The sequence below is a fragment of the Calonectris borealis genome, chromosome 8 (genome assembly GCF_964195595.1).
Source record: "Calonectris borealis chromosome 8, bCalBor7.hap1.2, whole genome shotgun sequence".
Taxonomy (NCBI): Eukaryota; Metazoa; Chordata; class Aves; order Procellariiformes; family Procellariidae; genus Calonectris; species Calonectris borealis.
The window spans coordinates 7701017-7989374 of NC_134319.1; the positions used below are offsets into that span (position 1 = coordinate 7701017).

General features: G+C 39.9%; 5 protein-coding genes and 3 long non-coding RNA genes across 17 annotated transcripts in view; 5 read left to right on the plus strand and 3 right to left on the minus strand.

The window, feature by feature from the left end:
- Nucleotides 1-16261: 16261 nt before the first annotated feature.
- Nucleotides 16262-69047, plus strand: EPS15 (epidermal growth factor receptor pathway substrate 15). Of its 3 annotated transcripts, XM_075155788.1 has the most exons (25): nt 16262-16475; nt 23906-23947; nt 29645-29734; nt 30077-30124; nt 31123-31218; nt 31642-31707; nt 32159-32284; nt 32732-32791; nt 34423-34623; nt 36209-36354; nt 37244-37403; nt 41004-41089; nt 47053-47125; nt 52104-52265; nt 52887-53084; nt 55083-55280; nt 55828-55905; nt 56247-56337; nt 57720-57755; nt 58616-58752; nt 60375-60444; nt 61665-61741; nt 62257-62419; nt 65046-65224; nt 67126-69047. In XM_075155788.1, exons 1-25 carry the CDS (start codon nt 16449-16451, stop codon nt 67270-67272), a joined length of 2757 nt encoding a protein of 918 aa, XP_075011889.1. In that variant the 5' UTR covers nt 16262-16448; the 3' UTR covers nt 67273-69047. The 3 variants fall into 3 exon arrangements, with proteins under 3 accessions (XP_075011889.1, XP_075011890.1, XP_075011891.1); XM_075155789.1 differs by lacking the exon at nt 55083-55280 and having other exon boundaries at nt 16342-16475; XM_075155790.1 differs by lacking the exon at nt 65046-65224 and having other exon boundaries at nt 16343-16475.
- A 4706-nt stretch (nt 69048-73753) lies between these two features.
- Nucleotides 73754-124640, plus strand: TTC39A (tetratricopeptide repeat domain 39A). Its single transcript, XM_075155791.1, has 18 exons — nt 73754-73946; nt 85294-85398; nt 92919-93050; nt 93723-93799; nt 94311-94378; nt 97300-97364; nt 99835-99934; nt 101067-101132; nt 107518-107626; nt 108278-108345; nt 108467-108526; nt 109308-109469; nt 111141-111232; nt 112261-112381; nt 114707-114818; nt 118742-118856; nt 119567-119683; nt 122744-124640. Exons 1-18 carry the CDS (start codon nt 73906-73908, stop codon nt 122862-122864), a joined length of 1731 nt encoding a protein of 576 aa, XP_075011892.1. The 5' UTR covers nt 73754-73905; the 3' UTR covers nt 122865-124640.
- A 7591-nt stretch (nt 124641-132231) lies between these two features.
- RNF11 (ring finger protein 11) lies at nt 132232-164856 on the minus strand. Its single transcript, XM_075155792.1, has 3 exons — nt 164384-164856; nt 134043-134212; nt 132232-133444 (listed from the first exon to the last, which is right to left on the minus strand). Exons 1-3 carry the CDS (start codon nt 164504-164506, stop codon nt 133273-133275), a joined length of 465 nt encoding a protein of 154 aa, XP_075011893.1. The 5' UTR covers nt 164507-164856; the 3' UTR covers nt 132232-133272.
- An 11883-nt stretch (nt 164857-176739) lies between these two features.
- Nucleotides 176740-183772, plus strand: LOC142084798 (uncharacterized). Of its 2 annotated transcripts, none has more exons than XR_012674443.1 (4): nt 176740-178104; nt 181820-182018; nt 182302-182394; nt 183249-183772. It is a non-coding gene; the product is annotated as an uncharacterized LOC142084798 (long non-coding RNA). The 2 variants fall into 2 exon arrangements; XR_012674442.1 differs by having other exon boundaries at nt 176740-178087.
- Nucleotides 183773-184827: 1055 nt separating this feature from the next.
- On the minus strand, nt 184828-209806 carry LOC142085244 (uncharacterized). The gene is made up of 7 exons (XR_012674592.1): nt 209743-209806; nt 202843-202953; nt 201406-201446; nt 199578-199688; nt 187938-188271; nt 186237-186299; nt 184828-185615 (listed from the first exon to the last, which is right to left on the minus strand). It is a non-coding gene; the product is annotated as an uncharacterized LOC142085244 (long non-coding RNA).
- Nucleotides 209807-212447: 2641 nt separating this feature from the next.
- CDKN2C (cyclin dependent kinase inhibitor 2C) lies at nt 212448-219620 on the minus strand. 2 transcript variants are annotated; one of them, XM_075155799.1, is made up of 3 exons: nt 218385-218667; nt 217877-218017; nt 212448-214339 (listed from the first exon to the last, which is right to left on the minus strand). In XM_075155799.1, exons 2-3 carry the CDS (start codon nt 218003-218005, stop codon nt 213965-213967), a joined length of 504 nt encoding a protein of 167 aa, XP_075011900.1. In that variant the 5' UTR covers nt 218006-218017; nt 218385-218667; the 3' UTR covers nt 212448-213964. The 2 variants fall into 2 exon arrangements, 1 of the variants encoding a protein (XP_075011900.1); XR_012674445.1 differs by lacking the exon at nt 217877-218017 and having other exon boundaries at nt 214219-214339; nt 218385-219620.
- Nucleotides 219603-221840, plus strand: LOC142084802 (uncharacterized). Its single transcript, XR_012674446.1, has 2 exons — nt 219603-220289; nt 221167-221840. It is a non-coding gene; the product is annotated as an uncharacterized LOC142084802 (long non-coding RNA).
- Nucleotides 221841-223740: 1900 nt separating this feature from the next.
- The window catches only part of FAF1 (Fas associated factor 1), a 174585-nt gene continuing 109967 nt past the window's right edge, over nt 223741-288358 (plus strand). Inside the window, exons 1-8 of one of the 6 annotated variants that reach the window (XM_075155797.1) lie at nt 223741-224136; nt 224312-224342; nt 241402-241470; nt 261364-261410; nt 264449-264657; nt 267934-268025; nt 268387-268475; nt 276629-276734. In XM_075155797.1, coding sequence (XP_075011898.1) covers nt 264588-264657; nt 267934-268025; nt 268387-268475; nt 276629-276734 — 357 coding nt within the window. In that variant the 5' untranslated portion in view covers nt 223741-224136; nt 224312-224342; nt 241402-241470; nt 261364-261410; nt 264449-264587. Of the gene's footprint in view, nt 224137-224311; nt 224343-236786; nt 236851-238299; nt 238473-241401; nt 241471-261363; nt 261411-262011; nt 262140-263752; nt 263907-264448; nt 264658-267933; nt 268026-268386; nt 268476-276628; nt 276735-288358 lie in introns of those variants that run through there. The other 5 variants (XM_075155795.1, XM_075155794.1, XM_075155793.1 and 2 more) reach the window with 5 other exon arrangements.

Below are 288358 nucleotides of genomic sequence, written 5' to 3' on the forward strand. Positions count from 1 at the left end.
ATAAGTGATTTCTACTTTGGTCTCCACAGAGACTTTGAACAGATACAGAGGAATGCTGCTCAACTGGAATGTTTACTTCACTGCAGCCGAGGTATAAAAAGGCAAATAAGCATAGTCTCTTTTCCCAAAGCTTTCCCACCATCACCTCTTTTCGTAGTGTTTGGCCGTTAACGTTTCAAATAAGGTTACTTGCTCTTTGTAGTCAATTTGTTTTGCAAGAATGCAATAGATACATTGTCTTCTCACAAAATTTAGACTATTTACAGTAGAGTTCGATGTGTAGCAAATTTAGCAAGGGAAAAGGTATGAACTGATTTAATATTTTAAAGAGTATTGTCCCTAATCATAAGGATTATGTCCCTAATCATAAGGATTATATGGTATAATTTATTTTTTCTTTATACACAATATTTATTTGTTGTTAATAGACACAGCAATATCAAAGCTAGTATTTAAAGCTAGTGTGTACACATACACAAGTAGGTTCCAAAATATATGCATGTTATTAGGCTGTTACAAACAGTATCCATGCTGTCTGGTACAAAGTCTTATTAAAATCTGGAGGAAAAATATCTTTTCCCTTCTCTCTCTTTTTTTTTTTTTTTTTTTGTCTAGGTAAATAGCAGAAATAATATATTAGACATAAGCATAAATCTGACTATGGTAATTTTTAGGGTACTAGGTGTGAAATCTAAGGAGATGAAAGGGAGGATAAAAGTAAAGTCAAGGAGACCTAGAGCTGAGCAATCGATCATAAAACACAAGTATATAGAATGAGCACTTTCCCATGGGTGCTTCTATTACTCATTTTATTTCCATAGCTAGAAGTGTTAAAGGGGTATCTGTTAAAACTAAGTGTTGTGTCAATTTAGAATCAGTTTCCAGCTCCTTCTGCATTTTATTCTGGGATTTAAGGCCAAATCATTTTCCTTTAGATCTAGAATTACTCCAAGTGATTTGTACATAGGAGGAGCCCTATATACAGTATAATCCCTCATCTAATACTGCCCTGATTTTGGGATGGCAAAAAGATCTTTCTTTAAGGTTACTGTTTCTTGTGTAAGGATGGGAGACAAAGATAGCAAGATTTATCCTACCAAAAATTGGAGAAGTCTTTTTCTTCTTATCTGAAAATTAAAACAATCCATTTTGGTGCCTGCTTAAAGGATTTGCTTCCTCCTTGTTCCTTTCGCTTCTGATGGAAGCGAAAATGCAGAAACTATTTTTTCATCCTACTCAACTCTCTCTCTTTCTCTTCCATGAGAAATGGGGAAAGAAGCGGAGAATTGATTTAGTAGAAGAAAAATAAGTAGCCACTGGAATTGGCAGAATAAACTCAAATTGCTCCCCAAAAATCATGATCTGCACTTGGACCTCAATTTAGAGAGCAGATGGGTGTTTTGCTCTCAGGAGTTGTCAGGAGACTATTCTGACTATGTGTGAACTAGCAGACTCACATGCAGGATGCAGCCACATCTGATTTCCAGATGAAGTGAGACCATCTCTGGAAGTATTTAAAAGACGTGTAGATGAGGCACTTAGGGACATGGTTTAGTGGGCATGGTGGTGTTGGGTTGACGGTTGGACTCAATGATCTTAGAGGTCTTTTCCAACCTTAATGATTCTATGATTCTATGATTGTATGATTCAGTTCACAGCAGCACCTCCTGCAGCTTCATCAGTTTGGGATCAGCAGGAAGAAAACCCAGGTTCGAAGATCAGGGGAAAGCCTTAGCCCGCCCTGGCTAGGTTTCCAACCTTAGCAATATGAAGACAAAAGCCTGGGACATATTATAGGACACATTCATCAGCTGTCTAGACTAAAACAACCACTCACACCAATTAAACAACTCCAGCTCAGTGTCTTCTGAGCTGTAAATTATTGGAGGTTTGGGAAGTACACCAGGGCAGTCTCACTACATGCTTATCTACTACTACCATCTTCCATAGCTACTAGCTATTACCACTGCTGGAGACAGGACATTGGGCTATTTAGACCTTTTTTCTGAGCCACTACTTCTATTCTTATATTATGTTCTTACTTTCACAGAGTTAGCAAAGGGACTCTATAGGTAGCCTTTCAAGGAGGGCTTTGTTTGTTTTTTTTCCAGTAGAAAAGTGGAATTTCTGCGGGAATCTTTAATGATATTATAGCCTAATTTTACATTGTAGTAGTCAAACCTTATTTTGCCCATTTTTTAACATTAGCAGTTTCACTGACTTTCGCTGAAGCTGAAGTTGCTCAGAACTGCTGAAATAAGCCCAGATGTCATGGACTGAAACAAAGAGAATCCTACTCAGCTTGTAGGCAGCAGCATACACAGGGCGGCTCTGTTACTCAGTTTGTAAGCCAAGAACTTGATGAAAATCCAGGCCTTTTTGCATCTGTTTGCTTTCAAGTTTCAAAAGTTCATTCTGTTTTATTTGTACTGCCCAGTGCCCTCATAAGCTATTTAATTTGAACAGTAACTGCAACATAACTTCTAAGCAAATGCTACAATAACACTAATATTAAAATCTGCAAATGCTACTGGGGTTAACTGAATTCTCTGGACAGTTGTCAGAAAATGGAGAGTTACATCATTTGCTTTCCATTGCCCAAGAGAATTAATTTTTGAAAATAAACTTGTGAGGAATATTCTAACAAGCAAATCTAACTCTAAAAATACTTTGCAGTATACAGTGAGACTTTGATTTCCATAGCATAAGCTGAAGTTAGTAATGTTTAGGATTTCGTAGTTTATTACAGTTGTGTATTTACTTGAGATATACACAAAAAATAGTTTGTTTTAATTTACTGGTCAAGTTTGCAATATCGTTTGTAGATAAGCAGCATTAAGTCTTTCGAAATAAGATATCAACAAACGAAAGCATGAGTTTTGTCGGGTGTTTCCAGTTCAGGCCGAACAGACCAAAAGTTGTTCATACTTGTGTGTTCCATTGGTGTTGATGTGGTTACACGTACATCATCAAGAGCAAAATTTATCCCATTGACTGAAAGATGAAAGCATGTAAATAGCCAAAGTTAAGCTCTGTTATTCATATTGCATAAGAAAAGAGGAGCTTTTCATTAGTATTACACTCCCCAGTTTATGCTGACTAGTTCTAATTATGCTTTCTAGTATGCCAACGAGAGAAAAGAAGCAGCTCTTCTGAATACAGCAAAATGAGTAGCAACTGAACTGTTGTCTTATCAGTCTTTCAGATTTTGTTTTACATATCTGACAATTTTAGACAAAGTAAAATCCTACCCTGATTTTCCCTGATCCAACTATCCTTTACATATTGATAACATTAACCCATTCTGTCTGTAAAATGTTATGTCTACTTGGCTTTACACTTTTGGATGGGAATTTAATCTGTTAAGTATCAGGGGTGATGTCTCATATGTTTAATCACTACGGAGTCACTGCATTAAATTTACTCATTTCACTGAATTTCTAAAACACGAGGAGGACAATGTTATTTTTCTTCTAGGCAATGGACCAATCTTCTACCCTGAGTATTTCTCTTGGCTGTAGAGTTAACTCAACTTACAATTTCTTTGTGGTTTTTAGCTTGAATCCTGTATACCCACAAATCCTTAATTGTAGCATTGTAGTACTTTAAAGATTTCTGGGGATAATCAGTGCAGTGTCAGCTGATGCAGTGACTGTGTGAAGCATAGGTAATGCTCTGCAGTGCAACTGATCTTAGTAGTGCTTGACTGACTCAATGATGGCTGTCATTTCTGTTCCCAGTAGCAACATGGGCATGTTCTGTACAGTGAATGCTCAGACAGTGTAATTACTTCTTGGAAATGTTCTATTTTTTTCATGCACAGAGAAACTCTGCAGTATGCAATCTGCCATTCTCTGTGTTTTTTGAATATACTGTGTCAGGATTCCTGATGTTAAGAAATTCAGACAACTAGATACAGAGTTTGGGGAGATGGAGAGATTAATAGACAGATACAGGTGTACGTAGATGTGTCTGTGTCCTCAGGAAAACAATCCAGATGGGAAAAACTGGCATATTTGGGAAAATCAAGACATATGGTAGCTTTAAATCAGGTTTGCTTTACAGTGAAGGCATTGCCTAAGGCATCATAATGCCAGCAGGAACAATGCCTCCACTTAGGCAAGCCATGGACCAAGTGTTTGGCAAGTGGTCCTGTGGAAAGGCTAGGAAGTATTACAAGCTGGGGAGAACTTTCTGGTATCTGTTCCTATATCAGATTGTTTAAATGGGAAATCAGTAGACTTCATATTCCATGCATTTTAAATTATTTATTTGTGCTTAAGCCCTGCCAACCAAAGCATAAGTTAAAAAGGAATTTTGGTCTCAGAACCTTCAGGGTTCACATTTTCAAGCTTTTTCTTGGCAACCTTGAAGGCCAGAAAGGTCCTATATTTTGCTGTTTTCTTGTTTGCTTTTTTTAATAATGCTCAAATAACCCATGCAAGCTCTTAACTCCAGAGGCTGGAGCTTTATTAAAAAAAACCAAACAAAAAATTGGAAAATATATGATAAAATCTTGGTATCTGGTAAAACTGAATTTGTTTTCTAGAGCATGCCATATTTGAAAAGAATAAGTAGAAAGGCAGAAAATAAGAAAAGAGCATCTTCCAAGCAAATAGGCCCTGTTTATCTAAAGTGGGACAAGGAAAACTTTTATCCCACTTAACTTTTACGTTTCGATGGCATTTGAATTGGCCATGTGTGTTTGGCAGCTCATCTGTTGAGCCATCTGTTTCAAATTATGCATGCTCAGAGGGCACATTGCATCCAGGGATACAGTTCCCCCAAACACAAGAAATTTGAATTGGAATTGCAATTTAGAGATCTGTAAACATGGATGTGCAATCATACATCTAAAACTCTGTTTATTTTTGAGAAGTTGAAGCATTCATATAGCTGGAGAAACCTGAGGAAGGTTATAAGTGGAAAGCCTTAGGCCATATTCACTGTCCTGCGTCCCTTGTACAGTGCTCGGGCAGTGCAGTGCAAAATAAGAGAAAACCACCCAAGGTCCCCAGCTAGGAAATGTCTCCTTTAGGCTGAAAAGTTCTTAATGGACTAAAAGCTGATAGAGTAACCAGTTTTGCAGCCCATTTAAAGAGTGTCTTAAAGGGACTGTAGGGTAGAGAAACTGCAATTTGGCTCCCTCCGTTAATGAATCATCTCCAATCCCATCACAGGGCTAGAGATGAACTGGGTAGTGAGTCAGAAAGCTATAACCAACTCTCTGAGAGCCTTGTTACGCAAGAGCATCTTGGCCAGGAAAGAGGATTTGAGCCATAAACTTTAATGGTGCGTTAGGAAAATTTTATATTATTTATGAAATACTAGTAGCACTTATCTTTTTCATATGTTATCTGCTTTGAACATACTTCTTTTTTTGGAAGAATATACTGCTTGTTCCACCCCTCCCTATTCCTTCCTTTCCCCAGAACGCTGACTCAGTTCCTTTTACTCTTTCAGTCAGCTTGCAGTTTTAGGCATTTCCTTGTCCGGTTTTCAGTGGAACTCATTACTTCCCTCTCATCAGCATTGTGCGGCTCTGTTGCGGCTGTTGAATAACATGCTGGCTGGAGATGGAAGAGATTTCTTTACAAGCGGTAGATGCTGACATCAGACCATCTTCTCTTCACGGAATACGCTGAAACTATGGGCTTGGGTAGCAGTTGTGCAGTTGTGTATGAGAGAAGGAAATTTGGCTTACATAATGCAGTGATGGAAGTAACGCTAAATCTAGAACCAGTCAGGAGACTTGAGGGGTAAATGTAACTTTGTCATAGATTCTCTTTCTAGATTATTGTATTTCCTTTCTATAGGTTTTCACATTAGCCAAAACCCCAGATTGTTTGCATTATCAGCAAAGTTTGAGTCCTCTGGTGATGAGGATCAGACTTAAGTAACGTAGTTTATAATAAATTGTGAACAGAGCGTTGACCAAATGTAGATCTATTATATTGTTTGGGCAGATCTTATTCAATGTGCCTGAAGAGTTAATTATGACATTAGTTATGACATTAGGTTGAGTGAAGTGCTTGGAAATATTTCTTCCTACTAGAAGTACCACACATAGTTCATTTAATCAAATAATTGTATATGTGCAATTTGCACATCTAAAATTCTAGGAATTTTACTTTTTGTAATATATTTAATCTACTCACCTGATCAAAAATAGATCTTTATATTACATTGCTTATTCAAGTATTAAGTTGTATTACTTTTTAAATTAGCAATCCCAAAAGAGCTACAGGAATTGATGAACATTATTTCAGCAATGTTACAAAATTGAGGTACCTGAAAGAAAAAAAGAAGTCTAATTAAAATTTTGCCTTTTTGAATCTCATTAGTAGAATAAATGCTTTTCTCATACGAACAATTTGTTAAGTTATTACAAAGCTACAAGGGCAGGGGACATAACTGCAGATATGTAAAAAAATCAGCTGTAAGATAATGGTAAAGGGGAGAGAGAGATATTTTCTGCTGGTTTTAGAATCTGCCAAGGACGTAGGTGCTATGTTTTGTGCAAGAGAACTCTTTCAGACTAATGCCATCTGGCTGGCTTTTGTCTGTGCCAGTTGTTATATAGGCCAAGCCCCCTGTCCTGCCTCTACCACATTTCTTGAAGTAGGAATTAGATTAAATATACAGTAATTGCCAGTTACCTGACTGGAAACATACCTATTAAGTGATTTAGAAACCCAAGGAAGCGATCCAAGCTTCTGTGCTTCTATCAGAGACTTTGATCAAAAGTTTCCTCATCCATGTCCTGAAGCAATTTTTGGATACTTTTCCCCTTTCAAGCCTCACTGGCAGCAAAAAAGCCTGGCTGTAGGATCTGCTCCAATTTGCTGTCCAATGCACATGATAAACACCATTAAAAAAAAAAAAAACAAAGCCTCCACCCCCCCCCCAGGTCTTCTATCTCATTCTTCTAATTAGTAACTACTCCTTCTGAGATGCCATGCATATCAGCTTTGTTTCCTGTGCTTTATTTTTGCAGAAGGCAGAGATCTATCACACCAAGGTTTTTCAAAGCCTGTGTCTGTGCGACAATATTGGTAACTCACTTAATCTTTTAAATTATCAAGTATACGCAAGTCTCAATCCTATATTGAGGATAACTGTACATTTTTAAATTGTGATTGTAGGAACTCCATATACTGGAATAAGGGATTTGAAATTATCAGAATTAGATATTATGTTGACTTTTATTTGAGTACAATAAACTTTGTGATATCATCCAGGCCTGTCACAAACTTCTGTTGTTTAGAGTTAACAGACATCTTGCATACCTGAGAATCCCAACTACAAAAATAAGGATACTGAAAAGCAAGAATAAACAGCAGATACCTGTATTTGTAAATACAACAATATAGGTTTTCTTGACCTTGATCTCTACAAGGTACCTGTATGGTTTGCATTTTGGGGCCGACAGTTGTGCCATCTAGCTAATGGGTTTGTTCTGTAGTCCCATATAAGAGACCCGCAGCTAATTTTTAGCCTTGAATTTATTCCCTATTTAAGAGAATTGCAGTTAAATTAAGTAACTCATCTATGTATTCATTTTACAGTTAACTAAATAGCTGTACTGATGATTTTGAAGTATTTTTTTTCTCATGCTCATCTGTATATATGTAATTTACCATCATCTAATGCTATCACAAGGAAAGGAGACAGAAATTCATTAAATCATTTTTTACAAATATTTCTCTAAAGAAAATCACTAGGGTAAACTTGATTTGAACAGGAACAAATTATATCTCTTCAGTAAACAGGAAGAGAGTGACAGTCGAGAATGTTTCAGTTTTGGATGTAATTTGAATGCCTTTTGAATCATGGAAATTCTTTTAGGAAGAACACATCCTCTGCTTCTGCAAAACTCATCTAGCTATCTGATCTTATCTGGCTTATATGGCTTCTTCCTCTGTCTTATACCAAAAACCTCGATACTTTCCTCTTCTGGACCTCAGTGTTCTTTGTGTCATTTTTATACATCATATCTATTTGTCTTGTGAGCACCTTGGGGGGGTTGTCCTTCTAAAGAAGATTTGTTTGTCATGTTTACACAAATTAAACTGATACGGGAATCTGAAAAATCTGGCTGGTTTGATACTTGTGAATCATCATCAGTAGTTTTGGTAATCTGATATACGTATTTATGTATAAATATACCAATACATTCTTCAATTGCTTCTCAGCTTTTGTGCATCTCATTTAAATTAGTATTACCAATAACAGCAGGAGTTAACTCAGCTTGTCTTTCAGATTCTGAGGTGCATTTTTAAGGCCAGAATATATTTAAATGTAATTTTATTTGTAAACTGAGAAAGTTTGATTGAAAAGCTGTTGTGAAACTACTGAAATCCATGATGTAGTTTTCACAGTCGCAGCGATTATTATACTGGAAGTATATTCCATGGCTGCTTTAATTGCTACTAAAACTCCGTTAAAGAAACTTTTTTTATGAATGGTCACCAGACTTTTGTAGCTACATCTGTTGAACACAACACGTAAAGCTGATGAAATATCTTTTATTACAGATAATAGGAAAGAAACATAAGGTGACATAGAGGTAAGCAAGTCCTTGTTAGCTGATGGAGATCAAATTCAATTAACGCTCTTTTGCATCTGATCTATCACATGCACACCTTAAAGAGTTCCATCAAGGCTGAATCACTGCTGCATTACTTCTGCAACTTAATCTTAAAAAAACCCAAACAAACAAACAAAAAAACCCCATAGAAAACAAATCAGTCATTAAGCAAATAATTGGGTCATCTTTCAGGATATTTCATGTTTCAATTGCATTGTGTGTGCAACCAAATGAGAACATATGTTAAATTGTGAACTATTCACTGCACCCATACTTTACAGCAATGAGATAATATTCAGTCTGTGATATTTAGCAGTGGTATTTATTGTATGTGTTTAAAACATTTTTCATAAAGGAAAATATTTTAGGTGCTATCTCATCAGTCAAGTTACATTACTGTTAATGATTACAAACTGATTTAAAAGAATCAAAAAATTTAATTACACATCAATAATTCAGTCCAGAAAACAAAGAGAGATTTTAAGGCAACATTCCTCAGTCTTGCATGTTGACACCAGTGGGATTATATGTTTTGCACTTAAAGGAACATTTTGCCTGCCGGTGTTGTGCAATAGTTGGCCGAGTAACAGAACAGATTCTTCTCCCTGCTACAGACCTGTAAATCAAAAATAATCCCACATGGTGGTTTCTCACTTATGGACGTACATCAGGATTGTGGTTATGAGAAGGGGGAGTGCAGCAGAGAGAGTATCTGTAGAGATTCCTCCAGACTCACACCAAATTCCTTCTGTCTGCAGAGAGAACGCTGCAATATGGTACCTGGTAGCTTTCACAAAGCGCAACCTGCAGCCTCCCTTACAGCACACAGGACTGATACAGGCATAGGCAGGTAATGCTTTGCTCTTGCTTCTCACTGTATTTGTCAATAAATTGTGATCTTTTCCATAGCAACAAAGGCATCAAAACACATATTTTAGTTAGCCCAGTTTTAAATGTGGCTTAAGCATGGGTAACTAACATGGTTGAATCATCTCTGTCCTTGTCTACTCTAAGGGCAAAATCATTAACACCTTTTCAAATACGATTAATTTTCCACCGTTGTTAAGGCTTGTGACTCATCTCCTCACTGTACCTTTGGCAGTCACAGTACCATAACGCAGCTGAGATCTCTGTTCTGTCACCAGTGGTCTTGTCACTGTAGTTCACATACCTGAGAGAGGTTATTGCTGAAACCAAGGGGAATATGATTTAAATTTAGGAAAGTTTTTAACTACTAGTGTAAAATTAAACACGACTATTGTGTTGTCCTAAGTGTCTTGCTGTGTTAGTGCCTGACTCGTTGCTCAGCTTGAAGACTGAGTTGCAGGTAGTAGGTTACTGTGATTTGGGAAAGTTAGTTTTTTTGTCTTATGACCAATATTATTGCATCAGTGTTACTTTATTTTCATAATTTCCAAACCATTTTGACATTGTTATGATTGTAATTAAGACTAGATGAAAATGAAAGAAAATTGGGAAGGTGGTAAGAATAAGAAGATAAAAAGAATGAGGAGCACAAAAAAGGAAAGTCTCAAGAAGAAACACTTGCTAGTATCAAGATTTACAGTAATGCCATAAAAATGGCATCATGCCATAAATAGTCATGAGTTTGTCTTAAAGACAAATCATTTCATGAGAAGAAAAAAATTCAAACGGTCCATAACATGCTCTTTTACCTAATTATTTCATGTATCTTGTAATTCTGAAATGAATTAATAATCTTTGTGAAGTGCAGAGTGAATTAGTTCTAGGTTAGGGGAATGCTGGGAATTCAGTGTGTAGATTTTTTTTTTTAATATTTTCTGTTTACTTAAGACATAATAGACTTGTAATTGTTTCAGAAAAGCGAGCCACGTATTCCCCAGATTTATAGTATAGACAACATGCCTGAGGAAAAAGGGGACAGAAGAAACTGTTGGTAGAAGCATTTCTGCCCGCTACTTTGTACACATACTAGTTTTCAACCCTCATTTTGGTCAAATGTACAATACACATTACAATATTGATGTGTTTAATATATAATGAAGACTGTTGCTGTTTCAACAGTGGTATCGCTTGTTCTATTTCTGTCAGAGCATATATTAAGCTGTACAAAGAATGGCTAAATCTCCAACTGCTATATTAGCTGGACATCGTGTCAAATTAGTGCCTATTGAAGATTTTTCTGGGTTTCAAATATCATCTTGAATTAAAAATTAAATCGTATGTGAAAAATGTCGCTCTGCTGTGTGTCATCCATCTAGTTTATAAAGAGGTCATATTGACTTCTTGTATATATCTACATTTTCTCTAACTCTTTTGGGGCATGAGGTACAGCCCCATGAAATTGGCTCATACAAATTAGTTGGAGAAAATATGCTTACAGTCTTAATGATAAAAGATTAATGAAAAGATAAATTGGCTATGTTTTAAAACGGTATAGATGGGTCTGTAGTGCTGAATTTTACATTTGTCAACTCTTCCATCAAACATAAGTGTTTTGAAGAGATTCACTGAAGCCTTATTCTGGTTATTATCAACAGTAACATTCCAATCTCTTCATAAAAATTCAAGATTGTTCTTTCTAATTCTTGGCCTTCAAAAATAGTTTTGCCCTTTGGGATTCTAAATATTTGCAATATAAATGACATCATTTTACAAAAACAAAGAGGTATAATTATTCCATATTGTACTCTATGTGACATAAGACTGCCAGATGAAGAAATTAAATTCAGATATATTCAAGTATTTCTGAACATCTGAACAGAAAACACTGTTCAGATGAAGAAATATGCAAGGATACCTTAATATCCTAGTTTGTGCTTCTTTAATACTGTTACAGTTTTGTATAATACTGTATACAGTTTTGTACAGTTTTAAAACACTTTCAAGGCAGCTCTAACTTTGAAAGTCTGCAAACCACCATAAGGAGCCAAGAGCACAGCACAAGAGGAACTAGCGGATTATTTCTATGCAGTTTTCATAATGATCAGTGTACATACTCTAGTAACTAGACATTCTCCTAGAGATACACTGTAGGACTCGCACATTACAGGCTTTATGCAAAAAATTAACAGATCTCTGTGGAAGATCTGATGAAGAAGGTCAAGCTAGATTATTGTAATGGTCTCTTGTGGCCTTAAAATATACCAGCCTATCAGTAACCCTATGTGTAGAAAACTTGCAGCTGCATAAAATGTAAAGAGCACATAAAGCATATCCTGGGGTGTATTTCTAACCTGCAGTTGTGACTTCTTAAATCAACTTGTGTCACTAGTCCTGGAAAGTACTCTGAGATTTCTGATAAAAGGTACCTTCAGTCCAAAAGGTCATCAAAGTTCTCAGGAGGGATCTCTCAATAATCTAAGTGTGGGAAAATGCTGGTTTGTATCAGGAGCACGGCTGTTGCTTGGCATTCTGAAACCTGAGCAACGTAAGACAGTCTCTGTTTACTTGTGAGCCGGTTCCCTTGCATTTCATTCTTTGATCATAGAATAGTAATTCTTTTTTTGCCAGGATTTTGTGCGTTCGTGCGTATGGTTCCTTTTGTTCTGTAAAACTCAAAATGGTTTAATCCTTCTGACATTTAGATCCTTAATTCTGCGTAGGTAATACAGGAGCTACTAATCTGCTTTGCACTGAAATTCCAGAAAGCTGCGTACGTCATTTCATGTTCATGTATGCAGGAGGCAGGAGTGAATCATTCCTCTAGTCAGCCTCCCGAGTGCTCATGGGGTGTAATAATACTTTTCCTAGAACGAGCAGAACAAGTCATACTAAATGCCTACGTGTTGTTTTGGAAAAAAAATAATGGGCTTCCTGTGAGCTGATCCATAACGTAAACAAAGCTATAATAAAGGAAGGGATGGACACTTAAGATGTTATTTCCAGGGAGACCAGTGGATGTGATTAAAATGTTACTAGCTTTACCACAAAGATATTTGGTGATCATAAGAGATTTATAAAACACAGAGGTCATTAATGTCTGATTCTGACCTGTATAAGGCCTTTCTATGCTGTTTTGCTGCAGCACAAGTTTCAAATTCAAGACACCTGTACTACAGCGAGTCACTTTATAAACTTACGCAGTATCTTACAATGGGGATTTGCACCAAAATGGTTATGCTGCTGCTATTGTAGATGCACTGGTGCAAGCCCCATTCTTGACAAGCCATTTGGCTGGTTCTGATTTATTAGTAGTCACTCGTTTGTCCAGTGTAGATGTAACCTTGTGCATTGTACTTTTAAAGAAACAATAAAGAACACTGAGATCTGGTACCCATTTGCCAAACTGTCAGTACTTAGAATAATAGAAAATCCTATTATACTTACAAATAATAGCATGCTAACACTGTTCTCCATGTCCTTTTGGTATCAAGCGTGTCCTGTATTAGAAGATCTCATGTCAAATAGATCAACATATAGCAGTTATTACAGAGCAGATTACAGATAAACACATTTCCTATAGGAGAATTCATGTTGAATGTGAGAAGATATAAAATGAAACTGTTAATTTAAGTTTTTACCTAGTTCATTGACTTTTTGACTTTCTTAGTTCTTAAGAAGCTTTCCCAAAAACCCAGCACACAATCCCACCGCCCCTTCAACATTTACACAATTCTCAGTGCAGGAGATACTGCAAAAGCCCAATATTCATGGGGTCAGCAAAGGGAGAGACAGAAAAACAGGGTTTCCACTGAGGAGCAAATAAGGGGAGAGGTACATTTAGTAAGTCCCCCAGTTCCAGGTTTCAGGAGCTCTTCCACCCTAGCCAAGCCCTAGTGAGCTGCTCGTGGCCAAGCCAAGAAAGTAGCTGGAAGGCATTGCTTTGCAAACCTGCCAATGGTTTTGGGTAGATTTTAGTAGCCCTAATATTCCTCTTGACAGAAAATAAGTATGAAGTCCAGTTTTATGACCTTATGTCAGGAGATGACATTTCAGTTCCAGCTTAGAAGCAGATAGCTATTTCCTTCTGGCACCCAACATTCTAGATTCAAGATTCATCTGCAGTACAACCATTCATTGTCAGCAGGCTGACAAGTGCTGTTGTAATTATTATAGAGATGTCTGAGGCTGTGAGCTAGTTGTTTTAACCCAGGTGGCTGGAGGCACCCAGAACAATGTTTGTCTGTGGGAGGCACAGAACGCTCAACAACAGTAAGGATCTATGGGACCACACCAATCCACCGTTGATTGAATGGAACTCATTATTATTTTAATTTGCAGAGGCCACAGTGGTTACCTTGAGCGACTCTTGCACTCTGTGGACAGAGTGGTCATGCATGATGACCATGTGTTTTGAAAGTCCGTCCACCTCTCAGAGGAGCCAAGCGTGCTATATGCATGGCCAGGGCCTGAAGGTATGTAACCATATACCTGGCACTGCCTGCTAGTTCCTAAGCAGCAAGTGCAACTCGTAGTCTGCTGCTGCTGCTTAGGAGAGCTCAACAGCAGTATGAAAAGGCTCTCCAGATCAGCAGACTGCTATGCACTTCATAGTTTGAGGGAGCAAAATGGTGGTTTTTGTTGTGTTTATTTTCTAACCCAGAGGCTTCAGGAAGGTCAGGCCCTGAGGGGCAGTCATCCGGCCAGAGCAGACGTACCTCCCGGACAGCACATCCTGCTCAGAGGGTACATGGGACATTTAATCGTGCTCTGGGTGAGGCTGCCCTCCATGAAGGGCTCTGTTGGGAGAGGCGAGTACCTGTACAAGTCCCTGGTGTTCTCAACACCCTTGTTTCAGTAGCCTCGCTGCAGCTGTGGGTCTAGTCCTGGACGAGATGGGAAACACTTGATGCAATACCCAGCAGAGAGAAAGGCAACAGCAAAAAGAACACATCTGCCGAGTCAGAGAGCCTGCCCACAAAATCCTGCTCACAACAGCTCTCAACATCAAGCCTCTTAACTCCAGAGCCAGGTCCCATTACCCTGTTTTGCATTTTCCTTCTATTTGCAATGAGAAGGCGTCAGCCTGGGTGTAACCTCTCTCCTGAGAGGCCACCAGTCTGCTGCCAAGCTGTAGCTGTTCTCCTCGCCCGGGGAGAGGAGACCGAGAGAAGGAGAAATCAACGGACAGAGCAAAGGGCATCCATGTGAGATCATGGCAGCTAACAGAAACCCAGGCCCTCCAAATCTCTGCTGAAGGGGCCCCTCCCAAATACTAATGGGCTCAAATACTTCTGTCCCCAGGAGACACAGCTGTAGTTTTACAATCTTCTGGTTTAATTTCCAGGTATTAATTATTGTGGGATAGTATTCCAATTTTAATCAAAGAAGAAAAAATCAACCTAGAAATATAATAGCCTGTGCTATTTTCTAGGGATTTTACTTAGGAGGAAATGAGGGTGAGGTGGAGTAGAGATGTGACGGTGAGTATGTGAATGGTGTGAATATTTTTACAGCTGTACTGTTTGCTTTTTATATTCTTCCCCTCCGTATCTTCTTTTTCTTCTACAGGTCGGTAGAGGAGAGCTTCTATAAAACCTTTATCAGAGAATAGATGGGAAGGAGGGATCCCACATGTTTCATGACAGATGATGAGAAATAGCAGCTCAGGATGACTGCCAGCTAAGGAATGACAGGATGTAGAGGTGGGGCATGAGCATTAGCACAAGCACGAAACTGAGCTGAAGAGGACAAAAAAATGCAGAGTGGTAGAGAATTAAAAACAGAGAAAGAAAACAAAGAAAAAATTGTGAAACTTTTCCAATAATCAAGTATGACTCCAGGTAATTTCCTCTTATTCGCCTGAATGTGTATTTCAAGTTTAAATTTGTGTCTAATCCATCTTGGGGTAAAGGAAAAAAATAGGAATGTTTTCTCTCCACCCTGGGTGACTGATGTATGATGTGGTAGTGCAAAGAGCTCAGAATAGTAGTTGAAATAGCCAGTGTGTGGGTGAGAGCAGGTACAGGAGGAGCAGTTCGTGCTCTCCTGCTCCCTGGCTCTGTTGTGGCAGAAGGAGATTTGCCTGGGTGAAGGTGGAGCCTTAAGCAGCAGAAAGAGCAGGAGAATAAGTGGTGACACGAATATCGCTTTCAGCTGGTTCGTACACAATTGTTTCTCACGGGTTAGGAGAATGTGGTGCAGTTTGCTTCCCACTCCAGCTCGCTCCTCTTTCTCTTGCTGCCTATGTTGTCTCACGGTTTCTCCTGTCATGAAGGTTGCTCGTCCCCTTTCTTCTGCTCTTCCTCCCCCAGAAGACCCACTGTTCCCCGTACTGTTCCACCGAGCACAAACAGTCTGACGGGGAGATGGATGTATACAACCAAGAGTTGCCCAGGCGGGCATATAATTTCCTGTGAGCGGAGAGAGGCACGAGGCCAAGCGCAGGGCTGCCCCTCGGTGCTGCTGAGCCAGGAGAGGACATGTCGGGTCAGCACATCCTGCTGGGCTCGCGCACTGCTTCCTCCTGGGCCCCGCGCCCGTTCTGTTGCAACCCAGTCCAGACCTGACGCACCTCCTGTTTTGGGACTTCCCCCACCTGTGTCATGACTAAACTAGGGGACTGTAACTGTTCAAAATGCTTGAAGCGTCTACAGCAGAAGCAGGGCCATCAGAGCAGGTAAGGGAAAGGCTAGGAACTGGGAGCGGGGATGTTGGCCACCATATCAGGCCAGTAACTCCGGCTCCGGGTTTTTGTTGCAGCTGCCTCGAGTGGGCTCCAGCTCCGGCGAGTGTGCTCCAGCGCCCGGTTTTGGTGGCGGCTCCCGCTGCCGTGTGCTGGCGGAGGAGGCTCCGGCTCCGGCCCTCGGGCGGGCAGGGATCCGGTGCCGGGTTTTGGCCGGGGCCGGCTGGGGAAGTTGCTGAAGTTGGGCCGTGAGTGCCGGGGCCGCGGCGCGTCCTTCCTGCGGCCCGGCCGGTGCATGATGGAAGCAGCATGGCCGCCCACCTCTCCCTGACACAGGTACCTCCTGCCGGCCTCCGCGCGGGGAGGGCGCTCCCCACCCCTGCCCGCCGCTCGCCTCCCTCTGCCGGCGGGCTCCGAGGCCTGGCGCCTCCCGGGGGTGGGGTGGGGGGGGTTCAGGACAGGAGCGGGGCCTGGGGCTGACCCGCTCCCGCGGCGCTGAGGGGGGTGGCGGGGCCGCCTCGACGCCGCTGGGGAGTGGCTCGGTGCTCCCCGGAGGGCCCCTCGGCGGCGCGGCTTTGTGTGCCCGCCGCCGCCCCTCAGCCCTGCCCCGCCGCGCTAACGGCCGCCGGCGCTGTCAGGTGGCGGCTGAGGCGCGGCGGGGGGCGGGGGTGTGTCTGTGTGAGGGAGGGGGCGGCCGGGCGGGCAGCCCCGAGCTTGCCCGGGTGACTCCGAGCCGCGGCCCGGGGGCGCCGCGGGCGTGAAACGAGATCCCGCCCGGCTGCAGGTGCCTCTGTCCGCGGCTGAGGGGGGGAACCAGCCTGCCGGAGCGCGACAGGGGCATGGCTGCGGCCGGGGAGCGGTCCTCTGGGCGGGCAGCGCCGCGGTCGCGCCCGGCAGCCCGCAGAGGTCTGGGCTGCGGCGGCTGTAATCGCCGTTGGTCTTTTGTCCTCTGTAAAGAGACAGGGCGCCTGGTTTAAACAACAAAAAAACCCGCCCCGTGGATTTTGAAGGCAGGTGGTGAACTCGGAGACGAGAGGAGCGGTCGCTGGGGGTTTGAAACGCGATAGCTCGGGGTTAGGTAACTGTGCCCCGGTGCCTGTGCGGGCAGCCGCCGGCCCAGCCTCCCTGCTCGCTTCCCGGAGCTCTGCAGCTGACGGCACGGGCAGAGACAGGATCGGGTGAGTCTCTGGAGGTAACAGTGTCGGCGTGTTAATGGGCAGTATGCAACAAGATTAGCTGGGAAGGGAGAGCTTAATTTCTTGTTTTAACAGAAACTTAACTCCGAAGATATTGCTTGGAAGTCATTTTACCTTTTTTTTTTGGTGGGCCCCATGGTGTGGGTCACCATTTTTGCATACTGCCTGTACAGGTGCCAAATAATGAAGAGCTCTGCAGGTGATGCTCTTAAAACTTGGAGAATCTTGGCAGCATTTGGTGCTCAGGTGATCTCACTTTGACTAAATCTTTGTTGCTTGCATTTTTTTCCTGATGGTAGTAGAATTGCTTCATACCGTTGGGATTCTCTCTTACTCCCTAGAGATTTGATAGTTAATAAACTGCACTTTTTGGTACTTTTTTGTTTCATTTAGCAGTGACATGAGAAATTTGCATTCCTACCTGACATAAGCCTGAGGCAGGCCTGTCAGTGCACATGCTCCTGCTTGGGATGCTTCAATCCGATAATCGATTGTGACGTTTACAGAAAGTAGATCTGGTAAATAAGCGTGAATTGCTTAAGCACATAAAAGTAAACTTAAAAAGTTGGCAGCAAGGCTACTGAATTTGCAGTTACTTATGTAGTTGACTTTTGAGAAAATCATCAACTATTCAAGGAAAGAAAGGAGGAGAGTTCAGTGAAAAGATGAACTTCAAATATGTGCAGAAAATAAATGTGTCTTTAAAGGTCTAAAGATACATAGTTATGAAGTATAATACCTTCTGTGAAAGCTTGCTGTAATATTAAAATATGTTAGGTTAGCCTTTTCTGTGTCTTTTTTTCAACAGTCTTCAAGCAAAAGAAAGAAGTTTAAAACATCAACTTACTGAAGAGGAAAGAAGTTTTCATAGGGCAGCAGCCTTAATTCTGTTGGTCTAAAGGCATGGGCTATTCTGGCTCTTTATTTGGGGAGAGGGGAGGAGTGTCTGCTCTGGTGTGTTCTACAGCAAGACATTATTGCTTACAGGCTGTGTAATCCTTTCATTGTAGAATTTATTTACTTTTTTGGTCACATGGAAGGGGGACTAAATACAAATGTGATAATGTTGACAGAAGCAGAAAAATCGCCAGTATCCTTAAAACCATTGTGACTGCAGCTTAGTGGTTAAATTGAGGAAGCTATTTCTGTTGTTTTTGACCATTTGTGTGGGGATTTCTTTTTGTTTGTTTGTTTTTTCTTCTTGCATTGCATAAGAATCATCTTAGAAAGTCAAGCAAGCCTAAAGATAATTTCTTCAATGTAGGTTCTAACTTCTGGAATTTCAGGGTCATGAAAAGTCATAACAAATTGTTAAGTGTTCTAAATCTGTTTAGGTGAGCATGAGGAAGTGAAAATCACAGTATAGGGGGTGGGGAGTACAGTTACTGGCTGCAGTTATATCAGTTACTAACACCAGTAATAAAAAGCATGGAAATCGGTACTTTCTGCTGTAGACCACATGCAGAAAATAAGAGTCATATTAACCTGCAGTCAAGCTCACAATTGTGTCGAATTTTCTTTTCACCTTCCCATATTTGGTTTGACTGTGATTTAAAATGGCTAGGAAGTTGAGTATTTCCAAATGAGAGTAGGGTATTTTCAGATGACTTTGCAGCTGCAGTGTCTGAGAGGGCTGGGCATTGTTTATTTGAATATCAAAGTTCTGTTTAAGCGATTTGAAACTTTTTGGTGCTAATTGTATTCTGTTGGCTGATTAGTAAAAATATTTCAGGACCGTGTAGCTGTAGTGAAATTTATTACAGCAGGTATGCTTGAAAGAGTGTTGCAAAATCAAGGTGATTATCTCCCCCTCCTCCCCCCAATATAGTAATAGTCTGAAGTGTCTTTTATCTCTCCATTTTGAACCCATTCCGCAACATCTTGTTGCCACTTGCATTTGCTCGCTAAGTGTTATGGTCTGAGCATAACTGTGAATTTAATAGGGAACTTCTAAGGAAACTTCTACCAAGTGAATGTTTTGTTGTGGTTGCCTTTAGTTTGGAAACAAGCTAGCAACATCAATGAGAAGGAACTGTTCCTATCTCACAAATTGTCATCTGCTGTTGGAAAACTCAAATTAAGCCAATATGAGGAGTTGTATTTTTGACCTTCTGACAGTGGCTGCTTATCTGGCCTGTTTAATTTAGGGAATCTAGGGAGGAAGGAACAGAAAACCGAAGATGCAGAAAATGCATTTTGAGAGTGGGGAAGATATGTTTGTTGAAAGCTGGTGTAATACGGACATTAAAAAACTTCTTGTTGCTCTTGAAAATTGAACTTGTGGTTTATTCTGAAAAACTGCCTCTGTGTGATTGAGGGGGAAGCTTACAGTTCAGGGAAGGACTGTAAAGAAATATTCAGGGAGAACAGAAAGATAACTTACTGTGTTTTGTCTTCCTGATGTCATGAAATGATTTTTGTGAAAAATGTGGTAGTCGTCTTAAAGTAGTTAAGAGCTGCTTTGGTAAACAAGACAAAGTCATGTAATATCAATTTGTATCCTAATTAGCTGCAAGTCTCAGTTTAAACTTCACTATTGTGTCATGGACTCCAGAACGCTGTGCTTTGCTGTTGAAGGGAAGCATCAAATATTACAACTGAGGCTAAGCTAGGTAGATACCTGTCTAATCCAAGCATTACCAGGATAATGTCTTGTTACTGGAATACGTAGGATGTAAATACTTACAGTATGAATGACACTCTTATAGTAATGTATATGTTATATATCACGTAGAGCCAAAGCTTTTGAGGTCTCCAGCAAACTTCTGATTTTTTTTTTTTAAGGGATCAACAAAATGATAAAATTAAGATCTTAGTTTGTTCTTTTTACTGGAGTGAGAAATCTGTTGTTCCTCTTTCTGTCCTCCATGAAAGATGAGGAAATCTGAGTATGCTTGTGTGTGTGTGTTTAAACTTGTGTATAGAGGAGGCTGACTGCTCCTAAAGGAGATAGAACTTAATATTTTTTTTTTTATTGATATTGCATCAACCATGTTAGAGAGTAGCTGCATCTAAAAAGGCAGTGGAGCTATTCTTTCAAGTTATACAGGCTTTGTTCAGTACTCATTAGAAGATGGTGGAGGTTTCCTGTAGCGATTTGAAAATTAAATCGAACCATTCTTAATTATGCAGTGACAGACATCTATGCAGAGAGAAGTCGGCAGAGTTTTTCTGCGTGCTTCAGCTGTTCAATGGGAATTCAAAGTGCTGAATTTTTCAGTACTTGGTAATATTTTTATAGAAATTTATAGTAAATATTTTCTTACCTTTACTTTTGTTATTGCTGTAGGAGATGTGCTTGGTTATGTGGTAGAAAACTTTACCATGAAACACTTCAGACAATAAAGCAATAGGGGAAAAAGAGACAAGTTGATTATTGTTTGGAAAGGACATTGTAAGAAAACCAGCTTGCCTTAAAACTTACGTGCTTTTCGGCTGGCTGACTATGGGAAGAACGTTTATGACCAGATTGTGTCGTTTGGCCTGGAAACTCTTAAAATGAATCCTAGAGCTTTGCATCATGATAGAATACAGTATGTCGGATTTTAATCAAGATAGAATACCTTGTTTCTCCCCCTCTATCCCATTTGGGTTGGAAGGGAAAGTTATTTTTGCTTTTCTGAATGGACAGCTTTTTTTGTTTGTTTTTAAACCTTTCTGTGCGAAGGAAGGTTGTGGATGGATGGGGCAGACAGACGGGTAGTAGTGTCTTATTACACCTAAATGGGAGTGTGCCAGAGGGATGAAAACATGGGGATAGACAGACTTGATTGACACTAGAAGATTAAAAAGACGGGTGTCCCTGAAGGTGTTTTTTATTTCCTAGGTTAGTATTCTAAGGTTCATAAGTTTGTAACGAAGGTTGTAATTATTAGAACAGTCGTTACTCTTATGAAGTGATAAACTTTTAAATGGAACCATAATAATGTATTTCTATTTTTGTACGCTGTGGAATCTGACCTTTTCTCCCTTCCTCCTTTTTGCATTGAAAACAAGTTGAATTTACTCTCTGCAATTAGTTGTTACAAATCCCATAAAAAGAATTTTGCCAGGTAAATTCTACTTTAAAAGATGTTGAGCAGCATTTTTTTTCTTACCCCAGAAGAATATCCTAGACTATATTTGTATCTGTTGTTTTATTGTGGAGTATACTTTGAAGGAAAAACAAGTCTGTTACTAGTAAAATAGCCTGGGAAACTTTTTTACTACTATTATTCTATTTGGCGTCACAGGAAATTCCAGTTACTGCAGTGATTCTGATGTTAAAATGAATATTGGAAACACTAATGAAATAAATAAGAACTACTGGCTTGTACTCTAAGTACTGAATGAAAAGATTGTTTTGCACTTAGTGTTTTCATTGCAGGACTTCAACACGATGTTTCCTGTCCAGGAGTGACAATGATCGGTTTGGCTGTAATAATGAAACATTTGGCTGAACAAAGGGTGATATTGGGCAAGAGGGATGATGCATGAGAATTGATACTTTTAGCGTATGTGCTGGCCAACTCTGTTCTAGTTTTCTGCTCATAGCTTTAATTTGATTCTGTGCCTATACTTTTACATTATAATGAAGTAATACTTAGTACGTAAAATACTTGAGTGTTTAGGAGAACTACCCCTCTAGATTGCTGTTTGAAGTGTGGGTGAGTTGGCAAGTACAGCATCTGAGGTTTGGTTAAGAAAGTATAGTATGCTTTGGAGCATGCTGGAAAGTGATTGAAGGTGGTGTTTGTTATACTGGTGTTATGGTAGTCAGAGGTCTGGCAAAACTTGAATATATTTCATCAGGCTATTTTAAGGGATGTGTAAATGCCTGCTTAGTTGATGGCTGAAATAATAAAAGTCTTTGGGTACCAGAGCAAAGTCAGGGCAAGGTTAAGCTATATAAATGGAGGTATTGCAGTGAATACCAATGATGGCTTCCCAGCATATGTAATTTTTAATGTCTGGCTATGCAAGAGGTATTTCCCACCCACTCCCCAACAAACAAACAAAAATTCACCAGCCCTGCCAAAAAAAAAAAACCCTCACCAAAAAAACCCCACCAAAACCAAAAAACTAAAAGAAACAACTAGAGAATCAAAAATGCCCTGTGGCTCTTAGAAGAAACTGAGTGTCTCTGGGGCAGTGTACTTGCTGAATAAGCAGATGTCAAGGTCTGAATGAAAGTTCTCCTGTTATTTCTAGCTGTTCTCTATAATTTATCTTTCAGGATGTTCTGGTGATACTGCACACTTTTTGTAGTTGAACAGGATCACACTAAACCCCTGATTTCTACCAAACTTCCCCTCTTAATATTCTTTGATAGTTGACACCTGTGAACATCTAAGTGCTTAGCGAGAAGAACAACTGTATTAGCTGTTGCTCTAGGAAAATGTCTGTGGTTTTATTTAAGCTGTCACCAATTATGTGTGCTGTAATAAAGGATTTTCTACAACTATATGATTGGCAACATTGAGAATGTTTCCATATTTCAATGCAAACTTTCTAAAGCTGAAGAAGCTATCTTGTTGGATTTGGTTTGTACAAAGGTCTGTAAATCCCGGGTTTTGAGATCATATTCCTGTTAAGGGGGAGAATTCTATTTTTGGATGATATTCAAAGTTATGTGGTTTGGGGTTTATTGTGTAATTAACTTGTATTATGCTCAGTTGTTCCAGCTGGGTTTGTGAGGACAACACCTTGTGATAATTCTGGGGTTATCCTCTGCATAAATGCACCCAGTCACGTACACAATCTTAGGTTTAGGCAACATGCACTTCATGAAAATGGTATCTGATTTTGTGCCTGTTTTTATGTCGGGGAAGAGAGTAATCCTAACAATATGTTTCTTGGGAATCTCTTGGCCAAGGGTATTTGGGGTAGGCCAAGATACTAGGTTTTGCATGGTTTCAGGCCTTGAGCTTTTTTAGAGTTTCTAAGAACGGTTTAAAAATAAATTCATAAAGAAAGGGCCTTTTCCAAAGCAGCTACCTAATTTTAGGTGAGCACTCAATATCTGGTAGATGGCAGTGGAATTGAGGCAGAAGTTACCTCTGGCAAGGATTCAAGTTACAAAAACCTAATTTGGTTTAATTTGGTACCGTTGCTGTGGATTTAGCTGTGAATACAGGAGTTACTTTGGATATCTGAAAATTTTACAGACTAGTTGCATGTGACACTAAATTCTGAAGGATGATGCAGTGGATAACAAAATAAAATTATATTGCTTTGTACTCATTAGAGAGCACTTCCTAGCCTGTATCGTTTCAGGTTCCTTCTTTTCCGTATAGACGATCTTGCTTAAGAATTCTTGTTTCATACTGCCTAACCTGGTGACCTGTCTGATAGTAATCTGATAGTGGTTAGTATCACTGACTTCAAAACAAGAAGTTAGTCTTCTAAAAGGTACAGCATGAAGAGTGGTCATAGTCCTCATCATTTTACAGAATAAACAGAATTATATAAATGCTTAATGCTTCTTTCAAGACCAGTAAAAAGTGTTTTATATCTTTATTTATCCAAGGAAAGGGGAATTGAAATATTGATCTCTAGGGTTAATTTTATATCTCTCTCTCTCTTTTACAGCTATCGAGTGCAAATCCTGTGTATGAAAAATTCTATCGACAGGTGTGTATGTTCTTGTTGAGAGAACAAGCTTTATTTTGTATTTAAAAGAAAGAATATTCTTTTGCTATGGACTTGAGCATGGCCCACAGCGTGTACACAATAGAAGTTCAAGGAAAATTATTCTGCTTTAAAAAAATATTTTTATAGTAACTAACACTTAGGTCTCAGCTATATCAGTATAAATTTAATATTGGTTGTAAGATGACTTATTTAATTTGCTAGGGAACTGCTAGGTGTGTATGACATACATCCCTTTACAGTTATAAGAGATTGTTAGCTCTTGGAATGGAGTAAATTCTTGCGAAATATTGTATTGATATGTTCTCTGTTCCTTTTTACAAATGAAGCTGAATTTCTTGTGTTTGTAGTACAGCTAGTGTTACGTAAGGCTTGCATCTCTCTGAGTATCCCCAGAGGTTCTTAAAGGATGCTGTAAGGAGTGAAACTGGGATGGAAAGCCACTGAATGCCAAAAGAATGCATGTAGTTCTTGCAGCTTCACTCAACAGATAAAAAGCTTTTGACTTTATAATGTAAGAATATATATTAAAAAATAAAGTATAATAATATAAATTTTATTTATGACCTCTTTTATATTTAGGTCCAGCAAAAATAAGGTATATTAATTCCTGTAAATACAGCTTTTCTGAAAAATACCTGTTTTAACGACTCTATTATAGCAATATTTTGTATCATGTGCATAATATACCTTATTGTACAAACATAGATATATGAAAACTTGTAAGGAAATGTAAACTAAAAGAATAATTGTATAAAACAATTAAAAATAGTTTGCTTTTTTTTTTAATATAAAGACCTGGTGAGTAATTGATGAACCATGTAAAAATGAACCTTATAGGAAGTCTTTTCTCCTTTGCGCAACTGGTAAAGTTCCTGTCTGTTGGTCCTAAGGCAGGATATAGTGATATATGACCTTTTTATTTAGGAACTTCTTTTGGGTGTCAACATTAGAATGGAAGCTTATCTGCTGGGGAAGAGAGAAGACCATGATTTCTATCCACGCTCTATTTTTGGATTGTGCTTAGAGGATTAGTCCCATTATTAAGTGTGTAAAATAGCAGTTAAAGTGTATCAGCCTATGATGCCTGGAAACTTTGAGCTTTCTATTCTACTTTAACAAGGGTTTTTTTCCACTACAGGAGAGTAGCAGTTTTGAAATTGCTAAACAAGAAGAGAGTTTACCTTGATCTAAGTTCAGATGGCTCCTGAAGGTTGAAGGAGTTATTATCACCCTCACAAAGTTTTCCTTCAGTAGGATGGTCAAATCCACTGTGTGTCTATCTCTAGGCATTGGATTAAAAGCCTTAGGAGAATCCCATATTATGGTGATCATTATCAGGTCACAAGAAAAGGCAAGGAACTAATTTTTTTGCACGTTAGGTTTCCTAGCTTAGTGCTACTGACTATCGCTGTCATGTATCATCTTTGCCACAGGCCTGTCTGTCTCTTCCTCCTGATTGCAATTTTCTAACAACTGAAGTGTGAAGCAAAAAGTTGGATAAAGAAACTGAATTCGAGCACAAATGTGATACTGGTTCCTAAGTCACTTAACATCTTGAATTTGTTGGAATATATAGCCTAGTGAAATTGGAGCGCTACTTGTTGTTCAGCAGTCTCAGTAGTATGCAGGAATGGGGATTCTTTAAAAGTGATGTTACTGTTAGTGAAGTTGTGCCAATGGATTTGTTTTCTAGAGGATTAATTTTCTGACTTGCTCAGCCAAACTCTTTTCTTCAGGCATATGTCCTAAAGAGTAGCTTTCCAACGTACTGTGTCTAAAGACTTCCAGTTGCATTAGATAACTTTTTCCTTCCCTCCATTAGATAAGAAGATGTCAACTTTTGGAATAGAAAAGTTAGAAAGACATTTCCCACTTTATCCTATGGTGCTGGTAGAGCATGTTTTTATTCTTTCGTACCAGAAGCACTTCAGAGCATTCAGTGTAACTTCAGAATAAATTCATCACCTGAAATAGCTCTGATGCTTAGTACGCTTCAAGTTCTATCACAAACTTAAAGTAATTCATCTTGCATAACGTGTGTTGTGAAATGGTTTTAAGTCCTGGGCTTTGTACTTAAAATGCGATTGAAATCTTAAACTTTCGATGGGGACACTTTTCTTTCTAATAAAAGTTTTTCTGATTAACCTTTTCTAGACTGGCCCTCAAAACAGGGTGAGGTTAAAGGATAATTTACATGTGATAAAGTAATAGGAAATTACTTAATCATGTGATGCAGCGTAGCAGGTAAGCAGTATGCCTGGGCTGCTGATGAATTCTTGATGAATCCTGAGTTGAAATACTTCTCACTGTTACCTTGTGACCTAATGACATCAGATGTATGTTTTTAACTTCTAATCATTTCTGGCTCTACAAAAAACAACTTGCAACAAGAGCATTGTTGGCCGATATAGCTATGAAAACTCCTTTTTGCACATCAGAGAAAAACCTCTACCCAGCTGTTGTATAACTGACAAACACCAGTGACCTTCTCAGTGAGACAGTCAAACATAAGCCAGTTTTCTGCACTATTTTAATGCTTATAAGTACCCCCATCCCAGCATGCAAGGCTCAGTAATTGGTAAAGAAATTGAAATCAGACCTTTAAAAAAAAAAAAAGGTTACTAAAATATAGGGATTTAGGTGTACAAAAAGAAACTGTCTCCATATCAGGTTAAATAAGAATCCTGCTTAAATCCCTTAAAGTCACCTTCCTCTGGGTGGAGGTGAGCAAATAAAAAATAAACACAGCTGATACAGTGTTTGTGACTTTCCCAAAAGAGTAGAAAAGTCCTAGGCTGGAGGTTTTCTGAGTGGATGCCAGGATTACTGTGCTTATGTGCAAGGTTGACTTGGCTAACAGAATAGGGAATTTAATGCAATGTCTTGGCAACTTTTTGCCTGTAATGTGAACAGCTCTCTCATACAACCTGAATTACATATTTTAAAAATCTGAGGAGCAGGCTAACTACAAGGCTGTAGTGTTTGTAATTTTATTACCCTGATCAGGGAATCCTCAATTATAGGAAACAAAGTCTCCTAATTAAAATCATACTAGTAATGTTGAAAACGAAAGATGTTTTCCCATTCATATTAAATAATGCTTTTGGGATTGCTTTCAGAGGTTTTTTTTGTTCACTTTTAGAAGCAGAAGTGTCTGCAGACAACCTTCATCTGCTGCAGTATGCTTTCCAAATGGTAGATTCTCTGCAGTCTTTCACTGGCTAGTTCTAAGCCCATCTTTGGGAGCTGTTTGCTTTGAGCACCTTGTGTGTGCTGCACCTGTGAACTTGGAAGGTTGGTCTTATGTTCCAAACAAAAAATTGAATATAGTCTTTGTTTAAACACAAAGCTGTGAGACTGTAAATGATGCAATGCATCATCATCAAGTGTTTTGCTGTGTAGTCCCAACCTTGCTGTTCTATCTGAAGCAGTAATTTTCACTAGGCATTCTCAGGCTATTTCAAAGACAGCCATGATGACTCGGCGTTCAGCAAGTGCTCAGAAAGCATTGATCTTCAAAAGGGTGTGCTAGGAAATCTAATGCTAGCATCAACTTATTCTTTTTGTGTATGTACTTTAGTTTTCCATGCATTCTTATTTATTTGTATGATTTCAGTTTTGGTTCTCTTGTCTCTTTCTCTCCAGGAAGTGTGGAAAGTAAGTGACGTCTGTTGCTTCTTTCCTGTTCTTTGAAATGTTGATCATGTCGCAAATTCTTCAGTTTCAGGGCATCTCAGATGATCATATGTCCTGGTTTTGGCTGGGATGGAGTTGATTTTCTTCCTATTAACTGGTATAGTGCTGTGTTTTGGATGTAGTGTGAGAATAATGTTGATGACACGCTGATGTTTTGGTTGTTGCTAGGTATTGTTTACGCTAGTCAAGGACTTTTCATCTTCCCATGCCCTGCCAGATGTGCAGGGGGCTGGGAGGGAGTGTGGCCAGGGCGGCTGGCCCAGCTGGCCAATAGGCTATTCCATACCATATGACGTCATGCTCAGCATATAAGGCTGGGTGAAGAAGAAGGAGGGGGGCGTTCAGAGTGATGGCGTTTGTCTTCCCAAGTAACCGTTACGCGTGATGGAGCCCTACTTTCCTGGCGATGGCTGAACACCTGCCTGCCGATGGGAAGTGGTGAATGAATTCCTTGTTTTGCTTTGCTTGCGTGCGCGGCTTTTGCTTTCCCTATTAAACTGTCTTTATCTCAACCCACGAGTTTTTCTCACTTTTACCCTTCTGATTCTCTCCCCCATCCCACCCGGCGGGGGTGGTGAGCGAGCGGCTGCGTGGTATTTGGCTGCTGCCAGGTTAAACCACGACATCATAGATGGGAAGACTCTGTTTTTGAAGAAGAAATGATATAATTTTTATCTATAAAATGTAATATATTATTTGATCTCTAGATCTTGTAGGACCTGTACAGCTGCTGTCTGATGTAGTAAGCCTGACAGTTTGAATTGACTGAAGATACCCTTAGTCCTCTTCTCCGTACTGTGCCCTTTTTAGGCATCCTTTTGCTTTAAGCCCTCAAAGACTTGCAGCTTTTCCTCTATTTTCCTTGTCCTCATGTATGTGACACAAGTTTTACTGCTTGCTTCTTCCACCTGAAGGTATAGCTGAGGCACTGTTTTCATTTAGGAGCTTGAATAACAATCTATTTTAATTATCTCCCTATTGATCCAGGGAGAAATGGATGCTGGTTGATAATCTGCCAAAACTATTACCAACTTTTTCATTGTGTAAATAAGTTTCACTTTAGGGAGTAAGCATTTTCCTCTTCTAGGGTGGAAAAGGTATCTCCAAGCAGAGCCTTCTTTTTCAGACAATAACAATAATGAGTTCAGAGCTGGACAATTAAATGTAATCAAACTCTGGGACTTCTCTTGCTTACAAATCAGATGTTTTGCAGGCATCAAGAAGAAAATTCTGTGATTTCAAAGGGCGACTTAGATAGGTTCAGATGATGGCCTAATGTGAACAAGCTTCCCTGTCTGTTGCATAACTTGAGAAATACTTGCGCCTTTGTCTGTACTTGAAACTTTCTACTGGAGACCTTGAATCCAGGCATAATAAATTGTTAGAAGCTTATAGCAGTGGCAATTTAATTGCTTGCATATGTATTAGTGTTTTTTCTTCATTTTTTAAGTGGAATTAATCTAAATCTTCATTGATGACCTATAAGAGCTTGCTCCCAACACAAGCTTACTTACTTGGGAGTTTATTATAAGAGAGAAACCTGGGTTGCCTTCCTCGCTTCTGCCCCAAACCGGGTCATCTAGGCAAAATTCTTATTCTCCCTGTGTCTTAGTTGCCTACTGACAGTTGGGGATAATAGTGTATTTTTCTGGAACATTGTAAAACGTATTAGAGTGTGAAAGATGCTTAGATATATATGCATAATATATCTTAAATTTGGCAATGTTAGTTTAAGAAACCAATTTCCAAAGTATGCCTATTAATATTAAATCTGGAGTAATTAGTTCAAAATGTCTTTCTTCTAATGTAAAATGATTTTTAATGAAAGGAAGTTTTTTTTTTTAAAAAGTCAGAAGATTGTTCTCAAAGTGACAATGTTAACTTGAGCATTCTTCTTGAGCTAGCTTTTTGAGAGCCTGTGTAAAAAGACTGCATCAATTCAAAAGCTAGTTTGTCATGTGAAGTTTTTTCTCCCCCCAGGTTGATTCTGCTAATGCTGGAAGAGTGTTAGCTTCTGATGCAGCTGTTTTCTTGAAAAAGTCTGGATTGACAGATTTGGTACTTGGAAAGGTATTTAATGACAATTATTTAATTATCATGTCTCTTGCTGCAGTTAGTATCCTGTGTAAATTAAAATACTTAGTGGTACTACAGGATACGTGATCTTCCTTAGTGTGTTTTCAGTTGTGCTATCCAATAGTTTCCAACTTTAGTATCCTTGATTATTCTACTATGTATGTAGTTTGTGGTGGAAGTTAAAACAATATTTAAATTTGTCACTACAAATAAGTGCTATCATGAAAGTTATGACCTGAACTTTCATCCAAGAATGCATTGTTAAGTGAAGTGAGAACTTGTGAGCTTCCTCTCAGTGCTGTGGAACTTTTTGTGTCTATTATTTTTATGTTTTAGATTTGGGACTTAGCTGACACTGATGGCAAAGGCATCCTGAACAAACAGGTATGATTATTTATGATGTACGAGGTTACTCTTAACTATTAGCAAGCCTTGAAATAAGATAAAAGTTAAGATTACTGGTTCAGGAAAGCAGTTTTTCTAACTGATTTTTTTCATATTTTTCTAATTGCAACTAGGTATGTACTTCCCACTTCAGTGTAAGCTACAATAATTAAGCAGGCTTCAGCTACCTCGTCAGTTTTTCTTCAAGTCATAAAATGAGCTGCTGTGTAGCTGTGCAATACAATATACTGAGAAGTAATTTAAGGGTTAATGAACTGTATTTATTAGAAAGGTGGCTTTTCCTCTTAATCTTGGAAGAAACTTGAGGCAGAAATGAAAATTCTAGTAAAATCTTCAAAATTCTTGTATCTATGTATCTAATTTTGGTGGACTTGACATTAGTCCATTCTGTTTGGAGTTGTACTTCCAAAATTGTAGCGATGAGCAGTATGGCAGTCAGACTTGCATATCAGTGGTGCTTCTGAAAAGCTCTAATGTGCATTGCTGTTGCTTTTTGGTCTGAAGTGTAGTTACTTAAATAACGGCCTGTGGAGAGCTAGCTGCTTCATCCCATGGTAGAAAAAGGAGGAGCTTGTAGCATCTACCAAACAAATTTTTTTTCAGACGTCTCCTTTTGTTTCATTTTTTTCTCATGTGCTGTACTTTTCTTTCCTCCCCCTCCATCAACTGCCACCTTTGGGATCAACTCAGTTCCTCCAAGATAAATAGCTGTAATTGCTACTTTAAATTTTCATGCTCTGCCATTGAAGAACTGAGTGCTGAGAACTGACTACACTAGCCAGGAAGCTACTAAATGCTTGGGGCTTGCCTTTGAGGAATTCGGTGGTTGCTGACTGCTGCTTTCTGTCACTTTGTGACCCCCTTTGAAGCCATTTGCAACCCTTTGTATATATACCAATACTAGAAAAGCTCATAATTCTTCTGAAATTTGAGTATTTTTGTATAATAAATCCTTTAAAATTTCATTTTTCCTATAGGAATTTTTTGTGGCTTTACGACTTGTAGCGTGTGCACAGAATGGATTGGATGTTTCCCTGAGTAGTCTTAATTTGCCTGTTCCTCCACCAAGATTTGTAAGATTTCTTTTTAATTGAACATATCAACTCATTAATAAGAACTGCTTTTAAGTGAACAATTAGGAAGGTTTGGTATAAATACCAAACACATCTGAAAGTGACGTTGTAGGGCAATAGGGCCCTACAATAGGGGAAAATTAAGCAATGTGGAATAAAAATAAGGTGCTATGTGTTCTAGTGGGGATTTGAATATAAAAATGTGTATAATTTGAATATATATGGTATTTGTTCTATTAGCATTGTCCTTTTAAATTTCTTACTGTAAATTTTGATATCCTTAACTAAGGTATGAGTGACTAAAATGCAGTTCTGGCTTTGAGAATAAGCACCTTCTCACTCAGGGTGCACCAGGAGTGGTTTTGTGAGGTCAGAACCATTTCTCTTTTAATGTGGGGTTTTTTCCTCCCTGTTTTTCTTCAGACTGATACTAGTAGTCCTTTGCTACTCAGTGGAACAGCATCAAGTGACGTACCATGGGCTGTTAAGGTAAACTAAAGATCGGGCTATTGCCTAGAACTATGATGTGATTTGCAAGAAAACATAAATGTTTGAGAAAAATATAATGCTACTGATAGCTATAGTTTGTAAAGTATGATAAATTACCATTCATGTCAAATCTGTAATTGGGCTAGTAGACCTAATTTGATAAAAACACTTGTACCTTGGTAAATCTCTTTGTGTTTAGAAATTTGATTTATTGGGAATAGTTAGCTGAAGCCATGAAAATAATTGAGGAATAAATCTCACTGGGTTTTGGACGAGTCTCTAGCTGACTTAGAAATAATATCTTTTTCATATTTTCTTTTAAACGTCAGGAACTGCAATCCGTGTGTTTCCAACTGTATCTTAAAAAAAATTAATACTTTTGAAAGAACTACTGCTTCTTAGCCTACAAGTGTGACTGTCCATAAGTAATATTTTTCTTCTGCCCCCGTAGCTGGAAGACAAGGCCAAGTATGATGCTATTTTTGACAGCCTAAATCCTGTGAATGGACTGTTGTCAGGTGATAAGGTGAAACCTGTACTCCTTAACTCAAAACTGCCAGTGGATATCTTAGGACGAGTAAGAATATCTTTCTACTTAACTGTTAATTCACAAATAATAACTGTGCTACACCCAGCAATATCTGTTTTTCAAATTGAAGATTTGTAGTGATAAGCCTAACTATTAAATACTATCTTACGGAGTGGCCACACATGTGTAACTGTTAAACTGTAAGAAGGGGGGGAAAAAAAATTCTTTCGGTATTTTGATAGACTGCTTCTTGCCACAGCGTATCAGTTACATGTACTCTTTAACACTTGGTTTAGGGCAGGGTGCCATTAGTGCATGTCTTTTGCATGGTTTATATGAATGTATGTTGCCCACTGAAAACTAGTGTTGTTAATCTTAATAGAACTTAGGATATGGTGGAGGAAGGTTGTTCTTGCATTTGTTTTTAATGAGGTTTTAAATAGGAAACTGCTGCAGTTTAGGCAAACCTCCCTATATTCTCCTTTTTATTGGTAGGTGTGGGAATTGAGCGATATTGACCGTGATGGAATGTTGGATCGAGATGAGTTTGCAGTTGTAAGTATCTTCTGCCTCTTGGGGTTTTGAAAGCCTAATGGCAGAAGTTTAAAATAGATGCATTGTGTATTAATTTGTGACTGTTTGTGTCGTTCGTTTATTGCCTTTATTCAGAGACCTTAATCAAGTTTTAGTACTAGTTAATGTTTCTGTCAGTTTATTGAATGTCTCTCATTACACAGCAGTAACTTTCTTTGGGGGCTAAATGAGCCGTTAAACTTATACCTGTGATCTGCTGTCCCATGAAAGACCGAGTGATTTCACTGAATAAGTTTTACCTTAACCTTCAGTGTTTATAGTACTTGAATGCCTCAAGATACCTTTGAGGAAAATTTTAAAGAAATTATGTACAAATTCTTCAAAAGTTCATAGCTAGTTAGAATTTTGACGCTATTAATGCCAGGACTGATGAAATAATGTAAGAAGTAGTAAATAATTTTCACTTCCCCCAAGAGACGGCAAGTGAGAAGAGAGTGGGAGGCTCTTGCTTTTGAAGACTCTAAGTCTTGTATGCGATAGTAACCATGCATCAACTTTTTCCTCAAAACTTTCAGTTTTTGCATGTAAGTAAAATTGGAGAGGAAGGAATTATAAATTCACTCTTGGAGGAGAGAGTTTCGTTTTATGCAGAGAAATATCAAAGCTAAGTTTAAAGGTTTGGAAAAGCTAACAAAATATCCTAACCGCATTCTGCGTTGCAAGAATCTTGAAAAAGTAGTGTGACCTTTCTGTCCTCAAGTGGCACTAAAGCCAGCCTTTAATTCTAATTTCTACAAACTAAACTATTGCTCATCCTCTCAGAGTCAAAATTAAAAAATAAAATAAAAAGAAAGTTAAAAATACCTGTTTAATTGCCAAGAATTGACGTTACGGACAACATCAAAACCTTGCTTTGTTTGGTTTTTTTTTTTTTTTTTTTTTTTTGTAATGTAAATATGATGAATTTACCTTTTCTGCTGTCACATAAATTTTTGAGAAAGGATGAAAGTATAAAAATTGCTTTCTTGAATATTGTTCTAGTCATCTGCAGGCACCTATATGCTTCAGTTTCTTCTGAAACCAATTCCTTTAAGACCCTAGTAGTTAACTGTTACTATACTTGATTTCCTGTGTTTATGCTGTGATCCTTCAGACTTTTAGCTTTGAGATCAGAGGATTGATATGTTGGAGATAAATAAATGTTATAATACTTTACAGATTATTACTTTAAGATGCAGTTCTGTGTCTTGAACAACAGTCATAAAGTTATTAAAACGTACAACCACAACAAAAGAATAGCCACTAAGTGGAGCGACTCCTGCAAAAACAGTGAATAAATTAAAATTAAGTGTTTAAAGTGTTCTCCCAGATAAAATTCCACAAGTGGTAGTACAAGCTTGGTAATATTTAGGAGAATCATTTTAATGTTCTAAAAGATACTGAACTTCATTTACTAAGCACTGAACCTCAAAAGAAAGTAGTAATGACAAACACAGGTCAGAAGGCAATAAGCTGCAATTCAGTTTAGGGGGATTGTAAAGAGAAACATAATGGAAAAAATGCTACAAAGTTATTTCTTAACTAATTCTTTAATTTATATAGATACTTATTTCTTATATATTTACATCCACACACTTTGTTTTCTTGTTCAGGCCATGTTTTTGGTGTACTGTGCTTTGGAGAAAGAACCAGTGCCAATGTCCTTGCCTGCAGCTTTGGTGCCACCATCCAAGAGAAAACCGATTAGTGTTCCAGGAGCAATGCCATTAATTCCATCTTCAACATCTACCAAAGAGTCTCATCAGTCCTTGCCACCTGTAGGCGCTTTAGCTGCCAAAACACCATTAACACAGGTATAGTTGTGAAGTTGCTTGAGGCTAGAAGATTTCTGCTCTTAATGCTGTGCTTTGGTGACTGCCTGTATGAAGTCTTGATACAGGTTTTTAGTTTCCTTCTTGCCCTATTCATTGGTTGATGAAGGAGGAGGTTGGTTTGAGGAGGCTGATGGGCAGACCAGGTGGAGAGGTACGAGATTTCTCTTCTGCTTTTCCTACATGTCTTCAGATATAAACAGTTAGATAAAAGAATATTATTTAGTAAAGATTTTGAAGATTTTTTAAAAATAAATTATTTCAAGGCATCAAGCTCAACCCAAAGGTCAGAATGTTAAGAAAACAGTTTAAAAATGTAGTCCAGGTACACATCTGCAGAACGTAAGTCTTCTGGCTGAAGACTGATTTGAATATGGACAAGTTCATAAAACTAATTGTGGCAGGCATGTATGTGCATGCCTGCAATTTGTGGAAGACATTAATGAAAATGGAATAGATAAATGCAAGCAATGGGAAAAGGAGACAAACGGTCTGGCATATCCACCTAAACACACAAGATTTGGTGTTTGTTTTGAATGTAATTATTAAGAAACTTGACGCCTTCTACCCCTCCAAGCATCTTATTTAATCCTGGTCATTTTAGAATGCAGAATTTGGGAAAATGTCTTTCCAAGTAGATTTTAACTTACTCGTTCTATTCAAAATAAGAAAAAAATGAGAAAGGGATCTGAGGTCAGAACTGTAGTACTTAATGCATAAAATACTATTGGGACATTGGGGTACCCATATTTGAGTAATCAGTGAGAAACTGGCATCTTGATTCTGGAGGTGCCAAGGTTTTCATCTGGCAGTTTAATTGGTAAGTCTTGCTGTGTGTATTACAAAGCAATGCCATTCTGGAGGAGTGTTTCAGTGTATGTTTTGTGTACAGCACCATTTGGGATTTATCTAAGTGTCCTTATATGCTGAAATTAATTAGCATCGACAAGCATGCACCTGAAAGCATTTTCACTCAAAAAAACCCCATCTTTATAGCAGCTTAGTGTTTGAAAAAATTCTTGAAGTAAGAGAAGTGGCTATAATTCCTGTCTTCACCTTGACTGGAGGTAAATTCTACAATTTGGAATGTGCCAACTATTAGTAGTCTGGGCTTGAGCAGTTCTTCAGTCCCTCCAGCTAAAGGTCTCCAGCTGTGTAAAGAGGAATAAAATTGATGGAGCCAGACAGTAAGCAGGACTGTGACTGAGCACAGTGATGAGGGCACCACCCCATGCTGGGAGGAGATCTGGGCTCCAGGGAGTACTTCTAATACATAGGCAAAGAGGCAGAGCAGTATCAGCCAGCCTTGGTTCTTCACTGATGTAAACACTTTGCTTCTGCTTTTGGAGTTGCTTGTGGATCTCTGTGCATCTCTATTTTGGAGGATAAAACTGGTTCATGAACTAGGCACATATGTCACTTCTTAAATCTGTGTTGTAGTCCTTGAATTATGTAACTCTGAAAGTAACTATCTGAAAACAGAACGGGCCTATATCTTAGTACTGTGGTTTTTGTGTTTGTTTTGTTTTGTTTTTTTTTTCCCCTTTCCATCCCCACCCCCCTTCAGTGGGTTGTATTGCCTGCAGACAAAATTAAGTATGATGAGATCTTTGTGAAAACTGACAAGGACATGGATGGATTTGTGTCAGGTGTGGAAGCCAGAGAACTATTCTTGAAGACAGGACTACCTTCTGCTCTTCTTGCACATATCTGGTAGGGATTTTTTTTCCATGACAGCTGTTTAGATGATGGCATGGTTCTCACTCCTTCCTAGCACTTTTTGTGAAAAGTGCTATGTTGACATTTCTGGAAAGGGAAAGTTGGCTTTTGTATATAATAGCATGGCCTCTGTATAAGCTATACTTGCTTCTACTTTTGGACAGAAATGGGAGGAAAACGGGTTTATGCTACGCGTCATCTCGGGGAGGAAGTAAAGCGCCTGAACACAGATTGTTACAAACAAATACTGCACTTCAGCTAAATCCCTGTATTTAAGCCATCGTAGTGTTGCTGTGTATCTAAACACAGATACTATCCACATACCGGTAATGAGAATTATCTGTATAAAATTCTTGACACGTGAGCCTTACAGCCTATTTAATTCTGCAGCTTGTTTGCCTTTCATTACAGCTGGTGGTTACACCTCCTGCTTTATTAATTCTTTCCCCACTATAAGCTATTCCAAGGCACTCTGGTAGGAAAAGCTTTTTTTTCTGCCCCCCACCCCCAAGGTATGGTTAACATAACCTCTAATTTAGGAAAATTAGATAAACTTGTGTTGGCTGTGAAAAGTTCTTCAATTTAGAAGGAACTTCAGTTACAGATACTCAGGTGGTGTTAGTGACTTATAGCCCTGATTCTGCCTTTCACCAGATCAGAACTTACCGTAACAGAGCTGTGGACCTTAGCGTGCAAAGAGAAAGTGGTTGTGTATGTTTGAGTAATGTTTCCTATTTATTACCATGCCTTACTTCTATATTGCATTTTTTTTAGAAGAGGAGATATAGCAATTTTCACATTTTTAAATGACAGCAAGTACAACAAACAGGGCTGTACCTGCAGAAATGAGGATTTGATTTATTTCGTGTGCATCTCTGTACAGGGCTCTCTGTGACACAAAGGACTGCGGAAAGCTTTCAAAGGAACAATTTGCTTTGGCTTTCTATTTAATTAATCAGAAGTTAACAAAGGGCATTGATCCACCTCAGGCTCTGACTCCAGAGATGATTCCACCTTCGGACAGGGGTGTCAGTTTACAGAAGGTAAGAAACACTTAAAGTACTGGCATACCTTAAATTTATCATAATATTGGGAAGAAAATAAGTCTTAAATGCAAAGAATTGACAAAACACTGTTCCATTCACGTTTCAAAATGAAGCTGTCATTTATTACGCCTGCCAACCAAGCGGAGAGATCTTATGTTGAGAAAGCACCATTTTCTATTTTGAAAGAAGAATCTTTTTACTACCTGTCTAAAGAAATTTTAGTTTGCATTTGAAATAACATGCACAAGTTCAATGTTTTTCTCCTAATGTGTTCACAATTACCTTTTTACATTTCTTTTTTAAGAAGTCTGGAAATAATGTGAACTAAACAAAGTTTAGAATTCTATATTTAAAATTTTAAAAGTAAATAGTCCTCCATTTTATACTTCACAGATAGTTTAAATGTCTTCATGGTCTGTTGATTGCCATCTGTCTTAATCCAGCAGTAGACTATACCTCAGCAGTTCAAGTTATATTTATCAGAACGGTAGAGATCATCACAAATTCTTACTTGTTTTATGCATCACGAGGTCTGATGTGGGTTACCTTTTCTTGGTTGTGCAAAACATTGACCTAATTCTACAACTTTCTCAAACAGAATGAAAAATTCACACCTGAAAAAATGGAACTCAAAATTTGGCACTGCTTTTGAGTTTCTGTAACTGGTATCTAATTTCTTTTTACATTCTGTTTTTAAAAAGTAATTGCTTTATTTGCAACTCTACTAATCTTTTTTGTATGTTTGCTTTCCTTTCTATGTCTCTTTTCTAGTTTGGACTGTTTTTTCCATTCTGCACCACTCTGCTTTTCATCCTTATTATTCTGTCAGTTTGTTAACTCTGCTTTCTCAAGGTTAGAGAATCTTTGCTTTTCTAATATTTACTGTCTGTTGGTTTAATAATGAACATCCTTCTAAGACTCTTACATAATCATTGAAATAGCACAGCACTTCTCTGAAGTGTCACAGTGTGTTGCGATCTCAAATTATTGTGGATTTCCATTGTTGTTCATTTGGAAGAACCCCAAGGTTCTTCCTGGAACCCAGACCTCTGTGGCTGTTCCTTGTTGGTAACATGTGCTGCTTAAACTTAAAAGAAAATGCTGTGTGTTATCCTGTTGAAATTGCTGGGGAAGTGGTGACAAAGTAGTAACCCAACGTGACAGTTGACAGTTATGATTAGGACTAATACCCATGGTTTTGCTGATTATGTTGCAGAAAATGTAGTGATCAGAACACATTAGGTGAGATCAGTGTTGGTTACTGCTATTCTGTGTGTGTAAATCGTTTTTATAGAACTCTCAAAGACAAATGTGGCTTTTTGGTTTGGTTTTTTTTGTTTGTGGTTTTTTTGTTTTTCTTTGCATTACTAACATAAATGATAAGAGTAAGAATATTGTGAAAGAAGGTAAGAGTTCGTTTAGTTAGCTCTAAGTCCTTACCAAGAATTTGTTTTACTAGATTGAGCTTGAACCTTCAGCTCATTTTGAGCTTTTTCAAAAGAGATGTCTTGTTGATATGATTGTCCAAGGTTATTGCTCAAGAATTGAACGCAGAGGGATAAGAGCAGTAGGCAGAAATAGGCTTTTTGCTGGTTTTCTTGAAGTGGAGTGGCTTACATTGAAAAAAACAAACAAACAAACAAAACAAAAAAAAAAACCAAAAAAAAAACCCACCACAAAACAAAAAACCACCAGACCAAAAAAAACCAAACCAAAAAAAACCCTAGGCTTCATCTTCTGACTTGACCAATATAAAGGTAGTAGCAGAAATATCAGTAAGTATAATAGTAATCCATTATGTTTTTAAAGTAGCTAAAGTTAACTTGTGATCCTTCTTGGTAGATGTTGAGAATGCACACGTATGTATATTGCTGTTATATAATGTTTAGTTTCCTTACAGAATTTTATTACCACAGCAATTTAACTTTTATTTCAGTTTTGAGGCCTGAATGCAGATCCCATGAATGGGACACAACAGCAGTCTAGTACTTGTCACTATGTTTCTTTACCTAGAACTGTTTGTAGTCACCAAATTGCACTTGCATTACCAGTCATAAAACTTAAACTTACATGCAAGTTCCTCTTGCAGAACTTTGACAGGAATTGACTTTTATTACTATTTTCTGTTTAAAAACTTGAAGCGTTGTTTGCATGCATGTTGCAGTGTAGTAAATGGCAGCAAATAGTTCTAAATTTTGTCTTTTTTAACTTGTAAATTGAAGCTAAAAATGTTGGCTTTTATGTTCCTCCCCCACACCAGTTCCCCTGAACAATTGAAGATAAGATTGAACTACATTTTGGTCAAGTTTGATGCTGGCATTAGTGTGCAGAATTTCTTTAACCGATGAGAGAAGGAGGCCTGGAAAGAATTTGTACTTGTAGCTAATAGCTCCATGTTTTCCTTCTGTCCCCTTCCTAGGAGAAGTAAAAACTTTCTCATTGGAACACCATGAGCAACTCCGCGCTCCTTTAGAACAGGATTAACTTCATAGCGGTTTTGCCCATTTGAGAAGCTGTACACTAACCAGTTTAAGAATAGCTGTATGTTTTTTTTTTATTCTCAGTTTATGCCATTTGTTCTAGTAAAATATGCATGAATAATCTATAGTTCTGCTGAATAATATTCTCTGCCACAGTGTGCTCAGATTTACTGCTTAGGTCTTTTCATTGCTCTTGGTTTTGTGTTTTTTTTTTTTTCCAGAGTATAAGCTTGAATAAACATGTAGTTAATAGCATCTTGATTCATCTTTAGAGAAACTTCAGCATTTAAAGACTTTTGTGTTATTTTGGGGGTATCGCTTGCCTTTTTTAATTATATGTATATACTTTTCTTCTGAACTTTGTGTTTGTCCTGGATGATTTTATTCAAGACTTGAAGGAACTGATGTATTAATAGAAGGTAGTTACAGTGACTAGGGCTTCCTAAACGTGTTCATGTTGTGATAAGGCACAGTAGAACAATTATAGTATTTGCTAATTTCTGTCTTCAGCATTTGTTCTCTAGTCATTTATATATACTTTTTTGAAACAAATAATTTGTATTACAGTTGTCTTATTATAAAGAATGGGAACTCATGGGTGTAACTTACCTATGACTTTGTATTTTCAAAGTTTCACTCGGTACTCTGGAGGTTCACATTAAGCTAGCTCGGTATCACTTAAAGCATTGCAAATAAGTGTCTATACTCTGCAAAAGGAGGATCACCAAGGTGAAGAAATATAAATATGAAAGTAGTAAACAAACCAAACCACTCTTAAATGAATGCTGGGAAGTAGCTAAACGTTAACTGTAAGATAAATCTCATTTTAGAACTAGATTTTTTTTTGTGTGTGATCAGGTGGTCCTGTGCTTTTGTGGGAGATGTCTTCAGCAGTTTACAGGAGACAAACTGTTTGAATTACTAGATGCACTGGATGTATGTTGTGTTCTGTTAATAGAGCATCTGGACTGTTTTTTTTTAAGATTGAAGATTTGAAATACAATGCTACCAACAGTTGTTACAAGAGGATAGATCATGCTGTCACAAAAAGTAAAGTGAATATAGTTGTTGGATAGCATAAACTATAAACTAACAGTATTTATTTTTTATTTTTCAGAGTACTCAAGGACTGAATTCTGTAGCAGATTTTTCTGCAATTAAAGAACTTGATACATTAAACAATGAGATAGTAGACCTGCAGAGGTAGGTAAAGGAGGAATAGCCATAGTTGCCTTAGATTCAGTTGTGCTACTTACGGGTTTTTTTTAAAAACAATTAAATGCATAAGAGAAAACCAGGTGGTAATAGTCTGCTTTGCTAAAATAAATGGTTAGCATGTCTGTAAATGTCTGTAATACTGTTTAACACTTCTACTCTTTGTTCACTCAGATGAGTGCATTTAATAACAGCAGGACTGTGAAAGGTCTGTCCGTCATACCTTCTGGGTATGTTTCAGAGAGCTGCATATCTTAGCGTCTTGAGATGGAAATATTCTCTCTTGTTCATCTTTATTGGCAGATGAGAATGGAGCAGATGTTTAGGATGCTGGAACCATCATATAAATTGGTATTAGTTGTCTTTGATTTGTAGAGGGAATTCTAAGGACTTCTTTCTAGTGGTAGTAAGGAAGTGAGATGGGAAAGATCAAGAAGTATGTGGAGTAGAGAGTGGGAAGAGACCAGTTTGTATAGGGACCTCGGCTAGGGTTTTGATGGTGGTAAAGATGGACATGCTTCTCTTCTGTTTAGTAAAATAAACTGTTGCGCTGAGAAAAATTGTTTTAATTTGAGATCCGTAGACCCTTGGGTTCCATTAATTATTTCTAAGGTAATTAAGAAGATGACTTGACTAAGAAAATCAAGTCCATGTATGTTGTGTAGTCTTTGTCATACTCTCAAGACATAGCAGATATTTTTCTTCAGTGATTTTTTTGGTACTATCATAAATCTACTGAAAATTCTATTAAGAACAATTAATTCTACTATTTTATAAGTGAGGGTGCTTTGTCATGATGAAATCTGCCTGTCTAATTCAAGTCACTTGCAGGAATGATTTAATTTGGCAATGTGTCAAAGCACAGTCTGTTTCCTAAATATATAAATGTTTTTTCACTTCAACTGCTTATTCTCCCTCTTATCACTCCCACTGCCTCCTCACTTCTCCCTGTTCTGCCTTCCTCTGTTGTTCTTTAGGTTGTATTAATTCCAGTTTTGGACTCTAACATTTATTAACCTGAAATATGATTTACAACCATGTATATTTGCTGTTAGTATCTTAGAGGGAAATGAATTGTTCACTAGCATGAATTCTTAGATAAAGTTGGTTTTCAGTAGATGGGCTTGCAGCCTAACATGCAAGCCAGTCTATTTATGTCTTGTTTTCTTTTCTTACTGTGAGGTATGAAGGAACCATGGGCTTTAGAAAGTCATTGCTTCCATTTCTTCAGTGGCAAATATACTTGGACAATTATTTAAGACAGATTTGAATGATATCAGATTGTTGAAGATATGGTAGGGGCAACTATTAGTGTGTATTTATTTTTAGAAAGGGGATATGGTATATATATATGATATATATACTTTGATATGATTTAGAGGTTCAGAACAGAACTGGATTGACAATCAGAGGCTTAAGCCTGTATTGTCAAACTGAAGTGTAATAGAGGTTTGTGTGGTTTCATTGAGAATGACTAGCAAACTCTCAATGTCATAAAGTGAGTTGTGGCTCAAGTAAAATTTTTTCATTTTTATTTTTTTGAAGAAAATTAATTTTTTGATTACTTGAAAATCCATTAGCCACTGTAGAAGAGTTATTTTGGCAGCAGAGTAAATGTTACTTTTCTGTACCTTCCCTAAGTACAGGTGTCAATGCTAGACAACAGATTAATCTTTGTGGTAAATGTAGGAAACTTTTTTCATCTTTGGCAAATCCACATTTCTGTAATAACTGGTGAAAATACACTTTGTCTTGATAGTTATCATATAAAAATGTAATTTAAACTTAAGTTATTTTTGTTCATTATTAAACAAGATATATTGTCAGCTGCTGAACTCAATACGTAATAATTCTAGTCCATGATTCCGTTGAGAAGTATCTGTGAAAGCTGCATTTCTGTGACCCGGTAATAGAAATTGAATCTATTTTTGAAGTGCACTTTAAAAAAAAAAAGGCAGCAGAGAGGAAATGCCTCAAAAGAATGACAATGTCTGGAAAACATAGCTTGTTGAGAGACTGAGCAAAGAATACAGAGGTGATGTGTTTGTGGCTCAACAGTTTGTGTGGGAAAGATTTCTGGTAGCCGATAGCTTTTTAATCTAATTCAATAAAAACAACGTCAGGAAGGTGGAGGTTGAGGATAAAACGAAGAATAAAATGCAGAACACTTATTAGCGATGATAATTGCCCCCTGGTAGGGGGAATGATTTGCCTAGGGGCGTTGTGGAATCTGCATCATTTTGAGCCTGTCAGCACTGCTGCCTGTAAGTTCTGTTTCAGTTGCACTATATTTTTAGAAAGCTATTTGAAGCTTTTTTTGATCAGCATTGTGGGAGGCTAGACCAGATGTTCTTAATATTCTTTTTTTGAGCCTTAAAACCTTTTTCTTCCCTAGCAAACCCTGCTTTGCTTTCGTGCATTCAAAGCTAGCTACGGCCCACAAATTAGTGGAATTGTGAAAGATGTCCCTGCCCAGGGCAGGGAGGATGGACTAGATCTTTACAGGTCCCTTCTGACCCAAACTATTCTGTGATTCCATGTGATTCTGTGAATTTCTTCAAGCTTTACCAACTCTACATTCCTCTCTAAGCGTGTTAAGTAGTTGAGCTTAACTTAGTATATCTCACCAGAGGTGCCATCCTTCACATGTGTTGGACAGCAACAGTTATATTGTCTTGAATATAAATCAGGTTAAAAAGACCATAAAGCTGGTAAATTGGTCTCAAAAGTAAGGAAATAGCAAAATGTCCCCAGGAAAAACAGGGCAACCTCTTCCTGCCGTACACCTGCATCAAGCCTTTGTTTCAAAGTTCAGAGATCTACAGCTAGTCTTAGCAAAGCAATGGTAAGAATTTTAATGTAGGCTAGATTATTTCTTCCAACCTCTAGTTTGGAAATAACTGAGCTGTTGCAGCTGAAAAGGTTGGGGGAACAAAGGGGAGAAGAAACTAGGCAAACCCTAGACAATTTTTTCTAGCATTGCCAAACTGAAGCACTACTACACTGGGTATTCCCAAAGTTACAAATGTACGTGAAAATAAGAAATGTTGGGCAACTGTGAGTGTAGATAATGCTACCAGCTCTGTGCGTAGTCATCTGTCACTTATTATAGAAAAGAACTATGATTTTTTGCTTTTGTAACTAAGGTGGTTCTAAGTATTGGCCATCAAGAAGCCTGGCCGGGGTTGTTTCATATTTGGCTTGAATGCCTCTACTGACATGGGGAGTCATCAGTTGTCAGCTGTCACAAATATTTGCAATATGCTGGCTCCCATTTATAAATTACTCCATTCACAAATTAGTAATAAAACTTATGGATTTACTAAGATCATTTGATTGTAAATCATGAAGTATCTGCATCGGAGAAACCGTCTATTAGTTTTGGGGTTTTTTAATCATTGCTTTTAATTTCTTTGATATGAGGTTCTCCTGTCCTGACTACTATTAAAATACGTAGGGAAATTGTATTGCTTTCATAAATAGACTTGAATTGGTTAAAAGTGTCTTTTATTGGCAAGACCACAGCTGGTTTTGGGTTGTTGTTGTGGTGGTTTTTTTTTTTTTTTTTTCCCCAAGTGCTGGTGTGGTAAGGGACTTTATGATCCAGGAAATCTATCATATCCAATAAATCAATTTTGTTACTTGTTTTTGGTTCTTTCAGTTGCTGAGCATTCCTACAGGGGCATACCAGATAGTTTGTAAAAGAAATGGAGGCATTCAGAAGAATTAGTGAATTAAGTAGGTCTGTGTTGTCTTTTTTTTTTTTTCTTTTTGAAACAAAGACACATTACTGGGTGGGAGGAGGGGATGTGTTATGTGTAGACTATATACACTCAGCTTGTTTTCCTCTTGCCTGAGACTGCTGCCTAAGCTTTTCTTGTTCTGCTTGACAATACTTCTTTCACTTGATTTTTTCCAATTCATTGTTTGTGTTGTGATTTGGCCAGTGTAAGCTGCCTGCGGGTAGGTATTGTATCCTGTTGCTTGATTAGCATAGTCCAGATTGCAAAGTTTAGGTACCTGGCTTCTGTTGAAATAAAAGGGAAATGATCTTCATCTCTGACAGTCTCTTAGGCGTATCAGTGACATTAATGTGGAAAGGCTGTACATTAAAGCATACATACCTGCTTGCATTTCTATTTCCAGCTCAGTTTTCATACCTGAGCAGAAAAAATAACAAGTACTTGTTTACCTAGTCAATTATTCTCTTTCATCTTCAATCAGGAATAATATGCCTGAATGTTTGCTGTGCTTGATATGTGTGTCTGAGGGCTTGAAGGTATTTTTCTGCCTGACTTGTATTTAGATCTGTGGAAGTGCTTTATTGAGATTGAGACCCTTTGTTCATGGAAAGTTACAGATGGCAAAATCAACAGAACTTGTTTCAGCCCTGTGTTGCAATGCTTTAAATATCTAAGTACAACTATGCTACAAATACTAGTTTATTGAGCTAGAGGAATGTGCTATAGCTTTGATGGAAATGGTAACGATTTGCTTAGAATTTTCATGATACTTTTTTCTGATGAATGGAGAGTGAGAAATTTTATGAAACTTGAAGGTTGACACTTAACAAAATAACCAGCCTTGTTCTTCAAAGTTCCTCTTTCCACATCTTTCTTTTTCTTTCTATTTAAACCTTCCCTTTTTCCTTTTCCTTCTATTTTAAACCTTCCCTTTGGGCACAATCAGCAAGTTGCTCTTTAAATAGCTACTGAGATAAATAATAAGAGAACATAATCTATAGTAATTATTTTTCAGAGCAAGTGTTCGTTTATGATCTATGACATCTGGATTTTTTTTTGTTTTCCATTGTACATGGTTTAGCAGTAAACAAGAATTCCTCAGCTTGAGTAAAGAGAACTTAGAGTAGACCTGCTTTACTTTGGAAACAGAAATGCTTTCTTCTGTATTAGATAACAGTAAGCAATAAGATTAATAGTTTTAGATTGATTACCAATCTGCTGCTATTAAAATATGAAGTTACCTTAATTTCAATATGTACTAGTAATATAATAGCTTTTCACTGTGGTATTTCATTTAGAAAAGTTAGGTTTATCATTGTTCAAAATCTAACTTTTAATGTGAGTGCCAATTTATTAACAAAATCTTTATGAAAGTAAATATCTGTATACAGAAGGTAGTGTTAAAACTGTAAAGCTTAATGCTTTTCTGCATCTGTGAAAGGAGAAAAGATTCCGTATACTGTCTAGAGATAAACACTCTCAGGATTTTCTTAAAACAGTAACACTTCTGAGTTGTATGTTTTTTTTTTTTTCCCTTTCTTAAAGCTATTGTTATGTCTGACAGCCAAGGATTTATTGATGATAATTCCCCTGTCATCAGTAGTCACTTTTAAACTTGAATAAATGTCTGTAGAGACAGACTTGATATGACACAGCAAATAACTACGTACGGAGTCTCTGAGCAGCTAGTGATTACAGCAAGCTAACCTTTCTTCTTCTGACTGAGCTTACCAACAGATATATCTAAAATCTGATAGGCAAAGTTCATTAATCAGCTAGACTGGCCTGCTGTAAATGTTTTCTAGCTGCTGTTAGCATAGGAATTACTGAGTTTGCAGGGGTTAATAGATGGAATCTGATGCAATCCCTCCCACTTTTCCCAGCAGTTTTCATTAGACAAGTGCCTCCATAGCAACAGTGAGATCACTGGAGACAGTATTTCATTGATTTCTCCCTCCCGCCCCCTTCCATTTTTGAGCCATTCTTATCACTGAAGTGCAGTTGGGTGAAAAGACAGGGATTTTTATGCAGAACACTTACGTGGGCTTCTGTTTTGTAAATAATTTGAAAAGCAGAAATCCCTTACACCTTTTGTGTTTAATGTTTCACTATGTATTTAAAGAGAGATACAGGCTTAGGGGGCTGGATAACTGTACCTGCTGTAGCTGATGTTCTTAAGTATTCTTGCATTGTTTGCTGGTCTTCTAGGGAAAAGAATAATGTAGAGCAAGACCTGAAGGAGAAAGAAGATACCATCAAGCAGAGGACAAGTGAGGTCCAGGTAAATAAGACATAAAATTATTGTTCAGACATCTGATACTGCACCATGTGGTGCTTTAATGGCAGTGGGATTACTGAGTCTTTAGATCACATCACTTATTCAGTGAAAAGAAAAAAAAAATTGGTGGCTAAGAAAAAGAATGTACTTTGAAATGTATTTTCTGTATGAATGTGGGTTGGTGTGTATATTTATATAAATGTGCGAGCTCCTAAGATATGTAGCCTGCGTGGAGTTTTAAATGAAAAATATTACAAAAAAATAGATTTCTTCTTTTTCTTTTTTTTGTTGGTTTTTTTTTTTTTGGCAAGGCTATCTAATGTATAATTAAAACTAAAGAAGACACTGTAGCTCTGCAAATTAATAAACTTAAGTGGCTGAATTAAAAGGGCTTGTATATGGGGCTGCTTCTTAAGAGTCGCAGTAATTACCAGCTCTGGAGGCATGTTGCCTCAAGTTAATTTTGCTTAACATGAGTGAATTTTAAAAATAATCTGTTTGATTTTTATTTAAAAGGATGTCATTGAATTTCCAGAATATTGGAAAATTTAAATTTTACAAGTATTTTACAGGGATTAAAAATTATACAGTCAGCATCAGTGTTTAGGGTGCTAACAGTCAAGCCAAGCCCAGAATTAAATGCTGCAAAGCAATATTTCAATTAAATTTTAAGCTGCAAAAGCAGCTGGAGTTGCTGCTTTAAGAAAAAACTTCAGTGTGATATCTGATCACTTACATTTGTTTTAGGAATCTTTATTATTTTAAATAATATTTATTTGATTAAAAGCAAATAATGCAACATTTCTATATTTTACTTTGTGTTGGGCAGAAAAAGAGCCAATGTGTTACAACTGTTGTGAATTTTGTGCTTGGCTATTTAATATCGTTAAGGCCTGGATGATAATTAATAGTCTGACCTTTCAGAAAATAATCAGATGCTGGCCTGTTAGTCACGATGGCAGCCAGATTCAGCAGCTGCAGGAATGCATACAGAAGTTGCCCATGTCTGTGATTCTGTCCATGCATGCAGTGGTCATTCCCCTCCCCACTCTGCAGATTGCCTTTTCACACTGTTAAAAATTCTTATGGGTATTCCTGGTTTTGCACACAGGATTATTTTGTTAGTGTGTTCTGGAATCTATGTGCGTTCATGTGAAGGTTGAGTTCTCTGGTGCCTTTGCACAAAAGGTATATAAAGCTAAATAAAAACCTTACCTTTAGTGTTACAGTTATTAGTGTCATCTGCATATGTTTAGTGTTTGATAGTAGCCTCGGGGAATCAATTAAGTCATTGTATCTAGAGCAGTAATGTTGGAAGCAACTGTCTCAGGTTCTTAACCTCTTAGTGATCGCACAAGCTATTTGTCCCTTGTTAAATACAGAGTTATAGAGCTTTGTCAGTCTGCAGAGAAGGAACAGTCTGCTGGCTTGTCAGAAAAATGAGAAACCATCAGGATCAAGTAGGATGTGGCTGCAGCATTTATTTAAGCCGGTGGCCCTTTATCTCTGGTCCCTTTCTTGCTTCTGAAAGTTGGGGGACCTACATGTACCAGGAAACTTTCTTGGAACTTCAGACAATAGTGGTGACAGACTAAGAATATCTTTACATCATGCTTTTTTCTTCTGGTTTTATTCTAATGGTGACATTTCTAAAGATGGTATACAAAACCAGTGTGTTCTAATCTGCCACCTTGGATCAAGCTAATTTTGTGGCATCACACTCTAGGGTTTCTGATACCAGATTTACTTCCATGGACACAGATTATAATCTCAAATATAGCCATGGTCTGTGATGGGTCAGACTGATTCGTATGGGAGGAGGAAGAGAATGACAGTTTTTCTTCTATAAAATAATTTATATACTATGTAAATAAATACTAAAAAGGAAAGACAGAATAAGAGTAGGAGGGACAACAGCATACTGGTGGGTTTTAATGTGCTTATTAAAATATCAGCTCTTTAGTAGCAAAGATTAAGGGGTGTTTTTTCTTGAAAAGTAATGGGCAGAGTAACAAAGATCAAGAGACTTCTAAGGCATCATTTCCTTAACTTATTCTGTGATTGGATTAGCATTTTCTTATAAATATCGGAGTAATAAATGTACTCATATCTGAAATGTTCTTGGCAGTAGAGAACTTTGTTTTACAGAGTTAACATGTAACTAAAACGTTAGTTTTTGACCACATACCAAGTAGCATTTGAAAGTGCCTTTACCTGGGTGTCCCCTTGCTCTCTCATCACCAGCCTGCTCTTCCAGACACAGATGTTGAAGGACAGTGTGTCTCAGCGGCTAGACACTGCCTCAAGCAATGGGCTTTTGGGCACATTCACAAGACTTTCATCTTCCATCTAGCATTTCACCTGTATGGGAATGGTTCGTCAGTCTACATGCTAAGATTCCGAAATAAGTGGCGATTCTCCTGGCTTTCCCAACAGTTACCACATGTTCCCTAGAATTTTATTGACGTGAAGTCAAAAGGTCTATGTTTTGCTTTTCAATGGGACACCGAAACTTTGTAAATAAATTTTTAGAACAAATGCATGTAATGCAAAATGTATGCTCCTGAACAAAGCATAATATATGTTTGCATCAATTGGGGAAAAAAAAAGTAACTGCATGTGAGAGACTGCTTCAGAGAAGAAGGGGGTGGGAAAGTGAAAGGTACTTTGGGATTGTGGCCTTCCAAGTAGTCCAGAATGTTTCTGGCCTTCTCTTCTAGCCTTTTGATCTCCATGTTGGCCTGAGTTTTCTTAAACAGATTTATGCCCTGAGTATCCCACTCGGCATTGGATTTTCCCTGTTCTTGGTTCGTTGCAGTGCCCCAAAGCCATTAGAAAGTCAGTGAAGTTTAACTTTTCTGTGCCGTTTTAGGCTTAAAGGTTCTTAGCACATGAATTGTTTGGTGAAGTACAGATTGGCAAGCTGTCTATCTGTGGAAATACAGATCTCTTAGACTTTCCTTGTCCTATACTACATTAGCTTGGAGAGTTATAATGATTGTAAATCTAATACAAGGATTAAGATTACCATAAAAATGCTAGTTTGTACCACCTCAAATATGTTAATGGTTTTCATATAGAATCTCATTCAGTGCTTGAACATTAAGATGATGCTTCTCTGCTGAGGGTGTTCTTTGAAATCGAAGCTTAAATGGAGCCTGGTTTACTTCATGAATATGTATCTTTGAGTATTAGCCCCAGTATATTGTACCTACTCCGACCTTTAATTATGGAGTGGTTATGTGAACATGTTTGGGTTTTGGTTTTCGTTGGGTTTTTTTTTCCTTCTTTTCTCTCCTGGGAGCCATCAGGCATAAATCTCTTCAGTGCTTCTCTACTGCTGTGCCTAGGACAGACCCTGGGATTCAAGGAACAGTAGCAAGAGGGAGGTGATCTATATTGTGTGTATGTGAATTGTTGCTTCCTTTCAGAGAAAGGAGACTAAAATCTCTTTAAGCTGTTACTTTTTCCTCCATTGATTGCGTTGAGTGTCAGCTGATGCTTGCTTTTCAAAGCAATGTAAAAAGTGAATGGATCAAGTGTCCCAATTATCCAAGTCAGTAGCTGCTGTAAGAGCTTTTTGTGTGCACACTGGTTTGCCTTTCATAGATTAGAAATAACCAGTAATTCACCTAGTCTGGCTGCTATACGTCAGTCATATACCCTTTACTGAACTTTAAATTTGATTTTGAGGCTTTTGCGTGGTTTTTTTGGTGTTTTGTTTTGTTTAGGTTTTTTTTGGTTTTGTTTTTTTTTTTCATAAAAGCATCTATTATGTTTCTGTAGCTAGTCTTCCAGTTGTCTTGAGGTTACCTATTTCCCTATCATCTGACTGCTGCACCATATGCCTTTCTATTTCTATCTGGCTTTTTTGTCCTGATTATCTGGAGGTGTTAGCACACGTGGATAAACTATCTTCCTCACTAAAAAGAACCCCAAACAAAACACCTCTAAAAAAGGACAACAGGATCTTAGCTTAGAGTAGCACATGAATGTATGATCTAATCAGAAATTCACATCAGCTTGTTTTCTTACCCTCCTTAATTTACTTTTATCTCTGTTTGTTTTTTACTGTTGTTCATGATTCTTCTGTCAATTACCATATTTTCTCGGAAAGGCTGCAATCTTCTCTTTTCATCTAATACTTTTCCTTTTGTATTAATCCTTTTTGATCTCCCTGTATTATCTCTTCCTCTTGACTTTGACGATTCTTTCTTCTTCCTCAATTCTTTTCTGGACTTTTTTTTCAATGTTATCTCTGCAGTTTGGCATATAACCATTCCTGTTGTTCAGAAATGAACTAATTATCATATGAGGCTACTTAATGTCCTTAGAACACAAGATACATATTTACTGCTGTTTCATAAATTAAAAGATGCCATATTGTTGTGTGTGGAACATGTATTTCTTACCAGTACTGTTACATGGAAAATAAGTTTTTGGCTGATTTTTGCAAAATCAGAAGCAGGGAGGCTCTAGGAGGGAGTGCATTTGGGTTAATAGTGCACCGGTTTGGTCCTTTACCATGTTGCTAAAACAAGTTCCTATTTTTGGCTGTGTGTTTTTGAAGGAGGAAGGAGCAGAATAAAGAATTTCTGTTATTAAGGAACTCAGTAAAACATATTGCTAAAACATAGGACAGAGACACTGTAGCAGCCTGAATAAAGACGACTTCTAAATTCAAAATGAAACCCTAACCTCCCTGAGAGTAAAACAGTTAATGTCTGTTGATGCATGATCTTCAATTTTTCAGTGAGATTCTTTTTACTAAAGAAAAGAAAAAGAAAATAACGTGGTTATTCTCAAATTCTAATTCTAAGACATAAAAATACTTACTTGTCTGACACGTTATAAATGCTAGCTTTTGAAAGATAATTTGTTGATACTTCGAAATCTGAGTTAGTACTGCAGTTTATACTGTGGAATGTAGTGGTTAGGAGGAGAGGGGGAACAAATGCAAAGCTCATCTGTTTTATTACAGGATCTACAAGATGAAGTAAAGTGGGAGAGCAGTAATCTGCAAAAGCTGCAAGCTCAGAAACATGAAGCACAGGAAATCCTTAATGATCTTGATGAACAGAAGGCTAAGTTGGAAGAGCAACTTAATGATATCAGGCAGAAGTGTGCAGAGGAGGCCCATTTGGTAAGGTCTAGTGGCTAAGGCCCTTGAAAGAGTAAATGCCTCATTTTGAAGAACTCGGTCTTCCAGTGTTACAGTTGTTGGGGCAGGAGAAAGAAGTTTAATGAATGAACAGCCTGAGTGTCAAGATTTTGTGACCAACAGAGAATAGGAAATATGTCACTCATTTCAGTGACCTCCTAATTTAGTATCAGTCTGACAACAAATATACCGAGATATACTTGCACACAAATAAGGTTAAGTGCAAACAACTAATGCAAAATTGTAATGCAGTCTAAGCGTAATTAGAAGCAGTAATTACTGGGACTGATTTCTTAGCGGTTAAAAAAATCATCTTATGGTTATGTAGATTTTTTTCTAATATAAAGCTGTAGTATTTCTTTAAGGTCTAAAATGATATTTTCAGTATTAGAAATATCTGTGTTGGTCAGGAAAACAGCTAGAATACTATGATCTTATTGATACCAATAGGGAATTAACCTTTCATTCAGGTATGATCTATAATCTCTGCAATAGCTATGAGGTTTTTACTTTTTCTGGTCATAAATAAGAGTATTTGGATGTGTTTAGAGGTGTTTGGGGTTTTTTTTTTATTTGACTTTGGAATATTTGTTCATGCTTTAGATTGCCATGCTGAAGGCTGAAATAACAAGCCAGGAATCAAAGATTTCAGCATATGAAGATGAACTGACCAAAGCTCAAGAGGAGCTGAGTCGCCTGCAGCAAGAAACTGCAGAGCTTGAGCATTGCATAGAGTCCGGGAAAGCACAGCTGGGACCTCTTCAGCAACATCTGCAGGATTCACAACAGGAAATCAATTCAGTAAGGCAGTGTGAAAGACCAAAAAAAAAAAAAAATTTTTTTAGCTGACAACCTTTAGTGTGGTTTTTCTGAAGGGAAAGGCGTTGTTTTCTTTTTTCTTCACTGTTTGCTCATGTCTTTAGTTGCTTACACATGTGTTCTATGCTAGTAGTTGTTAGGATTCTTAGAGGCTGACTCAAGTCACTCCAGATACTTCATGATTTTTCTCCAAGTTTTGTTAATAAAAAGGGATTAATTTATTATATTTCATAAATAATTTGTCTTAATGTAATGAATGAAAAATGTTTAAATTCTCTATGTCCAGTAGTTATTTAAGCTTTCTTTCTCAGCCATGGCCTGAGGCACGCTCTCACTATTCTTTAATTGATGTGAAGCTGGTATAAAATTACTAACATTTACTTAGTGCATTGTTGAAGAGGGGAAAGTAAGGTGAGTGTAAGAATAAACTGGATTGAGACTAGATACTAAGAAGCAGAGAGATAGCTGCACTGGTTTTTAAGCACAGAACTGTGCTTTGAGGTGTCTGCTGTTATGTTAAAGGAATGCTTCTAGCTTCTAACTGTAATCAGGGATTTATTATTACTTCAGTGATGGGTTTGCCTGCACACCCTTTCATCATCATTCTCTGAATTGCTAGCTGTCTAATATATTAGCCAGAGTCACATCATTATCGAGTTAAAAACAAAAAGCCCTCTTATCAACTTTGAACCCTAGAAATGGCTGACTCTTGGGTTGGTCATTTCACGCAACTCATGTCTGTAACTTGTTAACAATTTTTTTCTTAAGACTTCCACTGCTAGTGTTCATGCAAGAACACTTTCTTCTGTTGAAGAGCCTTACAACATATTCAAAATTTTTAAATTTGGCTTTGAGGTTTAGAAACTGAGAAGTAAAGAAATGGATTTTCCATTGTTTCATCACAGGTAGAGAGAAGGGTTATGCTATTTCAATATTAGTATACTAGCAAGAGGTACTTGTGATGAGCAGATTTGAGGCTGATAATACAAGTGGTTATGCTTAACTATACTACAAACTTTTTTTCATAGGTTTTATATTAGTACACCTGATTTCATTGCTCTTGACTCACAAATAATAAACAATAGGTGTTTTAGTGCTTTAGGCAAGATTATCTAATGGTTGGTCTGAGGTCAGTGTATTTGAAAGACATCTGGTGGTGTCTTTGCTGCCACCTGACTTGTGACATGTGCAAGGCAATGAAAACTCTATTAGGTGACTGACCTAGCAGAAGTCAGTGGGATTTAGACACCTAAATATCTGAACTATGATCATCCTTCTGCATAATCTGCCAAATCCAGTATTCCTTTATAACTGGCAGGTTGGTTGTAAATATTTGCTGTGAGGCACTGCATTAAGCGTATTGCTGAAATAATAACGTGGATGTAACTGCTTAGGAAGATATACTGTGGATTTTGTAGACTTCAAAAGTGATGTGGGAGAAGGTAATGAATTTGTAACTTTCCTTCTTGGAAGATGAGAATTCTGATAAAGCAGCCTTTTTAATTTAGAGTTTAAAGCAATTGCAAATGCATAATTAAAAACAAAACAAAACAAAAAAACCCAAACAAAACCAAACAAACACCCCCGCCCCTCAACAAACACCACCAAAAAAACCCCAAACCAACCAACCAACAAAACCAACCAAACAAAAAAACCCTGAAAGCTTTGCAACTCTTCTTATGAGTTTGAGTAGAAACAAAGCAACAAGTCTTGAACGTTGCCAGTGATGCAGTCTGCTTCCTTGGCAGGAGAAGGTTCTCAGGTATGTCCTTCAGCTACATTACATCTTTTCTAAATCAGATTTCTGTTTATTTCTCAAATTTCACCCTTTGATTGAAAGAACGTGGGTGTTGTTATATTTGCTTTTGAAAATAAGAGTTTCAGGCTTATAGCTTCCATCTTATATTTAAGAGGGGATGGTCATATACTAGCTTCTGTGTACTGCCATACTGATGCGTATACGTTTATTTCTGTTTACAGGTGCAGACAAAACTTCTTGAGCTGAAAGAATTGGAAAATAACCAATTTAGTTGGCACTCTCAGCCACATAATACACTTGTTAATGGAACTGCGGATCATTCTAGTCTTAGCAACAGCAGCAGTGAAACTGCTAACCTTAATGAGAATGCTGAAAGGGAAAGTATAGCAGAAGATGAACAAATAAACAGTGTGTCTCCAGTGAGTTCTGTTTTGCCTGCTTGATCATCATGCAATGCAGCTGTGAAGTTGAAATAAGTTAAGAATGTATCAAGATTGATTATGTTTTTAAACATTTCCACAAGTGAAATTTCAGTGTGTTATTCTGAGGGACTATGTTTCAGCAGTCTGAAAGTTGATAAGCAGAAAAGGAGGCAATTTTAGCTTGGCTGGAAAGTGGCAACAAAAAATTTTCTGTATTTGTTTCCAAAGCAAAATATCATAAATTGAATAGTAGAATTAACATTAGAGAGCAGCTGTCTCCAGTTGGTGCAACAAGAATGGAATAGGGAATAGTAAAGAAAATCTAAAGCTGCCTTGCTTTAAATGTCCTTCCTAATGTCCCAGTAGATTCTTTTTTTTTTTTAAACTTTCACAGGGTTTATGGAACGCTTCAGTATGTTCTAGAATAAGTATGAACCTCTTGAAGTATCCTTTAGTATATTCTTTTAGCTATTTAATACTTAAAATTATATTTTGTAGTTTTCTATTTACTTATTTATGGTGAATTTCTTTTATCCTTATGTAGATAAGGAATAGTCCTGAAACAACAGCCTCTGTTGTGGAAGAAGAGAAAGAGACCCCAGCTGCAACTATTACCAAAAAAGTGAGTTTGTTCAGATTTGGGGGAGGAAAAAGTAAATTAAAAATCCTAGTTAAACTGTTTCAGGCTTGCATCGTGGTCATAGAATAACAGAGAAATAAAATTGTCACTTACTGTTTTTATTTAGAGTGTGATGTTATGAAAACATTTCATCTAGTATAGCAGGCAGGTTGTTGTTGAGAAATATTTTGGTTCTCCATTGATGAATTATGTAGAATTCTAGCTGTCTCTCTTTTTTCAGCTTTAAGAAACTACCAAATGGTAACACAAGATGACATAAGTGTTTTCCATCCTGCAGGTCTTAAAAATTTAATACCTTTCTCTACTTCTTTTGCATTGCCCAGGAAGATCCATTTGATGCTGAATCTCATCCATTGCCTGATCTAGTTTCTGAAGCCAGCTTAGAGTTCTTCCAGTCTGACCCTTTTGTTGGCAGTAAGTAAACTTTCCTCTCAAGTGCAGATTTGCAGAAATAGGTCTTGTGTGAACACATCTCAGCCTAATCTTCACCTTGGAACTGCTCTTTATAGAATGTGAAGGTGTTTGAGTGGCAGGAGTGTGGAGCCAATAGCATTATAAAAATGGAAATGAGAGTTCCAGCATGTTTCTCCTTCCTTCATCTGGACTTTCTAATTAGCTGTGAAAATTGCACCTTTCCCTCACCACTCTTCCCAAGTACCTCTCTTACCTCCCACCCCCTGCAATTTGCAGCACAGATCCACAAACAGATCAAGGAAGGGTTCAGTGAGCTGTGGTGTGGGGAGGGTGTGGGTGGTTGGGAATGAATGGCTGTGGCCTACTTATGGTGAATTTGGCACTCAGAAAAAGGTAATGTGGAACTGCACCATCTGTTCGTCTTGTGGAAGTGCTATGCTTTATTTTAAGAACTTGCCACTTACGAATGCTGTTGCTCTGACTTTATTTTTTTCTTTTATGTTGGACGAAGTGGTCTGTCGATATGGAGCCACTTGGAGAAGGGGAGTTAATTTGCATTAACTGCTGAAGCAGATGTTTTCAGCCACATTAACATGATTTTACATACTTTCAGAATCAACATGGTCTAATCAATTTAGCTTGTATTGCTTCAAAAGGAAAATAAGCTAAATGTTTCAGATGACTTGGCTTCTGAAAGAATGTCAGTGCAGACTTAACACTTTTAATGAATAAATTAAACTAATTTAAAACACCTTGAATGTTTCTGTGTAGATATTGCTTGATTTTTGTTTATATTGAAGTGATAAACAGCACATGACACAGCCTTTCTTTCAGAGGAGGAAGGTATGTCTGTTAGTAGTAGCCAGCCTTTTGGGCTTCATGTGCTCCGTATGCTCAGGGCTAGATACCTGCTAAGGTGTCTAGCAGCTGAGAGACAGTGTATCTATGTCTCTCCAACGCAGATGAGGGAGTAGAACTGATGCAATTGGGACCATGCATCCAGTACAGAAATGAACACTTAAGAGCTACCATCCATGATGCCTATTGAATTATCAAAACTGGGACTAAGCTTCTATCAGTGGTTAGCCTGGATTACCATGGTAGTAAATGCTGCATAATGTGGGTGTTTACTGACAATAGCCAAGAGAAATGCATCTTTGAGACGGCTGCTTTTGTGTGTGTTTCATGCTGGTAATGAGCTGCTTGATGAATATTTGCTTCATCTAATGCTAGCTCTTGTAGTTCCACTGAAAATAGTCAAACTATTCCTCTGAGTGAGAGTTGTTTAAATTCTAGCTGTAGAAATGAGTTTGTATCCAAAAGACTTCAAGTCAGTACATGTCTTATGATAAAAAGCTGCAAGTCACTTTTTTTTTTAACAGGTGATCCCTTCAAAGATGACCCTTTTGGGAAAATTGGTAAGTAACTTTGTAACTTTTAACGTCTCTTTTTTTCTAAACAAATCCTGGGGAAAAGTGTCACCACTTTCAGCACAAAAAAGATGGAAATGACCCAAAAAAGTCACCATAGGATGGATATATAGCAGTAGCAGCTGGCCAGTTGTGTTAAAGCTTTTCAGAGAACCCCATTGCCAGTGAACTTTTCTCTTGCTGTTGGAATTCTCCTTAGTTGGGATTTAACTATGTGAAGGTGATGAACAGAAGGCCCCAAACTCTTGCTGCTTGTTTTATATGCAGAGTAGTAAGACTGTACTCTTTTAAAGGCTCTTAACTTACCAACTTTCTTTAGCACTAAATATTGAAAATGGTGGGAAGTCTCTATTTAGACTGGCTGTATAGGCAATGTCATTGCATTATTTGCTTGGTCCTGAATAGAGTTACTGGTGAACAAAAAAGCAAAATGGCCAGCAGAAAGACTATAGCAAAATAGCATTGTGCACCAAGTGCCAAATAAGAAAACATCAGTATTGTTTGGGGAGTGAAGGAGAGCAGGGTAGGAGAGTTCTGAAAAACATCAAGTTTTGTAAAATGCTTCATTTTTAGGAGGGGTTGGTTAAAGAACCTATCTGCTCAGATGATTCTGGAACTGAACCACTGGCATAATCCAAAGTTTTCACGATGTGCAGAAAACGTTGACTTGTCTAATGTTTTGTATCACAGAAAACAAATTATTCACAGATTAATTTCATACTTCAGAGATCCTTGGTCTTAAATGTGTTACCTTCTTGCAGTATGAGAAAAGCAATATAATGTTTAGTTTTTAAGATATCAAGCTAAGTAAAGCTAGCAGAAATGTTAATGAGAGATTTACTTTTTAGATCCCTTTGGTGGTGATCCCTTCAAAGGCTCAGATCCTTTTGCAGCTGACTGTTTTTTCAAACAATCCTCCACTGATCCTTTTGTGACTGCTGGCACTGATCCATTTAGCACTGCAGACAACAGTAATAATATCACAGTAAGTTTGATAGCATACCTTTTACTTCCTTCTATATATGATTTGGACAAAATAACCTATTTTGTACGTTTGGACATGCCTTGAAATGCTGATATTCAGAAATCATATAGATAAAAGGGTACCTCTTACCCCATGGCTCTGTCTTGTCTTTTTTTGTGTCCTGTTTTCTAGAAATAGTCACAGATGAAATAGAAGTAAAAGTAAAAACATTTTTTAAACGTTTCATTGTGGAGGTTCATTGCTCCACAGATAAAGCCATTTGAGAATAATGAACTAAGCTCTATTGGTAGCTGGTGGAACTTACTAAACATTGGAAGAAACTCAAGATTAATCTCACCAAGTTATGTTGAGACACTTGATTTTTGCCTCCAAAGCTTATAGGATCGATAAGTATGTTCTGTATCTTGTCTGAAATCTGATGTGGTATGGGGTTTCCCCTCTGAAAAGTCAAGTTGTTCTGTAGGTGTATGTTGTTTGGGTTTTGTTGTGTTTTTTTTAAATAAGAGTCATTGAAGCCGTCTCATAATGTGGAGATTCTTACTGAATATACCTCTTTCAGGTGTACTTAGGTGTAACTTTTAGCTGCTGACATTATAACTGAGCTGTTATTGATTAGTCTTGAGCCTATAATAAAGTAGAGTTGGGCATGAGACCTTCTCTGATGTAGGGTAGAAGTTGATGAACATGAGGTAATATTTAGGGCTGATAGACAAATGCTTAATCTAAGAAGCTGAAATTCTTCATGTTGTAAGTTTGTCTCCTATCCTTTTGCCATCACCTTTCCTTCTCAGTGCTGCTTCTGTTCATGCCTCACTTCGAATTTTGTTTGTGTATAAAATATGTGTATACATATATAAAAATTAAAGATACATGTGGATTAGGATTAGGAAGCTAAGTGGCTGTAAAGTGTGCCTGAGGCAAACCCACAACAGCCAAGATAGGTGCAGTGGTTTCTCACTAGCAGTGGTGTTCTCATCTTTCCACATGGTGCGCACATTATGCAGATCTCAAGGTCATATTTCACACCACAGCCTACACCTCCAACCTTAAAAATTAGTCTTCTACAATCTTCAATACTTAATCAGCACACTGTACTTTGCCAAGACTTAATATTCCAATATAGCCAATTCTTTGTCTTATTTCAGTCTGATAGTAAGAGAAGTACAGAAGAGGAAAAAAAAAAATTTAAGAAGGGTCAGAGCTGTGGTGTGAGATTAGCAGTTGATTCTTGTGAGATCTGTATTTCTGAACTGAAGTTAAGTTATGCATTCACTCTAAATGCTTTACCACGCCTTTTGTGGTGTTGATATCTTATAGTGTTATCTTTGTGAAGATGGCTCTGGTTGTAGAAATCCGAGACCAAAATGAGCGTTAGATTTTGTGTAGTAGTTACCAAGTATGTTGCACATATTGTACCTTTTTTCCATCTTTTGAAAGTATTAATCGCTGTTCTGAGGAGGAGTTTCTGTTAACAGACTTGTTTACTGATGCTGATAAAAGCTACGTCCAAAATACTTTATCTTAAAACTTCTAAACCGAAATAAATTGTGATTGTATTCTTAGAATGAGAAATCTTTTAAGCTGAAAAACAAATTTCCCTTCAAAGGAATTTTTTATTTTAGACAGAGATATCGAAGAAGAATGACCCTTTTGCTCCTGGTGGAACAACTGTTACTACATCAAATGATCCAGGTAAAAGTAGATTAGACATATCAGCCTTCTTGGGTTTTATTTTTATTTACTTTTGCTTATTTTTGTTTCCAGTTTTTTAACTGAATTTGTGATGGAGCATTTTTGGGATTTCCTACATTTTCTGAATTTTCCTATGAAGTATGACACAAAGGGCAAGTTTGCAGAGGGGTATTTCTATAAAACAAAACTGTCTCATTACCTTTAGTGCATATCACTGAAGACTGATTCTACAAAAATGTTCCTCTGCCTTACCTAAAACTGGAGAAATATCCTCATCTAAGTGTTTGGACTATTTGAATGGTTTGTACTACTACCAATTAGGGTTGTTTTTAAAGATTTCATGTTACTTTCTAAGTAACATACAAGATAGCTTTGTACTACAAGAGGAGATGTAGGATAGAATAACTACTTCATCAAGAATTTTTACTGTTAAAAGTTTGCTCCTTTTGTTTTGCTATGACCCTCCCTCATTTGAGGGCTAAAGATGTTTTAGGGAGGACCCTAATCCGCTATTTTCCCAAGTTGCACTGACAAGTGGTAATCCAAAACATGAATCCACATGTGATTCCGTATTGTAAACCTGTTCAGTTTAATTGTAGGAAAAAAATGCCCTTTTCTGGAGGTGCAGAAGTGAGTATTGGTAAAGATGGTGCACTTCTTGCTTTACAGTAGAACAGCAGTTTTTACATATTTTGAGGCACATATGAATGAAAGGGTATTGTTGAATTAGATTGAGATAATATGAGGTTTAGATACTTTATTCCACAAGTGGACCTACAGTCAGAAGTGAGCTCTTGTTCATGTTCTTTTATATATACATATATATAAATATATATATGTGTCTATGTATGTATATTTATGGGTGTATGCACACAAAAAATACCTCTGTGTGTATACATACATACATGTATTTCAGCAGAACATCCAGTAGTATGGTTATTTGATACTTTCAATGGAACTTTTCCTACATTAAAAAAAGTTAACCAGAATACCAGTATTTCTTTTGAATTACTCCCTGTTCAGGAGAATTATTCTTCTTAATTGGTACTTGACAGGGTTTTTGTAAAAGCTACTTAATAACACCTCCTGAAATATTTCACTTGAATTAGTCTACGCTGCAAAATATGTAACAGTTGCTCTTTTGTTGTGGGATTTTTTTTCAGCCTCTTTCATATTTAACTTTCAATCTCATTCTGTTTGCTTGATTTGTGTGTATTTAGCTACAGACCCCTTTGCCTCTCTGTTTGGAAATGAATCCTTTGGAAGTGGCTTTGCTGACTTTAGCACGCTGTCAAAGGTAATATGAAGCTACTGCCACTCATAGAAAACGCATGAAACTCTGCAGTGACAAGACATAATTTACGCTCTCTACCAACTGTTTCGTTACAGTTTTGCCACAACTCAAAATTTATAATGGCTGACTTTCTTGAAAAAGAGGTCTTTATAATAAATTGTCCTGCAATTCCATTGTGAAGAATGCAATGTAATCCTTGTGGCTTTATAAGGATTTTCTGTATATTTGAAGTGATATTATGATTATTTTTTTAAAAGTCGCTGACTTTAAAAGTATTACTTTTGCATGTATAACTGCACTCAACTTTAGATTGCTGTACACACTAACCGTTCCTGATTTTTCTTTATTTTCAATCTCCTGGAGTATGTGGATGATATGTTTAAAAACAAACAAAAGTATTTTCTTTTTGTCTTAGTCCAAACTTTCAGTTCTAAATAAATACTGCATTATTGAAAGGAAGGGTAAGTATTAGTAGAATTGCACTGAAAATGTGTATGTTGCTCTTTTCTTTGTTGAAGGCCAACAATGAGGATCCCTTTAGCTCTTCCACATCAGGTTCTGTCAACAACGTTATCATAACTAAAAACTTATTTGAGGAACCACCAGCTAAAAATGAGGATGTTCCTCCTGCATTGCCCCCTAAAACAGGAACGCCCACAAGGCCCTGTCCACCACCACCTGGTAAGAGCTGATACTGAGATGTTGTTAACAATTAGCTTCTTCAATATTGGCAGTGGGACAATAATTATCAGGGGATGGTGAAGTGTCTGAATTTAGAATGAATGAGCAAGATGTGAGACAAGTCTGTTCCTGATCTGTCGGTGGTTTCCTCAGAGTTAAATTTTGCATGGAGTTTGGGATCATAGTTTGTTTTTTGAGGAGAGGAACAATTTAGAAAACAAGAAAAAATACAGTTGTTACACATATCTGCAAGAACATAGCATGGCTGCAAATTAAGTGGTTACTAATGTGATACATTGTGAATCTTGCATTAAATTATCCTTAAAGTGGGAATTCAGTGTGTTTTATCCATTGCAAAACCTCTGGTTTTAATGCAAAATTAATTAAATAGGGTTAAATGACTGTCTCAGGCTTTCAGATTAACTTTTTCCAGGTGGCCTTGCCAGAGGTCTGTAGTAGTAAACTTAACCAATGAAATAGTAATAAACCCGAGTTTCCCATGCTCTTTTCTGTTCAGTGAAGCTGAGTCCTCTGGTCTACCCCGTGACATAAAGCACGCTGCTTTCCAGAAAAGGCCACGATTATCAAAGATAACAACACTTTCTTGTGGTTGCAACAAGCCCATGTTACAACAGACTCCTCACTCTTGATTTTTTTGCATAGATTGGAAAATATATTACTAGTATTCCTTTTTAAGTTTCTGTCCTTCGTTTCATTTTCTTTAAAAACTGCTGCATCATTTTTTCACTATTAAACTATATGGATGAATCTTAAGGTGGTTTGGAAAACTGTGTAGCACGAAACTTAAATATCTATTCATCTTTTTCCTCAAAAGAAGGGGAACACAGTAAATGTAGGATTATTAATACTAAAGTTTAAGCTCAGCTGTTTAATTTCTAATGTTGATGTGAGATCTGGTTCATGCTCATGCCTTGCAAGTAATCAGTTTCATTGTAAATAACATTAAAACAGCTGACATGACAAGTACTGATAATTTGAATGTTTGACAGTGTCTCCTCTTATGGTGGTCCTTATTTAAAACAAAAAAAGGATTTCTGACTTCATTGTATGGGAGTGGCTATGACGTGGTGTACAGATCCTCTTTTAGAATGCAAGCTTCTAGTGGCGGAACAGCAGCATCCTTATCAATAGATGACTAGAAAAAAGTAGCCTGTTTTGATTTGCACATTTTTAAAATGATACTGTGGTTATCTTGATAACCATTCCCAATAAATTATTTTCCTAATGTAAATAAAAAATGGAGATACTTAAGTGTATTTGTTTTTAATTACTCTCTTGGGTTGATTCAAAACAAGGGAATGCTTTTTCAAGGAAATGCCCCAAAATGTTTCTCCTAATTCGTCACACTACTGGAAAGTGTGCAGGAGGGCTGTTTGCTTGCCTCTGGAATCCGTTGTCTTTCTAGATGCTGATAAGCACCCTCATTTTATCCCTCATTTTATAATTTTTTGGGCAGATTTGGAGATTGTATACTTCATATTTTTCTACTTATTAATCCTTCCCATGAGAAATAAAATTCCCTAGATGTCATTTGAAGCTGCTTCTCCCACATTATTCAAGAAATAGACATGCGTTGTTTGCCAGTAATAGAACATCATCAGTGAGTGAGAGCTATCATGGCAAGGTTATCTGCAAAGTGTCTAAATAAATCATATATTCCCAAGACGGTATTCTCCAAATCATTGCCAAATTAGAATCTCTTTTGGTCTCTGAAAGAATTTTTAGACTAACTTGCAACAATTGTATGCAAAATAATAAGCACTTGGTTCGATTCTGCAGTTTAAAATGGCAAGAGAAGCACGTTTTTAAAATGCGACCATTTTAAGTGTCGAACCACTTGCAGAACCTGCTAGTTGAATTAAAGAAACTGCAGTGAAACCTTTTCTGTAAGCAGTAACACATGGAGAGAATGGTGGGATGAAATGCAACTCAACTATTCTTGGAAGTATTTGGGTTAATGTTCTCAAAGGTGTTGAAAGCTGACTGGGGGTTAAGCTGTAAAAAAGAACAAGATAAGTGGGGGCTTGTGCCTGATTCTGTTACATCTGCAGCTGCTTAGGCAAGGATTAACAAAATAGTTAAGCCTGTGATTGCTTGTTATCATACTCCTTCATTCTGTTAGTTTAAAAACTACAGAAATTCCAGGTGTTAGCATAGAGAGAGGACATGGTGTTTTGAAGACTTACAAATATATTTCTGGTCTCTGAATGAAATTGTGTTAACCTGATCCAAACAAATAATAGAAGAGCCTTGCTGGAATGATCATGGACAGTTGATAAGCAAAAGAAAATACTGTGCTGATAGAATAGGGGCTCAAAACTGTTAGAAATTCCCTTCCCAAAATATTTAATTAGTACATAACTGTGTTCTCGAATCATTAACATACATGTGTTCCTTTTTGCCCGATTACTCTTTAAGAAACTATGGACCATACCCTCATTTTTTTGAATTGGCAACCCTTCCTCTGAAGTCATTGCAACTCCACTAGTTTACTAGAAGAGGTTGCATTCCAAGTAGCTTTTGAATCTGTTTTTTTTTTTTTTACTATTTTTGGCATGTTATTACCTGCTATCTTAAATTCATTTTAAATTCATTTTAATCTAAGGGAAAAGACCTATCAATCAAATAGACTCTTCAGATTCCTTTAAACCGAGCGATCCATTTCAGCCTTTCCCCACCCCAGACATTCCCAAAGAACAAGAAGCAGATCTATTCTGTGATCCATTTGCTCCCACCAGCATCAGTAAAGAGGCTGACCCCAACAATTTTGCAAACTTCAGTACTGTGAGTAAACACTTTTTACATTTGTTTCAGTATAATGACAGCTTTGAATTGTTCACACTGAAGTCTTCAGTCTAATTTAATATATTAAAACATATCCCATGTACAAAAGGGATATCGCTTCCAGTTAGAACAGTATTTACATTTAGTTTACAGCTGAGGCTGTCCTAAAACAAAATACTGCAAAATGTTGTAGTTAATGTTTAAATTGCATTGCTTTTATGAGTTTTCTCATGGAGGCCTTCTAGCTTTTAGAAAATAGGCCTTTTTAAATATCTGTGTTCTCGGGATTATCCATTTTATCAGAGCATGCAGCAGATTTAAATTATGTATCTATAACAAGCACTCTGTTAACTGTCCAATTAAAAATAAAACAAAAGGTGTGATTTTAATTTAGCTGTCACTGAACTGTTTGGTCATAATTTCAATGTACTGAAATATTGATAAACAGCCTCATAACAGTGTATGTTAATGAAATATAATTTGGTGAGTTTTGAATGGCTAGTAAATTCCAGACTTACGTACGATGAAGTAAAAGGTAGTAAGTGTCTCTTTATAACCAGAATCCATTTCATAGAAGTCGTGGTGTCCAAGCAGTAGCAGCAAATCTAAAGGTTTGTGCATGCCTATATATATTTTTTTAATTTTGAGCTTTTGCAAAGAGGAGTTTTGAAAAGCATCATGTCACTTTCAAGCTTGATACCTGTTAAATGCAATTTGCATTTACAGTATCTTGATCACACTGCTTTTTTATTTTCAGGCCTAATAAACTATGTGCTTGATTGAAGTAAACTGAGGATTGACAGGCTCTCAAAATTGACTTGCACTGGTTGATGTGTCTTGTGGCATGTTAATTTCTGAATTGCTGTTATTGATCGCTGTTATTAGTTAGAGGGACTAAGAAGCCAGTTTGGAGGAGAGAATGTGAAATGTGGAGGAGAAAGCAAAAATGTTCATTATTTTTATGAAGGAAAAAGTATTCTTTTCCAGCTGCAATTACTGTAAATGCTAAGTGAAGTATGGAGAAGACTCAAGCTTTTATACATTTATTTCCCAAAGCAGCAGCTTAAAGCAGAGACCAGCTGGAGTATGTTATGATAACCCTTTCAGACTTAACATTGGGACATTCATGAAGACATGGGCTTCACCTACCTCTTAGCTTTTCTGCATGCTGACTAGAAACAAACTTTAGCATAATCTTTTTTTATTTTATTTAAGATAATACGCTTAACTGTCTCTGATTTATAATCGTTGTACCCCAGAAACTTAGTTCACATTCTGCTCACATCAATATACATGGAAAGAATCTGTTCTTTTTCTTTTCCTCTTGTATCACATTGACTTTTCTCTGTATTACTATTAGGCTTCTAAGTGTACAGTTACCTTATTATTTTGCTGCTTCTTGGCAGAAGTATTTTTCATCTGCACAATTAAAAACAGTCATTCTACAGCTAATTTTTGCAGTCACTGTCACCTGGAAAAATCCCTAATGAAAGTAAGGTAAATCAGGATGTCCCACAATGCAGATAGGGGTGTGTTTTGCAAAATGTTCTCCCGATTTATTCAAATTTTTTCTTATATAGACTGTTTTTTTATCCAAAATAGTTTGAATTTAAATTATAGCACTTTTTGCTCAGTAACTTTTTTGAAACCTAATACTGAATTTTGAAACATGGCATATTTCATAAAAATACATCATTTGGATGGCTTCAATGCAGTTCTTAATAGTTAAACCTTAGACTAAGCTAATCTTAGTAGTGTATTAAAATTAAAAAGCAAGTAATATTTGAAGACTAGAATATATATAATATTTGTAAAACCGTAACTGTCCCTTAAACCAAGGACTTGGACAGTGTTAGTTATCGTATTATTAACCTGGTTTATTTTGTCTTTTAAAAATGCAGTATTCTACTGAGGAAGACATGATTGAATGGGCTAAGAGGGAAAGTGAGAGAGAAGAGAAAGAAAGATTGGCAAGACTAAAACAGCAAGAGCAAGAAGACTTGGAACTGGCTATTGCACTCAGTAAATCTGAAATATCAGAAGCATGAAGTTTAGAATAAGATTTTGTCTTATGTCAACTGTTTTGTCCCTTTTCCTGAATACCTAACCTATTTAAATGTTAATCAGAAAATACATATATACAAGAAACTATGAAAGGTTTTAAATTTCTGAAAGTGGTGTGAATGTTTCTGCTAAATCCAATCCTCTTGGTTATTGTTTTGAATAACTGTTAAGTTTAGCATTCAATTTCTCTCAAGTTTTCAGAAGAAGAAAGTACTTTTCCCAGCTGTAAGCAAATCAGTTTAAAATGCAGTTAGTGAGATTGTAGTTTGACTGTAATCTGTCAGCAGTTGGTAATTGAGCATGAAGTGAACATAGCAATTATTCTGTCATGGCTGACTGTCTCCCATCAAGCAGTTAGTCATTTGAAACCTTTTATCCTTCTAAAGAGATTTTAGTAATGCCAGAGTTGTGGAGTGCTTTATTTTATATGTATGCATATAGATTTTTCTCTTCATTGAAGATTCTACATTTGGATTTGAAATAACAATCTTCATGGAGTCTAAGTCAGAAAGAGCGTGTCTTTCTGAAACCTTTAATGCTTTTCTTGCATGGTCGTAGGTTTTAAGACAGACCTGTTATTTTGTTTTATAAAGCAATTGAGTTGAAGGTTCATGTGCATTTGCTGTTGGCCAAGATGACTGTCAAATTATGAGACCCCACTGCTATTTGAGCCACTTTTGCCTGTGAAATATGCAGCTGAACTGGCAAGTTAATAAGTTCAATTTGAAATAGGATTGAGAATAGAAAGAAAAAACAGGTAGTCTGATTTTTATTATTTTTAACCACAGTTGTTTTCTGTATATGTAATTTATTGAATGCCAACTGATAGTTGCACCTTAAACTGAATGATTTCTTTATGGTCACTGAGTCAGAGTAGGATTGATAGAATGTTAATGAGAATAACTTAATGAAAATAACTTATTATTCATTTTGAAAGAAGTCTCTTCTGGAGAATCAGTTTCATTAAAATGATTCTAAAAAGAATAATCTTTTGCCCTATCTAAGAAAAATGGATGGCAGCAGCATAAACATCAAGAGATTGATTGTGTTTTTTTTTTTTTTCCTTGCACTTTTAACCTGTGGTATTTCTGTTGAGGAAACTGAAGTGTTTCAACACATAGCACTGGGGGGGAAAGGGAGAGAACTCAGCCATGCTTCAGTATATTTAAGCTCTTCCCATTACCTATCAATGCTGCTGTTGCACGATTTTGAGGGTAGTTTTCAATTTTTCAGGAAAAAATGGGTAACCTGACCGGGATGGCTTTTCTTTTGCACTGGGAAATGAGCATTTAACCACCTGCTCAAAAAAAGTAACTTAAAATTTTGCAAGTATTAAATAGTTATAACTTACCTATACATTTTTGTAATGAGTGTACACTAATCTTGCAAATCATATGCTTAACTGGATTACATAGTTTCTTATCTTTTGTTAAAATGTATACTCAGTGGACCAACACAATATTATATGTATATATTATATATATATTCCTGCTTTCCTTTACGGAATTTAAAGTTCTGAGTCATTTGATGTTACATTTCATGTTACTGACTCTGACTGTAGTACTTTTACTCAGACTACCAACAAACCACTGCTGTGAGCTAAATGGCATTACTTTATGAAGTTTTAACTGTTTGGTTTTTTTTTAAAAAAAAAAAACTCTTGTTCAGGTGGGATTAGCCTCTATTTATAGACTTCCCTTTTGTTTAAAAATTCTAACATTAGCCTGTAATTATGAAGAAATAAAGTTTAAGTACATAAGTGTGAACTGTTTGCCTATTTTTTCAAAAGGGTACTGTGAGCTGTAAAGCAACATGTAAATGTAATGCAAACAATATAAAGTGTTCCGACTGTAGTCTGATGGAAGCGGGTTAATTTTCAGAGAAAAAAGTTGCCTGAATCCTGAGGTTAGCTGAAGTGCATCCTAATCCCAGCTGTCACTTGCTTCATTAGGAGTTGTGGCAGCTTCAAAGAAAACTTGAGCTACTCTTGTTCAAGGATTTTTGCCTGCACAAGGGTTGCAGAGCCCAAATGTTTAGATACTTAAGATTTATCTGTGAAAATATGTAAGCATCTTCTACTGGCTGCTGTCAACACAGAGGGCTTCAGAGATCTTTAGTTTGACCCAGCATATATGATTCTTCTAAATATGTCTGTCAGCATAATGTTTCCTTTATGTCAAGGCATAGCCTGCTGGGTCAGAGGTTTAGGAGTTCCAGCAACCATTTACATGTGTGTTTGATCCTTTTGTTACAGTAGTGCTAGGTTTTAACATACTCATCTAAGTGGATCCAAATATCTTTGCCTATTTTCTTTTAAGGAGATGACAGTTGGATTAGGCAATGTAATATCTTCATGAATTTTATCAGGTTCACACACGTTCTTGAGGCTATTTGAAACCTTCTGCAGGCTGTCCATTTTTTTCCTTTTAAGTCCCCTGTCAAGTTTCCATCTTGGGTGTGTACTTTTCCTCTGATTGTGCTGCTTTCAACCCTCTCCCCCCTCCAAATTGTGTGCAGGCCATTTAACTCTTTATCATGAAACTGAAAATGGTTGCTAATCATCTTGAATAATTTGATATTCTCTTTTCATTGTCTTTCTCTAACTTCCTATACTATGAAGTTCTAACTATTACGTAAAAGTTTCTATTGCATTCACAGAATACCATTGCACTCGTAATATTGAAGAGACTATCTAATTGGTCTAGCAGAGAATTGACCACTTGACTGTTACCTTTCCAATGCAAGCAACTCAACTAGAAACTGTATTGGAAGAATGTACTGGGGATTAATGTTAAGTCTCTTATATCACTGAAGTATTGACAAGGAATAAAATGGCAATAAAGGTGCTTAATGAAGGAACTGACATACCGGGTTGGCATTCTTTAGAAAGCTGTCTGCTTCAGCACAGTGGACTTTAAACCAGGAGACTTGATGTGACAGAGAATACTAACCCTTCTGCTTAATACTTAAAAGGTGTTGTGTTAGACCTCAGCATTGGACTTACTGGTTTCTTTGGTTCATGTGGACTTCCTTGCCATCCTTTGCCACCTGATAATAGAGTACATGTTTAATTCATAAGAGTAAAATCGGAAAAGTAATGTATCTGTTCAAAACATTGGCAACAAAAGTCCCATGTCTTTATGGAATTCTGTATCATGTCAGTGAATGCGCTTGAATTTAATTCCATTGTTAATTAGAGTGAACATGAAGGTTGGCTTTCAGATGCATCCATTTTTTATCGTAAGAAGGAAGAGGATTTGTTTGCCTTGTGCAATTATAAAACACAAGACAATGTCAAATTAAAAGCAGATAGTCAACAGTTCATACTGGAAGTAGACAGTAATTTTCCCAAATTGAAGATCTATCTTGATACAGGTTTGAAACTTACCCTTCTGGTAGGTAGAGTGGAGCTTTAGTTACCTGTATGAGTGTTACTGAAGTCCTGAACTCTCTGCAGAGTTGTGTTTCCAGGGAGCTCTGAGGCTAAAATGAAGAAAGCTGCTGTCTGCACCTGTTGCAGAACTGTAACTCGGTACCCATGCAGGGAGGGAAGACAGCATAATGTTAAGGAATTTCTTACATGGAGCAAAGTCAGGGAGGGGGGAAAAAGAAAGTACAAATATTTTCCTCCTGTGCTTATAGACTGATAGATGAGTATGAGAATCCCTTGTGGGTTTTTGTGGGAAGCTTCACAGTAAATTTTGGCCTGTGTCTGTTACCTAGAAAAGATGGGAAGGAACTTTTAATTTGTCAGGTGACAAGCCATCAAGTCTAGGTCAGCAATATCCTGAAACAGAAGTCGTTTTCATCCACAATCTCTTTAAGGAAACATGAATAACAAAAAATACATAAATAATACCAGCTGCATTGCCATTCCTTGCTCAGAATACTTAAAATTCCTGTTTTGCTAAAATTGAGAGATCTAGAGCTGCTAGGACCTTAAATTTTAAACTGAAAACAAAAAGCATTAGTTTTTAAAACAGGTGATCAGGTAGCTAGCTGATAGAAGGGAAAAATGCTGCATTGTTTGGATGTGTATTCAAGAGGTCAGGATGTTGTTTCTAGTTATCTCTTGCTGATTTATTAAATGATTTTGGACAAACCACTTCTTAATGCTAATCTGCTAAGTGACAATGGGTCTGACAGCATATTACGTAACTGCTATAATTTAGAAAGACAATCTTGTGCTGAGTAAAAATTTTATCCCATTTTACTTGCGTGTATCCTATAGGTAGGAGAGATGTTATAAGGTGTTTTCTCTGTTAGTGTGAGCAGCCAGCTGCACTCCAGGACTATAGAAATAACTGGAAATAGATTAAGAATTTGACAGAAGTGCTGCTTTGAACAAGGTATTTGCTTGAGGATTTAGTTTGCTGATAATACAGGGTGAAATTCTTACCTTTGACTTCAGAGGTCTGTCCCAGCTGGCATTTGCCAGCAAGAGATCCTTGTAACGCTGTCTGCAAACTGTCAGCTTTCTTGGGTTTGTATCCGACAGTGCCCAAGTCAATAAAAGGATTCATCCTGATCCACTTACTCAGACCTATTTTCCTGTCTGGACAGATTCAATATTTATTCTGTTGAGACTATATAGCATTAAACTTCTTATATTCAAAGCCAAAAGGTCTTCGGGATTGTTTTCCACAGAATGCAGTCTCTCTTGAGGTGTTACATGAACAGGTGTGGTCACTTACACAGAAAAAACTAATTTTGAAAGGCTCAATGGATTTTTAGGTAAAATCCTTCTTGTAGAATTTTTTTTTTAATACATATCTGAAGCTCTATTAATAATACCTCCTTATTCTTAAATGCTCTTCTGTAATCTAGAACTTCAAGTTCTAAACAGTTCTGAGGAGTTTGGAGTATGAATCCCATTTTGGGCCCACATCCAGTAATAACACTTACTGAATAAATAACTCAGTTGAGGTTCAAACCAGTGACCCAGAATCCTGAAAACTGTACGTAAAAGTACTACTTGAATGTTAGAGTTGTAGATTTAAATTCTCTAATTTTATTTAATTTATTTTACTGTCACAAAGCACAACTGTTCTGTTCATGAATGTACAATAATACGCTCAGGAGAATAACTAATTCAAACTGCAGTTAAGCTAATGATGCAAATTTGTCATTCTGTTTTTTAGCTTCTTCAACTTTGTCCCTACAATGTAAAATTCCTAAAAGTTGTAAAAAGCAATGTAGAGTATATTCTGGGGTGGTTATTAATAAAGATGTTCTTTAGGTTAAATGTGACTGGCTATTGAAAATGGGTTGTATCTAAAGTGCAGAACTACATGGGAAGTCTCGCTTCATTACAAAAGCTGTGAGCTGGAATGTACAAGCTTCACAATTTAAGAAACTAAATGTACGTAATAGGTATTTTATGCTGAGAAATGTGGTTTTGCATCTGTACCAAAATAGCTCTGTGTAGGTGCTTGTCACCACTCCTGACAACATCCCTCATTGATCTGAAATGTTTGATTTAGTTAAGACAATAATGAATTTTTGCCTATTGTCAGACTAAAGAATCATGCTCAAATGGATCAAATGTGCTCTCTTCAGTTGTCTTAGCTTCCCTCTCAAAACAGCTGCACCCCGTGCACTGGAGCGTGAGGCAGGCCTGCTGCCTACCTCCTGTTCTACACATCGTGAACCACATTGTCACTGTTCAGCTAATAAATTCTTTCTTTTTTTAACCTTATACGCCCACTGTTCCCATTAATGTGCCCATTGTTTCTTTATGTCAACCAAGTCCTGTTTGTCCTGCCGCTCCCTCTGCCATGTATACCTTTGCCTTCTTTCCCCCTGTTGATTTCCTCCCACAAACACCTTTCTTTTGTTAATCTTGTAACTCTTATCCCTGTAACCCTGAAGCTGCATGACTGGTATGATCAATATTGCATATCTATTAGTAATTTCAATGGGTTTAGCTTTTTTTGACTCTGTACTTTAAATTATTTTAAATAATTTGTTCGTAAACTGATAAATTTGAAATGCAAGCACTGTTGGGTGTTACTCCCTTTTGTACAATTAACTGACCATTGTGTTTTGGGGTAGAGGGCTCCACCCAGGCAAACACTTTCTTGGGAGCAGACTCTTACAATGTGTAGGCTAATTTAAAACTTGGCTAAATATGAATTCTATTTTCCTCCTGTTCTTTCTCAGGAATTAATGGCTGTAATTCCAGCACATTCTCGGGGCCCGCCTGGGCTCACCGCAGGCCTCCCTCCCCTTCAGGTTGGCAGCTGGCTGAAGCCCTTCACCCCACACAGCAAAGGCCCCGCGCTCTGCACTAGTCCCGAGTGACACGTCCGGCTATCGCTGTGCCCAAATACTGCGTTACTACCGGAACCCCGGGGAGGAGCCGGGGGCCGGGGCAGGCCCCCCCCGGCCGGCGGAGGGGCGGGCGCTGCCGCAGCCGCTCACCTGCGGGGGCGGCCCCTCCGCCCGGGCCCGGCCCTGCCCGAACATGCGCCGAGGCTCGCCGCTGCTGCCGCTTCACACCATGCGAGGTGGCTGCGGCTGCCGCCCGCGCCGGGGAACAGCAGCACCGCCAGCCCTCGGCTCCGGCCTCCCTTCCCGCAGCTCCTGGAGCCGGGGACGCCCTTCGCGACGCCTCCATGGACTCCCGCGCGGCCAACAGCGGGAGCGGCGACGCCCGGTACGGGGCTGAGGCGGGGCGGGGGGGCCGCGGCCGTTACCTCAGGCCGCGAGGGGCAGCGGGGGTCTCTCCCGCCACAGCCAGCGCCTGCAGCCTCCGGCGGGGCGGCTGGGGTGTCACACCCCCGGGAGCAGCACTGCCTCCCCCGAGGCTTTGGGAATGCTCCGTCCCGGGTGAGAAGAGGGGGCCGCGGCGGCGGGAACACCCATCCCGCTGCCAGCCGAAGGTCTGGTCGCAGGAGGCGCCGGTGCCCCGGCGGAGAGGGGTGAGGGCGGCTCGTTTCCCGCACGAGCAGCCCGCCTTGGTCTGAAGCCTGTAAATCGAGTTCGGTACCTGTCTAAATTACTCCCGACTGGCTGCGGGCAGGCGGCGCCTTTGCAGCCTCGTCTCCTCGCTGTGGTCTTGGGGCCCGTCCTGCCCCGCGGCGGGCCGGGGCCGCCGGGCGGGTGCTGCCCGGGCGCAGCCCAAAGTGGGACCGGGGCCGCCCTTCGGTCCGCCTTTGCCGCCGAGCTGCACACAACGTTGGGCGAACGACTCTGTCCGTCTCTGCGTCCGCTTACCGACCCGAGCGCGGCGACCGAAGGGGCAGAAACTGTTTTTTTGCACTTTCAGGGGCTTTTTTTTTTTTTTTTTTTTTTTGCTTGGACAAAAGTATTAGGTTAAGCTAATTACATACCTGTGCTGGAGTCCTTCGGTAGTTCCATGCAAATTAACTTTGGTCTTGGAAGTGTTGTTTACGAGTGGTGTCATGTCTGTGAAGTCTGGGAGAGCGTGGAAGACCAAGTCCTCTTCCTTGAGCTCCTGTTTGCACAGCTTGCAGCACACCTTGACGGTGAAACGTTGACGTTAATTAGTCTGTAACTCAGTGCCTTCTTGCCCACCCTTATGAACAAGCTGCAGGTGGATAACTTTCCTTTCTCCTTTCCACGTGTGTACTTCCACTGCCCCTAAAATACATAAACTTTCATTGTGTGCATGTGAGGGAGTTGTTTCTTGAAAAGCTGAATCAGTGTGCAAATAACATTCCTCCCCGGTGATGACAGCATGTTAAATTTTAGACATGGCTGTGTTAAAGGCCTGCTTGTGAATTCCCTATTTGACATAAGACACTTGAAATTATCTGCTTTATAATCTATGCAGGAGTAGAAACTTTTAAGAGCGCAGTTGTTTGAGAGGTCGGCAAACAGTTTCTCTGCTGAGAAGAGTGGTGAAGGTCCATTCATGGCTCTTCATGAAGTGTGGGAAGTGGTGTTTTGCTCTGTCTTTGCCTGCATGCTTTCCCTATATCTTAAGGTTGAAAACAGCAAACATCAGCCCAAGACTTGAATTCGTCTGCAGAAACCATAATGGAAAACGTTTCCTGGATTTTAGATTATATAAGGTACACAACAGTGCTCATTTTTTTGTGCCGTCTATATTAGAGTTATTACAGAGCGTGGAGGAAGGTGATCTAGTGGCACTTAAAACGGCAAAGTCCTGTAGGATTAAAAAATTCAGAGTCTGTTAGCCCTGCTGATGATCCAGAATGACACGTGTTAGTATTTGTAATAGCCTTATACAATTTTGTTGCCGTGGTCTCTCTTGATAAGTCTTTAATGGACCAGTAAATTTTTTTTTTTTTTAATTTTTTTTTTTCTTTTACTCTCTAGGGTGGGAAGGTGACATATGTTTGCAATAATGATTTCAAATGACATCATTAAATGAGTTCCAGGTCCTGTGTTTGCATTGACAATAGTAGCAACAAAGGCTGAGAGATTGCGATTGTGACTGCATTGTACTTCAGCAAGTTTTGAACATACAGAAGAATGTTTGCAAAAATGTTCAGAAGCAGGAAGGAGTTTGCCAAATTTTGCTAGACTGGGCAGGTTGTCCCAAAAGTCAGACTGTGTTACTGAAGCTGCTGGAGAACTTGGTGCTGGGTCCTCATCGCCTTTCTGTAGCTCCATCTGCTGGAACCAGCTGTCACCTTCCAGTGTGACATTGCACCGGGATATAAAGTACTGCAGATGTTTCGGTTACTGTACTACAAAACGTTGAAAACATATATATCAGGATTTTTGCTAATTTTTTGAAAAAATATTACTATTTCCCTATTTGTAGTTCACATTTTACTTAAAATGCTCCTTTAAAACCCTGATGAAGCTCCTAGACAATGTTTTTGCAGGGCTGAGCTTGTGGTTTCTTAGGTTTCAGGGATATTTTGGGAATAGATTGACGTTATTAGCTCATAGTTGGAGAATACGATGGTCTGGTGGACTGGTTGGAACTAAAAACTAAATGCCAGATTTTTTGAGTAGGGGTGATGGAAAATTACCTCCTATTTTGCAGATTTCAGCTTTTGTCTTCTCTTTGATAATAAAACTTTAAGTCGTCTTTTGTGGAAAGAACAACTATCAAGAAGAGAGTCTGAATGTCAGGATGGTCATTCCGATATACTTGACTTAATGGCTTGAATCTCGAATGCAAATCAAAGAGAATGCAATACTGAACTTGCATGTAATTTTATCTTTCTTTCTCTTTGGCTCTAACTAAAATTGTCATCCTGAGCTGATGAAATCTTCTCACTACGTCTGCATGAAAGTTTTTAATTTTGACCAATCCGTGTTTCCTGTCAGAAAGGGGAAAAAATGCCAGAAAGATCCCAGACTGCTCTGATTCGGAGTTCAAAATCAGCCTTGCTTTTTTTTTGTTTTTTTATCCTCAAGTAGCTTGCTTAGTTGGTTTTGCACTCTGAAATGGAGAGAATAATAACTGTCTGCTGCTTGAAGCTGTTGTGCCTAAGAATAACTCTTCAAAATGGCTTTAGAAATACCGAGTGCCCAGAAAACTTGCTACTAGTACTTTTTTTCTGTTCTTGAGTATTGATTCAATAGGCAGGTTCAAGAGAGTTATAAAGGCGTATTGAAGTGCCATGCTTGAGTTTTTATTTAATTGGAGAGAAAGTGTCATTGTTATTGGTCAAGGTTCTGTGAAGTAAGCTTTGCAGATGACTTCTGAAATATAAAGTCAGTTTGTTGGAAGCTCTGAGGGAAACATAATCTGAAATATCATGTAAAGCAATGAATAAAGACAAAGCAACAATCCTCTATTTGTTAAAGTATTTTGTGTCATTCCTTTTTTTTTTATGAGAGCCTAAAGTACTGTTCAGCAATGGAATTGAAACAAGAGCATGATTTTTTTTTTCTTTTAAGTTACAATAAAACATATTACAGGGTAATTTACTTTGAAAATGCTTTGCATCGATTTAATGGAAAAAAACCCCAAACCAAACAAAACCAAAAACCAAACCAAGAAACATTTCAGCTCAGATTAAGTACTGCAGGAAAATGCCTTTTGGGCCAAAATGTGTATTTCATCCCTTCCACGTTCGTCACCACACTGAAGTTTGAAAGAAGTGAAGTGTAAGTCAACGCAAAAAAGTAGAAACCAGACTTTACAAAACGCTGAAGTAAGATGCGTAGGTAACTACTTTGTAATCTACCGATCAGTCTTTATTATTGCTAGGTAATGGAGAATCCAACCAGAAGGGAAAATTGCATAACATCCCTCCCTAAATTCCCACTGAATCTTATTTCAGAAATAATACAGACCTCTACCTTGATCTTGCAGTCCTTACAAAAAAAAATCTCACAGATTTTGTCTGGCTTCTTACCGTAAATGTGGCAGACGTGAGCTTGCATTTTGCTTAATGCTTTTTTTGTTAGTTTGCTGGGTACCTAAACGCACTCATTGTTGCAAGACAGTGGTCTAATGTAGCTCTTGTTGATTTCTCATTAGTTTTAGTATGAACAGGATTAGACCTCGAAAAATGGAGAGTAACTATGAGAAGTGTAGGTTGACCAGAGGCAGTAAAACTGTGAGAAGTTAGAGGACTTTGAGAAAAGAGCAAATAAGTATTGTAAGGTTGTCTAAAGACCTTAAGACTCTTAAAAAACAAAAAGGCATAATATGAATCACATCTGTCTTTCAAAGTGACAAAGATTGTAGAGCATTTGAATTGAAAAAGAAGAGCTCTTAAAACTTGCTAAGCATCAATATAGACTGATTTATGATGAAAATTTACTCTTAATTGCAGCGTTCCTGTAAATTTCTTTAATGCTGGATATATTTGTTTTCTTTTAATTTTGACCCTGTGTGAGCTAATTTTTTCTGTATACATTCCAATAGGTTATTGCAGTTCCAGGATGCTTGGGTTGATAATCTATAATTTGCCAGACTGTATTGTGTATATATTTTTTTTTTTTTCATTCTCTTTGATGCAAGCAGTTCTACTAACTGGAAATAATCACCCACAGTGGTGCATTTAGCCCTCTGTGAGCAGTCATGGCAGTACAACACGGAAAGGGAACTGCAAAAATGCCAGCAATACTTTTTATTTGTCTGAACAAACCTATCTAAATGAATTTATTGCATTGTTTGCCCGTTTGTGTTTCTCATCAAATACAGGATGAGGACTGTGAGTGTAATGCAACCTAGATCCTGCTTGGTGCAAGTTAAAAGGCGGTGGAACCAAGGGCAGAACACAAGTCTACCGATTCCCTGGACTTTGTTCTGCTCGCTTGACTGCTTTGCCACATCTCTCTGTTTTGTGAGCCTTCACTGAAACAGAAGGGCCGAAAGCTTGAATATCTTTGTAACAAAAGACCTTTGACATTGCTGAGGCATCAACAACTCCATGGTTTGAGAGCTGAGTTAACGTCAAAAATAAACTGCGTCATACTCCATGTACAACTTGAAATACTGACTAAGATCTCCTGAATTCCAGAATTGCATCACTGTTGTGTCTCTATGTACAATATTTGGAGAACATGAATATTGAAACCTTTCCAATTGCTTTGTTGTTAGAAGTAATGGCATTTCTGCAGCACTGAGGAGTCTTAGTCACAGGCCAGAAGCGTGTTCAAGAACACAAAAAGATAAATGCTGAGGTATTACTAGCTTGGCACATAGAACAGGAAAGGATACAGTAGAATTAATTTTCTTGCATTAACTTATTTGCTTTCGAATTACAAAGAAATTTCTGTATTGTCTGAAAACTGAATAGTAACAAATTATTGTGAGAACTGCTTACTGGTTCTCCTTTTCATGGTAATGAGAGCTGTTCATCTGAGATTATTTCTGATCTCATGTGGTTTTGGAAATGTTTGCAAAAGAGGAAAATAATTCTTCCCAAGTGACGTGCTTTTCGTTTTCTTTGAAGGTAGAGATTTTTTCAGTCTCAGGCTCAGAACATTTGTAACGCGGTGTTGCTCAAAGCAGTCATCTATTTACCAAAGTAGTAGTCATCCATTTAGGAATGACCTGGCAAACTTTAAAAGGCTAAAGAAAGCAATCCTAGATGTATCCTGGTATCTCCCAAGGTGTCTGTGATTATCCAGCATTATGAGAACAGAAAGTGGTGTTATGGCAAGAATTTCTAAACTCAGTGGTGATAGTTTTGAAAACGTGCAATGGGAAGAACACCCTGGTGTCAGTGACAGTGCTTACCACACGTGGTGGCCTGCCTATCAGCAAGCCAGGCTGTGTTCCTATGTTGGAGGTGTCTTAGGTGGTTTTTTTGTAAGGAACTAAAATGCAGACCTTTGAAATGTGCTTTGGGATGCTCCTCACAGCTGTGAATGGTTGAAGTGTTAGCACCGATGGAGCTTTGGTAGCCCGAGTGGCACAGTGTTTGTAGGGAGCAATATGGTTTTACTACTCCTTCCTTTTTGGAAAGAATGAAGCCCCTTTGGGCATGTGAGACTAATCTCTTCTCAGTTCCATTTCATACTCTATAAAGAAGTTTTTTAAGGATTTATTACTTTTTTCTGACTATGTGGCTAGAAACAACCCTCTCTAAATCTCTTCGTAAAGACAGAGAGAATGTAATGCTAATTGTTGTTTCTCTGTACATGCTGAGCTCTCCACTATCATAGTAGTAAGGTGTGCTGCCAGGTATATTCACTGTTGATGCAGGTAGCTTAAAAGAGCTGCAAAAATATGTGTTGGTGCAACCCTGTCCTTTCTGCCAGCGCTGTGTTTGTGCTGCCTTTTAATAGCATAAGATTAGCATTGTCATGTAAAAATTGAAACTGTATGTTACCCAGAGAGCCCTTGATATAAAGTGAGTAAAGTGCGTAAAGTAAAACACCGTCTTGTCCAAATTGTTAAATATAAAATCAAGAGCAAATACTTCAAAATTACTTAAGAGGAAACTTTAGAGCTGAAATTGTAACCCTTCAGATGAACAGCCGTGTTCTCCGTGCCTTCCATGTAGTAAGGCTGTGCTGAACAGTTTCTGTTGTGTTGCAGAAGAAATGTTTCAGTGGGGCAACAGGAGCAGAAGCCAGCTGTGCAGTATAGGTAGAATTATTGCAGCAATCAAACCAGAACCCAGGCTGGTATTCGCTAGAGTAGCTTTAGTGATGTTTCTGAATAAGATGAAAACAGAATCAGTCATCATTGAGCCCAATTGCCCTAGTGCTGTTCAAGCCCCTGAGATAGAAGGTCCTTAGTATGATTACAGAGATTTTGCTGTGAAATTTCTTTGGCATGGGAATATAATCTTTCCATTAGATGCTTTTCTTTGATCTTGCATCTCACTTGCTTCACGTGTTTGGGATATACTTGGGAAAACAGGGTGTGCTTCCACTGCTCCCCCCTCCAAGAGTCTCCTGATAATGGAGAGAAGAGAGTCAACTCCTGAGTCACCAGCACTTGGTCTTCTCTGTGGTGGTTTCTCATCAAGTACTGGTTTAGCTCAATTGTGCTTGATTCTGTGTTTTATTCTCTTCCTCCAAATCAAGTTACCCATGTACACTACCTCAACTGACTTATGCAGATAATGTAGATTTGGCAGAGAAATGCATCCGTATTTTAGGATATGAATGATTTAACTTGCTTGCAGTATTTCTAAATACTGAAGGAGCTCTTGAATTACTATTAAAAGCATTACTATAAAGGCACAAATTTCAGGCTTACCTTTTTTTGCAAAGTTCTGATGATTACTGAGGTAAAATGAGTCAGTAGTTCAGCATTTTGCAGAATACTAGGTTTAAGATCCTTTTTATTAATGAAATCCATAAAACCCAATGACAAATCATGAAGCATATGTGCTGCAGACTTATAGTAAGAAATCACTCAACATCATGCACACAGTGAAAAAAAATTTATGCAGAAATATGGTAACTCCCATGCTCAAAAAAGCCTTCCCTCCCCCCTGCTTTTGACCATGGAAAACATCATGATTCTTTACTTTCGAAAGGGCTTTACTTTTCATTAATACTCAGAAATTTAATTTTGCTTTGTTCTGCTTATTTATTTTGTTCGATATTGCTGTTGGCAAAGGATTTGATGCTTAAGTAAAGAGGGCATTGCCTAAGATGTCCCAAGTAATTGTGCTTCCGACTTGAGACAATGGGGATGCAGAGGAGTAAGGAGATCAGGTCTTACCTTAAGTCAGAGGATACACTGTAATTACGATTTGTGAAGCACCCCCAGTCACGGTTCCCAGGGCAGAGAACGATGATTTCGTGAATAATAAAACCACAATGAGAACTATATGACTGTCTTTACAAGACCTGCGACCAAAAAGCAAAAAAAGAAAGAAGCTTCTAAAACCAAGGGGGAAGTGGCCTAAATTTGGAAATATTTCAGATCTTAATTTTTTAGATTTGTTTTCTTCAGTTAAAAGAAAACATTGATATATGTGAGGGTAGAGAGGTTGCATGCTGAAGGTTGTCTGAGCATGTAATTGTTACCAGAGAAGCGGTATGCAAATAAAAACCTGCCAGCTCAAGTCTTGAAGAACTTGGCAGAAACAGCCAGAGCCTTCACCTTACAGAACTTTAAAGACTGTTTGGAGAAATACAGTATCAATTAGAAATTGTATAAACAGCTAGTGAAAATGATGAATGATCTTTTCAGAGTAGCTCATGATCCTGCCATGGAAGCGCCCTGGTTAATTCTAAGTTGTAAGCAGTAGTTATTCCCAACTGGGGAAAAAAAACCTGGTAACGTCTTTTATCTCCTGCTGTGAGAGATACACAGCGCTGTTAGGAACATGTAATGGAGTCATTAACAGGGCAGCCTGTGGATCTATTACAATAATTTTTATACCAAATGCAGCACAGGCTTTTCCTGTATGGGATGTCATTAGAAACAGCAAGAGATTTTAATCAGGTACGTTAATGTCTTTAGAGTATCTTCCTGAAATTATCCTTTGCTTGTTTATCATTTTTGGGTCTTCCTTCAGCAGTTGATATCTTCATTATTGGTACTGCTTTTGTGTAATCTAACAAATAAGACCATGTATAGGAGAAAAGACATGTATAATTTTTAATATTAGATGCTGTTGGAGAAACTAACTTTTCTGAGTAGATCATACTGATCAACTTCTACAGTCCAGCTGTCGTAATGAGAGAGATGACTGCTTTTGCTGCTTGTAGCTGCCCTTCTTATGTACAGGACCAGTACTGCTGACGTGCCAGCAAAGCAGTTTGGAGCATACACTATTTTATTTTGGGCAAAATCGGCCAGATGAGCTCACTCCACTGATTAAATTGTTTATGCCAGCCCACCCCATTTCGCGTGACATTAAAGAGAGATTTTTACAAAGAACGTGTCAAGTCTCACTACCTCCCGAAGTTACAGGAACCAACAACAAGCAGCAGTTTGGCTGGTGGACTGAAGCCTGTTTTGTGGAGAATCCTTGCTGGGGAGAAGTACTTTCTTGTCTCTCGCGCCTATTTCTCACATTTGCAGCAATTAATGCCTCATTTCAGCTGGCCTCATTTGACTCTCCGTTCCCGTTCGTAGGTTTCCGATGTGGTCCACTGCCGCATGCAGTAATTTTTGTTGTTTCAGATCTCTAATTACAGGGGTGTTTGACTTCTGCCTAGTTCGTACTGAATGAAAGGTAGCTGATGCTGCCACTAATCCCAGACAGGTCTGTAGATCAAAGATACGCTGGCTGCTGCCAGCACTTCTACATTAGTAGTAAGTATCCAGGGATATATGAACTTCACGTGTCATGGACTGGCTTCCAAATCGCTCATTTGTAGTATGTTATAAGTGAACTAGCGATGCTCGTAACTCTCATCGTATCATCCATAACGACCAATCAGAGAGTACGGTATCGCAGGCAGACGCTGCCCTACCCTGCGCTCACACTGTGACTGTCACTCAGAGCTGGTTAAGTAGCACCGAGTGCTGCTGCTGCTGCTAGATGTATGCCCAAATGCTGAGTGGGCATACAAATTACTATGTCAGAAAACACAAGAGATTTAGCAGAAAGGTAAGTAGCAGCGCACAGCGTTTTCCATTTGGCTTAGAGGCGGTTCTGATCTTGCTGTTGAAAGCAGGAGAGAATCTGCAGCCCACTGAAGCATGACTAATCAGTTTGCTAAAATACTTAGCACGCTCTAGTTTAAAATATTTCTTCTGTATTGTTAACAGCAACAGATGATGATTTGTAGCATTTATGTAAGGTGTGTATTTTGTTCAGGTCTTAAGCCCTTCATTTGGGAACTACATCAAATGTCAGGTTTCCTTGGAGCATGAGGGAAGTGTGCAACTTGTATTTTTGCTGCTGCTGGGGTGGCACTGTGTTAACAATTCTTATTCCAGAAAAGGTGCCAAGTAATTAATATATCTTATTTGTGCTTTGAGCTTCAACAGTGTTTTTTTCTTTGTCATCTTTCTGTTTCAAAGGAATATTTTGAAAAGGATTATTTGTATTGAATGGGGTAATTCTCCTGCATGACAAGAAACAAACAAACAAAAAACTCAGGTAAAATGTTACTGGTCTAAATATTTTAAACCAGATGAGAATATGTTTTATATAGTGTTAAATATGCTATTTGGTTCAGGGACACAGGTTTAAAAAAAGCAGGTAAGAATTGTAATACATGTAAACAATAATTGGCAAAGTTTTTATTATTACGGTAAGTAAGGCTCAGAATAGTTAAGCAGACATGATATTGCATATTGTATGAGACAGATGCCAAGATTTGGTTAATCAATGTTTGCAAAGCACTTGGAGAGTCTATTGGGTGCAGAAGGAGTTGAAGTGTGATGACAACAGCTGCTATGAATGGTGTCCTATAATATTTCTCTCAAATTTCTAGTTCTGTTTTTCATATATGTAATTATGCTCTTCTTTTCTTTGCAGTCATTATTCTTAAAAACAAAAGCAAACCACTGCTGCAGTCGGTGGTTATTACTGATGCTATCTGTTTGTTCTGTGCTCCCCTGTCTTTTCCTTAAGAGGATACCAGGACTTTGCTTTCTGTTTTTCCTTTCAGCAGGCTCTGTGTTGTGCCATTTTTTAAGGAAGTAACATAGTTTCTAAGTCACAAGACAGAACACATCAGTTAGAGCTGTTCGGAGTCAGGAACATGATGAGGATTTGTTTGTATTTTGTTGGGGGAGCTTTTTTGTACAGACTTGTATACAAAATACTAGTGCATTATAGCTCTTTGATCATTAGATGCAGATGTTTCAGCTGTCCTAACATTGGCCAGGTTACCTTAACTTTGTTAGTGCAAGGTCTTATTGTTTCTTCTGTGGATTTTTTTTGCCCAGCAGTTCTGGTGGTGATGAACTTGGGCCAAACTTATTCAGCTGGTCTGTATTATCCTGTTGCCAGTAACCCAAAGACCAGCTGAGAACCCTTGTGACAGGTCAGGCTGACATGTGAATGTTGTAAAGGAGAAAAGTACAGCCAGAGCGAGCCACTGAGATAATCTTCTGACTTTGAGATGCAGCAGCAGGTTTTTTTGTTTGAGTGCAGTAGCACTTCTTAGGGACAGTGATGTTCCTAGGAGCATGCACAATGTGAAATTTTAACCCACCTGTAGTGGTCTACTGGTCAGGAACCATACTGAACATGAGCTGAACTAAAGCAGATGTTCCAGCAGCAGATATAATAATCTGATGCAGTTTGGCACTGTCTCATCCTTAAAGTGACAACCTGATCATAATGTCACTAGCCTGTAGTCTCTGATAGCCTTCCACACAGTCAGATGTGTGTTGTCCCCCAGTGCTTCTGTGTTCCTGATACTGGAGCTCATCAAAATGCCACGCTCCCACGCGGTAAATTCTGCATGTCCAGAGTCTTATGTACAGCACATGCAGTTTATCTTGTTTTCAGAAGGTACAAAACTTGAAGTGCTTTCCACATGTCGCAGAGTAAGAACATAGTTTAAAAAAAAAACCCACAAACATAATGGAAGACACTTTCATTTTTTGCAATCACTGGAAATGGAATAGCAGATTATACATGGGAATAAGGCTAGAACTGAAGATGAGGAGTTCAAATGTAGAAGGAGAACAGATGCGCTGAGTTTTTTCTCTCTTCTTCTGGCAGGTCACCTACATCAGATCTCAACATGGCATTGCATGAGTGTATGGCAGCTCTGGATTTATTTCTTAACAACAAGTTCTCGGATGCTTTGGCTTCTTTACAAGCAAAGTAAGTTGATTACTTTTACTAGTTTTCCTCTGTTTATTTTTCTTTGCTTCACCATCTCTCAGGAGAATTGACAGCTAGTTCTCTGTTAATAGTTACTAAGACTGCATGGTTTTCGTTCAGAAGGGGGTGGTAGGTTAACGTGTTAAGTTTTGGGGAAGACAGAATAAGTGCTTTACACTTGGGCGAGGAAGTAACAAGATTCATCAAAGGTAACTACAAAAAGTACAGAATTGTTGTCCAAAGAAGTAATCCTTCAGCTGTAGTACAGTATGTGAGATTCTTGCTCCTGGAAGAATAAAAACCAACTTCTGTCACTTTTTTTTTTTCCTCCTTTCCCATATTTTTCTGCATATTGTGAGAATTTGAGAATTTATAGTTTTGAGTCTAAATGAGCAACTGACTACAAATTGCCAGGTTTGGGACACATTACTTTAGGTATGATTTCTTTTTTTGTTTGTTTTTTAATAACCGCTTGCAGAAACTTTCTCACAGCTTATTTTGCAATTCAGTGTTGTGGTCATGCACTCTGTTTCCTAATTACATTGTAGCCCAGCATGTAATCAGTGGCCCAGCTGCAAGCAGTGAGGTCATAAAATAGCTTCTAAAAATTGTGTCTTTACCATGTCTGTGATTTTTCATACCCTGTCCTGAAGCTTCTAAAAATTGTGTCTTTACCATGTCTGTGATTTTTCATACCCTGTCCTGAAGTTACCTGTCGTCTTGGCTTGTTGAAGTCTGTGGTTAATTCACATTTTTTTCCTCCAATTTGTTCCATTTATTTTTAAGCCATCAGCAAATTACATCATGCCTTCTTTCAGGCCACTGGAATATTAAACAAGTAAAATTCATAGGTAATGCAGTAGTGTGTGTTTGATATGCATCGGGGTAACTATAGTGAATACTGTGTATCTGCTTTGCTGAGGTATCAGCCTCAGTCTTTGATGCTTAAGAATCTGTAGCTTAACCATGTAAGTACACTCTGTGAAAGACGGAGTGAAAGACAGTCATGATAAATTGTAGGCTGAGATGTATTAATACTAGTTTTATTCACAGCAGTGTCGTTTTGTGTTTATATATCATCAGAAGATATCATAAAAATGGGAAGAAGAATAAACTGTGTTTTCATTAAATTCTGACAGTAAAGCCCCTGTGCCCATCTGGAAATGCTTACTTAGTGCTTAGCATAAAATAGGGAGATATTTTATTGAAGGGGGTTTCCAAAACACTGCAAAAGCTAGTGAGGCTGTGGAGGTTTCTTTTCTGTAAATCCATTTTTCTTCTATTGCATATGGTTTTCATTCCGCTTTTGTTGGGCCCTGCAGAATATATTTCGTGAGCTGATCCTCTGTTTTTGTACCTGACTGTATTCCACACTGCAAAACCATTTTGAAACTGATTTTTCATGTCAGCCTGTTGTTATAAGGAGGCCCTTATTCCTGTTGCCTTTGGCAGTGAGGGAAATACAGACTTATGATCTTTGCAAGTGTAATGCAGAAACAGGATGCTAAATTTCCCCACAGATGATATCCATTATGGACACACTCCATCTCTTTAGGGAATGACAGGAGCTGTAGAGTGGGCACATGTGGTAATACTGAGTATTTTCTTTAGGAGTCATCAGTTCCTCACTAATGCCTTTTAGCGTGCTGAGATTTGAAATTGGTTTTCGCAGTCCATAAACATACTATCTTTGTTTAAAGAAATACTTTTCCGTTTTTACATGCTTGTAAAGAATTTCATATCATAGATTTTGCAGCTTTACCACCTATGTTGTAGGACATACTCTGCTCTGTATTACATTATTGCAGATTCATAAATTACTCACATTTGGCTTCCACAATAAGTGTATTTTCAACTGATTTTTACCATGTGTAACTGAGAGCAGATTTGGCAATGTATGTGAGTTAAATCGGAAGATCTTTCTGAGCAGCTTAAAAATAAATATCTGAGGATGGTGTCTAGACTTGTGTTGAGGTAAAGCTCTTTTTTTCCTGTTAGAAAAGCAAATTCATCATAAAGAGGAGATCTCGTTTCATAAAAAAATTCATCTGGCATTTTTGCTTCATGTTACATAACTTTTCTCGTTTCCTCAGCTACCTTTTAAGTTTTAGAGTCAGTTTTCTTTATTATCATTAACAATCATTGTACAATAGTGGGCTCCAATTATCTTGTGGTTTCTGCAGTAAGTTTAATTAAATTAATCTTTTATATCGAGTATTCACACTAAATCTAAGAACTCTTAAGAAATTCCTTAAATTCAGTCATCAAATGCGGCAGTGATTTTCAATATGTAACCTGTTAACTGAGACACTGAAACTGTTTAGTCATTGAAGTGGGGAAAAAATCTCATCTTCCTCCTCAACCCCGGGATACATACGGTAAATCGATTAAAAGCTGACCAGATTTTAGCCCTCATGTAATTGCAAACAGATAATCATAAATTAAAGGGGTGATTCTGGTGAGATGTCCCCTTTCCTTCCCCAAGACAAGTGTTTAATATTTTAATAATTATCCCGAAGGAAAGTGTGACATAATCATCTGATAGTTTGCTGATGTCAGATCACTTGGGAGAATGGTAAATAATAAAGATAAATTCATGACACAGAGTAATCTGGATCATTGGATGAGCTGCAACACATCTGTGTTGCTGCTTGCAGTATTATGAGTACAATATGAGAATGATTCATTCTGGGCAGTTGACTTTATTCTGAAAACAGTCTCCAAAAAGCACTTGGTGGTGTTTGGTGGAATGTTCATTCTAGAATGACTGTGTTTGAAAGGTAAGTTCAATCCTTTGATGTGGGAGTATCTCAGGTAGGTGTGAAGAGATTGTGTTACTGCTCTGCTACTTACTTGTGAAACTCTTACTGGAACAGTGTAGTTCTGTGGTACCTATTTACTATCACTGGAATTTTTAATACAAACCCAATTTACAATATTAAATGTTATCTTGTATATTCTCATCTTTAAAAAGTTTAAAGAGGTTACTAAGGGATGGAAGCCTTTTGTAATGGCTGTCTTCATGGTGTGGTGAAATGTTCTTGCCCTTGTAGAACAAAAGCAAACGTGAGGTTGTTCAGTGGGGTGGAGGAGCTTTCTCTGGGAACTGATCTGACAAAGAAGGTGTGCGATTGTCAAACTGAGAGCGGTGAAAGCGTTAGGAGAAGCACATGGAGGTAGAGTGAAGCTCTAGACAGTGTTTGGATAAAGATGGTGTACAGCTCTGCACAAAGCTTGAGTTAGCTATTTATGGTAAAGAACGTCAAGAACATGAAGGTCGTTATTTCTAGGGTGTTTTTATCTTTTTCTGCCTGGAGTCCAGAAGAACACAACTTTTGTATTATTTGTAAATAAATACATTGCTGCCAAAACATGACTTAATTGTTGGTTTCACCTCCCAGTTGAAAGAACTTACTAGATTCCAAATTTTGGAGGATGACTTAGATCAAAAAGGCTCAGCGGTACTCTTGAACCGCAGCTTTTTGGCTTAGACCAGACTTAGACCATTCTGGCGGCTTGTGGTAACTAGGGGACCAGGCTGGTGGCTGATGAGAATGGTCCTTCCTAGTTGTAAACTTAATGCTAGTGGGGAGTTTTCATAGGAAATGGGTTTTTATTGGAAAATGTTGATTCATCAAAACAGACAGTTTCTACAGAAGCCCACGCAGTAAGTCTAGCGGGTTGTTTGGACATTGGGTGGAACTTCTGATCAAAGATGAGGAAAGCGTTCGGGCCCCGTGTGACCACATTCTCCTGATGCAGTTTTGATTTGGGCCTCGATCTCTCACTCTTGGGTACACCTGGATGGACGGACTGTTGGCTGGTCTGTGGAGGGTCTTTCTCATTCTGTGCTGTTGCATTTGTTTTAGAAGCATCTTGGTATAAATCAGGGCATGGATTTGAACCTGGGGTTTCTGTAAGCTGGTGATGCATGTCCTGCCTGCTGGGTTATTGTAAAAGGATCCACAAAAAGATTTTGGGCACTGTGTTTTCCACAAAAAATACTAGCCCCTGGGTTAATTCTGAGGTCAAAACAAGCCAAGCTTTTTGATTTTTATACTTCAGGTGGAGGGAAGAGCTGTCACCATCCTCACTTAGGTACTTGTTTTCAAGCAGGAAGAAAAGTGTTCTCCAACAGTTCTTAAGAAAGGGCAGTGCTACAAGATGATAATGATTGCACCGTAGTTGGAGAACAGGCATGTGGCATAACTCCCTAAGTCCCTAAAGATATTACTTATAATCCTCTTATTCAGCCATGTGATACCAACTACTGGGATAAGTCATTAATCAGAATATTAGTTGTATTTATGTCATAAAGGCTTGTTAACTCCAACAATGTCCTGGGGAAAGTGCTGCTGAGGAATCAAAAGAAGAAAAAAAAAAAGCTATCAAGTTTAATTTGGGATTCATCCATGCAAAATGCAGGCCTTGGATGTAACTGGCAACTTTAATTGTATGGTTAGTATAAATAGCTTAAATAACTGTTACATTTGGTTGCATTTCTACCCACCTCCCAGCCACTGAAAAAAAAAGAGTAAATTTGAGTGTTGATAAATACCAGTGGACTAATGATAAACATTAATTATTATCTCCTTTAAATATTAGAAGCAAAATAGATGAAACCATTGATTAGGGCAGGAGTCATTTGGTATCAGAAGCAAATGACTGGAAAGGGAAATCCCTCTTCACCATGTATATGTGAAAAGTATCAATTTTCCTTTCCAATTTTGATTTTGAAAGCAAATTTCTAAAATTTTGGAAGGGGACTATTTTAGTGCCTTCCCTGTGCTTTGAATTTGAACCTTTGGAAGGGCTTTATTTTAATAAATATGAGATGAAGTATGTTTCTCTGCACCCAGTGAGGCTGATGATTAATCAAATGAACAGAAACACCTCATCAGGCTGGCATTTTATAGTATGTTCTTTTTTTTTCTACTTGGCATTATCAGTCGTGATGCAGGAGGCCAAGACAGAGCTGTCCTGACTCCACTGGATTTTAAACTAGTTTCTCCATTATCTCTCTGTTCTTCTTACTCATGTTGGAGATGAGATGGATGTTAGCGTAGTCTGGGGCTCACAGTACTTCGGCAGTAGGTGATTTCCCAAGATGGCTTTTATGCTAGATTGGTTTAGAGGTTGGTTAGAGCAGCTTTTTAGGTAATCTGTGGACATCGTGAGGGTAGCTAGGAATTAAGGACAGCCACAGAAGACAGGCTACAGTGGGGTTTAAAGATGTACACTGCAAATTTCTTCAGTACAGCCAGCCTGCTCTGTGCTGTGCGTATTGGAAAAAGTAGCCCTTTGTTGTCATTGTGAAGGTTGGCAAGGGAAGCACCAGGTATCTGTGTAATGCTCTCTGTGCCAGCGCTAGGTATTATTTGAGTCCCTAGATCGCAAAAACTATATATACAAAGAAAATTAGGATCATATCATCACTTGCATTTTTCTTTGGTGATTTTATTGCATAATGTCATTGAGAGGGGGTTACTTTAGGTGTAGACAAGGTTATTTTTTGGCTCTGGAAAACACTAACCAAACATCAGGGACTCCTGAGGATACTTAAGAGTGTTTTACTCCATCAAGCAAAAGAATTAATGCATAATAATGTATGAATTGTTAGAAGACTTAAAGGGATCCAGGTCACTGCAGTGAGTTATTAGATCATTGATTAGTGTAGGATTGTCTTAAGTTATCCTTAATTTCATCTTTCAATTCAATCCAGGTATCAAAACCTGGGGAGGCAAGTGTATTTCCACCGGCGAAATTGGTTGAGGTGTCTTTAAAGTTTGGCTTTTCCCCTTAAAACAAAACCACTGAATCAGAGTGGTTGAGGTTGGAAGGGACTTCTGGAGGTCACCTGCTCAAGCAGGGCCACCTAGACGTGGTTGCCCAGGACCGTGTCCAGACGGCTTTTGAATATCTCCAACAATACAGACTCTACAAGCCTTCTGGACAACCTGTGCCAGTGCTTCGTCACCCTGATAGTAAAAAAGTGTTTCCTGATGTTCAGACAGAGCCTCCTGTGTTTCAGTTTGTGCCCGTTGCCTCTGGTCCTGTCACTAGGCAATGAAAAGAGCCTGGCTTCGTCCCCTTCAGGTATTTCTGTACATTATAGGAACCCCCTGAGCTTTCTCTTCTCCAGGCAGAACAGTCCCAGCTCTCTCAGCCTTTCCTCATAGCAGAGATGTTCCAGTCCCTTAATCATCCTCATCGCCCCTCATTGGACTTTCTCGAGTATGTCCATGTACTGAGGAGCCCAGAACTGGACACAGTAGTCCAGGTGTGGCCTCACCAGTGCTGAGCAGAGAGGAAGGATCACCTCCCTCGACCTGCTGGCAGCAACACTCCTAATGCAGCCCAAGGTACCATTAGCCCTGTTTGCGGCAACGGCACATTGCTGGCACACCACTTTCTCCTTGATAGAAAAAGAAAATGAAGTGGCTCGTGTTGAGAAACAAACACCTGAGGTACACGTGTTGAGAATAGGTGTACTGAGGGTGGAGATTTTATTGAAAGGATATCCTTGTTTGACTGCAAGTGTTTTTGAATATTCTCTGCCATATAGAACTACCTGATCCATTCTAAAAGTGTGAACAATTGAAATAGCAATTGTTGCTCTTTTGCAGTATTTGTCTGAGTCATGCTCTTTGTCGGGGTGGATTAGCAAGGTCGACAGACAGTTTCTGTGGCAGGAATTCATCTGAGCTTGCCCTTCAACATATTTCCCAAGTCATCTTTGTTGGATCTCTAGGCCTGAAGATGTTTTGATTCATTTGCAGAGGATTATACCATACATAGGTACTGCTGAATGCTGTAAATGTGTGCAGTATATAAACCCTTCTTCCTGCCAGAGGAAAGATGCTGGCAATGGCTGCAGGTAGGAGTTAATTGTTTTCCTTGCACTAATGCCAAAGTTTTTGGCTTTCTGCAAAAGAGGCACCATCTGAAATCCCACGGAAGAATATTTAAGTTGAACAAATTGTGGTGGAAGGTTGACAGAAAGGGAGAGGAGGAAAAAGCTGTAATGTTTGGTGTAAACCGGAACGCTTCTGGTGGGAAGATCTGTTTGAAGAAGATTCTACTTTGGCCATGGTTATAGTATTGTGTTACTTGTCTCCTTGAGTCTGTCCTGAGTAACTGTCCCAAAATAGAAGAAGAATATCTGGATTTGTGTCATGTGTTGTAGTGACACATTAAAAAAACCCCATGATTCTGTGGTCAGCCATGTGAATGGTTAGCCATGTGGTTAATTCCTGTGCTTTGTTATGTATGTTAAATACCTACCCTTGGCTCAGAATTGGAACATCTTGGAACAGTTATTGAAACTGGAGCTGTAGACATGATTTCCTGTACAAATCTCAGTGTATTAGTGTTTCTTGATTGTTTTGCATATCCTTTGTGTTTGATTTCTACTTTATTTAGACCTAGTTCCCATCAGACTGCTCAGTTTCTGGAATTGGATTTGTATTTGTTTTTTTAAAAGTAATAATATAATCAAATCATCTTGTGTTTTCTTACAGAACTAAAGATAGTATGTATCATGCACTGACTTATGCCACCATATTGGAAATGCAAGCTATGATGACATTTGATCCTCAGGACATACTGAATGCAGGAAACACGATGAAGGAAGCTCAAGCCACCTGTCAAAAGTAAGTGTGGAGCAATTCAGTCAGTAAATAGTCCCTTCATAGGAAAGTTTTGAAAGACATACAGGTTAAAAAAGGAATGTAATTTAATAGAAATCATAGGAAAACTGAGGTTGGAAGGGACATCAGGAGGTCATCTAGTCCAACCTCCTGCTCAAAGGAGGGTCAGTTATGGGGTCAGACCACATAACTTAGAGTTTTCAGCAGTCTACTCTTGAAAACTTCAGTTTACGGCAGTATCTGATTTTTCTTGTCCATTAGATGTTTGTCCTATCTGTAGCCCGGTTCTGCTGTGTCTGGAAGTTATTTACCATTTACAGACACTGCAGAATCTTCCCATTTGGTGATGGTTGTACTGTAGCTATCTGTCTTTGAGTCAACTGTGCTCCCACTTCTGTACGCACATGGGCACGTGCACACATACACACACACACAAAATAAATCAAAAAGCCCCCTTATCCCCTTCCTTTACATGAAGGGTAAAAGGCAGATCCCAGGAGACCGTGTTGACTAAGTTCTGTATGGAATATGCTGAAGTTTGTGTAGGTGGTAAAATAACAGAGAGTTGGTGAGCACTAGAGGTATGTTAGTGACTGTATGGATGGCCAGCTGAAAGATACCGTCCTCTGTTGTTGATGCTTCATGTTCAGAATGACCAAACTGATTTTTCTGCAGATTTAGGAAGAAATCAACAGTAGCTGATTCTATCAACAACCTTGTGCATCGACAAAGCCTTGAACACTTTACTGAAGGTAACATTTTCTCATGCATGACGTTTTTGTCTTTTTTTTGCTGCAATTTGAATTATGTAGCATTGTTCACTCAATGTGTTTTTGCAGATTGTGACTTCACTGACAAAATCTCTGATTTGGCATTTCCAAAATTTCTGGATCAATTGTTCTCGCAGTTGCTATGTCACCACATCTAAAATCACTAACTTTTTTTGTTGGATGCTGACTCAGCATTTTCAAAATTTGCTGGGTAACGAAATACCTACAAAGAAGTAGGGAAATGCCTGGAAAAGTTCTAGATCCAGGATTTCCTGGAAAGCACCAGAGAAATTCCTGCAAAGTTTCTGTAAGTGTGTGTCATTACTGTTTGGAGTTGCTTCAGTAGTCTAGAACTGAAACACTGCAGCAAATTTGGAAAAGATTTTTCTCAGTTTGAGCTTTGTGATCTTATTCCTGTATTAACGGGCTAAGAGTTTTTTCATTACTTTTTGTCTGATTGATTTGTTTTCTTCCCCCCTCTGTGTGACACTAGAGGAAATCCATGCAGAAATTTGCTATGCTGAATGTTTACTTCAGAGAGCAGCACTCACGTTCCTCCAGGTATGGATTCCTGCGTAGCTCTTTGGGAGGGAAAAAAGTACACACCGTACAGGTTTCTTTTCTTAAAATTACTGAAATGGTAGAAGACCCTAGTTTGACCTAATGGTTTAAGACACTTTCATTGGATTAAATCTGGATTTTATCTGGACTATCTGCTGGTGAGATACTAGAATGTTTTGTTATCCCTCATGTTTATCCAAAAATGCTTATCTCGATACACATAGCACTATGACGCCCTTCTCTGGTCCCTTTTGGATGTGTGAAATGCAACCGCAGTAAGCACCGATTTTCAAATACTGTGTGTTGGGATATCAGATTAAAAAAAAAAAAAAGAGAGAGAGATGGTCATTGAAGCTGTGCTATGCTGGAATGCAAGTGACATTTTTGTTTCAGTCAGGCTGGTGTTTGCTTTCCCAAGACTGCTTTCTCACTTGTTTGTTCTTGAACAGCTATTATGGTCTGCATAGCTATTAGGCTCCACACATGCTTTTTACTAGACAGTGCTGCCTGTCTTTAAAAGAAGGGGAGCTCTCCCTCTTCTTTGAATTTTATCTGTCTGTACAATGAAGCTTGATTTGTTTGATGGATCAACATTAGCAATACTTACTTGGGCTCCAGCTTGCAATTTAAATTGTTAATCATAGTTGAAATAACAGATTTTTCTTCTTGATTTGGCTTGCTATATGATAGTGGGCCTCGTCACCTATGCAGAGGGGATAATAAAAGTCACATTCACAAAGGGCTTCTGCTTCTTGGCTCAAAGACGTTGGTAGAGAATGAAATGCAGGTGGTGATTTTACAGTGTTTGGGAGTTGCCAGATGGGCTCTGATTTATGTTGCTTATGACAGTTTATGAACCGTATAACCTTCTTCAGCAATCTGCCATGCCCCTCTGCTGGAAACTATTGCTTCATAGCAAAACCAGTAGTCAGAGTAGCTTCTTCTGAAGGTTTTTAGTGTGCTGATGATGGTGACTTTATGGTAAGATGATGGACTTTGAAATGGACAAGGTATAGCTACCTATTTCCATATTTCTTTGGGATTCTTTGGGATGAGTAGCCTCTAGCACTGGAGACAGTTTGGGTGATATCAGAAGCTATGGAAGCAAGGCTTTTCAGAACTTCTCCATTGTGCCTGTAAGAAAGGAGTGTTTTAATGCAGTGTCTCTTGGTTTTAAGCACTATTTTCACAGGTATCTGTCTGTCTGTCTATTTGCTTCCTCTTCTATTCTGTGTTTAATTTTTCATGAACACATGAACTGGTTTTAAAAATTAAACAAAGGCACTTCATTCCAACAGCTATTGAAGTGGGTTAGTTTTGATGCTTAATGTAAATGACCAAATCCAGTTGAAAACACATAAAAATTAGTCTCAGGATTTTTCAAGGGCTGGACTATTCTCACATTGGTTATCTCTGTTGTTGGTATCGTGAGTATTCTGAATTTAAACATTTTAAAACCATCTTCTTTCCGTTTTCCATTTTCCATTCAAAGGAAAATATAACTGAACCTTTACATATGGTTAGGTATGCTGTAACACCCCCCCCCGTTGCTAATTAAAAACTGACTTTTGCTACAGAACAAAATAAAACAGGATCACATTTTTCTGTGGTTATTTTGTTTGCATGTGATTGGGATTCAAGTCTCTGGGGATATATCATCAGGAATTACATGTTCATTGCGGTGCATGGTTTCTGTCTTCAGTTATCGCTCTTGCTTAAGGATGCCTGTAAAGGACACAGGCTAGTGGTGGTGGTGCAGGCTGCAGGAGTAAGCCCCTGCCCTTCAGTTCAGGCCATTAGGCTTCCTATACTAGTTCATAGAAAGCAAATTCTGGAAGAAGTTGAACTGTAACTTTGACTGGATCGAGTTATCTTCCAGGAGGATGGAGAGCTCTTTGAGGCAGGTTCTGTCTCTTTATTTACATATTGATGAGCACAGTTGGGCCCTGTTTCCTTAACAATAACAGTAAAACAACCAAACGTTCATCTAATCTATGCTATTTTCTCCACAATGCTTCATATAGCCTCTTAAAATATCATTACAGAAAAATCATCTGCCGAAACACATGTAGTCTGCCTATCCCAAAGTAATAGCAAATATCAAAACAAACCAGAATGACAGATTATATACAATGAGTGAGGCAAGAAACTGCCACCAGAAAGTTACGAGACTGGAGAGTTCGCTCTCTGGGTACAACTGTAAACTAATGGTCCCCCAGATACACTCTGTAAGTTCTCAGTTCATTATAGCTTGTAATGTAACATGTTACCATACTAGTATGGGTCTCATAGGTACTTGAATATTCAGACCAGAAAGAGCATGTCCTGTGTAACTTTACTTACCCTGCTCCCTTTTTAGGATGTGAAACTATATTCTGTAGACTCCTGAGGACAGGCGGTTATTTGTATCTGGTGCTGAGCCAGGAAATGTCCAGATCTTAACTGTGCTGAAGGACAAATGAGAGAAAGCTATTTTTTGAAACAGCCACAAATGCATGTACCTTAGGTGCCACTCATTAGCTTAGTCACTGTGTTCATTAATGCAAATTCAGATGGTTCAAAGGTTACAGGGGCTAAACTAATCACAGAAGGCATCGAAATAAAGTGTGTATGTCTGAACACAGTAAAAATATTGTCGTGGTTGAACGCCAGCCGGCAACTAAGCACCACACAGCCGCTCACTCCCTCCCTCCTAGTGGGATCGGGGAGAGAATTGGAAAAGTAAAAGTGAGAAAACTCGTGGTTTGAGATAAAGACAGTTTAATATAGAAAGGAAATCCTAAATCCATGTATTGTTTCTCGGAGACTTATATTGTCTGTGTCACAATGGTTATGTTCAAGGCACGTGTTCCTCTCAAGAAGACAAAAGCTCTTTATAATGCTTATAAATTCATATTGTTAATGTGTTTCCTTTCTAACAGGATGAGAACATGGTTAGCTTCATAAAAGGAGGCATCAAAGTCCGAAACAGTTACCAAACATACAGGTAAGTCAGAGTGATGATGTGATTAAGCGTAGTCTTTCGGTAAAAAGCGCTGCTGATTGAATTCTCCTATTCACAAATTAATTACTGTTGTGTTTACTGCAGTGTTTATTATGGGCCTCCTATCTATAGCTTTTCTCAGCTCACACAAATTCCTCTTTTGCATAACAAAGGGTATTGATATTATGGTTGATTTGGATTGTAAAGATCCAAACCCTGTTAACTCCCAAGGTTTGCCTACTTCAGATACTATATCCTTGAAATTATGTCAAAAAATAACTGTTCTAAATGTTGTAGTGCTCATTGTGTCTGCATAGCATAATTTGGAGGTCTCACAGTCATTGGCACATGAAATGGCATTTCTTTATGCTTCTAGCTGCAGCTTTTTGGAACATTCAAAACCAGTAGCTGAAGCACAAGTAACTCCATAATAAATGCATGAAACTAAAACAAAATTAAGAGACAATAAACTGAAGAGCTTGCAATGGCAAGTATAAATGGCTTCAAACAAAGATTAAACAAATTTACAGGAAATAGGTTTATAGGGGCTAGTAAGCATAGTAGAACAGATGCAGTCTCTCCGCATCATGAAGTCCCTGAACAGTCAATTCCTGGAGGATGCTTTTCCAAGCATATGCCACTGTCTGAGTGAAATATTTGGTTAGCTGGACTTGCAATCTGGTTAAGTATGGCAGTTGTTCTACTCTACAGAGAAGGTGCATGCTATTGAAAATGATAAGCAAGGTTGCTTATCTGAACTCACAGTGTGCTCATTACTTAGTGTCTATAAGCCAAAAACATCTGCTTAAGGAGATTTCTTTTCATACAGGAAGTTATGGAGAGCTACTTTCAATGCATGCAAAAGGTTTTGAAGTGCAGTAGTAAATTCTAAAAATTACATTAAAATGTACACCATGGGAAGCATACTCAGTTGCGCCTCAATAAATTAAGATCAGCTCTAGTTTATGTAAAAACAAAGTGTTATAAATCTAGTAGCTCTTAGGTGGTCGTCTTCCAAAGAATGCTAATAACAACTTGCATATGACTAAAACATGTATTTTAACAAAGGGAAAGTTTGTTTGTGAGATTGGCAGTTACGGTTTTTGTACTGTACCTTTGGTGTGGGAAGAAATAATTGCAGTTTTGCTGAGAGCATGGTGCAACAGGTTACAGAGAAAACAGATATGGAAACAAGACTTTATTTGCTTTGATTATCAATATTTTTTACAACGTAGTTTCTGATATAAAAAGCCATCTTTCCTTTCCCTGCTGTCAGCAGTACTGCTTGATAATCCACAACAACAACAACTCTGAAAAGACAGGAGGAGTAAATGTTGCAAAGATACAATTTTAAAACTCTCTTTCAGGGAGGAAAGGTTACCATGCACTGTAAAAAAGATGGAATGAAATAAAACAATAATTCAGAATGAAACATTTGCTAATTGTCAGTGAATAAAAAGTATCAGGAAACTTTCACGGTAGTAAAAACTTATATGAATAATTTTAAAAAGTGAAAGCTAAATATGCATCATATTTTGTTTTATTTTAGCACTTTAAATTTGGACTCAGAACAGCCACAAAAAGTCACGTGTCTAGCAGACACAAAACAGCATCCAGCCCAGGTTCTCCAGAAGTATACTGAAAGGGAGAGAGATGACAGTGTCCATATTTGTGTGCGTTGAAGGCAACTCTAAATGCAGGATCATTGTAAAGACTGCAATTACAATGAATAGTCCTATATCTGTTGGCAACAACCAGCAGATAAAAACATGACAGCCTGAACACAAATATGTGGCTACCATTAGAACAGTGTTTTTCTTCTCCCAGTAATTAACAAAATAAACTAAAACAATAGTGTGAAAAACACATAGCTATAGAAAGCTTGGAGACAAAACAGGTTCAAATCCAGCTGGATTACACAGGGAAATAAAGAACACTACAAAGTTGAGATCTATGAAAGGTAGAAAAATAAGTGAAAAGTAATTTCCGATATACCTGCCCATTTTAAAATATTTCTTACAATTGCCTGTTCCTATATATAACAAAATGTTCTTTTGAATGAACATGCACAAAAAAGGAATACCTAATCCAGGGATTAGTGAAACTCAAATCAAATTTGCTAACTTAAATTTGCTAATGAAAATGTAACTCTCCTGCACTGCCACATCATCTCTTTTTGCGGTAGTAAGGGTTGGTGTTGCTCCCAACAGACATTCTGGAAACATTTTCAGGCAGAAATGTGGTTGCAAACTGACTACGTCTATTTGGCAGGAATTCATCTCCATAACTCCATATTTTTGAATTGATAGTAATGTGACAGAAATGATTTGTTGATAAATCCAACAAAATGTTGCAGGTGTTGTTCACCTGGGTGAGATGACAAATTGACCTTTTTTGTACTATGTAGTTCTTACTGAATTGTAATTAATCATTTTATTTGCTGACAATGTAACAGAATCTTGTGCATTTTCAGGGAGCTGGACAGTCTCATACAGTCTCCGCATTATGTCAAAGGAGAGAACCATCTTCATTTTGAGGGAGGTGTAAAACTTGGGGTTGGAGCATTTAATCTGGTATGTACCAACAGTTCTTCTCTTGAGCTGAAGTCCTGCAACCTCCTGAAAATGTTCTTAACTTAAATATCTGAGAAGTTCCACTGACATCAGTGTTACTAATCATACAGTTAAAATCAGGTATGCGCGCTGACGCTTGCAGGATCCTCGTCTCTGGTCTAAGAACATCGGATACTAATGCCCTTTAGAAATTAAGAGACTACTGCTGCTCAGTGTGTGCAGACCCACTTGCTCATCCTCGTGGGGAAATTATTAACTGAGAAATTATCTCATCTGACACGGGCTAAGGGCATGTTCTTTGAGAATATAGCTGAGTGCCTGCCCAGCTTCCAGTAAGGGTGTTCATTAGCCAAGTGACCAATGCCGGGGAGGCATTTGGAGGGGAAGGTGTTATGGTCTCATGAGAAGGGGTCCACTGGGATGGGGGCCAGGAGAAGCCTTGCACAGAAGCAGCAGTTTCTTGTGCTTGTTGACTTCTATGTACTATTTAAATGGCACTTGGGAAGCAACCAGGGACTTCAACCAGGGACTTGGCTGTTAGCGGGGCAGTTGGTGTGGCAGGGTGCGTGAATGGGGCCTTGGGTGCTGTTCAGCCACTGTTGGCTGTTGTTAACTTGTGTTCTGGTCAGAAAGCGGGTAGTCAGATAGTGCAGGATGGTTCCTGGGATGTCAGAGGTGTTGACCCAGAGATGGTGAGGGGTGACATGGTTGTTCAGATGATGGGCTGCAGAAAGTGCCTGGTGCTTCCCCTTGCTTGCATTACTTTGTGTGAGTCTGGCACATACCCAAACGTTAGATTTACTGCACAAAGAACAAATATGTAGTGTGTGGTATGCACCCAGTCTTTCTGAAACATCCAAGAAGTACTAGTTACTAAACATGTGCTATGTAAACATATTTCTATGCAGGGAATCCTGGAGACACAGGTCCCTGTATTAAACAGATATTTCTGTTTAAATCATATGTAAAATACAGCAGGTGTATACATTTAGCCAGGAAATCTTCAGACATATGAAGATGTTTTTAGTAATTTTAGTGATTATTTCTTGTGTTTGGAAAAGTTGTAGGAGGCAACTGGTAGCTGAGAGGCAGAAAGTCTGTTACTGCAAAACCGTTGCATTTCTTTCTATAGACATTGTCCATGTTTCCTGCACGGATTCTGAGGTTGCTGGAGTTTGTTGGATTTTCTGGAAACAAGGTAAATGTGAACTAAATGTTATTGGTACATTCCCCTCACTCTTAAATGAAAAAATGGAGACAGGAGTTTCTCTCTTCTTCCTCACATTAGCTGTAACCCTCTGAAACACTGATTGGTATCACATGCACACTGTTGGCACTGATGCTTTCATGCAGTTCAGTTTTCCTTTATGTTTTTGTCTGAACTATTACACTTCAAAGACTGTGATACCATTGTTCAATGATGATACAGTTGTGAAATATGATAAAGACAGTGGCTAATACAATGATGTTGACGTATTTAGTTTTTTAGTTACTGGTCTTTTGATGTATGCTTGTGCTTAGAAATCCATAGCCAAAAGTGTATTCTTAGCCTTTAATATATTAGCTTACTTGATAGTTGCTGTCATGGTATCTGAATGTCCCTGACAGGTTCCTGCATGACATCCAGTTGGGAAAAAAAAAATTCAGTTTCATTTCTGATTTCTTTTCTCCGTGTCTTTAATAGCAACTGATAACTTAAGTGTGGCACCTAAATTCTCTTTGCCTAAAAGAGTAAGTGCTTTTTTGCCTAGAGAGTAACCAGTCTGACCTGTGGTGCTTGTGCATGCAGTTTAAGGACAGAAGATTAGTAATGAAGCACCAGTAAACTCACATGAACCTGAGTTATTCTGCAGGGCAGATGCACGAAGTGCTGTGTTAGTTTTTTGTGGATTTGTTGTTTCAAAGTAGGATACTAAATTGATGGGAATATCTTGGCCTTGATACCTTGTACCTGCCCTTGTCTCTCATTCTACCAGCAGAACATGAGATTCACTCAAAGTTGGGTTCCTGGATTAAGAAAGCATGGTCCGTTTAGCCTAAACCACTAGTCACATTTATTTCATAAATGCTGGGTAAGGTAAATGTTTGATGTCCTGCAAACACAACAAATCTGTATAAACAAGTAAAACTTAACTCTTTTGTAATGCTTTCTATTTACAAAACAAGGAGAAAAAATGTTTCTTTAATCAGAGCTGCAACCTTACGTGACAGGTGGATGAGTGTCATCATCATTTTATTAGTTCACAGGAAGAAAATAAAATGTCTTGTTTAAAAGCAAGGAGCTTTTGGCAGAGCGAGGATTAGAACCTGGAAATTTCCAGGAGCTGACCAGGAGCCCTTTCACAAGCAGTAGAGGCAAAAATCAAATAGTTCTACCTGTTAGCTGCGACAACAAAGAGCATCTAACGCAAAATATTCTCCTAGAAATGTAAGAGCAATTCACGTACCAGCAGAGTTCTGAGAATACTTTGCTGAACACTCATCTTATTACTGCAGATGAAAATTGTCCCTCTAATTGAATTTCTGTTGTTTTCTTTTGGCCCTGGGATTTCTTGTTTGGCTATGAGTAGGCTGATATTTGTGTTGATGAGTCAGCTCCTGTTCCAGTTTTTTAATAACTCACCTGAAGCATGACCTAGATTACTATAAATTTAAGCAAAAAGCTGTTGTCTGCACACTATAAAAAAAGAGTATTTTAAACATGTTGATCGAAGTTCATTGATGGTCGTTTGTTTTAACATCCTAAAAAAGTCTTTCTGCATTTAACATTTGTGAGTCAGAAGCCTAAAACCAAAAGCAAAATTGCAGTTGCATTCGCAATCCTTTCCAGTGGTGGTTTTCCAAAGCTTGCAAGAGGAAGCTGTCCCCTGCAGTACAGACAAGAGTCTGGAAGGTGAAAGAAACAGTGACACAGGAGGAGAGGGAGAGTTTGTGTGTCATGAGCTACACCCCATCCAGAAGAAAGTAGTTTTGAATACATTCCATTAAATGCTCATGGTGAGCATCAGACTGTGCAAAAGACAAAAGAGCCGTGGTTAATGCCTTGAGCTGTTTACAGTTTACCTGAGAGCGCTACAGTGCACTGGAGGACAGCTTGCTTTTGGTGTGGGTCATGTGTTTATTAAAACTGGATATAAAATTGCATTGCGATATCTTCCAATATACTAATCTGCCTTGAAGCCAGCAGATTTGCCCCTAGGGACTCTTCTTATCTCTCAGACATGTCATGTCTGATAGTAAATGAGGACATGCCCAAAGCACCATTACTTCCTAAGCCATTTGTGGGCACTGTGGACAACACGATCAACTTAACAGCAGTCTGGAGTCTCAAAATAGCAGGTAGGATAAGATCAAGAAAGTATAAAAGTAGCCTGAGGGAACGTTTGTTCCCTTCCACTCCAAGATGTGCCAGTTGTGCCCTTCTCACTGTTCAAGCTCCTTTCCCCTGTATCATTAGTCAAAATATGGGCTTACTTGTGTTTAATGGCATAGGCCCTGCATTTGGGCATTGAGGTTCAATGCAGTTTTGTCCAATTTCGTGAGAAATTTTTTGTGGGCAGAGGTATGTCTTGCACACCGTCGGGTACGCTGTGCTGGAGAGGCTTCCCTTCCTCACTCCCTGGGCTGTAGTTGGAGTATGTGTCCCATCTGGACTTTCTGTGTTTAATGATAACTAACTTCTGGTGCGAGATCAGAAGAGTCCTTGCACTATCTCCCGTATAAGCACTGAACCCTTCTTACTGAACCCTCTGTAAGGTCTCAGACTAGTATTTACTCTTGTTCTTATTTTATAGACAATTACAAATACTGTGCTGCTAAACTGGAGAAAGGTTTGATGTGAGCCCACCATACGTTAAGTGCGATTTGTCAGAGGGTCAGCTGACAGCATGATTTCAGGGGAAGGCAGGAAAACTTTCAGATACAACCAATTTCTTTCAAATTATACTTTTTGATATGGGAGGACATTTTTCCCAAAGCAGCTGAGCTGAAGAATATTTTTGATGTCTCAATTTGTAATAAATTGAATTCATTTCCCACTAAGCATTTTTTTGATTTGCATTTTGGTCTCTTCTGCAAATTTTAAATGAAGGTTAAATCTAAAATTATTTCATGGGATACATTTAAGTGCCCCATCTACCAGTTTAATTAGTCCGTTGTTCATAAAAGCTGTTAGTAGTACCCGTCCTCCTTGCTAAACCTGCAGTAATGTGATCAGGTCATGGGACATGAACGATGACCTTGCTTTGCTTTCATTGTCAAGATCCCTAATTAAAAGAGAGTAATTTAAAATATCATTCAAGAGCTTTCACTTCAGGAAAGTAGATGGATTTTAATCAGTGACAGCTGAAATAAATATGAACCAGTCTCAGTGTTGTCCGATAATGGTTTTGAGCATTGTCCTTGTTTGTCCTGCATTCACTGTGGGAATCCCCACTGCTCATGTGGGGAGTCCTGAATGAGAGAGCGCTGGATGTCTTGGAACAAGGATCAAATCAATGGGATACTGACATAATACAATGTAGTGACAGTCTTGGGAATTAAGAGATTGTGGGATGTTATGAGCAACTTGCACAGAAGGATGAGGGTTGTCATATTGGATCACAGTTGTCTCTAGGAAGTGTCATTGCTCCCTGCTCTGCATTATACCTTACGCCCTCCAGAGTAATTTATGTTTTGTGTGAAAATGAAAACTAAATGTGTTAATGTCATTTAAGTATTTTGGAGAAATTACGAGTGCTTACTGCCTTGACATCTGTTTTATATTGTAGCAATATGCCCTGTAATAGACTTTGTTTGGAAGCTCATTCCTGGTGTTCTGGGATTGCTCATATTACCTGTGGCATAGGTGTGGGAGATATTTATGGGTTATTTATGGTTAGAAGATGTGTCCTAACAATTAAATATAATATACTGACTTAGTGACTGGCAGCAGCGAGTGTAGTTTGTTTACGGAGTTACTTCTTAGGCTCAAGTAGTAGCTGCTCGTGAGTTGATTCTGAGGTCCTCAGTTTGATCCCCAGTGAGTATTACGTGGGTGTAATAGTATTGCCCACTCATGACACCTCACTTCGCTGATTAGGTTTGCTGGCTAATCTCCGAAGGCTCCTTGTGGAGAGAGAGTAGGTGCTTGAAAAGGTGATTCATAATGTCTGACCTACGCTTCTGTGCTGAATCGTTCCTTGGAGGAGTCCCTCTGTCTCTGCCAGGCACCGAGGGAGCCTAGGAGGGCTGGCTGGCTGAATGTGGTATCTAAAACGTTTCCCAGCGTCACCCTTCATCATCCCACTTTCCTGGGGATCTCATCGTAACAGAAGCAGTTTGCGAGAGTTCTTTTGAGAAGCAGCTTTGTTGCAGCCTTTTCTACAAGCAAGCGTTGTAATACTAACAACTACTTCTAGATTTCTTTTTTTCAGCCTGTGTCTGCTGATTATATTGTTACTTTAACATAGAAAGTTTGGGGTATTCAAGTGGCAGAGTGAAAAGTAAGCATTCTTTAATACCTGTACTGGACAAAATAGGATTATGGACATATCACAGAGTGAACTGACTTGCTCAGTGAGCTTCCCATTCCTGTGTAACTACTCAGTTTAAGAATTTATGCTCAAGTATGCCAGATTTGCAGCCCTCTTCTGAGGAATGGGCAATGTTCTTCATCCATTACTTCACAGTTACTGCTTTCCAGGATGCAGTCCCACGTAGGGTGGGTGTGGATTGCATTCCTTGTCCGTACAGATGATAACTTTGTGTTTGGCTGGATTAAAATACATTTTTGCGACTGAAATAACATAAGTGAGATCAACTTGACAAATGATTAAATTATTCTATCTGACTAATATAATTTGTTCCTGTATCATTCTTAGTGCTATTCACAAATGTGATCAGCAGCCATTTTATATGTATTTTTATATTATATGGAAAATGTCAAACACTGTAAGGCCTAGTACTGATGTCAGTAAAGGCTCAGTGAAATATCCAGCCTGAAGATTTTTCAATTCAAAAAAATGTACTTTGGAAATCTACTTTGGAAGTTTTTTCTGCCAAAATTCATTCCACAGAATGTTTTGTCTTACTTCTACCTTGCAGCGCTGCAGTGATACCTTTTTTTTAAATCCAAATATTTGTGGTTTTCATCTGGGCAGCTTAAAGAAGCTGAATATATCATATTTTGTTACTTCTCTGTATCAGTCAAACTTTTGCTCTCAGCAGAAAATGAAGTTGGCTTTATTTTGCTGAGTGCTTGATTTCCATTAAGTCATTGATTTTCAGTAATGATTTTACTATCTTTTAATTTCTTCTGAAGTGACATGCAAGTCAGTATTTTTATTATTTTGTCCAGGCTAGATGTTATACTAATTGACCTGCAAATATGTGTGTTAATGATACCTTTCCCTGTAGTAGTAATTAATGTAATAAATTAAGATATTTTTAAAAACACAAAATAACTGTATTTATGTGAAAACAATTAACCACACTAGTTAAGTGAAAAATACATGTATGATGAAAATTAGAATATGATTACAGGCTTCAGGGTTTACACAGTAGGTGGTAAAAGTGAAGTAGGGTAACACCCATCTGTCGACAAGGACACACAAAGGATGAAAATCTGTGTTGAGATCATGCTCTGAGTGCTCCCTCTGATCCCTTTTGCAGTGGCTCTGATAGGCATCCCTCAGGGTCCCTATTTATAGTGTAGCTGGTTTGGAAGGTTGTCCTTATAGTCACATACATCATGTTCCAGTAACTTTCCAATGCAGTCATAGTGTAATTTTTAAACAGAATTTTCCCCAGCACACAGTGGACATCTTACTGTGCATATTTACAAGTAGGCAGATCTCATGTTTAATATGTTTGTATATTTATAGTCTTGCTGTTGATATCATGGAACCAGTCCTAGAATGGGCTGCTAAATGCTGTTGCCTCAGGAGCTTGAATCCTTATAGCTGGTTATCCATCATGCTCGCACTGAATATGAACACAGCGTTATACTTGATTGCTTTAGTTCTTCCCAAAGGGAACAGAAGTATTTTTCTTTTCATCATATTTTTCCACTGGTGGTAGTGGGCCAATATCATTGCAAAGCTCCTTTTGTTCTTAACATACTTAAAAACATCCTTTTGCCCTGTTAGCCTTTGCCCTGCTAGTTGCAGATTTTTTTTTCTTGATATCTTTAACTTGCTTATGCAGTGAATAACAAAATACATGGATACACTGCACAATGGCAATATGTGTTATTTGCCTTGCATTTCAAAACTCTCTGGTTTTTGTTTCTGGAATGCTGTTCAGCAGCACTTGGATGATGGTGATAAGTTGTCTAACATTCTCTTATGTTAACCATGTAATAAATCCCAAGTTGCTGCTCTGTCATGAGATGTTTTCCAGGCTAAGCAGTAACTCCATGAAAAACTGTTAGATAATTTCATATGTGTGTTTTTATCTTTGATTGCTATGTAAGCAATGTATGTCCGTACATTTTGGGAATTTGGTGAGTGAGCAATCTGTAGATGTCACTGCAGAAGTTAACAAACTAGCAAGTAGTTTGGTTCTTTTCCAATACTTTGTCCCCCTCACCTCTGTTTGCACAGGAGCATGGTCTGCTGCAGCTTCAAGAAGGAGCATCATCATACAGCTTTAGGTCGGTGCTGTGTACCATGCTGTTGCTTTGCTATCATACTTTCATGACCTTTGTGTTAGGTAAGATTGTTTATAATAACTCTTGGATTTGATTAGTTCTTGTGGGACACAGAGGGGAAAAAGATGATTCCATCACCTATTTGTTGGTGAATTGTTTGTTCGTGATCAGATTAAATATTTGTGGGTGATTTTACAGTAGTGATCGTAACTGAAGAGAGTGTCTTAATCTTCAAGATGGAGGTTTGTTTAACACCTAAGAAGGGAGATGATGGGGCTAGCAAAGGAAGTTGTGAGAACTAAATCTGTCTTCAGTAGTCAGGTGCATTACTTGGGAGGTTAAAATAATGGCTGTAAGTGATGAATTCCTGAATACTTTGTTCACATTTATATGTCATCCCTGACCTTTTTGGGAGGTGATAGCTTCCCGCTGAGATACACTTCCCTGCTATCTCCTGCTAAAGCATTCTACAAAATGTGTTGCACTGCGCATAAGTGAGTTTTCAAGTCAGTAAGCACAATGTTGTTCAGGTCTTCCTGCTTGCTGGCTTAGTGTGATACCAACCTGTATTTATGCCTTACTTATCAGGGAGAAGAGCTTACGTATCGGTCAGATGAGGATGGCTAATCGTACTTTGCATTCCTGTTCTTTTTTCTTTTTTTTTTTTTTTCTTTTCTTAATATTTTTATCACTCGCATTTTTATGCATTCTAGGGACAGGAAAGGGAAATATTGAGGAGGCAGAAAGACTACTTAAGCCTTACTTGGCTCGCTATCCAAAGGTAAAATGAATCATAATTTAGTTTGGTATGATCGTTCAGTGTTTTCTTGCCAAATTTAGACTGTATGGTCAGCTTGAAAACTGTTATAGAATACTTGTATTTTTATTATTATTTATTACAGGGAGCCATATTCCTGTTTTTTGCAGGCAGGATAGAAACACTAAAGGGTAATATTGATGCGGTAAGTAATCCTTTTGCTCTTGGGAAAGTAAGTCTAGAAAGCTTTAGGAACAACTCCTCCAGGAACAATGTTTCCTTTTTGGCTAATGCTTCCTGTGGCTTTAGCCTATACGTAATTTATAGTTTATGGATTACATAAAATTCATCATTTTGAAAACTATTTTGACTAGCTTTGTTGGACCAGCTTGTTTTGCTACCCTTCTCAATTTCTGGTGATAATCTAGTCCGCCAGTATTAATGACACAGTTTTCTCATTGTCTTTCCTATCCTGAAGCGAGTTGTGCCTTTAATAACATCCAGTGGTAATCCTTTACCTTCAGTCTGAGTGGAGAGTCGTACAAGACTTGAAAGAATTAGGCAGGTGAAGAATGCATGTCCAAAATACTCTGAGACAGAGTATCAGCTGGTGTGCAGTGCAGTAGCTCCCTTGAAACCTTTCGAGCTGCAACAATAAATCTCAGCTGAGCATCTGTCCTTTGACTTTAGTTTCCTAATTTCCCTAGACACAAACATTCATTTTGCCTATGCTTAGGACTTAATATAACTTCCAATTATGGGGAGCTCTGTGGCAGGCGTAAACTTGCTAATGCCAGGATGACTGTGGAGCCAGGGACGTCTTGTGTGAAGCCAACAGATGTGATTTTGGGGAATACTGGGCTGTTAATAATTTGGAAGTTGCAGGAGCCATGCCGGCAGATCATGGAGTCCCAGTGTCTATTACAGCACTGGTGTATGTGCATTTACACATGATTAAGGCAGTGTTTGGAAATCTCTGTGTTCAGGCAGTTAATAGATATGAAGAATGTTGTGAGGCTCAGCAATACTGGAAGCAGTTTCATCACATGTGTTACTGGGAGCTCATGTGGTGCTTCACCTACAAGCGCCAGTGGAAGATGGCTTTCTTCTACGCAGACCTGCTAAGCAAAGAAAACACTTGGTCAAAGGTAAGTTAACTGGAACAGGAGGGCGGAAGGCCCTGTAGTATCTATTAACTTTCAATCAGATTGAGTTGACTTTTTGTAGCTTTGAAGCTTTTGTAGCTTTGAAGATGAAGACTGTAAAACAAAACCTGGTCTGCTGTGGCTCTTATAGAACAATGTGAACTGCAGACATTCAAATCTGAACAGATTGTGGGCAAACAGAAATCTTTTGGGCCTGACTTGTAGATGAAGAACAGCTTGTTACAGATGTTCTGCTGTGTATTGACTGGTTGTGTCATCAACACATTGCAATTAATGGCGCAAGTTGCCATTTCTTCCATTACATTATGGTTATAAGCTCTTTTGGTGATGAGCGAGGCTAGCCATGATGGTGCCTCCAGGATAATAAATATAATTAGAAGAGGCGCCTTGCCCTGTGTGTCTGAAAGGGAGAATCTCTTCCATCCAGAACCTTGGTAGCTTTCCTCCCTTCATCTTCCCCTGAGCCCCAGGGAAATCTGTCAGAAGGGATTAAGTCTGGCTGGGGCAGGAGTGTGGTTAATTGGAGGTTTGTCTCTTCTTAATGTGATCAGACTATGTGTGTGGGGAGGGTATCTCTGCCTGTTTTTTCTACTACACATTGTATGTATTGGCCAAGTGGAACCAAAACCGACATACGTTCCAAGCAGCCAGGTGAAAGCAGCTCTCTCAGTGCTCCCACTCGGTGAAAACTGCAGTGTGGACCCCCTGTGCCCCTGGGGATTCCAGCAACACGTTCAGCCAGGTGCGTTCGTCTGAATAGCTCCCGCAGAACTCCCGCGGCCAGGGGTGCGTCACCTGGCTAAAAGCTTTAATATCCTGAAATGCTGTAGGATGAATATTAACGTGTATCCTTCTAAACTGTGTGTCGAGTTTTATGTTATATTGCAGGGGCCTTAGAGAAGCAGAGAAGATGCTTTCTATTAATATGTAATCTACAGTGCAGCGAGATAGTCGCAAACTAGCAACTACATGAGCTAAATGAAAGATGGTCACTTGTTAGATTCCGGTGTAAATAAATAATCACAGCTTAAAATATTCTAGAAAACTCCTGAAACTCAGAGTTACTGTAGATTCCTTAAAGCAGTACTCAAGAACTCACCAACTGTTATTCTCTACTGTTCTAAGAGTTGTAACATCTGCTGCTGCTTTGCTTTCCTTGGTTGCTGAATGTATGGTTGCTCAGGAATCCCTATGAAATCAGTACTTTTCATACTCCGAAATCACGAAACCCTTCAAAAACCGTTTCATGTTCTCTAGAACCTAATATTTAAGATATGCTACCAAGCTGTGATTGGACACATAGACTATATAGTAGTATTTTTTTTTTTCTCTGAGCATGACCTTTTCATGAGTTTCCTAGCATGTATTCCTGAGAGTAATAAAAATTCACTTTACATAAACATGACATTTGTTCTTGGAATGTGCACATAAACTATAAGGTGATATGAAATAAACAGAGACATACACGATAAAAAAAATTTCTATACTCCACTTTCTAAAATACTTACCTCCTGCTTAAAATGTTGTAAGATTACATCTGTCTGAGCAAAAGCAGCAAATTCTTCCTCTTTGTTGCTATTTTGTGCTTTATGTCAATAATGGTGATGCTGTAAATTCATTTTTCTGTACAGATATTCTTGATTGCATTTGCAGGCTACTTACATTTACATGAAAGCTGCTTATCTCAGTATGTTTGGACCAGATGACTGCAGTCCTTTTGGAGACAGTGAAGTTGAATTATTTAGGTAAAACTCACTAACTCCCAGTTACAGGAGTTTCCTATCTTTTCACGGCACGGTGTTGGGGGAAGAGAGGCAAAACAATTCATTGTGCAGTTTGGAGAATCTGCGCAAGTAACATTGGATTGGTAAGAAATTGCAGAAGGAAACATTCCCTTAGACTAAAGTGGACCCTGAGTTCAGACAGCAGATTTCTACTGGCCTGGAAATACTTTAGAGACAGGATATTAGGTCTATCAGCCATACAGTGGCTGCTGCTGTTGCATGTAATATTCACATTCTTTTTCAGTTTTTTTCTTTAATCAAAATGGCATGTAAGATCTGAAAGTCTTCAATGGATTATGCTACAAGATGTGTGCCTCCTTAGTGGAGACAACATCAGTACAACTTGATTCTTGGGTTTTGAGTCTGAGAGGAATATGAAATAGTTAAATGTGCAAGTGAATATATGCATTATTAACACAGTGAATTAACCTAATTGTAATGTTTAAACTCAAAAATGCCTAAACTTTGCTGGGCAAAGAAAATGGATTACTTTGTTTTTTACAATTTTTCTAGAAAATCTAAATATCACTTTTTAATGTGCTTACAATATATTGATAGTTTTCAGGTCTTCCATATCTTACATAATCATTACAAGCAGATTTCACTGCGTTTGGGATCCATTACAAGTGAATCAGTTTGGTCTTTGGGAGAATGGGAGGGACACTGACAAAAGCTAGCTTGCCTCTTTCTTAGACTGTGAGGAGAGATGGGCCCTTTATAAGTTACGTGCATCATCTAATTTATTCTTTGGGTGGGGAAGAGTCCCTCTTCCTCCTGCTTGATTAAAGTGGAAGCCTAGAGATACGTGCCCTGCATAAAGACAGCTTTTGTGAATATGTATTGCTCAGCTTCCCTAGAGGTAGCAATATCTCAGTGTGTAACAGCTTTTTTAAGTTCTCTTTGGTTTGATTTTTTTTTTTTAAGTTTGAATGTTTTTTTCCAGAGGTTTACAGAGGAAAATTTCCTTACATTTTCCTTTAAACTTTCAGGATTGTTCCCAGTTTGAAACTGAAAATTGCAGGGAAATCACTGCCTACAGAAAAGTTTGCAATTCGGAAAGCTCGGCGATATCTTTCTTCAAACCCTATTCCATTGCCTGTTCCACCTTTGGTAAGTTAGAAATACACACACACCCCCTTATTACCATTTTTTTAATCTATGGAAATAAAAACGAGATAATTAGAATAGTATCTTTCCATGTTTCTAAGGTAAAACCTCTGCAGGAGACTGGAATGTTCCCAAAGCAAAGCCAAATGAATGCGAGGAATGCTGTAAAACTGGGGCATGCACCAGCCACAGGGAACTAAGCCAGTTGTTTGTGACACGTAAATGTGTTGCATGTGTAACTCATTATTCCAGCTATAGACTAGCATGCTCCTAACAGCTTTCTTTTGATTCCCTTTTGAGGAACTTTGCCCTAGGTCTCTTCTGTCATGTGTCATTTGCTGAGACTACCAAAGGAAGACTTTAAGGTACAAGTTAGGGGGGAAAAAATCAAGGAAACAATGCAAGAATCGGGGACTGCATGTAAGCATCTATTTAATGTGCCCCTGAATGTCTGCAATTTGGTGCTCTCCAGAGCAACTCACGGGTGCTGGCATGAAACAGCCAAATTCTTTAGTCACTCCAGAAAACCATTGCATACTGTTGATTTTTTTTTTTTTTTTTTTTTTCCCTGTGATGCTGGCCAGTTCCCTGTGGCCAGATGAGAACAGCTGCATAAGGCACCCATTGCCTCGCTCGTGGTGCACTTACAAAAATCTGTCTGCAAAGAACACGTAAAAGAACATAAAAGGATTTTGACTCCACGGATTTGCCAAGTGCAGTGGTGTTAACATTTGCAGTGCTTTGAGCTGTTGCGTTTGAGAAACAGATGGATAATTAGTAAATACTCTTTAAGAAAATGCCTGAACGAGGAGAGCCCCTTGGAGACACCAGAGAGTAGTCATTTCTCAGCCCACCAGCTGGGTATGTGACACAGTGCTTCTCGAAGAAATAGAGCTGTTACAGCATAGCCTGGGTATTCACTAGGGGCCACTTTCCACTAAGTCATAAGACTGAAATGAGAGAAATAATGAGGTTACTTTGATTTGCCTTTCAGGTTTCAGAGATGATAGAGTAAGAAACGTACGCACCTGGGGTTTGGCTGGGCTATTCTAATGGGATTTTAGCAGAACAGGTTTCTGTACTAAGGGCTCTCCTTGGAGTGGCCGGGCACTACGTCCTTTGTTTCTGCTGCAGTTGCATTTCTGAGGCAGCAGATGCCGCAGCTGAACAGTTAAAAGCACCCTGAGAATGTGACATTGGGTGCAGAATCTCATCTCTAGGATTTTTCTTTTCACTGTGAAGGGAGTTGCTGAGAGGAGCGAGTCCTCAAGCAAGTCTTAGCTCAGAGGTTTAGCCTAGAATAAATGTAGTTTGAGTACTTCTGTGTCAAAACCATGTTAACCAATCTGCACTACATACAGTAAGTTCAGCGCAGGTTTTCCAATCAACAGAGACCAGGTGGTGAAAACAACAGTGACGGGGGTTAACATAGTTTCAGCTATTCTAGCCTTACAGCTTTTCGTATTATAGTTCTGGAACTCAGTTATCCTATACAGAAATTTTATCAAAAAGCTTTAAATTATCAAATACAGACTAGGTCATATAAAAAAGTAGAATAAATAACTTGTCATGAGGACCCGTCATAAGTCTCTATAATATTTCTATAATATAATATCTTTAACTTTGTGACTGCTAGTGGCAATGGGCTCATTTGGTCTGGTGATATACTCTAAGAGAGAACCCCAATAACAAATAGGAATTAAACCAATAGTTTCTAATAAAATTTACTCTAAGAACAGTTGAATAAGAAGGAAGTTACTTTCTATGGGAACATCAAACAAACCTGAGGAGTTTAAGGGGTTTACAGTTCAGCTCTAAAATTCAGTGGGTTTGTTTGAAGCCTTACTTAAAGGTTAGGGTTTTTGGGTTTCGTTTCGTTTCGTTTTGTTGTCCTGAGATTTCATATTTTTCTGTGGAAGCAATACATTGTAGTTATTTATAGTTATTACTGCCCTGGCTAGGATAGAACTGAAAAACAAGAGGAGATCTTAATCAAGGGACAGTTAGCCATGTGGCATGAATGTTTTAAGTCTGTCTGTTTTGTTGGTACTTGCCTTCATCTAAAAGTGAGATTGTGTTTCATTCTGTTCAAGCAAACCTCTTTGCATTGTGTGTAGTAAATGGCTCTTTAGTTGTCTTTCAGGGCTAATTTGTTCTGAAAACCAATGTAACAAGTTTTCAGTTGCAATGAAAATATGTTTTGACAAACTGACTTTTTATTTACGGAATCTGTAACTTTTTCATCATACAGAGATAAACTAAAGTATTTGATAACTGCATTTATCCAGTACTGTAATTAATGATGCTGTCATTTCTCCCTGACCCTAGGAAATGATGTATATCTGGAATGGCTATGCTGTAATTGGAAAATGTCCCAACTTAACAGAAGGCATGTTAGAGACTTTAATTGAAGCAGAAGAAGCATTGACAAGAAGTTCAGGTAATCAGTGATATGGTTTAAACAGGTATTTTACAGTGCAATACCTAAAGATATCATCTGTGAATAAAGAGAGACACTCATTTGTAAAGTTAATCTGATCATAGGAGGAACACAGATAATGAAACCATAAACTGTTTATGCAGATAGGAATAATTTTCCTTTTTAACATAGCGATAACTTACAGTAGTAGCAAGTGATTTTCCATCCACAGATGTGTATTAGGAATAGTTTATGACATGTATTAAAGGACTGTTTATTTTGCTAGATCAAAATCAGCATATGCATTGACTTGATTACTTGGATCATGAAGCTTTGCTATCCTCAGATACTGTATTTCAGTTTCGAAGGATAAATAGAAGGAGACAAGTTGGTCATCTGTTTTAAAAGTGCTGTCAATTTATGATGTCCTTGGGCTGAATTGTGTTTGTGTTTCAACAGTATGCTATAGAAAGCTGGGACACCAGGGGTGGGCTTCCTTTGCCCTATGAATGAGCACAAGATAGGGGACAGTATTGAATTGGAACAGGCTCTGCTACCACATCTTCTGTCAGTCCATTAATTAGCCATCCATGAGAAAGTTGAATTGATGTTTATTTCTTGCCAGTCTTTCCCAGCTCCTATGGAGTGCAACCAGTCTGCACACCTTTTCTCACAAAGTTTTCTCTTACTAAATATTTGATCTTATTATTATATACTACCTTCCTGCAAAAGGATCAAGCCCCTGTTGACAAAGGAATATGGGCTAAATCACTGCATTGCAGTCTTTGCTAGGACCTCGGTCTTCCTGTGCACGTTGTGTTACACAAGATTTGAAAGACTGGCTAAAGCTACCTCCCTTTTAATTAATTGCAAAAGAGAACAGAAAAATATTTTCAGTGAAGGTGACATCTTAGAAGGCTTTTGACCCTTTCACCTTCTTTGTCACCCATTTTGCTACAATGTTTTGAATAAGTGAATTATTTCTCTGTTCCCTTTTTTTCTTAGTTGGTAAACTGTGGATAAGGCTGGCTTTTCGCAGGGGTTTGTAAAAGCTGATTCATATTTATAAAACACTATGAGGACATGTCATCGAAGAGTGGGGTATATTTTAAACACGCCAACAATTTAAAGTATTACCTGTTCCAAATAATGACTTGCTGTTTCCAGGTGTCATGCTTTCCTGGCAGTGTTTGGGGCTAAACTATTATTTTCTCTGTATTACTGTTAGATTCATAATGCAAGAATCTAACACTATAAAATTATGAATCTGAGGATGTGCTCCTAGCAGCGTTATACCATATAAGATGTAAAAGGAAGTCTGCTAGTGGAAGTAACGTCTAGAAATGCAAATCTGATACGCATAATTGTCTCTAGGATAGGTCCCTAAATGTTTGCTTATACAATCCAGGGCAGTTTGTAGGATATAAGTAGAGGAAATACATGCATGGGAACGTGTTCATGTCTCCAGAAGAGACAACTGATCTGCTTTTTTTTAATTATTCTTATGAAATACCTCTTCTGTGGCCCTGAGTCATCTCACATACTTTGCGTGTCAGCTTTTGCCCTCTTCCCTGTTCCTATGAGGAGCGGCTGAGGGAACTGGGGTTGTTTAGCCTGGAGAAGAGGAGGCTGAGGGGAGACCTCATCGCGCTCTACAACTACCTGAAAGGAGGTTGTAGCGAGGTGGGTGTTGGTCTCTTCTGCCAAGTAACTAGCGATAGGACAAGAGGAAATGGCCTCAAGTTGCACCAAGAGAGGTTTAGATTGGACATTAGGAGAAATTTCTTTACTGAAAGAGTGGTCAGGCCTTGGAACAGGCTGCCCAGGGAAGTGGTTGAGTCACCATCCCTGGAGGTATTTAAAAGACGTGTAGATGAGTAAGTTAGTTTGCTGCATCGTCTTTGGGCATCTTCCCTGGGATTTGCTTGGGTGACATATGTATGTAGGGGCCTCTGTGGGACTTGGAAATAGAAGTGGCTCCAGTTGTAGGATCAAGGCCTCCAACTGCATAGTCCAAAGGGGAGCAACTATTTCATGCAGTATGCATCAGCATTCTCTTCAGCTGGAGTGGTGGAGGAAGAACCAGGTAAGGACTGGAGTAGTGGAAACAGGGTGACGTTCAATAGCACAAGATGCGCAGCATCACACATTTTCCAGAAATTCTTATTAGCTAGTATTTCATGAATTGGAAATGAGCAAGCAAGCTGAAGATTTTGCTTGTAAGCTTTAAGACTAAGCTGCCTATATGGAATGGCTGTGAAAAAGCCAGATGTTTTCTTTGAAATGTATCATGCAAAAAATTTTCTGATGGAGAAAAGTTGTTGTTAGTAATTACTTTGAACTAGGCACTGGTAAGGCTGGTAAGACTCTGGGCACGCAGAAGTATAAACTCAAAAGAGGTGAAAAGAAGGTATGGTAAGAAGATGAGGGCATGTTAGTTGTGGTCAACGGAGTTAAATCCAGTTGGCGGCCGGTCACGAGCGGTGTTCCCCAGGGCTCAGTACTGGGGCCGGTCCTGTTCAATATCTTTATCAATGATCTGGACGAGGGGATCGAGTGCTCCCTTAGTAAGTTTGCAGATGACACCAAGTTGGGCGGGAGTGTTGATCTGCTCGAGGGTAGGAAGGCTCTGCAGAGGGACCTGGACAGGCTGGATCGATGGGCCAAGGCCAATTGTATGAGGTTCAACAAGGCCAAGTGCCGGGTCCTGCACTTCGGCCACAACAACCCCAGGCAACGCTACAGGCTTGGGGAAGAGTGGCTGGAAAGCTGCCCAGAGGAAAAGGACCTGGGGGTGCTGGTTGACAGCCGGCTGAACATGAGCCGGCAGTGTGCTCAGGTGGCCAAGAAGGCCAACGGCATCCTGGCCTGTATCAGAAATAGTGTGGCCAGCAGGAGCAGGGAGGTGATCGTGCCCCTGTACTCGGCACTGGTGAGGCCGCACCTCGAATCCTGTGTTCAGTTTTGGGCCCCTCACTACAAGAAGGACATGGAGGTGCTGGAGCGTGTCCAGAGGAGGGCAACGAAGCTGGTGAAGGGCCTGGAGCACAAGTCTTATGAGGAGCGGCTGAGGGAACTGGGGTTGTTTAGCCTGGAGAAGAGGAGGCTGAGGGGAGACCTCATCGCGCTCTACAACTACCTGAAAGGAGGTTGTAGCGAGGTGGGTGTTGGTCTCTTCTGCCAAGTAACTAGCGATAGGACAAGAGGAAATGGCCTCAAGTTGCACCAAGGGAGGTTTAGATTGGACATTAGGAGAAATTTCTTTACTGAAAGAGTGGTCAGGCCTTGGAACAGGCTGCCCAGGGAAGTGGTGGAGTCACCATCCCTAGAAGTATTTAAAAGACGTGTAGATGAGGCGCTTAGGGACATGGTTTAGTGGGCTGGTGGTGTTGGGTTGACGGTTGGACTCGATGATCTTAGAGGTCTTTTCCAACCTGTATGATTCTATGATTCTATGTGAGGTGCAGGTAGCAAAGTTTGGCATATTTTTGTTTAGCCAAACAAAGGTGGAGAATTGATAAAACACTGCCTATGAATAGATCACGTGACTAGAAGTCAAGGAAGGAGAAGAGCTATACCTACTAAAGAGCAATAAAGGCATAAGGTTAAGAGATTATAAATTGGACCTCAGTATTTCCAAAGTGGAGCCTTTAAATTAGTTTTTAGGTGTCAGAACAATAAGATTGTGGAATAGCCTTTCAGTGGGAGTAGGGAGGGAAAGAACAGCCCAACAGTTTTTAGGCAAAGTTTGATCGATTTATGAAAAGGTTGATGCGTGTTTGTCTCTGCATTAAATGAACTAAATTGACCAGTTAGTTTCTTCTGTCCTGTGTTCCCCTAAATGGATTGTGCTCGCACCTACCTGTGTAAAAGTTTTCCTACAGGTAGAAAAGTCTCTGCTGCTCTAGAGTTTTCTAAAACATGCCATTTACTTCATCTTACAGCTACAGAATTACTAGCAGATGACCAGTGCGTGATAAAACTGTTAAAGGGCTTATGCCTCAAGCATTTGGGCAAGATCTCAGAAGCAGAAGACCATTTTAATTACATCTATTTAAAGTAAGTTTTCATACCTGGCATATAGGAGAGCTCTTGAATTTCTCAGTAACTATTCATTTCAAGTAAGAGGAGATGCAACTGTGATATGCATAGAAGGGAGAGGACTGCAGTATCTTTAGTATTTATTTCAGTTGCTTTGATATCAAGGAATTGCAATTTTAATTGCCAGTGTTGTTAGCCATGTATGGAAGAAGAATTGCAAATCTGCACTTTTTACTGAGATATTTTGTCCTTTTTTGGGAACTATAGGTGCATGAAATTTTTGAGATACCACTTCCCTTTTTCACCCCCCCCTTCCTCTTACCGCTCATGAAGAAGCTGTACCCAAAAAGCCAAAAGCAGTCTGCAGAGACAGGTGGCAGCATGGGTATACTTGGAACTTCTGTACATCATGCAGTGAATGGCAACTCTTTTTGTTAGTTCACATGGATAGAGCTCATAACATTGTCATATTTTCTAATACTTCCCTGATGATAAAGGCAATATTTTGTAATCCTGAGAAGTAACATACTGTGTAGGATGGTTATGCAAAATACACATTTAATAACCTGGAAGGTAGCTTTGGATAGAGAACATGACAAGTGTTGTAATAGAGATTGATTGCTCCTTCTGATCTTAGCTAATCTCCTATTTATTTGTGTTTGGAGCTGTTGAATGAGGGAAACAATATATCATTTCAAGATCTTGAGGCTATTTCTTTTCCAATGCAGTGAGAAGAAGATAAAATATGACCATTATCTAATTCCAAATGCCTTGCTGGAGCTGGCGATACTGTATCTAGACCAGGATAGAAGAGAAAAAGCAATAAAACTGCTGGAAAGAGCAAAGTAAGCAAGTGAAAAGCTTGTGCTGATGTCTGATGGGTCAGTATGGTATTTTACTGGTTAGCGGGAAGCAGAAACATTTCATTAATATCATGGAAACTCATCGTTTCATTTTTTCAATGGAAGCATGCATGCCTTAGTTTTGGTTTGGACCTTTCTAGTGGTGGACATTATCTGATTGTTCAGTCTGTGACTTACCCATCCATTCTGACAAGAACAAAAAAAAAAATTTTAAGAGGTTAATATGAATGTAAAAGGCTTCCATAAGAAATAATCCATGTGTAACAAAATGTAATAATCTTTGTAGTCTATTTACTTATTCATAAAAAATATATCAAATCAAAGCTCTGTGTTATAGCTAAAATAGCATTACTTAAATTACATGGCTAGCGGTGCTGTTTTCTTTCCTTGACATTTAAGATAATGCTCCAGGTTGCATTTAGTATCTTTGTATTGTTTCATCTGCATCTGAAAGGCAACTGAAACGCCTGCTTTTACTATTTTGTGCGATTGATTTTTCTAGCAAAGTAGGTTTTTCAGGAATAGTTGGACTTGATCATGATAGTTGGACTTGATCGTGTATGTTCTTTGTTATAAAATTAACAAAATACAGTTTTTTCTTCTGTCTGAGCCTTTACTTCTCTGCTGAGCCAAAATTTCCTGCGGGAGTGGCAGAGAGGGAATCCAAACCAAACAACCCTCGCCCCCCTCGCCCTCTTCAAGCATCCTGCAGCAGGGTAGTTCACCTCTCTGCCTGGATCCTGAATGAGTCCAGATGTCTGCATCTTTCCAAGTGCGGGGAGTCACACCAGTCACTGCCGCAGGTGTTAGCAGCTACAAAATTGATGTCTGGCCCCAAGTTTCAGAGAGGTCAGGTCGAGTTTTTGTGTTGAGCTTTTGTCCAAGTCAGTCCACTATGCAAGACAGAGTGGTGAATCAGCCTACTATGCCAAAAGCCTGTCAACACAAAAATTAAAATATTGTAGTTCTTAATCTCCTATGCTTGTGAGCCTGGTTCTCTGTAGACTCATGGAAGATATTAAGAAGAGCAAAAATTGCATTAGCAAAACGCAATGGAAAGCGTTTCAGTTGGTTTCACATTCCTCAAAGCATGCCTGTCCTCCTGTCCTCATGTCCTTTGTTCGAATCTCTCTTAAGAGGAGATCTAGAAATTAATCATTCAGAGCTTCTCATTCCATCTGTTACTTCTGTCACTTGCAGCCATTGCACCTTTCCTCCGATGGCTCTGTGTGGCTCAGGTCACAGGTCCCCTCGAGGGCTTTAAGAAGAGCACCAGCAGACAGCAGCTCTTAAAAATTTGTTGTTACCCAGTGTATGGAAAGCTAATATTCAGACTGGCTATGCTCAAAGAACTCATGGAAACTGTAATGATACGCAAAAAAAAAACCAAACACAAACACCACAAAAGCCCCCTTTGTTTCAGTCAGTCATTAAAAAAAGTGCAGTCCTTACGATTCCACCTGTAGCTGTTACACTGTATTAAAATGCACAGGGTTTATAAGCTTTCAGCTAAAAATGCTGAATGTCTTTGCAGCCACTAGATGGAGAACGCGTTGTCCGTGGTGGCTTTCAGGACTGCAGAATTATGTTTGCAATTGGCAGGAGTGCAGACGAGCCCTCGGCTTGTGCATGACGCTTGATTTGCTTGACCTAAATCCACACGCTGCTGCTGGCTTGAATGTTTCAACTCTGGGAGAAAGAGTGGAATGAGATGATAAACAGTTTTGGCTTGGTCATGCATGGAAATATTTCTATTTGTATTACCGTAAGCTACAAGCAAGAATATCAGCCTACTGATGAGAAATACAGTATCTGCATGACAAAATCTACTTAATTTAAAGAAAAAACTCCAAATACTTTCAGATCAGCATGTAGCACAACCCAGTCACCTCCTTTTCTCATTTAGCCTCTTGGGTGTTGCATACATAAAATTACAAGCTGGTGTAGGATGGGTGTGGAATTCCTTGTTTTCACAAAGAGACTGCCACTGCCATAGTGACAGGTACCATGCTTCCATGCTTGATTTGAATTACGAATTTTGAACGGAAATGCTTTTAAGGTATACAGACTGTTTAATACTTAATGTTATGTTTCTGTAAAGATGACAAATATCTTCTAAAAGAAAATTAGCGTGGCCTAAGCCTCTTTGGTATCTGGATTCTGTATCCATCCTGGAAGAGCTGACATGTTAATTCCTGTTAAGTAGGATCTGCACTTTCTATGTCGTCCTAGGGGCAAAATTTCTTTTTTTATATAAGCTTTTCCATGAAAATACAGAATCTTTTAACGTTTCTGTAACTCTTTAGAGCGTGACGTAGCTACTGGAGACTATAGGCAGATGAGCCTGCTGAGTCAGCCGCTAGATGTTTGTGGGGGACGTCCTGCCAGTCTTTCCCTGGGCTGGTGAACTGCTCCTCGAAAGCTGATACGGAGTCTCGTGTGTGCCCACTTTCTCTTTCAAAGCTTCTAGGGCAGCAAATTGTCTGGGCTTATTTCCTACACACAGTACACATTGTTGACAACCACAGGATGCTGATGGGGTGTTCCCTTCTTCTGGTTCAGCTTCTCTCTCTTTCTTTTTTTCTTTTTTTTTTTTTGTCTTTTCTCTACTTCCTTGAAATGTGTCTGCTGAATTAAGATGAGTCCATCTTATTAAAATGATAAAAAGAAAATGTTTGTATTCAATTTTGTCAGTTATACTTTGAGAGGGGAAAAAAAAACCTACTTTCTGAATGTAAACTAAGTGGATGCTATAGATATTTAATGTGAACTCAATATTTTGATTGAGTGGAACAGATTCAATTACTTATTAAGCTATATTTTTCTGGTAATTGCCAGACAGTGGAACTACAAATAAAGAACAAAGAGCTGCATTGTTTGCCTAGGACACATGCCTTGTATTTTAGAGTAGGCAACAAAGGAGCTTGTGAAGACAGGCTTTTTTGCTGTCTACAGTTGTTTTGCTTAGAACAATAATATAAGGATAACTTGAAAATGTTTAAAATATATATATTCATCAGAGTGGATCTGCTTTTGTTTTAGACAAAACTACAAGAATTACTCCATGGAAACAAGAACACATTTCAGAATTCAAGCTGCCCTGCACCAAGCCAAATCCGCCCCAGAAAATGGAATGCACTCTGGAGCCTCGGCAGTGTCGTAACTTTTTCTTCTTTGATCTCCTGTTTGTTGCAAACTTGGTGCAGAAAATTACTGACAGTTTAGAATTATTTTTCCTTCTCTTTCAAGTCAGTGAGAAACCAAATCGTTTAAAATTTTAAAGGTGATGCATAAAACATTAATCTAGTGTAATAACATGGCAAAAAACCCTCTCAAACCAGCCATAACCCTGAAAAATATTGTTTTTCCAACAGTGGCTTTTTGAATACTTACATCTGTGTAATTCATTTTTCAATCATGTGTGCCTTTTTTCTTGCGTTCGCAACATTTACTAAGGAAGCTACAACATAAAGGGGAACAATTGAAAAAACAAACAACAAAACTTTAAAGATTCACAGATTTAATCTCAGTTAGCTATAAATGTTTATTTGAGATCATACTGCTAGCAGTTGAGAAGGAAGCATCATTTCTTCCAAGTACCTACTTAGCTGAAATGGTGTGAGAAAATCTCGGTGCACAAGAAACGCAGCAGGGAGGAGCTCCAAATCCTGGGCACTTCCAGTTGTGCATAGAAAGCTTCTCTTTACCAGCTTTTACTAGTCACATTTTTGCTTCTGTAAGAAACTTGCTGGTGAAAAAAATGGTCTCCCTTATATGCAATTATCTTGACTTTAATTTGGTTTTCATGTCAAGTCTGCTGCTCGCAGCAGCTGAATGATTTACCAAGGACTGGTGGGGGCAGGGTGATGACAGTGTAAAATTGCATCACTTCTTCTTTGACAAGTTTAAAGATGGGAGGTCCTTAGGAAATAGTTTTTTCATCAGAACGAACGTGGTTTGAAGTTTATATCATATTTAAAGCAAAAGTCCTTGAAGGCCCCTTAAGAAACAGCAATATTGCTCTGGCTGGACAGCAATAGAGAGTTACTGTGACAGTCAATTCCTTCTTAAAACAGTTGTTCTTAGGTTTGCCTAACTTGAGGTGCCCATGTTTAAAGAGATCGTGTTGCCATGCTCCCTGTGTTAAGAAGCTGGGGTTGGAGCAGGCTGTCTTGACACAAAGGCTGCTTTTCACAAAGGAGAGCCCTTTATCTTTTTGCTCTTCATTGGTCTTTTGGGGGAATTTCTGTGTAAGGGGCTTTGAGAATAGAGCAGAGAGCTAGCTCTGCTTTCCAATGCAGTCTGCCATAGAAGTGCTGTTTTTCTGCAAAACTGGTGAAGTCAGATGTAACACGGATTTGACTCGTATTTACCGTTCTCCAGGCTAGCTCCATATTTCTATGCCTGTGGTTTTTTGGGGCACACTTCTACCTCCCTTTTGAAAGAGCTTCTTCCCCATGACCCATTCTGATATGTGGAGGTGGGAGGTCTTCTGACAGCCCTTTTTCTCCAATGGAGATGTTTGTCAGGAAGATTCGTATCCATGTACCTCACAGGGAATATTCTTTCTGAAGTGATTGTTCCCAGCAGAAGAGAAAATTGACAGTTTATAGCTCTGCTTTTACGTCCTCTAAGGAAATGGCATTGTTTTATAATTGCAAATTAATATGCAAGGAGACAGAACCACCTGTTCCTCAACACAGAGAACTTGCATTGTCTTAAAAATAGACATCCTTTATAAAAGTCTTCCCAAGTTAAAATTGTAGACGAAGAATGCATTTTTTTAAAGTTACTTTCTCAGATAAATTCAGTTCAGATAAATTTCTCAATTCAGATAAAATTCAGTATAAAGAGTTACGCTACTTACATATTGCCCACCAAAACTTAAGTGTAAAAATTCAGTCATTCTTTGTATAGAATAAAAAAGATTCTTGTTCTATTTCATGCATATAACGCCTCTTCTTCCAGTTGTGTCCCTTTCAAATATTTTGGCAGCCTTAGCATCTTTTAAGCAAGCAATGCCATCAAAATTAGCATAAATTGTACTTTGCAGAAAGTGAACAATCCTTCCGACTGTAGATTCATCTCTCAAGGCCTATGAAAGTTCACCCACAGCCAAGTTTCGCCCGATCTTAGATACGTTGCACAAAGGACATACTGTGCAATATGCAGTCAACTTCCCTGATTCTTTGCAGTGATGACAATCCTGAGATTTTCATAGTCGTCTTTGGTCGGGCACAAACTCCAGCCATATCATGGACCTGATCTCCAGCATCAGCTGAGGACTTTGACAAAGATTTACAGACTGCAATATTCTGAACTCACTAAAGGAAGATAACACCGTGCTTGCTAAAGGATGAATGGAAGGTCTGGTACATTGTCACTGTATACGTTTTTCAATGTGTTACATTTTGAATTGCCCACCATTACTCTTTGTTCATCAATGTACCTCATTTTGATTCTCTTCCGTGGCTAGAGATCAAAAACTCAGTGGTCCCAGTTGGGCCTGGAAGGCTGGGATTGTTTTTCCATTGCTTCTCCTGAAGCTGCTGCATTCTGCCTGGAGCAGCTCTCCAGAATGGTAAATTGCTTCATCAGTGTGGAGTCCCAAGTACAATGAATTAGGGAAAGCACAACTGGTGCAAGTTCTCAAACAGCTTCAGCGTTCAGTATATTCACCTACCAGAAAATGGCAGATACTCTAATGGAATCGCAAATCAAGGATTTTCAGCATGGCCTAAGATTCAGGAAACGTAAGTGTTACTTCAGACGGATATAGTCAACCCCGCATTTGTTTCTGAAGCAGCACCTCCTTCTGCTTTCAAACACTGCATTAGCTGACCAGTGCTAGAGAAACCCACTCTGTGTACTAGGCTTCAGCCAACAACTGCTGGTATCAACTCTTCGCAGTCCTCAGCAAAGCCAGAGATGTTAACCAAAGGCAAACCACTAACTCATACAGCAGAAAATAGTTTTCTGCGCTTGGTAGGACCTTTATCATAAAACTTACAAACTGTATTTCTTCTTCTATGTATTTTTTTTAGTAGCACTGATAAGTGGTTTCCTGCCAGTAGCTGAGGAGGGGTAGAAATTCATACTCCGTTTCCTGGATGTCTGCAGCGCTTGCCGTGGTGTCCCATGTGATACCGCTATGCCATCTGAAAGTGGTAGTGGTCAGGAAGGGAAAAGCAGTAAAACGAGCATCGCTTCTATCATTAGATCTGATATGCGGAATCCATGTATGTATGGTCCGTGATTAAACTGAAGGGAGGATATGGGCTGAAAAGCCAGCAGCTTATACTGAGGTCTATCGAGGTGTAACTACATCAACACCCAGCTCCTATAAACAACACTAGATGAGATAACCTGGTGGGTGAAGAACAGTGGGCTGAAGCTCAACCTGGTCGCAGGTTTTCTTGATGATCAGAAGAGATTTTGGTGAAGTCACAAACATGATACAATGACTATTATTTGGAAACACCCACTTATGATTGCTCAGCTAAACCAGTAGCATAGGAACATCTTTGCTGTATTACTGATACGCAGTTCTATTACGATCTACGATTAACGCATTCTGTCATGGATGCTTAGTTTAAAGACTGTCCCGTTCTGACAGTGCCTAGCCTCAGGTTGTTTACACTGCACTGATACAGCATTCAAAACTTTCCTGAGGAAACTTTGCCTTTTATAAAATATAGCAGCATAGAACAGGATCGTATCAAACATTTCCTCCCGTTTCACACTGTTTTCGGCATTAAATTCTATATTAAGTGGAGTGCCTTAGTGTTTTTAGTTGGCCTGGGTCCAAGACTACTAAAAGATCACGGGATGATAGCTTTGAGAGCTTGCACGCCTCTGGCCCAACAGAAGCATCAAGTTAATGCTCCTCTCTGTGAAACAAGGCTTTCCTAGAGGTCAGTCCCAGAATGCAAAAGGCACCCCCAAGAGTTTAAATACAACGCGCTCAGCCTCCGGTTCTGCCTGCGAGATGCATTTCTTTGCCTTCTCAAAAATAAAAACACAGCAGCAAAGCAAATGTATATGAAATGACCAAAACAATGCATTCTACACAGTTCCCCCTCTGGGAGGAAGAGGAGAAGATAAAGAGGTGAGTCATGTTGTTTACTGCTGTACGGGGAAATAGTTAATGGTTGGAAACGTCACTGATGAGCGAGATCGGAAAACCTGAACAGACTGGAAATGAACTGGCTCCTTTTCTCATTATGTTCTGCACATACCTTTTTGTGATAGATTATAAGCAAAGCATGTATTGGCAAGTATTTTAATTGAATGATTTGTCATCATAAAGTAGTTTTTAAAGATGCTATCTAGGTTTGCTTCAGGTGGTTAAAAAAAAAAGAAAGGTAACTACAAATACTTTCTTTCAAAAACATGCCCAGTCAATCCCTGTCTCCAAGATTTATGAACAGCAACAGAGCTAATAAATATCTGCATTGCACTGTGGTAAAATGCTGCATGGTATTTGCTCCAAATTCGACAATGTTTTTGTAGGACTAGGCTGCGTCCATTATTTTCTGGGTATTTTAAATCTCTGGATCTACTTACTTTCATTTCTGTCTAAACATAGGCAAACTGTTAATTTAGAATTATGTATTGGGTTCAATTCTACTTGCTTTGTCTCTCCTTGACTATTTTATAGAAAGAATACAAAACAGAGCAGCCTCTGCATGCTGTCTTTGTGGGCTGCTTCAATTCAAAAAAGAAAAATAAATGAAAAAAAAAGTTTAGCTCTTATTAGTCAAGTACTGTACAACAGTTTCAGGTCTGTGGCTGAAAAGCAATATAGCAATGTGGTGAGAAAGAGCAGGTAAGTGGAAGCTGCAATATTCTGGACAGTTTTCATCTCTCGCTGTTCCTTTTATCCTGCAGCACGCGGGGTGTGGAGGGAAGGAACTACTTCAGCGCTGGAGCTGTATGGGAGCTTTGTCTGCAGTGCTGGAGGCACAGGGGCCGTGCTGGGTGTTGGTAGCGTCACAGGTGCGGTTCTGGGATGAGCTGGTGTTTTGTTTGTGAATGTGGTGCTTTTCCTGAGGTTTTGGTAAAGGTGTCTGAAGGTGCAAAATAGGAACTTTGTCTCCAACGGTTGGCAGAGTTCAGTAAATCATTCTAGAGAGGAGAAGCAATGTTGTCTAACTCTAGAAGATACAATGTACGGATCATGTTCAATGTCATCTTCCTTTGGGTACAGCACCCAGTACTGCTGTCATCACTACCAAGGTTACGCAGCCTCTGTTGGGCAGCTGCAACGTTTTTTTAGAAGCAACCAGCAGGGCCGGTTACAGTTTTGGTATTTGCTTTGGCCGTCATTCTTACGGCTCGTGGATACCTGGGTCTTGGGTCAGGTTTCCGTTCCATGATGCTGGGCCCACGGTGGATGCAAATAATTCTTGGTATTCCTAAGGAACAGCAGGAAGCTCACATGGACTGCCTTTGCTACATCTCTGTTGAAAGCGTATGATCTGTGATGCACACACACACACATATACATAAAAAAGAAGTATATACAGATATGCACAAAAAGTGTATGTACGTACACTCATACACACCAGCAGCAGGCTCTGTGTAGCCAAAGCTTTTTGAAAAGTTGTCAGAACTGTTTCAACTGTTAAATTCAGCACTTCAAAAAGAAATATATGAAGCAAAATCTTTGACACCTTTTCAGATGGTGGCCGAGGCAGGGAGGTTAATGGCCTTTGCCAATGGTTTGTTGTGGGATCATAAAGGAAACAGTGCAGTCTATAGCCTTCTACAGGAGAAATCCGTAAGAAACGGGCAATCTAGCAAGAGCCCTTCCGTGAGGTAGCCTCGCCAAAAAGCAGTTTTAGGCTGGAGAGTTCAAGGGCATCAGTTTTTATCTGGAATAGCAGAGCCCTGCCGCAGTGGGACAGCACCGGGGACGGCTCGTCCTGCTCAGAAAAGAGAGTTTTGGAGTGATTCATCTTTCTCCCCTTGAATTTCTGCCTTGTCTGTCTCCCTCAGTCTGCTTACCCAGTGTGAATTCTTGATCAGACAGGCAGTTACCACTAACGTGGCAGAAGGGTAAGAAAAAGATGCTAAAAAGGTGGAAGTGTGTCTTGTCTGTCTGCAGCGAGAACCCTGGCAAAAGTGCCTCTAGAGAGCACGAGCAGGGCCTCTTGTGTCCAGGGAAAATGCCTGGTGTGGACAGCCAGGGTGCACGTAGCACCTGCAGGGAATGGAACATCTGCTGTTGTGTGCAGAGTTGTTGAAATGCCTTATTTAAACTGAAGACAAATATTTTCTAGGGGTTGGTGCTGCAAAAAATAGGTTTATGAAGTTATTTCTACTTGGTTTCCAACTGAGAGGACAGAGAAGGTTTGGGAGCTTTTTCTTTGTTTGCAGTGTGGTTGGTCCCCTCTTGCTGAGTAAGTGCAGCGTGGATATTGTAATAAATCAGTTACTAGCTTGGAAATACAGTTATTTCTTCTGCTTAAATCAAAAAGATGCTTTTGCAGAGTGTTTGGACTGTTCTTTTTATCAAAAGGCATTAACTTTGCCTTTCATACCAAGAATTCCAAAGCCCCTAACTCTTACCCCAGAACAGGTTTAAATACAAGATAATCTGCAAAGGATGGTTAGCATAAATTACATTCTTCAAAGTTAAATGCTATATAAAAGGAAAAGTTAATCCTTGAAGCTCATTTTTATTCTGGGTATTAAGTCAAGAAGTGTTCTTCTGAGCAGATTTTATTCATGTTTTTAATAGGTTACCAACTAGTATATATGTTTTTAATAAAAATGTGGTGTCTGTAATAAACCGTATTTGTAATCAGCTAACGTCCACTTTGTTTCTAAGTCCATTTTAATCCAGGATTTAACTGATGAGAGGTCTTGTATGTTTGGTTTCAGCCATCTTGTTATTTATTTAACTGACAGTCTGACTCAGAAGAATTTTCACCTTTACTGCGATTGCACAAGGACAGGAAATGTCGAAGTCTTGAAACTGTGGCACCGTAAGTAAGTTCAGGTATTTCATAATCCCTTAGCCTAGAAACGTACACTCCTACCACTGCAAAGAGAGGGCTGTCAGCCTTCCAAACACGTAATTGCTTTCAGCCCTGGGAAGCTGCAAGACAGGAGGAACTTCTAAAACCTTATGTGGTTAAAGCTCTTCTACAACACTAGCTCCTCACAAAGAAATTCTCTGGGATTTTTTTGTTTGTTTGTTTATGTACAAATTTTATGATTCTCTCCCAGATTTACATAATGAACTAGCAACAAGTAATAAGGATTATCATCTTTACACGTAAAATGGTTGAAGTGGTAATTCCAGTAGCATGCAAAAATTTTTAAGCATAAAGGTCTTTATGAAATTGAGTATTCATTACTTGTCATTGCATCTCTTGCCTCAGATTTGTGGAAATTTTTTCTTCTGTGGTATGAGACAAAATCCATTGCCTACTATAATCTGCAAACGTAACCTAACAATTTGCTGTGCAAGCGTGGCAGATGTTGGCGATGCCCTTGGTCCCCACCTGCTCTGTTTCTGTGGCACTTCTGTGGCAGCTCTTAAGTCTTTAAATGGGATCGCATTTAAAGGTGGTGTGTGGTGTCTGGCCCTGACTAGGGGTGTGTGGACTTTCACACTCAACGTCTCTTGTGTTGTTGCCCGAAATTGCAGAGGATTGAGCCCGATGATCCCCTCAGCTATTTGCTGGTTACGGTTCTACAGCACAAACAGCGTTGCTGCACTGAACGTTTTCATCATACCGCATAGTCCCTATGAAATGCTTTAAAGCAACATTTTTTGATGACTGTTGATGCACCTACAAACTTGGTTACTTACACGCAGTAGCTGTAAGAGTGTTTTCTTTCTTTAAATTGCTTTGCAGACATTTTACTATGGGTCTGTCCAGCCCTGGCACAAGAAAGGCTGTGGCTGAACAGGTCCAGATGAAGGAGAGCCAGCCCCTTCCACTCGCTGAGCTGCGGCAGACTCCGGTTAGGAAACAGCTGTGCTGTAAATGGACTGTCTAATGTGTTTGAAGTGTAAGTGATTTATTAGACACCTCTAAGACAGGAGGCAAATATTATCTTAATCTTACAGATGGTGGAATTAAGACACAGCTGGTTTGACAACTCTAGCTAAAATTCAGGTTAGACGTTATTTTGCGTTAAATTCAGATCAATTACTTTTTTGAATTAGAAATCATCCAGAACAGCATTGCACCTAAAAACTTGAAAAATCATTTGATTTATTTGTTATATTTACACATTTGTCTTTAAGCTAAAATTTGAACTTTTTGGAATGTTTTTGTGTAATCAACTCTAGTTTTAGCCCTTCACACCTTTTTTGCTATTTAACAAGTATTTTAATAAAAGTAATTTTTTCCCTTAGTCCAGTAAGTATAATCAGTGTTAAAAGTTTAACTATACAAAGTGCCTAGAAAAGCATTCAGCTCAGTAATCGGTCACTTCATATTTCTTTCAAATCTTCTTAATGGAGTCTTGTAATAAATAAAGACTAATACGAACATGACAATGCTGTTTTTTTGAAATTATTCATTTGCCAGTTTTAACAAGATAAAGAAATGAATACTTAATGTGGACATTGTTTTACTTTTTAAAAAAGAGAGAGAGAGAGAGAGAGAGAGAGAGAGAGAGAAACCAAACCCCAGAATCAAAAACCAACACCCCAAAACAAACAGACAAAAAGGAGGACACAAAGGAACACACATGGAATGATGAAAAGGAACAATGATATTGCACAACTTCGGGTCTCTCTGCCCAGATTTTGATCCATGTAATTAGGTATGTATGAATTCCGCAAAAAATTGTGTCCAGATAAATGTGTAGCAATTTGAGTGAACCTAGAACTGTAGACTGCTTTCAATTCCTTCTGACTGCTACTTGGAGTTCTTCTCAAGAGAGCAGGTTGTTGTCAGCTGCAGGAATAATAAATAAATCAACATGTTGATTCTACATTTTGCTGACCAATCCTTCAAAAATCATCCATAACGTGCAAAATTCTTCTATATTGTAAGTACACTAAGTCTTCAAAGTACTTGAGCCTTTAAACATAACTTCTCGTATCAAGTACTGAAACTACAGCTGAAAAACAATCAAGAACGTTCCCCGATTTGTTGTGGTTAACTTGAGATTGCATCTCATCTTTTGCAAGACCGGGACATCTCAATGTATCAGCATTGCGTTGAATGTATAAAAGTCACAGTAGGGTACGTTAAGAGGGGGGGAAGAAGAAAAAAAAAAAAAAAAAAAGAAAAAAACATGCAAGTGGATAAAAGGTCTTTACAGCTATAATCTTTGCCAGACCATCTCTTTACAAGCACATACTGTTTGCTTCAGAAGTTAGCTAATTGTGTCATTCGGGCTATAGCAGTACTGTTTTCCCCCTCAACTGCTAGTATGACAGCCTGTGTTTATATAAACTTTGCATTTACATGCAGAACAAAATATATTTTTCTCATATCTGTTTGGTGGACTGATGTGTCAGCCAGCAGGGCTTAACAGATACATTTAATACAGGAGACTGAGATACAGTATGTTTATTCTTAACTTCTGATAACCTAAGAACTACAAGAACGAGAGATGCAGTATCCATTTGCTATGATCCAAGACAACCATTTTTAGGGAGAGAAAAGTAGAATAAGTGATCAACGCTAACACTACATTAGTTCCAAATCTTTTTTTTCAGTCATGGTAGCTTAACTATTTATTGTCCATCTGGCCCACTTTTAACCCGATCAAGTTAAAGGTGACAAAGTTTAAGGACTGTTGTTTCATCAAAACCGAAGCAAGTTATAAAAAAAAAAAACAAACCATGAAACCATAATTTCACTGCAGGACTTGTTTCGTATCTTCATATTCTGCATCACTTGTAGAAAAGGGATAATGCATCTCAGTTTGCTTACAAGCTAGGAGATCACTTTGAAGTCTGCATATTCCTAACTGCAAACAAAATATAGCACTTTTAACAGGTTATAAATAAACTGGTTTTCAAGCATAGAGCCAGCCCAACAATAACAATACACTATTAAAAAGACCTAAGGCAATGAATTCCATCTCCAATGGAAAAAAAAGAAAAAGAACTGTGCAAACAAGCTTAAAACTATTTCTTTGTGCCAGTGTTATAAAATGTAGATTTCAATAAAGCCTTGACCCAAATGCCAGGACTTGTGAAAAGAATCAGAACAAAACTGGTTACTTTATTTAGGAAAAAAATACTCTTATCTTGCTGCTAATAAAATCGGATACACGCAGTTTAAACATTTACAGTTGCTGTAACACTTTACACAATTCCTATATATGGGTGTAAGAACAAACATTAAAAGACAATGGTGGGTCAAGGCTTTACATTAAAAATAACAACCTACTTTTCTATAGTCTCTAAAATACTATGTTTTTTCCATATTTGCAGCCATTCAGGAATATGTTTTTATTTATTTATTAGGAAATGTATACTTTGTGCATGATCTTAATTCCTAATTCCTGGCTCTTTGGGCTGAATGACAAAAGGATCAAACCCATTAAAGTGGATGGTCTCCTTGAAGGTTCAGTGGAGAAACCCTGGCTCAGTTAGTCTCGTATGATGAAAGCAGTGCTGCATCCACTGGCTCCATGCAGGATGGACAGGTAAAGGATCTCATCAACCAGTCATCTATACAGTCCAGGTGGTAAATGTGCATGCACGGCAGAAATCGGATAGGGTCCCCATAAACAAAGTCCATCATACAAATGACACATCTGGGGGGAAAAATAAAAAAATCATAAAAATATTTAAGCCGCTGTGACCACACTGGAAATGAGAAGTAGTGTAATATCTGCTCCTGGATGTGTTTGAGTCAAACAAACTTTTGTACTTGCAGCTACTGTGAGGAGTTCTTAGCTCTGCCAGTGCTGGCTCTACCAAGCACTAGATTTTTTTGTGCGTGTGTTTCCTTTGCAGTATGTGCCCATGGCTACGACGTTAGCGAGGGCAGGAAGCCTTCCGCAGGCATGGCGGGGGCAGCTCAGCAGAGTGCATAAAATTAGACATGGTAAAAGGGAGCCGTAAGGGTGGGGACGTAACATGAAATTATCTCCCCGTGAAGAGACAAAGAGGAAAAAAAACTGTATGGGCATGAATTACATGGGTCGGGAAAGTAAGTTTCACCTGTAACAGGAAAACAGGCGAGGATAAAGGACAGAGCCTCCTGCATGGTCATTTTTTTTTCAGAAAGCTACATCAAATTACAGTCCCTGCGAATAAGGCAAAAACAGGAGGACAAGATCAGGTTTCCCAGGGCAGTATCATAAACCAATGCAACAGCCACATCAGTTCTGTTAGGTTTCTGTAACTTACTCTCTGATCTTCTTCTCGGAGCCGTCTCTCCCAGGATCATAGACTCCTTTAGGTAGATGCTGAATAAGGCCTATCCTCTGCGCTATTCTGATTTGTTCCTCTTCCGTCAGCTGGGTTGCTAGCCGAGTCTGGCTAGGAGTCGGGTGATAAACAGGAACAGGGACCTGCTCCTAAAATTAAAATATTTCAGTTACAAAAACTACAGAGGCTTTCCAAGCATTTCGTAGCACAGTACAGGCAATGTACTTAACTTCTCCCCTCGTAGTCCTGCGAAGGTTTGTATGATCTCCCACTCCTACTTTGCAATTTTGGGGCTATAATTATATTGAGAATGGGATAAAGAATTGAGGCCAGTATATTGAGCAAGGAGCTGCTCGTGGTTCTCTGCAGCAGCTTTTTATCTCCAGGAGTAGTTCATGCGTGAAACACATGTACAACAAACGCCACGTGACAGCAGGCAAATAAACCTTACAGGCACCTGGAGAACTGCTAAGATACTGAATTGAACAACATAATGGCTGAGGAAGAACCAGGTATTTGCAACAAGAAGTAGAGGTTTTTTACATTTAGGAAGAATTATTTGCAAAGATGAGGACAGTGCCTATTCTTAAGAGTTTTAGAGAGGAAGGTTTTATTGGTTCTATAATAACTAAATTTTATGTGAACTGTTCTGGGCCACACAAGCTCCAATCCAGAACTGTAGATTTAATTCTTGTGTGTTTAAAAAAATGTCACCTGGACCATAAAAAGAATAGCTTAAGTAATCCAAGTTTTACATTTGTTTTCATACATTAATAGGATTTTACAAGTTCTCCCAAGCTAGGCTTCAACTGCTGTATGTTTAAAGTACGTATTACCAAACAAAAAATAGGCAACATGTAGGTTTGTGCAGTCCTTCCTCTGCCATGTTCTCAGAAGCTTCTTTTGAATATTAACGCACTTTAGATCAGATATCTTCACTAACATTTATATTAACATGGTACTTATTTTACTTGCTTTTAAAGCACTTTTTGGGACGTAAATACCAATTTTGAACAGGAGATGCTATTAGGACAGCATCAGCCAACAGCCATAAATCTACTGTCAGTAGGGAGACAATGTCTTGCAATAGGCCTATTTTAATGGTACTTCTTAAACAGCAGAAAAAAATTCAATTTATGGACGTGTTCTGAAAATAAACCCGGTGCATCAGAAAGACAATAGCATCGATTCATCTGCTTGAAAAAATGCGAAAGTTGACGTTTCAGAGGACATTGCTGCCAAACAAGCAGACTGCAGGAGCCTGTGCAGCTGCACCGCAGGAAGCACTGATGCAGCGCTGATACCTCGCCTCCGACAAAGTTCCCATTGCCAAACTCCCCCCCTCTCATCTCGGATAGGGGGAGGACGTGGGCTTTCACCATCCGTGATGGAGCAGCCACCTTCCGAAATGTGCGTGTCCTTACAGAGCACGGACCGCTGGGGGCACCTCCAGGTACTTCTGGCAGCAGGGACACAGCTGCCTTCTCCTCAGCCTTGTCTTTGGTCTGCTCCGGCAATGGTCTAGTGCAGCGTTCGGTGTTCAGCTGACACCTGGCAAAGTCCAGATACGGGGTTTAACGCACGTAGTGCTGTGCTTGTAAAACCTGATAGAGCGATTCTTCTTTCACTGCTAGGAAGCACGGCGAGCAGAAAGACAGACAAGACTCCTGGAAGGCCGGGGGAAAGTGGCCCGAGGGGTGCGCAGCCTCTCGCTGGCCGGTGCCGGGGGTGCCCAGCAGCAGAAGTCCTTGCTTACGAGAAATGCTAATCAAAAATGCAAGTTTGCCTGGCAGTTTTTTTAACACGGTGCCTACCACTTGCAATTCAGCTGTGGGGTAAAATTCAGCCTTCTCTAAATTTAGCTACACGAGGATTTCCCCCTCTGATTTCCTAGCAGAACTCAGAGGAATTATGAGAAGGTTCAAAAGACAAAATACCAGTGGTTCTGAAAGTTTGACTAATTTCCTGACTACTCTAAACTGTATTTCACAGAATCACAGATTTCTTCTAGCTCGCTGCCTTTTAATGGTTTAAATTGCCTAAAGTATTCTCTACTGATTGATTGGATAGGGAAAAGCACCAGCTGAAGCTGGGGATGACCTGTCAGATACAACAGGATTCATGAAGTGGCTCTGCCACCTGCGGTGCCAGCAAAATAAAGCATTTCCCCCCCCTCCCAAATGCTGCAGACCCTCTGCACCGAACACATCAGCTCGAGGAACGGCCTGGTCCTGGTTTTATGGTTCAAGAACTTAACACCACAAACTATCAGTAACTTTTTTTTTCCCCCGCAAGGCTTTGCTATAATTCTTTGGACAGATTATTAAATCAATAGCAGAAGACGTTTCTGCTAGCTCCTGTATTTGTCACAAAGACACACAGAACACTCAACACTCAGAGAGAGATGCACCCTCCTGCCCATCTTAGAAAAAAGGAGAACCAGCGTTAACTCACCGCACGCAGGGCACAGGCTGGTGCTAGTGCGGGCGGGAGGAGGGAGGCTGCTGTATTTAATACAGCTCCCCTTGGCAAAACCACGGCTGCAAGCGATGATGCAGAAATACAAGGAAAGGCAAAAACAGGAGGAGGAAAAAAGATCCAAGAAACTCAAAACGTCTGAAAGTAGCAGTGACAACTGATAGCGAACGCCTATAGCAGAACAACAGCAAACTGACCATCTCAGCAGAAATTATACAGCGAAAGGAAACTACAGTTAAGTAAGAATCTGTTGTGAGTTAAAACTATCCCATTTGGACAACCCAAATGAAATGAGAAATTGGTCACACTATCCAACCGATGACTGCTTCGGTTAAGTTTTGGACAGTAAACTAACATAACTTTTAAGCCTGTAATAGGCCAAACAAGAACGAAACCTCGTTCCCTTGTTCTGGTCTTTTACAGGTGCTTGCTGCGAGCGACCACCGCGGGACTGCGTACTCGGGGAACCCGTTTCTGCCTTATTGCAGTGCCCCCCTCCCGTGGGTGTCGTCTTCCCTGCCGAGACCTGAAGAAGAGGGGCCTGATGGACCCCTCGGCCCCCCTCCCATGCCAAATACACAAATACTTTCCCGACCGCCAGCGCTGTATGGAAACACTCCTCCTTTTGGCGTCCTGTCCCAGGCTCCCTCCCCGCAGAGCCACCGCCCTGCGCTACAGGTCTGACGTAACCAATTAAGGCAGGAATTTATAGTTGCCAGCTGTGGGCTTCTACAATTTCACATACTAGACAATCTCTTGTCAGATGAGCAACTCGGGGTGAAAATGGTGCCGTCTTTCGCTTCTTCATGCTTGTGCATATAAAAAAATGGGGGTTGGTGTGGCTGCCAAGCTGTTGTGAAAAATGCATAAATTGTACTACTGTAAATAAAGAAGAGTGACCGCCAACACCCACGAGCCGGTGCGCTTCCTTAACACGCTGTCTGGTGGCACCTTAATCTCGCCTCCCGATTACTATTAAAAGCCTGCCCAAACAGAGCGGGCAGTCCACTGGATCCAAACATACCAGTAAAATGGAAGACCGCAGCCGCACACACTGCAGTCACATTATAGGGCACAGCGACAATGACCTTTTCAAACCAGTCCTCTCCCCTCCAACAGATAAAAAGAAAAGGCGTGTTTATACCTGTATGATTCTAAAAATCTGTTATTCATGAGAATATGAGAGCCCGGGTTTCTCTGACTCAGTTTGTTGAAGTGACATTTGGTATCCCCAGAGGGGTCAAAGAAAGAGGTGGAGTAGACTGCATGAAGTGCTCCCCCAACTAGACCCTGACCACCACCGTCAGCCGAGCTGGGCTCCTTCAGCCCCCGGCAGCCCCGCCGGCACCCAGGCCGGCCCCGCACGCAGCCGCCACCCCATCACCATGTGGCAGCTGCCGCCTCTGGCTTCTCCACTACCAAATCTCTGAAGCGTTTTTGGAAGTTAAGCTCATCTGACAATAATTTCAAGCCGCCTGTAAGGACAGAGCGCAGCCCTGCCTGTGCGGGTTTAGCACCCCTTTGCAAATCTTTCACCGTTCAGAATGGCTACTTTTATCAGCCCACGTTAAGGCAAGGTCCCGCTCACTCCAGCGTGGATATTCAAGAGTAACAACGTGAAGATTCAAGACTTCAGTCAACTTACATTTGTAGCTAGAGGTCCCCTGACGTGTATATATATATAAAAAAGATTGTATTACCCAAGTAATTATTATTTTACTCCAAAGACAAGCATGAATTTATTGCTCTGGTGTCTCACTTTTCCCTTATCTACCATGGAAAATGTTTTTGCAGACAAAATTACGAAATACTGAACTTCTAGCCAAAGTCCGTGTTATTTATCATTTGATAAAGATGTCAGGCATTTCAAACTAAGATGAGATTTCATGTTAACTCCATTCCTCCATACAAAAAACCTAAAAAAGGCCAAAACAAATAATCAAACCCACATTTTAGTGTCAGGCAATGAAATAAAAATCACTTTCTGGCACTTAAATTTGCTTTAATCAATTATTTTTTCCCATATGAATTTAGTAATGATGAAACATCTCAGATGGCCACAGTCCGGCAGATAACACAACTTCTTTCTTGTTCACGAAGTAGGTGGTGTCAGCACAAGTTTCCCTGGCTTTCTGTGCACAGAAATAATTTGTTCCTAATATTTATTCAGCCCTTAACAGCACGAATTTAGACTCGAGGACTACAGCAGGGTTTGTGTCTCCATCTCACCCTGGCTCCTCCTCCTTTGGGGGGAAATAAAATCATAGAGGGCATCCGGACGTCTGCATTTTTCACTTCTAATGAAAACATTTTCACACTTGGCTTAAAAGGCCCAGACACTGTGTTTCTGCATGCAGATTCCCAAGCAGGCTTTGGGTTCTCACCTAGAAAAAGGAGGTTTCATCAAACACAATTATTAGTTTGAAGTTTTCTCATCAATGCAACCTACCCTGGTTACTTATGCTGCTGTAAATCTGCTTTTCTCTTGGTTTACAGCATTTTCATCTTGGTTTTGCAAGTGCAATGAATTTGTAACACTCTGAAAACAGGTCAGTGGTAGATCAGAAACTCTTAATCCCTGGATAAAGATTATTTTAAGATCCCTCTACGCCACGTATCAGCAGTATGTTATCAGGGCTTTTGTTTGTTTGTTGTTTTTAATAATTGCACCAACATGCACAAATTATCTTTTCAGGAAGGTCAAAGGTGAAATGAATAATTCATAACCACTAATAGTTCCAGAGGTTAAAGCTTCGCTGCTGTCCCCGAGATCTCTCTACAGCCACCTGCTTTCCACTATTGACTCCTTTGCTCAGCTTCCACCTCTAAATTTTCTTCCTCATCTAATCCAATGCTCCCAGTGTTTCTCGCTCTGGGATATTTATTTGCATTTTAACACCAGATCAACAGCCTATCTGTTAATTCAGCCCAACAAAGGAGACAAACATCTTCCTAGCTATGTTTATCCTAAGTCTTTTTTACATTTTTTTAAATACCAGTAGGTATAGGGCTTACGCTCCTTGCAGTTGCTGCCTAATTAATTAATGCAAATATAACAGTTCAATTTGAATTTCCCCAGCCCTTCCCACAGCTCTTTTTTGAAATCCCTTCGATATGCAAATGTCTTTCTTGAAACACCTCGTCTGAAAGCTGCGCTGGTTCACGTGCAGCTGCATCAGGGCCACGTACGCTTTACTGCTCACCAGCCCCAAACTGATGTGAGAAGCGCCTGGCCCTTCTGCAGCTCTAACAGCCTTGCAGCATCGCTGCCTATTCAGTGCTCGTCGTCGCCATACAAATCCTTCAGCCTCGCTGCTTCCCAGTTTTCTCACCTCTAAGGTGAGATGCTTAGCAGGAAGCCTAAATGACTAATCTAGACAAGAACAACTTCAGTTCATAAGTGTAAAGTCAGGAGGTAAGGAAAAAAATGGTGCTTTGGGCGGTTTTTTTGCAAAATCCCCGCTGAATTTTATGAAATTTTCTCTTCTCTCTACTTTATTACTCGTAAGGAACTCGCTGGGATGATGGTCCAGGGGCCTTTTCTGCGAATGCCATTCTGATCTGGGTGAAAAGACTCAAACTCCATCCGTATGTGAATATACGTTTTGAAATAATATCCTCCCCCAAGACATATTACTGTAAAACCACTCGCCATTATAATGTGCATTATACGACAACTACAGCTTACTTTAATAATCCTTAGAATATTACAAGCAGCCTGCCAACTATAAAAACCTTTTTCTGCCATACAGAAGAGAACAGTTCATTTATAAAGCTGAATACCAGTTGCTATAAAATACCATGTAATGAAATCGTTACCCGATCTTTTCTATTCCTGCTTCCAGGTAGCCAGTCAGTATAAATAACTGCAATAGCTGAACACTTAGGCTAAAAAGTTCTTTTGAAAGAAAAATCCCCTCCTCTCGCGTCTCCCACTTGGAGGAGACACCTGGGACAGTCACCAGACCAGACACACGTGCGTGCACAAGAGGAGCCGTTCTGGCAGCAGCTGGAATCTAAAGCACGGGTTTCTCTAGCAGACCCCATTCCCTTAACAGTAATATGGTCAGAAGAAAGATTAAACATTAAATTAACACCGTATTAAGCAAAACTGTAACCGATCCTTCACCAGATTTTCAAACCAATGCCAAAGACGGATTCCCTCTGTTTATGTGAGAAGTGTGAAGATCCAGGTAGTTCTCTCTCAACAAATAATAATACATTTCAAAACGGATTCCTTGCACCACTCTGCTAAATACACGCTCACCTTTAAAATACAGTTCTGAGTCCTTGCATTTCTCAGAATTCCCACATTTCTCCCCAATCACACAATTTAAATTTTGAAGGTATACTTGATTCATCTGGAGCTTTAAGGTCAATAAACGTACACTTCATTTTTAATATTTATTAAGGGATTGTTCTGCTACCACTGCTTGCTGGCGAGAGCTTACTTTAACTGTTCGTGACCATTTTAAACAAAACCACTTTACTTTTACTTTCCTTTGTTTGATATATTCCTTGATAAGTTTGACAGCATTGAAGGACACCAAAAAAACCAAACCAAAACAACAACAAAAAAAATCACAACAAAAAAAAAAAACACCAAAAAACAAAACAAAAAAAACACCACCACACAACATAAAAAGTTTTACATCTCAGCTTTTCCTTTGAAGTTTTATTAGTATCACAATTATCATTTAAATAAACGTGAACTTGCATCTTACTGGGCCATAGTGAGTAGGAGAGCAATGCTCCAAAACCCAGCAAGAGCCCCCCTGCACCTGGCACGTGTTCAGGTTCGTACATGCTTCCCACCAGGGCGCTCTTACGGGAAGATTAATAAAAACTCTGGCATTGTAATAAGATACGGTCAGTAATTAATACAACAACAGACTAAGGAAACAGTCTGCAACGGAGGAGAGGAACCTGCAGAATCCACACAGTGTTTCTCCGGCTGCTAACGCCAATTAAGAAGCAACACCCGGTTTGAGCCATGTGTCGTTTCAGAGGGAGGTGGTTTTGTATTACTAAAACTCTGAAATTGTCCTTTGCATTTTTCACAATTAGTCCATTGAAATTACTGAAAAATAAATGTATTTGAAGAGTTGGAAAAGATAAGCAACCAGGAAAGAAAGTGAGTCCTGGCTGCCGACTCTTAAAATATCAGCTGTCCCCTGAGCTCAGCTTTGCCACCAAAACCAGGGCTGGGGCGGAGCGGGAGGAGGTACAAACCAGATGCATCCTCTGCTGCTTTCCTAGGCAGTGACAAGGGCTGTGAGAGAGAGGGACTTCGTTTTCAAGCTTCTTACCTGTGCTGTCACACAAAACCAACAAGGCTACCTGCTGCCAAGATAAATAGTTGACGGTGCCCTGATCAGCTTGGGCAGACCCAGCCTTACTGGCAGATGGACATCACCTGCTGCTCTGTAGGGTCACCTGCTCCGAAATTTGATTAACCATCAATGCGAACCTAAATACAAAAGATCAGCAAGAAGGAGTTGTAGGGGAAAAGCAGTAATTAAAAAGCAGTAATTAATCCCTGGAAGCACAATCTCCTGACACAACCAGACAGTTTTCACATTTCCAGGCTGCACAGCAGGTTTCTCTGGCTCAAGGGCCGTACCCCTGGGTACGGTTCCACTAACTGAGTTCTTGTTCACCAGCTTCATGTCGGTTTTAGCTGTCCTCGCTCCTTTCTCCAGTGATCCCATCAAACATCAGGGTGTGAACTTCTTCAGGAAAGTGGATAACGTACACACCAACAAATCCCAGACCATCAAACTGCTCACCAGAGAACTGACTCCATCTCTCCAGACAGCCCCACCGACAGCTCCACTTACAGCATCAGGCCACAGCTTCTGAGAGATAAGAGTCCTCTTGTTACAGCTCCTAGCATGTTTACTTTAATAGGGTTTTTTTTCATACAGGGAGGGAAAAGATCCATAAGCAATTCACAAAAATTCGTGCTTTTCTGTCAAGTTGCTACAGTGAGCAAAGCCAGGAAACAACAGTTGCCCTAAACATCAAATTAAGGACACTCGGGCACAAAATGCAGCCTCCCGAGACTTGCACCCCCCAAGGACTACAACGCAAAGCAGCGGGGTAAGGAGAAAGTCTAGCAGAAGGGGCCAGCAGTCGTTTCTGCAGCTGGTGGTAGGAGAACAGCACGTGTATGCGGATCATCCTACCCCATAAGCAAACCACAACATCTGCATTTTTGGTACATGTTCTCTCCTACTCAGGCCAAGTGGTTATCTTTGCAGAAACCCCTTCTTACGCCTGGCAAGCGCAGACAGTTATTATAGTGCTATGGCTATGTTAAACACAGCACTTATGGTTCAAGCAAGATGGTTGTTGGAGAAATGAGGAACAGATTTAACAACAAATAAAAACCTGAACTTTCGGGAAGAAGAAAATGGTCCTGAAGAGGAAGAGACTGAAAACAAATAAATCTTTTGGACTGTCTCCTCTGTTGAAAGGTACAGAGTGAACCTACTGTGTCCCATTCGCTTACTGCTGTGGAACTGCTGGCTAGCAGGAAGCAAAAATAAAAAGAGAACAGCCCAAACAAACGAATCCTGTTAACATGTTTTTCGGAGGCTGCATTCAGCACAAGAGACGGGGGAAGCACTCTGGAGCTACGATGGAAAAGCTGACAGAACACTAACGGTCCGCGCAGAAATAGCAGAATCGTTCACACTTCCTTCAGACACATATTTACTTTCTGGAAAGGGTAAATATCAATCAGTGCAACTTGCTTATACTATAAATCAAAGGGTAACAGCTAAAAACGCTAGTATTGATCATCCTGGGTAACACGTGAAGTCTGCAGCCAGCCTGGACTCTCACGATGCCAGGTCCCATACGCAGTGCAGCGCACAGGCTCGCTCACAACCTGCCCTCCTCGTCCCGTGATCTCAGACACGTGTGGTTTGTCCCGGACACCGTCCCCCACGCACACCCACCCAAACCACTCACTCAGAGGCTTTCACTCACCTCAGGGTACAGCAGACAAAAAAGCTTAAGCTCACACGTGCTCCTGCCTCCTGAGACACGAGCTTGGCCCAAATCTACTATCCTATAACCCCCAAAGCATTGCACTGCTCAGACAAGTTCATGCACGTCCCTTACACGAAGGGCTTGACGTGGATTACCGGACAGGCAGGCACCCTACGAAGAGTACAGGCATATAGGTGACTTCAGGTGGGCAACGCAACGCCCTAAGTAAGAGCGTGCATTACGCCCTGAACTAGCTACTGAGCCCCCAGCCTCAGCGTAGCCGAGCTAAGCACAGGCAGCCCCTGCTTACCTCCTGGTGCCGTTTCGGGGAATTTGGGGATAGGGTGCAGCTGACTCCAACTGGTCTAAAACAGCCTCTGCAACAGGGGCCCTGCCACTTCCCCTGCGCGGCTCTAGCTGCTGGCTGCGAGGACACCGATCCGACTGACTCTCCACCTCATGAAAAGCAAACAAGCCGTCACCATCGACGGTGCGATGGCTACGGCCACTGAAGAAGTCGGGAACAGGCAGCCAAGAGGAAAATGGAGGAGTGCCCCTGTCAGGGACTTGAGCCAATTGTGAAATCCTGCCTCCAAACACTTAAAAAATAGCAAGTGCTAAAATTCATATTTTGGCAAGAATTAGGTCAGCTTGAAAGCAATTCTAAGAACAAAACAGCCCTTCTGAGTACTTCAGGAACAAGGTAGCAAAATTACAGAAATCGTCCCTAATTAGCCAAAAGGAAAGGCTGGGGACAAAAAGCCAAAACAGGGAGTAAACACGAAAATGCACATAAAATAAAGACACAAGCAATCCATCGGGGGAGGACTGCTGAAGTATAAATACAGGCTGTACTTCCGTGTGTAAATAGAAGATGTGTATATGTATATTTACATGTGCTAGTCTGAACTAATAACATAATAACATATAGCAGAGAAATATTATGCATAACTAGGAATGTACTTTAGAAAAAGTATATAGTGAGTAGGATATCAAAGGATCAGTGAAATCAAGTGACAAATAATCTCATCTCTAGGCTCAGCGTATGGTGTCATCACTCAATGACACGGCAGGCATCCTCCTTGGGCAAAGAGGGCTCCCCAGGATGCAATTTAACAGCCTTGCCTAAAGCAAGTTTCAACACATCCAAAACCATCGTATGGAATGCAAGTCCTCATACACCAAGTTCCTAAAACAGGACTTAAATACAGCCCCAGCTGGAACAAGAACATCACCCCCTTGGACGGTCTTCTGGGAGGTGTCAATTTAGCCTCGGATAAGAGGTAACACAGATAACGAAAACAGGCAGATCAACAGCAGCTATCTCAGATCATCTACCCCCTGATGCATTATCCTACGCCACGACACACAATACTTTTCTGTAGCCACCCAGCTGCACGCAAGCACCAAAACAGAGGTTTGAAACGGGACACAGTCGTTCTTTTTATAGAGATACAGTCTGTTATCCAACAAAAAAAAAACCACAGAAGAGGCAACGCAGGACAGGGCTTCTGCAAACCTTGACGAGGACCTTCCCCTTGACCAGGGAGCAGGTGAAGAATGGCTGATGAGGCAGAGCTCGGCAGCCAAGCTGCGCTAGCCCAGGAAGGTGGGCTAGCAACGGGCTCCCCCCAGCAAGGTAAGCCAAGCAGAAACCTGATGGAGAATTTTCCATCAGGCCTCGCAGCAAACAGGGACTCAGCAGAGCGCAAACCCCTGCCAAACCACAGAGAAAGGAGAGAAACCAGATCGCTCTACTAAGGATAAACGACTTGGGGGAGAAAAGCGGTAACAGTCCACGTCCTATTGCAGAAGAGCTCCAAAAAGCAGACGGGGCTGGTGACAAGCCGGGGCTGTGTAACCACAAAGCAAAAAAACCTGAAGCAGAGAGACTGCTGGTGTGGGGCACCTGCCTTGAGACCGTGTCCGTGAAGCAGCCCAAGACAGCAGGGTTTGTTTCAAAACTCAGGAATCTGTGTTACACTTCACTTGATCATAACTTTGTACTCAATTTGAAATATTTTAATTGCCTTTTTAAAAAAACCATCCTCAATTACGAATGCTTGCTCAAGCAGGAAGCTGCCACACCTTGGCAGTTTGATGGTACACCCCCATCCACGGGCCTTTTTATTTTCTTAACGGCATCTGAATTTCTAACATGGAGTGGATGCCCCCAAAATCCAGGTATGTGACTTGAAGCCTCAGCCTAGGCAGTGCAGCAGGGGACGGGGCTGTGCAGAGGCGGCCGGGAGGCTTCCTGAGGCCAATTAAAGGATATAATCAATGCTGTGTTTTGCAACAGCTTAACCCCAGCTTTTAAGCATGTTTCTGCATTAGCCTGCTAGAAAGCCACAGGCAGATGAAGCCGCACATCCACCTGCCATACATTAGGGCACCTCAAACGCAGTACGAGTCCCTGCGCGCAGCTGTCCCGGGTGTCACCAGCGGTGGCGTGCGGCTTGGCCAGGATGTCCCCACCGGCCACCCAGCCAACGGCTCCTCCCTTCCACCAGGTCCTGGGCAACCGATGGGGGGATTTCTGTGATTTCTTCCACATTTTGAAGCTGAAGCTGGAAATGGGGTTTGAATCAGGGGGTACCAACGGCACCCCGAACCGCTGGGCTGGGCACAAGAGATTTCGGTGCAGCCCGGGGTGCCGCATCACGCGGACACGGTCACCTCTCCCAGGCGCACGCGCGCTGCCATCCCCCGCTTCGGTGAGAATGAACACACACAAAAAATGCGATTTGGCTATTTGTTTAGCGTCATTTGATAATAACATTAATTATTTCAACTCTGAGTTAATGAGCAGCAGCAGCAAACAGCCAGAGGCACCAATTCAGGCTATCGGCTCATCTCAGCCGGTCATTTATTAATCTTAAAGGAACGTCTCGGGCATTAAACGATTATTACCAAATCTGTTGGTTTGTTGTATTTTTAAAGCAGTGCTCTATCTAAAAGCAAGGAACGACTGTATGAATATTAAGGCACACTAAAGCTTGACGAAGCTCCACTTTTTGATGCAGTATTAGCAATGAACACAAGGGCAACGTTTCTATTTTTTCCAGCGAAGTCTTGTCCTCGCAAGCAGTGACTCTGCGTTTTTAGCTTGCAGGGCACGAATCCAAGTGTGATCTCATGCAACTGTCAAACCTCTTCTAACAGAAAAAAGGCCTGTGCCAAGAGCAGGTAGAAAAATCATAAATAGCTCTCTCAGGAGTCAGTTATACAAGCAAAGTATTTCCAGAATGTGTTTTTCCTCCTTAAAAGTTCTCAATGCATAGAGACAGTTCATTGAGCACCTGGTCTTTTTTTTAATCTGTCACCAAAAAACACATGTTCATTTTACCCCTATGTATGAAACATATAGCCAGTTGCTGGTGCAACCAGGACAAGCCGATGTATGCGGCCTCACGGATAAGTAAGGTATGACGGCCATCACTAACTTTATAAGCAACCACGTATCTAATCAATAGTTTTAGACTGTTATTTTTCTGAAACACTTTTCTTCAGATCTTGCCTGTGCTGGTTTTACACCAAAAATACTTGTGTTCGTTTCAGCACTGGTGCTTTCAGAGTCGGTGGTCTGGAGGGGGAACTGAAGCAGGTCCAGAGCTCTGCAAAGGCGAGGGGGGAGAAGGGGAGCGCGGAGCCCAGCCCGGCCTCTGCAGCTCCCGTCTCACCTTGTTCAGCCCCGACGGGATGAAGAAAACCCTCTATTTAGTCAGGCCGTTCCCCTGCTTACCCCTGCTCTCACGGAAGGTGGCAAGAGCTTTGTTTACATTGAAACCGGCTTTCTGAAGGAAAACTTGGTTTCCACAATGGATCTGTCCTGCTGATTGCAAGTACAGACAATAAAATCTAGCTACTCACGTGCATTACAAACGTCCCCGCTAGCACACTTACTAAGGATTTCTAGCGGAGCCATGAGGGTTTTTCACTTCAATGTTGGGGGGGGGGGTTGTTGTAGCACACACCCGCGCAGCCACCACGGCGGCAGAGCCTGGCAGGAGCGGGACCACCAACTGCCACCTCCTCACCACCACGCTGCCCGGGACGCGGCACTCCAGCACCTACTTAAGTACTTGCCTGAATTAAGGCTCAGGCTGCTACAGAATCTCAGAAGAACAGAAAACTGTTTGAGAGGAGGGACGCGAACACAGAGAGGTCATTTTTCTGAATATGGACTGACTGCTTGGAAGACAAAGGCCCGTTTCAGCCCAGCACACCCGTACGAGAGCAGCTGCGAAGCCTGGAGATCTCCAGCCTTAGCTCATCCGTACGCAACGAGGGATCTTTCATGTTGTGTTAGGCACACCAGAAACCCTGAACACCTAACACAGGGATAGATATGACGCAGTTTTAGGGCTGGAGTTGAGAAGATCACATGGAAATACAAAGGTTACCTGTGCAAATTAAAAGCACTAGTTGCCCAAGAACGTTACCTGTGACTTTCAAATACTACGATTTAGACACACGGGTACAAGGAAACTGCTCAGGCCCCGCACCGAAACGTAACTCTACCGCGGATGAGGTACGTGCTAGTTTCGATGCCCCTCAGAGGCAGAAATGAAAGCCCAATGGCATTAACATCACGTTACTGACATAAAGAAATACTTTTACCTACCTTATTCTTCTGCCTTAATGTTTGGGGTGGAATAACTATGTCATGCTACAACCCACACTATCACTAAAATAATTTTGCCAGTTTATACAGACACAGACAAACCGCAGTCCCAATGAAACACTGTAAATGGAGCAACACTGAGCTACAGGTGGAAAGCTTTGAGACAGTAAAGCTGGAGGTACTGGGTATGTTATCGTGCCAAAAAAAATACACACAGCCACAGCAAAACAGCTGTCAAGAAAACCCTGGGAGTTTTTTAGGTTTAATATATGACATTTAGTCTAGAATACGCCTTGTTACTTTGGGAGTCACTAGGGAGTAACTACAGAGGTAACTGTAATAGCTAGATAGGCTTGAAGAGAAGAGAAAAAGAAGCTAGGAAGATTCTTGCTGAGATTTTAACTCCATAAGCAGAAATATCATCACTCAATTACTACAGAAATATTTTAGTTATCTTTCTAGACTTCTTAGCTCACCGTATGGCCCCCAAAAGGACACCTCTCAAACGCATCTCTGGGGCAGCGGGTGCACCAGAGTAGCCTGGGAAGCGGATGGCATCTAGTGCTGCTCCTCCAAGTCCCAGGACCCGCAGGACTAAACTCACTTTGCCTCCTTATGCACCACTGCGGATAAGTGAAGTCAGTGAAGGTGCTTCCCTGGGGACACTAAAAGATTTGCTGAGTAATCTCTGAACCGAATAGGCAAGGTAACAAGATGAGTCTGAATTCCTGTCTTTATTTGGGGTACCTCCTTTCCTATAGGCACATCTCCACTGCAGTAAAGACGTGAGTAGAAATCACTGCAACAAACAAGTTTTTTGTTCTTTCATTTGTTGTTTGGACCAGAAGCAGAAATAAACCAATCGTTTTGGGAGATGGGCAGCTCTAGATGCTGCCTTGGAGGCAGAAAAGGGCTGGGCATGGCTTTCTCCATGAACTTTGGCAAAAACGAGTCCTATGTTCCTCAAATGAAATCTGCTGAAGGCCGTACACGAAGTACCCTACGGGGCAATTTCAGACTGGCAGACCAGGTTAAAGAAAATTGCTTTGCTGAAGCTTTGTACAGAAATTAGCCTTGAAATAACTTACAGGCCTGGTCCTGATTTTTTTGTATCATTTCAGGTAACACTGAGCTCCCAGTGAGCTCTTCAGCATGTTACGGAATCGTTTACCCCAATGAGAGAGGATAATGGCTAGCAGCACAGGAAAAGGTGCTTGCCCCTTGCGCTTCTGAGCTGCATGTTCTGCAGATTCAAAGTAAGTGTTGTCTATGACTTCCATTATCAGTCACCATGACAACATTTTTTTTATTTGTTTGTGGGGGTTTTGGTTTTTGGGGGGTTTTTTTTTGGTTTGGTGTTTTTTTTTTAGTTTCACTGACTATGGATGAGACAGATTTTGTTTTTCAGGAAAACCAAATTGCTTGAGTATCATATCCACTAACAAACAAAACAAAAAAAGAAGCGTTAGCCTAGAAAAAGAAAGGCTGAAAGGGATATAGGACTGATCTCTAAATAAATCAGGAGAGTAAACATCACAAAAACAACAAAAGATCTGTTTGGGACAAGAATAACAGGTGCAAGTTTGCCATAAATAATCTAGAATTGTGAAATAGCTTCTAAAGCCTTAGTTCTCGGTTGATCAAAAGAGGCTCCCTGTAGGAGCAGTAAGAGCAAAGCTTGATCACCGTCTTATAAAAATCATACATTATCTACAAAAAATAACTTCACTGAGCATGTGCATAACTATCCATATATCCCCTTGTTCACAAACACCAGAACACAGTCCAATTCACACACTCGTTAATACGCAATTTCCAACACTGTACCAAACAGGGCTGTTATCCAAGTTAATATAACCTATGATGCAGTGTAACAACTAGCAATAATGCTTGTCATATTTAACTCAAAGCTAATTTAAATAAAATATAGAAGATAATGCTTCATTAAACCTTAGCCTCATTTTGTTGAAGCTATTACAAATGTCTGCACTGTCATCAGTGGATCCACTTGGAAGTTTAAGACACTAACTAATAAAAGCTTTAAAAGTGAGAAAATAAATTTTTTTACAAAATCACTTTGCATTAACAATTGTGGTTTGGGTTTTTGATAGCCCACTGGTGGAAAACACCTACGGCGGAAGCACAGGGGTTCTTGGCCAAACCCCTACACTCCACAGGTAGAAGCAGGAGTGAAGGCAGGGCTGAGAAAAGACATTTATAAAGCTTATCCTGCTGACGGTATGCTAGCTGGAAGTTTTACCACATACAGAAATCTCCAGTTTTACAAACCCACTTGTGTTCCTTGAGTAGCCCCGAGCAGCAGCACCACTGGCGAAGATTTGGCCTGTGGCAAGCAAAACGTAAGAGCATAGTGAACGGGTGTACGTGGGATTACTGCATGCGATGGTGATATGCAGGTACTTTATTGCTGGAACACGCTAATCATTCTGCATCTAGGATTTTAAAAAAAATATGTATTTTACTTCAGTTTGATGTGTTACTTAAATCTTTTTAAGGGAGAATAGCTGTTGGTCTAATTTAAATAGTTATATTCCATCCAGCTGAAATGCGTTACTGTATTCAAACTGAAACCTGGCCAGCATATTTTGTGAAATAAACCAAGGAAACGTTAGTGGCAGCAAGCGGTCTCATTCAGAAAACTCTTTCTACACCTTTGCAGTGCCCCACAGCCCCGACAATAGGCTGGGCTGTTTGCTTACCGACAAGGAAGGGTGTCCCTCACTGCCACAGCAGCCCCATCTCCTGTGGCTTTTGGGCTTTTTTTGTAGGTCTCCAAGCCAAAACGTGACTTAGCTCATGAGATCCAAAAAGTAAACTTGTATTTACTGCTCGTGTTCAGTGTTACTGGTTCTGAATTCAGAAAACTAAACAGAAGGGTATCGAGCAAGAGGGTTCGAGCTATGCGAGAGCATGGCATTACCGCAGAAATGACAAGAGTGGGTAACGCCGCATAAGTGGATGCATGAAAAAGAAGCAAGATTTGCTTCTCAAGTTCAGTTCTTGAAACAGCCTTTTGTCCCTAAATTTGCTTTAAGACTGGCTCCAATAGGATACTAGCAGCCTCTCTTGAGGGACACCAAACTAGAATAAGGAGTCACAACACAGAAAACAGGACAGCCAAACTGAGGTGGCCAGCTTAGCTTCTGCTCTTGCATACTTATATAATTTCTTAATTCTAAACATTTTAGACAACAGGGAGGTTGTTTTATTAAAAGCCACATACACTGGCAGTCCTCACATACATATGCACAAAGGTAATCAAACTCCTAACAGCAGTGACAAAGCTTGCCAAGTTATGTTCAGACTTTGGAAGCCATCCAGGGAGTCATAACTGGAAGGCCTGTGTGAGGGAAGAGGCAGCGCAGCACCCCACAACGCAGATGAATGATGTTACTGGAGTCAGTTGTGTCCCAGGGGATACCACAGTCTGCTGCGCAACGCGAACAGGCTGTGAAAAGTCTTCACCCGTTCCTGTACTTACCAAATATACTCATGAACTGTCAGGTAACGTTAGTGAAGCGTCTTTAAAAAAGAAAATAGTGAGGAAAAGCATCCAAGCGTCTTTAATGGCGGTTGTGATAGGCAGATTTCTCTGCTTTTATTATGTTTTCTTGTTTTTGTTTTTTGTTTTTTAAAAAAAAAAAAAACAGAACGATCACATTTAAGAAAAACAGAACTAAGACTTTGTCTACATCAGAGATTTGTCCTGAAGCAGCAAAATCCCTCCAACTGAAATCACTGCCCCACTGAAGTTAGAAATGGCACCTTTGGACAGCATTTCATGTACAGACCATTCCCAAACGCACTCACTGCCCAAACCAGTATCAGACATTCATTCTGTGCATGCTTTGGTACGCAGTTAAGTCCCAGTATATCCTTAATTGCAACATGGAGAAGCCAAAACTCCTGTAATACTTGGTGGTAATAACACGTCTAACATCTGACACCTCTAGACCTTTCCAGAGATGTTGCAAAGTAAAATGCAATATATAGGTGGCAAAGAGTGCAGATAAATCCAATCTCCCCCAGGAAGTCAGTTCAGTTCACTAAGCTGACAGGAGGAAAATAAGAGCAAGAGAACCCATTTCAGACACTTGAAGGGTATGAGCTGACTCACTGAGGGATCAGACAAGCACCAAAGCCACCACAAAGAGACTGTGGAGCACGTGGCTCCAAGTGGAAGACAGGAGGGAAAAGCAAAGCAATCCCTTTTGGCAACAGCGGATGGTTAGATCAGACCTCCTTGTGCCAGAAACATGGACACACACGACGCGGATCACGAGGCACGCCACGTTTTCACCTGGTTTCAGCTTGTGGTCCACTGAGATAGCCCCCAAGCCTCTCCTTTGGCCTTGGCTGCGTTCGTTCCCGAGCAGTGTCTGTCAAAGCCATTATTTGTAAGTGCTGGAGCAGAATCCTACCTCAAATGGAATTAAATGAATGCTGATGCCAGTTTCCCCACATGCCGAGATGTACACACCCCAACACCGGGGCACCGACGGTTTCCACGGGCACCCGCCCCGGTGTGGTGAAGGCCCCAGGAGAGGAGTATGCGGTGTTGTTAGACAGCAGCACTTTCTTTAGGGACCCAAAAAGCACCCCTCTCCCCGCAGAAAGGCTGCAGAAGCCCAAACAGCTCAAGTTGCTGATGCACTGACTCAGACGAACTCCCCTATATTGAAAAAAACGCCTTACACTGACAAAGGGATGGACAAATTTCCCCCAGCCCCCGGTACTCTTCACCGTTTGACTCGCTACCCTGAGGTGGAAACATTTGTCTGAACCCTCAACACCAACAGCCCATCTGGTAGCATCTGTTACGTAGTTGTTACTACCATTTTCCCAGTTTTTGCTTTCCAATAAAAACACTGCCGCGCCAGCAGTGCTGCCTGGAGGAATCTCCCTCTGCGTGATCCGACCAGAGCGAAGACGACATTGACCCCAGGATACCATGTTCGGAGTCCACTGCGGAAACTCCTGCCAGTACGAAGGCGTGATCCAATTCACTCGTTAACCAAGAGGTAATTGGTCATTATTCAGCTGCAGCGCGTTGAGAAGACAGAGAGACATGAAGTTCTGTAAGTTGCAGCTGGGAGTTTGGAAATCTGGCCTTCACCATGCTGGAATCCAGGTAGCGGCATGTGCATAAGATGTATTTAATAGACCCCCAAAAAAGAGGAAGGATAAAACACCCTCCTTTCCTACCTCAGCTAAAACTATAGCTCTTTTCTCCTCAGTTGATCAGCTCGGATTAGGTGACAGCTACATAAAGACACTTCAGGAGAAGCTATCTATAGGGTGAAGTGAACTTCTCCCCAGGAAGCTCTAGATCTAGGTCATCTTGCTTCTTCTGGGAGGTAGGAAAAAACAGGTTACTCACGGAACAAGAATACAGTTTATAGAGGAAAACAAAGACTACTTAGAGCATGAAATTTTGTGCAGATAGTATTTTTTCTTTTCTAAAGGATTTTGGAAAGCAAAACTAATTCGTTAAAACTAAGACGCTAAACGTTGTGTCTCTGACTACCTGATTCCATCTACTGTAAATCAAGAAACCCACTATATTTACAAAAGGAACAGGCATTCTGTGGTAAACTTACTTTCAGTAGTTTAGCCACAGAGTAAAATAAACACAACTTAAATTCTTAAAAATTCCAGAGTGTTTGTCTAAATTCAGACATAATGTAAAACCCCTCCTTGCACCTCATTTTTGGTTCTTCTAGATGACTGGCTGGAAGGATTATATACAACTGACCTGGAGCTCTGCTGGCTTACCGTATGAATCCACTCCGACGGGTTAAGTGCCCCGCTACCATTTCCAATCGAGGGCAGGGTGGGAGAGCAACTGCGCATCCCACTCAGGCTTGGGCCAAAGGCCATCTCCTAACCCAAGCAGCTGCTGGAGGGTCCCTGGCCATCACTGCCACTGCAGCATCACGTGGATGCCATTAGCTAAAGAGGTGTGCCTCTATCAGGGCAGGCAGGGGAATCTTCTTGGCTCAGGACAGACCTGAGCCAGACCTGTTAGAGTAACACTACCTATCCAGTGCTTCTTACTAGTTTCCGATTTGCAGATCCCTAAAAATCGTCAAGTAGAGGTATGGACTTGTATTCTCCGTTTAGTCACTACAGATGGGATTTTATTAGCTCTTGTGAGCACTGTAAAAACAGCCTTCAGAGACCCAGGAACTAAGAAGTGAAAAAGCACTAACCTAGAAAAGAATTAACAGTTAATTTAAATTAAGTATTTTTGCTTGAATTTTAAAAGTGATAGTTTCCTTCCAAGAAGGGCAATATACTTTCAAGGATGCCACTTTCCACGGTACAACCCACAACTGCCTCAAGGTCTCAAAATATATAGATATAACACTACAGAACTCTGTGAAGCAGACACTAAAGCAATGACTTAGTCATATTTCATAAGCTAAATTGCATATATATGGATGCAACTGCAATACAAATCATAATACCTAAACAGAAAACAACCAAGAGAAATCCCAAAGCATCAGAAACTGGCAATGACAATTAAGCAAGCACTATTATAGAGCATAAAATAAAGTCTACAGGTGTTAAAATATTAATTTCAGTGTCTTAACTAAATCTGAATTTAGAGCATTAGTTTGCTGATCTGAGCCTTTTATATAGTTCCCACTGAATACAGCAGCTAACTGCTTTCTGTTAAGCAACAGTACAGACCAAACCAGTTTAGCAGTTTGGTACGTCTGTAGTCGAGCAATGCTTGCACCTGTTTGCTCAAAACCTGAGAGCAATCACTTCTCTTTCTGAACTTTAAATAAAATTAATTTATTCAGGCAAAATAAACACTGCTCTTAATCTATACTGCAAAATTATACTATGTCTGAATCACAGATTTCAACAACCATGTTAATAAAATGCTGTGATTAACATTCGGTGCACAGAACAAACTCTGTATCTGGGTTTAATTACAATAATGAATAAAAGTCAGACACAGGCATTGTCCCAGAGTAGTCATGCATTATACTGTCCCATAGATACTGAAATAATGGAATCTGATGCACTTTGATCTCTTAGATAAGTCTCTGAAACAGAAAGGGCAAGAGCACCCAGCCTCATCCAATTCTGCAACGTTCGCACACTGAGTCATAAGAGATTTGAATCCCTCACTACCAAAATGCATCTTATGGGAATAAATAAAGTCAGATAAATATTGCTCCATTTCCTTCTGGCTAGAGCTTGTATACAAATCATCAGGAGAGCCATACAGAGTGATAGTGGTGACGACTATAGAGAAACCTTACAGCCTCTACAGAACTACTGTCCAAGTATATATAGCTATGTTATATATTTCTGGGTTATACTCTAGTCTGACTTTTTTTTTTTTTTTAAATCAGTTATGCCATGACAAAGATTAGAAATTGGCAGTATCTGGTAAATTCAATGGTTTTAGTCGCGGCTGCAGGACAGCAGATTAATTGCTTTGGTCCCAACAAGCACCAAGTGATTTTTTGCTTACCACTGGATATTCACGCAGCTTCATTAGATTTTATTAGTCACAAACCAGGCGTTTCCTTGATGCTTCTAGGACCTCTCTTAACAGTCCAAACTCTAACGGCATGTGGGCTAGCTACAATCCCAAGCTCTAGAAAACTTGGCATTGTCAGCCAGCCGAGATTTGTCTTTGACTAAGGATGAGGTTGTCCCTGCATGGGCATTTGGCCTTGGAGTTCAGTGAAGTACATACAAGGACTGCTTCTGCATATGCCTCTAGAAATACAAATTGCTCTGAGTGGGGAAAAATCAGACGAGAGGACACAGAGGCCTCTCCAGTGTCCAAAAAATATGATCAAGGGAAACAGGTTTCAGTATTGCAGGGATAATAGTCTGCACATTCATCGCTGCATGCCGGGGCTAAGGGAGAAACTGAATTTCCTGAGTCACAGTTTCTCTTGTTCCTCCCACAGTTTCAGTCCTCCCCCAGGCACCTCAGGTCTGCATCATCCCTAAACTAAACCAGTGGCTAAAAACAGAGGCAGGATGAGAGCGCTCAAAAATCAGCCCAGCCTTTGATACGATGGTATGCGTGTGTGCACGTGTGCGAAGCAGAGAGCATGCGTAAGCGTTCTGGTGGATCAGCAGAAATGCCCGATGCAATAAACCAGCTGGTTGTGATTTGGCTGACGCAACTGCGGTTGAAAGGACGGTTCTTTTATCTCCTCCTCCAGTTGCTGCACGCATCTGCTGTTTGTCCGTGTCACGGCGCGTGTATCATGGCCCAGCAGCTTTTATGCCACCAGCATTCTGACTTTCTTCTTCACTGATGAGAAACAGAGCGGCTGACAGATTCCTGTGGACGACTGGTAAATAAAACAACCATTCTCTATAACTGTTTGGTCTCTTGGAAATTGTTTCATTAGTTCATAGGAAAGTCATGGTTGATTTGCGTTAGTCCATTCCACAGATCATTATCTCTTCAAAACATAAAACTAGTTTATTTTCCATGGTTCTGAAACCGAAGTCCAGATGTAGGCCAGCAACAGCTGCTGATCACAGAAATTAACTAGTGGTACATACGGGAAACATAAGGGCTTCCTAAAACACATGGTGGTCCTACGTTTTGGGGAGGGCGGTATTGCTTGTTTGGGTTGGCTTGCCTGAAAGAACGCGCAACCTCCCAGCATAATGAAGATTCATCATCCTGATTAGGCAAGATTTCTTATTACCATCTCCACTGCCTCTTCATTCCTACTGATTGAGCATCTGGGACGCGGGCTGCCAAGTAAACGCTGAACTATCAGATTCCAAAACAGATTTTAGGAAACTTATCTACTGCCTTAAACAGATCTTCTGATAAAGCTCCCTCTCTACAGCAGCAGGTTTGTCGTGAATTCCTGGAGAGGTTCATTTTGGAAGAATGGAGGAATATTATTTTATTAAAATCAAATTATCATGGAACACTTTACAAACAGGTAAGCATGTCTGCACTAAAGATAACCTTTATTACTCCTTTACTCCACATTTTACAGTGAGTAAACTAGAGCACAGATCAGTTAAGTGATTTGCTAAAAGTTACAAACTAAACAGAAGACTGAACTAATAATGATGAATGCTTATGCTAGGGCTGCTAGAGTGATTTTTTGGTAGATTTGGGGGGTTTTGTTCAGTTTTTTGGGTGGGGAGGTTTGTTGAAGTCCACAGTGCAGTTTTACCCAGCAAGAAGCTGCACATCGACTCTAGCTCTGCTGGGCCAGGTTGGTGCTGCAGCTGCCCCCCAAGAGGCTGGCAGACCGACAAGAAAGATAGCATCTTCTACAAAAACACATCCTACCTTCAGGAAGGAAGACACATCTTCACTTCTGAGACCTTCACAATGTGAGGGCAAATTTTTCTTGTGGTCTAAATCAAGACTTTGCCTTTTAGAGACAAAGAATGGTGACTCTCCAGCTTTTCCCCTGGAGAGGTTTTATTCTAACTCAGCCGTGACATCCCTAAAAACCTGCTCATTTTGTAATTCCTTGGTCTCTTAGGAACTGTTTCATTAGCTCATAGAAAAGTCATGGCTGATTTGCATTAGTCTATTCCACAGACCATTACCTCTTCAAAATATAAATACGTTTCTCTGTGTGTGTCTGCGGGGAGGCAATAACAAGGACAAGCACAAAGATTAGAAGACACCAGTCTGTCACAAGCAAGTGGAGTTATTTTTAGTTTCTTGACCTTACATTCTGCAACCAGTTTGACTACAACCATTACCAGGGTCTGCAGAAGTGGTCATTAAACCGAGCTTCTTTACTTTAAGTGATGAACAAGGACACGGGCAGACAGGGAGGGACCTTGTATGGCATCTTGATCCAACTTAAGACATTTCTTGTAGAAGTCCATGGAAAACAGCAAGCAATACTCCGTCAAATATGATTATAAACATACCTTATTCTTTTCAAAATTCCTCTTGGAAAACCTTTTGGCCAAAATGGCTAGGAACAGATCTTTACCGACTGCCAACTCAACAACACTTGAGTCTAGAAACTGGCTCTAATTTTCATAATAGAAAGATGATAACATAGAGAACTCGAACATCAGCACACACTTCTCATTTCCTCTAGCCATGTCTAACACATATTTATAATCAATTGGAGTTAAAAATCTATTTTAAGCAGGCAAATAATTACAATATTCAGCCAATATTCATTAAAACCAGTTTATGAATGGGTATTTTCAAGATTAAAGTTACCTAACTCTGCAATACCATCTGGTATCCTTTATTTTCAGATTTGCCTGCCTTCCTCTCTTCTCTCCCTGCCCTCCCAGCTTTTTTCACTGGCAAAATGGAAGACGGTACCAATCAGTCAGCCTGGCAGGCTACGCTGAAACCAGTATGCATTAAGGCAGGAAATACAGGTGCACCGTTTTTTCTAACCGTTATCTAGAAAGGAAGTTAGACTTAGCACCCTCAGGAAACTTTCCATCTAGCACTGATTACCTGCAACAAAATTCTCTAGACAGCTTGCTAAGTTCTTCAGATGCAGGAGGAGTAAGAGGTATCAAGGCATATTGTTCACTATCCAAATAACCTTGGATGCTATTACAATGAAGTTCATAATACATATAATTCATTACTACCTGGATAAATGAACTGTCTATCCCTAAACAGACATTAAAAAAAAAAAGTCTACTATTGCTTTGCACATACAAATAATTTAGCGGAGCTGCACCATAAGACATGGAGGGCTTACAGATTTTCTGAACACAGCCGTCTAAATTGAATCGCAACAATTTATCAGGACTGATGTTAGCACTTAGCGCTTGGTCTTTCACAGTTAGGAGATATTATTCCAGAATATTATTATATCACTTGTTCATTGCTGAGAACCAGTTATATAAGGTAGCTTAAGCAATCATACTCTTGAAAAGGAGTAAAGACAAAACTTCACTGCCTTGCTCTACTATTTCTCTACAACTACCTGAAAGGAGGTTGTAGCAAGGTGGGGGTCGGTCTCTTCTCCCAAGTAACCGGCGATAGGACAAGAGCAAATGGCCTCAAGTTGCGCCAAGGGAGGTTTAGATTGGACATTAGGAAAAATTTCTTTACTGAAAGAGTGGTCAGGCCTTGGAACAGGCTGCCCAGGGAAGTGGTTGAGTCACCATCCCTAGAAGTATTTAAAAGACGTGTAGATGAGGCACTTAGGGACATGGTTTAGTGGGCTGGTGGTGTTGGGTTGACGGTTGGACTCGATGATCTTAGAGGTCTTTTCCAACCTTAATGATTCTGTGATTCTCGTCCATGCAGCAAACTCTCAACTTCAGATCCTCCACCACTTTCTCTCCTCACTGAAGCTGATCTCCACCTAGGGCACTGCTGCCAGAGGGCACTGGCAACACACCAACAAAGAGACGCTCTTGTTCGAACCCCTTTGAAGTTTCCCCTAGACTGAGGAATCGTGGACTGGAGCGGTGTTTCAGTTCACATCCACAAATGCAACTGTAATTCATACACGTCATCGGTGAGATGTGGAGGACAAGCAGAGAAAAGGGCAAGACCTGCATATGCAGTTTGTAAATATATTCCTTTCTCTTACATGAAAGTAAACCTACTAGTTGGTTTGCTTTTTTTCATGGCTAGCTTTCCATATGTAATGTTTTCCCATCGCATCTTTCCTTCTCTTATGCTGTTCCAACCTATACCAACAGTTCTAGCTTTGCAGAACCACTCAATGTCCAATTATAACACGTTATACTACCATAGGCTTCCTTCTTGTACAATTCACGCAATCACAGATGATAAATCGTCTCATTTGCAGCCCAAGAGAATTTTGTATGGATGTTTCTATAAATGGGTGCAACTCCTGTATCAGAATTAATTTGGTTTACAACTTTTAATGATATTAATTACCATGCCTTTAAGAAGACAGCAACAGAACACCAATGTAATATATTACTTCAGTCACAAAATAAGTCACGATGAAAGTATAAAAGCTTTGTTACTCTGCTGAGCAGCATCCATCCAACACAGGCACCCACGGGGGCAAGTTTCACATAGAAATGCAGTAGAATATTTCAATAAAGTTTCCTGACTGTTCAAACTGGGGACTTCTTCAGCTTCTTGGATAAGCATCACTCCAGGGCTGCATCCACTGCCAGGCTAAGGGGATCCTGGAGGGTGTCTGTCTTACGACAGGACCTAGGGCACCATCATCACAGGCTGCTGTGCCACCTCCCTGAACTTGGGACAGCTGGAACGAAGCACGACAAAACAGGTAGATGGGGACGAGGGTACAGTGCGTGGTGATGCTCAGTTAACACAGCAGGCCCAAGGAGGCCACTGCAGCAACCTCAATTTAAGAGAGGCCATGAGACATCCTAAATTGCACTTTCAAAACCTGCTGTCCCCAACAGCTTTTGAAAGATTATGGGAGCACGACATTAGGTTAAGCTCATGTTTGTGATCTCTCACTTCTCATTTTGTGCCTACAGCCTAATCAAAGGAGTATCCAGGTCAAAAGGTTTTAAATTACTCCCTCCAAATTAAAGAAAAAAAAAAAACAAACACCCACTAGATCCACTGAAATATTTTATCTGGGCCTCCAAGACAACACAGAGTGGTACTGAGTACCAGAGCATGCTTTGGATCTCTTCAGATAAAGGGGTAAAATATTTTATTAGTCTATCTGCCACATCAACATTTCACATGTACTTATAAATGAGTTCGGTACCAATACCAAGAACCATGCTTTTAGCTTACTAATTTAGCAAATAGTATATGTCTTTTTTTAGAAGAGTGTAGCGTATTTTGTCCACAGCAGCACTTTTTAGAAACTTAGACAGAAAAGATGTAAACTGTTCTGTACTTTACTGCATAAAATTCCAAAGTTTAATAAACCGGCAAATTATTTCCTGCAACTATTAAGGACTATTGAAGAACAGAAATAGGAGACAAGGATTAAGAAAAGTGCCACATCTGTTCTGCAAAATAAAGTCTTTGAGAAGAACTACTAGAAGTAACAGAAACTGGAAAAAACAGTGAACTTGTATGGAAAAACAGCAGAAGGCATATTGCCAACAGATGGCGAAGAAGTCATACACAGAAAAGGAAAACAAACTTGAAAGCATACTCAATTTTGAGGACTTGAGAAAAAAACAAAACCAAAGCTAACTCCTTCCTAATCACAGATTCACTGGTTAAAAATGGAGTTGCATGTGCTTAGCACTTAGAAAAACAGTTGTAATTTCTGGGTTCTAAAATGGAGGCATCCAAAATTAGTGTCTGTCTATGAAAATGTTGGTCCACTCTTGAAATCACTTCCTTTCCCCCCCACGCACAAACACACTCTTTTTTTGGTGTGTTTTAATTATTTCCCATGTTAGCCGTTAAGCTTGATGCACTGGAAAATGGCTGATGTTTTAATAGACCACGTTCTCATTAACTCAGATACCTGTTTAAAAAGATGCTTCCTCTCTGAAGCCTTTCTGCTGTATCTTATAACATGCACTGCCACAGAAACTGAGAGCAGAGGCAGGTACGCGTAGAGCCTCTGAAGGGAAGTTACATTCCCCATTACTCTATGAGCCCATACTGCCAATTCAATTTTCAATCTCACTTTTGGAGGCAGCAAACACACCAGATTTTATTCTCTTCTAAAATATGTCCATTTTACGGCTGTAATTTCAGTAGTTAGATTTTAAATTGTTCATCTCCTTGTTTCTTGCACACACTGCTGGTTGCCACAAGCTAGTTTTCCAACTCATTTTATCCTCTTCCTTGCTTTCCTTCCTCAGGTCTAGGTATTCTCATATACAGTCTAATTCTGGTTAAGTTACTGTGAAAGAAATAATTATCACACACAAGGACAAAACTCCTAAATTCCCATTTGTAACACTGAATCCAAGCTGCCACCTGGAAGTTAAAATGAGAGAGTGACCTATCACTAGCACAACAGCAATAACGGAGCATAAAGAATTCTTCATCTTTAGAGTCTGTCTTGCGCATCTTCTAAACTCAAAACAATTCAAAGTTATAAATCCCTTCGACCTCCAAGTGCATGAAATGCTGCACAATATTGTAGGTAAGGCCTTTTTTTTTTTTTAATCACAAACCATTGTGGTTCAAAACCTGTTGAAAGAGTAGCTTTGAATTTTGACTACACGAGAGACAAAATGCTACCTTAAGGTGAAGCTTTAGGAATTGCTAGGATCAGTGGAGGGGCTTTCAGGACAGCCAGCGATGTTCGAGACAGCCAAGTGCCTACGGGCACATCACCTGATGCTGCACAGCCCTATTCAAGCAAGGGAAGTTTTGCTATGAATACACTTACTCAATAATAGACACCTGTAGGTACATTTATTTTACTGTCTACTGTGTTCTCAGTCAACCATCCACACTTACGAGCAAGAAGTTCTTAATCAAGAAAAAAAAAAAAAATCTCAAAAAAAAAAAAAAAGAGCGCGACAGAGGAAGAGTACTTATCTACCACTGAAGTCCACACGAGAAGGCCTGCATAAGGCGCACACTCCATTTGTGACTCTTGCAAGAGCTAACAGGTTGTTTTCAAAGGGAAAGAAAAACCTCCACAAGTCTTCCTAGGATCACAGATGTAAATGCAACAAATAGGACAAACAGTCAAACTTTGTATGTTGATTTGACAAAAAGACGACGCATTCCTAAACCACATGGACAATTCAGGCTTAATGTAGAACAACACGACCTTTAAAAAAAACTTAATCTGCCACCAAGCACTTTCTATTTATTGGACTTCAGCAGACGCAGTTTAGAAGTCAGAAAAAAAATTCCCCACATCAGGAAATTTATTCTAATATTAAGCTTTTGCACCCAAACAAAACAAACAAGCGCAGACTGCCACGCAACACCAGTGCTGCTTCACTGCACCAGCAAGGGCTGCTACGCATGGGGCTTCTCTTCCACACTTACGGGGCTTCCTATGAGGGCTGTAATTCTTGAACTTGTAACGCGTTTGTAGATTACACGTCTGCCCAGCTAAATACTTCCTGCAATTTTGTTAATTATACGTCAAGGTCTGCAACTACTGAATGACTCCCATCCTAGAAAACAGAGAGCTCTCAAGTCACCCTCCAGAATTTGCGTCTCAACTGTCATTTCTATAGATTTCTCTGGAACATATCCAATTATCTCAGATAGGAAAATACTTTTAAAACTTGAATAAAATGTGCAGTTATACCACTGAAAAAAATATTTTTTTTCCATTTTTTAGTGCTGTACAACCGTTTACTGCAGATGGCTTGTTTAGGGCAATATACATTTCTATATATGGGGACAGAGACCACAAGGAGCAGACAAGTGCAACCCCAAGTTCAGCTTCCCCTTTCCACGGCCACCCCTCCGAGAAGCGGCCAAGAGCAGGGCTTTCGTATTCACGCCATCACCACTCCACACCAGCGTTATCTTCCGCTGTGAGGAAAGCGATAAATACCCGGCCTTCCCCCCCACCCCGATTCGTCATCAAGATGTGAATTAACAGATTCTCTCAGAGACAGAAAAAAAAGAAAAACCGAACAATGGGAAACACTTCCCTGCTGGTGCCCCCCGCGACGGAGGGAAAGAGGATCCACTGCGCCGGGAGTTGCTTACAGGGGATCAGACGCTGCTAAAAATACGGGAGTGAAGCCCGGGCGACGGCGAATGCGCTCGGACAAAGCCCGGGCAGTGCACGCGCCCGCGGTCCCCGTCCCGGAGCGTCACCCGCGCAGCGCAACGCCAGACGGTGATGTCACCGCAGGCAGGCAACAAAGGACGCGGCACCGGCCGGACGGCCAGCGCCTGCCCTGCTCCTCCTCCGGGACCCCGCGGCCGCCCCCCGCCCGGCAGCGGGACCGACACCCACCCGCCCCCCAGCCGGGCCCGGCCCGCCCGACGCTCCCCGCCGGCGGCCGCCGCCGGATCCTCGCCTCCCGTCTGCCGAGAGGCCCGAGCTGCGAGACTGAAGAGACAAAGCGGCTTCCCCCCCGGTACGCGTGAGCGGAAAGGGAGAGGTTCGGGCAGCCGCCCAGCGCAGGAGCGGCGGCGAGGGGGAGTGAGCGGCGGCCCCCGGTCGGGCCCTCAGGGCGAGGGGCCTAGCGGCTGCCCCGCGTCCCAATCCTCACCGCCTCCCCCAGGGCCCCGCCGCCTCCCGCTGCCCGCCCCGCTCCCTCCCGTCCCCCTCCAGCCTCCGCTCTCCGCCGCGGCGCTCCCCGCCCCCTCCCCTACCTGATATGGCGGCGGCGGCTCCTGATCCGGCTCAGCCCCGTCCCCGTAGCTGGCTCTGTCCGACTGGGACTCGTGGAGCAGCGAGATGTCATCCGAGGTGGGGGACTTGAGGCAGTTCCCCATCTTCCCCCCGGAGAGCGGGGCTCCCCCTCCGCCGCCTCCTCCTCCTCAGGGACGGACCGCCAGCCCCCGCCGGCGGCGGCTCCGCGCCCTCAGCCTCCCCGCCGCAGCGCGCAGCCCGCAGCCGCCCCGCCGGGGAGGCTCATGCCAGCCCCGGCCCTAAGCGGCTTAGCAGCAGCCCGGCCGCCTCCCGCTTCGCTCCGCAGCCGCCCCGACCCCCGAGCCGGGGGGGCGGCAGGACTGGCCTCCCACCCCCCGGGGGGCGGCGTGGGGCAGCGGGCTCCGGTGGGGTCCGCCCGCCCCGCGGCAGCCCGGCGCTGTTCTGCTTCCTGGTCACCAGCTCCCTGCGCACTGGGCTTTGTCGCACAGGCCGCCCTGGCTCCTCCTCTCACTCCTCCCCGCCGGGCCAGGTTAGCAGCCGCAAGGCCCCGCTCCGCCGCGCCCGGCCACGGCCCAGCGGCGGGGGGAGCCCTGCCTGCCCCCGGCGGGACGAGGCGAAGCGGGGCGGGGGGAGGGCCCGTCCGGCGGCTGCCGCCTGCGGGCCGGTGGGCTCCCCCCGGCCCCAAAATGGTGGGTGCCGGTTTGCTCCACCCCCGGGAGCGCTTTGTTGTTGTTTGTTTTCCGGGCATGGCGGCGCGGCTGGGGCGGAAAGGCCGCCCCGGGCCGGCGGGGGGCGGCCGGCGGAGCCCGGCCGGCGGCACCGGGGCTCCGGCCCCTCCGCCGCGGCTGCAGGGAGCCCCCGCGCTCCCCCACCCTGGCTAGTGGTGGTTTGTGTGGGGCCAAGGGTCCTTCCCCGGCGTGTGGTTCACTGCCGGGTTGTTTCTCAGGAGGGAAGGGGATTCCTCTGGTGCTCATCGCTGGCGTTACTGGAGCGGGCACGGTTTATCGCTGTGGGGCAGGGCAGCGAACCCCGAATGTGGAGCAAAAAAAGCAACAGGCACTTCTTGTATCGTTTCTATGTTTCTGAAGGTAGCCGCTCAGGCTTTTTATATGATAAGCAGACACTAAGATATACCATGTATGTAGCTCCATTTTTTTCTTTGTTAAAAACTTAATTCACGCTTGGACATAAGTATAGATAAGTATAGATCAATGCAAGTTTCAGGAGAGTGAATGCCCCTCTTTCACTGCGTTGGCATGCTAGCACGGACCCACACAGAGGGGAACGACACTCACTTTTTTTCCTTTACAGGATGATCCTCAAGTGTTCTTTCCAGCTTTGTCAGCTGGGACAGTTCCTCGAAATCCCTCCCTGACTTTCAGATTCAGACCATGGACTATACTTTAAAGTCTGGTTTTGTTACAGTATTTTTTAAAGTGAGCCAAATTTGGTGCAGATGGAACGGCTAGAAAGTACAGTTTGTAATGGCAGCGTTTATCACAGGCTTCTCTGCTGATCCGTGTCAGTTTTGGTTTGCACTAGAGCTTCCATCTTGGGTCAAAGTACCTACAAACCAGTTGTCCATAGTGACATATTTGGCTCTACAACCTTTACTTAAGCATTTGAGAGGTCCTGTGGTGGACCTCTGGGTCTGGGAACAGACTCTTTGCTGATTATCCATGCGAGTTCTTTCTTGAAGACTTCATTTGGTTGCTGTTTAGGAATTTTGTTTCGCTCCTTATTAATGGATAACCTAAACAGCCCCAACGTAAAATCTGTAGTGATAGAAAAGTTCTTACTGGCATTTATGGGGTTCAAACACAGTTGTAGGCGTTTCTAAGAAACTAAGAATAAAAATGGTTCACGAATTGTGAATGTTGATTGTGATGGAGAGGCTGTAAATAATCATGACTGTTGTACATGACTTGGTCATTTGGGTGTTTATCTTATGAGTATGTTGACTTGGTTTAATAGGAGAATTAGGCAAGCAATCGTTGGAGAGGATCCAGCGAACCACTGCCTCACCCAGTCATGATTTCAAGGTGAAGGCAATGTCAGCGCTGTCTGCTGTGACAACCTAGTGGTGAGACTCCAGCTCTGTTACTGGTATTTTCAGTTGTGCAGTGGCAACATCGGGGAACAAGATTACTGGCAACTAGAAAGATTTCTTTATTCAGGCGTCATTTCATAGTTTATTCTCTCTGTGGAGCTTCAGCCTGTGTCGTTGGTGTAGCTCAGTGTAGACCACAGGCATGTGCCACAAGTGTACCTTGTAGTCCTGATCCTGTGCAGCGTGGAGGTCCTGTGGGAGCATGTGGTGCCTCCCCCCTGGCTGGCATGCCAAGATTTCCTTTCTTTGGAAACCAGCGTGCAAACGTGGGTCTCTGGTCTCATCCTGATATGCAGTCAGGACACAGCTGGGTCATATTAAGGGGTCCCACAGTATAGGTGTTGCCTTTATTTACCTTGAGTCAGATCTCCAAAAGCAAGTTTTAACTGCTAAGCGCAGTTAAAACTTTCCCATTAGTAGGTACAGGATGCTCCAAATCTGGGCTACGTTTAAAAAATGGAGACTTGTAAAATGCCGGAAGGGATCTACTTTTCATGGTGGACTCATAGAGACCAAAGAGGAAGCAGCAGTTCACATCTGGCTTTGCAGCATGACAGACTTTGCACCTGTGAGAGCTCTGAATGAGGAAGAGCTATTACCAGTCATTACTGGGTTCTTCAAAGTAGGGATGGTTTAAGCCACTTGTTTCTAGGCTCTTCACTCCTGTTACGTCAGGTAGGTCGTTAATAATGGCTTTGCACCACCAGCTCAAAAGTTGTACAACGGTCCAGGAGATGGAGAATGGAAAAATTCTTGTGTTCACAAATGCACAAATGTTGTCTTTTAATATCCCTGCATATGCTGTGGTGTGACTGTGAGCCTATTCCTTTTGCTACCACATTTCTTGGGGACAAGAAAGCAGTCGAAGAGCTTTTCAAGTTGAAGTTGGTTGTCCTTATTGCTCAGTAACTATTTGATGGAAGTCTTTTTTCTAGAGAACACATGAACTGTTTTCACTGTTTCTCAGTATTAAGTTACAGAAAATGAAACAGACCTGGGAGGCTTCACTGTACCTACTTTCTGTAGATAATATTTTTAAGTACAGATCCGCTTCTGTGGAAACAGACACAGAGGTGATCCTTGCACGTGCAGAATGGTAGAGGTGACTATGGACAAAATAGACTATAGACTTAAACAAAACAGGCCTCTGTTTGTGAGCTGTTCATGCTGTAGGAGATCTTTGTTCCATATAGACTTGGAGGCTCACAAATAGGTTTTATATGATCCTTTTTTCTGAGAGGATGTGATTTACAAGTACAGTTTCCCTCTTCCAGCAGAACCATAGGACAATTTAACCGATGGCTTTCGTTATCTCTGTTTTTTACTTCCCCCGCTTCATTTGGGGAACTAATAATTATCAGACTGGATTTTCTAGAGCCTTAAAATAATCCTACAGATGGAAGAAGGAGCCATGTAGGGGTTTAGGGCTGCATAGATACTACTGGTAGAAAAGATGAATGCAAATACAAAAATTTGTATCAGACTAGTATCAGTACAGAACTGGCAACCTAGGTTCATGAAACTTTTTCTTACCTGTAAACATTTAAAAAATTGGCTATAATCTGTTGTCAGAATGGAAATGGGGTAGTCTGAAATTTTCCAGTGTACAGGATTAATGTTCTGGTAAGTCTGCCCAGGGAAAAGGTTGAGTCACCATCCCTGGAGGTATTTAAAAGACGTGTTGATGAGGCGCTTAGGGACATGGTTTAGTGGGCATGGTGGTGTTGGGTTGACGGTTGGACTCGATGATCTTAGAGGTCTTTTCCAACCTTAATGATTCTATGATAAGTCTCAATATGACAATGTCATATTCAGGTCTGTTCTGACCATATTTTGGCAGCTAGCGTCTTCCAAGCGAAAGGTATTTTTAAAAACAAAATGGAAATTCATGAAAAATGTTTTTAAGGGATGCAAACAATTGAATGTTTATGTTTTATTTTGGAGGTTTTTGATATGAGGGGAGTCAAGTTACATAATGCTATATTCTTAAGGCTCAGAGATGATGAGCTGTCTTATTGAAAAATCCCTTTCTTTTTGAGTTAAAAATCTAAAAACCACGGAGGACATGAAAAGTCTTTCTTGTTAATAGTTTCTCTGCAAAATTGACATCATAAATTGCCTAATTTATAGATAAAAGACCCTTTGGTGACTTCATTTTACATGATCCATGGTCATGTTATCGTTGCACAACATTTTGTGTATGTTTAATGTGTCATGCTCAACAAAAGTTTTTGAAAGACCTTTTCTGTCCTCAGCATGGAAAAGTTTTTTCGCTTGCTTTTCTTCCATCAGGCTTATTTTCCCAGCATTTATCATCTCTTATTATGTCTTATCTTTCTTCTGGATAAGATTGTTTTCTCAATTCATATACAGAAGCCCAGTTAACTTCTGAGTGCAATCTTTCCATGCCATGGTACCCATAGGTTCAGAGATAGCCCTGTTTGCTCAGGTAATGTTGGTGAATAAGACACGTTACAATTTTAAAACCTTTTTCTGGAAAAAAACGCCTTGTATACCTCTGGAGAACGGAAGTAAATGACGTTCTTATATATGTGAATCTGATTATGGGAATGACTGAGTTAATTTATCTGGTTTTAAAGAATCTAGCATCTTCTAAAATGCATGTGATTATTTTTAGTTTTGTTGATATTAGCTGAACCGTAGGCATTTCTCAGTATATATTACAACTGTATATTGTTTTCCGAGAGAAAGTGAATGCAGCACTAGAAAGCAATTATGGAACTTACATATTTCCCTGAAACGCACTTTGTGATGCAACATTTTGCTCATGTTTCTAAAAATTACTTAAACTTCTGCTTAAATTGTCCTGGTATCACAAATACCACTTATATCAACTTATCCTGAGGATACCATCTTGGTAAGGATATGTTTTCTGTTATTGGCATAAATAAGTTGCCTTCCATAACAACTGTTTTCCCCAGGTCCAAAATGTTTAATCACCAAGGAGTGTAATGCTACCTACTCCATGCACTGGGGCACCTACACTGTATGTCACAAAGAAGAAAAAGGACATGTATTTTGGCATTAAAAAAACACAAACAACAAAGCAGGTAGTCATCATACAAAAGTAACCTCTTCAAACAAACCCTCTGTCACCCAGCTTCATGGTGAATTTTGTGTAGGAGTCAATTTTCCTTTTTCTCAGTGTACTACATATTACCACAGTCTCAACTTCAGGAATGATCAGAGACCTAGAAAACATGATCTAAGAGGAAAGACTGAAAGAATTGGGGTAGTTTAGTCTAAAGAAAAGGGAAGTGTTGGGAAAAGTGGTAATGATCTTCAAAAATGTAAAAAGTTTTTCTGCAGAGAGGAGGAATACATTTTTCTTCATGTTCCGTGGGTCTAGGACAAGAGGTAATGGAATTGGAGTAGAAGATTTAAGGTAGACATTAGGAAATTATTTCAAACTGCAAAAGTAGTTTAGCACTGGAAATGATTACCTGGGAACCTCGCTTACTGAAGGCTTTGAAAGGCGGATTAGGTCAAATGTCTCAGGAATGGTTTTAGTTGCAGTAGATTATATACAGATAACCCCAAAAGGTTCCAGACTGGTTTATATTGTTTCGTTTCTCTCGGGTGATTTACAACAGATGCATTACTGCTGTGTTATTTTAATTCTCACTCTTCCTTATATCCCTAGAAAATGCCAGTAAGAAAACATGGCAGTAGGTAAAAAATTGGGTAACTGGAATGGGTGGTGACGTTTCCAATAGCAGAGTATTAAGGAATCACAGTTACTGCAGGGTAACACTTGTGTTTGAGCGGGAGTGAGACTTGCTGACACGTCCCCCTGACAGGCTTTGGGACACGAGTACTGGGCTGGTGTTCAATAAGTAGTGGATATTCAATACACAGAAATCTATGTTTTAACTAATCTTTTAAATTTTAATTTAATTTTAATAAATTTGAATTTTATTTTAAATTTTAATTGAAGTGTTGGTCTTTCTTCACTTTTTGCTTGTGTGTAAATACTTCCTGAATTTGCGAGCTCTATCTAGAGTTCATCAGTGGCCAGTTTGTTAATCATCAGGTACCGTCACTGCGGGTTCAGGGATATTCCACCCAAGATGTGGGGAAAAGATAGATATTCGGAGTAGCAGGTCCAGAAGCCAGAATTACCTCAACTGATGAGGGGTATGAAGTTGAACATGATATTGTTGCATCTGAATTTGACTTTTATCTTGGAGACTTTTTGTTCCTCACAAAGCCTTCAGGTCACTGAAACAGTAAGGTAATATCCAGAATGCTTGTTCCTCTTTGAAACAGAACTGGGGCATTTATCATTTGTCCAAGTTGAATATGCTTTCTGCTCCATAACTTAAAACACCTCTTGTTCATCTTCTCCTAAGTCTTCCTGTTTTTCTGATTTTCACCATTTTTCCTGTAGCCTAAAATCTCTTTTTTCTTCCTATAGGTAGCTATACGTCTTCTGCAATAGCAGAGTGATAAAGTGACGCATGGAAAGATTCATGAGAACCTAGGGAGTGTGACCCTCTGATATACAAATCTGTCCCAGTCCAAGATCACCTATGTCTTTGTCATTCCTTGGTAGAAAACTGTTGAAACTGTTTCTGGATACTAAATAGCATCTGTAGGTACGGTGTTCTAATCTCTTGCAATTTCAAAATTTTTCCTACTATCTAAGATTGCTACGAGACAAACTCTTTATTATGTGTCCTGTCTGCATTGTTGCAGTGATTTTAGATATCTGAAGACTGTTATGCTGCTTTGTTTCACTGTCCTGCAGACTCTTTCTTTGGTCCACTTTTCAGTAAGTGTGGCATCCAACGCTGGACAGAGTACTCAGCGTTGAGTAAAGAGAATATTATTTAGTACGTGCAAAAATGCCATTTCTCAAACTTGGTGTGCTTCCTTTTTCATAATACAACATCATTGACTTCAGTTTGTAGCGCGCTGTCAGTCCCTATCCTTCTCCATGTAATTCCTGCCTACTCAGATTTTCTTATTTCATGCTTCTCCAGATGATTATTCTGAAGGGTTCTGTTTTGCACTTCCTGTTGAAACTCTGGTCTGTGACGGCTTAGCTAGCTGAATTGCAGAAGGCAAGTTACTGGAGACTGAACAGAAGGAATGTGAGGAGGAACCACTGAAGACTTTGTACATAAAGTATTAGGTGATTGTGAATGACTGCCTCTGGCACTGGGGAAGAGTTAGTCTTTGGGAAGTTAACTTTACCACCTGGCCAGGAGTGTTTCCTCTTCTTAAGATTCAGTTTTACTTTTTGAATAGTCCATGTGTGTGCACCCTCCTCTTGGAGGGAGAGCAGGCTGGAAGTTTGTACCAGTATTTGCTTTTGCATGCTCGAACACTTCTGTTGTCTGACGGAATACTCTGCTTCCTGCAAAAAATTCTAGAAAACAACTACATCATGCAGAAAACAGGAATGATCATAAATTAAGTCTTCCTGATTTCTCTAGTGCTATGAGAAAGGATACAAGAAGGTAGTTGTACAATACCAGTTAGTCTGTCCTGGTTTTGGTTGTGGAGATTGCTATATGACCTGAAAATCTTGATTGTTTAAGCTTACTTATATGACAAAAGAGGAGGGAGGCCTTTTTTTTTAGCAGAATAAATCACATACTGTTTAAACAAACACTTCCCACACACTGAAACAAGACAGCTAAAGGTACTGTAAGTCTATTCCTATTTTTTGAAAAAAGTTTCAGAATTTTTGTATCTAAGAATAAATTATTTTTCTTTTCATTTATTTTGAAGTGCATGTCTACAGTTAGTTTTTGTAACAGCAAACATTTCCCTCTTTCATTTAAGTTTATAGAAATTACAGACTCCATGGAGCTACTTTCTCTAACTTTTTTTTGGAAGTGTTACCATCTTAACAGGAACATCCTAACAGTGGATTTGCAGACTGCTTTAGAAATTCATATATTAGGCTACATATTGACTTAGGAGATGTCTCAAAACAACATACACTTCATTTGGTGTTTTGGACTGCATACTTTTCCACAAAAGCTCGTGTAGAAGTAGATAACCTTACAGAAACTCTGGAAGACACAGGATGATTATAATGGTGCGTATTGTCTCTGACTCACAAGCAGAGTGCAAGGGTTAAGGACAAGGTAAAATCTCTTGCTGCTGTTTTGATTTCCTGAGGGATTATTGTTTTTATGCAAGAAATGGGGAGTGGGATTCCTTTTGTGAGGACTGTTCCTGTGCCAGAATTTGAAAGTATGGGCTAAAAGTGTTCCTGTCAACTGTGATGCCATTCCTAGCTTTTGCATCAGAATCTTAAATTTGGATAGAAAGACCTCCGTTGTAGAAGCCCCATCTTGTGGACAACCAATCAATGACTACTTCAGCTCAACTGAGATTTGAAATCTGAAGGTATTTTGGTAGTCTTTGCAACAAACTGGAGAATATTGCTGGACAATATGGAAACTTCATTCATGTGTAGAAATCGACAGGCTTTTTGAAGACTATTTCCACACGTAAGAAGTAGTGAACTACAGAGAGGTGATAAACAGGGATGGAAACAAGGATGTTGACCCCAGAACTCTGTTTTAAGTCTGAATCAGCTAAAACACTAACAAGCCTGAATCCTGTCTTGAATTCCCAGAATAGTCTCCTGTAGCATTTATATAGTATAAATGAGTCTTTGGGTGGCAAAACCATTTAAGGGTAGAAGGACATTCTTTGAAAAAATTGTTAAGACAGAAAGAATAGCAAAGTATGCATGAAAACTGAGTCTGGAAACTTTGGGAATATCCTTAAGAAGATACTTGGTTTCAGCACAAAGTGATGGAAGAGGGCACGCAACTCCAGACTCAATGAGCCAACGTACTTGGTAGGAAGAGTGTTAGGAAGGTAAAATCAGCATGAAAACAAGCCTGTGATAAAAGCTATTTTCATATTTCAGTATGACATTAGTAGAATATATTATATATATTCTATTACATAGAATAATATACACATATAATTAGAATTGTCACTCTGAAGAAATTGGATTACTGTATGATAGTTTTCTATTTCTTCTATATGAAGAAATTAGGAAACTATATGAGAGTTTTCCATATAATAATAAAGGCTATAGTAAAGTAGCCAGAAAGTGTAGCGACATCTAGGGAAAGTTTGGCAGAAGTGCCTCCATGCTAAAACATCTGTAGCTCCATTTTTTACTTCTTAGGTTGGCATTTGACAGTTATACTCCGTGCAAAAAGAATAATGTCTTGAGTGACATAACTTCTTGAGAAACAAACATAATGAACATGAGACTATGATCTTTATTTTAAGGTTTTAGAATTATTCCAGTAGGAGTTTTGAGTGGCAATAGTAGAAAAGAGCTGCTCCTCACTGAATTTGCAAGTTAGATCTGTGTGAATTTTAAGCAGGAGACAGGTATGTGCTTAAATCCAATCTACTCTTCAAAAGACACCTACATCTCTAACTGAAAATGTAACCACTTTTTCTGCTGCGAAGGTAGTGTACCCAGGGAAAGTTTGGTCAGAGTGGCTTGCTTGGAAGGGATGAGAAGGGTAGAGAGGAATATGGCATGTGAATCGGGTGCCATACCAGCCCCTTTGTTGGGAGGAGAAGAGAGGTTGCTATTCCTACAGGTGGGTGTCTGACTAAGCATGGTGATTAAAAAAGAGATAGAAGTTTATGATCTGGACATCACAAAGCAAGGAGAGAATTTCCTAGTTCTTATCGAGAGGAGTCTGGATGAAGTCTTCACATATCAGGTACAATGTATTTTAATACTTAAAATTACCTGTAAAACTGAGTGTACATCTGCCACTTTACAGTTTAGTTTAAAATAACTGGTTACTTCATATTGAATCCGAACTAAAGACTTAGATTTTCATCCTTCAGTAGTCTGAGAATTTCATAAACACAACTCGTTCATAACATAAATAGATCTAAGCTAAGTCATGATTCTTAATAAATTAACAGAGAAAACTATAAATCCGCATTACCAGCATATTATTAAAAACTCCATAGAAATGCCTATGATTTAAAAATACATTTGTGGATGTTTAGGAGTTCCTGACAGACTCCTTTTGTTTCTTGTAGCAATCCAAAGCCTCTTTTGAAATAGAATTCTACGTTTTTGGTGGAGGGCATCTTTAAGGAATTGTCTGAGCCAGGGCAAAACCTTTGAGAAAAATGCATATTCTCAATTTTGACCTTAGTCTGTTCCTTAAGGAAGGGAATATTAAGACTTTAGCAATATACAGGACTAAAATTTTTACCTGAGAGCAAATTCTGCTGGAACCAGCATGTGAAATAAAAATAAAAATCTTTCTTAGTGTGAAATGAAGCCATGAAAGGAGCTTTGTGGCTCCTTTTTTTTCTGTGGAAGGTGTTTCTTCCTCAAGAGACAAGGAACAGCAGATGCTAGTTCATCCCTCAAGGGAAGAGCATATGAAGTGGGAACAGCTACTTATAATTCCCTGCACTTAAATAATGAAGCACGAACAATTCCACAAGAGGAGTACAGGCAGATATTAGTATGGTGTGAAATCTAGAGAAGAAGCTGTAGCCTAGGAAAAGGAAATTAATATGTAAAGCTTGTAATAAAAGGGTTTTGGAAAGCAAGAATTTATTCCGGAGGTGTCCAAGAGGGAATAATGATTGCTCAGAATCCCTGCTTTACCAAGCAAATTAATTGTAGTACAGAGAAAGGATAACCCCCGGTATAAAGGACAGACTATTTCCTTATTCTGGGAAGAAGGCTCTAGAAGAAGCCAGTGTTGGTAAAAGCAGAAGTCTCTAGAGGAGTATAAGACAAGGGCAAGCATTCAGTGATACTTTTGATATTAAATTGTATTAGAAATTATAGTTGCTTGTATATGCCCATATAAGAAGGAAGGAAACAGATGACATCTAGACACCAAAGAGTAACCTGGTGTATATTCCCCTGCTTATATATAAGATATAATGTTCAGTTACAGTGTATCATAAACGGAGGGTTAATTGCTAAAAGTTGCAGAGTAATATAAATCTCTTGTTGCACTAGCAGATTTTATCAAGAAAATACAGCATGAGTGGAAACTCAAAGTTTAAGTGTAAACTTGCAGTAATTCACTGGCAGAAAAGTTGTGTAGGTGTATAAAACTGATTTGAAAGGGAATGAAGAGGTGTGACTTCTGAATTGCTACTTTTTAAAGATAAAAAATTAGTGCACATGTAGGTCATGTTAAAAAAGAGAGTCAGTCTTCATCCTTATCTCTTTATTATGCACATTTTTGTAAATGTTTTCTTTGATTGCCTCTAGCCTTTCTACTGTTTTAAATTCTTGCATATTAAATTTTTATTGATATAAAAATGTTAAGAGATGTAATAATACTGATATCAAGTGATTTAGCATTAAAAAGATAGATTTTTCAATGGCCATTTGAAAACAAGCCTCGATGTGTTATGTTACTGCAAAATTAAATATATGCAGTTGAACTCTGAGCACTTCGTAATATATGCAAGTGTTCTCTTAAATCTGTGTCTCCATAAGGACATTTGAATTCCAATTTTGGTATGTAATTTTAGCATAGTACTTTATGTTTGATTTTCAGCAGTGTAGGTTTTTGCAGCTAGGTGGCTTACACTTCAAGCGGATTCTTCTTTTTAATCAAAAGGAGGAAAGCTTTTGCTCTACCTCTTTATAAACTCATCAGAGCCAATCCTTCATACCGAATTTCATGTTTTATTGACCAGACGGTGTTTTGTCTTAACCTCTGCAAGGATACAGTGCTGTAGAAACTATTAAAGAACGATACTGATGTTACTGTAGTATTTTACCAGAATAGTTATTTAAAGTATACAGTTCGTTACTTACATTTTCAAGTCTGTGGTATCAGCCTGTTCCACTACTCTGCACCTGTACTGTCTCTGCCTTGTGTCCCTTCCTCTTCCAGCCCTGTCCCTTTCTCCGGAGCTATGGTGGTGCCACATTGACGTAACCCCACTGCCACTTGCATTAGTCACCATCATAGGATCCACTTCCCCAGAGACAGATCCTGGTCCCTGTGCATAAACAGATCAGCGTGGAAGGAGAAGGAAAGGCCCCTGCTATCACCAAAGACGCTTGAAACTCTTTGAGCCTTGTCCAAAAGGTTCAATAATTCTACTCCTTATGGTAAGACACTTTTTCTGGTATTAATGTCGTGAACGTTTTAAAATGGCATCAGCCATTAATTACTATCACAACTTTTAATTCTGTGTTTCTGTTTCAAATTTTCCCCAGTTCAATCAGAACCAAAAGTTAATGCCCGTTGGCTAATTTCCAGTGCATGCCTCCACAGAACAACTGTTGCCTTTAACTGGTGGAGAGATCAAGGCTTGAACTGACAAAAGACATCTGTATCTTGGAAAACAAATTAATGTTTATGTTTTAATTTATAAGTTCCTGGCTCTTTTATGGTTCCTGTTTTTCAAGTAATGTCTCTTTGGATCCCTAGCTGATGGAGAGTCAAAATGGAAAAAGCCCATGAGAGAATTATCACAATACAACATCTGGTCTGCATTGGAAAAAGCTGAGAAAGATATTCAACATTTCTGAGACCAAGAGGCAGCTATGAGGCACTTTGAAAGTCAGTCTATGAAAAATCATGCAGGTTGTGGCCACCTGGGCCAATCTAGTGTTGTTTTGGGAAGAGCTACTCCGCTTCCTAGCATCTGAATTTTAATTTCACTTCAGCACGGATATGTGAGAACTGGGGGTGGTATGAAATGTGTTTGCTTTTCATAATGTTAATCTGAATCCCAGTATTGTCCTAATTTATATTGCGTTTTTTTGCCAGTCACCCCGTTTTCTTTTGAGCATGTTAGCTGAAGAGTCGAAAGGCTTTCCCAGGGCTTTTGGCATAGCTTTACAGGAAAAAGGATGGAAAGGACTTTGTGTATTTTTGGAAGAATATTTTGCATCCTGCTTTAAACTATTCCAGAAGGTAAAAGGACTTTAGCTAGACTGTGTATTGGCTCATGTACTGGTATGTCAATAATGGCAAGGAGTTTTGCTTTGCCTAATTGTTCCTGTTTTCTGCAGTCACAGACTATAAGAAATGCAAAGAAATCATGGACCAACCCGGGCAGTAAGGGTACCACTGGATTCAGACGGAACAAACTCCTTCCACCACATGAAACTTTGGTCCTTTAAGTCATCATAACTCATGCAGAACAGAAACAATTCAACATGTATAACAAGAAACAGTGCAAATTGTTTGCCAAACAAAGACATATACTGCAGATGGAAGAACTGATGAAAATTGTTTATAGATGAGGAACTAAACGTAGATTTTTCAAGAACAAGTTTGCTCTCTTCCTTGCCAAGACAAACAAATCTGATAGAACATCTCATTGCTTTAGGCTGCCCGAGGACCCACTGGAAAGTCTATGGACCTTTCGCCACAGAAAATTTGTGTGTTGTCAATACTTAAGTGTATTGTCCACAGTTGCACTGTGGCAGCTGCAGAGGAAGTGGAAGGTTCTCAGGAATACATGAGGGAGAACTGGATTTTTGGCTCCTGAAACAGTACGGAGTGCTTTTGGAAACTGTGGAAGTTTATGAGCTGGATGTTACTGCTACAAAAGGTTATCTGTGAGTTAAACATAATGGTAATTAATCTGCTATCTTTAGATCTCAACACTAACAACATGATGAAATTGAGAATTCCTATTCTTTAGAATTGCAGTTTTCCAAGATGCCTTCGTTCCTGCGAAGGTACCTGGATTTGCACTGTTAGAGGTTTTCAGTGTTACCTTGAGAAATCTGTGCACCCATGTTTTTACAAGGCAGTATATAGTCATCCCATGTTTTTAATGGGCCGGTTATTTAGGAAAAGCATGTAACGAGCATAAATACAATTCCTGATACTGACATAAAACATGTATTAGTAGAATAATATAATTTGTATTTCCCTGATATATAGCAGGCCCTGGAAGTATAAAACTAATCATGTCCTTAAGAATCTGTTGTATCTGTAAACATATATATTGGAAAAGAGGGCCAGCAGCATCCTGGGCTGCATTAGGAAAAGCATTGCCAGGAAGTCAAAGGAGGTGATTATTCTCCTTTACTCAGCACTGGTGAGACTTCAGCAGGAGTACTATGCCCAGTTCTGGGCTCCTCACAACAAGAAGGACATGGAATACTGGAGCGAGTGCAGGAAAGGGACATGAAGATGATTAAGAGACTGGAGTATCTGTCATATAGTTGCCCAAAGAGGTTGTGGAGTTGGCATCCTTGAAGATACTCAAAACCCAGCTGGGCAAGCTCCTGAGCAGCCTGCTGTGGTTGACTCTGCTTTGAGCTGGGGGTTGGACTGGATGTTCTCCAGAGGGGCTTCCAACCTCAGTGATGCTGTGAATATTTGAAGCAGTTTGCTTACGTCTTGTCAGCATTTTAGCTGGAACTTGACTGTGTAGGAATCCTAAAGAAAGCAAAGGCTGTGACCCCTAGAAGTACATTCAGATGGCTGAGGCCCAGAAAAGGCATAATGGGAGCTGCTAAGTATTTTGAATGTCTCATCAGAGTGATATTTAACTTAAAAATACAAATATAGAAGTGACTTGGGCCTTACTATCAATGACACTGAATACCCATAATGATCTCTCACTTCAGCTGGACTGCAGATGGTAACAATCTCTCTCTATCTGAATACCTATTTTAGGTTAATCTTGCTCTGGAAAATCTTACCATATACTTTACTCTAGAAATGAATATGTGGTGCTTTATGATGCGGAATTCGTTTGTTGGTTTGTTACACGCTTTCTTTCCTTACTAGTACTGATACTAACAAATTGCAATGTATTTTGACATATTACTTCAGTAATAGGCACATATTATGTCTCAAGGAGTTGAGAATATCATCATTTGAGCAAGGTAAAATCAAAATATATAATTACATTGCATATTCTATGGCACTCAGTTTGTACTATTCTTACAGCACCTTCAGAATAAGAACAAAGATGAAATTCAAAAATGGCTTTCATATTTTAATAGACACAAGATTTATATGGAAAGGCAAAGATAATGTATTTTTTTAGATCAGCTGAAGAGCGATAGGAAGATTTACCTGTGTTTTTTCATCATGAAAATGCCAAGGAACTAACTTGCAGTGTTGAGAATTCCTGGATCCTCCTTCTTTAGAAAACTCTTTGTCTTTCATATTGCCTCTAAGAAAAAGGGAAAGCACTCTGGAAAACACGAAATTGAGGAACGTTGCACAAGGAATTAGGAAGTAAATAGACTATAAAGCATTTGATTTGATTTTTTTGCACTTCAGCAAATGAAACAGTAAGTAAATAACCTGTTTCTTTATTATCAATATATGGAGTCACATTGGATCTGGCAGACCAAAACATGAATGTGTAAATAATACCTGTGATAATTATTAGAAGACATCAGATTTTGCTATGGATGAACCCATCCTGAAGCCACAAAATTAAGTCTTCAGACATAAATAACACATGAAGGTCAAAACACTAAGTCATAAGTTGCCATCTTCTGCCACCACTTTTCCCTGACTTAATGCTTTTACAGCATATCTGCTCTGATTGCAATAGTCTCTGCGTGGGATGGGTTTTTTTGGTGGGGAGAGTGTTACTTTAAATTGACACCTCTAGCAGCAGTTCCTACTTCTACTGTTTACCTTTTATAAATTCACAGCCTATTATATCTTTCCAAGCCTGGCATAGCTCCAAGTCACCCATTTCTGAGTAATACAGGAAATTAAATCTAATGTCTAGTAAGCATAGAGGCTTATGCAACCTTCGTTTGCTGAAAAAAGTATTAAATAACTTAATAATATTACCTTGTCTTTTGATAGCTAGAGAGTTGTGCACTTTGTTTTTCTGTAGACCAAATCGGTCTCTAGTATTTGAACTAGAGGAGGCTGGGTTTATCCATCCCTTTCTGCAGACTTTCTGAATGTCACCTTAATATTCTTCTCTTGTTGAAGGACCCCCTGAAACTTTCATGTCTAGGGTTTGGTGCCCTTCTCCACTTCTCCCTGTGGTCGGAACCCGCTTTGTTCCCTGACGCAAGGGCTCTGTACCCCGTGGTCTCACCCCGGGGGTGCTGGCTCCTTTCTCGCTCATTCTCTCCCTCCCAGGATTTTCTCCAGCCTGACCAGATTTCTGCCTGTTCCATCCCATTTTCTGTTAATACCCACTGCAGTTCTGTGTCGGTGGATACGGCATTTAAAAATACAGAAACCTGACTTTAAGCCATACAGATTAGCACCATAATTTCAGGGGCTTGTCTCCTGCATGTATCAGTTTAATAAGTGGATTTATACTGAATAATTTTAAACTGTTACAGCCCTCTGAAACTCTTTCTCTCTAGCCTCTGTAATATGTAAAGTGACGTAAGGTCACCGATGCTGTGGAAATTGGTTTTGCAGTTGATATGCTAATTCAGCAAGAAATCAGTTCTTGCAGAAACCCAAGGAAAATTACTTTAATATAGTGCCATGCTACTTCGTTGACTTTCAGGAAAGAGATAATTAAAACATTCAAGGGAGTTCCAAGTCTCTGGAGAAAATACTGTTACGGAAATGTAAGGTTATTTTTACCACAGAGCTTATTAGCTTCTTTTCTAAAAGCAAATCAACTGAATGTGATGGACACAAAATAACATTTTCACCTGCTCAAGAAGATGAGAAATAAGATATTTTTATAAACTGAGTTAAATATAAGAATAGACCTGGCACAGTCTCTTCTGTGTCACTCACCCCAAGTTTACGGTAGCTGCTGCTGCAATTTTCTGGATGAAAACCTCCATCCAAATACATCCAGGGCCATTAATAAGGCTGCACTAGTGCAACTGATTGCAATGGGGAACAGAATTTCATTGATGGTGCCTGAGGAGAAGGAGAATCTCTGCACTCAGTATGAATGAGGGGTAGCAAATACCTTATTTTTTCAGAAACAAATAATTAAGTTAATTTGAAAATAATTTTAATAGTCAATTTCTAAGAATAATCACTAAGCATTTAGAAGCCCTATATTTTTTCCAAACAGTGCACTTATACTAGGGAATTACTGGGCACAAAAAGTAAAATAACTGTAATATTTACTGCATGAAGGTACTAAAGGAAAACAATTTTACCAGCATAAACTGCTTCATCTTTTTGGGATGAAGAAGAAGAAACAAAATTTTATTTATTGAAGAATAAACAAAATAAAATGGAGTTTCTGAGAAACAATTCTGGAAAGATCTATATTGTAAAAATTTTGTTGTCATTGTCATGTTTTAAAAGATATTTTAATTTTTTGAGATATTAAAGGAAAAAAATGACATTTTACTCTATGTTCTTTCATCAAACAGGTACAATACTGCTATTCCCAAAGGAAAGACACCAGTTCCAACAAGAGTAGTGTCTGTTCTAGAATGAAGGGTAAATGGTTCAAAATTTCTACATAAACAAGAAAGTTAAAAAGCTTAATGTGAAAATAACGTTATTGTATGTCACAGCACCTATTGTGTTCAGACTATTCTGTTTCAGATGGCCCAGGAATACAAACAGGTATGACATCATATCATTTTACATCATTAATCGAAGTGTTTCCTTTAAAAAGTACATTGTTATTTTCTGCTCAAACTTTCTTTCATTAATTCCAAAGCTCTTTTGGCCCAACTATCTCTGTGTATGTTTAGCTATGTTAGCTAAAGATGGTTTTCCAGTGTTTTCTAATATAGACTTTATACCGAACAATATATTCAATGGCATTACATGACATTTTAATAAACTAACTTTCTAAAAATCTATATTGATGTACATTCTGATCTTTCCTGATAATACGTTTCAGGGTGACATTATTATGGAATGGACTACCTCAGAAGTTGCTTTAGCTATGTTAACTCCATGCCTGTAATCCACTCCAGTCTTCATTTTCCAGCTGGTAACTTCTCTGACTTTTCTTATAAAAAGTGGTTATTTAACAAAGAGTTAATATGGCTCTGAATTTCGTTGTCATCTAGGTTTCTTTCTTAGTGCAATACCTGTAAACCAGATTATTTTCAGTTAACAGAGCCTTTGGAGTCGTGCCAATGCCTTAGCTGTACTCCTCATCCCTCTTCTTCCGATACTATGGAGCAGTGGGTGGCAGCAATGATTATTTACCTCCTTTACTAAAGATACATAACTGTAAGAATAGAGAGGGATGTAGGTTGTGGAATCCATCTGAGTAACGTGTTACCAAAACCCAGTAAGCCACAGCTCCTGGGTAAGATCTGCAAACTCCATTGGAGATGAGTTTGCTTCCCTGGCTGACACTGAGCTTCCCTGGCTCAGTATATCATTTTAGCTAGTCTGAGATTTTCTGTGCTTGGTTTCTTCCCAGAGTGGTTTGGTTTTCTCAAATGCTAGACCGCTTCTTCTAAGAGTTACCTTAGATGTCAAGCAAGCATCCCCGTAAACTACCTGTATTTATTAATTTCTTTCAATTTAGTGAACGCTGATGTTGGCTGTAACACTCTCTTTCAGTTAGAAATGGCACGAGGACAGTGGGCAGTTGTGGAGCAGCCTCTGAGGCTGCCAGCCAAAAACTTGATTTACTGGTTATTCCTGTCACTGTAATGATTAATTGGGAAGAGTTTGTGAATGCACAAAAATCCAGAAGAAGTGAAAAGAAAGTGTGAAATGTGTTCACTTGATTCGTGTCAATATGGAACAATGCTAGGGCCGCATGGTGAAGTGTGACCCTCTCTGTATATGTAATCTTTAACCATTTTGATTGTTCTTGTATAACCGCAGGCTAATGGTTGCCTTAAAAAGAAGATGGTTCAAGTCATCGGGTCTGTTCCAGACGGACTGTCCTGATGGTGCCTTGGTGGGTGTCTGCGGGGCCTCTGCGTCCTGGTTGTTTGGGTGGAGGAGCCCAATCTTTGAAATTAAGTTTCAACTTTTGTTCTTGCCTCTTGCAAAAGCCACCTAAGGAACATTCGGGAATACCAGCTTAAACCGGTTTTGTTGCTAAGTGCATAGTGATAAGCAAGAGGGCATGCGCCGAAGAAGATACACCATTCGTGGAATAGTTATGAATATGTATTAGCAGGGGGGATATAAACCGAAGGCGGGAGCTGTACGGGGTGTGTGTCTTGGTAGAGCAGAGACTCCCGACGCACCCAGCGCTGTTTGCTGGCCTCTATTCGTTTAATAAATTGTAAACTTAAATTGGAATCCTGTTTGGGACTAAATCATTTATCACAAAAGAAACTTGTACAAACTTCATTTAAAAAGAGATACTGTCTAACAAAGGAAAAAAAAAAATCAACTGAGCCAGCAACTTAAAAGAAGTTTTCTCAGCTGAAGGCCGCAGAGTTTCCGTGCCTTGCTTTCATAGTTACATATTTGTCAAAGAGTTAAACTGAAAATGGAAATACTCCAGTGGGTGAACTTTCATATGCTACTGAGGAGAGTTTGGGGAGGGACTGTGGTATGGTCAGTATTAGTCGAAGGGCCTGCAGTGTTTTGGCTGCAGAGGTCCATATTTGAAGAAGAGACGTGAAGTGAGGGGTCTGTGCCCTGTTACTATGCCAGAGGCACAGAAGCTGTTCGAGGCACAGAAGCTGTTCACCCGTAGCAGGGTTTATGCATGTGAGATCCCCAGGCGGAGTTCAGCATGGTCCATTGACAATTCAAGAGGGGAGGAACTTGGTCCAAGTCTTCGTCTTCTCCTCCACCTTCACTTTATGCTAGTGTAAATATCAAGTTGTATACAGTTACTTTTTGAAGAGATAGAAATAGAAGATGCAATTCAGTGTTTAATATTATGCTTCCCAAGCTTACTCAGATAGGCACACACAGGATGGATGGATGCTGCACTGAACTTGGAGATCTCCTTCTGCTTAAAATTCTGGCTCCTCTGTGCTTTACTGATTTGCCCGTATAGCAGATAGAGTACTCAAAGCAACACCCTGTTATCTCAACTGTGAAAGGTTGTTCTGGGAATCTAATGGCCAACAGAGTGAAATTTAAATTTGTTTTTTGTTTTGTTTTGTTTTTAGCAAGCATTTAAAAGATCCACCAGTTCCTATCTGTCAGAGATTATTTATCTTGTGGGTTAGCTTGGACACTAATCTCACTGTTGACTTTACATTTACGGGTAGGACCTAAGGTTTTCTCCATGTGTTCGGTATTATGGTTCTGATTTTGCAAGTCTTGTTGCTTGGGATACTTGCACAAGTCATGTCTGTTTGCACAGCAACAACAGAACTGGGGTTCAGATGCTGCTAGTTAATCAATCAAGAAGAAATAAAAATAGTTTTGAAGGCTACCACTCCTCTTGGCTGATGCTCAGAAGAGTTGGTAAAAACTGCAAAGACAACTGAGTACACTGATGACAATATTTATTATACATTTTATTTCATAAGTGGATTTTTAGGACTCGGTTTTTTAATTTCGTTATTTTACTCTGCTTTAGCAAATCATGCGTGAATATAGTTCTTGTTTTTCCAAAATGCCTGCTCTGTTTTAGCTGCTTTTGTTGCCACTAGTCCACTTTTCATTCCATGTAGTAATGTCCACAAGGTGGTGCCACAGCTAAAAAGTTAGCCATAAATAAGACAAATATAATTTGATAATTCTACCTGCTTTTTATAACTGACTAAAGTATCATTAAAGAATTAATAATTATTTTATAAGCATAATATCATCTGCATTTCTAATGACATCACAGGTTTGCAAGCTTTTTTTTAAATCACTCATGTGTAAGCAGAGCTGGGTCTGTCTGTTGTCTGCGTGGGAGCAACACCCACACACCTGTGACAGCCCAAAATCACGTACAACAGTGAAGAGACGGCTCAGGGTTATTTAGACAGGCTGATGAAGAATGAAGAACTGGATCCGTAGAGACTAAGACCAGCAGAGCTGTGTATGTCCTAGCAGGGTTACCAGTGCAAACGCTGTGCCCCACGGATGTGTCTTCTCATGGAGAGCACGTATGTCTAGATCGCTTCAGCAGTACCGCAGGAGTCGGCCTGAATCCGGACAAGCAGAATAGTTCATCCGCAGTTTCAGCTAAGTCAGCTTCCATGCAGTCACCCTAGTATGGCTATGGCACATCGTAGCCTAATTTTCAGAGTTTTTTCTCAGCGAGGGATAGCCAGGCTCCCCATTACCCTGTCAAATGATAAGGTACAGTTGCGTATTAATTCCAAAGGGGTATGAAGTGCTTACAGAGGGACCTGGTATGAGAGCAGCTGGATTAGTATATATACTGGATTTAGTAGTAGTCTTTTTTTCTTGAATCGTGGTTAAAAAGGCAGCCATCCCAAACTATGTTTAGTACAGGTGATCAAGTTTCTGAGCATCTTTCTACACAAGATCAGACCAGAGAAAGTAAAAGGCAATAACAGGGAATGTAAAATGGGTACATGAATTAACCACCCAGTACAGAAAAGACAGTAAAACTTACAGGAAAAAGTTCTTTGTGTGGATCTGAATGACTACACTGTTTTATAGCAGACTTGCATGTTCCAGAAGAGCTGAAGTGCAGAGGGGCTGGGTCATTCCTCTCGGCACGTGTGTGTGCAGTTCTTCAGCTACCCTTGGCCACGTGGCCATGATTGCTTCTTGCACCCCTGCCCTGCTCTCCTCAATGACCTCTGCAATGCAGGTATGCATGCTAACACAATAAATATTCTCTATGAGCTTCTGCAATGGATAGATTAAATTTGAGTCATTTATTCATCACGTTATTTTGTACCAAAAGCAGGAAGAAAAAGGGATAATTTAAAATACCTTTCAAGCAAGCACTGCATTGATTGTTGCTTCCTGCTAGAATCTCTTTTTAGTATGGTAGACCTGTATCAGAAAGAGAAAAATAACAGGTTTTGCATAATATATTTTCTCTAAATTGCTATATTATTATTTTAAAACATACTAAAATTCTGGTGGCTTGTAAGAGACTCAGTGGAAATTATATATATCCATGAAAGATGGTCTGTCCCCCAGCTATAAAGCAGAATGAGAGTTAGAGGCTTAATGAGTCCAATTCTAAAAGTTGTCAAATAACACAACTGCCACCTCTTTTTTTTTAAAGGATCATATTTTTAAATTATGTTTTAAAGTGATTTACAGTATTTTAAAACTTTGTATTTGTTTTAACATCTGTTTGGAAAAGTCAGAATCAGAGAACTAACTAAAAGTACAAAGTCAGGTCAACTAGATTTAATTTCTGAGTCAGTCAGTCCAGTTAGTTAGTTTGGACTAACTGAATCACAACAGTGACATTCGGTCAGGGTATTCCTGTAAGATTGTTCTGAGTGTATGGCTGCAATGTGTGTTGCAATTAAAATGACGTATTTCTGTTTTAGTTTGGACTTTACTTTTTCTCTGACTTCATAAAATTACTTTAAAAAAGGTGTATTTTTCAGATATTGTACATAGAGAAGAAATCATGCTCTGCTCTAAAGGGAATGGCAGAACATCTGAGATCAGACATTTAAGTCTCCACTGTATGTAAAACCCAGTTATGCATTATTTTAGTAATTTAACAACGGAATTGAAATCCTGAACATTTGCCCTTGCAATGTTTGCAATGATTTTGTGTCCTTGTTGGAAATCCCGTAGGTATTTTTAAAACATCAAAACTGTTTTGCCTTTAAGTCTGGTTTTGTGGTTTCCCATTTAGGCAGTCATGAACAAAACATGCTTTAGCTCTGTCTATACCTATATTTAGATCCCATTAAATATTAGAAGGAGGTAACTTTCAGCATTCTAAGATAGGAGTCAGTCTGAGCACGGCTCAGAAATCATCCTGCAGATGCACAGTGGTAACCGGAAACAATTTAGAATGGCAGTGGTATCCTGCAGGATGTGTGCAACTCGTTCGGCTCTGTGTTGATTTACACAGGACTACGTTATAGATTATACATTCTGGTAATTGTGGTATTGTTATTGCTAGGCTATATCTAAGCACAGGAAATACATATAAGCACATTTGAAGTGATAACATCCACTCCTGTTTAAAAAGCAATATTTTATTCTCGTTGAAAAACTCATACATAATATGGCATTTGCAAGAGAAAATAGACAATTGCCTAATTAGTACTTAGAAAGACTTTTAGGAAAAAAGCTGATTCATTATGGGAGGCCCATAACCAGCATTTACAAATAAATCCACATAAACTTTTATTCTTAATCACTTTTAAAATGTTTTTTTCAGTGTGGACTCTAATCCAAGATCAGGAAGGAGACAGTACATTTCCATCTGAAAACACAAGAAAGATCAAGATAAATTCTCAGCGTGTCACCAAAACCACAGTACTAGTTTTCTGTCGAGGAGAATGAGTAATACCGTTCTAGCTATGTAGAATGCTGTGAGTGGGTAATAATTTGACCTGATAGGGCAGTTTATATATTCTACAGGCAAAATTATCCCATTTAAAGTCTTGCCCTATTTCTTCAGCACAGAGAAAGTCTACCCACCATCCCATTTACCTGAAGTCCCTCTATGCCTGCTTGTCTGGTATTAGGATTCAGGAACAAGCCTGTTCTCCATCCAACATCCCCTGCCCCATCTTGCAGTTCAGGAACAGATTGGCTCCAACCTTGACTTGAAAAGAGGCACCCATTCCTGCTGCTGCTCCCGGGATGCGGGATTTGGGTTCATCCTCGGCTCTGCAGCTGGAGATAGTGTACGTTGAAGCCCCTCTCAGAGACTCTCTCACCTTGTCTCTTTTACAGCGTAGGCTTCAGACCTATCTATGCACTTGGGAAAATTACTCATTAAGTCAGGGGTCTCCCAAGTTCCCTCCTGGAAGGGGGTATGGATCTGTCCAGAAGAAAGAGGGAATATCTATCAGATTTTGTATGCCGATCTCTTCTCCACAGGCAAGACTAACTGACAAAACATAGTTAACATATTATGCATACTATGTCTATTTCTTACTTTGTTTCACCAGGGAAAATACATTAAAATTGGTATAAAGTTTCCCTCTTATTCCTCTCAACAATAGAAAATTACCAGGGAAGAGAAAATAAGACAAAGATTTAACTTTATGGAATACTTAGAGGAGAGCATACAATGTTCTCTCAAAAGGCCTTCCAGCTAAACAGTTTTTTTTCTTTAATATTATGAAACAGTCTTGCCTGTATTAATACATGAGAAAAGTAACAGTAGAACTGCGAAACAAGTTAATAAATCCCAAAAGTGTAAACCCCTGGGCCATAGCTAAATCTATATCCATACTGCAGCATGATGTCAATCATATTGCGGGGTAAAATCAAAATTAGAGTTGATGCTATTTGATACTTTTCCTGTTCATAATCCTGGAGCTTGTGATACTGTTGCAGATCAATAATATCATGCTATACTGTGTAAATTGGTTTGTTGAAATGATAGTTATGGGAGAGGTTCTAAACAGACACTGCAACATACAGTAAAGGATTGACCTACTAACAGATCTAATGGTGATGTGATAAACATATATACAAACTAGCCCAAAGCCTAATGATTTGCTTCACGATTTCATGAAAAACTTTTTATTGTTTTCTATCTATATTATTTAACATTAAGAATACATTTGTCTTTATGCATTTATAAATGCTACTGGTCTGAAAATTTTGTGCTGACAGTCAAACTAACACTAAACAGAACTTTCGTTTTGTTAGATCTCATACTACAGGCAAAATTTTGAAATAATAAGGTGGCTGATGCCTCAAAGTTAATATTAATATGCCTTTGCTTTTGGGAGGGGGCTCATTATAATATTCTTTTGGCAGTGTCACCTGCTTAGGTAAGCTTCAATTTACAAGATAATACGAAGAGATGTTTAATTTTAAATATGATCTTCAGTATTTTCCTGAATAGGAATCTTGGTCCCTAGTTTAAACTTGTAATATCCTGTTTAACAAAGGAGTGGCTTGAATAGTACTTAGAGTACTTAATGTTATGCAAGTTTTCAAAGTTTGTTGCTGGGATCAGGGCTTTAAAAGGAAAGGTCAGGTAAAGATCCCTTCTTGGAACACACTAGGATATGAGCCCCTATGTTTATTTTTTCTTCATAAATCTACTTATTAAGTAGACCAATAATAACTTTACCTTTAATATAGCTAAATATATTTGTATTTGTGTGAGTCACAAGGGACAAAGGAACAAATATATGTATTCTGTTGAACAGTGCACCTAACACGGCTGCAGCGTGTGTGAATCTTTCTGCAGTACGTTCAGATGTTGGCTTTCATTAAGCAGTAAGAGATGTTGGCTGCAAAAACATCTCGCAACTTCAAAAAGAGATTCTAATGTCTGTCTGTTTCCCATGGGAAATATATTTCATCACTCTTTCACATGACATCAAAATCTTTGTGTACTTCCCTAATCATGACTATGGAGGATCAATTACAATGGAAATGAAAATACCAGACTCCGCATGCCATACGATTTATAATTAGCTCGAGATATCCAGAGGAAATTCGGTAAGTTACTTTGGTGACTTCATTTTGCTTGTCTCAAATCTGTCTGATTTTCTTTGAGTTTATAAGAGCAACTTGTCACTGAATTTTGAGTGGAAATGTACATGTTTCAATTGAAGTGCTCTAAAGAGTCCTTGTCATTAAAATCCTGTGAGTTCTGTCGCTTGCGAGGAACCCTGCGGAGCCCTTGTGACTGTCGGATAACTCAGAAGCTTCCTCATCTTGCTTGAGCAGTGTGACATAACTCTAAAACACCTGAGATGTCTTTAGGGCTGTCCTGGTTCTGGCTGGGACAGGGTTAACTTTCTTCCCAGTAGCCTGGGGGGTGTGCTGTGTTTTGGGTTCGGTGTGAAAGGAGCCTTGATGGCCCATTGATGCTTTGGCTGTTGCTGGGTGGTGCTTGCACCGGGAGGGGGGAGCACAGCCGGGGTGGTGGACCCAGCTGGCCAATGGGGTATTCTATACCATGTGACGTCATGCTCGGTATAAAAACCAGGTGTGTGGGGGTCTCACCCCCTGTTCGTGACACGCGGTCGGCGGTCGGTGAGCAGTTGCATTGTGCATCGCCTGCTTTGTGTATTCTGTTGTTGTTCTCATTGTTATTCTTACTGTTCTACTTCGTTTTATTTCAATTATTAAACTGTTTTTATCTCAACGCGGGAGCTTTCCTACTTGTGCCCTCCCGATTCTCCCCCCCATCCCACTGGAGCGGGGGGGGTGAGCGAGCGGCTGCGTGGGGTTTATTCGCCGGCTGGGGTTAAACTACGACAGTCCTTTTTGGCACCCAATGTGGGGCGGCGAAGGGTTGAGATAACGACAGATTAATTAGAGCATATTAAGGAATTTATATCTCTTAACATATTAATTTGTTCTGCACCATGCTCCTGTTTTTGCTGTACCTGTTAAAGATTGGAGTTGGGTTTTGTAGTCTGCTGTGCTCTGCAGTGATTAATGATGTTTTGCCTGGGAGATCTGTTACTAAAATGCTGGCATTGGGGGTTATTTGGTATTTGGGATTCGTAATGAAGCCGTTTCTGTATTTTAGGTACCACCTCATGGAGACCATTAGCAATTATACCTTTTCCTCCGAGAGATTTTTTATGGAGGAAATAGAGAATGGCACCCTCGCTACCTTTCTCTATGATGTCATCTCCTTTGTTAAAATAACTTGCCAGTACCTTGAACATCCCTGGGTAGTTAAGGTACATCTATTGGTGCTCCTTGGGAATATTGTTATCATTTTATCCAAGGTTCGTAAGCAATTTAAGAATGTCATCCAGAGATCTGCCCCAAGGCTGGATAGTTATGAGTGGCAGGGCGAGTGGGATAGCATGGGCAAATGCCTAGGACGGTGGGCACCCCCAGTGTTCTGGAACTTTACCCTTGAACAAGTGCAGAACCCTGAAAAATTAGTAGGATATTTGGAAGAAGTATGCTGTCACCCTGGCCGTTCTAGGGAGACACAAATCACCACAATGTGCTGGGGCCTGGCCCACGCCTACCGAGCCCTGTTTAACACCAGTCAGAACCCCCAAGGGGAAGGAAACGTCTCTGCAGCTGATGGCAAAGCAACAGGCCCTGTGGCTACCCCACCCCCCACGGCAAGCACAGCGGCTACCCCACCCCCCAGGGCAGGCACAGCAGCTACTCCGCCCCCTGCGATAGAGAACCAACCCATGCCGGTATCAGTCGCCCCTATACAAAAGAGAAAATGCACAAGAAAATCAGCTCGTCTAGTAAGGGATGAAGATGAACCAGGGCCATCAGGAGAACAGGAGGAGGAGGAGGCAGAACCCGTAAATAAGATGGTGACCACCCGATCCCTATCCCTGGGGGAGCTGCGAGATATGCGAAAAGACTTCAGCCGTCGTCCAGGCGAGCACATGGTCACCTGGCTGCTCCGGTGCTGGGGTAACGGGGCCACTAGCCTGGAACCAGAGGGTAGGGAAGCCAAGCAGCTGGGATCCCTGTCTAGGGAAAGGGGCATTGACAAAGCCATTGGACAAGGGGCACAAATCCTCAGCCTCTGGAGGCGACTCCTGTCAGGTGTGAAGGAAAGGTATCCCTTCAAGGAAGATGTTATATGCCACCCAGGCAAGTGGACCACCATGGAGAGAGGTATCCAGTACCTGAGGGAATTAGCCGTGCTGGAGGTGATTTATGATGACCTGAACAACGAGCAGTTATCCAAAGACCCAGATGAAGTCAAATGCACCCGACCCATGTGGCAGAAGTTTGTACGGAGCGCACCAGCGTCACATGCCAACTCATTGGCAATAATGACCTGGAGAGGTGGAGAGGAGCAAACAGTGGATGAACTGGCTGGCCAACTCCGGCAATATGAAGAAAGCCTCTCTTCCTCCCTACGGGCCTGTGTCTCTGCTGTGGAGAAACTGTCTCAGGAGGTCCAGCAACTCAAAGAGGATATGTCCTGCTCCCCACCTGCACGGGCCAGTGTCTCAGCCATTAGGAGCAAGCGTCCCTCTGCTCAAGAGAGGAGACATCGTGGGTACACACCCCGGGGCACCCTGTGGTTTTACCTGCATGACCACGGAGAGGACATGAGGAAGTGGGATGGAAAACCTACCTCAGTCCTACAGACACAGGTACATGAGTTGCAAGGGAAAACAACCACAAAAGGGGGTTCTTCCAGGAAAACTGCTGCTCCAGTCTCCAGTGAGTTCCCCAGACAGAGTAGAAGGGCTGATTCCACTTCCGACCTTAACAAAGGGACTTCTGACTCATACTTACAAGAAGTGGATAGCGAATATGATGACCAGGACTAGAGGGGCCCTGCCTCCAGCCAGGTGGAGGAAAGGGACAACTGGGTTTACTGGACTGTGTGGATTCAATGGCCTGGCACATCAGATCCACAAGAATATAAGGCTCTCGTAGACACCGGTGCACAGCGTACCCTGATGCCATCAGGCTGTAAAGGGGCAGAACCCATTTGTATTTCTGGAGTGACAGGGGGATCCCAAGAGTTAACTGTATTGGAGGCCGAAGTGAGTCGAACCGGGAACGAGTGGCAGAAGCACCCCATTGTGACTGGCCCAGAGGCTCCGTGCATCCTTGGCATAGACTATCTCAGGAGAGGGTATTTGAAGGACCCAAAAGGGTACTGGTGGGCTTTTGGTATAGCTGCCTTGGAGACAGAGGAACTTAAACAGCTGTCCACCTTGCCCAGTCTCTTGGAGGATCCTTCTGTTGTGGGGTTGTTGAAGGTCCAAGAACAACAGGTACCAATCGCTACCACAACAGTGCACTGGCAGCAATACCGCACCAACCGAGGCCCCCTGATCCCCATCCATGAGCTCATTCGTCAACTGGAGAGCCAAGGAGTGATCAGCAAGACTCGCTCACCCTTCAACAGTCGCATATGGCCAGTGCGAAAGTCCAATGGAGAGTGGAGACTAACAGTAGACTACCGTGGCCTGAACGAAGTCACGCCGCCACTGAGTGCTGCCGTGCCGGACATGCTGGAACTTCAATACGAACTGGAGTCAAAGGCAGCCAAGTGGTATGCCACCATTGACATTGCTAATGCCTTCTTCTCCATCCCTTTGGCAGCAGAGTGCAGGCCACAGTTTGCTCTCACTTGGAGGGGCGTCCAGTACACCTGGAACCGACTGCCCCAGGGCTGGAAGCACAGCCCTACCATTTGCCATGGACTGATCCACACCGCACTGGAACAGGGTGAGGCTCCCAAACACCTGCAATACATTGATGACATCATCGTGTGGGGCAACACAGCAGAGGAAGTTTTCAAGAAAGGGGAGAGAATAGTCCAAATCCTTCTGAAGGCCGGCTTTGCAATAAAACGAAGTAAGGTCAAGGGACCTGCACAGGAGATCCAGTTTTTAGGAATAAAATGGCAAGATGGACGTCGTCAGATCCCAACAGATGTGATCAATAAAATAACAGCCATGTCTCCACCAACTAACAAAAAGGAAATGCAAGCTTTCTTAGGCGTTGTGGGCTTTTGGAGAATGCATATTCCAAATTACAGTCAGATCGTAAGCCCTCTCTATCACGTGACCAGGAAGAAGAACGACTTCAAATGGGGCCCTGAGCAACGACAAGCCTTTGAACAAATTAAACAGGAGATAGTTCATGCAGTAGCCCTTGGGCCAAGTCCGGGCAGGACAAGATGTGAAGAATGTGCTCTACACCGCAGCCGGGGAGAATGGCCCTACCTGGAGCCTCTGGCAGAAAGCACCAGGGGAGACTCGAGGTCGACCCTTAGGGTTCTGGAGTCGGGGATATAGAGGATCCGAGGCCCGCTACACTCCAACTGAGAAGGAGATATTGGCAGCATATGAAGGGGTTCGAGCTGCTTCGGAAGTGGTTGGCACTGAAGCACAGCTCCTCCTGGCACCCCGACTGCCGGTGCTGGGCTGGATGTTCAAAGGGAGGGTCCCCTCTACACATCACGCAACCGATGCTACGTGGAGTAAGTGGGTCGCGCTGATCACACAACGGGCCCGAATAGGAAACCCCAGTCGCCCAGGAATCTTGGAAGTGATCACGAACTGGCCAGAAGGCAAAGATTTTGGAATATCCCCAGAGGAGGAGGCGACGCGTGCCGAAGAGGCCCCACTGTATAATAAACTGCCAGAAAACGAGAAGCAATATGCCCTGTTCACTGATGGGTCCTGTCGCCTTGTGGGAAAACATCGGAGGTGGAAAGCTGCTGTATGGAGTCCTATACGCCAAGTTGCAGAAACTGCTGAAGGAGAAGGTGAATTGAGTCAGTTTGCAGAGGTGAAAGCCATCCAGCTGGCCTTGGACATTGCCGAACGAGAAAAATGGCCAGTGCTTTATCTCTATACTGACTCATGGATGGTGGCAAATGCCCTGTGGGGGTGGCTGCAGCAGTGGAAGCAGAACAACTGGCAGCGCAGAGGTAAACCCATCTGGGCCGCCGCGCTGTGGAAAGATACTGCTGCCCAGGTAGAGAACCTGACTGTAAAAGCACGTCACGTAGATGCTCACGTACCCGAGAGTCGGGCCACTGAAGAACACCAAAACAACCAGCAGGTGGACCAGCCTGCTAAGATCAAAGTAGCTCAGGTAGATCTGGACTGGCAACATAAGGGTGAATTATTTATAGCTCGGTGGGCCCATGACACTTCAGGCCATCAAGGAAGAGATGCAACATATAGATGGGCTCGTGATCGAGGGGTGGACATGACCATGGACGCTATTGCACAAGCTATCCACAAATGTGAAACATGCGCTGCAATCAAGCAAGCCAAGCGAGTAAAGCCTCTTTGGTATGGAGGACGATGGTTGAAGTATAAATATGGGGAGGCCTGGCAGATTGATTATATCACGCTCCCACAGACCCAACAAGGCAAGCGCTATGTGCTCACCATGGTGGAAGTAACCACAGGATGGCTGGAAACATATCCTGTGCCCCATGCCACCGCCCGGAACACCATCCTGGGCCTTGAAAAGCAAGTCCTGTGGCGACATGGCACCCCAGAAAGAATTGAGTCAGACAACGGGACTCATTTCCGAAACACTCTCATAGACACCTGGGCCAAAGAGCACGGCATTGAGTGGGTCTATCACATCCCCTACCATGCACCAGCCTCTGGGAAAATCGAACGATACAACGGGCTGCTAAAGACAACACTGAGGGCAATGGGTGGTGGGACATTCAAGCATTGGGACACACATTTAGCAAAGGCCACCTGGTTAGTCAACACTAGGGGATCTGTCACTTGAGCTGGCCCTACCCGATCCAAACCCTTACGTGCTGTAGAGGGGGATAAAGTCCCTGTCGTGCATATGAGAAATATGCTGGGGAAGACGGTCTGGGTTGCTCCTGCTTCTGGCAAGGGAAAACCCATCCGTGGGATTGCTTTTGCTCAGGGACCTGGGTGCACTTGGTGGGTGATGAGAAAGGATGGGGAAGGCCGGTGTGTACCTCAAGGGGATTTAACTTTGGGTGAAAATAGCCAATGAACTGAATTGTATGATATTAGTTACTATATAATACTGTATGTCATCACTTCTATGGTTACCATATGCCATATTAACAGTATTATAGTAAGAATCACCCAGATTAATGTAGAATGAACTCTGATGAAACTGAGCAAGGTGCAACGATGATAGAACCGGACGAGCACCCAGAACTGGCCTCCGCATGCAAGAGCCCAACACCACACACCATCTCTCCTGCCCTGAAGGACTGTTATAACAGATGGAACCCGAAGTCATGGACTAAATGAACTCAACGGACGTTTTAGAGGGATGGCCCATGGACTAAGGGAATGATATCTCTGTGTGCGTATATATCAAAAGGTAGGAAAAGTAGTGGTGACTAACTGGAATGTATGGGAAAATGCGAGACCTGGGCATGATGTAGATGGTATAGAATAAGGGGTGGATACTGTCCTGGTTCTGGCTGGGACAGGGTTAACTTTCTTCCCAGTAGTTTGGGGGGTGTGCTGTGTTTTGGGTTCGGTGTGAAAGGAGCCTTGATGGCCCATTGATGCTTTGGCTGTTGCTGGGTGGTGCTTGCACCGGGACGGGGGAGCACAGCCGGGGTGGTGGACCCAGCTGGCCAATGGGGTATTCTATACCATGTGACATCGTGCTCGGTATAAAAACCGGGGGGGGGCTTGCCCCCCATTCGTGACACACGGTCGGTGGGTGAGCAGTTGCATTGTGCATCGCCTGCTTTGTGTATTCTGTTGTTGTTGTTGTTCTCATTGTTATTCTTACTGTTCTACTTCGTTTTATTTCAATTATTAAACTGTTTTTATCTCAACGCGGGAGCTTTCCTACTTGTGCCCTCCCGATTCTCTCCCCCATCCCACCGGGAGGGGGGGGGCGGGGGGGGGTGTGTGAGCGAGCGGCTGCGTGGGGTTTATTTGCTGGCTGGGGTTAAACCACGACAAGGGCTTAAATATTTGGTTTAAATATCTAAAAGATAAGAGTTTCTTAAGCATTAGAAGACACAGAGTGTAAAGATCAGATTGAGCCATGCCTCTTACATTTACTTCTTTAATAAAGCTGTCAGGATGCTGACCAGCTAGCCTGCCAGATGCGCTCTTCCATATTTTGGGTAAGTAATCACTTGGGCCTGGGATCTGCTGTACAAGTTATGTCTGAACCCAATTGCAATTATTTGAGGTGACACAATAAAGTGGTCAGCATAAACTGAGAAAACTTTGTCTAGCACTTTGTCAGTGTGCCAGAAGAAATTCCTTGGGGTTCAGAGTCTAAGGTTTAATTTCAATTAATTGTCAGGATGCTGAATATTATTTATTCCACACTAGGGCTCATTTTAATCCAAAACATTGCCAGCTAGCATCAATGCAGGCAAAATGATATTTTTTTGTATATAGAAGCCCATCTAGATATAATCCAGTTTGCTCTCCTGTCTCTGAATTTGGTCTGCAAGGACAACAGGAACAGAGACTGCAGCTGGCCTGGGATTCCCTTGCACTTGATCCTGTGTCAGCAGCCTGATCTAATGAAGCAAGTCTATTTTTCCACAAAATAAAATTATTATAGACAACAATATGACAATTGAAAACTTCTCAATGTTGTTCAATTTTATCTAGTTTCAAAAAGGAGCTGTATCGAGCAGATGCTCAGCGAGGCGATGAAGCCCAGTGGACAGAGTGCAGGGAATTGAGAAATCTGGGTTCTTTTCCAAACTCTCCTGATTTTTAAATGACCTTGAGCTGCCACTTCTCTGTGCTTTGGTTTCACTGTCTGTATGAGGAGGATAACAATCCTCCGTAATGATTTTAGATTTACTGAAGAAAGGATCTGTATCAACACTAGGCACTTCTTGCACTAGCCTGAGCTAGATGCAGCTGTGGTTAAAGACGGCCAGGATTTGGTCAATACCTCGTGTATTCCAGAAAATCTGGGAAACTTTGGTTGCGAGACTCCTTGCTTTCTATTGTCTCTCAAAACATATTTCCATGCAAAAGGTCTTTCTTATCTCTCAGACCATTACAAAATATCTCCAGAACATTTCATATTATTCAGTTGCCACATGAATACTCACAGTTCTTACTAACATTACTGGGAATTGTGATTGCCAAGTGCCTCGCAAGATTGTACAAATGATAACTTAGATAATGTATTTTTGACCAAAAAAAGTGTTTTGCAATGTTATACTTAACATATCTGGGGAAAATTTTTGTCAGATAGTTTATATTATAAGATATTTCAATTGGACTTTTAGCCTGAGTTTAATAACACTCTGACTGAAACTTAAAAAAATGTTGGGTTTTTTTTTAATTGTATCTTGATTTTACACATTTTGTATTGATATACAACTACAAGCTCTGTGCACAAAAAGAACAGTCTACTTTCAAAACTGTTGAATGCTTTGACCTCAAGGGCATAGAAACTGTTGACTCATTGTTTTTACTGCATATAATATTAGTCCTTTGTCACATCCAGGGAATGACATCATCTTCTTCATTGTTAGCAGCAGGTTTGAATAATAGAAAAAGTGCAGCGTTAGTTGTCTGCTGTATTTGCTCTTAATAAATGAATGGATATCTGGTATCAAGATTCAGATTAGGATTTTGGGGCAACATTTAGAACAAGTTTGTGCCCAGTCCCCACTACGAGGTTTCCTCCTGCCCACCGTCTGCAGGGCAGGCAAGCTGGCAGGGAGCACCGAGCCTGCAGAGTGAATGTCACTGACGGTACTGGCTTCTCAAAAGCGATAAGAGGAGACAGGAAAAGAAGAGACTAGGCACAGAATGAAACAGATCTGTTCTTCAAGGTCAGTTTAGTAAAAGGAATCCCTGAACTTCTGGGAATCGTATTTCTCTGGCATCTAAAACTGTGAAAGGTGATTCTCTGAAAATAAGACATCTCTAGGACATGCTAACAAAGTGGGAACTGATTATCTTCAAAATAGACCAGGATAAGTATTTTATCCATTCCAAATTTGCATTCATGTCTATTAGTCTTCTATTCCCTATAACTAAAATGTCTATGTTCTATTCTCAAAGAGTAATTCCCTGTTAGAAGTATTGACTTCTGCCTGCCTTCTTCATAGAAGGATACATCGTTATAAGTAGTAACCAAACTAGTGAAAGTCTTCTTTGGGGTGATACACCACCTTCTTCTATAGGATTCTGCAGAATTCTTTCATGGCAAGGATGATTTTAAGTGTTGCTTCCTGAGCAATATATATTCCCAGAGTTTACTCAGGGAGAGATTCCTTGAGAGCCTGATAAAATGCCAAATCCTAATCTGTCTCCATTATCCACTGCCTTTAAGTCTTCCCAGAAAAATATGATGTATTTAACTATAAAATTATACCTTTGTAGTCCCAAAAAGATTTTACGCCGAATATAAGTTCCTGTGTTGACAGACTGAATCAAACTGGACTTTGAAAAGCTGAAATCCATACAGCTGTGAGAGAAGAACCGAAGCAGCAGGCTGGAAAAGTTGGAGGCAATGGGTTAAGGATCCAGGATTGCTTAATCGCGGAGGCCCGCATACCAAGAGTGGATTCAGACAAGGGGTACACACATGGAAATACTTCCTAGAATGCCAGAGCTAAAAAAAAAAACAAAACAAAAAAACCCACCACACTGTAAAAGATTAAATTCAGACCCACTGACTTGGAAGCAACATGGACCTAATGTATTGGCCTTTTTGCAACAGGCTTACCTGTACTGGTGCAGGTAGAGACAGCTGCCTTGCAAGTAGATGGCTCAGGTTTAAGCAGGTGCATCTCTCCCAATTCCTATCCCAAACTTACATTCCAAATTTCGGACTTATCTGTTATGAAAAGTACAATATGTTTATTCTTCTTTATGCTTTTTTCTTTATGTTTCATACGCTCTTGCAATATGAAGCCTGACTTCTTTTCTCAGTCTTCTATTCCAGCCTCTTCAGTCAACATTTCCAAAAGATCTCAAGTAGCATGAATTTTGGTGAGGCTAAATCACTCGCTTTTCCCTTACCCTGTTTAGAAGAGGCTTGACTTGGACAAAAGCAATAATGCCAGCCATTTCCCTTCAACCCTTTAGAATTACTGGCCACCTCTAAAGAACTTGGTCTTTCTTTTATGTCACTTTCTGACAACTCGTCTTGAGTTAAACAGGTTGCTGTGGCCAAATTAAATGCTTGGGAAATAGACCATACAATTAATTTGCAATAGTAAGTTGTCTCAGCATCATTTCTCTTCCTCTCAAGGGGAATGCTGGCTCAAGCAAAAGAAAAGATTAACGTAATAAAAATATTCTAAAGACATCCTGTTAATTGTCCCAAGCTCGGATGGTATTGTCTATTCTTCTGTTGTACGTAGCCAGCAAACAGTGTAAAATTCAGAATTTCTTCCCACCATGAAAGTATAGTATATATAAGTGCTACAGGATAATCTCTGCCTTTCTGAAGAGTGGATGAAAATGTGGTGTGGCAGAGCTTTGCTTTGGTTTTCATAGGTGATATCAAATTTGCCCTATTTATGAATATAATACTAGGACTCATTAATTTAGACAGATCAGCAATTTTAATTAAGAGAATAAAGGTATGTGAACAAAAGGAAAATTGCAAGCAAAATTACAGCAAATTTTGGAAAAAGAAGGAAATACTTTTTCTCTGAATATGCAAATAAGGCTTCCCATGTTTGTTTAGGGACAGAAAAGACTTGAGGTTTTAAATTCAGCCAAAAGAGAAGCTTTCATTTACAACTACATTTGAAATGTTGACCTTGAATATCAAACTCAGTGGCAGCAAATCTCATTTTAAAAGTAAGTGAATATATCCAATAAAACTCAGAAATATTTGCAAATGACTGAGTGAAGCATAGCTTACAGAAAAGTTAGATCTAACAAGAGTCTGTAATTCTCTATTTGCTGTAAAATGTCCTTTCCTCAAAATTGACCAAGTCTGATTTAAGGAATTTTTCCTTACATGAAAATAGTCATAAAATATGGAAGGAAATACAGAATGTTATTTGCTTCAGTTCATGTAAACTAATCAGGCTGAATGCTGAGAGAGTCTTCCTGTAATTCGGAGCCCTACTGAATACTATGCATGAAACAGAGTTCCTCCCCTCGTAAACAACTCGAGCTTTGCATATGTATCAGTGTAGAAAAATAGGTACCGACTGATTCACAAATTCCTTCTTAGGCACTGGATTCCCAGAAATGTATTTGTATAACAGCATCCATGAAGCAAATGAATTTGTTGATAATTTAATCAGTTTTTGTTTCATTTTATGCCTTAAAGACACCTTGATCTTAAAAAAAAAAAGTTTGTCATTTTGAAAAGCAGAACTTTTATCTCAACTCTGATGCTCACTTCCTTACTTCTTCCAATATAGCTTTTTGACCTGGATTCAGTATGCCCTATTTCATTTTCTTTCAGACTGCCAATTAAGATGTTTCCTAGTATTTTATCAAACAAACAGGTTCTCTACAAGAGGCTAACTTGTTCTCCTGCTTTTATTATTTATGTATCTTTCCAAAATGAAATACTTTGAATGGGGTACCTTTTTTTCACGTCCAATGTGGATTTTTTAATTCTGTCATTCTGCAGGAGAGAAAATAAATCAGATGTTTTATCAGATTGTGCCTTGATCAGATTTTTCTCTATTCTTGAAGGGAACAGTGTGGAGCAAGTAAAGTTCCTGCATTTTTAGCTTTGAAAATATTTTAAAGACCCAACACTAAGAGTGGAGTTCTACTCGTCTTAAAAAAAGACTCATATTGCTCTACCATGGTCATATCTGACCATTTAAGATCTCCTGATATTTAATCTCCATTACCTGAATTGGGAAAAACTTATCAATAGGAGCCAAAACATGGGCACAATTTCACCCACCGTAATTCTTCCTATCGCTGTCCGTCACTGACATGAGTGGGTAATGAAAACTGTCTGTAATTGTGCTTCTGGGTTCATCTTGATACGTGGTAACCTGGCACTGTCTGTCGTTAGGTATTAAGCGTGGTGGGAGAGGTGTGTGAGTCTTCACTGGAGGAATTTCACTGTCTTTGAAGTATACATTGAAATGAATACTGTTAGTGATATGGCAGCCATGGAAGTCTAAAGGTTGTTGCAGGGCTTGTGTCTTTTAATAGGCAAGTTAGAAAAGGCAGACAAGCTTTTGGGCAGCCGAGAAAGTAACGTTGCCCTCCTTGAATGATACTCTCGCTATAGGCAAAGGATGTTGCAGATTTGTTCTGAACATTAAGTAATCCAAGAAAACAACAGGACTGTGAAAATCCAAAAGTTAGGCTTTAACTCTTTTCCATCTCCTTTATTACCTTCTCAAATTATACTGCAAAGATCCAGAGGCTAGACCTCTGGGAAAGCCCCTCAGTCTCTGAGGAAACATCTGAGGAAGATGTTCTTCAAAATAATTTACCATTTAGTTTCCTCAGTATGGTAGAAGCTAGATATAGCTCTTCTGGCTCCTCCGCAGATGCCTCTTATTTGGAAAAGGCACCTAATAACACGTAAATCTTTTTGAAATGCTTGAATGACTTCTCAGTGCTCCAAGATATCCAGTATTCTCATTATTTAAGGTATGTTCCCAAACTGATTTCTCTCTTTTGGTGCCTCCAGTGCAAAATTATTACATTGTCAGCAATAAATCAAGTCTAACTTGTGGGGAAATAAAATTGGATTCCATCGTGTGTTTCATATCGTACCATTATGAAAATGGTATATTAAATTCAAATACTTCAATTGTACCATTAGATGGTGTCATTATGTGGCTTGCTAATTGATAGGTTATTCAAATGAACATTATAATTTTAGACTTCTGAAAAGCATCCACAGGAAGAATTTCCAAACTACAGAGAAGTGAACTGGGTGTTAGGAAGGGAAAACATTGACTGAGAATATTTCCTAATGCATGTCACTGAAAAATCGTTACATAACCGCCTCGTGCATTCCAGGACTCGGTGCAGTCTATTTTTAATACCTGGTATGAAAGAACTTCCTGCTCCTTTTTCTCTTTGAAGGCTGCTTTGTGGTTCATTAGATCATGTTGTCAGGCCAATGTTTCTGCTATCCTTAAACCTCATTTTTCCTGCTAAAAAAAAGGTGAAACTGTATCAAATGGAAGAAGGTGCTGAGCCTAAAATATCATTAAGAGTAAGGTACGTTATGTAAATGTTGCAGTGGTCCCAGAACCAAGCATTGCCAACTCAGGCTTAATATTAAACCTGAAAAGAAATCTGAACATGTTAGACCCATGCACTTTTAAGAAAAGCAAAAAAACTTCTCTTCCAAGCAACAAGCACCTAGCATGAATTTTCAAATTTGTGTTTACTAAGCCAGATGTTTTAAAATTAAATTAGAGAAGTTTTAGTTTCGTACTATTCTCCATACAGTGTTATCACAGGTCACCATTTTGACCATAATTTATATAATCATGATCATTAACATAAAGCATTTTGCTTAAATGTAACCAAACATCTTCAAACATAGGCTATGCAAGACTATTTTAACTGCACAGAAAGTTTCCAGCATTACTGTAATTTTGCTGTTAAAATCCTGGAGAAACAGAGACTAATAGACACGAAATGGCCAGAGGGACCACCATTTTCACCTCGTCTGACTTCCTGCAAAACAAAGGCCACGGGACTTCCTGAATTAATTTCTTTTCAAGCTAGAACATCTCTTTTAGGCAAACGTGCAGTCAAAATGACAGCCAATCCATTAGATCTGCTAAAAGAATTTAAAAGTATTACTTTTATAGTTAAAAAAATAATGAATGCACTTGGCAAATTAACAGGCAGTTCACTGTGTATTAGAAAGGACTTCTGTGACTCCCTTATTTTCATCCACAGCAGAGAAAGGGAATGACAATTTTAAATGCAAAATAGCATTCAGTGGTAATTGCTGCAACCCTTGTCGTGAACCTACTCCTGAAATCTCCAGCAGGGAGGCAGCGGCGCGTTTCAGTCAGATGACGGAAACAGGTAATGCCCTCAGCTGTCCCGCCTGCCGCCCTGACATACATCAGCATTGCCACAAAAAGGGAGGTTTCAACGTATAGAACAGCTCCTGAACTGCCCTAGGTTTCAGTTTGGTGTATGAAGGCAAACAGTCAACGATGGGAGATGTGGAGCGGCTTTAGGGGCTGTTCGGTTATTCGTTCCCTGGGCGCTGTAAAGATAAGCTGCACCAACGAGAGCGTGGGGACGAGGGTACCTGCTTCACTCCGCAGGTTTAATCCATCGGCACGTGCGGAGCAGAGCCGGGGTATTTAAGGACCCCAGAGCTAATAAAGTATTTGGACTTCCCTTACTGTTCCCTTGGTGTTCTCCCACCAGAAGGCGTTCCTTTCCTCCCCTTCCCTCTGCTGTCTCCATAACGTTTCATCTCCACAGAATACTTTTTGATCATTTATTTCTGCACTTCTGTAGATCTTTCAAGTTGGTTTCATTGCCAAAGAAACTGCTCCAGCCCTCAGTCCCAGTGCTCCCAGTCTCAATCCCAGCACACGCCTCCCTCTCCCTCTTCTCGTCAGAGCACTCTGGATCAAAACCTTTCTTTTTAGAGGAAACGTCTTCACCCAAAAATGTGAAATCTGAATTCTGCTTATTTCAACAAAGTTGTTATTAAAAAACTCATTACAGATCACTTAAAAATCTTCCACATTTAGGCCAAAGTCACGGAACTGCTCTGCTTAATCTTGTCCAGTGCTTCATAATAACATCTTGTTTTCAGTTGCTTGTAACTGTTTGGGCTGGTATTTTCCAAGCCAAGCATCTGCCCCAGGTTTAATTTTTGGCAGTTTCCAGCTAACCCACTGTAGTAATTTTCAAGAACAAGGTTAAAAAAATATTTTGCCCATATTAAAAAAATAATAATCCGGTTGCTTCATTCAGAAGTGTCGGTATTCCTATTTCTCTGCAGAAGAAATCTGAAATGGAACACCATCACTGGACCAGTTTCATCCATGTACCTTTTGAGCAGCAGCTTGGAATTTGGCAGCACGATTGCTGTGGTTTCACAGCTGTGCATCCAAATGTAACAAAGTTATAAGACTCCATAAAATCTCAGTTTGCATGTGATCTGTTAAGAATTGTTAGCTTTTGGCAGCTAAATTTTCCAAAGATCAGCCTGGGCTGATGGAGCCCGTTCTGCGATCGGTGGCTGCATGGCGTGCGGCACCGAGTGCAGCTTTGTCGCAGAGCAACCGACTACGCTCCTTGCCTGAGGCAGCGGGGACCAAGCAACGTCTCTCTGCAATTTCTCCTCCTGCGTTCCTAAGAGATTACTGTCCGTGAGACCCGGGTACCCCTCCTACGGGCATCGCCTCCCTTTCTTCTGTTGCTGCTGAGGCAGGGAGAAAAGGAGGATGGGTCACGAGGATGAAAGAGTTTGGGAGGAGGCCTGTAAGAGCATGGGAGGGAGCAGAAAGCGAGAGGCAGAAGGAGGAGATGAAGGCGGTAGATGCCAGGGAGACAACTATTACTGACCGGCGCTAGGACTTCTCCTAGGACAACAAGGACATCATGGACAGAAATCAGTTTGGAAGCATTGCTTCGTGACTAGGGAAAAAAAAAAAGATTATACATATATACATAATGAGATTCTGCTAGGCAATGGGGAAAGGATGAGATATATTAGGTAAGGAGGTTAATGAGCATAATGGAGATAAAGATAAGATGCCAGAGGAAATAATTAAGAAAAAATAAGAGGGTGGGTGTGCAGATGAAGGAAAGGAAACTAGGAGATGAAAAGAAAGCCTGAAGAGTGCAAGAAGGCAGGAGCCAGGGAATGGAGGGATGGATAAACAAAGCGTGGAAGAGCAAGAGCTGGGAGTTACCTGGAGACAGCACAGAGGAGCAAGAGAAGGCAGGCGCCAGGCAGAAGGAAGATTAGTTAAGAGCATCAAGGGAGAGGAGGAGAGTGAGTGCAGACTGAACTCTAAGAATAGGCTGATTTTTTGAGTCAGACATCAATGCAAACTGTGATTTACCTGTAATGGTATAGGAATAGGAATCGGATATGGCTAGCATCTATAGCCATGCTTTTTGCCTTGTTAGACAGCTGCTTTATCGAATATTCTGGATCTCCTGAGCCAGAGCTCCAGAGTTAAGGTGACCGCATGTCACTATCTGTTTACTTTTCAGGCTTCCTCTGACTTTATTAACAAACATTTGAAGTGCCTAAAGTGCAATATGCTGCTTTTTTAGCCACAGTAAAAAAATATTTCTGCAAAATACATTTGAAAATATTTTAAGCAATTTTAAAATTATAGGTAGGGCTGCCAGCAATGCCTCTCACTGGCAGAGCAATGCAAGGCCCTGCGCCTCGCCCGATGGCCTTTCACTGGGGGGGTTTGTCATCTAAGAGGGCTTCCACCATCGCCACAGTCATTAGGCACGCCGCATCGCAGGGATGAGCAGCGCTGAATTTGCAATTTTTTCTCCCACCAGCCAGGAACAACAACAACACCTGGAGAGAGGGGAAGAGAGAGGTGGAGAGGGCTGGGTGGCCGCTGCATGCCCACGGGCAGAGCAGCGATGGAGGTCACTCGAGCAGGAGCCAGGGACCACAGCAGCTGGAGGTGGAGAGGGAGGTGTCCTGCCCCGTGGTACTGCTAAAGCTGCAGAGGCACCAGAGTTACACTCTTCCAGTGATAAAGTAGGGGGAAACGGTGATATTTGCCTCTAACATGATGATTCAGCTTGCAAGCTGGAATTTCTTTAACATAAATGGCAAATGCTTCCCCACGTTTGGTCCGTCATGTTCTGTGTCAGCTGGAAGGCAAGCTTTGCAGAGCTGAGCTGCTTTACTTTCCTTTTGAGAATGAAAGTAGCACTGCTGTCAGAAGATTAAGTTGTTGGTATGTATCAGGTGATAGGGAAAATTACCCAGAAACTGCAAATGGTCTGACATACATTTATTTTTATATACTTGGGAGTTGCAAGTGTTGATTTGCTGTCTATTTATCTGTTTGTCATACTGATAGCTTAAAAACACAAATGACACCTCCTAATCACAACTCCTAGGGGTAAGGCTGCTGTTACTACTTGGTTCCTCCTACAGATTAAACAGAGCTCAGAGTTGATACATTGACCTATTGCTTCTTGAAGCAGATCTCTGTTCGAATTCTGACCTACGTCCCAGCTAAAAATGTGTTCAATCTTTTCTTAATTTGTAATAGATACTTGTGTACATTACAAAACCATCTCGCAATTTGGCAAATTAAGTTGTCTGTGGTTAGCTCTGGAATTGCAGAGATATTGCAGTGCACTGCAGCATTGCATAACGAGCTTCCCCAGACTTTGCCTTACTCGAGTGAGTAACAGAAATCCTTATCTCTAGCGAGCATCAGATTCATCCCATTTTTGAGAAAAGGATTAGTATCAACTACACGATGGGCATGTTATGCCTTGTGGCTGCAATGTTTTTTCAATTAACTTCTCTGAATATACCACAATGAAAAGTGTCAGCTTTTTGCCTCAGAGGCCTATAATTAGATTAAATGAATACAGTTAATTATCTACTACCTTCTTTACACAAAACAATATGTTTCTATAAATTAAAATGCTCGTACAAGAAGGAAATTGTTGTTCACTCCACTATATGCATACAGTGCTGGATTGTGAATACTGTGAATGTATCATGGTGTAGCACAGCTTTTTGTCTGCAGCCCTTATTTTACAGGAGCTAAAACAAATTACATCTGAAAAATCCACACACACCACACTACTTAGAGCATATATGTTGGTGCAAGGAGGTGATATTATTAAAAGTTAGAGTGCTCATGAAACAAATATACTTTAGCAGATGTTCTCTATAAAATTCTCTTAGAGAGATTAAATACAGCTTTGTTTGTGTACCTACAGTCACACCCTTAAGGACTATGGTATGTCCAGATAGAAAACTGCTTTTTCTACCAGAGTGTACTTCTCCTTTCAGAAAATTTAAAAAAATCTGTTCTGTAGGAAGTATTTACAATTAACAGCTCGGTTTCCAGGCCTGCTGGTATTCTAGCTAGTATGGACTGAAAATCTTCTCTGCCTGTTCTCCAGTGTTACTAAATATAAGCAAAAGTTCGTGACCGATCAATACGCTCCCATCCTCACATGCCTGATTTAGAAGTGCAGATATTCAAGTGGTGGTACCTCACCTCGGGGGTAACAGATCCGAAGCAGAAAGTGCTCTTTTTGATTTGACAAAGTGTATCCAAATGTCCTTATTTCCATCAGAATAGATGTTAATAACTTAAGGCCTAAAGATGCGATCCTCCCTCACCAGAAAATTACAATTAACTGCAGCAGAAGCCCCTATTCCGGCCTGCAGTACACTCTGCATATAAATGCAGCATGTACCCGGGACCGGTCCTGTGTTTCATTAGGGTCAAACCCTGAAAAGCTTTTAAATACTCCGTGTTCCTCCAGGACATCGCATTTGATTGTGATTTGTGCTGTGTGAGTATCTTTTCCTTTAAATGTTCGTTAGCTCCGTATATAAAAGTGTTCATTAAAATATCATTGTCGTGATAATAATCTTAATCCTGAGGAGCGAAGAGGGCTGTGTTGCCATATAAATGCTGCCCCGTTTCCTGCTCTCAGGGCGTAACAGGAGAAGAGAAAGACCATCTTGATAGGCACTATCTGCTGAAGGAAAACTTTCACCAGGAGCTGCGAATTGACTTTAACCTTTTAGTGCCTGCATTGGGAAGTAAAATGTTTCACGCTTCCTACACAGAATAAAACTTTTTTATTTAAAATACTGATAAATACCAGTGGCCCTCCGAATTACTTCTACAAGTATCAGAAAGCAGTTACAGAGGAACAAAGAAATGCAACTGGAAACATGGTTCGGTGGTCTTGTACTTCCCTGAAAAGCTGATTATACTTTTGGCTGATTCAGTTTCTTTCAGAGGGAATTTACCCTTTTTGGCAGTTCGAGTTTCAGCAGTGCTGGTTGGACTAATGACAGCAGAAAATGCATCTTGGGCTGAGGAAATTAACTCGGGGTCCTGTGTGTATCAAACTGAATTTTGCCAGCGAGCTCTAGATTTTGTCTTTTAGCCCTCAGTGTCCCTTGTTTTGTAGGATCCAGAAGCCATTTTAACACCAGTTTAAAAATAGAGACATTTCATTTATGCTTTTGCAGGTGCCTTGCCCAATTCCCTGCTTTCCCTGCATGACTTATCTTTTGGGATAAGCACTAATGAAAGGTCAAGGTTATTCTAAAGTATCCAACATAGGAGAGTTCTCTTCCTCGTAGTTCCTTAAGATTAACTTTGCACAATTATTATAACTGCTACCGTGCTGAAAGATAATTCAAACATTCTGGGAAAAAGTACAAAATGACAAGCAGTAACCTTTAGCACTGTAAAATGTCCCTGGTGATTTGTACTTGCTGCTTCTTCAAAATGCAAGAAGCCATCTTTACCACTCAGTGCCGTGGCAGAAGTTAATTTTTTTCCAGTGGTGCTCTGTAAATTAGGTCTGCAGAGCAAGGCTTGGCACATCTGGCTATCAGAAACGTGCCGTGTAGTTTCCATCCGAAGATAATCTCCTCGCTTCTGTGACACAGAAACCGACAAGCGTGGATTCCCTCCCCCCCCCCCTTCGCCTGTCTGTAATTTTCAAATGTAACAAAAGCTCATAAAAAGCTCTGGCTGGGAGATACACCTTGCTTCCCATTTTCTAAGGAAACCTGGAGACAAACCTGCTTCTTTTTGTCTTCTGCGTGGGCTGCGCTGGGAGAAGATGCTTCTGCATCCCTGAAATCTGGGGGTGGGGGAGGAGAGCCCCGAGCTGCCGCCGCCGCAGCCCGGGCAGCGGCCACAAATGTGTGTCATTAACATCCCCCCGGCAGATGTGGGTCCCTTTTCTGTACTCACTGCGGCTGAGGGGCTGCGGAGGCATCAGGCTTGTGCCGAGGAGGCTGCGGTCCCGACCGCGGGCAGAGGGAGGGAGGAAAGGGAGGGAAAGGGGGGGGGGGGGGAAGAAGAAGAAGACGGGAAAAAAAAAGGGCGCAGCGCAAGTTGCGAAGAAAAGCGGCGGCGGAGGCGCGGAGGGGAGGCGGCGGGGGTGGCCGGGGCGCCCGCGGGGCCGCGGCCGGGCGCGCAGCGCTGCGCGGGCCGGCGGCCGCCCCGGGGCCCCTCGCGGCGGGGGGCCGAGGCGAAGCGGCGGCAGAGCCCGCGGAGGAAACTAAATAAATAAAATCAGACTGTTATTTAAGGCGCGTAAATTTAAAAATATTTGGACAGGAAGAGAAAGGGGAGAGGAACCGCAGAAGACAACCTAACGGTTTCGGAGCCGGCCGCCCCCCCCCCCGCCCGCCGGCCCCGCTCCCGGGCGCGCTCCCCGGGGGCCGCCCGACCTGCCCCGCACCGCCGCCGGCCCCGACCCTCCCTCCTCCCCGGGGATCCCGGCAGAGCCCTCCGGGAGCACCGACATTTTGAATGCATGTGTTGTGGGGCAGGCTTTGCTGAGACTGGGTGAGAAATCTTTCTTTCTTTCTCTCTTTCCCTCTTTCTCCTTTTTTTCTCCCCCCTCCCCCCCGCCCCCCCGCCATGCTCCGTATAACAGTCCTCACAAATAAATACAGAAGCTTTCCTCCCCTCGCTTTTTCGACGGAATTTCAGCACTTTAGTAAGCAGATAATAATGTATGGCTGCTTCTGGCTGCCCAGTGAATTGCCAGGTACGTTTGTGGAAGAGACCCTTCTCTTTCTTTTAAAAGCTAAAAAGTGGCGGGTTTCTGCTGTTTTAACTCTTTCTTCATGCGAACAATGTAATGGCATTTCCTACGAAGCTAATTTCCTATCCCACTATGGAATAAAGCATTGATTTCATTCCTCTCCCCACACTGAAAACTGGAAAGAAAGTCTTTTCGTGTACTTAAATGTGCAGTCATTCATTGCACTGGCGACTGAGCTGAACTCACCTTCAAATACCTTATAATTTACGCTCCCCTATGGAAGCTTTATGTGCCTGCCTTAGCCGTGCACCTCTCCCCCTCTCCCCCGGCACTCACAGACCGACTATCTCACCCTCTCACGGTGCTGCTGCCACAGATTAAACGCTGTTCGTTCCCTGTAGGATCCCTTTAGGCTCTGCCTCTTTTCAAAAGGAATTCAACAGCCCCCGCCGTTGTTCCGAGGATGATTTGGAAACAAAGGTCAAGTGTAACAGCTTTGCTCACCCGTGTAACCGAAATAGGGGAGAGGGCTCTTTCCCCATAGCTGTGTTCTCACGCAGCCTGGTCAGTGTGAATCCTGGTACAGCTACATTTTATACTCTATTGCTTCATATTTTTCTGTGCTTGCTGTATTTGTTTCTATTTATACATCTCGTCTCGATACTATATTGTTCACTGCCTATTCTTGGGCTGGTGCAGGACAATCTCTGCTCCTGCCTGGGAGGCTTACTTTTCAGTTGGTTTATGTCTCAATAAAAGCTCTCAAAAATATCTCGTTCCATCTCACAGGCTGCAGTTTTGCATCTCCGGGTCAATATTATTGTCGACATTTTCACAAATATGCGAATTTGTAAAACTGGACTTTCTGATGTTGCCAGACTACTAGGGAGAAATCACGAAAGTGATTTCTAAAACCACACCCGATATCAGCATCCTTTTTCGGTATAAAGATTCCCTATTAATGAGGCTTGCTTTGTATTATTTTCTCCTCGCTCAGTAAATGTAAAAACTTCGGCAGGAAAGCCGACCCACAGCACAGCCCAGCACCTTCGGTCACCTGCAAACCCCGTGGGGTGCACTAACCCACCGGCTGATTTATTTCTTTGGTTTCCCAGGGGCTTTTTGCAGTAACTGTTAACTTCCTGGAGCGAGAGAGTAATTTTCCCTTTCAAAGTATCTAACTAGGAATTTCAATTTATAATTTTTTTTCCGATAAATGGGGTGGCTTACAGAGAAAATGCAGCAGTAAAAGCAAATAAAACGTACCTTTAAACTAGGCTTAATATCGCCCGTGAGCCAGCGGCTAACGCTACAGGCATGGCCGTGGTGTGACACGTCCTGGCTTTAGGCGCCAGCTTCTGGCGTGCAGGAAAAGCCGCTGTTTCTGCCCAGGCGGGGCATCTTTCTCGGGAAAGCAGTTGTTTTATTAAGCCACTACTTAAACTTCGGCTTAGCGTAAATTAAATGCTGATGGAGCTCGAAACGGGTCTGGGATTAAGTTTTTTAGTAGCACAGGTGAAAAATAAGTGAGAAAGATGAACATTACCTTTCGGTGTTCACCTCTGCGGTAGCAGGGAACGGGAGAAATCGTGGTGGCAGCGCGGATTTCTGCTTTCTAAGAGGAGTGCAGGGCACTAGTTGTGGAGAAGGAAAAAGCTTGGAGCATCCTCCAGGACATGAGGAAGGGGAGACGGATAGCAACAGGGAGTGGTTTGGGTCACTTCACCTCGGGGACCTGCGGATTACGTTGCTCGGTTTTAATATTTCAGATGGGTTTAGTGCTCTTTATACCGGGTGTTTTGCGGGTTATTTCCCCAATCATGCACCCTGTGTGCCGTGCTGCTTGGATTAATGATCTCTAGATCCCTTGTGAACAAAAAATGATAACAAAAGCGCGCAAAACTTCATATTTCAGGTTTTTAATCAGAAAACACAGCAGTGCGACAGAGCGTATAGTGAACGTGACAGACAGTTTCAGCAAATTACTTTTTACTTGAAAACGGTAGCAACTGATTTTGTGGGGCTAAAATCTTTTTTTTTTTAAGAGTTAAAATCTAAACTAATGTACACCCCCTCCTCTTTTAAGTGCTATTTTAAGTACTATTCATTTTGCATTGAATTAAAACCTTCTATTTTGCGCAATTGAAATTTAGACTATTCAAAATAAAGCACTTTAAACTGTCCATCTGTCCAACAACTAAATCCTGTACAAATGTCAAACGTTTCACACTAAACCCTCTCCGATTCCGTGCTGAGTGTCGTTAGCTCCTGTTGTAGCTGGAGAGGTAAATGAGTTGGAGTCTGATGAATACTCTCGACTCTATTGCAAAGGAAAATTTTCATGGTTAAACTGTGTTTTAGGTGCAAGCAATAACATAACTTCCCGAATATCAAACGTGCTGCTTCCTAAATGTCATTGTATTCAAATAATCCTGTTTTGTGAGATTCATCTGTCATTAAAATAGTTCATTTCCAGGCAAAACAGAAGAGTTGATGGAAAGTAAGTATTTCTTAAAGAGCATCTAAACTGCACTCAGCTTATGAAGCGACCAGAAAACTTGTTGCATTACAGCCTTCGTGTCCTCTTGCCTCTGACAATAGTTCTCTGCTGCTTGTTTTGAAACTGGAAACAACGTCTTGCTCAGTGCACAGTAAACACGAACTACTGAACTGAGCTCTTTGAAACCTCTGGCAATCAAAAAAACACCACTTACACTGTTTCTGGAAACTAAACTCAAAACCAGCTTGGTAAAAGTTTAAATATACAAAGGGGAAAAGTGTCATCTACATTTAGAAAGTAAGTAAGTGACCTACTTCTACAAGCTCTTGTTAGTGTCAAAATGCAGCTATTTCTCAAAGCGGAATCCTCTGTCCGCAGGCCAAGCAGCCTTTGACTTCAAGCTCTGCCTGCGCAGGGAGTTGCAGGTTGCCCCTTAATAGGCTGTTTTCGTCCCAAACAGGACTTCAACCTCTTCAGCCCGACCGAAGCGGGGGGAAGGGGGGCCGGGGGGCTGTGTTGAGAGGTGGGAGAAATCACAGCAAGCTATTTCGTTTTCCAGCAACATTAAGCATGTGAATATGTAACTCTTGTATTAATGACTCAATATGAATGACCTAAAATAAATTGTAAAACTTGATACTGGAATATTAGGAATGAGCGATCAACATATACACGGCAGAGTCTGTGAGTGCTTGGTAAATGGCAGGTGTGAGGAATTGCCGGGAGCATGGATTTAAAACCTTCCCATTATCTAAAAACCCACCTCTAGAATTTCTTGAGATTTATACTACCAGCTGTTCGGGGGAAAAAAAAAATAGCAGTAAGGTTGCAACAAATGTTATTAAAAAGGAAGGGGGAAAAAAAAGAAAGAAGGCTGCAAGAAGCCTTAACGTCCAAGGGAGAGCCCGTCCGCGTTGGGTCTAATTCATGGCTGCAGGGAAGAAGCTGCTGTCCTCCAAGAGCTTCACCACGGCGGATCTCTTGTAGAGCTTGGCCAGGTCGTAGGCGGTGGCCCCCCGCTTGTTCTGGTGGCCCACCTTGCACTCCGCGCGCGCCAGCAGGAGCTCCACCACCCGCACGTGCCCCTCGCGGGCGGCCAAGTGCAGGGGCAGGTTGCCCTCGTTATCCTCAACGTTAACATCGGCTTTAAACTCCAGCAGAGTCTGCAAAGTGTCCAGAAAACCCTCTCTGGCTACATCATGAATTACAGCGAAGCCAGTACTGTCTTTCAGATTGGGGTTCGCACCCTTCATTAGCAACCTCCTGGCAATTTCGGGGTTCCCGAGTTTCATTACCTGCGAAAGAGAAAAGAAGAGTTGAATTCCGCGGGGGGGGGGGGGGGGGGGATGTGCTTCAGCAGGGGGCTTAGATCCTCAGTTCTTATCTCTGGGTTTCGCCATGGCTCAATCCTCTTTTAAAACAGCCAGAAGAGCCCCACCATAAAACTAACGATGCACCAGAACATCTATTTTTAATGTATTTTTCACTAAACTCGGTGAAATGGTGGAAGATGTTATCATTTCGGTGGTAATAGCTTTCTGTCTCGGAGAGATTAATGTCTGAAACAGGCGGTGTAGAATGGGGATATAATAACTTTTTTTTTTTTTTTTAACGTGGGTTATCTCAGTTTCTTAACATACAAAAATTAAGTATGGTTCGCTTTTATTTGCCTTAGTATTGAGACACCTTTGCATTACTGTTTAATCTCGTTAAACATCAAATATAGGGTCTCTGAGGAACAGATATTTTACCTCAGCAACAGCAAATGTAGGATGTGTTTTTATAAGCTTTCAGGTGTTTACATTGTCTGTGCATTATCATAAAACAAATATTTGGACTGTACCATAGCTCTGTCTGCTAAGAAAAATAAATGCTAGAAGAAATTTTTCTCCCCAATATTTGTGTTTCATTATGTCACCCAAAAAGGAGAAGTTAGAAGGAATGTTTCAAAGTTCCAGAAGTTTTCTTCTAAAACCAGTATATTATATTGTACTTTCATAATTTCACTATAAGTAAACTGCGGCTATATTCTGTTGTTAAAAACATCCCTTTTAAAAAAAAAAACAACAACAATAATTGGATTTTCTGACTGTTTCTCTCAGGAAAAAAAAAGCTTCTTAAATTTTCTCGATTGCATCACAATACTGTCATAATTAGAACGCAAATCTCTCTTATTTGGGACTTAACAGCTCGCACCGATTTCCCCCAAATTCCTCATTTTTTGTTTTCTCAAAAACTTTCAAAAAATGAACACGGTGATGTATAATCTCCAGCCTATAGGCAATATTTGTCTGCTCTTGTAATTAGTCTAATTGTAAATGTCATATTCGAAAAAAAAAAAAACTTTTTTATTTTCTTAGAAATGTCCACACACCGATTTGAAAATCTTGGTAAAAAAAAATTTATCTGCATAAATGAGCATTACAGTGCATTAGATTTAGCATAATGTACAATTTCTACAAGGGATTTGCTGAAAAACTCTCCTGATGAAAAATATACATCAGGCTTTTTAAGAAAAACAAGCTATACTAAATATAATTACTGCAGCGTTTGTACTGTAAAGCAGCCCAGTATATTATATCTACAGACAAGAGCAAAAGTGCAGATAAGAGAGGCAGGATTCAGGGAAGGAGCTTTCTCTGTGCCCCAAGGCTCCCAGCTCCGTATGTGCCATTTCTTTCACTTCTGACTAGAGATGGAAGTGATGTAAAAGAAAACAAGAGCATTGTGATCTCTCTTTCTTTAGGAAAATCTGGACATTTTGATCTCTTTTTAAGAGCCCAGGCTGTATTATTTGTGAGTTCAAAACATGTATTTGGTTTAAGTGGGAGTTTTCTGTGTTCAGGCTAGGGGACTGAAAGCTTCAGTTAAAGATGCGGGGGGGGGAGAAAAATCATATAAAAGGTGATGCTATTGGGACGTGGGCTACAGCTGTACAGCAAATGTCCTTTATTTTGCAAAGTTTCATTTGGGGGGAGGGAGGCAAAGAAGCAGAAAGCATTAATTGAATAATTCTGACGAAGAGCACAAGGGCAGGACATGTATTTGAGGCCTGCATAGGTACACTTCATCAGAAATAAAAAGTACAGAGCAAGACAAGCTGAGCAGTTGTTTAATTAAACATAAATGCAGAAGAAAAATATAAATTCATTGGTATTAATATAGGAGCATTCTCTCCGGTTTAATTGAGAGAGAGATTAAGGAGAAATTATCTCTGTTTTGGGGAGTGCACTGACAGAGAGCTCTTTCGAGCGTGGTCATGCACCCACAGCACATTTCGGGATGATACATATTGAAAATAAGTCGACAGATTCTCCTGTTTTGATTTTTGTTGTGGTTCATTAACTTAGTTATGATTAGGCAGCGATAAGAAGTATTGTTAGGACACGGATGCGTGTTCAATACAGCTGGATGCTATGTCATTGTGTAAAATATTCCTTGATTCAGGATACGGACAGTTAGCTGCTTTTAGAAAAAAAATACATTACTGTAGGACAAATCGGTTTTCAGCCCTCGTCCCGAGGATAAACCAGCTAGCTAAATGTTTCCTGCTTTCTTAAAGAAGTTAGTTTGTGTAAGTTTTTAATTTAAATCCTTTCACTCTCTTAAAAGTTGCTGCAAGTGCCTGCACTGCCATGCGATGCCCTATTTAGGTGCTAACAGGACAGAGAGGAGCTCACAGATCTCCAGCTTCAGCGAAATTGTCAAAAAAGGGTCATTCCTGCTTTTTTAGCAAGAGGTACTTGTTTTCCAGCTCTAACATTTTGATGTTAAGCCAAAAAGGCTGTAAATATCTCGAGCACATTCGCAAGCTATACGCTGTTTAGAAAGCCAATTTCAGAAATTATTATCATGGTTTCGGGGGACGGGGGGAGAGGAGTTAACAAACGATTTTTCTCATGTGTGAAATTAAAAAGACCTATAGCTCCACTTCCACATTTCATTACTTATATCTTAAGTACAAATAACCACACTTTTTTTCTCCGGATTTATAAAGCACTTCTTTCACTATTTGGTAGGTATTCTAGCCTTTTCGCCATCATTATCTGATATTACTAAAAGCAAAATCTTTCATCAGCTCCAATAGTTAGCAGTTGGACGAGTTCCAACTCCTGCCTGCACAGCCACACGCTTAAAAATTAGGACGTAGCACCCTATACGATCAGAAAGGCAGTAGCTGGAAGCAGTGCCCTGCTAGCCGATCTAAAAAAGCAAATTTTTAAGCCTTAATTATGAATGAAAATGCAAGTGCTTCAGCCGGAACCCTAATTCGTAGGGCTAACTCTTAATGTACATCGAAGGTCCTCGGTTCTGAGCAGCATGCTTCCCAATGAGAAAGGTCATTCCTCACAAACAGCGTATAAAGGAAAAGTACCCTCTACAGCAGACCCCAGAACCGAGACAAGTCACGCTTTAAAAGCATATTGCAGGGAAAAAAAAGGAGAAAAAAAAGATCAATCCTAAGCTCCAGAGAACAGCACATTTGTGTTTACAGACCTGCTATGAAATCCTGCTCACCTAAGCTGATTTCTTTTCATCTCAGCTCTTTCATTCCTTGCCTCCTCCCCACGAAGTTACAAAATATTAGCAAACTCGTAGCCCGTTTGACATTGAGGGTGATCCCCGACTGAAATAATGGTTTTGACCAGTTTTATTTCAAGTACGTCATTTTAGGGAGTTGGAGCCACTAAAGTTATAAAATATGGCATCCAACGAGTTTGAAAAACCACTCGAATTTCATCCACCAGCCTGTTTAAAACGTTGTCTTTTTTGGAAACCCGGGTCACGTAGGTACCAGTGATGAAATATTTTCTCCCTCTCTGGATACCAACCTGCAGCGCAGTCCTCCCAAATCCATTTTGTGCATTGACGTTTACATTCTTTTGCAACAAATTAGTAAGTTGCACTAGGTCCCCCTTGGCAGCCGCGGACGCCAGCTCGTTCCCAGAAGGCTCGGCCATTCTTTAGGGTGACTGACGATCGGAAAAAAGATGAGATTTTTTTTTTTTTTTTTAACCAGGCATGGCATCGGAGACTGACAGAAGGATTGGGATGGTTAATCTTCTGGAGTAGACCGTGTAGTAAATACTCGTAAAAAACCTCCTTGCCAAGAGCCCGCCCCTAACTCACACGTGATTGTTCAGCAAAACTGCAGCTCCACTTGAAAGAAGATTTCTTTGCTTCCACATATAGAGTAACTCCTATTAAAGACTTTGGCCACTTTCGGGGGGGAATAGATTAATAGCTACGCAATATATCGTATATGTTACAGGTAACATATATACACGTACAGCGGAGACTCACTCAGACCTGAGATCTTTGAAGAAGAAGACAACCCACCCTGTTCACAGTCGGGATCTGAGACTTTAGCAGCAACAGCTCCGAGGAAAAGTCTTCTGTAGCAGTGTGCATCCAACTCCCGCTCGGGATCCCCCCTTTCATCCCACACCGCCGCCCCTAGTCCGGGCCCAGCAGGGAAAAGAAGGACGCGCCGCGCCCGCGCAGGGCAGGGCGCGGCGGCAGCGGCTGCCCGGCCGCCGAGCTGGCTCCCTCGGTGCTCTCGCTCCCCGCAGCAGCAGCAGCAGCAGCAGCAGCTTCACTCCCGCGGCCCCGCGCAGCCTCCGCGCAGCGGGCGGGCGCGATCCCGGCCGGCGGCCGCCCCCGGCGGCGGCGGCTCCGGAGCATCCAGGAGGGCGGCGGGTCTGCGGGCGGCGGCCTGGCGGTAGCGGCGGGGCGGGGGGGGCTGCCGCGTCGCGCCGCCCGCGCTCAGGGCGCGGAGGAGCCGCGGAGCGGGGCCGTCTCCGCCGCCCGCCGGGTCCCGCGGCCGCTGCCCGCGCTCTGCCGAGCGCTCCCCGGCGACAGCCGCGCCTCTCGCCCCGGCCGGGGAGCGGAGGGCGAGCTCCGGGCGGGGCAGGGGCTGTGCCGGTGTCCGCCGCTGCCCCGGCTCGGCTGTGCTCGGGAGCCTCCCGGCGCGCAGTGACAGCCGCCGCTCGCCGCCTCTTTCGACTTCGTGAAATAAAGCTGCACTTGCCGGTCCGCGGCCGCTGCCTCCGCCCGCGACTCCGCGCTCCCCCTTTTTTAAGCACAAACAATCGCTACTTCTGTTTCCTACGGACACGAAGCCGGTTTCTCTTTTTTTTTTTTCCCCCTTTTTTTTTTTTAACCTCATCAGCTTTTTTTGAAAAGAAAAAAAATTTGAGCGCTTTTTGAGTTGAAACACCCGCCCACATTTTAACGGCAGAGATTTAAGGAGGCGCGGCGGAGTTGCGGCACGGCCGGGCAGGAAGGCCTGCAGCGGCGCGCACCCGCCCCTCGCCCGGCCCCGGCCCCGGCCCCGGCCCCGGCCCCGGCCCCGGCCCCGGCCCCGGCCCCGGCCCCGGCCCCGGCCCCGGCCCCGGCCCCGGCCCCGGCCCCGGCGCGCAGGCCCCAGGCCCCAGGCCCCGGCCCCGGCCCCGGCCCCGGCCCCGACCCCGCAGCGCGGCGCCTTGTGTCGTTCCCCTTGCCGTGCAGCCTGGGCACGGCGCTGCCCCGCCACAGCCATAACAGTCAGGGTGCTTTTAGGAGGAGCGCTGCTGAGGCCTAGGGGGGGAAAAATGGGCAGGAGGGGGGGACTGAAAAGACAGGGAGGTTTTAGCACCGGGAGCCGCCGCGCTCCGGCGGGAGGACCGGGGATCGGGGGAGTTCGGTGGGCGGGAGGGCAGCCTCCCGCCGCGGCTCTGCCCGGCGCTTCCCCCCGGGCAGCGGCGGTGCGCGGCCGCGGGGCGGTCTCCACCTGCCCGCGGGGGGAGCGGACCCGGACCCGGCTCCGGTCTCGGCCCCGGTCCCGGCCCCGCCGCCCTCGCTCGGCACCCCGCGGGGCAGCGGCTCCGGGGCCGGGGTGCACCCCAGCAGCGACGCGGGCTCCTCTCCCTAACGACAAGGTCAAGGATGGAGGGTCAATGTCAAGTTGTCTTAACGGTGGAAGGCGACTGTCCGCGGTGGCAGTCCTTGCTTTCCGCCTTTCTGGTGTCCTCGATTGATCTGAAAGTGCCATTTTGAGGGGAAAACGCACCCAGCCACCGAGAAGACGTGCGGGCTTCGCTTTTCCTTCAAAGGGCGAAGAAGTGCCGATGGTACCGTACGGAGATTTCATTGCCATTCTGCCTAACAGCATTTAATCTCTTGAAACTGCTTTAATGGCCGGATTGCTTTAAGTTTCAGGGACACTTGGAAGGCTGAATTCTGCCAAAGCGAACCCTCCGAGAGGTAAGATGCGATGTCATGGCTCCCTGATAAGCATACGTAACCCATCGGTCGCAGAGGCAATCTGCTCGTCTGTTTTCTGCGTGGACGCTACGGGAAAGTTAATTTGAATGTAAACACGCGTGAGGCAGCTCGGGGAGGTGCGTTAGTGAGGCAACCTGCCCGGCAGCGACATTAGCTCCTCCCGCAGTGCCCTGCGGGGGAGACCTGCCGCTGGCAGCCGGGCAGGGGCAGGGGGTGGCCGGGCCCCGACTCCCAGCCACCGCCGCCGGGGCCAGAACCAGTTGTGCAGGGATGGACCTGGAAGCCGGGCAGCTGGAGGAAGTCAGTGTGACTCCTGCATCTGGCTCTCCTTTCAGCTTCGGTTGCTTCTTGCTTCGCAATCGCATTTTCCCGTCTTGATTCCCCCACCCACGCTTGTTTGTGAAAATACAAAGGTGACAAGTCATGAGCCGCCTACACACGGAGCCGGGAAAGCAGCTATGCTCAAATTATCAACTGGCCCCCACTCACACTCTCACTCAAGGGGAAAAAAGCGCGCATTTTTAAGGGCCTCGTTATGATAATTCTCGGCCAGAAGTAATAGTGCTAACAGCTTTGTAAACAAAAATATGAATGGTAATTTCCCTCAAAGTTAACTCTAGAAATGTATGTATATAAATAATATCCAGGTATTCAAATATAGTTGCTTTTCTGCATCGGGAAGGAATTTTTATGCAAAACTTCGAATATTCAGTCAGGCGGCATATAAATGACTTATTTTGTGACTAATCAGTGTCTAAAATCCACAGGCTTTGGTGGTGTTACTGGTTGCTAACTTACTGCAGAACTAGACCTGCAAGTCTTACAACAGTGCCCCATTATTTTTTTTGTTTTACAGCTCAGAATAAACCCCCCATCTTCTGTTAAGCACACCACATAACAAAAATAATTAAGTAAAGTGTAGCTGGGGTGCTGCAGGCCTCCTGCAAGTGAAGCTGCCCGGCCAGAAAATGCCGTCAAACCTCCTTCACCGTGCGGGTCTGTCAAAAATCTTTGCAGAAAGCAGCACTTTAATCCTAATAATTTCCTCTCGAGAATGAGAAAGATACTCCTCCTAAAACAGAAGGGGTTGCCCCCGCCGGCTCCATAATCAGCGGCCGAACCACCTTCTGGAGGGAGATATGATCGCCGGGCATTGCAAGGAGTAAAGTAAGCGAGTGTCCCCCCGGCTCTCTATTTTGTCTGGCACTCGTTGGAGGAAAAAAGCCGCCTCGAGTGGGTCGGAGAGAGAGGGGTTGTGAGAAGGAGAATAGAAACTTTCGCTGTGACTTGAACGTGAACTTCCTGGGGCACGTGCAGCTTTTCACCTTTTCTTCACGTTCTGGATCAAATCCTTCCTGTTTTGATCGAATATAGATATAATTATTTAAAATATGACTGTAATAGACGTGAACGCCGTGTAACTAATCTTGACAACATACCTATAGCTTCAACTCGTGCCAGGAATTAATTGGCTTTAATCCAATTGCTAAAACTCGCTTTTCAGCCTTTATTATAGTTACTCTCTAGTAATGTGTGGGTGGATTTATTTGTAATTTAGCATAGGCTGTCCCTGGCATTGCACCATACCTCGTACCTAGTACAGAACTGTCTGTAACATCAAACTGGAAAAAAAAAGGGCAGGTGTGAGGGCAATTACTTTATCATCCCTCCGCTCGGAGGTGGGGAGCTCGAATTGTTAAGCCAAAGTCAGCAGGCAATAAAAACCTCTTGGGAAAGCCTGCCAACGTAAATTAGAGCAGAAACACGATAAAATATAATATTCAACTTCTCTGACACCCCGGCTTTGCATCGTTAAGTGGCATTTTACTGTGGCCTCAACCCGCCTGAAGACCTTGAGCGACTCCGCCGCCGCCAGACACCCGCCCCAGGCGCCCTGAAGCCCGCGCTCCCCAGCAGCGCCCGCAAACAGGCTTTAAACAATTCCCAGGAGTATTTTTCTTGGGAACACGGACTCTCCTGAAGGTACAGTTTAACTTTTCATCGCCCCTGTCCGCACGCAGCATTAGCTCGCTGTCCCTCCCCACCGGCGGACCCCGCCGCGGTGGGCGGTCGCGCTGTGTCCCCCCCCGCAGCTCTCCCCGATGCCAGCCCGGCTGCTGCGGCAGGCCGGAGAGTCTGAGAAACTCGTCTATAACCCTCACGGACGGAAGAGAAAAACAATAAAGGACTGTTTCCTAAACCCGGCAAAATAACTTGATTCAAAGATATAATCATGTAGCTTTCTTAGCTTTCGCTAATGAGAAAGATACTTGATCTATTTGTGACCTCAGGTAGCTGCGACACTCATAGAGCTGAGCAGAACATGTTGGATTAATTAGCAAATTGGTGTCCGAATGCGTGTTTGTGTTTAACGACAGTGATAAGGGGGTAGGTGAACGGCATCAGGTTGTAGGAGGCAGACTTAAAAAGCATGAATTACAGCTAGAGTTGCATTACTTAAAAAAAACCCAGATTTATCTGTGGTACATAATGCAATTGCATCTTACAGTACTGGAGTGCTAAGCTTGAGTGAGGGCCGCTGTGCAGATCACGGTCTGTTGGCTCAGGAACCAGTGAAAAATGCTTTTCCTTCTTTTGAGAGAAGTACGAAGACGGGGAAAATTACCGCTCTACCGGCTCCCCCCAGCCGGTGCGTGCCCCCCGCGCCGGGGAGGTTCGGGTCACTCGGCAAGCACAAAGCCACGGGTTGTCAGAGCAGACGCAAACCGCGCTGGGGACCGAGTCACTGTATTGACTGATGCCACCGCGATCCCGCCCGCTCCTCTGTCCCGGGGGCGCGGATGGATGCCCCGCTTCCGCACGGGGAGCAGAGCCGCCCTCCGGCCGGCGGCCGCAGCGGCCCTTGTTCCCCGCCCCCCACCCCCGGGTGGCGGGCCCGGCCCGGGCTCGCCACAGCCAGGGCCCCGCCGACCCGTTAGGCCGCAGCCGGCGGCGGAGCCCAGCCGGGCCACCCCGCGCCACTGCCGGGCCCGGGGAGCCGCCACCTGCCGCCAACCGCCGGCGACCGGGGCGGGAGTCAGCCCCCGGGGCAGCGCCGCGCCCGGCCGAGCCGGGGGCCGGAGCTGCCCCGCCCGCTCGGAGGAGCCGCTCGCCCGCTCTGAGGCCGGGCCGGAGCCGCAGCCGTTGCCCCCCGGAGGCTGAGGCGGTCCGTCCCCTCAGGAAAGGCCTACGCGTGGGCCGCGGGCTCCCTCAGACCGCTCGCCCGGACCGGCCGCCTGTGGCCCCGCGACCCGGCGCGTGCACCTTCCGCCGGGCACCGGCGCGGGCTCCCGACGCGGCGGGGCCGGGGCCGTGGCGGGGCGCAGCGGCCGCGGTCACCGCGCGCTGCCGGAAAGGCGCGGCCCCACCCCCTCCCCCGGCTTCGCGAGCGCTTGACAGGAGGGTGGTCACGTGCCGGCCGCAAAGCGCCTCTTTGCGACCTCAATGACAGGCAAAATGTGCGACAGGCGCTGTGGAGGCAGGGAGGGAGAGGCGCTGCCTCCTCCTCCTCCCCGGGCCAGCAGCTGAGGCAGCGCTGCCCGCTCCCGGCCCCGGCCCCGGCCCGCTCCCGGCCCCCTGCCCGCCTCTCTCCTCCCTCCTCCGCCCGCCGCCGCGTCCCGGCCGCCGCGGAGCTGCCAGGCGGGGCAGCCCGGGGGCGCCGCGGGAGCCTGAGAGGAGCCCGGCGCCTCGATGAGCTCCTAGCTCCCACCCTGCCCCGTCCTCGCCGGCAGCAGCTCCAGGTGCGCGGGTCAGAGCAGAGCCGGGGACGCAGCTGGCTGCAATGGCGTCCAACATGGACCGAGAAATGATATTGGCTGATTTCCAGGTAAATTTCAAGCCGCCGCCTCCGCCACACAACCGTGGCCTCTCGCTGCTTTTCTCTTTCTCCTCGTTGCTGTGCTGCTTGTTCTTTGTGGGAAGGTCCAGGGCGGTGGGTGTGAAGCCCACTCTCCACAGCCTCCGCTCTCTCTTTCTTTCTTTCTTTTTTTTTTTTTTGTCAGAAATGGGGAACGTGTGCCCTCTTCTCTCAAGGTGCGTGAACAAAATGTCTTCTTTAACTTAGAGAGTTTCAGTTTTTAATAAAAAAAAAAAAGCTTTTTCATCTACTTTGCTTGTTCCAACCCTCTACAACCACCCAGGCCCTGGGACAGCTGTGAGCCAGCTCACTTGGAAGAGGCAAATACCAGGGAGGATACAAAACTCATCACTCCTTATGATTTGTCACAGTGTCTGTAATGAATCACTTGCTGGTGCTACAGATTAACGCTGAACAGAGGTGTTTCCATTATAACATCAACGCTAACTTCGTGGTTGCCTCAGCCTATGACTGTTGTAATGACGGCAGAACTCTTCCCACCCCATTCCAAACAACATGTTTGTGCAGAAAGGAGGAATATGCCCTTAAAAGTTGTTTGTTACCTTCCCTCCTCCTTACAAAAGAGTTATAATTTAACTTCAAACTCTTAAATCTTATTCCCAGAATAAAGTCTTTCTCTAAATAAAAGTGATGTGTTCAGGAGCCTGGTTAATCTGTTCAGTATACTGCTTCTTAATATTGCTTGTTTTTATATTGTTTTTCTAAGAACAAGTAAACAAACAAGTGGAAGATACCTGCATTTGAAATAGTGGGGAGAGCCAAAAGCAGCTTGGAAGGGTATCAGATTATATTTGAATATATCTCTTTAATATTAGCTTTTCAGTTGATGTTTTTTTTTTAAGCTTTGTCCATTTGCAATGGTTGTTCTTACGTGGATAGGCTCCTGGATAGTCTTGGATTGAGTTGTAAAACTGCTGTCTCTATGTTCAACTTCTTAAAAGATTTTCTCAGCTGTTAGCAGCGAAACTATTTAATTTAGTTTAAAAAAAGTAATCCATTAATTCACTCTGTGTGTGTGTTTAACAAGAATGTTTCTTTGGAATTACAGGTAGAGTGACTGTAGGGTACATGATGTAATTCCTCTTTTGCAAAAGATATCTGATATCTTACTGACACACGGAGTTCCCAGTTGATAACAGGGAAGTGTCTTCCCTTTCAGTACCTGAGTATCTTACACCCGTATTTATTAAAATGTTTAACAAATGTTTCTATAATGATTCTTTGTTCTGTTGTGCTTGGAGATACTTTTGTGTGTTTAAGGAGTGACATCTCAATTTTAAGGCTGGGGTTTCAGGAGTTCTTCCAGTAACAATACACTGTGTAAAAGGAAACTGGGACCCAATTCTGCACTCACACTAGTGGAGATAGACTCTTATGGAATCCCTCATTATTAGCTGAAACAGGTTTACATTCAGGAATCCCAGATGATGATTAAGTTAGTGGCTGGTGAATGTAAGATTTTTTTGTTTTAAATAGAGTTTTCAGTCTGTATCCACTTTCCAAGTTTTTAGCGTCAATGCTGTTTTGCAGTTCTGCAGTATTTTTCTGCTTGGGTTTTGAAACCACTTAATAAAGGTATAAGAATAACTGCAGTGTTTGGTACCATGAAGACAAGTAAGTATTATTGCGAACTTGCAGATGGGTGGTGGAGTCACAGAAACCAGTTGTAGATCAAGGATGACATAATGTGTCTGAACCTAGAACCCAGGAAATATTTTATCATATAACAATGCTTATTTAAAAAAACCCAAACTTTTTCCTCCTGTATTTCAGCTGACAGCTTTGTTTTTCTGTTTCATTCTCTGGTTTTTTAAATAATCTCAAGCATCTACCTGATTCTGAAACACCGAACTGTCAATTGTCGTGCTGTTAAAGCTTCAGATTAGTAAAGGACTATGTCAATCATTATTAGGCCTTGTACCTTTAGGCTGTTATAAAACGGTAAAGGATTTTGGGTATTTTAAATACTTGATGATATTTAGAACTCATTCACTAAGAATTTAAAATGGAAAATAAAACATTATATGCAAAGTAATTCTGCATGATTTTCCCTTCTATATTTTCTGTACCTTTTAATTAATAAATATGTTTCTCAGAGTTCTGTTGCCATCTTCTATATTTGTGTGAGGTATCGTGTTGAAGAATGTTGTGCACACTGGAAATTTTAAAGCAATTCTTTGTAGTTTTTTTCAGCTAATCTTTGCTGAATTAAATTGGGAGGGACACTTCCATCATCATTTTACGCTTGCCTTTCCCAAGTTACTTTTGAGAGGGATAGAGCAGTGGTCTTTGAACTTTTAAAACTTTAAAGGGTTTTCCCTCCCCATAAAAAAATTTTCAGTGAAGTCATAATTATACTGATGTTTGATGCTTTTGTGAAGCTTTCATGGGCTTACTTTGTATCTTTCAGAGCCATTAGGGATTCTGCCATTGATTTCAACTAGAGCAGAATCTTGTATTGCATTTGGTTTTTCCTTTTAGCTCTGATTGTTGTAACAGGTTACTTCTGCATTCTGAGGCACTAAAGAGAAATACTTTAAAAATATTTTGTATATATACATATGTATACATACAAACATTGAATAATTTTATAAAATATTTTAACTATAGAGTAAAACACAGTAAGTGATCTACCAAAATATTTTTTCTTAATGTCTCAAGACAATTTAAGCCTGTTCTGTGTGGTTTATAATTATTTGCTTTCCCTTTCCTTTTTTAATGAGGTTACTGTATGCTACCCAGGGAGTACAAAGTACGTATTCATGCATGTGGGCTGTATAAGCAACCTGTCTAATTTTTCCTTCTTAGGTCCTCACTTAGGAAAGATTATGCAGAAGCTTAGCTTTAAACATGAGTAGTCTGATTGTTTTCAGTGGAAGTAGCTAAAGTAGTGGAGTTAAGCGCACAAACAAGTTTTAGCTGTTTTACTAAATGCAATTCAGAATTTCTCCACAAAGTGTCATTGGCATGTAGGAAAAACTCCATAGGAAAAAACCCAACAGCTTGTGTTTGTAGCATAAATTCTTTAAAAAGGTAACTGTATGTGAATTGGTAAAAGAGTGATGCCGCAACATACTGGGGGAGATAAGGGCATATAATTCCTACCAATTTTTGTTAACATCTCTGTTCTTCTTTTGTTTGTTGTGTTTAAATGCAAAATGTTCTTCCATCTCCAGTGGGATACCCAGGTACTCACGTGATACAAATATATTCATGATCTGTGCAGTTTGGGGTTTGAGGAGAATTGCTCTCACAGTGTGTTGGTCCACTTTTCGTTATAAAGAAAACAGATATTTCTTTTCTTTTTTTTTCTTTTTAAATTGCAAACTTTAGTTGCACTGAACTTGGTTAAATTGGCATAGTTAAACTGTTCAGGAATGAAAAACAATCTTTGAGTATTGGCAGAAGTGTCAGACTGATATTTTTGTATGCTAGCACCTTTACTTTTGTTTTTATAGCTTCACTGAGGTTGGGGACTAAAATTAGCCACAATATCTTTTTGTCACTAAGTTATGTCCACCTGTAGGACCACTTTATTCATGCTATGTGGTTGTCCTCACAACAGTTTAAATGTAGAGTGGGCCTAAGGGTTGGAGTGTTGTGGGAATTGCCAGCTCCTGGGTGTCCATATATTACAAAAATATCTGGCACATGGAGCTTCAGAGGAAATTTTTCAGAGAATTCACATTTTTCATTGACCAAATAAATAAGTAGCTCAAGATTCGGTCTGGGTGGGAAGACTTCGGAGTGGAATGGCAAAACTCAAAAATCCTTGCTTTCATTGAAACAACAGATATCTAATAGTTTTCTTCTTCTTCCTTCTGTCTTTCATCTATGTTCATTGTGAAATGAAGTTATGTGAGGTTTTTTCTTTTTGCAAGTTTTTTTTTTTAATCTGGGTAATAGACTGCTTTGGTAGGATTCACATGCATGTATATAAAAATACCTTTTTTTCAAACTTCACCTTTGTGTCAATCTTTTTCATGAAAACAGAGGTTTGTGGGAGGAGAAGGGGGAATTGGGAAGGAAGAACCTCATTGCCATCAGTTACAGAAAGGTGAGAAAGCATGCCAGATAATTATGTTTTAAGTTATAAAATTGACCATGACATTGATACATCAGCTTATTATTTTATTTTTTTAAGATTTAACCATAATTCAAACTACTCGTTTCCTTCTGGAATGGCTAAAATTAAAGAAACTGGAGATCTTTTTCGCTTGGAAGTTAACACAGTGCTGTAAATAACTGACAAGATATATTTTAAAAGATTTTTTTTTTTTTTGTGGTTATGGAAAACATTTGTCTGCTTAGCCCTGTACAAGATTATCTCTGTGATGCACACTGTTTTCACTGTCTAGCAGTCTATGTGCAGAGTTTACATGTGTATTCTTTTTTTTTTTTGAGGATATTAGGAGAGCTTTGCTTTCTTCTGTGTGCGTTGGCATGCTGGCTCAGGTTTTCTGTCACCTTTAAGTTATTGCCAGTATGAAAATTTGATGGGTAAAAAAGGTAGGCAGCTACAGGAATAGCTTGGAGTCAGTACTCTTGATTCTTGCTCTGGACTGTGACTTATGCTGGGGGCTGGAAAGAGTGTTTCAACCATTTTCTGTAAGGATAGACCATCCACAAAGGGGTTTTGAACAAATAGCAAAGTTGATATCCTTAACATTGATTTCTGAAAGAAATTGTGTTGTTTTGTCATGAAGGCATTGGAGCAGAAAGGACTGTTCTTGATTTCTTTGCAGGCTTTCTGTGAAGTGTTTGGCAATTCACTTGGAACAAGGTCCTCAGCCAAAGATAGGTGCTGAAGAAACTTCCAATCAAAGTTTAAATCTTTGGAAAGTGTCCTCCAACTTATGTTTAAAGTTCTTGGAGGCCTACATTTTAATCATAAAGTCTCCCTAGGCACCTAAATATCTGGTTTTATATGTGTTCAGATCTGTCTGAGCTTAAAAGATCAGTTTTGTTCATACAAAATCATTCTTTTGTGTGGCCTCTCTGTAGAATATAATGCAATTGGCGCTCCCAGAGCACAGCAGCTGGACTGAGCTCTGCAGCTCTCTCCATAGTAGTTGGAAGGAAATCCAGTACTCTATAGATTAGAAATCAGGGTTTGGGAGAGACAGGTTTGTTTTTTCATCCCCTCATACTGGGTATCTTTAGATAAAAGTGGACTCTCTAAGTTTCTAGTAGGTGCCAAGATGCTCAGCATTGCTTCACCTGACCTTTTTTTTTGTGGATATAGGTTACTATATCCTTAGCTAAATTTTGAAATCATTAACAGGGCTCTTTTTCAGTGTAAAAAAGAGGACCTTAAGACACCGTAGGATGTTGAAGTTCATACCTATGAGGCCTCTTAATTTACATTTTGATTAGAATTCCTTTTAGTCCTTGTTGCTTTTTTATCACATCTTAAATTTTGTGCATTACACAGTCAGTAGCAGCATTGGATCTGGTAGCTGGACCTCTTAGTTTGCAACACAATTGGTTTTGTTTGCTGTAAATGGCCTTAGGGTCAAGAGACATGATAAAAGCATACTGCATGCTTAGTGTGTTTTAGTTTGGTTATTTTGATTGTTGTTTTCTGCTCCCAAGACCATTGCTTATATTAATTTGTTCTTTGTGTGTTTCTGAAGAATCAACAGTTTAATTTCTTTAGATACTTTTAGACTCAGCTGTAATCCCAAAGCTCACGTTCATCAGAACAAAGCTAGTTTGATTTACTAGTCACCTTTCTGGCCTTTAAGCTGAAGGTGAAGTAGATTCCAGTCACAATAAGAACTTGGAGTAAGAGTGATGTCCATTTAGAAACACGGTAAGTTGGATATTTCCACTGATAGATGTTCAAGGAAAAGCCAGCTAATTTCTCTTGTATAAGGACAGATAGTTAATTAGAAGTACTATCTGACATTTACAGAGAAGAAACAGGATACTATGATATGTGTGCATTACAGCCCTGCTGTAAGAACCTAAATAATTTACCACTGGTGCACTGATTCATCTTTAGAAAGAGGTTTATGCTGTCCTTTTCATTCAATTACCTTGAAAAGACTCTTCACATCATAGTAATCATGTCACCATTTCCATCAGCCCATTCATATAGGTATTTGGGTTAGTAGGTCACTGAAACAGATTGAGAGGTGGTAGCTGTAGGATCCTTTTTCAAATGCCATGACAACTAATACTAATTATAATATTAAAATTATTAATTATATGTACTCCCAGAGGCTAGGAATGTGCTTTAATTGAAAGGTAATGTGAAAGTTATTTGGCACATTGAAAATAAAATGTGGCTAATATTTCTTGGTAAGCAAGGATCATTTACAGTAAACACACTTACCGAATTCATATTTTTGTGTGGAAGGAGGTTGGGAAAGGAGAGGATGAGGATTTGAGCGAGTTGCTATGTGTCTTAAGGGGTCCTGAGAATCTCCTATCTAAAGAATATTGCATTGGTGCTGGGAAGTCTGAAAGGGTAGAACTTCCCCCTCTATTTGGGCAGTTCTCATGGTTCAGTTACCATTGAAAGTTTTTATGCGTCTCCCTACTAGAAGCAAGGGTTAGTAGCTTATTAAAGGAACTACACGGCATATCTTTGATAGGATTTCATATTTTTCTAGTCAGTGGATAAGTTCGTGCATTTGTGGGGCAGCCATTAGATGAGTCCTTCCTTTTAACTACTGTAAGAACTAGAATAAAAAGCCTGGGGAAGTACCTAACATTTTACTCGTCCCTCATCATTTGGATGAAAGGAAATGACATGCTTTCTGGCTGGATTGATACCTACTAATTAAGCCCATTTTTTAGAGTTGACTAGATAATGTGCAATTGTAAAAACAAACTGGTCAAAGAGGAAACTAAAGCCCTAATGTATGCATTACATGTTGTTTCATTTATCAAAGTAGTCATCTACTGGTCCTCTACGTCTAACTGGTTGAGCAGGTCTTTGTTCTGCAGGAGTAGTTATGCTTTCAAAAGATAATTCATTAAAGCTGAAATTTTTAAGAGATGTTTTGAAACAGGAACAGAGTACGTTAGCCCTTGAGTTATTTTATGTAGGTTTCATATTTTACCTATTGCAGGAAACAATTTGTAAAGACAAGAACTCCGAAACTGAGTCATCTCTTTTTTTTTTTTTTTTTTAAAGGTCAGGTTGTTTGTGTGAGCAAATATCAAAGGTGCCATATCAGCTCAGATCGAAGACCCAGCTGGCCTAATGTCTCATCTGCAGCAGTGGCTGCTCCTTAGGAAAAAGCTGAAGGAAACAGGATTTGAATGGATTTGCTTCATCCTAGTTTCTGGAAGTCAGCACTTTAAAGGCTTGATGATAGGGTTTGTTATAAGACTTTGGAAATAAACTGTGTCAGCTTGAGTTAGTCTTGCATTCTTCAGAGACATCTGAGTAGTTTTGTGATACGTGAGTGTGCTCTGTAGAAGCTGTGTTCACTTTTCCTCAGTGTGTCATATGTATTTATGTATATACTAATTCTACTCTATATACTTTATTGGAATTTCTGCTATTTCTTATGGTCAGAAGTCAAATTTGTCTGAACTGTAGAAATCTTAACCCCTTCTGATTTGCACCCCAGTAGAATTCACCAAAAAGCTAATATCAGCACTGTGTGAATGTGAGGTTGATTTAACCTTTAATGAAAGCTGATTTAAAGAGCAGTCTGCTGGAAAAAATTAATGTTTAAGTTCCTTTAAAATTTTGGGGACTATCATCTGGTCCTGTCTCTACTGACACTTAAGGGTGAGAGAGTTCTCTGTAAAGAGCAGCTTTGTTACAGGATGGTCCCTAAGTTCCTCTGTAGTGAATATGGGTGCACAGAATTCATTTAGCTTTTATGATATGCCCTTACCTTCTTTGACTATTTCTTTAGTGTCTTCTTCCTTTGGTCCCACTGACTCGCTGGCAGGCTTCCTTGTCCTGACGCTTTTAAAAGCTTATATAATTTTTATGTCTTTAGAGAAATGTTTTTTTGCAGTTCTTGTTGGCCTGCATTATGGTATGACCTGTGCTTTGCTGGGATTTCAGTGTTCTTCTGTTTCCCTATTTTGGATACCATTTCCAGGTTTTGAAGAATATGTCATAGAACCATAGAATAGTTTGGGTTGGAAGGGACCTTTAAAGGTCATCTAGTTCAAACCTCCTGCAATGAGCAGGGACATCTTCAACTAGATCAGGTTGCTCAGAGCCTCATCCAACCTGACCTTGGGATGGGGCATCTGCCACCTCTCTGGGCAACCTGTGCCAGTGTTTCACCACCTCATGGTAAAAAATTTCTTCCTTATATCTAGTCTGAATCTACTTTCTTTTAGTTTAAAACCATGACCCCTTGTCCTAACACAACAGGCCCTACTAAGAAGTCTGTCCCCATCCTTCTTATAAGCCCCCTTTAAGTCCTGAAAGGCTGCAATAAGGTCTCCCCGGAGCCTTCTCTTCTCCAGGCTGAACAACCCCAACTCTCTCAGCCTTTCCTCATAGGAGAGGCGTTCCATCCCCCTGATCTTTTTTGTGGCCCATTCCTTGTGGTCCTGTTCTTTACCAAAAAAACCACGAGTGTTTGTGGAATGTTGAATAAAATATTTCTTGCATGGATTAATACTCCTCCTTTGTGTGCTTATCTCGAAAGTGGCTTTTATTTATTCTTTAGTTGTTTTTATGGTTGTATTGCTTTTGAGGCAATGAGGAGAAAGGAGATGACTGCAAATATCCAGTAAGCAAAAGTGTTTGTCTGACCCCTGCAGTTCTTTTCTGTTTTTCATCAGTTTTTGTTATATGATAATGTATAAGATACTGTAAGAGCAAAATGACTGTGATTCAGGAAGTCTTGGGGTTTTTACCTTCACTGAGATACTTCTATTAAAGTATTAAACAAGCACAGAAACTTTGGGATAATCCTAACTAAAGCATTTTGTATTTGTTGGGTAAAGGCTGTCTTCAGGAAAGACAAATGGGTTTAGTAGTCCAAAGTACTAATTAACGGGTTCTGACTTTTGTTTTGGTTTGTTTTTTAATTCAGTTTGAGCACTGCTCTTTGTATGTAGTGCATGTGGCTTAAACGCTAGAGCGTTAGCATGGGGCTTGGGAGACTAGGGTTCATGTCTTGGCTCAGCTCGTGGGCTTCCTAGGGATGTGCCTTCGTGGTATTCTGGAAGCAGAATTTGCTCCAGAGTCTTGAGAGTGTTCAAAGCCTGCTGGAAACCATTTGAAAGTGGTTAGCGTGGTGCCAAGTTAGCTAGTTCTGCTAAGAAGTGGTTAGAGCTTCATGCTACCAGTTTAGACTTTGTACCCTGCTTGCTTTGTTCAGAAGGCTTGCAGTCATCTCGGAGCATGGGCAAAGTTCACTCTTGTCTGCTTGGTAACTAATAGGTAGAAATGTCTTCTGTGACCTTCAGAAATACCATTTTTTCTTTTTTTACCCCCTATTCCTCCTGTAGCAAAGGGATTAATGCTTCCTTACTTTAGAGTTTTGCTTAAGGTGGTGCTTAAATAGTACAATGATGAAACTTGTAAATAGTTGGGGGTGGGAGTTGAAATGCATTGGGCAAAACTTTAGCCTGGCATATTTGCCTAAACCCTTTCTCAATTTCTGATACTGGTAAGTGTATTAGCTTGTTTTTGTTAAGCGAACAGCTGGTGAATCTGCTTAATTTTTACCAGATGGTCTTCTGAGTTATGTAAAAACAGAGAAGCATTCTTATCTCTTCATTTAGATGCTTGCAGTAGGTGACCTTTCAGTTTGTGTCTCAGTCGATATGCCTGGATGTTTTTTTAAAGTGTTTGTCTGAAACAGAAAGAAGTAAAAGTTAATTTAATAACCATGGATGACTCATAATAAGAACAGCCTCATTACATCAGTAGGGTTGTTGCAAGGTTAGAATGATAGGGGATGCCGCAGAGGGGCACGTATGTAGCTGGTGTTGCATTCTGTGGAGGTGGTCCTGAGATGGGACGTGAGGTGTCCTGAGGGGGGACTCTGGGAGGAGAAGAGCCGAGGTACCAAAAAAATCACAGTTGTGAGTGTCCGAATGTGCTGAATCTCTTGATAGCCCAGAGGGGAGTTACACGTGGATCCTAAATCTGATATTATGGTTCTAAAGCCTTTACTTGCTTGGGTGAGTGTATTGGTTTAACTTTACCTGGTTTTGGGGAACAAGTGTTACGCTTTGTTTCGGTTGCTTTGAGGTAATCACCATTGCAACAGTGTATGAGTGAATTTTCAAGAAAATTTTCTCACTTACTAATATGTCATAGGTGAATTAGTGTCCTAAAGCTTTCTGGGTTTGAGTAGGCCTCTAGCAAATACAATCTGGAGCTGCACTTGGCTGCTTTATAGACTTTTAATTATTATCTTTGATTACTGATCCATTCTCCTCATAATGGATGGGAAAAGGAAGCAAGGTACTGTGTTTCACTCTAGAAGCAGGAAACTTGGGGTTGGGTTGTTTAAAAATCCTACATCCAGAAACCTGATTTTTATTAGGAATGCTTTGAAAGGGAATTACAGATTCTTCTAGTAGAAGTAGTAGCCACGTAGTGGGCAGCACTAGTATGCCAGGAGACTGAGGGAAGCCATTCTTCCCCTCCACTCTGTACTGGTGAGACCACTACTACTAGGAGTACTGTGTCCGGTACCAGTGCCTCCATTGACAACGTGGAGCAAGTCCAGTGGAGGGCTGCCTAGGTGTGGAGGAGGCTGGAGCGTGTTTTGTGAAAGGTGAGGTTCAGGGAGCTGAGGTTGTGTGGCCTGGAAGAGAAGGCTAACGGGGGATCTAGTTGTTGTCTCAACTATACAGTCGGTGACAGCAGACAGTATAGAATCAAATTTCTCTTGGAGTTGTACAGTCCGAGAACGAGAGGCAGTAGATACAGGTTACAGCAAGGGAAATTATAATTAAATATAAGGAAAAAAATTTTCCCAGTGAAGGTGGTGAAGCACTGGAACAAGCTGCCCAGAGAGGCTGTAGACTCTCTGTCTTTGGAGATACGCAAGCCTGACAGGAAGCTGAAGTGTGTCTGTGAACTGATCTGTCCGGTTGTAATTGAAGAGGTGAATAAAACAGCAAACTAGATTTTGGTTATATTGGAGGGGAAGTATGGAAGGAGATAAGCAATATCCTTTTGCTATATCTCATGTGCTATTAAGAACAGCTCTTGAGTTTTTTTTGTTTTTAAGCTGCTGACCTGGAGAATTCAGCTGTCCTTCTGAGCAGGTTAGTGGCCTGTACTCAAAAAGAGTTTTCCATGCTCCTCGTCTCTCTTATCTTTTGAAGAGTAAGTTACTGAAGGGATAGTGAATTGATTTTAATAATGTTTGTTCTTTGCCAGCGTTTCTGCTTTCTCTTTAAAACCTCATACATCTTTATGGAATAGCGTTACCTCTAGTTGCACTGCTGTATCTAGTGATAAAAATTTATTGAGTACTTTCAAAAGTAAGCATTTCCTAGGGTGCTATCTGTGCGGTTGCAGTGGATGGAGATGTATTGATGCTGGCTTCTTGGGGTTTTGTAGGAGATCCCAAAAGGTGAAAGCTTTTCTTCCTAGGTGATCTCACCTGTTGAGTCTTGTGGTGCCTTAATGTAGTTGTTTCTTTGGGCATTGTAGTTTTGTATAAATATTAAAAAGATGGACTGAGCTACAGTTGCAACAAAATGCTGATGGCAGAAAGCTCTTTTCCTCTTTTTCATCCAGCACAGGAAAATCTGTATCAGCTGTTTCAATGTCTGAGGATTGGGCATCAGATTGAATCACAGTAGCTTAGTCTTATTCTGAGACAGATGGATGTGATATTAGCGAGAGGGAAGAAGTCTGTAGTTGACAACTGGTGTGGCTCTACCCTGGAGATCAGTTGTCTGAGTTTGTTGCTGTTCTGGGTACTTGGAGCTATGGCTCCAGTTTTATCCTTTTGGTTATGTGGACTGAGCATGGTGCCTGTGTTTGCATCTGCTCTAAATTACTGCAGGAGACTACAGCTGAGGATGTTAACTGCAGAGTGCATGTGGAGATTAGTTAGGCACAAAGTGAGATTTTTTTTCTAGCTGACTTTTACAGGAGAGAGTGGTGCACAGTGTAATTCACAGCCACGTGTCTGCCTGATTTTAATGGGCCTGAACCTGTTGTGCAAAATGTTTTAGGCTAAAGCCCAGTTTGGGTTAGCTTAGAGATGGTCCCTGTTTGGAGTAAATATAGCTACTGTTGGTAGTCAAAGGAAATACGCAATTTTCAACAAAAAAGTTGAGAGGCAGACTTCTAAGTCCTCCATATCCAGCTACGGGCTGTTAGGCTGAATGAAGTCTTCTGGATACTTTTGACTGCTGCATTTTGCCTTGGCGAGAAGGGAAATGGTGCCACAGGTGAGATAAATTCTGCCTTGCTGCCAAATACCATTTGCTCCCAGCTTCTGTGCAACAACTGCCACCCACTGTCTGTCAGGGCAACAGTAGCCTGACTCTGTATTTGAGTCAGCAACAGCTGTTTGTTGCTTTCCCAGCTTTTGCAGAAGTAACAGCCCGGCTCTCTGTGTTGGGAGCAGCAGTTGTCCCTTCCAGCCTCGCTGTGTAACAACTGCCTGGATCTCTGCAGCAGGTGCAGGAGGAGCATTTTCAACGGCAGCTGCTGCCAGATGGGGAAGTCAGCTGCTTTCCTGTGATGTGGAGGTAGGCTAAAGCCTGTGCTGTGGAGGTGGGGGGGTCACAGAGGGTCTCAAAACCCAGATCCAGCTGTTACGGCTGCCGGGGTCAGACCACCCTGCAAGGGATTTAGAAGAGCAAGTCTGTCATCCTGCATTATGGCTTTCTGGAAGCACCTCCTAGGTTTGTCTTGAATGCCTTGAAGTCTGTCTGCCCTCCGACTTTTCTTCTACTGAATTGTTTCCTCAGTGACTACTTTGCTTCTTTTATGTAACAGTGATTAAGGTTACCGTGCCAGTTAAATAGGACCCCTAATGGTTAGCTGAATCTTTCCACTAAGGTGATGGTTAATCTGGGAAGCTACCTGAAAAACATTTGGAGAAGCATTCTGAAATTTTATTATATGCAAATCTAAATCTGCCTGGTGGAAACACTTACCTGGCCTGGAAGAGCAGGATGCTAAGAAAGTTGTTTTAACATTCAATAACTTTATATTCAGAATCTGAGTTTATGCATTCAGTGCAAAACAATAGTTTTCTCATCTTCACATTAATTTTCCTCTTGTGTGGTCTGAAAAAAAACACAGAAGAGACTGCACAGTCTCTGGAGCTGGAGTTGCTGTGAAGGGCGAAAATGCTATCCTAGATTTAGAGGAAATGCAGGGAGGAGGAGGAACAACAACTTGTTCTACCTTTTCTTCCCCCTTGTCCTTCAAAAAAAATTCTTTGGTTTCTTTTTGATGTGTGAAGGTTTACAAATCGGTGAGCCTTGAAGGTTTTACCTTTACTGTGGTGGTTTGTTTCTTTCAGTTTGATGACTTAGAGGATGTGCTGGTTGTTGATTGAATCAAGAGTTAGTAGTATTCTGGCAGGAATTTTCTTCTAAAATATTTGATGCCTTTTATTAAGTAGGTCTCATGAAAATAAAGCTGAATAAAATCTGTGAATCAAAAAAAAATTTCTTCTCAACTAGTATCACTTTACTTGCTTAGTAACAAAGATGGGTTTTTGCATCTTTGGAGCTCATCGACTTTGCTATATTTTGGAGGGTTTTTTTTTTCTGTTTCTGTGCAAAGCTAACATGATCCCCCCCCTCCAATTATTTTTTGATTGTTTCTTGCTTGGGTAGAATGAAAGACATAAAAATGAGCAAAAAAACTTTATGGAAACCCTGTGACTTTTAGTCTGCCTTCCCAAAAAAGTAAGACATACAGGCTTATGGTACCCAGGTGTCGCCACAAATAACTTTTGAATCCCTGGATTCACACCAGTTAAATTCTTCCAAATTTCATTAAAATACAGCCAGGTAACACGGAAAGAAGTCTATCAAAAGAAGCCCTAATAAATATTACAGCCATAGGAAAAACTTACATCATCCCTTGCAATTAGGGATGAGACACAAACCCACGAGGAACCAGACTTTGTTAGTTTTGTGGCTCACAGAACCTGCTGGTTTCCTGTGTGTGTTTCCCTACAGAAAACAAGCACAAGCAGTCCAGGTTGTTCTGGGACTAATCTGCCGCTCCAGAAGTCCTTGACGTCACTTGCCAGCTTGCCAGTGAGGGACGACTACCTGTCTTGTGTGCTTACTTTCTTAGGGAAAATTCAAGAGGTGCAAACCAGATGATTTTCTTGAATTCATCTTGCATGGTATGCAGTTAAACAGAAACAAATTTTTTTTTTTTTTTTTTTTGGGTCTTGCTGATGTTTAGACCAGTGATGGATCGTGACTTGAGGCAGGGATTTGTATATGGCAATGTGTGGTGTCTAAATCAATTCTCCTCCTTCATGTTGAAATGTTATTCTGAAAAACATTAGTTTGCTGCAACTGTGACGTTAACAGGGTGTTTTATGGTTACATCGATAAGTAGCACTCATTCATTCATTGTTGTCATTCAGGAATGTTTGTTTTCTGTTTTATTGACAACTAGCAAAAATAGTCCATCTGGAAAGTGAAATCTTAGTTTTAGAACTCCTCAGAATTAAATGACTGTAAAAATGGTCCATGGGTTTTCAACAAAACTGCTTTCTCTGGCTATTAAGAATTCTGATGGTTTTAAAATTTTTAGTCACTGTTTATACCTGTCTGTTCCTTTACCCCAATGACTCTGCATTGCTAAGAGGGAAAGAGCAGGGTTCTATTTTAGATTGTAAATCACCAACAAGATGATTTAGGAAGGATGCAGACATACAAGTGAATTAGTTGCTTAATTACTCTGCCTCTGCTGTGATGAGGTAACTCCTTTCACTGTGTGCTCTGGCAGAAGGGTAAGCTAATTTTGTTTATCTCAAAACAAAAGTATGCCAAAGTGAGCTGAATTGATTTGGGGTTAGTATGGGCTAAGAGTGTGCATATGGACAGTTGCAAGTCAGCTGAGCTGCAGGGTGATACGGAAGAGGGAGCAACTAAAACCGGTATTTGAGCCCTGAATTCTAGGTACCCTCTCCTCAACTTCATCTGCACAGCCCAGGGTTGAAAACAACACATTGTTGGTCAGGTTCTTATTGTAGGTTGGAACACAACTTAGTTCTTAGGAAGGTCATGCAGAGTTTGCAGGGCTGATAAATGAGAAATAGTAACTCTTCACTTCTGTAATGACCAGATTTTTAAGCGTATTTCACTTAACTGTAAACAGAACCTCAGACTGTGACCTCTGCAAACCTTTTTCTCAAAGTAAGACTACTTTGCAGCAGAGCTGTCGACATCAATTTCAGTGGCAGGTTTATGGTAGTATGAACCCTCCTGTGATTTCAGAAATGATGAGCTCAAGCCCTGCACGCCTCAAACCTACCTGGCATAAGTGTATATAACCTTCACATTTGCTAGGGAATGTGTTAAAGTGTTGTCTCATTTTTAACTTCAGAAGCAACTGCAAGACGTAATGGAAGAGAAGGCAAAATGATGCTTCTGAAGAGCAAAAGTGTATTTTTAGAAACTTTTTAGCACTCCAGATGCAAAGTGGGTGAAATTCAGTATTAACACAACATGCTGTGAGCAACTGAAGAAATTTTGTCTTGTTCCAGAGAGAATCAATCTGGCCATGAGAGCATTGTGGATCAATAGAAACTGCTGCCTCCCCTGCGCAAAAAACCTTTAAAATGTTGTCTTGTGATCCTTGTGGTCCTCCAGACTGGTCCATTTTGTGTAGATGTACTGCATGCTTCATAAGCGTGGAATTCTTCAGTGTTGAATTTGGGAGGAGAGAATTGGCCTTGAATTTCTCTGTGATTTCTTTTCTACTTTTCATTTCTTCATTGTTGTAAATTGGGAGAAAAGTCAGAGCATGGAAAATATATGACCTGATGGCTTTTTACGTCTTGGGAGGAAAAAAGTGTCTGTTTCTGTGCCTAGCCCCCTTTTTCTCTTATCACATAAAGGAAAAACAGGACTATATATCTTTGGAATCAGGAAAACTGATCTGTTTGCTGCTGCTATATAACTCTGTATTATTACTGTTAAAAGGTTGGGGTTTTTTAATGTAGTTTTATAGAAACTTTATATAAACTTCTTTTTATATAACTGTACCATGGAGCAGAAGGAATATGATCATGTTTCAGATCTTGTAAAAGTCTGAACTCATCTTGTGTGCTGGAATACAGAGCATAGCTTTGATTAGGATGAAGGATAAATTCCAGAAAGAAACTTAACTGTTTCCATTTTTCCCCTCTGGTGAAATATATCTGATATCCTTCAATGTGAATGATAGCGAATATGTGGCAGAATGAGTAGCAATGCTCTGCCTGCTGAAGTTGAATAGTTGAAAAGGTATGGGTATCAAAAAAAGAAAGCAAGATGTTGCATCGAGGTTTTTGCTGAGTAGAGGTGCTCTCTTGTGTTTGGAATTAAGCTCAATTTACAATAACATTTTGTGTTATCACTAATTTAAAAATGCTATTGTATTAGATTTTTTGAACTAAGTAAAGCCAGAGTACAGGGCTAGAACAACATCCAAGCATTTTGTCTGAGAGGGAAACATTGCAAATGTTTCGTTGTATAGTCTTCGTTTTAAATAGTTTCACAAGGGGTGCTCATTTGTACATGCAGTAGTAAGATGGCACTTTGGCAATCAAAAATTCATACTTGCCACCTTCTTTTCCTCTTACACTGCACTGCGTAACACCCAGGGTGAGTAGGGGTATGAGATGATGGTGGAGGCAATAGGGTTTATATATGTGTTTCTGGCTTTAGAAAAATATTTCAGCCATCTCAAACATCATTTTAAGTATTTTTGTGCTCCCTTTTAAGGTAGTATGAGTGTTTCATAATTTTGAACATAGAATTCTCAAAACACCTTTATGGGACAGCACTATTGTCCTAATTTTACAAATAACTACTTTGTCTTGCTTCCCTAGGTGGCTTGCTCAAGGTTACACAAGAATCCTCTGGTGGAACAGGGAATTATATCCAAGTGTTTGATGTTTAAAACTTGAAACCTGATTTCTGGATTACCCTCTCCTAACAGAAATGAAAGACCTATACCTTTCCTGTCATTCTGCTGAAATTAATTAAATTTTAAGTATTAGTACTCTGATTTTGATCATGCTTTTAATTCTGTGTACTGCTTCTTTTTCTTTTTAGGCATGTACTGGTATTGAAAATATTGATGAAGCTATAACGTTGCTTGAACAAAATAACTGGGATTTAGTGGTGAGTATTCTAAGAAAATGACTTCATAGATCAACTTCATGTAACGGTGACATATCATCTTGCTGAGACAGCTATTGTCTTTATTTCGAATTTGTGTGTGTCTTCTATGGATAGGGCAAGCAAGTTATGTGCAGACTGTTTCTGGTCTGTTAAAGCCTCATTGCCAAGTTAACGCGATATTGATTTGTATATGCCCTGGTATACTCTGATTGTCTTCATGCCTTTTTGATTTGTTTCTTTTCCTTTAAATCAGTGTTTCATATTGTGTTTAGTTTCGCTTTTGGTTAATTGTATGCATAATTTTTGTAAGTAGTATAATTAAGGGTAGCATTTTTAGAAGACATCTTGTGTATACACACAAGATTTTTAAGGATTTAGGTGCCTGTAGAGAAATGAAAGGTAAAACAATCTCTTCAATCGTTCATATGCTTTTAGTTTAAAAATCAGATGGTTGCTCTTCTATTGTTAGTTGTTACGCAGAATTGAGTCAGAGATTAAGGCCATACCTTATTTAGATTTGGTGTTATCCAGACACAGTTAAACACAAAACAAAAAAACCAACAAACAAACTCATCCTAAAAAACCCCTATTGTCTATTTTGTAACAAGGTTCAACGTGCAGACAAATAGGAGGAAACCAATAAGACAAGCAAAACAGTCTTAGGTATTTTAAGACTCTGCATAGGATTATCAAGATAAATAAAGAAACTATTAATCCATTTTCTTAAGGTTTGAAAGTGTAAAATAGAACAAACAATTAAAAAGCAAGTGATCTTCCTTTAAACTGTTATACCTTTGATTTCCTCTTTTTTTTTTTTCTTTTCCAAATGAGTGATCTTTGGACAAGTCCAAATTATCAGAAAATTATTTTAAAAGATAAATAAATCAGATTTTCCAAGATTGACTATGGATACAGTTTCAACTGTTTGCCACATTGTGTTCCTAGCGTATTGTTTAGTGGTCTCTATGTTTTAATAATTTCAAACTAAATATCTCAAAGAGGTTAGGGTGGGTTTTTAAACTGAGTTTGTTAGAATGAATATTGTGTTTCTTTTAAGGCATAATGATTAAAATGACATATAATATTGTAACCTATTGTAAACAAACGCTATGTACTCCGAACACTTGAAATGAAATGTTTAAAATGAATGTTGGCCAAAGTATATGGAGTCTTTATTTTGCAACATGCCATGGTATAAGCAAGAATGAGACACCAACAAGCAAAAGGGAGCGCATGTCCTCAGTGTCTTCAAACAGAAAAACCCAAATGTATGTTGACAGAGTGGTATAGTTAAAAACATCTTTTGTCGTAGTAGTTTGTTGTGACTTAGCATGGGCCATTTTGAAAATTAAAGTGTTTATGGGAAGGCAAGGAATAGCCTTATGCATTCTGTTCAGGTTGTAAAGTTCTCAGTACAATACATTAAATCAGTTGGATGTGGTTTCGGGGGATTTGTAAATTGTAAATTATATGCTTTACAATAAATGCTTACGGGTGGGGTTGAATGAGAGAATTGCGATGAAAAATAGTAAGAACAACTAAGGGGATTTGTTTTGATTTTTCTTTTTCTTTTCTTTTGAGACTCCAGAACGAGCAAAAAGGAGAGTGAAGTATTTAAAGCTATGAGAATGGCTATGAGAATGGCTATGAGAATAGCTTTAAATACTTAATTTTACTGGTGATGATTAAATGATCTAGAACTAGAATATAGTGGGAAAAGAAGTAATGATCCAAAAATGCAAGCTTAAAAAAGGGCATATGGGAAGTAAGAAAGGAAAGAAAATTAGGGATGTAAGAGGTACTTCAGGAAAGTACATAGTTCTTGAAATGAAACAGAAGATGAATGAGGGGAGCGTCTATGAAAAGGAAATGGTAAGTTGTGGAAGAAAAAAAAATAAATTGGGGAGAGTAAAAGTAAAGAAGATGCCCTAAGAGTCTGTCATTAGTAGGACACTGGCTCCTTTTTATTAAAAGCAGCCTTCTTGTAAAAAAGGGAATGAAAACCAAATCATGCTAATCTAACAGGGAGTTAGAAGCAGAAGAGTGAAGAAAGAGGAGAGAAGACAAAAGAAATGTGAATGTAAGAAGAAAAAGAGTTGCTAGCTTGAGAGAAAATCAAACATCTCTTTGTTAGGCAAGGGATTTTAGCATTTCAAAAGTCAAAACACTACATGAAAAAAGGGTCACGACTTATGGGAGATGGAGCATTTTTTATTTTAAAATTAAAAGTGTATGGTCCATGTGTGGTGGGGTTTTTTGGGGTTTTTTTATACCTTTGATTCAGTAGTCAAGTATAGATTCAGTGCCAAGAAATTGGGAAGGAGGGAAGGCTTTGTTTGATTGAACCAAAAGGTCTTGGAGTTTTTTAGCCGAGACGAAAAATTTAAAAAATCCTTTTGCTTGGCACTAAATATTTCATTCAACACAGAACAAAACATTTTTTTGGATTTTTAAAGAGAACAAAACTTGTAGGACTTAGTTCAAAAATCATGAAGACAGTAGTGAAGTAGTGATGATTTTGGTAAGGATTCCTCTATCATCCTTTGACCACCAATCTGTTAAGTAAACAGGAAAAACATCATTGCTGTCTTCTCTAATTTCACTTAGTTTTGTCCGTCTTATTCAGAGGCTTATTTCAAGTTCAAGTTTTTGATAAACATGACCTGAATTCATAGATTGGGGATGAGCACTTTTTATGACAAATGTATCTTTGTTTAAAAAAGAAGAAATTAAACCCATTCTATAGTGATTTTACAGCTCTAACGTAAAGAAGTAGTAGTAAAATCTAGTCATACAGGGGTTCAGGCTTTTTTTTGGGGGGGTGTTTTTTTGATTTTGTTTTTTTTAAAACGTGGATTCCTTTACTTCCATGATTTTGGAAGTAAAATCAGAGCTCTGGATTTGATCAGGAAAGCTTCTGTGAAGCACCCAGAGTAATACGAAGTAGAAAGCTAAGCAAGTCCCATTAGGATGTGATCAGCCTAAGTTCAGGGGCACTTTTGCAGCATTAGGGAAAAAACAAAAACCTAAATTAAGGAAGTTCTTGTCTCAGAACAGATTGCTTTCTTGCTCTTCATTCATTCATTCTTGCTGTCTGTATCTGAATTCCATTTTCCTGTTTGGGGAAAAAAGTTGTGCACTATCAGAGGCTGTGGTAGGGACCCAGGTTGAAGATTCCCTCGAGTACCTATTGCTTCTTGAACTCTATGAGACTCAACTCAAGGGCGTTGTTATTCCTCTGGGACTTCAGCCAAAACAACCAAGAGCAAGTAGTCCTGGTGAGTTGGAAAGCAGAAGGATCCCAAAACAGAAACAGCGAAGTACTTACTGAGATGGGCTGACAGAGAAGTACATCAGAATGCCCAGAGACAGCAGAGGTTATATAGTTCACAAAACAAGTTTCTAATGTCATGCTACAAGTACTATCTTTTTGTGTAAGCTTTTTTGAGGATTTCTTTGTTTGCGCTGATGCAATATTCCTGCTGCTTATTTTCTCCATACTTTTTTTTTCTTGCTAATAAATATTAGTATCAAGGGTTAAAATGTCACCAATGTCTTTCCTGTTACTTCAGTGAGTGTTACTGTGTTTTATATCTTTTGGACATTTGGTCTTACCTTTAAACAAAGCCAAACCTGAGTGAAGTGTAAGGAACTCCTTTCTTGGTTTAGTTTTTCTAGTAGCCACTTATGGTTTTTTTAAGAATTCATCTGAATTATTTTTTTCTTTTCAGTTTAGAACTGCAACATCAGCTTTCTATTTTTGAACTTTCAGAGATTACTCATTATAAGTCTTCATGTCTATTCCTCTGTATGGGATACTTTAAGGCAACATAAACTGCCATTGATTTATCTTCGACTTGGAACTAAATAAATCGTATTTAAATATCTCAGAGTTGCATATGTTTTATAATGTTCAAATCATGTTTGTAGCTGTTTGAAGTGATATAGGAAACTGTCTTTCATAAATGTTTGGTTGCTAGGCTTTGTTCAAGTGTTTAAGATCAAATTGATCATGAGAGTGCTGCAGAGGAATTCAAATGCAATAACAGCGTATAAATTGCTTGGTGGGATCATGAAGTCTAATCTTGCCAATAATTAGTTCCCCACTGTTGCATATGACTTGGCCTTTGTGGTGGTCTGCTGCATATATAGCAGCTTAGGTTTTTTTCTGTATTAGAACACTATAGCCTAATTACTTACTATAGGCTTATTATAGGCCGAGCAATGAAATGTTACAGATGTTCTGTGAGATACAGAAGATCAAAATAGATAATATAATGATCTCTTCAGGCCTTCATCTTTATGAAACTGTTCTGCAATAAACGGATCCAGCAACTCTCTTAAGCCTGCCAGGATTGCTGATATGTTATTTCCTGAGTGTCATTTCTTTAGATCTATTAATTTACAATCATTTTTAACATCTGAGGAAGCAAAACCTAGGAATTTCTGTCTGTTGTAAAATCTGATGGTTTCACGGCTTGCCCATTTAACTATGGCCTTTTGTTTTGGCGTTTGAAGGTAAGAATGACAGTATAAATGTATCTTAAACTTTGTGTAAAGACAATAAAACGAAAGTATGAAAAATCGCAACTGTGTGCCTTTTGAAATGTTTCTGATGATGGTACAAATTTAAAGGAAATGACCCATTAATGTACTTCTTGACCCTATGCAATATGGACCTTCGTATATATGAGGTTATTACATAGGTAATAGCTCTTTGTTCTTCTGATATCAAATGCTTGTATCTGGGCATAAAACTTGGTCTCCTATACCTTTCACAGATTTAATGAAAAACTCAAAATCGTTCCTATACAGTATAACTTTATATTCTGTACTGGTTATCAGAACAGGATTTTTGAATAAAAAGCAGGGTTCACCATGCTTAATTTTCTACTTTTTCCAGTATCACCATTTCTGTTGTTACTCCTGTTCACTGGTTTATAAAATTTTTTTTTTCATGTCTTTTCCATTAGACATTGTAATGTAGGTACTGCTTAACATCACTTTAAGAAGAAAATAAATTTCATCAAAATAAAGGGGGGGGGTTTATCCCATATTCACTTCACTATAAATTTGTATAATGATTATTAAAAAAACCCAAACAACTTTTTTATTTTCAAAATATATTCTTAAAATTACCTTTGTGCCTTCCTGCTATACTTGGTTTCGTTATTCTGTATTCTGGTGGAGGCTCAAAGCACAGTGTAACTTCAGTAAAACCAGCAGTTTAGTGCACCTGGAAATGTGATGACTTGCAGTTCCTGTCGTACACAGCTTCCAAGAATCGGCTGACAAAAAGCCTTTCTATACCTTGGAAAGAGAAAATTGTATATTCTGAACATATGTTTTTGTAAAGTTTCGACTCTCAATTATAATTTTTTTCTTTTCAATGGATAACTTACACAGAAGATTGGACAGGCTGGATCGATGGGCCGAGGCCAACTGTATGAGGTTCAACAAGGGCAAGTGCCGGGTCCTGCACTTCGGCCACAACAACCCCAGGCAACGCTACAGGCTTGGGGAAGAGTGGCTGGAAAGCTGCCCAGAGGAAAAGGACCTGGGGGTGCTGGTTGACAGCCGGCTGAACATGAGCCGGCAGTGTGCTCAGGTGGCCAAGAAGGCCCACGGCATCCTGGCCTGTATCAGAAATAGTGTGGCCAGCAGGAGTAGGGAGGTGATCGTGCCCCTGTACTCGGCACTGGTGAGGCCGCACCTCGAATACTGTGTTCAGTTTTGGGCCCCTCACTACAAAGAAGGACATTGAGGTGCTGGAGCGTGTCCAGAGGGAGGGCAACAGAGCTGGTGAAGGGTCTGGAGAACAAGTGTTATGAGGAGCGGCTGAGGGAACTGGGGTTGTTTAGCCTGGAGAAGAGGAGGCTGAGGGGAGACCTCATCGTGCTCTACAACTACCTGAAAGGAGGTTGTGGCGAGGTGGGGGTCAGTCTCTTCTCCCAAGTAACAGGCGATGGGATGAGAGGAAATGGCCTCAAGTTGCGCCAAGGGAGGTTGAGATTGGATATTAGGAAAAATTTCTTCACCGAAGGGGTTGTCAAGCATTGGAACAGACTGCCCGGGGAAGTGGTTGAGTCACTACCCCTGGAGGTATTTAAAAGACATGTTGACGTGGTGCTTAGGAACTTAGTGGTGGACTTGGCAGCGTTACGTTAACAGGTGGACTTGATGATCTTAAAGGTCTTTTCTAACCTAAATGATTCTAAGATGAGTTTTTTTTTGCATCTCGCTGTTTAAAACCTCTTAAAAAATAGTGATAATTTGTCAGAGAGGATTTTTTTAAATGTAAGTACCCATTTTGTTTATATATTTATATTTACTTCTATGTAATGTTTGTCTTTTGGAAAGAAAGAAGTAAAAAAACCCCAAACAAACAAAAACATTGAACTGAGAAAAATGAGCTAGGGCTTTACAATTTTTCTTTTTTTATTTTTGTTGGAGGTGCCAGTTTAGATGGGATTCCTAGGCAGAAAATTTGCCATTGGCTCTTGACAGTTACCAACAATCAGTTATTCGTATCTTTTATTGCTTTGTAACCATTAAGTTAGGTTTTTTTTTGTTATAATGTGTAGTAAATCTCCATACAAGTTGGTAAAAACGAATACACTAACGATGTCTTTTGTTTCTTTTTCTAACTGGTTTGCCCTGCAAAAGCTTTGATGTGGTATCTCTTTGTCTGTTTTTTTGATCAATTTGAATTAGTCTGCCTCCAGAAACTAGGTGATTAATTTGTTTGGCACAGGGCCATTTCTTTTCCTTAAACGTGGGACAGTATTGTCATATGTTTAGCAGCTCTCTTGTTTCATTCCAAGCGGGCTGTATTTCAGTGGCTGGAGATCCAGGACTACACATTATGGTGATCGTGTTCATCACATTGGCCCCTTTTATCTTGTATCATTGACCTGCTGTTTTCTTTACTTCAGAGTGGCATACTGAATATGGCATACATTTGACAGCACTCACTATGGGACTAGTGAGAAGTTCATGGTGTGCTCTTCTCATTAGGACTAGATCTGGGGGATTTTCACTGTTAGCAACTCGGACTTATCTGTCTATTAATAACATTCTCCCTTTGGTCAAATGAACAGTCACATCTGCCTGTGGGAACCAGAGGTTTGTATTCCTTTTTTTTTAAGGAGCTTTTAAAGTTTTATTTTAGGCAGGTGTCCCCTTCTGGATCTTGGTGTCTTGTCGAAAATGTTGTTGTTAGCTCAGTTAGTTTATGCGCGCTGTTACTGCACTGAGTAGCCCGGACAGCATTCAAAATCCTGCTGCCAGCAGAGCTAAGGAAGAAGGAAGCTCCAAGTTAAGTAATGACAAGTAATGTCGGCGGACGGGCATCCCGCTGGTGCAAGCGTCCTGTGGGCACGGTGCTTGTTCTCCAGGAAATACAGGAGTTGCAGGTTTCTTGTGTGTCCAACTGCAGCATTAATCTCTCCTAGTAGGACACAATTAAATTGTATGCGAACTTTTGTTTTACAAGGGACTGCAGAAATCCCTTTTGCAAGTCTTTAATGTACTTTCTGTTAAATTAGGGATCCCTGCTTGCAAAAATCGTTTGATTTCTCATTATTTGTATTTCCAGCTTTTTTGCAGCTCCCAAAGTGACACATTCTGTGTCTTTGAGTAAGCTCAGATGCATGATGTGTATTTTATGCAGCTGGGTGGTAGAAAAGATGACTAGATAATTCTTAAAAAAACTATGATTATTAAATTAATTGTTTTTATTTACTTTTGAATGCCTTCATCTTAGGTAAAACAGATGTTTCCTTTTTGTATATTTTCTACATTGAAGACTGTATGAAATGTGCAGATCTATAGGCAGTTGTAAGCATGGAATGGCTTTCCACATAGCTGTATGTACATTCATCTATTAAAAAAAAAAACCAAACCAAAAACCAAAGCCAAACACTACCACTAATACACGTGGAAGAAATGAAGATTCTTTACTTACAGAATGCAGGATAAGAGTGCTGCTTTGCCACCTCAGTAATGTGCTTGAAGGAAGGAAGACTATCTCTGCTAACATGAAGGTAGCCCAGTCTTCATGGTCCTTCCAAATCCCAACTACTTTCTTCTAAGTCTTTTAATAAGGGCAATAGTTGATACTTCAGATGATGTGGGAATGTGTTCAATATATTGTCATTTTACATGACTTCGACGAGAGCACAGACTGCAATTCATACTGTTGTGCTTTGCATCAGTCTTGGTCTGTTGCCTGCAAGTGGTCTGTTAGACATCAGAAAGTGGTCAATAGAGCAACTACAGTTTAAAATAAAATGGAGCAAACCCAATAAAAATGTCATATACGTGTTCTGACACATGCAAGCAAGGAAACAAACATACTAAAGGCAGAATAAAAGTAGCAAATGTCTAACTTGTGTGCTCTAAACTTTTGATTGTTTTGAATAAAACTATTTTATTACATAGGTTGGTCCCTTGGATTTTTTGTCAAAAAAACTTAGGTGGTCTTTGGATTTGTTTTCTCATTTGGATGACCCTTTGCTCTTTCAAAAGAGGTTGAGAAACACTGCTAGATCATGTTAACATCGCCATATCTTGTGATTTTTATAAGGAAACCCATGAAAGCTGTAATCAGCGCTGTAGGTGCTGATATTGTGTAAATATCCAAGAATCTCAGTTTCACAGTGTTCCCCCTGTAAAGGAAGAGGCTGGGAAGGGGGCAGTGTCTGGCTTGTCTGTTGAGAAAGATTTGAAAACTGAAATTGTTTTCCTCATCTGTAGTCTGCTATCCCAAACTTTCCATGGATCTTGCCTGGCACTATTCAGGTACAAAAAAACCTCTCAAAATGCACTTTACACCAACAAATAATAGCCAAATCGTGTGCTAGACCCAGAGGGACATTTGGTTTCTTCAGTTTATTTCTGTCTTTTTCTTTTTTTGGTCCTAAGGCAGGTGAATGTGTGAAAAATAGAAACTCTTCTTCCCCCACCCCTGAGCAAATTACTGTGTCTCCTTACCAGGGCAAAGCCTTGTCTGAGAAAGATTATTTGGGAATTTGGTGAAAACAGTTTTAACTTCTTTAAAATGTTCCTGAAACATGGTGCTTATTTCACGGAAAAAGTCTTGAAAGCCTCAGCGCTTTCATTGTGGAAAACTGGTGCTGCGCAGTGTCATTCTCGTCTCCTTTTTTCAAGGCACTGCTAAAATTCTAACGTATTATAAAATTACTATTTGTTTAGTAGGTGACTAACTGTATTTAGGGCTCATTTTGGTCTACCATGTTTAAACAGATTGAAGCCAAGGGATGTACAGTTTACAACTTTGTGGAAACCATGAATTAGGGTTAAATACATGAATTATTTTGTCCTTCAATTTGAAGTTTGGGAGGATGAAAAAACTGATAGCTCTCAAGGAGGTAGGGTTTTCTTTTTATTTAAGGCAGTTAAGGGTCATGGCTTTAAAGGTGTTTTCTTCAGTGCTGTTTCATACATGCTTTGCAGTTTTGTTGATTCATCAGAAGGGACTAATTCTCACATTGCTGATTGAAGGAGGGTGTAATGGGGTAAATATTTTTCCCACGGGATAAAACTGGTATAGCTTGGGCAAAGTGTCTTCTAGAGGAACACCCTTTTGTTCCTGTTAAACTGGAATAATTCTTCAGTATTTGTGAAGAAATCCGTATCTGCCACCCCTTCACAATTTTGGCAAATGTAATGGTTACTTTGCAATATAGCAGATAGTTTTCTAGACACTAAGGGGATTATGTTAATCTAAAATAGTTTATTTTGTTTCATAACTATTGATTTTAATCTTTCTAATAGAAAAAGCCTGCTTTATTCACTGGAGGATAATAAAGGAATTGTGATTATGTGTTTTATGGCTGTATTTTGTAGCCATGTGGCTGTGATGATGCATATGAAATTTTAATGTCTGGCCACAGAGACAGCTGAGTAGATTTTTAGATATAACTTTTCTGTCAGCATTATAAAGTAATACAAGTGGTGTGTCTCCTTTCCAAATAACAGATGAAATTTAGTTCCTTAAGAAATGAGCTCCTTTACTTAAGTTTTTCTTGCATAGTAATCAAACAAGGAATGGGACTAATAAATTTAGATTTCTGGTACATGGAAAAAGGCTCTTGTTTCTTATAATAGAGAGTTTTTTGTGTTCTGAGAAGAACCAAAAAGCGGCACCTGAGATCACGATAGTGCCTAATGGTATTGTAGCTATATGCAGGCATTATCCACTCGCCTTACATTTTACAAATACTTATTTTCAGAGACTTGTACCTCTGTATTGGCAATTTCTATGAAGATTGCTTAGCATTAATTTATCCTGAGACATCCACATTTAAGAGCAAATTTCTAAACTATATTAATAGTGAAGTGGCTAGTAATGAGGTATCTAAAAGTAGTTTGTAGTATGTTACTCTGTGACTAAGTTGAACTGGAAATTGCATACGTCTTATAAACGTGTTTGACAAGTGATTAATCTGTCATGAAGTCATGCTGGGAATGTGTAAGTCGGAAAAATATGAAGTAAATTAAATAATTTGAGAACCAGCATCTGTGCCAATGCTGTGACTGTTTTGCAAGTGAACCTTAATTGTCAAAAATTCTACCACAGAAGCCAGGAGTTATCTAGACCCATCAGGCTTTCAAAGCAGAGTATTTTAAAAATGGATTTACTTACAGTACTGTTGAATATCTTAACAGTTCTGACCTATTTTATTTAAATAAACTCTCCTTAGCTGGTCTGGGAAGACCTGGCTTGCTGCAGTACCAGCAATATAGCGTAGGCTGTCGAGAGGTATGAGGAGAAGTACTGTGAGGCAAGTTGTAGGTTACATTCTTTGGAAATGGACTTTCTGGTTTCCAAACTCTTAAGCAAAATCTTGCATAATTATTCTTTTATTATTTATTAGTGATTAGGCAGTCTGCTGACTATGGCTAGGCTAATTTGAAAACTGTCATATAAGATGTTTCACGTTATTACACCTTTTCAGTGAAGGGGCCTTAGTCTGTAGGCAGTATTTCTAGGACTTTTTGAATTATCTTGTGTCCTGAGATTTTATCCCTGTTCTATCTTTTTAGTACTTGCTAAGAGCTAGTATGTTATAGCAAAGAGTGATTTTTAAAAAATTTATTTATTTATTTATTTATTTTTAAGGCTAAACAAAAATTATGTTGTTGTGGGGTAGCTATCCCCAACCTGTATGTTTTAGTGTTGTTCAAATTTACATGAAATAATTAGGAGAGGGGTAGAAGTGTGAGAATTCAGTACATAGGGTTTTTTTTTCAGGCATAGCCTTTGTTTTTTCTCCTGCCGTCTAGCTTAATGTTTTAAGGAGTAATGAAACACGTTTTGATATCAAGCATAAGCATTCCTTTCTGTTAAGTTAGAAGGTGAAGCAGTATTAGTGTAAAAAGTTGTGACGTTAATGACTAAGGCCAAGGTAACTATACATGTGTGTCAGAAAGTAGCAGACAGATCACGGTCTACTCTTCTCCCGTTCTATGTGAATGAGTTTTGAGTGGATAGTTCAGAACAGGATATTTTCCTTTATTCCTGCTGAAATAGAGTTTCAGCTCGGATAGTTGCCGATCCATAAGCTTCTTATAAATCTGTTCATGTTATTTGTTTTCATTGTTGTAGGCAAATACATCCAGTTATGAATTTATTATTGAGATTGCGCTTTGTTTGTGGAATTATGCAGTGACAATATAAATTAAAGAACTGTGCAAAATGTGGTTTTTTTCCCCAGGATGACAGAAGTATATCTAACTGTTGAAAGGCTTCCTAGTGCATTTCGGCATGTTGTAGGAACTACAGGAAAAAGTTTGCTGAAGCCACCAAAGAAGTAGGGAGAAATGGGAAACCACATCTAGAGTGCTAATTGTAAAGTATTTCAACGCGTGCTCTCTTGCTGATGAAGTGAATCATCTGTATGAATATATTCATGTGGCATTTTTTGATGAAATGTTAATTTTTTGCTTTATTAGCAATTCTATTGTTTTGCAGCTTTTCATGAAGTATATTTGTTGTAAAGAAAGCAAGCTGAAATAAAGCAGAATGCATAGAAGACATTTCATTGTAGTTCAATTACAGCTTTTGGTTAAATTTTAACCACGATGGGGACAAATGTTGGCATTCTGTAAAAACTTTGTGGGTGTAACTTCACGTCTAGCACTTGGAAATACTTTGAGACTTGCAAAGCTGGGGAAACGCCAGGAAGTATAACACAAGCTACAGGAAAAAGCTGACTCATTTCTTTGCCTTGAAAAGCCTGCCAAAGATAACAAAGGTAGAGGTTGTTTCTGCTACTACTGGGGCATAATTAGTAATTTTTTTATTTAAAGATTATTGCATTCATTTAAAAATCCAAACCGAATAATATTTTTTATAACTTAAACTCATAGCAGCCATTACTTGTTAAAGTAATGGGTTCAAAGTAGCTCTGTATGTAGGAAGGTGATAGTGGATCTTGTTTGTAAAAAGCCTCTGGTCTGAAATATTTCTGCAGAACGTTTTATGGAATTTCTTGTTTAGAGTAACACAGCACAGACTTGCCTGTAACAGGCAAGATTTGATAGTTGCATAAAGCTGCACAGGAGCCATGTTCCTCTGCTTGGGAATCTCGTAATACAATCTTGATGTCTTGGGGCAGAAAGAAGTGATTGTATTACAGCTGATTTCAGTAAACCCTTATTTTATTAATCCAGATTGACTGCAGTATTTGACCAATACTTGCAGTATGTTTTTGTCAGCATCAGTTAGTAAAACTTCTGCTGTTTATTCCCAAATTTTCCACTTTTTTATTGTTGTAAACTGATCACAAGAAAAGTCTATGCATAGTCTTAGTTACTTTTTATCCAGTTTCCTGAAATCACAGTATCAGCAGCTCAGAACAAATGTTTTGACCCGTCTACATCTGCCATTGCCCATTATTATCAGTTCTGGTGAAAATACAAGCCCAAATTAATATTTGCCAAAAAGAAAGTTATTAGGGGAGCATTATTTCAAACTATTTACTGTTATTAGTGAAATATATGCATATAGCAGAACCCTGCAAGTTAGTTTCATTGTAAGAAATACTTCTGTGCTCAAAAGGAACTAATAAATCTTTGCGCTTCTCCTGTTTTGCTTTACTGTTTTATATAAAAGCATGTTAATTTGTCATGCAGATTTATAGTTTGGAAGCAATTTAAAAATCACTTTTGCTTTTTCAGTCCTTTCATGCATGTTTTGTCTCACTAGTGCTTTCCTTTATCCTGTATCATTTAATTATTTGTTTTTCCTCTCTGGATAACATTTGTTCAGTTTTGGGTTTTGTTTCTTTTTTTTTTTTTTTAAGCTCGCCATTGCACAAAGCATTTGGAGTTTTATCTTCCATTTATTTTGTTTGAATACCAAATAAAATAATGGATTTAAAATCTTTAGGATAAGCAATTTATCATGCGAAAGCAACAAAATTGGAGTAAAAATATTGTATTTCAAGGGGAATATCACATTTAGCCCAAATTAGGAGTAGAATTAATTGCAATGGAATTACAATTGTAAAGAGAGTAGTATAAATGACCCTTTCAATGCTGTGGAAATATATAATAAAATACAAAAGATAGGAAATTATTTTTCCAGTGTAGTTTAGATTGCTTAATAAGGGCCTTTTAGTATATTTCATTACACTTTTATCTTTTAAAAAAACATGTTTAGTTTGTCTAAATTCAACAAATCTTGAGTGATCCTGAAGATTTGGATGGATTGATAGCACACAGGAATACTGGCTGATATTTCCAAAATATATGTGTTATCATTTTTTTTATTCTACATAACTCAAAACCACGTTTATCTTGCGTGTCATCTCTCCCTCTATAGTGGGGTTTTGTATGTAGGTTTTGGTGTTATATTCACTTATGTAATTAGACTGAGAAAAAAATCTAAGATTAAATGCTGAAAGGGTCAGTCAAATATTAAAATAGGTTTCTATTTGTTTTGCAGTATGAAACAACAAAACAACCATTTTTTGGTTATATTTCAAAATATAGTCCCAAAAGCTGCTAGCACCCCTCCCTCTACGACAGTGAGCTGTCTTTACTTCTTCTAATGTAGAAAGCAGCGTGGGGTAAACTTTCTGAATTAGTGATTTGAGAGAAACTTTTTCTATCAAGGAGACATTAAATATGTAATAGGAAGACGAGGCAAAATGAGCAAGAAAAACACAAAATGCAGAACTTTTTCTTTAGCTTACCAGACATTTTAAACCAAAAGTAAGATCTATGAGTTGTAGCATTTGGGGAAGAATATAGTTTTTTGAAAGTCATAATAAATGAGTCCTTTCATCAAAGAAAGCTCTTGCTGAGTTTCATAGAAATAATTAAATACGTGGGTTATGAGGCTATTACATTAAATAGAATACAACAAAAAAATTATCATTACTAGAAATCTGAATGTGTCAGACCTACAGAAAATCGGGGGGGAGTTGGAAGAAAATGCCCCATGAGCAAGTTACTCCATTATAATTCCCCATGACTTTCTGAAGCAGTTGATACTGTTTGGTTGGACATCTTTGGATTTTGGATTAAATCATCTGCTGTGGCAGTTCCTATTACCCTGTGTCTATGTCTCGTTTGTGTGTTGTGTTTGTTTAATGTAAACATTCTCAATTTTTAGCTAAACAAATGTAAAGCTCTGTGTGGGCATTATTAAGTAGACTGAAGTGGTCTTACTTGCTGAATTCAGTCAAACCTAAATAAGGCTTTTAAAATTCTCTGTGAGAGGATTCATACATAAACTTGTACTGGTTGTGTTAAGCTGATACCGTTATTTATCTCAATGAAACTCATGCAACTTTCACATGTGCATGGTATTTACATCTCTGTAGCTGCTTCTTCTGAAAGGGTTGTTCTTCCAGCATCACGCTGCTTGAACTTGCTTTCTTCTTTTGCTTAGAGATGTGTTTTCTAATACCCTGTTTTGGAAAGTTGATCTTATGTCATGCTTTGTAAAAGCTCTTGCTCTTCATTGGGGCAGAGGTTTGAATGGGCAGAGTTTTAAAGGATCTATATCTAGGACAGGGTCTGTATCTGTTAGCCAAAACCGTTGTGTGGTATGGAGATTGGGAAGGAGAGGGAACAAGAGGTGGCCACGGAGGATCTTCTCCCACCTCACCCATTGCAAAAGCCTTTAACTGTGCTTTTGTCTGGGCCTGGTTTTAAGTCTTAAGATGATTAATCTAAACACCACTTTTAAATTCTGGAAATTTAAAAACTACCTCCTATCTATAGTTCATAAAGAGGCAGGAATTCCCTGCCTGGTTTGAATAGACAATCAGTATATGTAGACCTCTGCTTTTAAATAATCTGATTGGCGAATCCAGTCTGTTTTCAAACTTAGTGACAACCACTGAGTATTTTAAACTTGGGAGTTTAGTTTTTGTGCTATCTAAAATACCACAGTTCGTTCATAATTATTCATAGGACCCTCATTCCCCTGGGATGAGAGTCACTGTAAGATGTACTTAATTGCTTTTACATGGTTGGTACTGTAATTGTGTATTTTGAGAGAAGGCATCAACGTTGTTGCTTCATCAGGTTATTAAGAAATGGTTCATCTTATTTTTCTCTCTAACACTGTTTTGTACTCATAAAAGATAGTCACATTTAGTCCGAACTGACTAATCTATTTAAGCTAATATTCCCTTGAGGAAAAACTTTAAATTTCACAGTCTGCTTCACAACGTTCTTTAGGCACTTAAATAATTTCAGTCTGTTTGTAGAATATCGCAGAGTTTCTGGGTTGCCCAAACCGTTAATGAATTTGGTAACTTTTTATTAAGCCTATTGCTTTATTGTTTTCTGCGTTTGTGGGAAGCAACGAAAAAGTTGGTTTTAATATATTTTGGTACTGGAAGCTTGCTGTTGAAACAAACACCAAAAATAATATTGTTACTTTCAACCTTTGTGATTGGCACTCATCAGTCCAGTATTATATCATATTCCTGTCTTCCCATTCATTTAAAGGAACAGGATTCTCAGTAATATTTATCAATATATCCGATGCTGTTGGATGATAGAGTCATAGAGTGCTTGAAATTGGAAGTTGCTTCTGGATGTCGGTCTAGTCAAAAGCTGTTCCGATTAGATCAAGTCATGCAGGGCTTAATAAATTCTTGAATAAACTGTTTCAATTCCTGGATATATGAGTGATATCTCTAAACAAAATGTATAAATCAAGAATAACTAAATTTGGCTTATAATTTCCAAAAATAAGTTGTGGGCCTGGTAGTTGTTTGAATATTGTCATCAAAACAATAATTATGTCCTTGCTTCTATGCCTCTGTTCCAAGTTTCAGCGGTGTTACGACAGAGTTTGTATATAGGTAGCACTGAGACAAACCTAAGATTCTTGGCTTTGGGGAAGAAAAAAATCTAATAAAACCCCTGTAGTTTTCTACTTAAGGTGAACTTCACTCTTTAAATAGTGATAGCATTAGAATAGGTAAACTACCCATTGAAGTTGTGGTGCCCAGTATCCAGCAGTGACACTTGTGGATATACACAGTGTGAGAACAGCGTAAGTAGGGAGCGCTACTTCCCTGGTAGCACTCTCAACAACAGGTTATTGGGAGCTGAAGAAATTTTCTGAGCCAGACATGGTATCTTTATATTTAATAACCCATGAATAGATGTACTGCACTTGTTATTAAAATTGTTTCAAGGGTAATACATCTTTTTAATTACTGTATATTAGTCACACAGGCTGTTTTTGATGATCAAATGATCCCTATTTGGAAGGACAAAAAAATTTAATATCTTTGAATGTTTGCTTAATAGAGACCTGATCCTCTCTCAAAGGGGACTGACATTGGGGAAGAACAGCCTGGAACAGATCTTGCCTTAATAACTTGTTTGTTGTGTTTTTGTTTGTGTTTTTTTTTTTTTTTTTAAAATAGTCACACCTTCCTCCTATGACATTCTAAAGCAGATGGTTGTTCCTTTTTTTTATTTTCTTTCCAGGGTCTACTTATAGATGTCTTGTAAGAACATGGGTACTTAATATTTATGCAATATCTACATGTGCACTGCTACCATTTGCCTTCTACATAATTTTAGTCTTCCATCTTGCTTAACAAACAGTGTCCAGACTCTTTATTTTTACAGTGTGGTTAATAGAGGTCTTTCCATCAAAAAAGTACGTAATGCTGCTGCTGCTGTTTTTTCTTACTGCTGTGCCCCTTAAATGTCATCAAGTTTACAAAACTGGGGACAGGAACAAGTGAGTTATTGAGTTTTAAAGGAAATAGCTTGGAGCCTCTATCGTATTTAACCCCTCTAACTAGGCTTAGAAGAAGTTTGAGCTGATTTAATCCTCTGAGACTGAGACATGAACTTTGACAGAAAAAGTGTGGAAATGCCACGCTGTGCTATATTTCTTCGTAGCTGAAGCAGCTTCTTTTTGTCAGAGTAAAGAGAATTCTGTTGCCCCAGCGGATCATTATTAGTGTTGGTCCTGTGGTACAAAAACCTGTATTTGCTCTCTGTATCCTCCAGATGCAAAATAAAGGATATTTTTGTCTTTCAACGAACTTTACCTGTTGATTGACAGGAATGAAATGTATGTTGCTGAAGAGTACGGGGCGGGAACCAATCCAGAAAAACCCAAACAAACCGAAACCTCCCACTTTTTCCTGGAGGTTTATTAGATGAACATAATCAAGAGCTATTTATGACTGCAAAAACCACAATGATGATAAATGAGACACATTTTTAAAAAGAAACCACTGATTATTGCCATGCACGGTGAATGAACTGATTTAAAAACTGATCTGGTAGGAAGCTTTGTTATCATTGTCATTTGATACAGCCTTATGGGTAGTTGCTGTAGCTTACAAATACCTGTGACCCTTTTCCTTGACTGCTTTTTTTTTGCCATTATTTATGCAATATTTGTCTCTAAATACATGATAAATCTTACTGCAATATCATAGTTACTTAGCTGAGTTCAGCAGAAATACTTTTTGACTTTATGTAGCCTTAACTATTAATGGAAATTGTAAAAATTCATGCTTATGTATTCATAGAAAAAGAAAGCATAGCATTTAAAATCAGACGATATCAAGATTTGTGTTTATTAAGCACTTAAGGTGCATTTTTTATGTAAATTTCTAAGAACGATGTTGGTAGATGATGACCGTCCATAGTTCAGTTGCAGTATTTGAGAGGGAATCTATGAGCTTCTAAATGTCAGCGTTTTCTTCATCAGGGACCAGACACTCATTTACCAGGTATTCTGGCCAATAGATCAGGTATATCTGACATATGAGATTGGATATTAGAAGTTGTGATAGTAGAAATGCATGAATTGCTGCTGGTACAGCAGAAAATGGAGATTAGTGGGATGCTACAAGCTCTCTTTAATCTCACCATTAAGCCTAACAAAGATGTACCTGTGAACACAATAGTGATTATAAAGATCATCAAAGAGCAGAAATAGAATTAGTCTCTTGAGGTCTGTTTTTTTTCCTCTCTAGATTTTTTTGAATTCTTTCTCCTTCCTTGTCAAATTCCCTCCTGTGCTGTTCCACCTTATCAGGCCACTGCTGGGCTAGGATTAGAAGTCTGAAGTTAGGTAGGGTTCTGACATCTTTACTCGCTTATCTTCTAACAATAATCAGAACAAGGTTTAATCAGCTGAGGAGTAAAAAAGTAAAATCTTCCCCAGCTCACGTGGTATCACTTTCACTGCCCCTCAAATCTGAAAAATCCTGGCAAGGAGATGACTTTAAAACACTTTTTTGGTAGTATAAAGCAGTCTGAAATAAGTTGTCTTCTAAATACTGTTGAAGAGAGTCTTATTTGCTTTCCAGGTTTTTCCCTCATCCTGACTTACACATAATTTCAAAGTTTATGCAAACTTCTGTAGCATCAGATGTGCTAGAAAGGTATTAAAAACTTTCTGCAACATAGAATGGAGCAATGCTGTAACAGGCTGAGACGACAATTTTGTCAGAAGTGGGGTTTTGAACGTGCAACGGGGGTATGTTGTGGCTATTTTAAAAATAATGCATTTTAATATGAGATAGAATTAATCAGGATATTTTTATAGGTAATAACTGTGTAATTTCAAATAAGACCAAATCTGAATGCAGCTTGCCAGGTTTGTACTTATATGCCTATAAGTAATACTTTGTTTATTCTGATGATCTGGACAGCATGGGGTGATATTTAACTGCATAAACCTTACTAAAAAAATACTTCCTTTTCTACTTGGGGATTGTTTGAATTTTTGGGGGTAGTAATTTCTGTGATTCTCTGGCACATGAGGACTTTTAAGAGGCTAGATGGTATTTGTGTGTGTGAGCTAGAAGCAGGTCTGGAAGGCATAGGTGTGATGGAGGCATGTGCGCTGTTGAGTACCGTTTGCGCTGACTTCAGCAATTCGTGAACACATCAGGCTCGCAACATGCAGTGTGTGTGCGGCTGTGCAGGTTTATAGGTTTGTGCAGGTCTGATGCCTCTGGGAAGCGTTTTCTGCGTACGCGCTGCGTGGCTGCCCTGTCTGTGCACAGTTAGCTCGATGTATTTGAAAGCGGTATGTTCACTGTATGTATGCACCAAGTGTACAAAGTGTTAGATTTACTGAGCATACAGTTTATTCCCATGCATTCCACCTGGGAAATCCATCGCACGCATGTAGGAGTCTGAGCTTCAGTTCATGTTTGTTTTCACTTAGATATGGTTTTTATTTTATGCAGGTACTTCAATGACAATATCGTTTACCAGGAATATTCACTGAACGGAGAACATTTTATGGCATATTCTAAAGCAAGCTAATCACTCTTTAAAACATATTGCAGAAGTTCTGATTTATTTTTGTTGCTCTGTACGCTTGACTCAAAATTTGTTTTCTCTTTTCAGGCAGCTATAAATGGTGTAATACCACAAGAAAACGGCATTCTACAAAGGTAAGCACAGAAGACTGGTGTAGTACACACAGAGAATGATGCTGGGTAATAGTTACATTTTTTGTTCCTGAATCCTAAGAAGATGATGTAATTATCCTTCTAAAGCAGTTTCTGGAGCCACAAATTCTATTCCTGGCAAAGCTGATTTAATGTTCAATTTTTCCCATACTGATGGAGGACCAGCTCAACCACCTATTCAAATTAGTTAATTTTTATTTTGAATTCATTGGTTGTTGGGTCATTCTGTGCAGGGTTGTCTCTTTACTAAGTCTGGATTTTGGTATGCTGTCTTGGATGTCAGGACTTAGGTTGGTTGTGTGGGGTTTTTTTTGGTTTTTTTGTTTGTTTGTTTGTTTGTTTTTCCCAAAGATCTAAAAATTTGCAAGGTGAATCCACAGATGTTCCTGGCTAAGTATTTTCTTTTTCCTTACACATTTTTAAAGGTATTGATATTCCATGCTTTCCTGTCCCTGGCCAAAAATGTTTGTATTTTTGTAGGCTTTTTTTTTTAAAAAAAAAATCGAATTACAGGCAGCAGATACTGTGTTAGATAAAGTAAGGTTGCTCCCTTCTAAAAGTAGCTTTACTGATTTTCTTTCAGCTTCTGAATTAAATTTTGGCTTGTATACTGGTGCCTGGATATCTTGAAGTCACTGAAGCATGAGCTCCTAAGTGCTGATGAGGCAATTGAAAACAGCAGAACAGAAATTGAGCTACTTGGGAGAGACAGTAAAATAGTGTTTAAAATTTTGTTTAGAAAAATACTCAATGTACTATTTTAAAAAGTTTATTTTAATGATGAAAAAAGATACATAATGTAGGTAAAGTTGTGTTTTGGCATCTCTGTCAATACTTACTAAAGCTATCCTTAGAGTCAGTTTTTGATTCAGGATAGAACCTTATTTGCTCAGTAAAGTTACTAGATATTACTAGTTACTAGTTACTTTACCATAAGGCCTATCTAGTCCACTGAGATCAAGTCTCGGTTGTGTTGACCACTCTTTCTACCTATGTTAATAAGTCCTGACCTCAAAGCATTTGTATTCAAAATACCAATGTTTGGAACCATTTGGTCAGGGGGAAAGAGCTGGAGAGTAGTTATGCCTGACTTGGATAACAAGCTGGTCCAGTGTCCACTTACAGCTTTCTTCCACACTAATTTATTCATTTTTAGAAATGATTAGACAGTCAAATGTGTCTCAAATCTTTTTTTTTTCTTTTTTTTTTCTTCCAATGGAAGTGGTTTAAAAGGAGGCTCAGAAGACTTAGTTTCCAGTGGTTTTCAGATGAGGCTTATTTCACTGATGTGAGGCTTTTTATGTTCCATTAGAGGTTGCCAGTCAGATATGTAGGATGCCTTTTGTGGTGGAATCAAATAGAATTAATATAACTGGACTTGAAGTAAGTTAATTTATTGAAGGGAAAAAAAGCATTTTGTTTTATAATTCAGTTGTGTTGTTTAAAAAAATAAATTAAAAAAAAAATCCAGTTCTGAGAATCAGGATATTCATTGCTTCTTGGGTCTGTTAACAAAATGATTATAGTACTTAATTCATAGTTGGCCATCAGATTTAAGACAATAACATATCACTTGGTATTTATACTTTTTTAAATCCAGAAAATAAGACTGTTTCCTTTACTCTTTAGACCTCTGAAGTGGGTCTTTGACCTTTAAGCATGGGTCTTTGAGTGTGGGTCTTTGTAGCTGGGAATTCATCCTTCTGAGCCTGCTGATGTGAGAAGTGAAGGAGCCCCTTGTTTTATAAGCATAACACGTTTTTCTTTTTCAAACGTGGAAGGCACAAAGATGGGATTTGCAATAGCTCTGTATAACTTTGGCACTTCTGTGACATGCAGGCCATCCACACTTATGCTTTTTTAAGTTCAGGCCTCCTCTAGATGACCGATTTGACTTGCTATAAGAAACGTTTTCATTGACAGATCTCATGGTCTCTTCAAGAAGGGCAGAATGCTCTTTTCAAATAAGTTCTGCTTAAGAATGGAAATGAGACAACTTACGTTTCAGCATTTCCTAAATCCTTCTTTGCTCGGCTTCCATTCTTTCAGTGCATACATTTTATTAACTTGCATCTTCCTTCATGATACCCTGTAGCTGCCCAGGACAAATAATCTTCCTGATAAGAACATCTACAAGGCAAAGCTCTAGGCTTGCCCTGTGAAGTTTCTTGCCTTCCAAATTTAATTTCTGTACATCATAGTTTGGTTTTTTTTTTGGCCTGGAGTAACGTTCCTTAAATTTCATGTTTTGTTACCTTTGTTTCTAATCCCAGTTACATGCTTCTTGTGGAGAGGCTCACTGAGGAAGATGAAGTGCTTTGGGTAGTGAGGGTTTCCCAATTTATTCTGACCTGTAATGCTGTATGTATCCTTGAGCCAGGTATGGAGACATCTGTATATGAGTGTCCAAGAGGCTTGAAGGATTTTGAACTTAATGGCAAGCTGGAATTCAGCATTGCATTACTGTTATACTTCTAGGTATTCTTTTGCAATGTATACCTCATTATCTTAACTTATTTACCTTAAGTACATAACTATTTTCATATCTGACTTGTTTTCCACTAATTTGGTATTGGAAAATACCAATACACGTGCAGTATTTTAAGCTTTATTTCTTATTCTCATTTCCATGTGATACTAGCCCAATGATGTAAAAAGCTGGTGGTTGCCATGGTGCCAATTTTTATTGGAGTGCTGAACTGGAGATAATGCTTCTTCTCAAGATAATTCTGGTATTAGTTACATAGTGAACTTGAGACTGAAATAATGGCTTAAGTGCCTGTTTGTCATCTAAGCTGTTCTCCTATAGCACTTCTGAGTCACTGAAATGTTAATATTGCTAATGTGAAAGCTGTTTCCTAATTATTAATAAAACAGTATTTTCAGATGTGATAGCGTAGTTTATTCAAGAGGTGTGTGCTGTGGACCACAGTAGATGAATAATACTGTTCATTTTGCTAACTCTTATTTAAACATATCAAGCTGTTCTGTTTAAACCTTCTTATGTGCATATCTTTCAGTGAGTACGGTGGAGAGACTTTACATGGACCAGCGTATGGCCCCACAAGTCATTCTACAGCAGCTTCTTCAACTCCTTCCTCATCCTCAGCGTTTCGCCATGTAGTGCCATCTAGACAAATAGTGGAAAGACAACCTCGAATGCTTGACTTCAGGGTTGAGTACAGAGACAGAAATGTGGATGTAGTACTTGAAGACAGCTCCACAGTTGGTAAGGATTTGTAAAAATGAAATGAAAACTGCTGTGGTAAAATTGTTAAAACAAAATAAAAAAAGACACAACCCCAAAAATCCAATTCCTAAAAAAAATCAAAGCAAAACAAAACCCCTCAAAGAAGAAAAAAATCCCCCAGAAAATGCAGCCTCCACAGCTACTACCCATTTTCAAATCTCTTTGCAGCTTTAAAAAAGCAAAATTTCACTAATCCATTATAAAGGTTAGTGATCTATCAAATATTTATTTTGAAATCTAGTTTTCTTATGAACTTGCGTCAGAAACAAAATGGAGATTACTGATTAAGTTGAGGCATGAAAATGTAATTTGGGGTAGGATTAGTGTAGATGCAATCTACTAATAAGCAGATGATCTTGGCATTTCCTTTTTGAATGTGTATGGCATCTCTTTCTGTGTAGGATTAGTGACAGGATTTAGAGGAATTCTTTCCAGTGTGAAGAGCATAGTTGCATTCTTCTTTTTTCAATTTTTGTTTGACTTGTTTGTGCTAATTAAGGTTTCTTTTATAAGTTTTATTGCCTTTATCCTAAAACTGGTGCATTTTGTAACAGGATGTTAGAAATATGCTATTGTTAGTATTGCAGAGCATGTTATTTTTTACATTCCCCAAACTGTGAGTTAGTTTACTTTTGCTAGGGACAAAGAGGTATTTTTTTTTTTTTTAGTGAAGACTCTATGCAGATCAAAATAAGGAACTAAATGAAGAAATAGTTGATTAAACAATTTTCAGTGCTGCAGCCTTATGTGTGTGATGAAATTTTGGAATTGAAACTTTTTATCCTTATTTGTCTTCTTAGCATTCGATTTGGTATTGGCTGGTGCCACCTAGTGGTGATTAGTTTGAATTCCTGATCAGTGTTTCATGTTTTCCACTGCACTGAGTTGCATCCATGCAAAGCAGATATAAAAGTCTGATCAAATCAGAATTTTGCAGTCGTGGTATTTTATTTTTTCTTTTCTTACTAACTTCTTTCAGGTATAAATGACTAAGCTGTAGGGCAGAAGCAGTCAGTGTAGAACTTTTGTCTATATCTTGGCATATGAAGATTGAGGACAGCCTTGTGTTTCAAGTACTGAGAGAAGTGAGCAAGGCAAATAGTGGAATTTCAACTGTGGACTGCAGGAAAGAAGATTTTTGGCTTTTTCAGGGATCTGCTTGGCAGGATCCCATGAGAGACTGCCCTGAGGGCAAAGAAGCCCAAGAGGGCTGGTTGATCTTCAAGAATAACCTCTTCAAAGCACAAGAACAGTCCCTTCCAACATGCAGAAAGAGGAGCAAGCATGGCAAAAGGCCAGCACAGAAGAACAAAGAATTTATGACTAAGCTAAATGCAAAAAGAAAGTACACAGAAGGGGGAAGGTAGTGATGGGGCTACCCAGGAGGAATACAGAGATGTTGCCAGAGTATGCAGGTTTGGAGTTAGACCAAAGCTCAGATGGAGCTGAAACCACTGAGGCGTTAGAAGGGCAATGGTGATTGCTGAACTTGGTCTGAGGGAAGATTACGGAGGAAATCTTTCTGGAAGCCCTTTCTGAGCACAGAAAAGAAAAGAAGGTGATTTGGAACAGCCAGCACAGATTTGCTAAGGGCAAATTGTGCCTATAATTAATGTTATTTGCCTTTTATGATTTGATGATTGGCTCTGTGGACAAGGGGAGAACGGTGGATGTCACTTTGACTTTAGTAAGGCCATTGACACACTCTGCTATACTATTCTTACATTGTTAAGATAAGGACTGGATAAGTGGGCTGATAAGGTAGGTAGATAATTGCCTGGACTGCTGGGCTCAAAGTCTGACTGGTGAACAGTTACTAGTTTAGGGACATCCCTCAGCGGTTGATCCTGAGGCCAGTGTTGCTTAATGTTTTTATTAAAAACCTGGTTGTTAAGGTGAGTGCTCTTGGCAAGTTCACAAAGAATACCGGATCAGAGAAAGTGGCTGATGTTCTGAAGGGCAAGGCTGCTATTTCGAGGGCCCTGGGCAGCCTGGAGAAATGGGCAAACAGGAGCCTCATGAAGCTCAAAGAAAGCAAAGTTGGAAATCCTGTGTCTGGGATAGGATAACTCCATGTTATCCCATCTGATAACTGGCTGAGGGCTGACAGGTTATAAAGCAGCTTTATAAAAAAAGGGATCTAGGGGTGCATCAGCAGTGCACCCTTGCAGTGAAGAAGGCCAGCCACGTCCTAGGCTGTGTTAGCAAGAGTGTAGCCAGTGGATCCAGGGAAATAATTATTCCCCTCTATTTAACACTTGCGAGACTGCATCTGGACCACTGCATCCAATTTTGAGGTCCCCAGTACAAGAAAGACGTTGACATTCTTTCAGTGAGTCCAACAGAGGCCAGCAAGATAATCAGGGGACTGGAGCACATGGCAACATAGGAGGAGAGGCACAGAGAGCTGGATTTGTTCAGCCTGGGGAAGAGAAGGGAAGAGGTAGAGACCTTACCTCTGTCTACAACTACTGCTGGGACGACACAGAGAAGATGGAGCCAGACTCTTCTTGGAGGTGCATGATAATAAAATGAGAGGCAATGGACACAATTTGCAACATCAAAAATTCCCATTAGATATAAGGATTTTTTTTTTTTTTTTTTCAGTTGTGAGAGTGGTGAAGTACTGGAACAGATTGGCCAGAGTTGTCAAACTTTCATCCTTAGAGCTGTTCAAGAGTCAGCTGGACAAATCCTTGGCTAAACTGGTTTAATTAGACCTTTGAGCTGGGCTTGGGCTAGGTGACCTCCTGAAGTACCTTCTAGCCTGAATTATTTTATGACTGTAATGACTACAGGGAGAGGAGAGCATCGAAATGTGCAAAACATTGAAAAAACTGTCAGAGCAGTTAAATTATACGAACACTCCAGTTCTTTAGGTCAGGATTATTGATAATGGAATTGGGTATCAAAAATACGCACCCTCTTTATAGCTGGCAAAGTCCATCGCTCCAGATAGCATGCATCTGCAAATGTGCATGTCTACACAGTGTAGAACTGTTCGAATATATGTCCAAATCGCCAAATCCTCATGTGATTCTCCAATCATTGATGCTTTATGTGATTTTTTTTTGGGGGGGGGGGGGCTCCATTTGTCCTTTACTGTTTGAAGTGTGTGTTACAAGGGTAACTAGATTAAAAATGGTTTTCATAGTAAATTTTTCCTTGCTCTCGTTTTTTAACTGTAACTCAGTACTGTTTGAAATAAATCAGTAAGTGTGTGTATTTTATATATTTTCTTTGTTTTCTCTTTAGGAGATATCAAACATATTCTAGAAAATGAACTTCAGATTCCTGCATCTAAAATGCTGTTAAAAGGGTGGAAGACTGGAGATGTAGATGATAGTGTAAGTTTTCAACTGTGTTTTCAGTTAACTGAATTCAGAGTTTCAAACTGAGCATCTGTGGGTGGGGGTTACAATACAAGAATTGTGAGTTTCAAACAGTGTTAGATGTCTCGGGTGGCATATAAGGAACTCTTAAACTAAAACATTGCAAAAAAAAATCAGGACAAATCACTTTAGTTTGTGTTGGTTTTATATATAACACGGCACACCTACAAAAAGCGTGTTATGAAGTTAACAGTAAGTATATCTCAAAACAAAATATTTGGTGGTATTGTAAATAAGTATCAATAATTAAAAGAAATAAAATAATACATCGAAATTGGTGAATGTTTTATATTTATAATGATTTTTCTCCCCTCAGACTGTTTTAAAAACTCTACACTTGCCAAAAAATAATAGTCTTTATGTTCTAACACCTGACCTGCCTCCTCCTTCTTCAAGTCATTCTGGGTAAGTCTTTTGGCCATAAATTCTACTTGTATGATTTGGTTTTGTATGTTTTTTATGAAGCCACATGTATCCTTGCAGGAATTTGCAATCAGTAAATACAAAGTGTTTTCACTGCTCTAGTAAGTGTTGGTATGAACTACCTCAGCACCTCATTATTGAAAAGAAGGTTGTTAAGCTTTTTAAAACCTTGGTGTGGTACATGAACCACTTGGGTACATACAGAATTTGACACCTCCCAGATGTGATGACTTTAATTTAACAAAAATCTAGTCCCTGTGGTAAGGAGAGCTGGCCTTTCATAAATTACTGCGTTTATGTTGGTTCATTTAATGTAAACTTGTATAAATAATTGCCAGCAGGTCAGAATTTTCTTTCTGAAATGTTTGTTTCATTATTTTATCTTATCTTCTTGGACTTTTAAAATGCATGTAGATAGGCTGAATAACTAATTTCCTCTAACTGAGCAGGGTATCTTTTATTACTGATTTGAATATTCAAAAAGTTAACGGTGAGTGTTCATATGTCAGTGAATATTGCTAGGGTTTGAAAATGAAATGCCATTTTATAGAAAATGGAATCTTTACTTTTATAAAGTAATTTGCAATTACTTTGATTACTTTGGCTTGTTTTCTTCCCTGCCCTTCCCTTTCTCCAAGGCAGACCTGGATGGCTCTGTACCAGGAAAACACTAATTTTGTTCGGTAGCCACTAGAGGGTGCCCGGGAATTGGGCCTGAAGAGCAGCGCGGCTCCGGGCCCGCCAGCCGGCGGCGGGGGCTGCGCCTGGAGCTGGTCAAGCTGCGCGATCGTTAGACTAGAGTGCCTTCAAGCTGTCTGAAGAGGGAGTTGTTTTTCTGCTGTTGTAGTCGATAGGAGAAAATTCTACAAAGGCAGTCGTCTCACTGAGGAAGGAAATTCTTTGACAATCAATGGAAATAAATAACTGGTTTCCTAATGACTTAGAAGTACTTCATATATTACTAAAAGGTACTTGTGCACGTAACCGTGCAGTCTGTGGAGGAAATAAGAATGCTGATATGAATTATAAAAATAATAATAATAAAGAAAAGCATTAAGGAAGGGAATAGTGGCACTGGAACAGAGGGAGCAGAGTGGTGGTGGCCTGTATGTGAACTGTATGTGCTCTGTATGTGCACACAGGAGCTGTAGTTATGTGTGAGGACAATAAGCCATTGTACTTAAGCAGCTAATTGAAGGACAGTGAAAATACTGTGGAAAAACTCTGTAGATACTAAAATTTTTTTTTTTTTTAAATCCGTTTCCAGTTTCAAAATTTTCTACCCAGGTATCACTTATATTGTAATTTGAATGTCTTTCATTTTAGAAAGAAAACTGGGGTCTGAAGAATGTTGTTTATTGCAACTGCAATAAATTATATAACAACAAACTGTTTAAAAACCATTTTTAGGCTTTTTTATTGGATTAATAGTTTAGAAGAACTTTACTTGCTAGTAAAATCAAAGTGGTTGTTACCTTTAAAGTTTATACTTGTTTCATAGTGGAGATTAGTTCTGGATATTTTTAAGATAAATTTGGTAGCTTTGGGGATAGCAAACGATGATTAATTAGTGGCTACTTAAACAAGGGTAATTTGAAGGCTAGATCATCTCCCCAGAGTCATAAATTCTAGATGAAAGGGGAGGCTTGCCTCCAATTAAAGCATCAATGCAGATCAAAACACATCTAATTGAAGCAATGTACCAAACCCAGTTACACTGTTTACTGCCTACTGTTAGGTCAGTTATTATTCAGATTAGTTTGTTACCCGCAATTTTTAAAAGCATCATGCTCACATTTATCATTAATGGATGTTAAGGAACTTTGCCTCTTACTTTGTGAGTTCATCTGTTGTTTTCTTCAAATGCCTTCTATTTTGAACTAGAGATAAATAGTCGTGATTTTGAATATCTCCAGAAAATGATATTTGAAAAGCCTGAGATTTCAGTACGTGATATTTTATGTATATGCCCTTCTTAAAAGGAGCAATCTGGTCACAGCTCTATAACTCCAATTTGTGCCTGTTCTTGACACTGAGGGAGAACAGTGTCTGAAACATCCTTTTTCAACGTATTGATATGTAGGCACTGAAGTTTATTGTGACAGACTGAATGGGCTTAACCCAGAACTGACTTAAAACGAGCATCCAAATGTAACGGCAAAGTGATCCTGCAGTTTAAACAAGCAAAAATCTCCTAGGGTATCTTCGTTCATCAGTGGCATATCTAAAGCTTTTGTAGATAATAGACACCCAGTGAATTACTACCGCATGCTAGTAAATTGAGGTGTAAAGATTAAATTTAAATGTCAAATACCACCTGTAGGGTTACATGCCCTGCTTGCACAATTTCAGTTGGCAAAGCCATACTTATCCATGCATGACATCCAGAAAAATAACAACGTGTTCTGTGAGATATGGACGTAACGAAACCTGATTTCTAGTGAATTCCTGCCTCATTCCAGCGGCTGCAGTAACAGCCCTCTCCCTCCATGCTTCCCGTGATCTCACCTACCTCTGACACTGCCTCCAGTTCTTCCCATGTATTTTGTAGCACCTATGTAATTTTTTTTGCCCTGTATAGACAGTCAGCCTGCCCTGCCTCTGTTCTCCAGCTGATAGTCAGGTAATATCAAAGGAAAGGTGAAATTACATGCTGTGGGTAGTTCTGAGATCGTTGGCCAGAGGTCAACTGGATGGAGTATAAAATACTACGCTTGTAATGCAGCCTTTTACTAAGGTGGGTAGTAATTTGGGTCCCTTTCCTCTACCCCGCTGTTGATTTACACCCAATCTTTGAGACCTTTATAACACTGTCAGACCTCCTAGAAACTAGTGAATATGTTCAAAAGTTACCAGATGGGACAGGTGGGTGGAGAAGAACATGATTTCCTTTGGAAAGCAGTATTAAAAGGAAAGGTGCCAAAGAATGTCCATCATTTAATTGTCCAAGGAGAGAGATCCCTTGCACCAGCTTTGTCAGATGAGATTCTTCGCCTCCTCAGAGTGCAATTCTTCCCTTTGTTGCCTCGGGTGTTTCTTGAAAGCCAGCAATACCCAGTTCAGGGAAAAGGTTTAGGAGAATGCAAGAGGGGAGCATCAAAAGTATAGGCATGTAAGTCTGGCCATGGAGCTAGGTCATCCAGATCGTCTCTCCTTTTTATCTTGCATGTTCTGGGAGATGCTTTTTATCAATTTTTTCTTCAGTTCTCATTTTAATTGATATAATGTATTTCATATTTATACTTTTTTGCTAAATAGCTGAAAGTCTTAGATACTTTATTATACCTGATGAATCATTGGAAAGTTTAAAACAGTTTAAAAGCTATTTGACCAGGTGCATATCTTGGAGATTATTACAAATAATGTATTTTTGCTAAGTGATTGTAACTTATTTAAGAAGTGTAATCATCTGTGTGGATAGGAAAAACCCCACAACCCCAATCTTTCAAGTAATGGATCTATATATTGCTGACTGCCTGTGTTTTAGATTGTTGCAGAGCAGTGGTGATTGTGGCATGGTGTCTTGTTGTACGTTATCAACTGTAGCAGAGTGTTAATTAAGAACGATGTAACCTGCAACTCCAATTATTAGTATTGTCTGTTTAGCTGGACAGGAGCAGTGCCTTGCTTTAGTTACTTTGAAAGCGTCAATAAGAATGGTAAGATTAATGTTTTATTTTCACATCTGCTCATGAGACAGTTTAAAAATCCTGAAGTTTAAAATGCAATAGAATGTAAACAGAAGGGCGTCTGCTCATTTACATGTTAGCCAGATTTGCTAACTGATTGCTGTTTGAACCTAATCTACCACCTCCTGCTGCATTAGCTACAACAAACATTACATTTACATACTGATTTCTTATTTTGTTTTAATGTAAATAATCTGTAATTACAGTAAATTTGGACTTCTGTTGACATGAGCTTGTATAAATCTGTAAGTTTAAAATGGAAATGTTAATTACCTTGTCTCATACCTATTTATATAAAATTCAGAGATTTTGGGGGAAATCTCCATGTGACTGAGAAAGATATTGCCTAATGGGAAGTACTGAATGTATTTCATAAAAATTTACAGAACTGAAATGAAAAGGAGCATTTGCTGATCATTGATATACTTTTGGTTTCAAAGCTTAAAATATTACTAAAATTTCAAAGAAAAATGCTATTAAAAAGCAAAGTATTACATCAAAAATCAAAGCATTCAGGCAGTCACTTAACAATAGATACAACCAATCTATTTTATATAATAAGTGTTACAGAACAATAGAAAAGCAGTAAAAGTGGAAGCTTAAAATAAATAAATATCAATATTAATACCATCTTGCTTCAGCATTGTATAGACTGCTTGAACAGTTGCTGTTATCCTGAGATTAGCAGTATTTGCAGTTACACATTTTTTGGCTAAATATTGTTTCTGTTCTTAATTTATTAGACTTGTGGTTTATAAATTGTACTGTATTGGAATTTGGATGGAGTAGTTAGTGAATAAACTCTTTCCAGACTCTTAATTGAGTTTTGATATTTTGAGTTTAGTGAAAAAAAAAAATTCTTGCAACTTCCATTGCTTGAAATGTAAGTTTCAAAGAGGAACATTTTTGCTTGCATATCGTAGAGTTTCAACCCCAGCTGAATCCTGGTCCACCACTGAGGTTTCTGTGAATTGTGATAATGCAGATAACCAATGCTATATAGGCAATCCGTATGAAATCCTAAACTGGTCCAAGTCTCTCTTGCTAGAACCGGTCAGAGCAATGACTGTGCTCAGGTCTATTTTCTTTTGTCTGTTCTTGGACTTCTTTTTTTGGGTCTAGGCAGAGTTCCTCTAATGGAAGATTGGTGCCCAAAAATACTGTCAAGTTCCCTTACCTCTTGTGCTGAATAGGGAATGTATAATAATTCAGCTAAGGAAAAAAAAAATAATGATGGCAGTATATAACCTATCAGCAAATGCTTTTGAAAGCTGGAGTTTGCAGTAGGGGGGAAATGGTGCTGATAAGAGTGGCCTACTTTAATCCTGTTTCTAGAATTTGATTTTCTTTTCCCACTAATTAATTCTCAGATTAATTAAATTCTGTTAGCACCGATAGCAAAAAAAAAAAAAAAAAAAAAAAAAAAAAGAGAAAAAGAAAGAAAGAAAATCTGTCTTGACTTTAATGGGACCTGGGGTTTGGCCCTGTTTTTTTTTGTTTTTCTTTTAATGCAGACGTTTCATTTGGAAGATTGTAGTCAACAGCTAACATTTGCAGGAATATGCAAAACACTGAGGCCGAAATTTTAGAAATGTGCATTGTGTTCAAATTCAGTCTTCTCAATACAGTTATGTGCACCTAAAAAGAAATAAAAGTAAGCTTCAGCTTACTGTCAATGAGAAGTCTCCTTTAACAACACTTATTTTGTACATTTGATCATAGCCTTAATGGCTGAAAATACAATTTTAGAGCAAGGTATGTTTTGGAAGCAGAGTTCTATTGGCACAAATAATTTGGGATAATCTACATCCCTAGTTGCTGGAGGAAATGTATATGGGAGAGGACTGACATTGCTGGTTGTCCAGCTGTGTGTTCAAATCAACCCCATCCCGCAGAGGAGCATTGGGACACGTAGAAAGTCATTGGCACAAAACTGCCCGTCAGATGTGCCATCAGTTCCTCCTCCCGCTGACTTTTCAGGTCTTATAGCTGTCAGACCGTACGAGGTTTTGATATAGGAGCTCAAAGGATTGGATCAGTTGATCACTGCGTTTTTGTGTAAGCAGAAGTAATATTCCTCATTATATTATTTTTCTGAAGAAAAGGTGAATAATTAACCATGCACTTTAATTGCTTACACTTTCAAAACCAATTTTTTCCTCAATTTTTTCAGGGTTTTTTTTTTTTTTTAGCCAGCTTAATTTTCAGCCTCTTCTTTGACTGTATTTGGCTATGAATATGTACTAAGAATTTGCTGATTAACAATATTCAGCTTGTGTTGTTTAGAAATCCAAAAAGTAGAGGTGTCAAAATTGTTAGTTACTTAAAAAATTGAGGCTTTTAATTTTAAGGCACTTCATTTAAATTAACTGTGTTTGAAGAGTATTTTTTCCTTTTCTAAATACTCTGCTATCACATCCAGATGAAATAGAGAAGTGGAAAACCTTTCCTATGAACAGATGCTTTTTATTAGCATGCTGTATTTTAGATAGTACTGAAGTGTGTGTATCGTGCATACCCGGAGAGACTGAGGGTTTGATTGAACTAGCCTGTTTCATTCTGTGTTTACATCAATTACAGAATGAAAACGTGAGTCATGTTATCAGTTAGCATTTACAGATTTTCAGATAGAGTCAAAAATAGCTGTAACAGAGCCTAGTGTGATTCTGTATGGAATCCAGAGCCATTCACATAAGTTGTAATTAGTGTTTTCAGAGCAATTAAATATGTAATTCGCCTCTAGTATTTGCCGAAAACAATAAAAAATCAGAATCTGAAAAAGCACAGCAGGATATTTTAGTTGCTACTGAACATTTGCCAAAAGAAAATATGGTTATGGCGATGCTGAACTTACTGTTAACATTCAAATTAGAATTACCTTTGAAAATAGGCATACAACTTTTCAGGACTCTTTTTTTTCTCTTTTGAAGGACTGTTAAGTATTTTAAAATTTTTTAGTCCTTTTCTTACAAGATTTTGTGACCAGTGCAGCTAACTTCATGTTCAGCGTAGACGACTTACTTCAGTTACATTTGTAGTGTCTCTCATACAGTTGATCATACCTACCATTGACAATGAGTTAAATTTATCTTCCATATTACAAAACCATAAAAAATGAGAAATAGCACTTTGTGATTTTGTTTTGTAGTATGTGATTATTATGTTTAAGATGTCACAGAATCCAAATTAAGTCGCTGAGTGAAGGTATTTTTGTAAGGTAATTTTTCTTGAGATGCTAAAGCAAATTGTGCATCTCTTGCTAAAGCATCCAGTGAGTATTGCATGGGTTCCTTAGCATCTGAGCAGCAAAACTGCAGCTCAGTAATTCCAGTAGAAGGCAAAACTAACAAATCAGGACTCAAATAATCTAGCAGTCTTTCTTGTCTGCTTGTATCTTAAGATACAGCTGTGCTTATCTGCATACAGAATTTGTCCTTTATTGCTAAGAGGGATGGCGTTTTGAAGTGTCATGGAACAGTGAAGATGTGAAAGAAAAAAAACCAGTCTGTCATTCTTTTAAGAGTGTATGATAAGAAAAAAAATAATTGAATAAGTCCAATTTAATTCCATATACCACTGAACAGGTCAAGTCTGCATATTGTTTAAAAATCCAAGCTATGTTACAATGTTGCTGCAGTTTTGTAGCCTATATAATATTGTACACAGCTGTAATTGCCGTGTCTGTAACAGAAGTCCTGCCTTCTATTTTGAAAAGTAGATAGCTGCATAATTTTTAACATCCAGATGTTTTGTTACCAGAAAAATAAAAAAAATGCCAAGTTTGTGACAACATGAACATATAATTGGCCTGTTTAATCTGTATCTTAAGATTATTTTTTAATTCATATGATTAAAGATGTTTTAATGTACATTTAAAACAATTTGAGCAGAACTAACTTTTCTGAATGCTCAACACCCACATGAGATATTTTGCTGTGGTTAGTTTTCCAGTTTTTATGAGCTGGGTTTATGTGCTTTGAATGAAACTAAGCGGAAGAATTTCCGTTTGGTTTATGCTTCAGGTAACCCTGGAGAAGCAAGAGCATGCTTTGCCTTGTTGTACTGACCATCAGTTTTTAATGTGCACTGTAGCTTGATATTTTGTCTGGTCATCAATATGCTTATAAGCCTGGTATTAATGGCATTATGAGTGCTAAACATACCCGATGTTTGTGAAGATAATGTGACTCTCTCGATTTTGAGAATACTTAACATTAGAAGAGCTTTAAAGGCTGCGGTCACCTTATTAAGGAAGGAGTTCAGGAATGGCCTTTGGTCATTCTCAGCATGCTTCCTTGCATTTAAGAGTGAAAAGAGAGATGATAATGTTGTGCCTGGACTTGTCCGTGTAGAGTTTAGGGTACCCTGGGGTTTTTGCATCTAACTGTAAAACAAGCTATAACATGCTTATCCCTGATTTTCTTGTTTTTCTTTCAACCATTTCAGGGCCCTGCAGGAGTCATTAAATCAAAACTTCATGCTGATCGTCACCCATCGAGAAGTCCAGCGGGAGTACAACCTCAACTTCTCAGGAAGCAGTACCATTCAGGAGGTGAGTGCTTTTTCACAGCTGAAGAATAAATGTAGCTCATTACAGCTAATGCCAGCTCTGTTAAAGAGGGTTTACATGGTCTTGATGGATATCCCTTTATTTTATTAGTCTTTTTTTGGTTTAATCAACTGGATCATCAAGATTGCTGTAATTTGATTAAAGAACTTGGCCTAAAAAAGGTTTTCTATGAAATTATACAGAAAAGATGTTTCTTTTTGCGTTGTAGTAGCAAAATATGTGAACAGTGTTTATTGAGTTGTTCTAGAGTGATGAGGAAAGGCAGTTATTCAAATTACATTTGATCTTTAAGCCCCTTGAAGCACCCTCTGTCTTCCCTTCTTTTAACCAGCTCCATCTCCATTTTGTAGGCACCTCTGCCATTCCTAGTTGCTATCATAGTGCTGTAATTCCTACTGCCTTGGTAGCCAAATGGTTTTGTGTATAATGGATGTCACTGCCATTCTGTAGAATGGCCAGCAAGGGGTGATATCGTAGAGAACTTCATCAGAATTAAGTCCTATAGGAACAAATATCTCTAATATGACTCTGGACCCTCTGAATTTAAAACAAGCAACCCTTGCATATTTTTGTAAAACTCCTTACTAAAGCCAAAGGTGGTTGTCTAATGCTCGATGGCATGTCTAATGCCAGATGTTTTGGATGTTATTTTCCATATAACCCACTAACTTCTGGAAACATGACAAACAATCTAGAAACGTGAATCTTCAGAATTCACATTACAAAATATTAAGATTAAATGTTTGCTTTTCAAATTAAATGTATGTTTGCTGTTGGTCTGACACTTCTCTCAGTCTTTTAGGGTTGAACAGATTTTATTGAAGTTTTTCATGTCACATGCTGACATTGTAGGCAGAATTATTTTAAGTTCTGTAATATTAGCTATAGGAGCAGTATCTCATACAACAATGAAAAATGATCATTAATTGGTTTTGTTGTGAATCCTATTATTCTTAAGATCTAAATTCTGATCTTTCCCCTGCGTGAAAGCCTGTTTTCTACTTTACCTTTTTAAACCTATTATAGTAAGTTGTGTTTTTTTTTTAATAATATAAACAAACAAACATAGTTGCATCAGTTTGTTTTTTGAGGGCCCAAGCTCTGACTCTTTACAATTAAAAACAATTTGAATATTTATGGAAATAAATGATCAGAATATTTGTTTTTAATTTTAAAATGGTGAGATTCTAAAAGAAAACACATACATAAATATTGCCTGTTTGTTTTTTATCTATGCTATATCAATTACTACTTTGCTGGTGGGTCTTACCGGGCTTAAAGAAACCAGAAAGCTGTGACAGTGCATGGGAATCTGGGCTGCCTTTACATGCACTGAAGTTTTCTTGTTTGTTGTTAATGGCAGGTTACAGTCAACATGTTAACATACAAAGTTGACTTAATTTAAAAGTCAGTTACGATTTTCCCCATTAAACAACCAAAATCCAAAAAAACCCTACCACCTCATAACCAGCATGAGCATCAAAACTTTCTTTGCCTTTCTGTCTTGTATCCAAGTTTTACATCCAGTAGAGTGTATAAAATTATGAAGACAATTTCAGAGGCTAAAACGAAAAGAGAACTCTGGACCTTCTTGTGCAGCTGATGCTGAACAGGTGAATATGTCTGTCTGTGCAAAATCTCATGGAAATCACTGGGGATTTGGCTGAGGTAAAAGGGTTGGCGAACATTTGTCTAATTATAGAAAACAAGCACTGTTTTGTATGTGAACTCCCTGATGGCTATTTAATTTAATTTTATTTTCTTTTAGCATAGAGTGAGCATTGTAACAAATGATTGATTAATCTAGTTAGTCTGTGCGATTTGGAGGAATCAGTGATACCTTCTCTTCTCTCCCTGTCTCTCTCCTCTCCAGGGACTGCTAGATGTTTTTTTTTTCCTTCACTTTCTTGTTCACACTTTAACAAATTAATAGTTTACTTTCCTTCTGGTATATTTTTGTAACCGTGGAAAAGCTCTATGTGAGTTGCAGTTGCCAACCACAAGAGGGCAGGAAGGACTATTCAATTATTACCTAAAAATGCCGTTCAGTGTTTTCAAATTAGCTTCTGGTATATTAACAAAAAGGAGTATAATGGCCAAGTTATTGTTTGATTTACAGATAATTGGCATATTGCAGGGAGGAGACTTAATTTCACCCTTTTAAATTAAACAGGGAGATTTAAAAAGACATAAAATATTCATTAATGTTCAGTGATTATAAAGCAGTGGCATATATTTATTCTACCTTTATTACTGTTTCGATGGGAAAATACTGCAAATATTTCAGAAATCGACTTGGCCATACTGACAAGTTGAAATGTTTAAGCAGTGTTAATGCAATCTACTCACACGTTATACCTATGCAGAAAGATTCAAAATGACTACATCAATTATTAAAAGAAATATTTAAAATTCTATAAATGTTCTACTGCTTGCCACAGTTGGGTGCAACTGTCTCTCCAGAGCTAGTTGTTTAGTTTGTTGTTATTATTAGTGCTGCGAATTTTAAGGAAGAGATATTTTTTCCAAGTGTCTAAAAAAAAAAAAAAAAGAAAAAGAAAAAAACAACCAAACAACCCACCACACCAAAAACCCAACCCCACCACCCTTTCAAAACTGTCATAAATATTTTGTAATGGATTAAATATAAAATCCAGTGAGCTCTCAGCTGTGCTTTCCTAAACTACTGTTGCTTCAGTTCTCTGTCGTCTTTTTTTTACTGTTTAGAATGCATGTTTAATAGCAAATGATATTTGGATGAATTGTTATTTCAAAGAAATCTTGTTGTTTAATGGGGAAACAGTCTGACAGAAAATTCTCTGAGAGAAGCCTGAAGCCGTAGTGCTCACATCTGCTTCCACAATTTCTTGTGTATTAATTCAATAGTTGGATTTTGGATGGTACTTGGAAATGCCTTTTTTTTTTTTTTTTTAAACATGCTTTATCTACATCTTCGACTGTTTACATATTAAAATTTAATTTCTCAGTTCAAAAAATATAAGTTACTGTCAGTTATATTGATGTGGGATTATAAGCCTATAGGGAATCTTCAGAAATGAAATAAAAAATTAAACGGAACTTGTCTAGAATTCTGGATATTGGATTTTTTTTTTTTTTGGTGAGTTGAGCAGGGGAGTTGTTAACTTGGAAAGTTAATGATAACATGTTGGTCTAAATTGCAAATTAATCTGTGTCACAGGTTTCTGACATCTGTTTGTTCTTGTAAAATTGCAGTATTAAATTAATTCTGGGCAGATACTGTTCTGGGAAATATCATGATTACTTTTTTCCATGATCCGCATTTTAAAGGGAAAATTAGTAGGTTTTGTGCCAGTTTGGAGACTGTGAATTAATACATTTCCAATGTATTATATGGCTAAATAAGGACAAGTCCAACAAATTGAACTCCTAATACTTACAAGACTAAAAGGAGTTTTCTGTCTGAATACTTGCTCTTTATTCTGCTAAGATAATTTGGAGAGGCTATCCGTAATTGGTGTGAGAGAATTTTTAAATTTCGATTTGAGGAGCTATGTGCTAAATTATTACAAGGCATTGCCACGTTCAATATAATTTGTTTTCTGTCTATTCTTATGAACTTGTTCTCATATAGAAATGAACATTTCTACTATTTTTCATTTTTGCAAGTTGTAGTTATATTATTTGACGGAGATGAAGGACAGCCCTTTTCAAAGGGCAGAATATTTAAACGTTTCATGGAAAGCAAGTTTTGTTCTCATCCTGGAGTAGTCAAACTAATTTGTGAAAAACTTTTTGAATTTGAGTTCTTGTCACAATAGCATGCTTCACACCTTTTGTTGTTTTAGTCAGTGACATAGGGGAAAAAAAAAATTTTAACAAACTGGATAACTCCGTTAAAAACAAGGAGCTTGCATTTGTCTATTTTACTGTTGGTATAGACTTTGAAGCCTTTTTGTGATTCCTATGTGCAGGATTACAGAAGTGTCCAGTGTACACAAGCTGTGGCTGCTGAAGGGTGGACGAGTATGCAGAAACCTCAGGCCTCTTATGATTGGTGATTTTATTTTGTAACTGCTAGAAATTGCAGTTGAGAATACTAGCTAAAGCATGTACCGAGCACTATAATTCCCAGTAAAACATAAAATCTATGCAAACAATGCGAAGAAGATGGGTTCCTAAATACTGGCTGCCTCTGCATAGCTGCATCTGCTCTTTATTCTGTTCCTTTAGCCAATAACCTGATCGGAGGCTAGCTGCTTAGCATCCCTGTCACCTGTGATAGGTAATATATTTGTTCTTTGTTCCCTATAGACTTACTGGCTAAGGTGGAATATGAAAAGCAATGTATCCAATAGCACTCCAGGCAGGAGGAGGAACTATATGTGCATACAACTGCTTGGGCTGAGATAAACTATAAATTCTGTGTTGACAGACCCTAGGACAATTTGAAGTCCTTTGTGCTGAATTCTTTAAAAACTTTTTTGATAAGTGGATGAATGTGAAACAAGATACAAAACCACCATGTATAAACACGCAGCAGAAACCTTATTTATAAGACCTATATATAAAAATATAAGTAAGCAGATGAATTGCCTTCAGCACGCAGAAAAATAATCCAGGTCTTGTACCTTTTTCAGATCTGATTTTTAGTATCTGTAGAAAATATTTTCAAGCTAATTGTTGTTGAGTGAGTTCATCCACAGTAAAGGTCAGACATTGGCATGGGGACACGAAATGTATATATAAATAATGTTCTTCTTTTTAATGTTGTAGCTAACTAATTACAATAAAATACATTTGCCAGAGATCAGAATATGGACATACCCAAATATGGTACATACATTAACAGTTTCAGAAGCAGTTGTGCTATGTTTTGAATTTTTTTACTTGCTTCAGAATTGTTGAAAACTATTCTTATGCTAATAAAAATCAGTAACTAACACTTTTTGGTATTTAATAGGAGGTGCACGAACGTTCTACGCTATTGTTCAATTATTCTCTTAGATTCAGAGAAGCTAGTAAAATACATTGTTGCTATACTGATTGTACTCAAGAGAAGTATATTCTTTTTGTGAATTTGAACATTTTGTTTGCTTTTTAAAGAAATCTGTCATGTAAAAAATATTTTCAATTTATAGTGAGTCATAACAACAGTATACATAATTTAAACATCTATCACTGTCATAGCCTCAGTGTTCTATAGTGGTAAATGAGTACCAGCTAGCAAGCTAGGTTTTGACTTTTTAAACAAGGAGAGAAAAATTATTTTTGTAAAGCTAAATCAACTTCTTGATTTTTTTTTTTGCCTTTCTTTTAAAGAAAACCAACACATTGCTAAACTAAAATGTATTTGCTGAAAGAAATCCTTGATAAACTTTTTGTAAATGGTCATGTGTTAGGAATTATATGAGAAGGAAGTTCCTTGGGAAATTAAGAGAAAATGCCTTTTATGTACCTGTTCAAAGTGATAGCTTTATTAGGCACTTAAAATATCTTAATACCTGGCTGTAAAGATCTGTTTCGAAGAAATCATATTGATAAAGGTATATAACCATTATTCTTTTTCTGCAACAGAAACAGCGATAAGAGATAAAGGAAGGGCACTCTTTTACTTCTCTATTAATTATGAAGCTTAATATATTCGTGACAGAATATGTTTCATAACCTGTAATTTGGTTTTGGTGCGTTTGGACGTGCATATCATTAAAGAAACGATCTTCAGTTATCAAAAACTAGTAAACATGGACATTTTTATATGCAAGAAAAGGCAGAGAGTAAATAATTGCACTGGTGACCAATACTGTAATAATCCTGTTTTACAATATGCACTTGACAGGTTGTAATAGTGCTAATTGAAGAGACTAATTCACACTTGCTTCATTCTATTCAAAGGCAAAATCAGCAGCTTGTTTTGCTTTTGACCAGATGGTCCTGATGAACACCTACTGTGCACTTTAAGTGCTTTACTAGAATTACAAAGGCTGGGGGCTGCGTCCGACTCAAAATGATTTGAGAAGAGAAAAAAACCTCACTGCTCAATGGATTTGGTGCAACTAAATTAATTCTAGTGGACCCATTACACATTGAGCCCCCTTTTCAAAGTGCTGAGCCTCCTCGTTTGTTCTGTAGCAATGAGAAAGTGAAAGGCAGATTACTGCAAACAGAAATAAAAAAAAAGTGCTGTGAAAAGGAGAAAAGAGGCCTTGAAGCCTTTTCATATCATTTGGGTTTTTCAAGTGCGTTATTTTTGGGGAGGGTGGATGTATGAAAAGCCAATTGGAGTTTTTTTTGTTTTAAAGTGCGCTATTTAAGTACTATGAATATAAAAGCAAGAGCAACAGTTGACTGAGTTTACTGTGGTAAAGCTTTGTGTCCAAGGATGAATCAAATTCATTATAGTCAATGCTTTGTATTTTCATATGAATGTAGGGTTAGTTTCACAAGACTGTGTCTGTTTAGGATAATTATAATTTAATATTTTCCTTTCATAAAGTTATCACTGTAGATATCTAAAATTTGCTGAAAGCAAGGTTTTTTCTTGAATAAATTTAAAAGCACCCAGAGAGTTTAAAACTCCAAAGGAAGCTGTTTGATTTCCAAGGAAAGGCGAGGCATGTTCCAATAGCGTCGAAGCACAGATTATTATAACTAATTAGAAGTCACACATCTGTTAGCTTTCGATTTGTCAGCGCTTGTAGTTTTGTGTGTATGTTTATAGCTCCCTTCTTCCTTTCTCTCGTTCTCTGTCTCTATTCCTCTCCATCCGTAAGTGTAGTGGATTTGAGAGAAACTCTCAAAGGATAAGGATCAATTTATTTGAATTTGAAAGTAATGAGGAGTCATTGTTATAATTTTGGTTATAGGTTCGGCTCCATAAATGCTCAGTCATGTGAGTTGTCCTTATTTTAGAAGTAATCATGTTGAATTGAATGGCTTTGCTCATGTAATTTAAGGATACTAAGGATTTTGGGGATCAAGACCTAATTTAAAATCCTGAATTTTTTAAAAACTGCAATTAAAACCATCGCTTGCTATTCTGATTTTGAATATTTGCTATGTTTTACTTTCGGGGTGGAGAATTTTTATGCAAGGCTTCTATCATAATGCTAGCTATTAAAAAGGTGTTAGCATGAAATGACAAGAAAACCAAGCAGCTTTGTGAACATATTAAACAACTATGTCCCTAGTTCCTGTGCTGTTTAAAGTGGGAAAGCAGTTGTCTGTAGCTAAATAGCATAGCACCGCTATCTGTATAAATTATATTTAGTTGAATCATAAATGAAAAATTAAAGTTAGCATTTTTTGCAATTAAAAAAAATTAATTTACAGCTTGTAAATTAAAGTGTACTAGAGCATGGCTTAACCTTTCTACCCTGTGTTAACTATAATATGATCACTTCTATTATTGCATGATATACACTTAAATTAAAAAACCAACAATCGTTGAATTGCTGATTTGTTTTCAAACAATGAAATTTGTATTTGTGCAAATTATAGTAGGCACAGTGTTCTCTCATGTTTTCTCATCAAACAACCCAATTATACTTATAAATAGTGAGGTGCTAATGAACTGTTGTTCTGGAAAAGTTGTTGGTTTTTTTTTTTTTAACTTGAGTAAGAAAGGAAACACTTCACAATTTTAGAGTGCTTGCTTGGTGAGAAGATATTTGAAAATATTGTACTTATGTAAATCATGTTGGTGCTATCACTTTTAAATACACAACAGAAGCTCATCTAAAAACCCCATCAGTTCATATGGAGCGCAACTAGATTCTTGACATTGTAAATTGCTCACTTAATTGGGAACTGATGATTTACTTTTATTCATTGAGTCACGGAAGTTTTTTCACTAAGAGTTTATATTTCAATTTAAAGTTTATTAGTGCATTCATTTAATAGAAAGAGGAAATTTTTTGAATAGTTGAGGTGATGAGGATATTTAACATAGTAGTTGTGGAGATACGACATCAAAATGGTCAACAGTATTTTAGCAGCAGTGTAATGATAGTGCTGCACTACATCGCTTTGTAATTACTACGCAAAGAAAATACTCAGTTGCCGTTTCAAATGTGAATTAGTAATGTTTGTCTCTGTCTGGTCCATAACATCTTAGTGAAACGGTGCGCTATCTCTTTAGTAAACCCGTTTCTTATGATTTTTCAGTTGCGTTCCTGTATCTGTGTAAAACATGAACTTGAAAAGTTATTCTTTTGTTTTTGTACTAGGAGTCATGGGCATAAACTGAAGAGCCTTGCACTCATTTAAAGGATAAAACGTCCTCATAATCACCCTGAAGAAATCCCTGTTACTGTTTTTAAAAAGGGTTATAGAAGCTCTCGGCAAACATTTGCAATAAGTGGCAAAATTTATGCCTTGCTTTGTGATAGTTGCGTGACCAGACAGTGGGGTATAGGATTGTTTTAAGGTTTTTACAGCTGCAGGCAAAAAGCATCTGTTCCTAGAAAAGCCTTCATTGTTTAATTTTGACACTGACTTTTCCATGCTGCTTGTACCAGTCTCTGGATTAGGTGCCACTAAGATAAAATTTGTTTTAAGTTGCTCCCAAATGCAGCTGTCACTATACACGGCCTTGTAGCTTAGGCAAAGTAGACATAATCAAAACAAGCATTTTTGTACAAGGTCATCTTGGTAGACTGAAAAAGCTCAGAGCAGGAATTTTGACAATATTGTATCTTGTGAGTAGTTAGGCTTTTAGCTTTTGTGTTTGTTTAATAATTCTTCTGGTGATCACTAACGTATATGACTGCCTCAGAAACAATGAAAGAAAGAGATTTTTTAAACTGCACTGCTTTTCTTTTACATATACTTTATATTATATTTATTTTGATTGAGCAGTTACTGTGGTATTCAATTACATACACTCCATGTATGTGTGTTTGTATCTCTACATCTCTACAGTGAAATGGAATGATTTACAAAAATCAGGGAGAACTGACATTTTGAAAGAGCTTCCATTTCTTTCCTTCAAAGTTTCCAGTGAATTAAAAATGAAAGAGCACTTCATTTTATGTATCCCAGAGTTGTGTTAATTTCTACCCAGCTGGTCTAAAATGATTGATACAAAGCCAAATTTGTGACTGCCTGCTTTACAAAGTCTGTAATTTGCTAATGAATTATGATAATAATCTTTCATCATACATGAAAGATTTAGACAAACAATTTACTAACTATATAGTTTGATCACAATTTTTGGGTTTGCACCAAGCCTCGAATCTACTTTATTTTTCCCTGCCTGGATTAGCAGACCAAAGTGAACTTACTCTTACCTTGTTTTGAACGCAGTAATGCTGGAAGATACGCGGGGGTGATGGTGGACAGCAGAAATGAGATAAGCTTGTAGTGTAAAACTCCATATTTAATGTATATACAAATCAAACCACCCAGTTTCCAAGTAGAGAAGCATCGCAGCAGGCATGGCACAAGAAGTTGTTTGAGACTGCATCCACTGTCGTAGGGACATAGAAATAAAGGAGAACAGGGTAGAGATGTTTCTCAAGTTAAACCTTCTCTGGGTGTGGTGGAGGCAAACTATTTAAAGCACAGCTAGACAAAGCCATAGGAGCAAACTAGGCTTAAAAAGAACGGAAAAGAAAACCAAATCCTCCAGAAGCAAGGCAACTACCACAAGATCCTGTCAACCTGAGTGAAGTTTGTGATTACCTGCATATCATGTCAGCAAAGAGTTGATCTTGAACACTCTAAGGACCTTCTGAGGACAATGTTCACAGTAGGACATGAGCACAGTATAAACAGGTGTCTTCCTATACGAAATCTGCTAATTTTTGATCATCTTAGGGAGTGGATCATCCACCTTCTGACCAAAGTTTACTTCCCAGTTCTGCAGAACTTGCTTCTGTATGGGATATTTTACTTTTCCAATAACGAGCAACACAGGAAAAAGGAGAGGAGCTTTCTGTTCAGTGCCCTCTGACTTTTCCTTCTGTTTTGCAAATAGCCTCGATCATTTTTCTGCTCCTCTTGAGCTCAGTTTAGTGGATTTCAGTAGGCATCATTTTGATGTCCACCCTAGAAAAACAACGAACCAAACAAAAAACCACACAAGACCTAACACATATATCCAGCGCTGCCATTATTGTTTGGATAAAACTGTTGACTTGAGTGGTTTCTGGCTTTTATGTACTTCTCTTCAGACCATGAGTTACCTGAAACAGCTGGTTTCTCACCCCAAAATCACACACGTATGACTGCCCAAAATAAAATCGCATTGAGATTCCTGTGGCTGCTATTACGTGAAGTATTGTTTGACTGTAAAAAGGTAGAAAAAATAAAGAAACTGGGAGTAAAGGCAAGAAAGTAGGAGAAGCAGCAGTATCAAGAAAATGCCATCCAGAGCAAGGACTGGTAATGTGGCCTTGTGAAAAGATAAGGAAAGGAGCTTTGGGGTAGATGCTGACTGGCAAGGGGGTTGAACCATGAACAAAGGCTTTTTGTTGTTGTTTTATTATGTTGTTTGTTCTTATCATATTTAAGGAACTAGAACTTTGTGAATAACCAGGAATATGTTCATGAATTACTTCTTACTGAATCAGGTTAAAAAGAAAAAGTCTTAAGTTTTTGGTTAGAAGAGGATATTTTTTAGTCAGTCTTCCCAGCTGATAGAAAGTGCAGAACAGTGCTGTAAAGACTTAATCTATTTTAATTCATTGTGTTTTGGAAGAAAAAGAGATTATTAGAAAATCTTGATTTCCTCCCCACCCCGCTTGGGTTACCTACAGAAACTCTCACAGACTGTGCCATATGCAGCAGAGAATACTGCTAATGTTGATTCTTTGGGGATGATACTTTTGGAATTAAGATAACTTAATACAACAATAGAAATTTTTGAGACATCATTCATGTGTATATATTGCTTTGGAGTTGGGGGGCAGGGAGTTGAAAAACAGAGATTCGGTGTACCGAAGACCTTAAGTCTCACCACTCTCCTTCCTCCCCAGGAAGATGATTCTATCTAGTAGCTGTTACCTAGGATCTCCAACGTCTAGTAGCTCTCTTGGAAATTATGATGCTATTGTAATTTGAAAGTGTAGAAGAATATCTCACGACCTTCACAATATTTGAAACAGATAAGCAATAAAAGAAAAAAGGGAAAGAGGTGTAGAAAGAACACGGATTTTTTACTGTTTTTCTACAATTTGTCTGTAAGGAAGAGAAAGCCTCTTCCTTCAAATCTGTACTTATAAAATGGCAGTAAGTCTGACTGTCTGGTATCACATGGCATAGCTGTACATACTTTACTCTAACCCCAACAAAGGAAAATGGAGAAAGGAATAATGAATCCTAAGACCTGACATAATTTCAGTCATTTCATGCACAGCATCAGGGCAAAATGCAGCACCCCAAATATCTCTGCAATTTCTTCCAGGAGAAACAGAAAGAGAAAGGTTTTATATTGGGTTTATATTGTTCTCAAATTTATTTTACTCATTTCTGATGACAGGCTACCTTTTACTGAACTCAGCAACTCTAAGAGAATAACTCTTACTTAAGACACTTTGTGAGCCAAGTTTGTGTCCCATTATTAGTTTCTCTGTAACCATGAGCTGAATTTCAGTTCATCTCCCCTCTGTGTCTTGCATAAACTC

Coding starts and splice junctions, on each gene's coding strand:
- EPS15 (XM_075155788.1), top strand. CDS start 16,449: ATGGCCGCCCACCTCTCCCTGACACAG. Junction 23,948..29,644: donor ATGAAAAATTCTATCGACAG/GTGTGTATGTTC, acceptor TTCTCCCCCCAG/GTTGATTCTGCTAATGCTGG. Junction 30,125..31,122: donor AAGGCATCCTGAACAAACAG/GTATGATTATTT, acceptor TTTTTCCTATAG/GAATTTTTTGTGGCTTTACG.
- TTC39A (XM_075155791.1), top strand. CDS start 73,906: ATGGACTCCCGCGCGGCCAACAGCGGGAGCGGCGACGCCCG. Junction 99,935..101,066: donor GGGTTGGAGCATTTAATCTG/GTATGTACCAAC, acceptor TTCTTTCTATAG/ACATTGTCCATGTTTCCTGC. Junction 114,819..118,741: donor AGCATTGACAAGAAGTTCAG/GTAATCAGTGAT, acceptor TTCATCTTACAG/CTACAGAATTACTAGCAGAT.
- RNF11 (XM_075155792.1), bottom strand. CDS start 164,506: ATGGGGAACTGCCTCAAGTCCCCCACCTCGGATGACATCTCGCTGCTC. Junction 134,213..164,383: donor AGCCGCCGCCGCCATATCAG/GTAGGGGAGGGG, acceptor TTTTAATTTTAG/GAGCAGGTCCCTGTTCCTGT. Junction 133,445..134,042: donor TCCGAGAAGAAGATCAGAGA/GTAAGTTACAGA, acceptor TTTTCCCCCCAG/ATGTGTCATTTGTATGATGG.
- CDKN2C (XM_075155799.1), bottom strand. CDS start 218,005: ATGGCCGAGCCTTCTGGGAACGAGCTGGCGTCCGCGGCTGCCAAGGGG. Junction 214,340..217,876: donor TTGGGAGGACTGCGCTGCAG/GTTGGTATCCAG, acceptor TCTCTTTCGCAG/GTAATGAAACTCGGGAACCC.